This window comes from Aythya ferina, assembly GCF_964211825.1.
Source record: "Aythya ferina genome assembly, chromosome: 3".
Lineage (NCBI taxonomy): Eukaryota > Metazoa > Chordata > Aves > Anseriformes > Anatidae > Aythya > Aythya ferina.
In genome coordinates this window covers 81398233-81686590 of record NC_140298.1, presented here as the reverse complement: position 1 = coordinate 81686590, position 288358 = coordinate 81398233, and the positions used below count along the sequence as shown (strand labels likewise).

Here is a 288358-nt window from a genome sequence, read left to right as displayed (position 1 = left end):
AATAAAGGTTTATTCAAAATTAAATCAGACTTGCTTCAGGCTTATCACAAAGAGCGCTCTCCCCAGTCATCTAAATGCAAAGGAAGGCCTGTGCTCCAGGATAAAGACTCTGCACAGAAATTAAGCACCTTTTACATGGAGGCAAAGGACAATTGAATCACAGCCTGCCCCAAGATCTTAAACCAGTTCAGTCCATTACCATTTTCAGCAATGACAACCGCTGCAGGGAAAAGGCATTTTGAATTGCAGCCACTGCCTAAAATGTGCCCATGCTGCTTAGTCCCTGTCAGAGGCTGTGCTTTACGCTGCCTGCTCCATCTTCTTCCCAGGATAGCATCTCACTGGGTTTACCTGAGAGGATTATGTTATCTCTGTGAAACACAAACAGCATTTTCATGCCAAGCTTATCGCTTGCAGCCATGCTGAGGCTGGCAGCTGCGCTGACCTTTGGTATGTTTATTATGGGTCATCACTTAGGCAGCGCTATAAATTTACATGGCACTTTACAAACATAAATACAGCATTGCTGTTCCAAGGAAGGCCCCTATCAGTTCCGAAAGGGTTGTGCCATGAGAACAGTTGGACCAAGGTTAATGAGCTATTGGAGCACAATCAGAGAGAAGCCACATGTGGAAGGACACAGATGACTTTGTTGACTTTATCACTGCAGAGCTCAAACTCTGCCTCGCTCACATGCTGCCACCAGGAATAAAAGCTTTCAGCAGAAAAACTCTCCAACATCGTCCAGCTGTATGCAGCCGTGCTGAAACCCTGCGACTCAGCCTGAGACACCCCTCATGGAGGGAAGAGCACCAGCTCTCGATCTGCTTTGTCTTTGGAGTAATTTCAGTGTAAAAGCTGCTTTGAGGCCCCAGTGCCCGTGTGTTCTGCCTCCGTGCCTTTCTCTGGAGCAGAACAAAAAGCATCCTGTGCTGAGTCCTTTTCATCTCCTGTCCGGAGCTCTAGCACTTGCAGGGTTTTACTCCAGGTTTCAGAGAGTTGCAGTTTTGCTGTGAATATTGAACAAACTGTAGCGCACAATTACCTACAAATTGCCATCAGATGGATGTTGATTACAGTAAATAAGAACTGAAGAGATTGTACAGAAGTGACTTGAAAGCAGCAGAAATGAAGCTCATTTATGTTTCCTCAGCCTGCCTCCAGTAGCTTTGTTGCAGATACGCTACATTTGCTACCCTGATTGAAATACAAATTACTTTCTACGTGGGAAGGTCTGGTGAGAACTAAGAATACCCTCCATCTGCAGATTTGGGAACCTTGTAGTTAAAACGTGGTACTTAGCCAAAAAGTAGGTTGTCAAGCCAAGCAGCCCAACCTGAACAAGTGAAGGGGAAATACCTCAGTGAGGGGGAAACCTTAATTGCAGGGTTTGTGCAGAGAGGGACCTTGGCCCCTGCCCCACCTCACACTGATCTCTGCAGCACGGACTGGGCAGGCACTGCCACAAGGGAGAGCAAGGAGAGGCTCCAGAAATGAGCCTCATATTCAGCCTGTGTAACCCCGCAGGCCGCCTTCTGCACCCTGCCCTTTCATAGCATCGCTTCTCCAGTGCTGCAGAGCTTTCCTTTGAGCTGAGAGCCATTAATGCATTTGTTTTCTTGGTTTCTTGCTCTGAAATTGTGGTCACGCTGTAGGAGGTTGGTGAGGGAGGGAAACCAACCGGTGAAAGCACCAACATGTGTCTTCTAAAGAGGATGAAAATTCATGTTTCCAAAGGAGAGGGGGCAAGGGGTTAAAAGGGCAGTGTCTCCCACTGCCAGCTCCCACCTGAGTGGTGAGAGATGTCTGGGAGGGAGTAAGTGGATGCTATTTAATATCTACAATGCAGTAACTGAGAGAAGAGACAGCCCAGTGATGCTTTGCTCTGTGCTATGCCCCTAGTCAGCACCGGGAGAAATGTGAAGCTCTGCTCCTGAAGTGCACAGATTGCATTAAAAAAGCTGCATAACTAAAGTCCCTCCTTGAGAAAGTCCCTCGTGTCTTTTCTTCACCCAGATGCCACAGGTGGGTGGCATCTGGGTGCAGAACTCAACTTTTTTGTTCTGCCGTGGATGCTCAGTTTGGAGCAGATCACTTGACTCTTGCGGCAAAGGAGTAGGACTTCCAGGGCATAATTGTGTTTTCAGGACATGTTGCCCGTATTCTTCTGTCAATACAGCACCAGTAAGAGTCATAATATGTGGCAAGGACCGAAACAACAAGATTTTTCTCAGATTTTTCTCATTGTCTTTCTGCCTCTTGAAAATATTTTCAGCTTACCCTACACAGTGGGCACAGAAAAATCAACACAATTAGAGAGTAATGGTGAGACACTGGGTCTGTTTAATTCAGTACTCACCCATTTGCAGAAGAAAAGGTTGTGTTTTTCCCCCTTTTGCCATTTCATTTTAAATGACCAATACAATAAATTCACAGTAATTAGACTCCATCGGTTTGCATTCCTCTACAGCCTGGAACTAGAGGTGTAGCAAAGTCACACTGCGTGCCCAGCCTGGCCTGAGCACGGTGTAAGACACCCTTCTGGGACACACTGCATCCATGCTGTGTGTGTGTGAGCCTGTATGTGGGTTATGACAGCTGTGCCTTTCCCTCTGGGATGAGGGCACATGGCAGAGGCTGTGTTTCCAGCTCCTGAGAGTGGTATTCTTTCTGTCAGAGCTCATGGTGGCGTCTCATGGACTCTTCCAAATTGCTTTCCATCCTGCCCTCTCAGCAGCAGGGGTTCGCAAACAAACTCTCCCACAGACAAGCAACAGTCCCATGCCTGGGGACAGAGTTTCCCAACTCCTGTGGCTTCCCCAGGCCCTGCTTTGCCTTTCCCTTACCCTTCTCATTCACAGTTGTCTGCAGCCACCTCGTTGCTGAGGAGGAACAGTCCAAATGTGAGGAAATGCAACGCTGCAACAGACATCCTGGAGCTAAAGCACTCTGAAAGCTGTAGATGTGCCTTGACAAATGTTAATTCTTTTTACTGATAGCTCCAATTTAAAGTGACTGTTTTTAAAAGATGTTTGAATTTGACTTTCAAAGTGTCCTGAAGCAGATTTTTTTTTCCTTTTGGGCCAATATGAATACAGAAGCAATGCAATGAACACATACTTAAATCCTGACTCAGGCTCCAGAGCATGATCAGAGTGGAAAGGAGCATATTAACAAAGCTGGAGATGCTTGCCTACAGATGTTCCTGCCTCTCTTCTGAGGGTGAACAGAAGATCTTCATGTATATGAATTATTTTTGGTTGGTTGATTTTTGTTATGCTCACTTTCCTAGACCATATGTGCCATGGGAATCTGTAGCTTGTGAAGGGAAGACTTGTGGACTTGTTCGGTAGAATCATTCCTCCTTCTTAGACTTAGGGAGAAGTAAGTAGAAGTCAAATGATGGCAGGATGGAGAGTTTTGTGCAGCAGAGCTTTCTTGTGCTGAATCAGTGAGCCAGCAGGGCATCAGGTGGAGTTAGCCAGGGATAGTAAGCCCTGTTTGTGCCAAACCCAGACTTCCCCTGACTATGGCAGCCACCCTTTTATAGGGAGTCTCTTGTCACCATTTTTGTTTAGGGGATCAGCCTAATGTAATGCTGCTAATGACTTCATCTGAATTTTTATTTTTTTTTTTGTGGATTTCATAGTTTTCAGGCATTAGGAAAAAGGTCCACCCACTCTGCACGCTGCACGTAAAAACTAGCACACTCTAAGAGAGGTATGTATTTGATGGAAATAAATGGTGTATTCAGAATTTAAGGGTTTCATTTAGTTTTGCAAATTATCATAATCATAGCTAACCCACACAAAGTATTCCTAAGGTGTTGTGACTGATGGGAACACATTAATATGTCATAATCCCAAGGTCAGAGCTCAAATCTGCAGTTTAATGGCTATCTTCAAAGAGCAGTACTTGGAAATGCTCTTTGGTTCTTGAAAAGCTTAAAAGGTGATCGGCGAGTTGTTTACTCATCCATAATTATTTAGATAAATATTTCAGAGTACATTACACTTCTGTGCTATCATTGCTGTCCCACAGCAGGTTACAAACATTGATCCTGGTATTGATTTCAGGAAATGCGGTTGAGACTTGATCAATCTAAAGGTATATCATTTTTTACCTGCAAAATATAAGGTTTGAAGACCAAATGCTCTTCACAATTAAATCTTCAAAATCCGTTGAACATCAGGGTTATTGGATGACTTCAGCTTTGCAGCACATGGCTGCAGTGTCCAGGGAAAGGAGGTGGTTGGCAGATCCCAGAAAGGAAAAGTCTTGAAAGGAGAAGGGTCCAGTTTGAAGGACCAGGGCAGAAGCTGGATCTGGAGAGCTAAAAGAGAGCCCAGTTAGGTAACCAATAAGTAGATAGGTATTCTGGAGCTGGGAAGTGCCCTGTCCTATCAGTGGTGATGCAGCCTTCACAGGTACGTCACTGATACTGCTACAATATGGTCAAAGGGACCTGGGGTTGATGGGGACAAAGCCAGGGTGCTGGGCAATGCCCCCAAACTGCTCAGGATTCTGCAGGGTCCCAAAAACAACCTCGGATGATTTTTTTTATTATTTTTTTTCTTGGGTAGCACCCTTCTTCTGCATCACATCCAGCCAAATGTGCTCTGCCCAGAACAAGGGGGGAGATTCCTCGGCTCAGGATGACAGAAAATAGAGGACCCCTGGGCAGTCCTGTGGCATGGCACAGGGGCTGAGGCACTGAAAAACACGACAAGTGAAGGACATCCCACTTTTGCTCTGGGTACCATTAAAACCTCCCCATTCACACAAACTGCTGCTGGGAGAAGGTCATGTGCTTTAGAGACTGGAAATGCCGAGGACTGCATGGCCGTAACCCATCCAGCTGGATGCCATCACCTGCAAATTGCCTGGGGCATAGAAGTATTTCCAGTCACATCCCCCTGGGGCTCCAGGGACCAGCAAGGACTCAGTTTCTTGGGAACTATTCCCATTTCACTTTGCTCCTACGGGGCTCTGCAGAAAGGCGCAGGGGTGGCGGTGGCAGGCCTGCGTCCCAGGGCAGAGAAAGGCCGTGGCTCACACAGGACACACAGCTTCCCTGAATGAAGAACTTGTCCCCAAACTTGCTTGTGTCACTGCGGGCAGAGCCGTGGCAAAAGGGCCTTGTGCTGATGTCTCTTCTCTGAGCCTCCTGCTGCTTTAAACCTTGCTCTCCGATTTCCCCCTCCCCTGCTAAATGCTCAGTCCCTGTTACTGCCAGACGTGGCTGGTACACAAATGAGACGTAACAGGGCTCTTTCCAGACATCTACCCCATGCCTTCTACCAAAGTGGTTGTAGCATGACATGGACCCTGGTTGCAAAGGTGTTTTACCTGATGAAGGGCATCAGGCAGTAGTTTGGTCAATAATGGCAGCAGGAGAAGTTGTTTCTTCTGTTAGCTGGCACATGACAAACGTTGACAGAAGGGATGCTCAGCACCCCAGCACAAATCTGTGGGTTGGTGAACCACAGTTCTGTGTGTCTGCCTGCCTTTCTTACCTGAACCATGAAGCACAGAAGGCAAGAGAAGAAATCCATGCAAACAAACCTCGTGGGCCGCTGTTAATTGCAGGGAAGCATGGGCAAAAGCCAGACATTAAGCATAAATCAACAGCATTTCCATATCAATGCTAAACTCTCAGTGATATACCAGCACGAAACTCATGAATTTCCATGCTGGAGCTTTAGACCTTAACAGGAGGACTGCTCTGTTGGACCAGGGCAGAAACTTGGCTGAAATTTTCTGCCAGCATTCAGGAAAGGCCTTTGAAATGGTTAAGTTTTTCAGCTTTTCCATTTTGTAATAAGAAGTGTAGTAATGAAAATTCAAATTTCAGGATCTGATATTTAATATCAAGAATCAATGTCAAGGCTTATTCTTTTATTATTATTGTTGATATATTTATTTATTCTTAAATAATGTCTGGCAGAAATTGAGTCATTCTGGCTGAAGGATTTGACACTGATGTAGTGGCTTGCTACCACCTCCAGTGACTTTTGGTCCAGTTCTGCACAGGCTGGGGAAAGTGAGGAAACAGACAACATGGCAGTAAGCCCACTAGCAAGCCTTGCTAGCAAGCTCAACTCTCCCTTGTCCCTAAATTGTAGCACTCCTTTCCAAAAATATGTTGTGGGCCTCAGTCTTGCTTCTTACCTGAGAGACTTTTAAGGTCACTATGAGAGTTATGTGCCTCTATGCCTCATCAAAAACATTAAATGAATAGATCTGTAAAACAGCCTGAAGACCATGATGCTGTCAAACAACTACAGCCCTTTTGTTTGCTGGCAGTTACCATACAGGGACATACTACAGCTGCTCGTCGTCTTGTGAGGCGTCTGTAGTACCACACTGCAGCAACCACCAGCAGCTATTGTCCCCATGCTGGTGACCCCATCTCACAGCAGAGGCTGGCCGTGCCTGGCAGCTGCAGCACCTGCAGGACATGTTGGCAATGTCCCATAGGTACCAGCCTGTCTCCACCTGCAGTACTTGAGGGTGAGCCACCAAATGGGGCATACTAAAACGTGTATGCTCCTTTAGCTCTTATGAGACCATTTGATAAGTAAATCACTCTCTTTTTCCACTCTTCTCATTCTTTCATCACCAAAAACCTGAAATGCCCAGTCTGCGGGGAGCAGCTGCTCCAGGGGGACATCATGCCATGAAAGCAAGCTTAGGCCTGTATAAAAAATAATCAAGTGTATTTTAGTGTATGGTAACAATCTCATGTAACACCCTCTGGCCGGGATAAGGCAGGTCAGGCCCAGCTCCGATGGCCCTGCTCCAGTGCATGGTGGTGGAAGAATTTGCTCTGAGAGTGGAGATCCCAAAATCATGGCTGCTGACACCCACAGTCTGTTAGGGTGCTCTGTTTCCCAGTATAGACTGGAGACTAGCCATAGAGGGCATGCCATCACTCATTAACTAATACCAGCTAATGAATGCCTTCAGATACCTGAGGAAAGGTTCCCCCGGCCCAGCCCAGTATTCGGTTTAATAGGTGCTGGGAGGAAGGCAGGGAGGAGAAGTGGGTTACTGAGGGCCCAGAGTAAAAGAGCTTGCCAGGCCAGGTAAAACTGCTTGGGAGGTTGCTTTAAATAAAATCTTAAATGAACATGTTGCTTGAGGTGCCACTAGGCAAGATTAGCATCAAATATCATCAAAATGCCAAAGAAACAGTGAGAGAGTTTTGTTAAATAGTAAATAGCAAAAGGAAATGTACCTTTCTCTACGCAGTGGGGAAGAAAGGGAACTGGTCAATAGCAGACTAATGGAAGTATTGAACAATTAAATTGCCTCTGGCATTACAAATGAGGGTTGTAGATAAGCGTACATCTAAAACTCAATTTACAAGGTCGGAAAAGTACTTTTGCAGCATACAAAGTGACATAAAATCACACTTAAGAGATTAAGAATATTTTAACCAAAGACACACAGCTAGAAAAACTTATGAAGATTTTATGCTTGTTTATGGATATTTTTATTGTTTTTCTGAGGGAAGTCAGATCATTCCAAGAAAAGAAATGCGAGTGCAGGCTTTCCCAAAAGAGCTTTCTGCCTCAGATGTTCATTTCAAAAAAATAACTGATGCGAAACAGACTTTATAGAAATGCTTAGACTTTTGTTAATTGTTACTTTAAAAGTTTTGTCCTCAGTTCTCAGATGCTGCTGGGACTGGAAGTACAGCATTGTTGTTTCAAACTATTCCCGAAGTATTTTCAGCCCAAACTGAAACAGAAAACCCCAGTGAAGATAGGAAAAACTTTCTCCTAATCCTGCCACAAGCTTTAGGTCCTTGGTTAGTTGCATATCTAATCACCTGTTGTTAACTCTGGGCAGATTTTCCAGCATTACTTTATTTTGAACATTAAGACAACCACACCCTGTGAACCAGAATTGAAACATTTTTACTCTTACAAATGAGGTCCTGTATGCTGTGAGCTGTGTCTGAATATACAAGAAAATTTTTTGCCTGTATAGATCTGTTTCTCTGTAAGTGTGGAAAGTGTAATCCTAAAAATACATATTCATGTGGGTTTATACTGATGTAGAATAAACTCCAGTCAATAAAATTACATTGACATATGCCAAAGATCTGCTCTAGTGCTAAGTTTTGTATTTGAAAATAAAAGCATAAATTAGATTCTTGCATCTGTTATTCTTGTCATATCCCTCAGAAAGTTGGTGGGATCTTGGGTCTGCTGTGGTTTAACCCAGCAGGCACAATGCCACACGGTGTGGGACATCCCTTTGGGCAGCCTGGGCCAGCTGTCCTGGCTGTGTCCCCTCCCAGCTCCTGGGGCACCCCCAGCCTCCTCACTGGCCGGGCAGCACCAGGAGCAGGAAAGGCCTCAGCTCTGTGCAAGCACTGCTCTGCACTACCTGAAACATCCCTCTGTTATCAGCACTGTGCTCTTCCTAAATTCAAAACACAGCACCATAACAGCTGCTATAAGAAAATTAGACCTATCACAGCTGACAGCAGGACAGGATCTTTCAACTTTTCTTTTACTACTGTCAAAATGTCAGGCAGCGTTGCACTCCACTTAGTGGGTTCAGGAGCAAGCCGTAGGGGGAATCCTGGTTCTGTTTCTGGTGTTGCCAGAAGGCAAAGCACTATAACAGGCTCCTTGCAAAGACATAATGAGTTGCACATTAAGGAAATGGAATCTCTGGAGAAACAATCTAATATTTGAAGCTCAGTATTTTTTCTATATTACCTACAGTATTTTTGTAACTGTATTCTAGAGATCACTGCAACTAGGACACAATGATTACACCGCATCAAAAACATTTCCTGCCAGAAAAGTGGATTGAAGGTCCAGATGGTACAAAAATGGCTTGAGTATGACAAAAAATTGAATGCAGCTTTCTTTCAGAAGCCCAAAAATAATCTTTCTTTTATGAAACATTATTAAATATGTACCTTCTGTATGTGGGGGTTTTCTTTTTATTAAATTTCATTTCTCTCATCCTGATTTGCCACCCCTCAAATTGCCTAAGTCTAAATACAGTCAGGAGAAAGTGACTCTGGACCAAAGCTATTGTAAATGCTTGGATGATCCCTTTTCTTCTCTCTCACACAATGAAGTGCTGTCTGAGTTTTTTACCCTAACTTTTACCTGCATGAGTCTTTGCAAAGGGATGAAAGGGGAGGCCCACACAATTTGGCCTCCACTCATCTCTTTTATCTCACTAAAACCTTTCCATTAGAAGTATGTCTTATACTCGGTTAAGGACACTGGCAACAGGTGAATTCTGCATTTCCTGTTGAGCCATTATAAGTAATTAATATAAATGAAAGGTATGCTCATCTGCAGGTGGATGAGGTGGTGCTCATCTACAAGTGGTGAAATTTCCAGCATGGCACTGCTTTTCCTCTGAAATTTCCCACAGCAATGGTACAAAAAAAGACACTATGAAGCCCAGCTAACTGACCATGAATAATTTCTGCCTGACTCAATACTACAATGGTTTGAAATGACCAAGCTGTCAAATGCCATCTGCAACCTCTTTCTTAAAATTACCTCAGATCCCAAGGACTGGAAAACAGTAAATGCCATATCAATATTTAATATGACCTCCAGGGAAATTTAGAGAATTACAGGGAGATAAATTTGCCTTCTATGAGGAGCAGAATAGTGGAAACAATATTAAAAATTAGAATTAGTGCTTTTGTAGATAAATATGTTATAAAGGGAATGAATCAACATGACTTTTAGAGTAAAATCTGTTGGAGTTATTTGAAGATATCAAAAAACATACAGTTAAGGATGAGCTAATCACTAAATCACTTTAACAATGTGTCTCCTCAAAGAGCCTTAAAGAAACTAAACAATTTTGAGTATAAAATTTGTAAATAGAAAATGGAATAGCTGTATAATTCCATTAATGTTTGTAAGTGAACATAAGAACATGAGGAATTTGGAGATTTTTTTTTGCTGAATTAGTCACAGTAGTCAAAGTTAGGTCCAAAATGAGTTGTAAAAGGATTTTGTGAGAATGTCAGTGATAATGCAGTGGCTGATGAAATTCAATCCTGATAAATATAAATTAATGAATGGAGAAAAAACAACCCTAACTGAACTTTCATAATAATGGCACAATAATTTAGCTGTTACTACCCAGGAAAAACATCTTGGTATCACTATGAATATTTCCTCTACTCAGCAGTGGTGAGGCCACAGCTGGAGTCCAGTGGTGGACTCCCCCATGAGAGAAAGAGAAACATGGAGAGAGTCTAGCAAAGGACCATTGAGATGATCGAGGGCTGGGAGCAGCTCTCCTATGAGGAGAGGCTGAGAGCTGGGACTGTTCAGCCTGGAGAAGAGGAGGCTCAGGGCAGATCTTATCAGTATCTATAAATACATGAGGTGCAAAGAGGATGAGGCCAGACTTTTCAGTGGTGCCCAGTGCCAGGACATGAGGCTATGGACAAAAACTGAAACATAGGAGGTTCTGTCTGAACATCAGGAAGCACTTCTGTACTGTGCAGGTGATGAAGCACTGGCACAGGTTGCCCAGAGAGGCTGTGGAGTCTCCTCCTTGGAAATCTCCAAAAGCTGCCTGGACGTGGTCCTGGGCACCCTGCTCTGGGTGTCCATGCTTGGAAGGGGTTGGACCAGATGGCCTCCAGAGGACCCCTCCAGCCTCAACTGTTCTGTGATTCTGTAGCTCATCGTAGCTCTCACATGGCAGCAGGGATGGCAGGCCCTTCTTGTCCGATTTGTTGCACAAACTGAAAGTACAGAGGGAGGGAATAGAGGAAGGAGAAGTCTTTTCTGGGCATGGAGCCCTCATCATTGATGTACTTGGGTATGCTCCTAAAGAGAAATAGCAATAGGTTACTTGTGTTAGTAAAGAGCTCTAAACTGAACTAAGTGGAAAGGGATGAAGGAGGATAATTCCCCATGCCAGTGGTGTGCCAGATACCACTGAAGCGTGAAAATCCCCTGAAGCTGTAGAAGAGGGATCTGCACATATTAACACCTTCAATGGGCTGTCCTGAATTTGCCAAGTCTATGATTATATTTTTACAGGTAATCTCTTTGCAGCTTGGCAGCAATGTTTTTCCAATAGATTTTCAAATTCATAGCACTTTCCAAAGTCCAAGAAGTCAGGGTAACAAAGCCCACAGCACTTACAGAGTGGCTGAATTAAAAGCCTAAATATTTTTGTATTTATTTGTAAAAAATATGTATTAAATAATTGAATATTTTAAAAGATGGAAATTGAACCTCCATACTTTGTTCTTCATTATTGCCTCTTTCAACATTTCAAATGAGCAGGATTTTAAGAACAGTCAGACCAATGGTCTAGTGTGTTAACATCGTGTCTCCAAGCCAGGCAGATACCCAGAAAGGAGTAGAAAAGGGGCAAGAACATGAGATAATCTTCTTCCACCAATATTCTCTCAACCTCCAACTAGTTTTACTGTTGGAGCTTTATTGAATAGGTTATGGTTTCCATGTCAATCCATGATGGATTTCCCTTCCAAGTACTCATCCAGTTGTTCCCTTGAGGCACATAAAGATTTTCCATTAACAAGAGCCTTTTGTAATAGATGCCATAAGTCAATTATCTGCTGCATGACAAACTCCTTATTTTTGTTTTGAGACCGTTTCCTGCCAGCTTCTGTTGATGCCCCTCACTACAACACAGTGTACAGAAAGGGTCTGTTGAAGCACCAAAGAATAATATATCCCCAGCCTGTTGCCATGTGTTTGAAAAGGACTAATTTAAAAGAATGTGAATGGGAAAGGCACGTAAGAGAAAAGGACTCTGAATAATACTTTCTGTCCAGTTAGCAGATTTGGGACATCAAGAAGAATTAGACTCTTCTGCTAGCTGTGATGATTCTGGGGGTTGAACACAATGATCTCTCGAGGTCCCGTCCAACCCCTACAATTCTGAGAAAGAAAGAAAGATATAGTGAAAAATAATAATATATAATAAAATAAATAAATGCTATGATAGTAAAATAAATATAATATATATAGTTTATATATTATAATTATATTATAATATAATAAATATATATTATTATAATATATATTATTTATATATTATAAAAATAATAATATATAATAAAATAAATAAATGCTATGATAATAAAATAAATGCTATTCCACCCTCAAACCAAGTTGAAAAACAAAAGTGCATCAGGCCTGAATTTCAATTACATTTATTTTTCATGTGACATTTCTCCTGACCTAATAGTGCAGTAAGAACATTTTCTGTCAAAGTACATCTGTATTTCCTGTAGCCAAAAACCTATCCTGTGTTAGCTATTTTGCCTAATATACTGCATTTGACCCTCAGGTCTAGTTGAAATCCATTTGACCCAAGAGAGTGTAAATTACCTAAACTGCTCACCTGTGAAAATGGCACCACATCCATTCCAGGCAGAATTACAGGACTGCTCCTCAGCTGGTAGCAGTGGCCTCTCATCCAGGTGGCAAGGATTTACACTGTCCTGTTTGAAAAACAGAGCTGTTCACCAGTTTGCTGCTAGAACTTCCTTGGTATCCCAACAGCTGAACATTTCTGATTCTGCATGGCAATAAAGACAGCCTTCCGTCTAAGTATTTAAATGCTTTGGCCAAGGCTTGCTATATGGTGCTAAGGACTGTGTTAAAATGTGCTTTGCCACTTCCTGTGCATGCTATATGTACACATCTACAGCATAAAGTAGTAGCATATATTCACAAACCAGGCCTCTCAGCATTTTGCAGCCCACCTTCAGTGAGAGCTGGGACAATACCAAATAATATTCAATTTGTTATTGTTAAATAGAAATGGGTTTCTCTCTAGCTCATTAATTCACTTATACCTCCAACTGTCTTTTGTTATTCTCTTAGATTTCTTCACTGCTCTTTGCAAATCATTTTCACTTTTGGTAATCAGACTCATAATCAAAGCCTCCAGTTCCAGACGCAAGCTCCCACTCACAAAATCCCTGAAAAGTTGATTGCTGGAAAATGGGAGGATCTGCCAGGGGAAGAAACACTCAGCTGCCACTACTTAAGCAGTTGCTCCTGGCTATTGTTAAAGGTGGATTTTTGCTTTAACTCAGTTATTACATTTGCATGAGTAAAGAATACAGGGAAAATTTCTGGTGTGAAATAATGCATTTGTTCATGTAAAATACAGTTTGATATGTGGAATACCTGCTAGGGCAGAGGATAGACTTTTTCTCATTTGGCTCTGGAAGTCTATTGGCAGGGAATCTATCAAAAATAGAGAAAAAATTATTTCCTTGAACAGACTCAAAATGTTACGCTTCTCTAATGTTATGTTTGTCACAGGAGCTGGGCTGACTATTCATGCATAATTTTGTGCCTAATGATCGTTGAGCCCTTAAAACAGCAATGTCACTTGTGGAAAGCATTTATTAAAATGTTCATGGGTTTACTTTTCCATGATTTAACTGCATTTAATCCAGAGTTTCAGAATAACAATTGAAAAAATGTTCACTAGGAATGTTCACAGGAAAGGAAGAACCTGATGGTGCTCACACATACGGGCATAACCCACTTGTCACACAGGTAATTTACATGACATTGGCTTCTACTGCTGCACTGGAAAGTGAAGGGAACACAAGTGATGATGTGAACCTAGTTTCATGTGTGGCCATGTGTTGAGTCTCAACAGAAACCATGAAGTGAGACTCTGTGGCCCATGCCTTCTGAACTATCCTAATGTACCCACTCATACCTTTAATGAAATGTCCGGATAGCAGCTAGCCCATTGCTAAGCCTTTCTCTCTCTTGCTTAAGAAATGGTTTCTTCCTAAAGCTTCTTAATTTACTTGTATGGTTTCTGGGGAGAGTGCTGGTAAGATACTAAGCTTCTTTAGTTCTGGGGCAGTGCAAGTCAGCCGAAGCAACATGTTCATCCTGGTCTGTGCCAGGTCTCTGCTGTGCCAGGTGTTTATTTTTAAACTGGTCTTATACAAACCCACAAATGCAAATATCACAGTCAGGGATGAATTACATAAAGCAGCTGAACATGAGCATTTCCATGACAGTGTGTAGCCCCCACCAGAGACTCTGCAATGTGATTCCTGGACAAAAGAAGGCACAAAGAAGGCTACATGCAATATGGGGGTTTTATGTATGTGATCAACACCCATTCCTCAGGGTTTCTGGTTGATTTTGGCCACATGCCTTCTGTGCCATCGTGACTAACCTCCTGGGGCCAGCCACAGCAAAAGGAATCTTCCCTTTGGCAAAGGAGATGGGTTAAGAAAGTGCCTAAAGTTTTGGCAGAGCAAAGCGCTAAGGGATTTCTTCAAGGAATAATGATTAACAAATGTTAGCTAGCACTGCTCTGAAACCTCCTTTTCCTAATTCTTGCGAGGACCAGCTTGAGCCTGGAATATTAATAGTAACATTAATGCAGTCATGCATAAGCTAACGCAGTATTTGGGCAGAAATGTCTGCTGGTAGTGAGAAGGACTTTCATTACAGCCGCAGACCTGGCCACACCACCAGCTGCTGTGTGGCTGCGGGTGTCCTGTAGGGTGGGAGCAACAGGACGAAGGCCCCAAAGCACAGGCTGTGGGTGTCCCCTGACCCACGTGGCAGCAGCACGGCAAGGCCCAGCCGGCCTGGGGGTTGGTGCTGAGCCCCCAGGTGGGCCCTGAAGTGGATGTTGGTGGGGTAGGTTGTTCATCCAGCCTGCTAGAGCACATCGTTGCTTTTCCCCACAAAGATGGGAAACTCCCACACAAGGTCTTTTTATTTCCTCTTCATGACCCAGATGAGTTCATTGACTACAGTGAAGATCTTCACTTTGATCCCATGGCCTCTAGGCGCTGTTATTTCATCAGACCCCCCTAGTGTAAATTATTAATTTACATAAATTATTAATTCATATCGGTGGTCCAGAAATGCTACACTAGGAAAAGAGCCAGAAGCTCAGTAGATAATTATGAAGGAGAATCCCCATAGTTACCACAGATGAAAGTGGTCTTCCAACAGTCTGAAATTACATGGGAGCAACAAGACAAAATGACACAAATTGATCTGTGAGTTCTCCATGCATTTTCCTGTGACTCACTAAATCCAGTAATGTCCAGTAATACGTTTAACCTCTGTTATTTTGAAACTAATAAATCCTCATATACTGAAAATGGAGAAGTGTCTAGTACATAACTGAATAAGCTCATTTCCAGTCTCTCAAAAAAGTGCATAACTTCATTTCCTACTTTTAATCTTTTAAGGTACAAGTTGACTGTCCTCTGTATTTCAGTTCCTTTCCTGTATTTCAAGAAAGATTATTACTGTCTCTACTCAGAAAATTCTAGAATACATATGTAAAGAAAATGTTAGATAATTTACAATAAATGCTACCTTGATGAGCAATCAATCTATTTCTACATGTATGCCAGATTTAATTCTAAAAACAGTTTCAGTTGTGTTTCCTTGATTAGCACATTAGAGATTTTTTATGGTTTTAGCTTAATGGAGCTTTTTGAGAGCTGTCCTGCACTTGAAGTTTTGACAGGGTTAAGGTATGAATATAATAAAATATATTTACTTAAAAATTAATCTGCTTTTTCCTTTTTGCACCTTTACTTTTGAAATTTCTTCCTTATCTTTGCAGTATTATTCATTTAGTACAGTGGTTCAGCCATTCTCTATATTGTTGCCTTTGTTAGCAATCGTTCTCTGCACCCAGGTGCAGTGATGTAGCCCATTTTACAGCATAATGGTAAGGAGTCTTTTAATTTATCTAGTTATCCTATTTGCTTGATGATTCTGCCTGGTTGTGCAGTGACTGGTAACATAAATAGGTTTGCTGGTGTTACCTATCCAAGGAACAGACATTTAATTTCTTCTTGTATTCAGTGCTTCACAAGCATAACATGACACAACTAGAAGCTTGATGCTACAGTCATCACACCCAGACACTTATAAACATTCAGTCATAAACGTGCTCCTCGAGAAAGGAGATTTGTTTCCCACTCTGCTCTGTGCCATTGCTCTGCTGGCTGGGAGCATGGGCAGCCCAGGACTGTAAGATCATTCACAATTTGTTTCTGTAGCTCTCTGTGCACATTTAGGGATTTGACTACTTGGTCCCCTTTGATTTCTAGACACAGAACTTCAGTGGACTTGCACAATGGCAAAAATTATTAGTAAAAGGAGTTTCAAATGTAAATTCTGTTTCTTTGCTTCCCCAGAGATCACTGCCTTGAGCTTGCTGATTCAATCTCAGACTGCTTTGTCTTGATTTAGCCACTATCCTGCAATATTTCATATATCACTTCACTCCAGCGCTCTGCCAGAGTAGTGTTTCACAGCAACATGATCATTCAGCCTTTCCTCTCTGATGTATTTGATTGGAAAATGTGAGTGGAAATCGTGACATTTGCCTATAACAGTGCCTCTGAGTGACAAACGCAGGTGTGCATCCTTTGACTGGCCAGATGCAGAGAACACTTTTCCTTTCACCAGTTATTCTTCCAAACATTTTGACTTATAAAACCTTTCTTACTCTGGCACCTACATTCTGATTTTACCAGTAGCTGACGGTATTTTTTTCTTGATTTTCTTTTTCTGTTGCATTTTGGTTGTCTGAGATATGACTGAAGTAAAATCATGCCAGCACCTGTTTTTTTTCTTCTTCTCTTCTGAAGGTTTCAGTGTCTGAAGTTCTCTGTATGGCTGGGGAAAGAAAATAATTTAAAAAAAGAAAGATTCTGAAAGTGCTTTCTATGTGTTTTAATTCAAATTGCAATTTTCCTGGAAAAACAAACAAACAAACAAACAAACAAAAAAAAAAAAAAGAATATCTAGAGTCTATCCTGACCTCAAAACATCTCTGCCTTTCTTATCTGAAAGAAAAACTCCTTTTATTTCAAATAAGCTTCTGCTGAAATCTTCATGTGTCGTTTCTTAATCAACTCTTTTAACTACCCTAATTCTCCATTTTTGATTGGGATAATCCTTAATCACCATGAGAAAAAGGGGACTATTTTCCAATAATGAGGACAGACCCTTGGAAGAAATAGTTCCACATCCTAGTCTCTGCTAAAGCATTTTGCATCCAAAAGTCGCTAAACAAAACAGAAACAGCAGTGGGAGCAGAGAGCAGACCCCAGCAGTCGAACTCCAGCCTACTGCTCTATCATTTACTTGCTTATCAATGCCAGCGTGCCCCCTTTGCTATGCCAGGAATGGCAGCCGTATCGCTTTTTGTTTTCCTAGGTACTGTTCTAATTATTGCTCCACTACGACTGTGTTTTACTTCTTAGCCTTGCTGTCTCTCAGGACTGATTTTCATTCTGTACAAATGTTCTCATTATAAAGACTTAACATGAGGAGAATATAAATGAGAGGATGAGTGCACACTAAGAACTTGCTTATACAGGAATTGTATTGATCAAAGAAGTGGCAGACTAAAACACATATCAGCATTAATGCGCTCCTGTTTGCAGCGTCCAAATAGTTTCCTTTCCCATAGGAGTGCCGTGACTCCTAGCCTCTGAAAGCAGGTCAACTTGACGGTTTTACTTAACTAAAATAGAAGGTGCAAATTGTTTCCTGTGATTATTACAGACCATTGTTGTATGGCTCCAAGGAGTTCTTTGCAAGCAAATGCAGTCTTCGCCAATCGCAGACAGCACACTTTATCATTATGTGAAACCTTATGGAAGAACTGAAAGTCCAAAAGATGCTCATGTGTTAAGTTACTGGGTGAGCCCTGCTGGGAACAACTTTCACAAGGCTAGACAAGACCACTTACTTCATCCAACTGGCCCCTGCCCGCACGGCTGAACCACCAGCCAGCTGGCTTCTGGCAGGGTGCACTCCTCAGCAGCTGCTTTTGCCTGGTGGTTTTGGGCTGTCCCTGCTGCTTCAGGATCAGACAGCAGTCACCTGTAGGTCAAGACTTTAGCAGACAGCTTCCTCTGCCCTCCCACAGCATCAGGAGTGGCTCTGCAAAGACAACTTCTTTGGGATTTCGGTGGCAGATTTCCCCTCTTCTTTCTGGAGAGAAACTGTAGAAAGCCATGCTGCCAGTTCAGATGCTCATTTGCTAAGGCTAAGACAACATGTCATTAAGAGTTGAACAGAGGCAGGGGAATTCATGGATATAAGGCTGTTTTGAAAAAGACTGTGTAAAACAACACCCAGGTTAGGAGCAGAGTGAAGCCCCAAGTGTCCGGCAGCTGAGCTCTCTCTGTGGCCACAGGACACGCTCCTGGTTTCCACAGGACTGGCTCTGCCTCTGCAGGTGGTGTCGCATCTGCACTGGAAAATTTCTGGTTTACACTTAATTACACCAGCATATTCTCAGACATAACTGAATTTAAAATGCAAATTTCTGTTGAAGATCAACTTACAAGCTCAGCTGAGTGCGGTGACTTCGCTGATTCTCTTCTAGTTTTCCTGCTGGCTGGTTAATATACATGTAGGATATCCATCAAGACCTTTACAAAATCAGAATTCTAACAAGAAGACACAAGTCACATGTCTAGACTGACATAAAAATGAAATGGTATTGTTCTTGTCACTGGAATGAAGTAGGGCTGACACCCCTTGAGCCCTCACAGACTCACATGGCCTTTAGGTTAAAAAAGCACAGGTAGAGGAGTGTGGTTATAATCAGAAACTTCCATAAATACAGAACATGAGGTCTCTTAAATCCTAACTTCCAGATTGTATAACTTTGACATGAAGGTGCATCTTTACCATTGAAAGCAGCATAGTTATTTCAATAAGCCTATTGGTAGATACAGGGTATTATCTGAAGTGGATCCCAGTATCTGTGTATAAGTGGATCCCAGTATCTGTGCATCTGGATATGCAATGCCTGAATCTGACCTTAAAAGTTCCAGTCCCTTTAGATTTATATCACCTTCAGTCAGCACAGAAACACCAGTTAGTCTCCTTTTTACAAAGAGCTCATTGCACATTCATCTTTTGTTACTGTCTAGCTTGCAGACCAAGCATCCTTATGCCATGTTTACTTATGCTCATGGACATTGGTTTCTAAAACAACCTCTCTTCCCACGTAACAAGAATTAGCATCTTTATAGGACAGGACTCGCACAGATTTCAGGAGCTGGAAGCAATGATACTTGTGGTCCCCTTCCAACTTGGGATCCTCTGATTTACTGATGTCTCGGTTTACTCTGTCAACCCCTAATCTCTGATGCACAGCTCAACAGTGCAGGCAAAGTATGCCATGGGCTGCTCAGGTATCAAAAGCACAGCTTCTGCAAATTTTGTGGTCTTCACCCAGAGCAAGTGTTGATATCAGACAGTTTCTCGGTGGGTCACAGCAGTTCCAGCTACAGTAGTATTGGAAGCTGTTTTGGAGCTGTCACAGACATCTCCACAACCAACAGCACAGAAATACTCTCGAGCACGAGCTAGAAGGTAGAACTGAAAACAGAACATGGGCAAACTTGCACCATCTGCCAACGCTTTCCCAGAATAACCTGTGCATCACTACCTCAAGACATTCTCCAAAAGAAGAACTTAATTAAAAATCAGAATTATCTGAAAATTAGTTAGGAGTGTGAGGAAGGCAGCATATTTGTTCTGTCATATGCTGCTCAGAGCTTCACACCTTTCTATATTAGGTTCAGTCTCTGTGTATCCCTGTTCTTCAGTGCTCACCTCGCAGCTCCATACCAGAGATTTCTGCTTTAATGTGGCAAGCAGGCTCCGCTGCCTAGTAGTAGTAGCCAAAAACAAGCAAACAAACAAAATCAAAACCAAACCAAAACAAAACCAGAGAGAGGGGAAGAAGGGCTGTTGTAAGAGCATGAATCTAGATGCAGGATTGTTTTGTTTTACCCTATTTTGAGCTCAATTTTGAGTAAATTAGTAGTGGCGCCTTGTCAAACCCAGAATTAAAGGCTATGGCTTGCATTTTCGAAGAAACAGTGCTTTAGAAACAAAAGCCCTGTTGATTTTCACAGGTCAAAACATCTGAAAATCAAGGATGGGATTCAATTGCTTGAACAGGGACATCTAGTGTCTTCCTAGAGGCTCTGGGGGAGCCTCGAACCCGCAGCTCCTGATCGAGAAGAATGCAGGTCTCCTGTAAGGTTTGTTTGTCATTTTTCCCAGACCCATGCCAGGATGGCAAATTCTGATTATTTATTTATCTATTTATTTACTTATTAAATTCTAGAGAAAATTTTAGACCATTTCTTAAATTTAATCTCGACTTTTGAGGTTGAAGTTTGCATATGGACCTCAAGGAAGCTGTAGCTGTACTTCCTTCTAAACCCATAATGCCCAAACAACAGGTCAATTTCTAGAGAATGGTGAAGTTTTACCATTTAAAATTTTGCCTTGGGAATTTTTTGATGAAACTAGCACTTAAAATGGGCTGCCCAGGGAAGTCTGGAGGTGTTTAAAAGACGTTTAGATGTAGAGCTTAGTGATATGGTTTAGGAGGACTTGTTAGTGTTAGGTCAGAGGTTGGACTCGGTGATCTTGGAGGTCTCTTCCAACCTAGATGATTCTGTGATTCAAAGAAGAGAATGTAATTCCTGGTGGCTTTTTAAAATCCATACTGACTTGGGACTTATCTGCATGAATTTCTTCACATGATTTCAGCATCCAAGCTCTAGCTCAGTGTCTTGGCTCGAGACCCGCAGTCAGCATTGTGGGGGTGATTCATACAAGCAATGATCCTGTCAGTTTTGTTACTTGCAAAGTACCTCATTTTATTAAAAATCCATTTGGAGATGGGTGAAAACATACACAGAGTACAAAGGAAGAAATACTTTATTGTGAGCATGGATTGAGAAATGTATGAGACATTTCAGAATATACTGCTATTTATCAAATGAGGGGAAAAAATGAGCCATGAAGCATGAGATAAATGACCAGTGCTTGAGACCAATGAAGAATATGCACACAGCTGTTCTAACAGCACAAAACTGATACCAATCACAACATGTATTAAATAACTTTTATCATCAGCGGAAATTTAAAACAATATTTATAAAAAGTTCAAATATTGGACCTATTCCTGCATTGTACATCCAAAGCTTCACTGAATCTTGTGGGTGTATGGAGGGAACAATGACACCCCGCAGAGCAAACTGACACCCCACCCCAGGCTACCCAAGGTAGAGATGGAGGAGACATCAAAAACAGAAGACATAAAACACTGTTCTACAAAAATGAAAAGGCAAATATCATCCCGAGGAATATTATTATTTTCATGAGGCTTTAATTGCAGCATCCTGACTCCATTAAAGCCAACAAGAGTTTGACATTGAGATCAGTGGAGTCTGAATTTCATTCTGAAATTTAAAACATTCTTGTGTTAGTGTAAACATCAGCAGAAACAGCATATCAGCATCTATACATGTATTCAAGTGCTGTTTAAAAAAAATTAAAAATAGACAGTGCTAACCCAAAATGCCAGTATGTATACAAAAGGCAGATAATTAAAAGAGCTTTTTTCAAATACACATTTTAAAGTATTTAAAAGCATCAATATTTTTAATATCGGTATATCACTGCTAGAGAAAGAATCTATGAGAAAAGTCTGAATTTTTCACAATGATAAAGGAAGGGCACAGTGTTTGCTCAGCTTTATTTGACGCCAGTAGTTTTCCACTTCGGAATCATGTTGTCTACCTGTATGCTCACATGTTTTCAAAGCGGTGCTGAGGAGTAGTTGTATTTAATGATGAACTATACTCCTTCTGTGCAAGTACTTTAGTATACTCCTCATGAGCCATTTACACCAACTGTATTTTCAGTAAAAAAAAATAAAATAAAAGATGAACAGAGATAGGAAAATTTCTTGAAGAAATGTTTTTCATCTTCTAACAACCTGGTGAGATCTCACATCACAGCAATTTACAATCATGCATTTGGAGATCCAGAGCTGATACAACTTTTCCATTTACTGTTGGAGTTGTGCCTGTCTTCAAACAGTTCTTTGCTAATTTTCATGCGGATCTCTGGACTGGATAACAGCTCCTTTATCTGATTCAGCCTGGATAACAGGGCCTGTGTTTCTCTGTGCAAAGCTTCCTTTACTAAGTCTGCTTCACGGTTCTTTCCTAGAGGGGAAGAACAATATAACGTTTTATAATAACTAATGTCACTTAGAATTATTAATGTACAGAGAAAAAGAGATCATATCTGTTTTGGACAGTATTCAGTGCTTTTTTCCATATTGATTTTTTATAAAAAGGTACTCTGACAAAAAAAAAAATACAATTTGCATCAACAAATGTTACCAAAAAGTACAGAACAGAACAGTGTCACATTTAAGAGAAACTCCTGCTATATTACATACTGTGTAATAGTATCTGCGAGGAATATCTGTAGTGGTAATTTTTAGCCTGGGATGACTGCTGCTGACTACGAAACAGAATGTGCTCTCACATCCAGCGAGCAGCCCTGTGGCAGCGCCAAGCAGCACGGAGGGCATTGTTTCCACATATGGCGAGGCCCCTTCCGTGGCCATTCATTACAACCCAAAAGGCAAACACAGAGGGCTCAGTTTCTCTCCAGAAGCAAGGAAGGGGCTCTTGGTGAAGAGCCAGCGAAGACTGGAGCTGTCTGATTCACCATTCTTGCCTTTTTTCTGCAGTCCATCCCTCTCAGCATTCAACAGATTTTCAGCAACGCAAGCACTTGTTAGGCTCGTCGGCAGTGTCCTTCGGTTCAGAACAAACTTTTGATAAGAGACTCACAAAGCAGAGTGCCTGTCACCCAGCACCACTTAGCAAGTTTCAGCAGGGAGCCGGGACATGTTTCTGCGGTTATTCTCGGTGGGATATTTGCTCCTGGGCTTTTGCACAGTGCTCACTTGCTGCTGTCATTGTCGCTCTCATTCTTAGTGCCACTGGCTGCTTCCTCAGTTTTCACAGGGCTTCCATCAGTCTGTCTGGTTTTGTTTTGCGTTTCTTCTAAATATTGCTGTACAGCCTTGAGCACTGCGTTCTCCACCAGCCTTTTGCTGAGGCTCACCAGCTCTGCATCATCTGGCTCTGCTGCATGTTTTTCACCTATGTGTCACAACAGACAAGAGAAGGAATTCATTGCCACGGAAAGACAGCAGCCAAATGTAATTGTACCAGAAGCCTCTGGCTGAGCTGGACATCTAGATTTCAAGTTATTAGCTGGATTTAAGACTGCCTTTTCCTGACTGTAAAAATGATTTCCCCCTCCACGAGCTCTAAATCAAGTGTTTCATGAGATGTACGCAGTAGATCAGACTAAAAATATTTCACTTCTTATCTTTATTGTAACACTCCTGTAAGCCACTGACTAACATTAGGAGCACTGAGTCAGCTTAGAAGAGTAAGAGGCGTCATTTCTTCTGGTCACCAATAAGCCATGCCATCTGGGCAAAGATGAGGGATATGACACACAATTTACATCTCAGTAAAATTCTGAAGTCTAGCTGCCCCTGTTTTGTGAGTTTGCTTAATAAAGCTGAAAGCTTCTACCTTACTTAACCATTGCTTATCATTCAAGAGCTTCTCATGGGGAAATAATGGTTAAAATACCCTAAGAGCAGGTTAAAAATTACTATTGTTATTTTAAATCAAAGCATCAAAGTTGGAAAACACATGTACTCCCAATCCCCCTTCAGTCTTCTGATTTGAAGTTCTGACACTGAAGGAATGCAAGTGCTGAGTCTATTCATAGGTATCCACTGATAAAAGCAAGAAGCCGGCGTTTCCCTGCTTTGTTAGGAATTCCCAGGAGTAAACACACACAACTAAATAACTGTACACATAATAAGGGGTCCCGTATAACATTACATACGTTTTGAAATTGTACTTGTCCATGAATCATTTTCCTAAGGACTTACACAGCCTACTACAGCATCCTCCTTTTATGAACAACGTAACTGAGGAAAAGCATATTTCACTGTCCAATTTCCACCGGCCATATAATTTGTGCCTGCCACTTTGCAGTTTCTGGCACTAGGTAAGTAACTGTTTCTCGCCCTGTACATTTAAAGGCCATCTCTTTAATGGCCCTTTCTGGAATTCACGTTCTGTAACCAGTAATAAGATGCTGCTTAGTCACACACATCTGGTGAAAGAGATACTATTGTATGTTCTCAGCACTAAGCTTTGTACTCTTCAATTATCTCAATTTGTTCTTTTTCATATATGTAAATTTATTCAAGTTTGCCAGCACATATAGATTATAGATATAAAAGACTTTTATTAGTCTTCCTAGGGGACTGGAGAACTTGTGAGCAATTTCACTGACAAAACATAGATCATATGGGGATTCAAGAGGGAGAGGTACGCAGAAGCCTTCATTTTCAGAGGCTGCGCCTTTATTAGCTATTAGCAAGAGCATCCTGCTCTGGAACAAGAGCAGGACCAAACTCCTCCAGTTCTGGGTCTCTGCAGTGCTGCTGTTGTAGGACAGGATGAACTGGGGTCTCCAGCTGAAGAGTGATCGGACTAGACCTGGACACAGCATTTCATTAGGTTTTGGAAAAAGCTGGGAAAAGCTCCTCCGAGCTTTTATGAGTTGACCCCACGGGCTCCTTTGAATGCAACCCTTTGATTCTAAACCTCCTTTGCTTTTGTTAAAGATACTCAGAACTGAAACAAGATGTTTTGGTTGACACTTTTTTTTTTTTTTTTTCCTAGCAAATAAACAGACTAGCACCGTGCTTTCCAGTTAGGAGTTTCAGATTTCTCAGAATTGCCAGTGAATCACTGAAATTATTATTCACACAGCTCTAATGATCTGTCCAAGCAACTCCAAACAAAATCAATGGGAAATTGGTGCTCAGCAACTCCACCACCTGACCCTACTCAATATGCAGAATATGAGCAATCAGCACAGAGGCCTTCAGATACCACAAAACAGTTGTGATTGTGTTTGTTCACAATGCTGTTTTACTTTAGTACATTATGTATTATTCTTATATTGTAAGTATGGACAGCGCTCTTCTTTCACAAGCATTTTCTGCATTCTTACAAAACAGTTGTCATTTCCACATACATAGCAAGTCCATATATATATTTATATATATATAAACGGCATTTAAAAACTTCATATTAAGTAGATGGTTCACTAATTTCTCAAGCATGAAAAAAAAAATCTGAAATATCTAAAATGACCCTTCCAAAAGTACAGTTTACAAATTTAAAAAAGAGTTCTGTGGCTTTTATTTATTTCTAATATTTGAGACTTCCATGGCTCACCAGCAGTCTGTAGTACCTTGTAAGTCCATCCTGCATTCCAGCTGGGAGGACTTACACAGGACCTGACTGATGTGTGACTTCATGCACATCCTTACGTGAAGAGTAACCCTGGATTTATCTTCCAGTCACTTTTGTTACCTGGCACACAGGACTATATGATTCACTTATCATCTCTTTACATGTTTAGACTCCCTAAATTGCACTTGTGTGTGTGCGTGCGCAATGCTGAGTTCATTGGCAAGGCAGTGTTGTACTGTAGTATCATCCCTATTCATGACCATTTACAAAACAAAATAGGTCAGGTTAAAAATAACAAGTATTGATCATCTATATTTATGAGAATATTTAAGGTATATGTCTTCTTCATGTATCTTTCTCCATGCTGCACCTGCTGCTTGCCTGCTTCTTATATGTATAACAGCTTTGCAGCAGGCTTCTTTGTGTAGATTGTCTTATATTACATGATTTATCTTAATATCAGTATGAAGTCATTGATGACAAGGAAGTTTTGGATTTAAAAGGGAGGTTTAAAAATTCAGAATTACTTTGTTTGTAAACTCTGTTCTGAAAAAGGGAACAGTGCACTGTATTTGCATCTACAGTAGGCCTCTTAGTATGGACCATGCCATTACTATAAAACTGTACTTTACTACTGTTAGAAAAACCTTTCCAGTGCCTTCTCCTGCATATGGCTTTGAACAAAAATGAAATAAATGAAATAAAAAATGAAAAATAAAATAAAGCTTCCATTTTGTTTATCCCAGAATTCTCTAATTTTCAGAAGATGAAAATAAATTAATATTCTGTGAATATATTTAAATTCATACATCCTTTTTTATTATTTGTAGAAACTAAAGCATACCTGTTGTCCTGAAATAACAACTTGTTGTTTTTTTGTTTGTTTGTTTCTTTATTGCTTTGTTTGTTGTTTTTTTTTCTCTTTCTCATAAGAGAACTACCAAGTGCACAGAATTATTTGAACGGGGATTTATGATCCCACAACATGCTGTTATGGACACAAATGGGAGCCCTGCAACCAAATCCACATTTAGATTTAAATTCACTGTTGCATCTCCCTGCTAGACTAGGTTTACTCTCCAGTTCTACACTCCCTTATGTTTTTACAAGACTGATCTGGATTTTGAAATAATGCACTGGAACAAATCACCTTTGGTGGTCCTGGTACAGACTTTTCATGGTTCCGATACAGCCTGTTTTAGGCATCCTTGTTGTTTGGAGAGGCAGGACAGTTTATCCCTGTTTATATTACTAGTCTGCTTTTGTGAGATTTACCTTTTGTGACTTTGATTCTTTTGTGAAAGAGTCAACAGTACCTCCATTTTACAAGAAAAGCCAGTCTTACAGCCTTTTACCAGCTACATTCCAGGACAAACTTCGGCCGTCCTTGTCTCATGGCCTTAATATACTTGGTGGTTTTGTTTTTGCTTCCAACAACCTTTCATCACAAAAAATGTGGCAAATTATGAAGGAGACTGCTGGTATTTTAAATAGGTGAATAAGACCAGCTGAGAAGCCTGTTTTGTGAAAGCAGAGATTACAGGCAGTGCCCTGGGGACTACTGTGGTAACAGACATGCCTCTATCTCCTGTTTAGTTCATCAATTTTCTAATGTTCTCTTTGCAAAATCGAGAAATAAAAAGCCCACAAGAGACTTCAGCCATCTTTCAAAAAACTAAACATTAAGAAATTCCTTCTGAAAGGAAGAAATGCTAGAAAACTTAATTTTTCTACTTACACTGTACCTCTTGCTGACACCCAAACAGTGAGCTAAGTCACTGTTGTATACGTGCAAAGCTTTCAATTTCACCAAGACTCCCTTTCTGCAGGTGACCCCTCAGTGACTGAGAAGTCCACTCTAAGTCATAAAAACCACTAACCATAAAATAATTTATTATTATCTCCTCTGTAGAGAGCGGAAGGCTTTGTTTGTGTGTAGTATGATGAGATTGGAAGGAAAGAGACACTATCCTAATTATTGGCACACTAAGAAACCTTCAGCAGATGTCTGTCATTTATTTCTGTCTATGATGGGGTTAGAGAAAACAGGGAAAGGCCAATAAAACCATTGCCAGATAGATTTCAGCCACGTGAATCCATGGAGCTTGTGACTTCAGTGGTTGTGCCTTTACCATGGCTCACTATCTCCATGTTATCAGGAAACGACTTAAGACTGAAGACATTATTTATACTCACAACACCCAGGCAGATGTAGGCTACCGCAAGGCTGCCATGCCCTGCTTCACCCCATCAGTACAATGTGTTCAACATTTTCTTTACTGAGGACTTTCATATAAATTTGATAGGCTATACATAGTAACAAAACTCTAGCATTAGAAAAATACTATCACCTTCATCCTGCCAAGACAGAGTCCGTAATAAACTGAATTACAAGCTACATCCAGTCAGCAGACCGTATACTTCTCCCTGTTGCAGCAGACTGTGAATCATCCAGCACAGTCAAGAACATGTAATGAACACAAACACGAGCATGTGCCCGTATCTAATCAGCACAATAAGCATCAGCAGGAAAATCACAACCCTAAACAATTCCTTGTTAATTAGGAAAGACTTTCACAAAATGTCTCAGGCGGTCACTTAAGAAATTGGCACAAATAAAGCACTGAGAGGAAGGGTGAAATTATAATGATGTTATGACATTACAGTAAGGACATTTGCATTGCTGCATATTCCCATAAATGATGCTAAGCAGCATTAGTTTAGCTCATCTTGGACATCTGAAAACCCTTTTTTTGTTTTTAAGTATATTGTTCTGTACATATAGGACTGCCTAACAGGGTAATATAAATAATCTCTTTGGGCAGAATTAATGGATTTCTAGTTTGCTGGATTTTTAATTTTTTTATTATTTGATTTGACCCATCATGGAATAAAGCCAACAAAAACATTAATTTCTAGTGAAGAGGAAATTCTTGTACCTATTCAGGGAATATGATGTTCTTGCCAGTTTCAGGGAGGACAGCAACAATACCTGCAGACGGCCTTGGATTTGGAGGCTTGGATAATTTGGAAAACTTTTGCTTTGTTTCAGACAAAACCCTTTGAAGCTCAGCGATCTAAGGTTTCTGAAACACCTCTAACTACAAGTGGAGAAACACAGAACATGCTCTGCTAAACCTAGTCATCCTCCTACGAGCACTGAGGGATGCGATGCCACAGACATGAGTCTTCCAAAACAAAAACAAACCTAAATCATAACTAAATAGAACTAAGTCTCTACCTCTCCTTATTTTCCTATTAAATGAGACCTGCTGACAGATAAATCTCCTGATTCCCCTAATGGAGTTTAAAATCTTATGAATTCATTAATTTTAAGCAAGTCTGTGTTATCATTGCTATTACAGTAATGGCTGAAGGAAAGAAGGTTGCTTTAAACAGCTCTAAGCTTTACTCGACTTTCTCACTGACAGGCAGGTCGAGAAAAGAGCCCAGGTCACGGTCACAAAAGTGGTTTTACACAACCACACATTGTGTGTGCTGACCACAGGAGACCTGAGCCCCCCAGATGGATTTATTCACCCCTCTTCACCATCCATAGCCATGTCCAGTGGCTTCATGCCAGACATGAAGGGAGTCGAGAGAGACCAGGCCTTCCTGTCCTCTCAGGAAGCATGGCTTGTCTAAAGCTCAACGTGGCACAGGTTAGGTCTTCAGCAGCCCTCAAGAAATGCTATGCACTGTGCAAACAGCATATGTTGCTCCCCCATCAACCAAGTTTGTCAGTGACCACAGAAGGAGCTGGACGGTCCTGAAGGCTGAAAAATCACTCAGCCAGGTCACCAGGCTGCGTGGGGCGTAGGCCCAACACATGCAGCAACTGACACGGCACACACAGGTTTTGATTCCTGAAGACCCTGTTTTGGCTGGGACTTCTTAATGCTATCATAAAGTAGATTTAAATCAAACAAAAATCAACCTGTTCTTTCAGATATGATGGATGGATCTTACCAAGTGTCAAGCAAAGGTCAGCAAGCTGTTCCTGCATTGTTCAGCATGGGGCTGCTGCTCCTGAGCTCACACCAAGACTCCATACAAACTCATGCTATCAAACAGTCTCTCACATAATATGTTGTTCCTCAGGAAAACCAATTTCGAATATATTTTGTAAATTATGGAGAGAAAAGTCAAATTTTAATCAACAAGTATTAACATTTCATTATTTCAATTACTGCAACATGAGTTGCGAAACAGCTGCATACTGCTTGAACTGTAGAAGGAAGGTGAAATCTTGTCCAAAAAAAACATTTTGTAGATATAATTGCTATTAAAGAGAATGTCCAATAGTGTCCATAAAATACTTCAATTAATTGCAATTTTTAGGGAAAATGCAATTTGCAAGATGGTTTTATCATCTCTTTAATCATAATTAGGATCTAAATCTAACAGAAGGCTAAAGGCAGTTCTTTTGGTAGGAGCATCTCACACAAGCTTGAACCGGCAATGTAACTACAACCCAACTATAATGTAACTACCACTGCCACTACAAATTTCAGGTTGGAAATTAGGAGAAATTTCTTCTCAGAAAGAGTAGTCAGGCATTGGAACGGGCTGCCCAGGGAGGTGGTGGAGTCACCGTCCCTGGGGGTGTTTAAGGAAAGGTTGGACCTGGTGCTTAGGGACATGGTTTAGTGGGTGATGTTGGTGGTAGGGCGATGGTTGGACCAGAAGATCTTGGAGGTCTTTTCCAACCTTAATGATTCTCTGATTCTATGAACCCAAAGTTGTCTAAAGAGATGAGTCTCACCCCTTTCCCAGGATCTTGCATGAAGGAGCTGAACCCACTTCATCAGCTTCTTGGGCAAACCATGAAGTTATGTATTTTTGAATGTAAGAGTAGTACTGTTGCTGACTTTTGTTTCATATAAGTATTTCCTCAGCTTTAATTTCTCTCAAAGCCTAAATATACTCACTTGCAAGAACACAATCTTGATGTCAAATAAAAAAGAAATCTGGTATTTTAAGCAATAATTTCAGACAAATGTTTGGTCATAAATTATTCTGTCATGGGGTTTTTGGTCATCTTAGCCATATGGTATCAGAGTGGCTGTTAGTTAAAGAGTTGTTAATAATAATGAAGGTACAACCACAGTTAATCTAATTCACAGGAATCTAAAAATTGTTGCCAGAGCACAGAGTAAAGAGAGACCGCTTAAATCTATGGATGGAAAAAAATGGTTTACAGTTTACTGTGTCATAAACCTAAATTTAATGTAATCAATCCTTCATATAAAATAACCAGATTAGGGGACACGTATACACACACATACAAAAAACAGAATAAGGATACTAGAAGACAATACTTCTTTTTCTTTCCTATTTTATGTATGAATAACACACATATCTGAAGTTGATCAACCATCACTTAATCAAACATAACATTGTTCTGCAGTCTGTTAGAAATCAAGGATCATTGAGGCCTGATTATTTGTTTAAATCAGTGGGCCTTACTGTTCACATCCTTCCTATGTGGAAAATCAAATGGCTGTAAAATCACTTTCTTCATAAACAACATAAAACTTGTTAAGAACATAGCCAATATTTCTCTACCTAACAGCAACGCCACTTTCACAAGATTCCCTACAGCTCCAAAAATGCACTCCATCAGGAGAGTAACTCACTCTCTCCCCCATATTTCTACTTCCTCAAACTCAGTGAATCAAAGCCTATTGTACTAGCACTTCAGTGAAATCAAGTTGGAAAAATACCTCTGCAATGCCAAAAACTGAACTAACCATCACAACTTTTACCAGCTTACACTGTGCAACTGATTGCTGATTACCATGCCTTAGATTTGATTGTTCTATTCTCTTTCTGCTCCTTCTTTCATTCTCAGATTTTATATTTTTCTATTGACACGGCATTCCGAACTTTATTCTTTCATCCTTATCAACCTAATAATTGTAACTGTCCTATTCTTCTGGTCCTTTATTTCTATTAGGTTAAACAGCTCTCATTTGGAGTTTCATCTTTGCCTCTTCCTCCCCTCTATTTTAAAGCAGTATTTTTCCTTGGTCTTTTCTCAACTCAAGGTGAAGGAATAAAGGTTTGATATTCAAGCAAAAAAGTTGTTGCGTTTCTCTTCAATACATTCAGAGCTAGCCTTGGAAACAAAAGTAGCATTTTTTCTTTACTCCAGCTAAATACCAGTGCATTTGATTCCATAGTTCCCTTTGCCTTTATATTTCCACACAGAAAAAGCTCCCCCACTTTATTTTTGGATAGAAGTGCCAAGAAAAGTTCAGTAGGATATGTAGAAAGGCAGGAGTTGGGCAACAGTTCCCCGTAAGAGCGGATCATATTTTTCATGGCTTTGAGATTTCCTGAGATGGGTAAACACACATTTCAGTCACACGGCACAATGCAATGCGGTGCCAACTCCAAGAATGCAAGCACATCTATACCTTGGGGGGTTATGTGAAGCGACTACATAGTAGTACCCAGAGCTCTTGAGAATTAGCCCCTAGCCTGGGTGCAGCACCACTGGGAGCCAGCTGTTCTGCTGCTGCTGTAGGACCTCACACTTGGATGCATCTTACCACATAACGGGTTTTTATCCGCAGTCTAATCCTCTAATCTCTTCCTATTTTACACCTTGTATAGAGATTATGGCTAAAAAAAGGATCAAGGGAATTAAATTCATCTTTCAGAGCAAAATGCTGAGCTTCATTTGGAACACAATTAATATTATTGCTATTCACTTGCACTGGAGTGAGCATGACGGGCAATGTCCAGTGGCCTGGGCCCTTCGTCCTTACGATACCCGGCCTTCATTTGACATCTTCCAGCCCCACTATGAGAGAGAACGCACACGGTGGGGTCAGCATGAAGTAACATTTACTTCACTAAATTAGAGGATCGAGTGGTTTGAAATATGCACACGCTGCATCTAATTTTACATTAACAAAAAGAAGATAACCCCACACTTCAGTTTGATCAATGGAACTCACCTCAGCCTCAGATTATGTTTAGAGGAACAACAAGAAAAACTTTCATGTTGTGCTGAAAAAAACTCTTGCATTCTATTACTGTTGTATATGTGAAAAGTAAAAGAGGAGCAGGGAGAAGAGAGGAAGAAAGAAACCTTTTTGATTGCGTTAGTCTATGCTGAGTGGTAATGGATTTTTAAGACAGCAAAAAATATTATGCATTTGCTGATTCTCCTCAGCCACAGTAAGTGCTGCACAAAAACATGCCTGATATTTAATATGGCTTTGTTCAATCCTTGTGCTTTGTACTAAAGTGGAAAATTGAATAAAATGCCATTTAAAAAATTATTGCTATTATGTGAAACAGAATGAGTAACACAGTAATAGACCATGACAAAATACATTTCTCTTCTTAGCAAGAGGATACAAGTTCTCTAGCGAGAGCAAATGAATTATCTGTGCCTCAGTGTTTTAACTCACAGGAAACTAAGCAAGTGGCCAGGTGAACTTCACCTGAGATTGGCAGATATTCAGAGAGATAAATCATCTGCAGGAAGACAAAGCTAATGGTGGATTTGGAGACTTTGTGGATTGGGATCCAGACAAGATACATAATAAAGTGCAAATTTTCTCTGTATCCATGTAAAATGGCAATTCCTAAGGTTCAGGAGGGCTCCAAGCAGGGGCATGAGCCTGACGAAGTTCAGCTGTGTGTGCTAATAGCTGCATTACAAGCCTAAAAGCATCAACAGTTGCAAAAGTTTGGCAGCCCCTAGAAGCACGCTGGCATGTTACACTTTTAGATTCTTAAGGCCCAGGGACTTAGTCTATATTCAAATGTTTCCTTTGGTGGAAGGTAACCAGATTTTAAATTATATTTATGGCATCTAGCCCATTATCCTTTTGTTAATTCAGGATAATTTCCTATCCCTTTCCCCAGTCTGACTTTCATAGCATAAGCAATCCCCCTCCAAGACCCCAAACTTCTCACTAAATCTCAGTCCCTTCTGTTAATCCTATAACTCAAGCTTTCAGAAACAGGAACAGCTTTACTCATGTCTCTGGAATAGCAAGAACAATTAGTAACATTACTTAACCAGTGATAATCAGCTGCTGAACACCGTGACAGTATGCTTTATTACAATAAATTATTACAATAATTTTCAACACACCTTATTTTCCATTTTGCCTGGTGTTTAGCAAATAATAGCAGACCAGTGTTATCTAAGGAAGAACCACTCACCGGACCAGGGACCTTCGTTTGCCTTGCTAACTTTATTTGTCTGCCTCGTTTGCTTTACTTGTCTGCATTCATCTGAAAATCTCAGTCCCAATACTGCAAGATGTAGAGACTGCTCTGCAGTCTAGCATCTGTCACTGTCAGGAAGCTTTTCCCGAAATACATACAAAATGTTCTCTCTTGTTCTTATTTTGCATGATGTAATAGAAGTAATCCCATGATATCTTAACAGTTGCTTAATCATGTTAACCAGTTCCTCCTCCTGCCTTCTGGCTTTGTAGCTATTTTCTAAACTTCTACTCAAAAACCACATCGGCTGTAGCTCCATGGATCCTCAGCCATTTTCTGGAAGTGCAGCCTGGTCTCCTACAATGCTTTTGGAGCATTTTCTTCTGTAGAAGAAGCAACCCTTCCTCTAAACCTCTTCCACGTTACCAGCCCTAACTCGGATAGCCCCAGCTGAACACAGCTTTCTCCGTGCAACACTGGCCATACCCTCCGCCACTCCTATTTTGCCTCTTGCACTTCCAGGACAAAAGTTACACTGATCTGTCTGGGGCAGACTTAATTGGCACCACACGCACATCATTTATGCTAAAACGTAGGTCTGGTGATGCGCTATCTTGCTGGGAAGGGAGGGGGAAGAGAGAGCATTTGGTGTTTTTTTCTTTCCCACAGTTGAACCTCTCTTATGGATGAAACCTGGTTTCTCCCCTTTTTCAAAGGGATCAGGGTACAGCCTCCTGATCACTCCACGTCAGTAGGGAAATGTCAGGTGTGACAGTCCAATTATTTGTCCAGATTTCAGTTCCTAGAGATCTTTAATAAAACAAAATGAAATACCATATATAATTAAGAAGAAAAAAGTAATCTTTAAGAGAGGCTGTGCAGACCTTCCTTTTTTTTATTATTGTAATACTTTAAATGTTTCCAGAAGAAAGGTTAAAGCACGCCTGCCTGCTTCCAGGAATACCACTCTCCACTGGAAAACAAAGCACACAATTATCAGGCATTAAGCATTTACAATCAAGGCAGTACAAGAGCAGAAAAAAGCACATTTAAAAAGTCAGGCTAGGAAGGAGGAGACAACTACTACATAGCGGGCATATAACACTTCCCCCCTTCCGAGTGAGGCTATTCTACTCCTGTAATACACGTTTTTCTCCGTATGTTACGATTTCTACACTGTGACTGGCTCCGCTCGGAGCCTACGGGGATGCGGTGCCGGTACGACCTGCCATAGAGCAAGGCAACAGGTCCCAGTACGTGGGCACCCAAACTGGGGTGGCTGCTTGGCGCTACCAGAGTGGGGTTTGGAGCTCAGCGTGTCACACTGTTCGTCTGGCTGTAACACAGGTTTGCTCACACATCACTTCGGAGCCAAGAACGAGCATTCAGCTAAGGTGGTTCCCTTTTGTCATTTGGCAAGCTGTCGTTAAAGTAACGTGAAAGTAATCTCTGAAGCCCAGTGCTTCATTCAGACACACGGGGCTATGCTGACACAGGTGAGCTACACAGAGCCGGTATCTGCTCTCTGGCAACGAGGCCAGTTAGCAGCAGACAGCTCGGGTCCACGCCACCCACTCGTGCTCACCTCTGCAGCAGCACAGCTGCCTCCCAGCTGCCTGGGAGACTGGATTCAGGTCGATGCTCACTCCCAAACTGTTTCTAGGAACTATTTCAGAAAGCGATTTTCTCCAGGGAGGAACTGTACCAGGGTCCATAGTAACAGTTTACGAGCACAGGCAACCAAGAATATTAAACAAGAAGAGTTTCACAACGCAGTGCAGCAGCAGCTGGAGTAACACAAGTGACAGGGGACAGGATTTGGCTTGAGACTCCAATAAAGCTGTGGGAACAACACAGCCAATTTCCTCTTCCACCACAATGAAATCCTCCTGCGGTACTTCTGATTTAATCTTCAGAAGTGAGGAAGCACAGAGGTAAGATTCATAACCCCTGAGACTTTCTGACACTTTCTACTTTTCAGGGCAGGTCTTACAGGACCTAAGAAAAACACGCTGCTCCTTCTATTGTTTGGCGAGCAGCAAGTAGCATGAGCTCTTTTTTTCAATTTGCGTAGTGAGTTTAGGGGCATCGTGCCAGAGCATACATAAAGCTCAGTAAACAGAGAAAGGAGTATATGAGAATATGAATATGAGAAACAGTACCGAGCAAGGGGACCTCCCTCAGATAGAGTAAGGATAATATTTGGATGCTGTTCTCATACGTTCACAGGGAATGTAAGGCAGCTTTTAATAGTATCCATGATAGCAAGAGCCTCTAATTTACACTTCAGGAAATCAATAAAAGCATTAAGTTGTAGCCTTTGGTTTATTCAATAATACATTAGCGTGAAGCGAGCACAGTTCTTCTGAGAAGCTAGTCTCACCTTATCTTCCTTTTACTGCAGCAATGGTCTTACTAAGATTATCGTTAAGCCATCTTAACAGCTTAAAAGACAGAATATCTCATATCTAAGTGTGTACGTGGTAAATACAGAATACATCTTATCATAAGTACTCAGTGTGGATTGACCAGCATGCTTACAGAAGCATGAGAAATCCGATACACTGCTTCTCTGTGTAAATGAAACATCTGCATATGGGACAATTAGTGAAGTTACTCTCTCCAGCTCACCTAGAATATACTGGTATTTATTTACTTTGTCTGCTATCCTTTACACTCCCTTTCAAGCCCAAGACGATACGGGATAGCAGTAAACAAGCTGCTTAAGGGAACTGGTGTAAATGCAGAACATTTAAAGTGATCTTATTCTCCTTACGGGTTCACTCTCCTCTCCCTTGAAGAAATCACATTGGACGTCTCCTGCAACAGCCGCGTGAGCAGAACACCAGGCTTCTTCAAAGGGAGCCTGATTTTTTCTGCCCAGGGCTGAAAGAACAGTATTTCACCTGTCCTCCTCTTCTTGCTATGTTCTTATGAAGTAGATTCCAGATGAAGCTGGCCATTTGTTGGCTTGCCATACGAACCAGTCTCCCTGGAATTATTTATAGCAAGTCCCTTTTACATGGGCTCGCTGATATTCCCATCCATCTCGCCGCAGTCCTTGACTCCAGGGACTGCCAGCAGACCGTCACAGCCATGACAGTTGGCAGGCCAGGTCCTTGGTTGGTATAAATCAGCACTATTCTTGCTTACAGCTGCTAAGGATTTCACTTGACATTTCACTACCGCTTTATTCACGCCCCAGATAATCTGTCTCACTTTCATGGTTTTACTTGCATGTTTAGCAAATATCCTTAGACACTTAACTGGCTTCTAATTAAATACTCCAGCTGAAGTATCCTCTTAGACAGCCTCCAAGCACTGCAGTACCTAAACTGTATATTATCAAAATTATTATTTTTAAATGAATATATTCATTTATATTTAATATAATATAAATTTTTAATATAAATTTAATGGTTTATATTATATATAAACCATTATTAACTAACTAGGAATTTTAATGTACACCAGAAAATTATCTGAGATTTTATCACTAGTAGAAAGCAATCATTTTTATTATACAGAATAAGTTTTTGGGCAAAAGCAGTGTAAATTCTTATTTATGTAACCCTGCAAATTGACAAGTAATAGTTAACTGGATATCTCCCCTTTACAAAATAGAAAAGGGCCATTACAGTAGAGAGAGATTCATCTCCATTCAAGTTTTTGTTCTAACTTCATGTTGGAGATTTACAACACACAAATTAATTGCAGTCAAAAGATTTTGCCCCATGAGAGATGGTATTCACCATTCTTTGGTCTGTGTTGTTTTGGTCCTTTGAAGCAAGCAGCAGCATAATTTGGAATATTAAATGCAATTATCAGCTAAAATCTGCCACTGCAGCTGTTGGCCAACAGAAGTGCTCAGGGCCGTTTGAATTCTCTTGCAGCAGAACTCCTTCATACTGCAAGCCATCTTAAAGCTTCCTTCTCCCAAGACTGACACACTGCATATTTGGATATAGCCTTGGACCTTCCCTCCTGCCGCCCAACAGGGCAAGGAAATGACCCACTGTGGGTGGTATTCAAACTGCTGTCTATACAACCGAAGAAATTTAAGGCTTATTTCCACATCTACAGAAGCTTCATGCTGCACCAAAGATTTGCAAATCGATTTAACTGAAGGAGCACCAGTGTGCTCCGTAAAGAGATCAAGAATACTTTTCTTCTGGAATCTGCTCTTTCATTCGTGCAGTTCTTTGAATGAAATACCTACTGGAGACAACAAATAAAACATCTGCTTAATGTCACTGTTAGAAGTTTCTCCACATAAGCAAGTTTCCAGTGCATTACCTCTCCACATGGACTGCCTGACCTTGTAGAGAAGTGTGCTAAAAAGTTACTTGGTCATAAATTTTAAACTAGTGATCAAATGTAAGAAAACACGTCACGGAAATAATTCGTGGCATAAACCTGCAGTAAAATAAATATTAAGGAAGGCCTTTCGCCTTGACAAAGAATTTGTTTTTCTGTTCTTTATAGTGTTATACCTACAATGGGAGCAACACTGAATGACAGTGATCATGGTCTCTTACTGTGTTTTGTTTCTGCCCAGAAAGAGTTGTACAGCCACAGTATAACAAACAGTACATTTTTCTCAACCCACTCAATCACTGCTGGACTGACGAGTGCACTGATGAGTTCCAGCAGTGGTGACCTTTGTATCGGCTGACTGAGACCATAGGCTCAATTCCCATAATCAGCAAAGAAGCCTTCAGCCATAAACAAAACAATTTTAATCTTGTCTCTCATCTTTACTCAATGAAAAAACCTGGAACTGAGTTATCCGCTGCAGCACTAACATGACAGAACAGTGAAGAATTTGCTCTTGTATAATTAGATTATTTTACCTAAAAATCCATCAACAGTTCACAGAATGCCCTTCACTGCAGGAATGTGGTATAAACTTGCATCAGCCATCTCATTTTCTTCCATGGCTCTTAGCAGTCCCAGATGGGCATTAACTATCATTTCTTTCTCAGTAAACTTATATCTCAGAGAATTACCGTTTGGCAGATCAGAAGAGGATAGGGAAGCATACAAGTATGAAGATAACCTTTCTGTGAAATGTAAGTTTGATAAACCTTACAGCACCTTGCAAGTCAGCCACGCGATGAAGAGTACTGCATTTTGTTTTGCTGGGCAACAACTATGAGGCAACACAGCTAGGAAGGATGGCAAGAGGGAGATACATAGTCTATATACCTCTCACAGAGATTTGCCCCTCCAGCTATTCTTGTTGCAGTTCCCAAAAAGCATCAGGACTACAATCAGGTGCATTCCGGTTGTTCTCTCCCTCCAATTCCCATTTCTTGTCTACTCAGTTTAATATTTGATCCACAAGTATCAGCAGATCAATCTGCACAGAAGCAAAGCTTAATATTTTAGACAGCACAATCCCTCTAATTGTGCCAAGGGAGTACAGTTTTATTTAAACCTTATCTCAATATAAATATTATTAAGAGTCTGTTGAGAAAGACACCATAACCAAACTGTTCTGGTCAATGCTCCCAACGTCGTCTGCTGGCAGCATTATTGTGTCTGTATGTGTACACAAGGGATCGAGGCTGCTCAGCACTTTGCAAGACTGAGCCCTTACATTTCTGAAGCAATATACAGATACTTTTTACTTGATCCAGTCCTACGCTGGAAGAAGTTACGGTGCCGAGCTGCTTCTTACCATCATCTGTCCTCTGGGTTTTGTAGAATTCCTTAACACACTTCAATCAAAATTTGCTGGGTTAGTTTTGCTTAATGAAGAAGTGTTGAACCTCCCTGAGGTGATTTTGCCTTAAAGGAGAGCTCACATAACCTGCTCTGCTGTGGACTGGTATGCACAGCATATGTCACCAGGATATGGTCTACGTGACCGATGAAGGTGGCAACAATAACCATGTGGGATCAGTAAACTCTTAGGCCAGTACTTCTGAATCCAGAAGAGGATGGGGTTTTATGGCCTTGGAGCCATTATTGCCTTGCTTACCTAACAATTGCCAGCCTAACAACTTTGTCAATATCAACATTAAATTGTTTTGTTCATTAGCGCTGTGCACGACCATGTATTTCTCACTGGAGTTCTCTAGGAAAGAAGGAAGGTTCTTCCTTCCCACCAGCCCACATCAGAGCACTGGCAGGGTTATCACAAGTGGGGCCAGTTTTCAACTCTATAGTCTCATCAGAGAGGTGGGCATGCCAAGTATCACACAATTCCCATATACGGGGCCAAGATGAATACAGGCATAGCAAAGGGGAGAGCAAAAGACAGTTATCTTACACCCCTCCCTGCCAGTCCTTTAAGCAGAGTTTCGAAGCCTAACACAGCTGTGGAGGTACTCACAGTTAATTAACTGTAGCATGCAAAGAGATGGGCTTGGCCTCAATATGGAAATCAAACATGATTTCAACCCTACAGGAGGAATCTGTGCAAACATAGCAGCAAAATATTGTGCATCATCCAAAAGCCAAAAATGTCCTCATTTTTTCCACCTACTCAAAGTGATGGTTTGGCGATTATGCTTGTCATAAAATGGACATTAACCTATTTATTTACCCTTAGATGCTTAAGCTAATGGTCAGTGCTGGTACAACACCAGCCAGGAACAAACTGCCCACAAGTTAAATCCAGGAGGGAAATTTTAAAAGGGCCTAAACCACCATCAGAGACATTTTCTGCAGCAGGCTCCCAGTGGGGTCAGTGGAAGAAAGAAAATAACCAATATATTGCAGTAACAGTGTGCCGCACTCAGGGACCTCTGCACTTCTCATCTTGCTACAGGGTCACAAATCACTGGAGGCTGGTTCTCTGCCAACATGCTTCTTGAAAATGGGATCCTTAAGTTTTTTCATCAGGCTCTTCTGAACTTTCTTCTCAGTGTGATCAGGAAGAAATGCACCTGTCCTACCATGAAAGCAGTCACGTACACCAATTAGTTTGTCCTGGTCTTCCGCTTGCCTCAACTAAAACAAAGTGAAATCTCTTCCTACCTTCTCACAGGTAATTCTTCACGTCCTTTAATACAAACAGGTTTGGTTAAAGGCATCACTGAAGTTTCTCAGTATTCAGCAGAAACACATCACTGTGGTCCAAAGCACTTCCACATAAGGTCCTAGGCTCCACGTACATCTTCATTTTGCACATAAGTACGTGCTACATAAAAGTTTAGACTTTAAACTGATTCTACAATTTTGTGCATTCTAGAGCACTTACAAATTAGCTTGAACTTTTTTAGATTATGTACCAGGGAACTCCCTGTCTTTGTTTGTGCTTCCTTTCAGAAAAAAAAAAGCAGTTCTGCCGTGTCTCTACATAAATTCTATAATAAACACTGCTACTTTCCCCCATCAGTAACATAACTTAATAGCAAGGCAATCACATTTGACTTGACTCATCTCCAGAATTTCCAGTTGCAATTCATTTTACATAAAACATCCTGACAGAAAGGTGGCAGAGATCCCAACATCTGCAGTCTAATACATTATAGATCAAGATAGGCTGCTGTATCCTTGTGGAACAGGAAAATGTAGCCTGGTTTTAAAAATTATAGACTTCTGTGCTTCAGAATTCCTTATACCCAAATAAAAATTGTAACAAAAATTGAAGAATTTCATTTCTTTCCATAGGATACAAATGTTTATAGGACTTAACATTTGACTTCTTTATCTTTATATTAAACATAAAGGGAGAAATATTTTCTTTTTTCAATTAAAAGTCAAATACACCCAAAATGACTATAGATCAGACAGCGGAGGAAATACAGCAATATGTTAACAACTTGTAGGACTATTTAATAAAAGCAGTAAGTAATTTTAATTTAATAAATACCATGTAGAGACATTTCAATTTCAAGGAGGCTTACATAAAGGCATATGGGTATATCTAAGGGTCACTGTAAGAACACCCCAATTTCATAGTCACCATTATTTTTATTCTTTTTACTTCAAGATGACTATATTCTTCCATTTTTTAAGCCATAAATGCTTGGATGTGTGCGTGTGTGTTCATTTTTTTTTTTTTTTTTTTTCCTAAATCTATTTCATCCTATTTGAAAGCCTGTTCTTTTATCATCTCCTCCAGGACAACCTGGTAAGTTGAACTTAACAGTTAACTAACTCCCCTATTTTATCTCCCAGATTTTCTCTAAATCTCTGTTTTCTCTTCATCTTCACTGGTACCTACAACTCCCCCACTACTGCAGCCTTAATTTTGCATTAATGTACAAAATGTTTGCACTAATGAATGAGGGACTATTTTCTAAGCCGATGTCAGTCCCAAGAATGGACAAACAAGCAGACACATACTGATGCTTCACACACATAAATGACATCTTTGGCTGTCATCAAGCCCTGGTTAAGGCTTATTGCCTCAGTTGTTAAACCGAGCATCACTGGTCGCAGGAAGGATTTGTGAAACTTTGACCTTTGATATACTTTGACAAGTATTGAACATGTAGTTTTGGAGAGGACCACCAAATCCTAAAGGAACTACTGATGCCCCATTTGTCAGCCCCATATTTCTTTACATTGCAACAAGGTCTGTGGGATTGCTGTTGCTTGTGCCTCTTTTTCTCCAGAAGAAAATGGAAGCAACATTAGCAGCCTCCTCATGGGCTTTGTGGTGGGAAGAAGACAAACAACAGCTAGCGATTATTCTAGTTGTCATTCTGAGGAATGCATCTTTCCTTCAGACTGTTTGGTTCTTCATCCACATCATGCACTGCTTTGTCTGCACATACCTTGTGTATGAGTGAAGAAACAAAACTGCCCGGGGAGATTAGCAACACCGTAAAGAACAGAGGCACTGGAGAATGGAGCGTGTGTAGGGCTTACCAAGCTCAGCTGATGAGTGGGTGTTTTCACGTAGAGAGAAGAAGATGGGAAAAGGATAGTATCTTTCTGATACCAGAATCACTTGGAGCAGCTAGGAATTAAAATCCCAGAAAACAGAAGTGAAAATGACACACAATCTGCTGGATAGGGACCTACCAGTATTGGAAACTAGTTCGACAGCTTGGCAAGCACACCAGGACTGTTTAACAACAGGGACTGACTTACTGTTTGTGGTAGGCAAACCTGTCCTGTCTCTCATGACGGAAGGCCAGACAATGGCTCTGTTATGTGGATATTGTACAAACACAAAATAATTGAGGTTAACCTCCAACAAATTATAAGTTTAACCAAGTCATTGACTTACAAATGTAACTTTCAGGATTTTCAGAATTAGTTCAAGAGCTAAATAAAATGGTTGCGTTTTGTTCACTGTCCTCTCATTTAGCCTGAAAAAAGGATCCCTGGTTTGATGCATTTTGGCAATTCTTGGTGAGGCTGGAAGAGCAAGATGGTGACTGAGTTACGCTCACCTGGCTGTGTGTTTGAGTTTCCCTTGCTCCTGCCCACATGGTACACAGCCCCAGTCCCTGCCTTCATTCACTTATCTCCCCAACAATTTACATGTATTATATTCGATCTGCACCATAAGTAATATTGTACAGTAGCTATGAAATAATAAATTAAGTGCTTAATCTCATTAAATCAAAACACATAAGAGTGCTCAAATTGCTCTGCTCTGCTCTCAAGTTGTTCTTCTCTTAGAGTGCAAACACATTTCATGTGCTACTTTGCTATGACCAACCTTATCTCACATACAAAATTACTGTTCAGACAGTTAGTGATATGCTCAATATTTAACAGCCTTTTTCAAACAAAAATTTCATGCCACTACAAGATCCAAATCCTTCATTTCCTGTTTGGAGCCAAGTAGAAAATGGGCTAAGATGTACATAGATAAAATGCAGTGTAACAATGATCATTTTGGAAAATATTTTCTTTCATGCCACATTAAAGGGTGTCACACCAGGAAATTAAAAAAGAAACAAACCCAAACTTCAGACCAAAAATAAGCTTCCAATAAGATCATTTCAAAACACAGAAGTATACGCTACATATGTTTTTGTGTAACATACGTAATCCTGATGATATTTACAGCCCCCACAGTGCTGGATGTTTTATATGTTGTGTGTGTTTAGGAATATGTAGTGTGTATTAAATACACACACATAATGAAGCAACTTCTCAGCATGTACCAAAGATAGACTTCAAGTAGAATTCAAGGTATGTAAGGAACAACTGTATTAAAAACAGTGAATTGGCACCTTTGGCTTCACACATTTACTGTAGTTAATTTCTAATTGCACATCAGAGCATGGAAGAAGAGAGGAAGAAAACCTCACACATTTAGCACTGACACAATCAAATCAATACCAAGGCTAACTGATTATCATACTGATAATCAGTTATGATTATGTATGATAATACATAATATAATATAATATATGATATATGATATGATAATCCCAGATTATCATACAGCAAATTCCTCCATGGCCACAGAAATATCAAAAACTGTTAGCCTCTACATATATTTCATAACACATTTTTGGAATTCACACTCTTTCAATAAGTCTCTTCTTATGTATAAAAAGCCAAATTTTTAAATCCCCACCAATTTCTTTGAGATGTAACATTGTTGAATGAGGACAGAAATAACATGTGTTTGGGTTCTGCTTTGTTTTATAACACAACTCATTTCTACCCTCATAATTTTCATCTAAAAGAAAATTCTTCATAAATTTTATCAAAATGTATGTAATTTCTAAAATGATTATATCCATTCACAAACATAACTTCAAATTTATAGAAATTTGAGGGATATCTTGCACAGGATCAGGATAGTGACATGAAAAATGACTCAATTTATGTACCTAAAAATTAAGAAAAACTAGTTAAGTCACCATTTATTTAAAAAGGGTTGCCTGTTAAAGGACTCAACATCGGATGCACAGATGAATATACAAGAAGGCAGTGCTTGGAGATGCCGAATCAGGTGTCTGCATCCCTACAGAGAGCCTACCAGCGTTAGAGTGGTTAAAAGATCATCCACTGAGACAGCTGCCAAGAATAGGCTGTGAAGGTCCTAAATGTGTAAGTTACAACAGCTTCTACTTAGGCTTTACTTGTATCTCTGTCCCACAACCAGTGGTGAGGACAGGTGTTTCTTTCCTTCCTTCTCTGAACAATGCCCCAGCTCTTTGCTCCCCAGGGACATTCTGTGAATTGATTTCTCTGAAGTGTGCCAGGAAAATTGCCCATTTAGCACTCGGTAAAACAAAATGTGTTTGTTGGCGTGACTAATAAGGTTCTTCACAAAATAGGCATTTACGCTGTAAAGCGGAAGATAGTATAGATACCAGAAGTTTACATAAATTCAAGAGGTGACTGCAAAAAAATTAAGAATTCTCAAAAACTGGAATGCCACCCTGCTTCAGGAGGCCTCCAGCCACCGGAGCACTTGAGCTGGACTTATGGAAAAAAAAAATGGTGATTGCCCTTTTCTCGTGGTCTTATCAAACACACCATGCCTGTGATGCTGGGTAAAGGGGTCTTTAATCTGGGCCAGAACTGCCTTTCTTAAAATCTTACTACAACCACGAAGCTTGGCTAAGTGTTTTCCCAAGGTAGCATATGTATTTGGAGAGACTGGGTATGAAATACACACTGCATGTGAATGTGAATGCCTTACTGAGTAATGAACTCACAGCGATGTCATGACTGGCATTTGTCAGCTTGTTTAACCTGAGGAACATCAGCTGAAACACACCTATGGAAAGACAGCAATGTTTGGGCACTTTCATCTTCACCGTGACTGAAGTGAGTAGCGTGGTGAGCTGCCGTTTCCTGCAAACGCCTGCTTTTATTTAAAGCGGGGGCAATAAAATACCCAGGTTCACTTCCTAGCACAGTCAGTTTAAAGGCCATCGTGATACTACGACAGGAAGACAACAAATGGACGCACAAGTCCTTCCCTTCTGCCTGCCCACGTGTGGCACGGCAGGCTCTGGGAAGCTGTGGGACAAGTGAGTTGGCACCAGCAGCTAAAGGGAAGGAAAGCTCTTGCTCTTTTCTTCTTGCATTTCACCCAGCTGGACTGAGGAAAAAGCTAAGCATTCACCATCCTCATCAAGTATTTCCTGTACCTTCCCCTTTTTAAGGTGTCTCGTGCAGTGTGACATCCCCCAAACGATGTGTTCAACTACAAGCAGAGTCAGGTCACGCTACCCTACGTGCTATATTCGCTGTATGTTACGCGCACTCGCAGGAGCACATAGGGAAAATCCTGGTACGTGACAGGTGATGCCAGAGGAAAAGTCAAAAGGCAGCAAAGTGAAAGGACTGAGAGAAGCCGGATGCAGGAGGCTCAATCACCCTTGTATCTTTTGTTCTGTGTCAACAGAGCTGTCTTAAAGAACAATTTGTGTTTGCTGTCTGTCCCCGCCTCTGCTGCGTATTAGAAATGAGGTGCACAAAATGCCATTCTGTACTGACTATGTGATGAAAAAAAGTTTGGAAATATATTCCTAGCCATTTTCCCCAAGCCAAATTTGTAACATTTATCCTCATATCATGACCTGTAAAGGAAAAACATTTTAAAACAGCCAACTCTTTTCTTCAGGCTGACTTCTAGATGTATTGCATTATTGGTGTGTACATTTATTTTAATTAATGATATGAACTCTAATTTTATTTATGCCTAGACAGCTTCCTGAGTAACAAGAATAAAATATAAACCGGATCCACAGAACTTGATTTGCTAGCCTATAGCTAATGAATTATGAGAGTTCAGTTCAAATTGATTTCAGAAACAACGTGACCGAAATTTGGCTGCATTTTCTAGAAGAAAGGTTGAAAAATATTTCAGTTGGTAGCAAGTTGAGAGTAAGCATTTTATTGTGTAACCCAAGTTTGGGCACACATCAGTTTCAGCAGAGAAATTAACAGAAACAACAACCCTGCCAAGGCAGCCCGCTCGACTCGGAGCAGCGAAGGACGAAGCAATGAGACCCGCTTCCTCTAATGCAACTTGGACGTGCTTGACCAAAAGCAAAACCAGGGAGATACGCTTGCTACTCCCTCCAGACACTAGCAGGTGAATGAATTTGTAAAAGTGCCACTATTCCCTCATCTGGTCAGCTTCAAACACCACAACCGAACAACACCCAAATGCACGAGGACCTGAGGATTTCCCTCACCAGCTGTCAGCACCGCTGCCACCAGCCACCTCCCTCCTACCTGGTGCTCGCCGCCCTGCCTATGCCAACGGCCCCCAAACCTCTTCACCTCTTACTCTGAACCTCGCTTGTCCAGCCCTTGTGAGAAAGGAGGATTAAAGTATTCACTCCGGCTACAGCTGCTTATGGAAAGGGACCGCCGGGATGCTGCTGAAATCAGGCATAATTAATAATAAGCTGTATTACAAAGAAATCTTCATCTACTTGGTGGAAATATTGCTCGATCCGTCTCCACCTATTCCCATCACGTCTCTAAAAGCAGTCAGTTAATCTTCAAGATAGCAAAACCAACAAACCCCCCAGAAACGCACCCCGGGCACGCCAGCCTGCCTTCCTCAGCCGCAAACTCCCCGGCGCGGCGGCACACCCGGCGGAGGCGCAGGGCAGCGCCGAGCCGCCACACTCACCGATCTTCTCCTCTCCTCTGGAGAAGGGGAAGCAGCACAGCTGCCCCATGGCACCCGCCGCCCGCCCCCGAGCACAGCGCGGCCAGCACCGAGCCGGGACCCGCTCACGCTGCTCCCGCAGCCGGCGGCCGCGGCGAGGCGAGGCGAGGCGAGGCGGGGCGGAGCGGGGCGGGCGGCGAGGCGGGGCGCGGGCGGCTCCCAGCGGGGACTGACCCGGCACCACCGGCCCCTGTCACACCGGCCCCTGTCACACCAGCCCCTGTCACACCAGCCCCGGTTACACCGGCCCCATACACACCGGCCCCATACACACCGGCCCCGGTCACACCAGCCCCGGTTACACCGGCCCCGGTCCCGGCGCTGCAGCCCAGCCCGGTTTGGCTCGGCTCGGCTCGCTGGAAGCCTTGCCCGCCCCGCCTGTCCTCGCCGGCAGCCAGCTGAGCCCCCAGGCGACTGCCCTGCCTGCCCTTGTCCCGCGTTGTGAGGAGCTTAAAATAGCCGGACACAACTTGGCTGCCTTCAGCGAGTCGCCCGGAGGGTGGCCCGGTGCCCCCGGGGCACAGCTCCCTTCCTGCACCTCAGGCGGGTGGGCTGAGAGAGGGGTGAAACGTGGCTGAGGGACCTTCTACAGGGGCCCTGCTTCTCCCCTCCTCAGCTGAGGTGCTGGAGGCTGCCACCCCAAAACACACAGGTCAGTAGGGCTGCCCACATGCCAGGCAAAGCCAAGGCTTCGGCTCCTCTCCCAGCACGGCCTGTATAGCAGCAGGGGCCAGGACAGGGCACCGAGTGGACATCTGGAGCTTGGGCTCCGCTGTGGTAGCAAAAAAAACCAGTGAGATTTTAGGTTGCAAAATGTCAAAATGCTATGTCAACGTCAGTAAAGACTGCATCTGGGATTAAAGACGAAAAATAATCAAAGACAGTCTTATGGGCAGTAGTACTAGTCCCACCATGAACCAACATGTTAATTAATCACAGGAACATAAGCAATAAAACACATAAATAAGACTGGAAGTTTGGTGTATACAGGGAGGATAGGATGGTAAATGAGAGCATCCTGCATAGCCCCCATACAGTCTGTTTGTGCAAAGTATGTTAATAAAACCAAATGTAAAGATGTGTATTTTGCTTAAGTATTCTTGTGCTCACCCGAATTAAAAATGCCTGGCCTCCTACTTGTTTTGTCTTGTAGTTCACTGAATTTTTAATGGCATTAGACAAACACCACTGGGATGCTCACAGGCTATTAGCTATCACAGCATCCTTGCGGGACAAGCAGATTGCAAATATCCCCGCTTTCACTGGAAATGGCTGTCATCACAGACTGTTCTGCAGGCAGCAAACACTACAGGTGAGGTACGCGGCTGAAAAGTAACTCTTCGGTGTCCACTGAAATCATCATGCTGACAACTGACCCATGGCAAGCCTTTCAGGACAACTGTGGATACCCCACGTCTCTTACAAGTTCAGCTCATGCTGCAATTTTCCCTTCACCACAGGAATTAAAAATAAATAAATTTCTCTTCTATCTGTATATTTCCACTATCACGTAAGTATTTAAAATTTTGAAAATTCTACATCTGTTTAATTTAGCAGAAATTTGCCAACAACTTTAGAAGTTATTGTAATGGCCAGTTAACACCAGCACACGTACAGAATGAAAGCATGACCCCACAAGCTATCATTAGGAAACCTGGCTAATAATTAAGGAGCGCAGGTATACATAGGAATCATGAAATTGCAGTCTAGAAAATCCACACACAGTTTCCTGCCCAGGTTACCCAGAAAAATCATGGTGTTCTACTGAAAGATCATCTGAGTGCACTGGAAAAGCATTCTTCCACGACTGCACTCACTTTGCTTTTCAGTATATTTTCCTCTATTCAGAATGTAAAACGAAAGTCCAGAAGAAGCCAAAGCTACAAGTATTTTCAATTAGAAGACCTAATCTTGCAGACATTCTCCCTTAATACTTGCAGTCACTGACACACTATGTCCCCATTGAATATAACAGCAAACCTACAACATCTATGAATATAACAGAGAACCCACAACATCTAATATTAATATGTGGGATGGATGAAGCATGCACTTGCATTTATTATCACTCCAATAAACTAATTTATTAGAACTAAATGACATTTTTAAAATTATTTATATTCTGAAGACTAACATTTACACTTGTAAGAAGAACCCATTTACCACAAAATGAGAGTTTGAATTCTGCTACTACTACCCAGCACCTTTTAAGGGTTCTAGTTAGCATGAGACACTTCCCAGAAAAGCAGTAATTTAATCAGTGGCAGAAACTCCCACAAAAATGTCTAGTGCTTCATATTCAAAGCACTATTTGATTCATGAACTTACATATTTATTTTCCCAGACGTAAAAATCTCAGACTGGAGAATCCTATCAATATTTCATACTCCTTATAGAGATATGTCAGCTTATTTGAGAACATGTGTGACATATTTAAAGCAAATGTTTGTAGGGCATTGTTCCATATGAAAAATGGATTGTCCTTAAGCTAAGTACAACTCCAAAACTAAAATGCATTAAAATAAGGTTGCCAGCTTGTCATTTTTGTATTGTTTTCCATCACTACTCTGTTATTAGTAGTAATTAAATCATCTACTGCTTTAAAAATTATTCTCTTACAGTAGTAGAAACAAAAAATCAGGACAGTATACGTTTTAATAATAACTATAAAAATTAGTAAGTTCTATATTCATAGGATTTTTTTTTCAGCTGTGCAGTTCCCTCATTTGAGGAGATGCTGTCAGCCTAATCAAGACCAAAAAGAAAGGAATATGACCCACATTCTACTAGATGAGTGAATTAAACATGAATACTACAGGGCATACATGAAGCCAGTCATCAAAGCATAGAGAGACTATTTCTAAGAGTCAGCGGTATCTTCCATCCTTTTCAGAATGAAAACAAGAACACAGGCAATATTTTATAAAGGAAAGTAAATGTTCTCCATCAGCAAAAGTTAAAAAAATCATAAGTGTTCAAGTAATACACAAAACAATAACATACATTTTTCACTTTTATGTAGGCACAATCCCCATACATGTACGTCACATCTATGCAGTAGCTACATGAGCAGAAAACTCCCAGTGCTGTCATATTTTGGAAAACATGTTATACAAAGCAGCATATGAAGCATAAAGTCCTGTTGCACTCAAAACCAAGCATCCTCTATTAAAATGTAACAACCATAGCTTTCTGTAGTCATCTCTTTCTAAGCAGTCCTGGCAATTTGCAGTTATCAGGTTGACAGTATCCTACTAAGCAATTTTGGAACAGTCCCAACCAGTGAGAGATCTCTTTCAAACATCCACAAGCCATCTTTTAGCCAAACCTAACAAAGCACATATGCACAAATGCAGATAAAGAGAAGAAACAGAGGATTCAAGAAGGGCACTGGGCAGATCAGTGTATTTGCTCTAACGTGCAAGAGACCATGTGCGGGGACCATGAAGTCAGTGGATACCTTCACAGGTGGCTATGGCCCAACTTAAGTATTTGAATATGTATTCACTCACAAAAATGGGACTAATCACATTTTCATTCTTTGCTGGCTCAAGGCCTCCAGTCACTCTGTTTTGATACCTCTTGAAATTTTGGTGAGACACATAAAGTACATTTTGATGGAAGTTATGGCACAGCAGCAAAGCTTTCAGCTGTTACAGGCACATGAGTCTGACTGGATATATAACTACAGCCACCCAAGCTGTATGAGGCCTAAACAGCCACAGTATTACTAAAAATGAACAAGCCCTAAGATATGCTGGTATGTATTTTGCTGGGAGACAGAGAAGCGTGAAGGTTCCTTGGGTCTGTAGCTGAGGTGTGGCATTTTTCCGGGGAAGGAACGGCAAGGTACTGTCCTTTATCAAGGATAACTGTCCTTTATCAAGGATAACGCAGACTAACCAAGTTAAACCTGTACAAAACCTCCAAGTAGAACTACTGGCCTCACCCCAGGCCAGTTTCAAATCTTGGAAAGTGTCTCTTTTCAGAGCAGACAGAGACTAAAATAAACTTAAAGGTAAGCAGAGAGAATTTCAGCCTTCTTTATGATCCGGAATACTGTTGCGTTGATCCAGAAGGAACCTAGCAAAGCTTTTTCTTGGATGATGCTTGTGGTGCAGATTATGGAAAAAGTGGGTGAGGAAGAAAAGCTGATTTGCATTTGAACTTAAAATTATTTCTGCACTCAGAACCTAAGCTGTTTCCAAGCCTGTGCATCTATATATATGTGTGTGTGTGTATAAATATATATATGCACACACACACCCCACAGTGCAGAAAACAGTGTTATCACTCTAAGTGTTGTTTTGGGAGTACCTACCAATTCAGAATTACAATCTCCGTCAAGAAGAGAGAACAGAAATAAATGAGGGAAGCCTTTGCAACTACATACCTTCTGTTGGACCGCCTGAAATGCAAACATCTTCTTACTGTGCTCGACAGTGCAGACTATGCTCTCGTTTCTTTCCAATACTTGGTCTATAATGCATTGTTTAATTCTATCAGATTTTCCATTGTGTCCTTCTGAAAACAATTCCAATTGATTTTTCATGGAGGAAAAAAATAAATGACTACACTAAATTCATTTTAAAGTATTTGATTTTCTTATTCCTATGGTTTAAGAACATCCCTAGAAACATCTACAGCAGGGGAAAAGAGATACTGAGTTGACATTTGCATTTTAAAATAGAAGTGCCTATTTTAGCTTCGCCTTTTTAAAGCACATTAAAATACTTAAGGGGAGTCTCACCACTAATTTGTGTTTTACAACACTGCCTTCTAGAGAGAGAATCTTGCTCTTTTTCACTGTAAATTACTCCTTCTCGTACTTCCACTTGCTGAACATACTGTACCTTTTCAGCAAAGGCTGGGAAGTCAGCCACTGATATGCCTGCCTTCTATTTTAAGTGCAACCTCAAGGCAAGGCTCAAGACCAAATGTGCCAACTGTCCAGATTGCTTACCCTCAGGAATGCATTCAGAGCCATATTTAGTATAAGTCAAACAGCACCTCTGGGTGAAAACCCCAAATACATTCAAGCTCTGCAGAGTACTCATAGCACCCTTCTTTGCAGTGGTGTCTAGGTAAGTATCCTACCTGCTTTGGCAGTGATTTTGCCTCACTGAGAGTGGGTTTATGAGATGGACTTCCTAGAGAATGCCAGCACACAAGAACATGAGCCCCTGGACACAGGAGATGTGCATGTAAGCACCAAGAGTGCGACCATGTGAAAAGCAGGGGCAAGGCAAACCTGACACTTGAGGGTCTTCCCAAGGCTCACCTTACAAGCCCAAGCCTCTGAGATCTACCAAGTGTTCATTTCATTCAAAACCCCTATTGATTCCACTTGGGTGCTGAGATGCTTATGTTTGTATCTTGATCTTTAAATAATAACTAAGAAATGGCGCAGTAACTTAATAATGAGATTTATTTTTGTTCCTGCTGGTGTGGAAAAGACAAAAATTAAGGAACATATAAAAGCAGGAGGGGGAACTGAAGGCTACTTAATTATTGTCTTATATTAATTACTGTATTTTTGTGGGGAAAAAAACTCTCCAAAAACACAAAAAGAAACTGAACCTATTAGCTCGATAAAAGTTACTAAATGCCATGTGAAGCGAGTGAAATCGAATTCAGGGCAAAAATGCTGGTACTTATATACTTTTTCCTTCTAAAATGTCAAAGGTGATTTGAACAGTTGAGGATAATGACGCTTGAAAAGAGTTATGTTCCTAGCATGGCAATCTCACAATGCTGCAAGTAGTTGGAGACAGCTATCGCTGTCCACTAATGGTTTACTGAGAGTTAACCTGACTGTGAGGATACTAAAAAAGTTCTAAGGAGAAAGTAAAACTGTTGCTTTACATTTAACTTATATAGTAAAATAGCAGATTTTTTTTTTATGTGTATGGAAATGAAACAAGGAAAAAAAATCAGTAGAAAGATGCTAATGACTATGTTCAGATATCTGAATTGATACTTTCATTTCCAATAGATTATCTCTACGTTGTTTGCATTTTTTAAGAGGACTTTTTTTTTTTTTCCCCCTAATATTATTCTGAATATTTACTTTACTTTCCTGATTACATTTAGCCTTTTTAAATGCTTATTTTAATGAACAGGAAAACCTGGCTACCAAATTGCCAGTACTTACCATACTTCCATTCAACTCTGTTGGAACATGCCAACCTCTTACATTAAAAATAAAATGCAACATGAACAGTGAGATATTTTTTGCAATGTGCATATATTACAAACACAAAATGTTAAAAGTTGGCTTCTGGAACACTACTGTGCTCAGCCTAGAAGAACAAGTCATGTTAAAAAAAAAAAATCAGAATGCATTTTCCACTAGAACACGCAAACCGAAGAAAAAATAAATTTAAATAGCAAGTACTAATTTTTTTCCCTTCAAAGTTTGTGAAGAAAGGAGAAAATAAAATGCTGACATTGCACAACAGTTTTGTGTATTCAACCCACTGTTAGTATCTCTGACCCTTGTCATTCTGTTCAGTGCTAGCATCCTATTGCTGGTGCATTGCTTGCTATTCATTACTGCTCTTCTGGGTATGAAGAATTCTTCTGGGATTTGGAACACGCTTAAATAGGCTCACTGAATAAGCCCAAAACTTAGCTGGCTTGCTAAGGTTGCACAGAACAGCCATGATTTCAGCCCCCACTCCATTCCTGTTGCAACACCCGTGTGTATTGCAGCTTCTTCCTAGTCTCCTACATTTCGAGCTCCAAAGCACAGATGTGTTAATTTTCTGAGAATATTACAAAGCTCATTTGCTCTCCCTTGTTAAAGCAGCTGATAAGACTGCAAGACAGCATGGGGTTGAGATTTAATGTAATACTGTCCGTAAAATTTTCAGTAATTCAAAAGGTACTTGACAGTGCAACAGGAGGAGATTGTGTGTTTTTGCAGTCGGGAGAAAAAGTCAATGTTGAATAGACAGCTGCACTATGCTCTTAGAAGTTGTGGAAATCGGTACTAATATGTTATTTCTGCTAACTTTCTGGAGAGAACAAAGACCCAGCATTTTAGGTCATTTTTCAACCTTTTGCTGTATTTTTCCTGTACATCAGTGATAATGTGGTGTTTGGTGCAGTGCAACTAATAACACTTAGCTCTAGAGAACAGAAATGAAGAGACCAATGATAGTTACTCTGATAAGAGCTATGTTCTCAAGATTGTATCAAAGGCTTTTCATGATTCATGGGAGGAAAAACAGGGAAGCAGCACCAAGTCACCAAAGCAATCCATGTAAAATGTATTAAAAAACCCCGCAGTTCATACAACGAGGTTTTGATGTTGTCAGCTGATACCACTTGCTTGGCTTCTGCACCTTAATATGGTTCACTGAAATCTACCTGTGCACTGTCAATTAACTTAGTAACCTGTACTGCTAAGCAAGGAACACACATCAACCCATCTGTTTGTTTAGACTGTAAAGAAAAACATATTCTGAAAGAAAGAGATTAACCCTTGATTCCCCCTCCTTTGAAATATCTAACACATTTCACCTTGTAACTGTCCAGAAATGAAATCTCAAGATCTGAATATATCCTTAAATACATATATATCCTTTTTTTTTTTTTTTTTTTTTTTTTTTTTTTCACAGCCAACAGGCCTTCAAAACAGTCAAACACAGTGGAATGAAGGTCTGTGAAGAAAGAGGGATGCCATGACCAGTGACTGAATTGAGTACAGAAAATCCTCAGATTCAGGTGCCTCACTGGTGCACACATACAGAACTTGCAGGAAGGGAGTCTGACAACAAGAATTGATGCCCAGAGGAATTGCAGTGTCCTCTACTCTGATGAGATGAGAAAGCAGCTTAGTCTTCCCAGCAATTAATCGTCCACCATTGGCAAGGCTTTGACCACTGCCTGCAGGTGAGATGTCCTTGTGCCATGCCGGTACCACGCACCTGTGGGGTTCCACAGGAGCACTGTCCTTTCAGACTGCCTAAATTCACTCAGCTCCCCGAAGAGCCAAGCAGGCTTAGAGCCCATGCTGTAAATGAGCTGAGATTGGATTATGGAACCATCCCTGGCTTTATACATCATACAGCTTCAGCAGCTATTTTTTTCAGAAATTCAGCAGTCTCCATGTAGATTTTTGAAGAGAAATCGCATATGGAGACTTCAGGCTGCTTTCCTGAATTGTTTTTATCTGATTTATGTACAGTTCTGGAGCTCCCATCTGGAGGCATAATGTAACTTCAGGCAATACCTACAAAGTTAAGCCCAAATCTATACCAGCTAAAACTGGTACTTGGAGTACAATCTTCCGCAGGTGGCCAATACACAAAACTCTACCCTGAGTACAGCAGTGAAATCAAACCTATTCCGGGAACAACTTTACTCCCAGTCCTTTCTAAAAAGACAGAAATGGGGCAATAGACAATATTTCAAGATCTAGCCCACATATTTTAGAATACTTTAAACATTATTTCAGCAGTCATCTGTTGCGTATAATTTTAAAAGCTGTTGCTTTCCTTTTATGACTCCTTCTCCCTCTTTTATTTAAAACTATGAAAAGGGAGGGGAAAACAGCATGGAATTAAAATGTCTGCTCTCACAAGCAGGTGCAAAATATGCATTCATTACTACTAGATCTTTGCAGGAAGTCTACTGAAAACTGAATTTAGCATTTGCAGGTGACCCCTAAGTGTAAGAGACTCCAAAGCCTCTCTGGGCACTCTGTGCCACTGCTCTGCTACCCTCACAGGAAAGCACCGCCTGATGCTCAGATTGAACCTCCTGTGTTCCAGTTTGTGACCACAGCCTCTTGTCCTGCCACTGGGCACCACAGAAAAGAGCCTGGCCCCATCCTCTGCATCCTCCCTTGAGGTATTTATAGGCATTGATAAGATCCCTCCTGAGCCTCCTCTTCTCTAGGCTGAACAGTCCCAGCTCTCTCAGCTTGTCCTCACATGAGGGGTGCTCCAGGCCCTTCATCATCTTGGTGGCCCTCCTTTGAACTCTTTTCGGTTTATTCCTCCCATATACTCTTCACAGAAAAACTTGTGTAACAAAAATGATGCCCTGCTCCAATGTTAAGAGAAACTTCTGCTGGAATCCAGCCATTCCTTTGCTACAGATCATCAGCCTCAGTTTAATACTGCATGAAACAAATAGTTACACTTGGTTTTCTGTTTTCCATTGGAGATGAGATAAAACATTAGAGTTCATTAAAATAATGTAAACCTAATTACACTACTTACTCGAGAGACTCAAGTGTTAACAGAATGTACTGACAGACTTAAAATCAAAATACATATATTTTCAAACAAATTCAATCCTGTAAATTATTCTGTAAATCATTACATGTAAGCATGTTGACAACAATAAATCTGAATGCTATTTATACCTGGAGAAAGTAAAAAGGAAAGAACAAGTCCATTCAGTCCAGCACTTGTCCATTAAGATTTTCTATCACATCTCTACCAAATGATGCAGAAGTGTTATTTAATTAATATCAGGCTGTTAATACAGAAAGATCGTAATCTGAAAAGAGAAATCTATGGAGTCAAAAGTAAGCCCCAAGCTAGGAGTGATTTACTAGAAGATTCTCAAAAAGCCTCATCTGGCACCACACCTGTAAAAATTTCTTGTATCTTCATGTAGAAACATGCTTATTGTTTTTGAATCTGGTTTTAAGATTTATGAGGAAAGTGCATTCTAGAATTTTAGTTTCATATATGAACACCTGCTCTATTTGTATAAAAATTAAAGCATTTTGAGAAAAATATTTTAATTCTTAAAAAAAAAGAATTCAAGAACTGGGGTTTCTGACTGAGATCCCTGCACAAACAAGTAAATGAGTGAACATTCCTACACGTTTCTTCACTCCAAGGACACGGTGGTATTTATAAAGATTTTCAAAAAAGGAATGGGATTCAGCATTTGCAATCAGAACAAGGAGATGATACAATACCTGTTATGTGAAATAACAAATTCTTTCTCCCTTCCTCAATGTATTGAAAATATTTTTTTACAAAATGAAGTCATGTATAAACAGTCTTTAAAAGAAGTAAAATGGTTCCTTTTATTCTGGATTTTTTGTGTACTGTACAAACTAAAACTGCATTTACCTCCTAGAGAAGGCAAAGAGAGATTTGTTTTCATCCTTGGCAACAAAAATTATGTAGTGGAAATCAGTGGTTATACACCTTAGGTATTTGCTTTTATTTTTAAATTGCTGTTCTACCCAAGTTGATAAAATGGGATTTATATATTTATTTTAATTATAATGCTGAACATGAACTTTTCATTTATGTGCTAATGAAGCTTTTATGTAAGGATGCAATAGTTTGAAAAAGCTATTTTCATAGCTGGAAAAATAAGATCACATACAAAAGATAATAACATGCAATAATTAAAGATGCTCCTTTAAATGGACATTCCTAAACACGTCAGTGTAGGAGACTTTCCTAGCTGTTTCCAAGTAAAAGAACATTTCAATGAATCACGTACTAACAACACATGCGAAAAAGAACATCTGGGCTGTACTCAGTGCAAAGCCTATACCTAGTGGGGAATCTGTACTTTGCAACTGGAAGGCAGCAGCTTTGATATATGTCAAGGTGATAACAATCCCAGTCAAAGACTGTGCAAAATGTATTTATTCAACATGATACACCTATCAAATGCACTTTTCAGTCGGGTAGACAAAAAAGACTGGACTAGTAGTACAAATTTGTTTAGAGAACAGCCCTTAGACTCTAGGGAGCCTTAGACTCTACGAGAGAGTCTGTAGAGAGAATTGTTACTACAATTGCACTAACAGCACAACATTTTTAATATAATTGCACTGGTAGACCATTACATTTGAATTTGTGTGCCTCTATGTAAATTTACATTGAAAAATGTATGTGTGACAGAATGCAAACCCTTGCCGATTCTGCCGTTACATTAATCAATAAAGACTGAAGTGTTCAAATAAAAAAAAATGTTAGAATAGCTACAGTTACAAAAGGTGAATTTATTAAATATAAACAGCTGACTAATTCTATGTGTTTAAGAGTTACAACTCATCTAGACTCTAGACAAAAGGAATACTAAGTAGCATCTCATCTTTCAGAAATATTTTGTACTTGACTATTGCACTCCACTTTAACTGTTACCTTGAAATCTATCCTAAAACACAATATTTTCCCAAAATATTCTTTTTTCTTTAGAATTTCATTATGTATGTCTCACCACCGCTAGCCCTGAAGTCCCAAAATGATGTGGAAAAAAAGAACTGAAAGTGATTGGAGAGTTTAGAATTGAACGGACAGATGAAAAATCAGAAATAACTCAAGTTTTAAAAACTCTTAGCCCTTTCTCCTCATAAACAACTTCAATAATTGCAGCATCACTCTGTAAATTGGTAATATACGTCAAAAATTAAAGCCCAATACTACAGAAAAGCAGTAAAAATACAGATGGCTCTTTATCAGGAAAGTATTTACAAATTCAAAAATAGTAAGGCATTAGTATTTACATACCTGTATTTCAAATTATGAAGTGAGGTTTACATTTAAATATGTTTGTCATACTTATACAGAAGGAATTGTAGTATAATATTTTAAACACCATTTGGAAAACAGTATACCTGTATGATCTTCATAATTAATGTAACTATCCCGAGAATATATCTAGCCTAAGTACACTCAAACCAATACAGACAGTGAATTATTAAGATTATCGAGGTGTTCTCTGTATTTCTCAAAAGAAAAAATATACATGAGAAGCTCTGACTAGATAACTGCAAAACAATTGGACGATGCCAATGATGCAAAACATGATGCAAATAGCTAAGCCAGATTATGGATGGTAACTGAGAGATCTGGAGATTAGCATCTATACGTCTTGGGTAACGTCAGGAAAGGAAGTTACAAACTACAGAAAATAGAATTCATCAGTAATAAAGATCACAAAGAATTCAATGTATGCTTCTAAAAGAGTATATCCATGAGAAACAGCTATTCTTGCCATGTAAAGTAATTATTGCTTTCACTTGCTTTCATGTGCTTATATTATCATATCTTAACAATCATGTCATTTTGTTTTGTTCTTTAATATTATATTAACTCTTCCTAGTATATTTTTTCACCAAAGCATGGTTATATTTCTCTTGAAAAAAAAAAAAAGCTATAAAAAGCAAAGGTTCCATCCTGTAAATGTCTTCACAATGATCCAATACAACTTCAATACAGTACTAAAATAGCATTTATAATATTAAATATACTCTAACAAGCCTCCTTTTCTGCCAAGGATTGCATATGTCCTAATTCAGTGACGTTAAGTTTTAACTTGCAATGTTTTGTGTTTCTGATATGATAGATAGTAATGGAGAAGGAAAAGCATAAGGCTTGCCTGCATTTGAAAGACAGAATAGATTAACAATGGTTGGGAATTCTAAAGCACTAGGAGCCATTTCTGAATAATTCCATATGTGAACACTCTTACTTTGGAATAAGAGTGCTTTGTTCCTGTTCAGCTTGACCCACTTTCCAAGTGTATTTAATGAGGAACAGTTTTATGTGTAAAGAAGCCTTTTGTTTATTCTCTTGATTAAAGCTATGAAGTTCAGTATCTAGGGTTTCTGATTCAAAACAACTTAAACATTTTAAAAAAATTAACAAGCTATGGAAACAGTGACTAGGTATTAAAATGCATTTCCACTGTTTCCCTAAATAAGTCATTTTGAATTTAGCAGGTTATTTAAACAGTCTTGGGTCAGAAATTACTTTTTGCTGTAATTGGTAGGCTGTGCACGGTTAGTCTGAACTCTTTAAAACAAATCTGCTTTTTGTAAAACACAAAGTTAGCATAGATTATTAAAGCTTATTGAGCCAGAGGCTCAACTGGAGTGCCTCAGCACTTCAGAAATCAAGGTATTTACCTAAGATAAAATAAAACCACACCCTTCAGAGAGGACAGGAGGAGCTCACCCTTCCCATACTCAGAGCTGAGGCAGACCAGGTGAGCAGACCCTGTGGTGACAACTCACACCGTCACGCTCAGCGCTGTGCCGACCTCGCTCACCCAGACAACCTGCTCACAATGCGAGCTGTGTGAATTCACACCGACTCGGAAAATACCGTGTAGACATGGTTAGGAACATAAAAAATTGGAAGCCTAACTTTAGGTGGCTGTAAGTATGTATGACCTAGGCCTGGTACCACAGCTTTGGTCACTTAAGTCTCTTGAGTTATGGATATTTGTGTACAAATTAGTACGTAGTTAAACACTATAGCATCAGCCCAAAGTCCACAGCCAGCACTTGAGAAGCAGGAAGGACATCTTGAGGCACTGTCATCTCTTCATAATCTTGATTGTTCTTTGTCTGTTGCACAGCAAAGGCAAGCAGAGTACCTAAAACCACTCAAGTGAAATCAGATAGCTTATGTCTTCAGTGGTTAACTCACTTAATCTTGCAGTGGTACAGATGAGGAAAGTTCACAAAGCATGAAAGGCTGTGTAAAGTTATTTCTTACGCATTGCGAAGACAGGCTGAGAGAGTTGGGGTTGCTCAGCCTAGAGAAGAAAGGGCCCAGGGGAGACACTGCAGTGGCCTTCCAGTGCCTAAAAGGGGCCCACAGGAAAGATTGGGAGGGACTCTTTGTCAGGGAGTGTAATGGTAGGACAAGGGGTAATGGCTTTAAACTAAAAAAGGGTAGATTTAGATTAGGCATTAGGACGAAGTTCTTTACTCTGAGGCCCTGGCACAGGCTGCCCAGAGGAGCTGTGGATGCCCCATCCCTGGAGGTGTTCAAGGCCAGGCTGGATGGGGCTTTGGGCAACCTGGTCTGGTGGGAGGTGTCCCTGCCCATGGCAGGGGGGTGGAACAGGATGGTCTGTAAGGTCCCTTCCAACCCAAACCATTCTGTGTACAACAAAGCAATGTTTATGTCGCTCCTTCCCAGAAATTCTATGTGGTGCATGACTAACAGCCTCCAGCCGTTCATATCCAACAGATCTGTGTAACCCTCCTATGAAGAGGGATGTTTCAGATTTCACTCCTGTCATTACTCAGATCTTAAATGTTTGATACAAATGTACTATGCATTCTGCAGGGTCTGTGATTGTTCTTTCTGATAGGTTTGAGAACAGATTAAAACTTCACATGATTTGGCAGACTACTCTTAAGACTATAGTGGTATGTTTCAGCTTGTGATTGCTGTGATCTTGCAATGGAAAGTGCTGCTACAGTCTACTACTTCCATAAGAAACAGTGCATTGCTGCTTTCTAGGAATTAAAAAATGATGCTATACACCACACTAACCTTTAACTTCTTTAAAACCAGTCACATTTGATCTTGAAATTATCTCCACTGGAAAGAAACTGTTTGTTTGTTTGTTTGTTGTTTGTTTTTTTTTTATTATTATGAATTTTAGGGGCTTCAAAAATATTTTTAATACAGTCTAAAATAAGAAAGTGCTGGAAATGAAACTATCATCTGTGTCTATTCATTGCTGAGTAGTGTTCTGAAAAGACAAACGTGAATTGTAGTAATAAGCAAAACAAAGCACTTTCATTTAACAACTAAACTTTTATGTCATGGCTTGTATTATCCTGAAGTACTGATCTGGACTGATCTGTAACCATGTTTTATTTTAGAGCAAGCATAGCAGAATCTCTCCATGTAATAATTCTGCACACTGTGTAAACTCTTCAGATCTATATAAACCATCAACAACTGAAAAATACTGACATTATAACAATGGAATAATGTTTTTCCTTTCTGTCCATGTCCTTTGAACTACTGAAAAACACTTCTCACGAGTACTGCAGAAGAGCATAATTAAATTATGGTAAATCAAACATAGCTTCCTTTTGATGTTACGACAATAAAATAGAGTGCATAAAATAAGTATCAAGAAAAGCAACATTCTAGCTTGGAAAATTTTAATAATAAAAAATAATTAAGTTCTACTGATCTATTCAATGAAAGAATACCAAATAATTAATATGCTCCTCACCACTTTGGCAGTCTTTTTTTTAATATATGCAATGAACATATCTTGACATTAATGCGTTACTTATTTTCAAAGTATTTTAAATATATTAAAATTAGGAATAAATTACTTGTTTGGAAGCCAAAGTCTGCTTGAGGAAAAATGTCTTTCAAGCAGAAATACTTAATGCACCAAAAAAAGATGCTGGATGATATTAAATTGTACTTTACAGCATGGGCAAAAAATTCAATGTTTGTTTTATATAGCTGACAAAATTTTCACTCACAAGTCACATTCTTACTGATCTGAAATATGCTTTTGTGTTTTCCTTCAGATTTACTTCACCAATTTTATCCCACTGTCTGCACTTATTTTTGAAAGTCATTTGTGGAAAATATTTTCATTTAGTTTCAACTATTGATAACAGCACTGGCATGAAAACACATCACTATTTCAAACATCTTTTTGCTGAAAAATAAAAAGATAAATATCAGCATTTAGTCTTTAAATAGCCCTCTAATTACAATATGGTATTCTTAAAAGAAAAATGCAAAAACTACCTTGTACAAAGCAAATAATACATACCCCATAATCACTGAATCACAAATTGCAATCACGGAAGGTGATAAGAAAGTTTTCCTTACCATCGGTATTAAGAGATGCATGATTGAATACAAAGCATGCTTCTTTCTTGAAAATTCATTGTCACTTTCCAATGAAAAGCTTCTAACACATTTGCCAACATTAAAGCTCAAAGTCGTGGATATTAGAATTTGCCCTCAAAACAACTGAATATTACTATGAAATGAAAATTTCCACTTTCAAGTCATATTTACATTGGTTATTTTAACTTCAGTCAACTTGTTCTCCTTTGTATCTACACAGAATTTGCCATTGTAACTTCTAAGTTACAATGGTATTATTAAACTGGTATTAAAAAAATAAAATAAAAATGCTCTATCATGAAGAAAAATACTGTACCGATGGTTAATGTTTCAATAACAAAATTACCAAGTACAGAAGAAACTGTCCAGTGTACTGATACAAGATGAACTGTATCAAGTTTTAATGTAAGACCAGAGAGAAGGAAGCAATAGGGACCACTCTATCCTCAGAAGTCAATACAAGATACTTGATTTGTGTATGAAACCACTGGATCACCATTTTCTATCCACCTTAAATAGAGTCTGACTTCTACATTATAAACTAAAATATGAGTGTTTCTCTGCCGCGTTTAAAGGATCACTTTTATGAGTCAGTATTAGACCACATTATGCTGTTAAGAATTAGTGCTTTGGGGAAAGACTACAGATTAACCCACAATACCTGTTGATTTGTATGTAAGGCAAAGAGTTATTTAGCATACTATATGCACAAAATTGCAGCGGCTGTGGAAAAACTCATCACAAACAGTGAATGAATTGCTAATTACAAATGTTAAGAAATAGCCCCTGGTAAGCTGCCCAAGACATTTTATCCATAAGCAGTATGACTATCGTTTTTAAATAAAATTTAGGATGAGTGTCATAGGTATGCAAGAAACGCAAGAGTGGTTAATCACAGCCATATAGAGTAGAGAAGTTAGAAGCTAGCATTTAAACACATTATCACGAAAAGAAAAATTAAGAAGTGAATTTAACAGGCATATTTGGAATTTACAGAAGAAGCAGAAATAAGAACAGATATCAGATAAGTTCAAAGAATGATTCATTTTAGAAGTAATTCAATGCCATGCAGGCATGGATAGCAAAAGAAACATGAGAGAAGCATATTTTTGGAGCATGTAGAATCTGGATGATCAAAACAGCATTTACTTCGTTACTACTGCTGCTTCCTATGTGAGAAAATGTTTAATTGCTATACGAGTAAAATCAGTCACAGTCAGGTCAAACCATCTGTAGACAGGGAAGTAGGACAGTATGTAAAGCAGACAAATGCCAGTCTTTCTTTTCATTTGACCCAGTGCTGCTTTAAAAAGATGTCAGACAAATTGGGAAGAATTCATATTGCACACTGTATTTGAATTCATTTCTTCCTTGATGAAGGTGAGGTATCACCATCCTTCTTGCATGACACTGCACTTTTTTAAAACAGCAAACCAAGGGATGTTGACAATCTCTCCCAGCTGTCCATTGGCCACCAATTCTTTCATTTTAAGTCTACTATTTCTTTTCAGTATTACTTTGAGTTCAAAAAGTGATGTTATCATATCTATTTCCTGTATCCAGTACAGATGTGTTTCCTCCTTTGTAATTCCTTTCTTCTTGGTCAGTATTCCCAAAATCTATTCCTGGCAAGTTTATCCACAAAATAGAGAGCTCTTCTATAAGCTGCCAGCAGGAGCATCTTGTTCCTTGTTTGAGAGAGGAGTGCTGACTAGCTGCCTTGGTGGAACCATAAAATGTAATGTGGAAGCATAAACTGCAACACTAAATCCTAAATCAAGGCTATTAAAAAGTTACTTAAATGACTCAGATGGCCTAACAGTAGAGATCTGCAAAAATATATTTTGCTTGTAACACATTCCATTCATATGGTTATTGCCCTACCTCAGAAACATGAAGCTTGCAAATATAATGCATCCTTTCGTTGAGAATCTACGCATTTCTATATAAAAAATTAACAAGCAAACTAATTAACAAATATTAACAACCGTTCACGTAATATATCTGAGATTCTAATCTTGCCTATCTTAGACACTTCTTAGATCTTGCCTGTCATACACGCATATTTTAGGATGGGATGAATGACTGTCTGCAGGTGTCTCCCATTTCAGAGAGACTTTCAGAAGGTTCCTGGATGATGAAGTTAGACATAACTTGTACGTAGCTCCATAGAAATGTAGACTGACACACCGATGTTCTGCTACTTAAAACCCATCTGTATGAGGAATTATTTGAGGAGCAAGAAACATTAACTTTTACCATATTCTTACACTTTTATTCAGATAAATTAGATGTTTGTGGTCTGGCATTTTGATTTCTAGATTGCTACTGCTAGATTGCAAGGATTAAGGGGAACCATAATAGCACTTCAACCTCCAACCTGGCACATGGGAAGTCTCGTATTTAACCTTCTCCATACCAGCCATGCAGGAGAAACTTAACACAGTTTACAGGCTGAATACAGCTTAGCATCTGACAACTTTCCTTAATGTGCATATAATTTGATTTTACATTATATTACTACAAACACATTTTCTTTAAAACAGATTTGTATAAAAATCTTAATACATGGATCCAGAAAATATTTAAGAGGGGTACATAATGTCAAAGGCATGTTTAACATAAGAAGATGTATATAATGTTCCCTTTGAGGGTCTACTGAACATCTTTACTGTGACATAAAGAACTCATTCATCATTCAGGTGAAAGCGTATATATTGAGAAGCTCAACATATTCTAGCATTCACTGCTATTTGGGATTCAAGGTGACATACAACAGCTGCCATGAGGTGGGTGGTCTAAAGGACTTTTTGTCAGCTTGCTGATTTATTTGCTTTAAAGAACAAACTGATTTCTGCTTTGAGAATGAAGCTTCTCCCCATTGTCACTGTCAAGTCAAATTTTAACTCCTGAATACATACCCTGTGGGGCTGACATGCAGATGGAGAGAAATCTTTTGGTGCAGATGTCTGTAGGCTCTGCTGAAGATAGTGGATGTTTCTCTGTAACATACTGTCAAAGCTTATTTACCTGCTGTGCGTATTGTTGCAGCTCAGCAGGTGTTTCACCTCTGTCTTTATCTATATCGAGCTTTTGTGCTTCCTATACTTTTAAACATGTTTTTAAAATGTCTAGCTACCAAGCTGATACGTGTTGTGGCACTTAGCAATGGTAGTACATAGTTCTTCATTGTGCATGGATTTCTGTTTCTCTTCTAACATTACGTCTGATCCCTTTTTAGATCTTTTCATCGTATTAGATGCATAACCCTGAAATGTGGCCCAAACTCCAGGTAACAAAAAAGTAAATACTGATGTTACATTTTCTCTGCACTTCAAGGAAAAAAAAAAAGACAAGTGCTTGAGGGCCATGTGCATGTAGAAAGAACCAGAGCTGGATACAGCTCTTGTCTGTATAAAGTAGATTTCAAATTCTATTGTTTCTGATGTATTAATAAAACTGGGTTAACTCTCCCCATGTTTATTTTAATGCCCTAATTGTCTATAGTTACTAAAACCCCTGTTCATGGAACATTTTAAAATATTTTATATATTGGGTTTTTTAAAAAAACAATTCTCCTTCTCTGAAATTAAACTAGAAGTCATTTAAACTCTGTTCCAATATAGATGTTTTCCCTCTCCTTTTGGCTTTAGATAAGTATATATTAATGTATTCAAAACCAGAAAAACAAGATGCATATATTTTAGCAAGATGCATCCACATTCATGTAAGGTTGAGGGAGGCGAGGATAATGAAGCTACACTTTCTTACTGTGGTGTCAGTGAAGAACATCTATTCAAATATTCTTGGCTTGAGAAAACCAGATGTAGTACTAATGTAAAAATAATTCAGAGAATTTTGCTCAGACTGTGAAGATGACAATTCCCATAAATTGTTTAGGCATTGTCACAACACCACTCAGTCAAAGCCAAACAAGCATCTGATTCTTACCAACCATTTAATGGGACTCAAAAGACAGATGAAAGACTATCTCATTTTAGCATTCTGAAATGTCAGTAACAAGAAAAGTTCAAGAAGAGAGATTTAAACAAATGTTTCAAAAACACATTGTCAATATCTACCAAATATACTACTAAACATCTTTATTTGTAATGAGTATTTGCCAAATTCATTAATCAGATACAGATTCTAAAACAAGTGTATTTGTGAATAGCTGAGCCTTAATTTCATCCAAATTAAAAAAAATATATATATGATGTTAAATCATCTTGTAATTTCTCTAAGCATTTGGATGCACACAAATACCTAACTGAATGTACAAATGTGTACAGAAGACATCATATATATATATATATATACACACAGAGACATAAATATGGGACATACATAACACAAGGCAATAAATATTATATACAGAGAGAGAGATGTATAAATAAATCTCTTTTTGGTTTTGACTGATCTGGATTTTGCAATATTGTCACAAATTTAAATAGCCATCCTACAATTTTTTTTCCTCTGTACTGCAGGCAACTACTTTCTATTTGTTTTGTAACAGTATACCTCTTCTAAATAAAGGGGGCCTAAGTGCAAACAAAATCATTAACAGGAAATAATATTCAGCATTTACAAAGTGCCTGAAATGCTGAAATTCTTGTATAAGTATTTAATAATAAATCCTCAACACAGTCCTCTCAAAAACAGTAATATCCCACCAGTAATACCATGGGAACAAGGACCAGAAGGGGGACCACAAGGAGGAGCAAGGCACCACAAGACACAAAGCAAGCTGTCACCAAAGCCCCACATGGAGTCCTGGTGATTAGAGTCACCTTTTAATAGCAGTGCTTATGCAAAGCTGGTCCAAACTACAGAAATACAGAGTTCGTAGTAGTTGCTCATTAACACTTTTTGTCTCCACTACAGTATTAGTTTTGACACAGCATTAAGAATGAAACAATTCAGATGCTGAATGAAGAGTGCCTGAAAAACAGTAGATGAGGCACGTGAACCCGGTACAGTTTTTATGATGATGAAAGAACAGTATTTGCTAAGCAAAAATGGAGTATAATGTATTGATCCCATCAGTTATAAGCCTTAGAAAATTGGATCTTTCCATCAAAATTAGCTCTACCAGAAAAGGTATCTGGATCAGCAGTTTTCCTTTTATTTTATGCTCATCATGCCTTTAAGGGTTTTGCAGAATTTGGGGGTGGACACAGCACTTCTGTAAAGTTTTCCTCTTTTTTTTCAGATTTCTTTGTCCTTAAGGATGCATCTTCAAAACCAATAGATGTTTTCATCTTTTTAAGATTTTTTAGTCCTTAAGGATGTTATCTTCATAACAAATTGTTGTTTTCATCTGTTTAAAGATTTCTTAGTTTTCAAGGGTGAAGACGTGTCTTTCTATTAAATTGTCTGCACAAGAAAAGACTCCAGTGAAGATGTTTCTATTCAACTAGTTGGGATGGCAACGGTCTTGGAAAACTTCCCTAATGTTGCGTGTTTTGTTCTTTCTTTCTGAGGATACGATCGTTCCTTGGTCATTAATATTTTCATTAATAAGGTTAGTATGCTTTGGAGTAGGAAAGGTTAGATCCACTGAATGATTGCTTGTTGAAATGATTTATGGTGAATTTTTGTTATGAATATTTCTGTTTATTAGCAGAGATCTGGAAAATGTTGCAAAGTATATGAGAAGAAATGCATCATGGTCTTTAAGTATTTTATTGTTGAGGCTCCCTGTAAAAAGATTTTTTATATTTCTTTCTTTTTGTCAGAGAATCCATACAAGAACAGATGTTTTATTTTTCCTTGAGTATGAGTTAAGACTTTGATTTATTCAGATTTATTAAGACCGTCCATATTCTTTTTGAAATGGAACTATTGCTCATTGACAACATGCACAACAGAGTTCTGAATCTCGATTTTTAAGGAAAAAAGACAAAGTTAAGAGTTCACATGAACTTTTGGCATGAATGTCAGTATCGCATGTCTTCCAACACCACTGCATTCAACCTCTGACACAAATTCAGGAAAAAAATGCCCAAAACATAAAAATCAAGCTGTACTCAGTACAAATAAGAAAAAATACCAACTGACCTCCTGAGACCATGACCTATTCCTTGCTATAAACCTCTTTTAAGACTCAACATCTAACATGGCACATATAAAGAACCAGACAAATTAAATTATATTAAAGTAAAAAATAAAATTAATGTAAAAAAGCTCTTATTTTGCAGTATTACTACTTGCCTGTCTTCCCATGTCATCTGGTTTCTTAAAGATCCCCAAGGTGAACAAATGGTATCTTTCAAGATATTCCCAACACATCGCACAATACACTCCTAGGTTTAAAGGGCTGGCTGCATTAAGAAAAATCCTCAACATTCCTGAGTTACTTCACTGAAGAATCTTACAACTCTTGTTGTAAATACAACTAACCCCAACTCCAAGCTCCACTATCATCTAGTGAGAGCTAACCACCCTGGAGAGGTAGTTAATTAATTATACAGCAATTATCCCATAGTCTCTCGGTGCACAGACTTTCCATGCACACCAACTGAAGTGCCAGCTATATACAAATGGCAAAAACAAGAAGACAAGCCTAGAATAATCACCAGGATGTGAAACTTCTGTTCAGATAAAGCAGAAGGACACAAATGTAACTTCTAGCATTGCAATGATCTAGGCAAGGTATTTTGTACAATGTTTGAAGTGTTGATGATACTCTGAACAGTTATCATTAAATCTGTTGTACCTTGAAATTTTCTCTATATAGGAATACAGTCTGAGTAAGGGCACATCTTTGCCAAACCACACACTTCATTTAGCTTTAATAATCGAAAACTACTGCATCTAATCTTACTTAGTCACACAGGCTATCTTTATAATCAACAGAGAGAATTGCCTAACATCCACCGCAGAAAAAATGACTTTTCAGGCATATAATTTACAGGCATGATTGATACAGGAAGAAAATGAAGATGTACTTACCAAGAAAAACAGAGGACTCACAGTAGTAGTAGCCATTGGGTTGCTTTTTTTTCAACATGGAGCAAAGATCTAAGCGATGAAGGACTTCATCTCCAAAATACTGGTTTTTAAAATCTTCATATAGGCTTGCGTCAATTTTTTTCACCTTTCAATATCAACAGAAAATTCAATCAGGCATTCTGCTAGGAGACTGAATTTTCACATTTAATTCCTATAGTTTTTGTTTTAACCAGAGTTATAATTAGAATGGGAAATTGCTTCAAAATGCAAAAAGAATACTGAAACAACATTGTGCCAAATCTTCTGTCTCAGTTAAGCAGTTATCTGGTGCAGAACTTAAACATGGAAATAGAAGTGTCATTACGCCTCCTGTCTACTCATCCCTCTTCAATCCTGTGTACAGCTGTGTACAACACTGTAACTGCTTTAACTTCAAGTGGCTTGCAAGAGTCTTCATGGAACACATAACTGGAAATAATTCTCTGTCAGCACTGGGCATGTTATTACACAGAGGAATCTCAAATGTTTGTCAAGGAAAGCTTTCTGTGTTTTTAAAATCACCCAACAGGAAAACATGTTTCTGTGTAACCAACACGAGGCTTTTTATGTCAGCAAATCCAAAAACTTACTTATATTTCTGAACTTTACCTATCAAAAAGACTGACTCAATTCTAATGATAAATATTAATGATTCATAATATCAGCAGTAATAATAGTGTTTTAGCAGTTTAGTGCTCCTCATGCCATCATGTTTTCAATAAAAATGATGATCTCTGTAGAAACTCTATTTTCTCCTTCAGTGTACTTCAACATAATGGCAGTTCCTCTTTAAAAACTGCTACAGTGTGCTAAGGGATGTAAGCAAGGGCTGCAGCCTGCAGCACCTCCACCCAGGGCTCCCTCCAGCCCAGATGCTGGAGCCAGCCCAGTGCCCCGGGGACGCGGGGTCTCTGGTGGGGACATGGGGTCTCTGGTGGTCTCTGGGGTCTCTCCTCTTTGCAGGTGCGAACAGTAGAGAAGCTGGGCACGTGGCCCTGAGACACAGGTACAAGCACTGAGGACGTGGATATGTCTGATCACACACATCGCCACAGACAAGGCACTGCCACAGACAGCCCCCAGGGACAGGGCTGAGAGCAGACAGACCCCCACCCACCCCAGCGCCTGGCACAGAGATCCCACTGGCTCCAGCCGTTGACACTCCAGGCCCGAGATGCCCAAAGAGCCAGTCTGACTCCAAATCCACCCACACCAGACCCCAGTATCTGGTACCTTGTCCTTGTACCATGTGCACGGTATTGGGAGAGGTTACTCAGAAAGAGAGATGGTTAAGAGGCTTTGTAAGAAGACAGAACAGTCTGCAGTGGTCAGCCAAAGGGCTAAAGTCAGACGAGCTCCATTTTACACACAACTGGCCACCTTTACAACCCCCTCTGTTTGTTCCTCTTTTGTTCCTCCTTGATCTCCCCCCACTGTTCATTGCCCCGTCAGTTTGCAGTCCCGCTGACCTGCAAACTGGTCAGCGGGACTGCAAACACCCTGCACCCTCAAGTTTATATCCCCAACAGTTGCAAAGGCATGGTTTGCCTGCAGTTTCCTGACAGATCATTAATTAGTGAGACGGATAACGTTTGTTTCTTGTTTTTGTCCCTGTTGGGTTTGTCTGACGGCTCTGTGACTCCATATATTCGGTATACATCTTTCCTTATTGTCCCATTTGACAAGGCCCTCGATCAGATGACGCTACAGAAATAAGCATTCCTACACTCTTCAGAACCCTAGCAATCAGTGTGACTGACCAGTTTTTGCCCCCACTATATCTCCCAGTTGTATGATAGGGAGGTTTGTGTCTCTATATGCTGCTGTCTGTGGCTTCCCCCTTCTTTTATTATCCCCTTCTGCACTGGAAAGGTCCTCAACCAGGCGCCATAAAGTAGACATACGCTTTCCCCTTGCACATACCCTTACTCTACCTCAGTTGATCTCAGCATTACATTTAATCATTTCTTGTGATGCTTCACAATTAGTCACATGCAATATGTGCTCAGTGGTGGTATTTCTACTGAGCTTTTACTTAGATAAAATTCAGAAGCACTATGCTTGAGTAACGACCTACACAGCTGGTTCTCTTTCCCCTGAACTCTAATTTAGTAGAGGTCAAAAACCATCTTTCCAGTTCCTTAATGTCTGAAATGATGACATCTAGTGGTGGATGTTTTTCATTTAGGGTAAATAATCACACTGGAAGACTCCATAGTCATTTTTATTTAAAATATGATATTGTGTGGCTAGATTGGTTTCTATGTACTAAAGTTATTTTGAAATTAAATCATCAGTTGGTGCTCTCTGGCTGACAGCTCTCTGAAATGCATTTAGACATCAATTAGTAATAAAAAAGACCTTTTCAGACAGGAGAACACTTGTCAAAATGTGAAGCCTTGAATACTCATAAAAAAAAATGAAGAAAAGATTAAGATAACCTATATATGCTACAATGAATAATAGCATTCACACAAGGCAGGGAACTTGCTTGTCAAAAACAGATCGGTCATGTGTGAATCAAATATTGAATGGTCCAAAGCGAGTTATGTTTGTGATGCACTACAGAAAGATATTTGGAAAAGCAGCCAAGGGAAAACTGAGTTTGGAGCAATTTATGGAGCACTGCTTGCAATGGTTGCAATGAGATACAGATGGTGAAAGAAAGGATTAAACAGCACAGGTGCATGGGAGAGTTCATTTATTTGAAAGTGTCTGCAGCAGTGGGGAAGAAAGAGAGGAGTTATTCCCATCTGGGAAAGCTGTAGATGCTGCTTACAGAGAGATGCTGTACTTGGGTGCTGGATGAGGAAGAGGAGGATGCCTGTGGAGGGACGGGCCTGTGCAAATGGGCCTGCGGAAGGCCAGGCTGCCTCTGTGGCAGTCACTGGCAGAGGCAGGCCATGGGGAGAGGGCTCGGCCCAGAGCGTGTCTCCCTCCTGACAGGATCAGGAGCCAAGCTCCAGTCTGGGGAAGGAAGGGGAGAAAAGGGGGTGAGATCAGAGTTTCGGACTTCATGAAGTAGCAGCAGCTGAGAGGAGCTGCCCATTTGTGAGTGAGGAGGGTGAGTACTGGGCAGGGAGAGGGCTGGAGCCAGGGAGCTGACGGTGACTTTGGCCTTCATAGGGGCAAACTGGTGAGTGTACTTTACTGTACTGATGGGTATTTGGGCACACATATAGTAAAGCTGCATCTCTGAAAGACTGGATACAAATCAGAGAGTTGCTGAGGCTGGGCAGGACCTGTGGAAATCCCCCAGTCCACTCCAAGCTCGAAGCAGGATCGCTTGCAGCAGCTGGGCCGTGTCCAGTCAGGGTCTGAGTATCTCCAAAGCTGTACACCCCACAACCTCTCCGACAACCTGTTCCAGTGTTTGATCACCCTCACAGTGAAAGTTTGTTTTTTTCATGTTTTAGTTGCATTTCCTGTACTTTTTGTGTCTACTGCCTCTGCCTGTCAGTGAGTATCACTGAGGAGGATCTGGCTCTGCCTTCTGCACTCCCCCCATCAGGTATTTATACGCTGTGGTAAGAGCCCTCCTTGAGCCCTCTCCAGGCTAAACAATCCCAGATCTGTTGGCATCTCACATGTGAGTTGCTTCAGTACCTTAACCATCAGCACATGGCTGACAGCAAGTTTTTACCTTCTACAGTTATTTTTATAGTTTATTATGGAAACGGGTTATACAGCAGGCTATTAGATACCTGCTGGGATTACATATTAGATATGAGATTAGATTAATTACAATCTACACAACCTGAAGGTAGATGGGATTTACTATGAGCTTTCAAGCTCTGTACCTGAAGGTGGTTTGGAGTTTCTCCATCTATTGGCTTGTAACACCAAGTCAGTAGCAGAAGGGTTCAAACAGCATTATGAGGAGTTTGAAGGGTGTGATAGTACTAAAAGATACTAAGAAAAAATATAAACTTAGTTACAAGTTACAGCTTGCTTAGTATCAAGATGCATCTGTAGATATTGGCTGCATCCTTTCACTGGAACTGTTAACATCTGTCTTTAATTGCTGGTAGCATGTTACTTTCTCCACGGTTGGGAGAATGAGTGTTAACTTGCTGTTGTCAATTACAGTTAGTTCCCAGGACTGCTAGGATGAGTCGTGAATAAAAATTTTCTTCACCAACAGAATGACTTCGACATCAACCACAAGCTGTCCCTTGCCGTCACTGCTTGTGCCCGAACAAGAGGACCAGGAGTGTTCTGAGACGCATATGTCTGTTCTGTGGTACGCAGGGCAGTTTGCAGTTACGTACTATGATACAGAAGACTGCTCAGTTTACTTCATGCCTGACACACCTGATAATGAAGACCTTGACCTACTGCAAAAAGTAATTGAGGAAGTTCATCCTCAATGCATAGTGACAAGTGCAAAACAGGACCAGAATATTGCCAAATTCCTGGCTGACCTAACAGCTAGTGATAGTGATAAAGATGCGGGAAAACCAGAAATTGTCTTGTTTCCTAACACAGACTTTGGTCTAGAAGTCAGCAAACAACGAATCCTATCTAGGCAATTTCCATTCATCCCATCCCATATGACTGCAACAGAGAAAATTCTCTACTTGTCCTCGGTCATCCCTTTTGAGAGCCCACTTGTTATACGAGCTCTAGGGGGGCTCCTTAAGTTCCTAGACAGGAGAAGGGTTGGAATTGAGCTAGAAGAAAGCAGTGTTGTGGTTCCTATTTTGGCCTTTAAAAAGTTTGTGCTGTCAGATACCGTGAATATGGACCAAGACGCTTACTGTGTCCTACAGATATTTAAAAGTGATATCCATCCTTCTGTGTACAAGCTGTCTAGTGGATTAAAAGAAGGATTCAGTTTATATGGAATTTTAAACCGCTGCAGGTGCAAATGGGGAGAAAAACTACTGAAGCTGTGGCTTACACGACCTACTCGGAACTTGACAGAGCTGAACAAGCGGCTGGATGTTATCCACTTCTTCCTGCTGGCTCAGAACCATGAAACAGTCCTCACCCTTCAAGATTGTCTCAGGAATATAAAAAACGTGCCTCTTATTCTAAAAAGAATGACTCTTTCCCATACAAAAGTTAGTGACTGGCAGGCTCTCTATAAGACACTGTATAGTGCGGTGTGCCTTAGAGACACGTGCCGTTCTCTGCCCACTAACATCGAACTCTTTCAGACTATTTCACGTGTCTTCACTGATGACCTGCACTACATCGCCAGTCTCATCAGCAAAGTGGTGGACTTTGAAGGCAGCATCTCAGAGAACCGCTTCACTGTTAGACCTAATGTGGATCCCACCATTGATGAAAAGAAACGAAGGCTCATGGGACTGTCAGACTTCCTTACAGAAGTGGCACGGAAAGAACTGGAAACCTTGGATGACCATATTCCTTCCTGTTGTGTGATCTACATTCCTCTGATTGGGTTCCTTCTCTCCATTCCACGGCTACCAACTATGGTGGAGAAGAGTGACTTTGAAATTGAAGGCTTGGACTTCATGTTTTTGTCAGAGGATAAACTGCACTACAGAAGTGCGAGGACTAAGGAGCTAGACAGCCTGCTGGGTGACTTGCACTGTGAGATAAGAGACCAGGAAACACTAATTATGCACCAGCTGCAGACAAAGATCTTGGAGAAGTCTGACGTGCTTAGCAGCGTGATCGAGTACACTGCACACCTTGACGTGCTGCTGGCTTTGGCAGTGATGGCTCGGGAAAACTCCTACTGCCGGCCGCGCTTTACTCACCACCACGGCTTCCACATCAAGGAAGGGAGACACCCGCTCATGGAACTATGCGCAAAGACTTTTGTGGCCAATCCTGTGAACAGCGGTGAGGCTGCCAGGCGAATAAAGATCATCACAGGGCCCAACTCATCTGGAAAGAGCGTCTACTTAAAGCAAGTAGGTCTTATAATATTTATGGCTCTGATTGGCAGTTATGTCCCTGCAGCCGAGGCAGAGATTGGAGCAATTGATGGGATTTACACAAGAATCCACAGCAGGGAATCTGTTTCTGTAGGGCTCTCCACTTTCATGATTGATCTTAACCAGGTTGCCAAGGCAGTGAACAATGCTACAGAGAGATCCTTGGTGCTTATTGATGAGTTTGGTAAAGGGACCAACACACTGGATGGGCTGTCCCTTCTGGCTGCCGTGCTGAGGTACTGGATCAATCAAGGAACCCGCTGTCCACAGGTCTTTGTCTCCACGAATTTTCACAGTTTGATGCAGCTAGAACTCCTGCCTGCCTCACCTCTGCTGGAGTACCTGACCATGGAGACCCACCAAGATGGAGACGAGTTGGTATTTTTCTATCAGATCAAACAAGGCGTGTCCACTGTCAGTCATGCTGCCAACATCGCTGCCTTAGCTGGAATGCCGGCCAAAATTATTGAAAGAGGAGTGGAAGTATCGGAACTGATTCGCAATGGAAAAGCTATCAAACGTATCGACCATCCTTCAAAAGGAGACCAGATGGAAAAATGCAAGTCTGTTGTGGACAAGTTTCTTTGCCTAGACCTTGATGATCCCAATCTGGACTTAGAAGAGTTCATGCGTAAAGAGGTGCTGCCTTCTGCAGCCTCAGTTCTGTAACACATGTAAAAGCATGAATTACATGGTATCCACCATGTTTAGCAGGACAGTTCAGTAATTTAAGCAATGATCACAATCATTAACACCTTACAATACATTTCACTTGTAAAAAACTGTCTGTAGTGTACGTCCTTTCTTATTGTTTAAAAAAAAAAGTATTGGAGATGTGTATATATCTTGGATATCTCTGCAATATGGTGTATGATATGAAAACAAGAAGGCTGAACAAAGAGAATTCAAGAACCTCTTCCACCTGTTGGATTATACAGTTTGTGCTTTTTGAGCCCCTCTTGTTAGATCCCCAGACTGAAAAAAATACTGTAGAAAAATCACAAAGTATTTCTGCTGGTCTCAAGAGACTGTATAAGCAAAGTGTTTATTGTTTTGTGTTTGTGTCAAAGGGATTGTTTCAGCTATTTTAAGATCAGCATCAAAAGATTACAAATAAGTGCCTCAGACTCCCAGATCAGCAAGTAACAGTTGGCACAATACAAACCTCTGAAGTAAAGGCTGATGAATGGAAATATAGAGAGGAATTTAATGAGCTCTGTGGCTTTTTCTTACGCTTTTCTTAAAACAGCATTTCTGTCTAAAATGCCAGAGATCCCAAGAGTTGCTATAAAAAGAATACTGGAAGTCAGAATCAGCAGGGACTGATTGCAGGGGAAGCACTTTGGTTTTACTGCGAATAACTCTCTTCTCTTCAGGTCCTATATTACTATCTATAGGACTTGTAGGACTATTGTAAGACTACTATCTATACTGTATGAGTATAAATAAAAACAAAATTACAAGTCTAGGAAATGGAAAACTATACTAAGGACGTAAAACAGGAACTGACATTTTATAGTCTATTTCAAAGCATTGAGTAAAAGTTATGGTTAAGGGAATAATACCAGAGCCATAGCATTCCCCTTCACTTCTGTCAGTGCAAATGATCTTTACTGAACACAGCGTTTGATGAATTAGTATGCCAAAAATATTCAGGAACAAATTAATGAAGCAGCAGACATGATATCTAAGTACCACAGAAGTAATAACCTTCCCTGCAATGGGATAAGTGCCTGAGATTCCTTATCTAAGAGTAAGACAGAAGAGACATTAGATTTCTAACCAACTGCCAAAACTTGCTATAACTGCTCACAATATGGCCCATAAAAGACATCAGCAGATATATTACATCTCTCTTCATTTGTATCCGATTTCAAGAACCAAAAATATTAATGTCACATACAGCGAGAGAAAAAATACATGAAGAAAAAATAATTATCTTCATACTATCAGTATTAAACATCTTATTTGCTTGGTATGTTTCACTGAAGACAGCAAAAAGACAAATGTGTCCACCAAAAGTTGTGAATTCAGAAACACCGCTTTGGTTTTGATTCAGTGCAGAATTTCTTCCTTTATGACGTGCTTGTATTACAAAATAAGTAGCTTTTGTTATCTCTAATGAAACTAGGATAGTGACAAAGGTTTAACATAATTCACATTAAAAATACACGAATAAATGACTGAATCATGCATTTCCTGCTATTTTTGGTGCAATCGTAATAATACCATCTGCAAGATACTATCTAACATATTGGCAATATTACTGTTGAAGTTGAACGGTAGCAGTGTACAGGCCATGCACAACTCTTAGAAGTGTTTTAAATACAAAAGGATTTTTCTCACTGATATATTTGACTAATTATACATGCAGCACTCTAAATATGTACTATATATTAAATATGTTAAATATTCATACAAGATATTTTTTGAATACCTCCTTGTCAGCCTCTGCCTAGGCTAAGGATACACTGCTTATTGACCAAGTAGATGCCACCTGAGCAGTGTAGCTGTCAGTCATCCACTTACAAAATCCACTTCACCCTATCTGCAGTTCTGGCAGCACTATGCATCAAAGGATCTCAGAATGTCATACAGCATGTATCAAATGTGCCTCACACCACTCCCTGAAATAAACAGCAGTCTGGGTGAGTGAAAAACAGAGGGGTTGTGACTGACCTCCAGCAACATAGCAGGCTCATAGGGGAAGCAGGAATAGGAATGTTTTCTTTAAGTGGAAAACTCCAATTGCTTCTTTCACTGTTTCATTAGGTTCTTTGTACAGAAGATAATGAACCAATCCAAGATTCTTATCATCCAGTCAAGTGTGGAAACAGCTAAGCACATGCAAGTAAATTATCTCCCTTTATCTCCTTCCACAAGGACACCCACAGGCACACTGTGCCTTCTTAATTTTCAGTGGCAAGTGGGGAAGTTTTCCGTGGCAATTGAGATTTTGGAACTGTCAAATTGAGTTGTGAGTTGCTCCCACTTCTGAGCAGTTAAGATGGCTCTTTAACCTGAAAAGCTAAGAGTACTCAGATAGCCCTTTTCCTCACCCACATTATCTGAAATTTTTACCCTTTATTAATTTATAATTCCAAGGTGGTTTTTTTTTCCATTTATCGTTTTTCTATTTTTAGCTTAATGCTGTGCCTTCAAAGTAGAAAGCTGTTTTCTTTTATTAATTCTGAATTCTCACACTCTTTTCTTTCTAAATACCAGTATCAACTACAGAAAGTTAAAATCTTTTTCAGAACATATGCATCTCTAAATGTGTTTATCTATATTAAGCATTGAAAAAGTTTTAATTTTTTTTTCCAAAAGGAAACGTTGGTGGAACTCAGATGTCATTATTAAGGGTGTCTTAAGGTATTGCTTCAAATTAGAAAACACACATTTTAAAAATATTAAAACAGTTATGAAGCTGTAGCTGTGAACTACAGTCAACTACCTCATTCTATTTGCTCTTTTACAAGTGTTTTCATTCAAACTTCATGTACCATTTCTTGTTTTTCATACTGTTGAATGATCTGAGAATGCAACTAAATGTTTCGTTAAAATGTTTTACAAAATAGTTATACCTTTTGTGCTTCAGGCTTGTTTCAGTAAATCCATGAAACTGTCTTACTGATGTCGTGGTTTAACCCGGCTGGCAGCTAAACACCACGCAGCCGTTCGCTCACCCTCCCCCCTCCTTCTCTGGGACGGGGGAGAGAAATGGAAAGTGAAGCCCGTGAGTTGAGATAAAGACAGTTTAATAAGACAGGAAAATAATAATAATAATAATAATAATAATACAATGATGATAATAGTACTACTACTAATAATATATACAAACAAGTGATGCACAATGCAATTGCTCACCACCCGCTGACCGATGCCCAGCTTAACCCCGAGCAGTCCGGCCCCCCTCCCCCGGCTAGCCACCCCTATATATTGTTTAGCATGACGTCAGATGGTATGGAATACCCCTTTGGCTAGTTCAGGTCACCTGTCCTGGGTCTGTCCCCTCCCAGCTCTTACTGCACCCCCAGCCTGCCTGTTGGCAGGACAGAGCAAAAGTCTGAGGTGTCCTTGGCTTGGTATAAGCACTGCTCTGCAACAATTAAAACATCGGGGTGTTATCAGCACTCTTCTCATCCTAAGCCAAAACACAGCATTCCACCAGCTACTAGGAAGAAAATTAATTCTGTTCTAACTGAAACCAGGACATCTATCCACCCCTTATTCCATACCATTTATGTCATGCTCAGGTTACACTCTTTTCCATACATTCTAATTAGTCACCTATAGTAGTCATGGTAGTGGTAACATACAGTATTATATAGTAATTAACATGGTACAATTCAGTTCATGGGCTATTCTCACCCAGTATTAAATCTCCTTGAGGTACACACCGGACCTCTCCGTTCTTTTGCATCACCCACCAAGTGTATCCAGGTCCCTGAGCGAAAACAATTCCACGAATGGGTTTGCCTTTTCCTGAGGCAGGAGTAGCCCAGACTGTTTTACCCAGCATATTTTTTACATGCACTACAGGAACTTTATCCCCATCTACAGTACGTAACAGGTTTGATTGGGCAGGCCCAGCTCGGTTGGCAGATCCCCTAGTATTGACTAACCAGGTGGCCTTTGCCAAATGTGTATCCCAGTTTTTGAATGTCCCAGCGCCCATTGCTTTCAATGTAGTCTTTAACAGTCCGTTGTATCGTTCAACTTTCCCGGAGGCTGGTGCATGATAGGGGATGTGATACACCCACTCAATACCATGTTCTTTGGACCAAGTGTCTATAAGGTTGTTTCGGAAATGAGTTCCATTGTCTGACTCTATTCTTTCTGGGGTACCATGTCGCCATAGGACTTGCTTTTCAAGGCCTAGGATAGTGTTCCGGGAGGTGGCATGAGGCACAGGGTATGTTTCCAGCCATCCAGTGGTTGCTTCCACCATTGTAAGTACGTGGCGCTTGCCATTGCGAGTTTGAGGGAGTGTGATGTAATCAATCTGCCAGGCCTCTCCATATTTATATTTCAGCCATCGTCCTCCATACCACAGAGGCTTTGACCGTTTGGCTTGCTTGATTGCAGCACATGTTTCACAGTCATGAATAACCTGTGCTATAGCGTCCATGGTCAGGTCCACCCCTCGATCACGAGCCCATCTGTATGTTGCATCTCTACCTTGATGGCCTGAGGTGTCATGGGCCCATCGGGCTATAAATAATTCACCTTTATGCTGCCAATCCAGATCCACCTGAGCTACTTCAATCTTAGCAGCCTGATCCACCTGCTGGTTGTTCTGATGTTCCTCAGTAGCCCGATTCTTGGGCACATGAGCATCTACGTGACGTACTTTCACAGCCAGGTTCTCTACCCGAGCAGCAATATCTTGCCACAATGCAGCAGCCCAGATGGGTTTGCCCCTACGCTGCCAGTTGTTTTGCTTCCATTGCTGTAACCATCCCCACAGGGCATTTGCTACCATCCATGAATCGGTGTAGAGATAGAGAACTGGCCATTTTTCTCGTTCAGCAATGTCTAAAGCCAGCTGAATGGCCTTCACTTCTGCAAACTGACTCGATTCACCTTCTCCCTCAGCAGCTTCTGCAACTCGTTGTGTAGGACTCCATACAGCAGCCTTCCATCTTCGATGCTTCCCCACAATACGACAGGACCCATCAGTGAACAGGGCATATTTCTTTTCATTTTCTGGTAACTGGTTGTACAGTGGGGCTTCTTCAGCACGACCCACCTCCTCCTCTGATGATATCCCAAAGTATTTACCTTCTGGCCAGTCCATAATCACTTCCAATATTCCTGGGTGACTGGGGTTTCCTATTCGAGCCCGCTGAGTAATTAGTGCAATCCACTTGCTCCATGTAGCATCAGTTGCATGATGCGTAGAAGAGACCCTTCCCTTGAACATCCAGCCTAGTACCGGCAATCGGGGTGCTAGGAGGAGCTGCGCTTCAGTACCGACCACCTCTGAAGCAGATCGAACTCCTTCATATGCTGCCAGTATCTCCTTTTCAGTTGGAGTATAGCGGGCCTCAGACCCTCTGTATCCCCAGCTCCAAAACCCCAGGGGCCGACCTCGAGTTTCCCCAGGTTCTTTCTGCCAGAGGCTCCAGGTGGGGCCGTTCTCCCCGGCTGCAGTGTAGAGCACATTCTTTACATCTGGTCCTGTTCGAACTGGCCCAAGGGCTACTGCATGGACTATTTCCTGCTTAATTTGTTCAAAGGCTTGTCGTTGTTCAGGGCCCCATTCAAATTCATTCTTCTTACGGGTTACTTGGTAGAGCGGGTTTACAATCAGACTGTAATTTGGGATGTGCATTCTCCAAAACCCCACAATCCCTAAGAAAGTCTGTGTTTCTTTTTTGTTAGTTGGTGGAGACATAGCTGTTATTTTGTTGATCACATCCATTGGGATTTGATGACGTCCATCTTGCCATTTTATTCCTAAAAACTGGATCTCTCGTGCAGGTCCTTTGACTTTATTTTGTTTTATGGCAAAACCGGCTTTCAGAAGGATTTGGACTATTTTCTTCCCTTTCTCGAAAACTTCCTCTGCTGTGTCACCCCACACAATAATGTCATCGATGTACTGCAGGTGTTCAGGAGCTTCCCCCTGCTCCAGTGCAGACTGGATCAGCCCATGGCAAATGGTAGGGCTGTGTTTCCACCCCTGGGGCAGTCGATTCCAAGTATATTGGACTCCCCTCCAAGTGAAAGCAAACTGTGGCCTGCACTCTGCTGCTAGAGGGATGGAGAAAAATGCATTAGCGATATCAATTGTGGCGTACCACTTGGCTGCCTTCGATTCAAGTTCGTACTGAAGTTCCAGCATGTCCGGCACTGCAGCACTCAGTGGTGGCGTCACTTCGTTCAGGCCACGATAGTCCACTGTTAGTCTCCACTCGCCATTAGACTTTCACACTGGCCATATGGGACTATTGAAAGGTGAATGAGTCTTGCTGATCACTCCTTAGCTCTCCAATTGACGAATTAGCTTATGGATGGGAATCAGGGAGTCCCGGTTAGTGCAATATTGCCGCCGGTGCACAGTTGTGGTAGCGATTGGCACTTGCTGTTCTTCGACCCTCAGCAACCCCACAACAGAGGGGTCCTCTGAGAGACCAGGCAAGGTAGATAATTGTTTAATGCCCTCTGTCTCTAAGGCAGCTATACCAAAAGCCCACCGGAATCCTTTTGGGTCCTTGCAATATCCTCTTCTGAGATAGTCTATGCCAAGGATACATGGAGCATCCGGGCCAGTCACAATACGGTGCTTTTCCCACTCATTCCCAGTCAGACTCACTTCAGCCTCCAATACAGTCAACTGCTGAGATCCCCCTGTCACTCCACAAATATAGATGGGCTCTGGTCCTTTATAGCTCGATGGCATTATAGTGCATTGTGCACCGGTGTCTACTAAAGCCTTATACTTCTGTGCGTCTGATGTGCCAGGCCATCGAATCCACACAGTCCAATAAACTCGATTATCCCTTTCCTCCCCCTGGCTGGAGGCAGGGCCTCCCTAATCCTGGTCGGAATCTTCTTCGTTTCTGTGTTTGAAGGACTGTCTGCTGGAAGTTGGAGCAGCAAACTTTTCAGAGAATCCCTTCTTCCTGATTGTTTTCTTTTGCAACTCACGTACCCGTGCCTCTAGGGTCGCGGTAGATTTTCCATCCCATTTTCTCATGTCCTCTCCATGGTCTCGTAAGTAAAACCACAGGGTGGCACGGGGTGAGTACCCACCATATCGTCTTCCTTGTGTGGATGAACGACTACCCCTGATAGCTGAGACACTGCTCTGTACAGGTACGGAGGAGAATAATCTCTCTTCAAGTTGGTGAACCTTTTCAGAAAGCTTCTCCACAGTGTTCTCTTTTGGTCGGTGGACACTGATTGGTTCAGGTGGGGATGAAGATAGATTCTCTTTAAGTTGGTGGAACTCTTCAGAAAGTTTCTCCACAGCAGAGACGCAGGCCTGTAAGGAAGAGGAGAGACTTTCTTCGTACTGCCGGAGTTGTTTAGCCACTTCATCCACTGTGGGTTCCTCATCCTCTTTCCAGGCCATTATTGCCAATGAGCTGGCATATGATGATGGTGCACTCCGTACAAACTTCCGCCACATGGGTCGCGTACACCTGACTTCATCTGGATCTTTGGATGTTTGTCTGAGGTCTGGATCCTCATAAATCACTTCCCGTACGGCTAATTCCCTCAGATACTGGATTCCCTTCTCCATAGTGGTCCACTTGCCTGGTAGACATAAAAGTTCTTCCTTGAAGGGATACCTTTCCCTCACAGCTGAGAGGAGACGCCTCCAGAGGCTGTGAGATTGTGCTCCATCTGCAATTGCTTTGTCAATGCCTGCATCTCTAGCAAGGGATCCCAGTCGCTTGGCTTCCCTGCCATCTAATTCCACACAATTGGCTCCAGTGTCCCAGCATCGGAGCAGCCAGGTGACAAGCTGCTCACCTATACAGCGACCAAAATCTTTTCGCACATCTCGTAACTCACGCTCGTTTAGGCTTCGGGTAGTTACTGTTGATTTTTCGGCATCCTCATCTTCCTCCTCCTGAACCCTTGATGGCCCAGCGTCGTCGTCATCTCCATCGTCTCTATACCTAGATTTGGCAGAAGATTCTCTGCGTTCTAAACGACCTGAATCTCTATACCATTTTTTCACCTTCTCTACAGGGGCAGCTTGCACTGCTACTGCTCGTTTCTCTGACCTTGTTACAGGGTCTGCCACAGAGGTTGGAATACGCTCCGCAGAGTCAACTTGCACTGCTACAGCTCGTTTCTCTGACCTTGTTATAGGGTCTGCCACAGAGGTTGGAATACCCTCTGCAGGGTCAACTTGCACTGCTACAGCTCGTTTCTCTGACCCAGCTACAGGAGCTGGAGCGGCTGCAGGGGCTGAAGCAGCTGCAGGAACCGGAGCTGGAGCAGCTGCAGGAGCTTGAACTGGAGCAGCTGCAGGAACTGGAGCTGGAGCGGCTGCAGGAGCTGGAACTGGAGCGGCTGCAGGAGCTGGAACTGGAGCGGCTGCAGGAGCTGGAACTGGAGCGGCTGCAGGAGCTGGAACTGGAGCGGCTGCAGGAGCTGGAACTGGAGCGGCTGCAGGAGCTGGAACTGGAGCGGCTGCAGGAGCTGGAACTGGAGCGGCTGCAGGAGCTGGAACTGGAGCGACTGCAGGAACCGGAACTGGAGCGACTGCAGGAGCCGGAACTGGAGCGGCTGCAGGAGCCGGAACTGGAGCGGCTGCAGGAGCTGGAACTGGAGCGGCTGCAGGAACCGGAGCTGGGGCGGCTTCAGGAACCGGGACTGGAGCGGCTGCAGGAGCTGGGACTGGAGCGGCTGCAGGAGCTGGGACTGGAGCGGCTGCAGGAGCTGGGACTGGAGCGGCTGCAGGAGCTGGGACTGGAGCGGCTGCAGGAGCTGGGATTGGAGCATCTGCAGAAGCTGGGACTGGAGCGGCTGCAGAGTCCACCGTAGGGGTCACAGTGGCCGTTGGATCTGTCACGGGACTTGGAGTGGCCGCAGGGTCTGTCACTAAGTTGATAGCAGTATCCATGGCAGCTCGATAGGCATGAGCCAGGCCCCAGCACGTTACAATGATTTGTGTTACTTTGGAACTTCCCGAATCGCGACACCTTTTATTCAAGCATTCTGCCAGTTTTTGAGGATTTTGCACTTGTTCAGGGGTGAATTTCCAAAACACTGGGGGTGCCAACTGCTCTAGATGCCTGCCCATATCCTCCCATACTCCCTGCCACCCACAACTATACTGCCTCCGGGCAGATCTCCGGATGAGCTTCCTAAGTAGTTGTTTAACTTTAAGCAGAACCTGAAGCGCATTCAGGAGGCAGAACAACAGGACTATGCTGGTCTGAGTATCCCAAGGATATTCAATATCTTGGAGAGCTATTGTAATAAACTCGGAGGATAAGAGGGTGGTGAAGGAGGAAGGGAGAGTGATCAAGGAGGGTACAGGGGTGGTGAAGGAGAAAGGGAGAGTGATCAAGTAAGAAAAATTATCTTCCCCTTTCCCCTCCACAGATTGACTCCCTAATGAAAAAAGGCAACAGATACAATTGCTAATAGTTTCCAAAATACAGTTTCCAAAGTATAGAATCGAAGATGTTACTGAGTACAAATACCAGGTTAGAGTCACGGCCAGATATTTCATCATCTCATAAGCCACTGATACAACACACAGTACCATAATGGTCTGAAACCAGGGCCCGGAGAGGATAAACAACATGACAGAGAGCACATACGGAAAATAACGTGCTATAATACTCAATTTGGAAAACAGGCGCAGCACAGTTGAGATTAAAGCAATCAGCATTATGACAAGTGACTATTAAGCAGGTCTAATACTTATACCAATTTTAGTTTAACACACTCTGGTCAGATCTGCCGTTATCTCAACCTTTCGAGCCCCACGTTGGGCACCAAAAAGACTGTCGTGGTTTAACCCGGCTGGCAGCTAAACACCACGCAGCCGTTCGCTCACCCTCCCCCCTCCCTCTCTGGGACGGGGGAGAGAAATGGAAAGTGAAGCCCGTGAGTTGAGATAAAGACAGTTTAATAAGACAGGAAAATAATAATAATAATAATAATAATAATAATAATAATAATAATACAATGATGATAATAGTACTACTACTAATAATATATACAAACAAGTGATGCACAATGCAATTGCTCACCACCCGCTGACCGATGCCCAGCTTAACCCCGAGCAGTCCGGCCCCCCTCCCCCGGCTAGCCACCCCTATATATTGTTTAGCATGACGTCAGATGGTATGGAATACCCCTTTGGCTAGTTCAGGTCACCTGTCCTGGGTCTGTCCCCTCCCAGCTCTTACTGCACCCCCAGCCTGCCTGTTGGCAGGACAGAGCAAAAGTCTGAGGTGTCCTTGGCTTGGTATAAGCACTGCTCTGCAACAATTAAAACATCGGGGTGTTATCAGCACTCTTCTCATCCTAAGCCAAAACACAGCATTCCACCAGCTACTAGGAAGAAAATTAATTCTGTTCTAACTGAAATCAGGACAACTGAATGCATAGGCACAATGCAACTAGAAATAATGGTTATGATGCTTATGACAGACAGTGGATTGACAGAGAAAAACTCCTGTTAAAATAATTTACAGATTTTTAATATATAATATCTTTCCAAACAGTGTATCTTTAGAATACTATATGCATTATCCAGTATTGTGGAGGACTAAAGAAGATGATTTGGAATGACACTGACCTGGTTCTGTCAGTAGCCATGAATTTCAGAACACAGAAAATATCTATCCTGTGCAATAGTTCATGAAAGGTAGATAAACATTAAAATAATAAAAAACAGCTATTAAAAAAAAAAAAAAGAATGGAAAAAAAAAGCACCCTAGTTATCTGAGAGGTTTTAAAAAAACAGTTAAATTAATATTCTAGAAGAGCTGTACTTGTAAAAGCAATTGTTAATACAAGCAAAAGCTTATTTGAACTTACAATTTTGAGAGCTATAACATACCACCTACAACCTGTGGACAAGTCCTTATTTCTGTTTCAGAGCAGATATGTGTTATGTCCTTGAAGTTTCTTGATGCATCTCAGAACTCATTTCATTCTTCCAAATGATTTCACAATACTACTTAATTAAAATTCACATCTTTAAATTTTAGAGTTCTTTTATTATAATGAAAATTTTAAAGTATTTATCTTTAATGGTTGCTAACTCAACTTAAAATATTTATACTACTTGCTTTAGTTCTTATTTAAAAAAAAATATATTTATTTTGAAAATTATTTTCCTGGTCAATATCAAAGGATCACATAAAACATTCTATGCAGTGTCAGCAAAGAAATTTTATGGAGATATACCTTATGGTCAATACTATATTACTGATAAACCAGTGTGAAATAAAACCCTAGATATACTAGTATTGAGTCTATGTACTTCTCATTAAAGTTACTGTAACTTGTTTGAATTTGTCTTTTTCTTGTCAAAAAAGCTAATAAATGCTCAAGGAATACTATACCTGCAAGAAAGAATATAAATGCTGTGTTTCATCACTACCCCGGAATTCACCAAAGCATATTCAATCGAGAGAAGTGACAGTCTGCATATTATGCATCATCTAAATACAAATTCTACTGTTCGTTTGCTTACTTTCTCTCAGGCAGTAACAAAACAACACTATTCAAACAAACTGCATACAAACAGTGTGATACCATTTATAAATATATAATCTATACCCTAATACTAATTCTGTAATTTTGAGCAAGTACTTACATCCTTTGGCTTTGCATAGTTTTACAGAAGAGACCATGACTTTACTGTATTGAGAACGTCAAGTTTACTAACCTGCAGTGCAGTACAGTACAGGACTACTGCTTACACAGTAGATGTACTAATGTTTGTTTTTTTTTCTAAAGTATCAGTATTTTAAAGTCTTACCTCTTCAGCTGGTTACAAAGACATAATAACTATGATGCTACAGCATAAGCAACTCCAGTGTTTGTTTCCAAATTAAACTTTCTAGATTGCTGCTGAGCTATGTGAAATGTGAGCTCACCTCCTTACGTAGCTGCGTTGATTTTGACAACTTCATGAAAGTCAGATGGGGTTTAAAAGCTCTTCCTTCTCCTGCCAAGATGCCTTTTTCTTGAAATATCTTCTTCATAGTCTCTGAAGAGAGAAGGAAAATATAGAGGAACTCAGACATTAGATGATAGAATGCTTAAAATGTGCAACTGTAGCATGAGTCACAGCCACACCACATTAAAAGCAAAAACAAAAAAAACAAGCAAGAGTACTATCAGGCAAAGAGATTTCTAGTTAGCTTCAAAGGTGCATATTATTCCATATGAAAATATTCTAGCATTTGCAGTTAATATGGGTCACAAATTTGGCTTTATTAAAATAATGGCAATTAAAAAGCTGTTCATGCTGTCTGCTTTTGCTATCAAATTAGGAAATTCACAATAAAATGGTTCTGGAGTTACTCTCACTGAAAAAATTTTGCAAACTTCAGGAAAACTGAGTATATAATGGAAATTTCCCTCTTCAAGAACCCTGTTCTGTGGCAAACTCTACTCTGTATTTGGGTAATCTCCCAGTTAGACCAAAGGAAATCTGAAATTGGAAGCTATAAAATCTGGTGCTGAGCTGCCATTTACATAGCAGAGTTTGAGGACACATCAAGTATACTGAAGTTGGATGATTTTTCTTATGCTTTTCTTAAGCTTCACTTGCCTTTGAAGCTCACTTCCTATTTTTAAAGTACACTTTTACCTATCTTCAGCAAAGGCTTAAGCAACTCTACTACATAGACATAGATTACTAGTTTGCAGCTTATTTACCCTATACAATATTTCATTTCTTGGAAGTAAATTTCAGTGTCATTTTTGAACTATGTTTCATTTTTTAACTGAAATACTTTACACAAAAAGTATCTGTTGTAATTTTGAAATGTTTTTGATAAAATTTAACAAAACCTGTGGCAAAAATAATAATGGTAAATAGACTATCTCTGTTACTGAGAAACAGAAAAACTGCATTTTTTTTTCCTTCTTTGCAAATACAACTTACACTGTTTCTCTGGCTCTAAGTCTGGTTGACTCACACTGTCCTTGAGCTAAATTCAGAATAGGGAAAAAAATCAATCCTATCACATGAATTTAATCAACCCTTGCTATAATGATGTGTTTGCATTAAAGTGTATTACTTTTTGGCTGGATATTTCAGCTGTAACAGAAAGAACCAGTGCATTATTCTCTCGCCTGGAAGGAAATGCATTACACTGGGGAGTGAACAGCAAAGATGGGTGAAAAAAAAAATAGGGATGGCCTAAGGAAGAGGAATTCAGGCATATAAAGCTGGTTAGCCTAAGTCTGCCAGCTCATGCTCGTGTAACACATCGTTCCAGAGTCCCTACTCGTACCTTGTTTTTAATTGCTTCAGTGAGGTACTTGTGAGGTAGTTGGAAATCACAAGTAAGAAAGATTTTACAGGCTTGTGCATTACTTCACAAAAAAATAAGTTCTAAAAGAACCTCAGAGTGTTCTCCTTAGGCCCGGAGATCAAAATTCACTTCTTGTTCTCTGCTGCATATGATTTATAAACCTAGGCTCCACAGTCTATGCAGCTGAGGCTGGGATTTTGAAAGATGCCAAGGAAATCAAAGACCCAAACAGCACTTCCTAGAGAAGCCCACTTGAAGATTCTCTTTCAAGTTTCATTCTCCACTTAAAAGATGCCGATGCAACTTAAAAAGAAGAAGAAGAAGAAAAAAAAAAGTATACCCTTTTTTTTCTACCTCAGAAGAAGCTGAAAAGTCATTAGGATTAAAAACCATGAAGCATCTACACAGTGGTATCAGGGTCACACTACAATCACAAACACTGAAAGTGACCTACTAGAAGATAAAATTTTGCCTTTTACCAGTAGAGCAGAATATATAATGTATCAAAACCATTTTGCCTCTCTCTCCTGCCAAACAACAGAAGTCTTAAAACAGTAAAGCTGATACACTTCAATTGAAAAGAGACAAAAAGTTACAGAGAACTCATGAAGCTCTTTCAGTCCTTCCTTGAAGCTAGTATTTCTAGCTAGTTTTATCTGCTGTGAAACTGAACAGCTGAACAGAAGAGAATTTGGTTGTAGGACAATGTGAATTGTCAGCACTGAAACCACCTTCTTCCATAGCTACATAAATTCAGGCAAATCCACAATACACTGTTCAAAGCACAAGTAACAACATATGCTATAAACAGTCACTTGCCTCCAAGCTAGTCAGTGCACTTAGACTTGTTTTCAGTCTTTTGTTTTTATTTTCCACTCATTTATCATCTACATTTATTTCTTGCAGTTTTTACTATACTACCTAGTAATATACAACAATCTAGGGGTCAATGGAGTAAACAAACGTTTTTTTATTACAAGTTTTCTGATAAACATTGAGAAAACAGAGATGAAGAAGAGCACCAACATTTATTTTTTAAGCGCATGGTTTCAAATTCAGCTGCAAGATCTCCCTCTCTGCAAGACAAATGTATACACGGCATGTAACACAGAAGAAGGTGGAGGTGTGATGCAGCCCAAGAGACGAGGCTCAAAACTGACCTAGACTTCATTTACACAAATGAAACAAACCTGTTGTGTTATAATGGATGTCATTATGCTTTCCTCTGGTTTTATTCCTCTATTTACAATATAGGGTTATATAAAAGAGCATATGTGTGCGTATATATACATACGCATATAATATAGAAACACAGAATGGTTGAGGTGGGAAGGGACATCTGGAGGCCATCTGGTCCAAATCACCTGAGCAAGGTGCCCAGGACCACATCCAGGCAGCTTTTGAAGATCTCCCAGGAGGGAAACTCCACAGCCTCTCCGGGCAACCTGTGCCAGTGCTCAGTAAAGAAGTGTTTCCTGATGTTCAGCCCAAGCCTCCCATGTTTCAGTTTGTGCCCATTTCCTTCCTTCCTCCCCTCCCTCCCTCTCTCTCCATATCTACATATATATGTATATGCAGGCATAACTTACAACACACAGGCATCTGTAGATCTGTGGATCCACAGATACCTAGATCTATATATCTAGATCTACTGTATATCTGTAGCTATAGGTACATGTCTATACGTAAATACAGCTTACCTACTTGTTTATTTTGTGTCTGCAAGAAACATTTCTAAATTTGCACTAAATCCCCACTAAACTATTGTGGAGCTGCGCACACAAATGCTGCTGAACAACAGATTAACATATCAAAAGAGAAGACTATAAAGAAATGTTTGCTGCTTCTTCAAATTGAGATACAGAAGTTCAAATCAAGTCATTTAGTAATGCTGTGCATGTATTTCTATGCTTCAGATGGCCTGCTTATTTTCTGATGTTGGTAGCTGAGTAAACGCTGAATAAAGTGTTACATTTATTTAAAACTGAAATGATGTGTAACAAACCCATTTTCTGGTCCCTTTCTTTCGTTCCCTTAACAGCATCATTTGGGGACTCATTGACTTTGATGTTCCAGCAAAGGATTAGTCTTATAAAAAAAAAAAGTTCATGCTACCCTCTGATACTCTTGATCTAACGAATTGTAGTTTTTTTTCCTCCTAAAAAGCTCAATTCTTTCTGCCAGCATGTCTTATGGCCAGCATGCTTTATCTCTCACCTCTGCAATTAAGATTTCTAGTGGTGAAGATCCACATCTAGGGGTCTCCCCCTAACTCCTTTAAGAAAGAGCTCAGTGTCAGACCAGTGGTTTGCCCCCACACATCTGATCATGGGATTTTAAGCACGGCAGTTTCAACAGGGTAGAACGATCCTATGGTAATCCTATGGTATACAATATGTGTTACAGCTGGACAGTAGGGCCCCTACACTTCATGTTGCTGAACCACAACCACATGGCCTGGGTATCTTCACTTTGTGATAAATAAACCAGTAACTACCAGTATTCCCCTCCTCAAAGATAATGAAAATAGAAAGAAATATGAAGGGATGGGTGGGATGGTGGTGGTGGGCTCAGGGAAGAAACAAAGGGAAATGTTATCCTGAGACTACAGGAAGGGTAAAAGATAATTCAATGCTATTAATATCCATGCAGTCCTTTAAAGAGGTGGTGACAAGGAGGGTTTTAAAAGAACAGGGGAAGGAAGCATGGATATTGTGGGCAAGAGAAGGTTTATGGGACAGCATGAAAGTCAATTTGAAAACTGAGCAACTATATGAAGGTTAAACTCTGTGATGGAGATTGCCCAAACTGGAGTAAATGAGAGAGGCCAGTTATAAGAATGATAGACTGGTCTTAACAGATAAGGATCAGCCATCCTTACACCAGATTTCAACGTTACTAGCTGGACTGGAAAACAAAACAGAATCTGTGTTTTCCCTTATTAGTTTCAGGCTGACCGATGTTTGCAGCTTCAAAGTACACCCTTGAAAAATTAAGGCTATTTTTGCATTCTCAATGACTTCCTGGAACAAATTTTTGGACAGCTTTCAGAGCATCTTTCATGCAATTTGAAGTACTCTGCAACACCATTTTGTACGTTATTTTTATAATGTCAAAATTACTGAATGTCATCTGCATCTCTTACATTGGATGTGGCTGAATCCATTAGACGACTGTTTTCCCATAATTAGACTTGAAATGTGATATATTACAGAATGAAGCTTGCTCAGAACAGCTATATACTGGAAAGGCCCAAAATTTAAACAGCTAGATCAATACAGAATGATTCATAGAAGAGCTGCATATTGAGCAATGTTCCATAAGTAAGTAGCAAGTAGCTTTATCTTCCAAGATTTCATTAAATATGAAAAACTACTATGTACACACTTTTTTTCTAGTCTATTAATTTTTGCTCATACCTCAATTAAAAGATTTAGAATTTAGAAACAGCATTTTGTCTCTTTACTGAAAGATTTCTGACTATACACTCAAAGCTGAAGACAGAGAGGAAGCTAAGCATAGCTAACTTCCAATCATAACTTCAGCACGTCAAGTCATGTTAAAATTGTTAAGTTCTTCGGTTGTTTGTTTGCATTTAAGAGTATTTTAAGAGTATAGAGTGTTGGTTACCAATTGGCAGAAATCTGTTTTTTTTTTTATAAAGAAGCTTTTTAGTTATCCTTACTTTTTGTAATAGTACTGAGCATAACAAAGTACAAAGCCTCACAAGGACCAACATGTAAGCCAACGAAGAAATTTAAACCAACCACTTCAGATGGTAAGATTTATCACAACCTCATCAATAAATCATGAGAAGTAAGTACCAAGTGATAAAATAAATTACTTCAGAAATCACATTATCCTTGGAATATATAGTCAAACACTGCACCAAGCACCACGCTCTCAACCGCCTTACTGCTAAGACCCTTAACAGGGTCAGGAAGGATTGCGTTAGACTGACGAGTGACCCTAGCTATTGTCAGACAAGAGCTATTGACTCTTGAACAGCTCAGCAATAGTCAATCTCTGGTGGAAAAATACGGTGGTTAAACCAGGGTCAGTAACTACCTGATGTGCTTTTGTCTCCAAGGTGTAAGAAAAAGAAAGACTTTGTTTCTCTGTATGAAAAGGGCTATTTTTACTCCCCATCATCCCTAGAGTTTCTCCTCAAATATTCATTCAGCTCTGCACTGTGCCAGCAGGCAAACCACAGTCAAGATGATTCCCAGTGTTTCTTCATGGTTACTTGGTTATATATTGTTTAGGCTTTTCTATAGTGAGTTGTCACCATACATACCATACCACTATCACGTATCAGCAAGCTACATGGTTCTTTCAACCATGTATCATCAATATGTGTGGGTTGTTCTCTTTCACCCCATTGTTACACAGAAGCATAGATTAAAAACGTGCTCATTCATAAGGTAGGATCCAAGAAGCACCTGGACCAAGCAATCCACACTGTGCACAGATGCCAATAAATAAGGTAGGCCTTACAAGACAGTGATAGTGTGAAGGCTGAAAGTGATAGACTGAAATAGAAACTTACATCAGATTTCTTGATAAAACTCAGTTCTCCTAAGGGCTTTAAGTCATCTCAATACTTCCTAAATGTTTGTCACCATCACAAAAGTAGGTGAACACCGCTTCTTTTAACTCACAAAAACATATTGTATTGTTTCTTTTTAATAAGATGTTTATCACAGTGACTGTTATTCTGTGTTTGGTAGTGCTCTACATAAAATAATGTGAATGAAAACCCAAAAGCATTTGCTGTCCTTGTTTTCAAAGGACCGTGGGACTCAACATTTTCAGCATTAAAGAACCAGCGTGGAGATCACTAAAAGGTATTTTAGAGGAATGAAGGTAATGAACACAGTGAACAGCACATCCAGTTCATTAAACTATCGAGCAGTGCTCAGCAGCCTTTACCAGATAACTGTCTGTGTTCAGACAACATCAGAGGGATGTTAACAATCAAAACCACCTCACAATAAATGAAAAAGGAGAAATTAACGTGCAGATTCAGAGCAATGCACATGGCTAGTTTGTTTCATGTATTTTACAGTTACAGTGACAATAAAAGTCACCATGAGGTTAAAGTGCAAAGATAAGAAACCATGACAAACTAAAGATATTTCAATCTCCCTAGTACATAAATAAATTTCTTCAATTTTACATCATATGACATGACTTAAGAGTAACTGACAAGAAGCAAAATTCATTTATCTTAGTTTCAGCCATCTGGAACTGAAGTGAACCAAATTAACCGAATTAAACTATTTCTCTAGGGTCTCACCCTAAAACAGATGCTAAATATTGCGGTTACATAATCTTTAAAGAAGTGCATAAACCCCCATCCTTGCCAAAACAGGCTGCTTCTCTCTAGCCCCATGCCAGCCACCACTCCTGTTCTTTGTCCTGACAGTCATGCACCTCTTCAGTAAACTGCAGTGGGGAACTGAATAGGTTAAAGTTACCTGGCAAAGGACAAATGGTTAATTTAACCACATTTGAATTCACTGTGTGGTGGCAGAAATCCCCAGCACAACAGGGATAAAGGCTGCTTTGGCATGGTGGCAATGCCAACTTACGCTTGCGTAAAGCTGTAATGTATTTAAAGCAACTGATAGGCAGTGTGACTTGCTCTCCATTTCTCCCTCTAGTAGCAACTGTTAAGAAAACCAATTTAGAGAGATTAGAGTAAATGTCAGTTTTAGTAAACAGTTAGAGGAAGTGACTACTTGTCTTCCTTCTGTAATTCTAATTAAAATATTTAATCCAACAAATCAATATTTACTAAAAAAAAGGGATCAAAAGCAAACGAAATGGTTATCCACATAAACAGAAGAGTAACTTGTTCGTGGAATGCAGGCTCCCTCTAATGGTCAGAGCATAAACTCCATCGTTCATTCATATAACCAACACTGCAAAGCCTATGGTTAAAATAAGGAAACGGGATTCACCTACTCACTTTATCAGCTTCAAAGAGCATTTTTAATGTAATTATAAAAATGAAAATTTAAGCTGAAGAATTTGTTGTATTTCTCAAATTCACTTAGTATTTCAAATATTCTATAGTATAGAAAAGCACAAGAAATTATTTATTAAATCACTGTATGCGTAGCTTTTAGCTCAGGATTTCTATGAAGTCTTGGACAAAAATTGATTATAATACTTCTCAAACTTCTGACTTAACACTTCAGAACTAATTGTGTTATTTCTGGTAGATAATTACAGGATGCTGTTAATGGTATATGGAATAATGGAATACATGCTATATATATATGGAATAAAATAATGGAATAAATGCTATATATATATGGAATAAAATAATGGAATAAATGCTAAGGAATAAATAGCAAATTAAAACAGAAGATCCATATTAACCCTGTTTCTCCTTAATTTTTGTCTCTGGCAAACTTGCATTTACATTGGTACTACCAGACATGCACTTATCATTATAATATTTTGATACTGACAATGTCTGGATATGATAAATTTCCATGTAATTTATGGAACTAAGTGGTATCTTACAGAAAGCTGATTTGAACTTAACACATTTTCTCTTGTACCAATATTTTTCTTTCAACATCTTCACAGAAGACAAAATAACAGCTTAAGTCAGAATTCACTTTAGAGTACAAGAGAAGCTATATATAACTTTGAAGTTGCAAAACAGTGATTCTGTAATAAACTAAAATTAGTTCTTGCCAAAAATCAAACCAACTACAGGAGTGATCTCTCTTTACTGCTCCACAGACAACAACAAAATGATTAATAACCTACAAGCAATATTGTATATTTTTTAATTTCTGTAAGCTTCAGTTTTAAAACTCCAGTTTTCCAGGGACACCAGTTGTATCACAGGCAAGCTGTACTAGAAGAGAGAATAAATTTTCAACAATTAGTTTATGTCAAACACATATAGCATCACAGCAGTAGGCTGTGAGCAGCACTCGTCATACAGATCCTGGTATCAGCAGCCCAGCAGCAAAGAGTTTCTGATATTGTCTCTGGCAGCTGTGCCCATAAAATCATGTACTCAGGATACAACCACAAAGCAGGAATGCTAGGCATATTTTTGACAGAATACATGAAATGTATTACAAAAAACAAACTAAGTGGTACATTTTTGCTGATGTGCTTCTTTACATTAGAATGTATTTATTATTTTAAGTACAGTCCAGAAAGTACTACGTGGTATACAAGCAGAGCAGTGCACCAAAATATAATCTCTAATATACAAGGAAAACAACTGTAGATGAAATATGCGATCATTTTTATTGGACTCATTTTGCTAACAACATAAGCATTAAAAAACTCCATTGTTGAACCTGTGCAACCTGTTAGATGAAGCATCCAATATATCCAAACCAGCAAAAGGTAATATCAGTCCCAGAAGTTAAAATAATAAAAAAACACTCATCCACTCTTTTCAATGGCTATGATACAAGCCAAAGGTCAACAACTATGACTGGAATACATTGAGTGTATTAGAGAGGTAAAGAGCATATTCCAAAAATAGGCCACGCTCAAACAAAAGAAATCAAAGCCAAGAAATTGTAGAAAAACATCAAAGAAAAAACATTCCTATTATAAATTCTGTCAATAAGCTGTGTCAGGATTTCTCTTTATATTTCAGATCTTGAAAGCATTGCTAAGACTTGAAAAACAACACCAAGATCACAAAATTCCAGCTAAACACAAACTCAGAAAATACGCGGAACATACTCAGATTTAATTCAAGACATTGTGTTCTGGACATTCTGAACTCAAAAACATGCAAGAGTACAACAGAGCACAGTTTTTGATAGTAGAGCACAATTTTATCACTTGTACATAAAAGCTCACACAGGTGAGCCTAAGAATCAATCCAGATCAAACAAAATGCATGCCACAAGTAGATAAAAATGCTAAAAAAGAGAAAAAATATTTAAGTAATTGTAAACTGCAGTATGAAGGTTAGGAAATGAGATTTTTAATAACAAAGGGAGATGGGGGAGACAATGGTTCTAAGATTAGAGTCTAAAGCAGAAAGTGTGATGTCTAGAAATGATGGTTCAAAAGAAGGCCAAGCTAAGAAAAGTGACATGAAAAACATACAGAGAAGACAACAAAAGAGGAACTAATACAGGAGGAGAAAAACTGAAGCTGGTATATCACAGAATCAAATGTGGATTTATGCTTCTTAAAGCCCTCTATAAGCTGTATAATCACGTCCAGGAGAAAAATGACAAGAAAATTCAGATTTTCCGTAGTCATAAAGAAAGGCTGTGTTAGGTGTTTCCAAGGTGTTTCCACTTCAGAAAGAGAGAAGCAGAGCACTCACACTGTGATAAGACAATTCATACAAAAAAGTCATATACTATGTGCAGCATGAAGCTGAATGAACAAATGAACATTCACTAAAGTAAGAGCTTCCAAGTAGAAAGAGAATTAAAGCTTACCAGAATTTTTAAAACTCCACCAACTTATCTTCAAAGTGTTATAAAAATGATACATTAGAAATTCTTTCATAAGTATGCGAAATTATACCATCAGATCTCTGGTTCCTTAGATTTGAAAGAAAACCATTAATATTTTCCTTTCATGCCATCTACAAAACCATAATGTTAAATGGAGACAAATAATAATTTCATTTACTGTACTTGCAACTTTCTGTGCAAGTACTAAAAACTCTTCCTGGCAGCCAAAAAAAGGATACCTCAGCTCTAGCCTCCATATGGTGTGTTACTATATTTTGAAAGTTCCACAATTCTTATTTTTATTTTTTTTTAAAGGCAAGACAATTCTTGCTGCTTGTGAAGGATCATGTAAAATGTCACTGTGCCTCAAGGAATTTAGTCTTTTTTTCAAAAAACAGTTATTTAGCACAATTGTGAACTCATAATTTTTTTTTTTTAGTAGCTGTATGCTTAGTGTCTGTATAGTCAACCAGAAAACGCTGGACAGTAAGAAAAGTGGGTTCATTACATTGTTAGATGCTTTGTGATTTGCCTCATATGCAAGCCTATTGTTTTGTTACAACAATGTCAATACAAAATTACTGTTTGCTGTAAATGTTAGGGAAAGTTCATTAAGCTCTTTTCTGACAGTAAGTAGTTCTACTATATTGTGTAAGCGCTACAAAACTCAACCATGAAACGTAACAGACGAAGAACCCACAAACCAGGATTGCCTTTTTTCCAGCTCAGGAAAATTCTCTGTGTAACAAGACACAGACTTCTCATTCAGTTTCTACATGTCTCTACCTTGCTCTCCGATTCTCCGTAGTAATAGGGGTAATATTTTAGACAATCGCAATCTGCCAGCCTAAAATTCCCTGAACTCTGCCCATAGCATCTGATTTCATTTCATTCACGTCTAATGGCTCATCTAAAGGCAGAGGAAGGATGATTACAATGCATTTCCCTTCTTATCATACCTAGTTGGTTACTATTGGAAGTGCAAAATTGAAAAATACCTTTTTTATAATACATCTATCCTCCACTGACCACAAGAAGATCCTAATTTCCAATGGCATTTTTACTTTTTTCCTAACTTGTGGATGTGATGGAAAAAAATGTATACATCATTATTTAAATTTTGCAGGATTTTTAAAAACATTCAGATCAACACTGTTATAATTCCATCTTTTCCAAAATACACTACCCATAGTAGGAGTTTTGGCCACTAGAGGACTGTCTGCTAATGCTTTGTAAAAACTGCTTGCAAAGTAAATGTGCTGTAATTAGCCCTCTAAGTGCATCATTATGCTAAAGGAACTATATGTGTGATACATTTGGGAGATGGGGGGACCCTAATGACTCCCATTTGCCTCATCAGTTTTGAAAAGTTCACAGAGATTCTTTTGTTTCATATTATTTACTATTCTAAATTGCACTACCTTGAAGTAACAAGCCCTTTCCTGCAAAGTACTCTGTGTGGGGTGCCTTCACTTATCAATTAAATTGCTTATCCTTGCCTGGCTACACAGTAGTAAATGACAAACAGCAGTTACAGTCTTGTGAGCTACAGGATCAAAATTACTCTTGGCCACAGATTTGGTTCTGTGGTGTAATGGGCAGCACTCTGGACTTTGAATCCAGTGATCTGAGTTCAAGTCTCAGCAGAACCTATGGGGATGTTTCCCTTTGCCCAGGGAAGTGGTTCAGTCAACACCCCTGGAGGTCTTCTTTAAAAGACATTTAGATGCAGAACTTAGTGATCTGGGTTAGTGGTGGGCTGCTCACTGTTAGGTCAGAGATTGGACTAGGTGATCTTGGAGGCCTCTTCCAACCTAGATGATTCTGTGATATAAGTGTATTAACAATTTATCTATTTAACCAGGTTACTTATATTAAAAGTCTTTGCAATTCAATCTTAATGAAGACATAGACTGAAAACATTTAGTGTGTCCATTTTCCTTCTACTGGTCTTTCCACTAATTTAACATGCAACTAAGCTAACTTTTGAAAGCTTTTTGAAAGCTTTTGAAACTTTTATAATCTTTGATATGCAGTGATTATAAACCTGAAAACTTTTTCCTAGCTTAAGTATCAACATAAAGCTGAATTTGCTTTCACAAAATATAGGCTACCTGTTATGAAATACTAGCACTTCCAAGAAAGCATCAAAAGAGATTCTGGAATCAGCAGCAATTGAGAAGTTACAGTTCTGACAGCCAGTAAAGAAGTGTTAGGAAAGAATATGATAAGTCATATCCATTTAACACTTTCAGCCATTTCATTTTACCATTTTCTTCTGGTAATGTTCAGCTCCTTACCCTGTTTCAGAATTAAATCTGAATGAAACATACATCATTACATAGGTCAACAAACTAAAAGACAGTCCTAAGGCAAGAAACACTCCATTCAGTTGTCAAAAGAAAGCACTGAAATAAGAAACATTTTTACTAAAGAGCAATGTTAAATGAAAACAGTAAGATACAGCTGTAGTTCTAATATAAGCAAAGAAAGTTCACCAATGAGTACCGATAGTTATACTTTACTAAGAAAACATAGGTTTGCTTGTTTGCTGAATTTGACTGTACCATGAGTTCATCCACTGCGAAGGACCTTCAACATTGAAAATCTGAAAAATTTTCAATGTTGAAGTTGAAATCTGACCTCATCTTTTACCAAATATTCTGATAAAAATCTGTTTAACTAGGCTATAATATATAGTAAATCACTTAGAACAATGTCTTTATTTCCTGTAGCCAGAAGATGTTTAGCTGTCTGAGTCCAGCAACTTCAGTTATTTTAGAATTAATAATTCACTATAAATTCCTTAAAATCAAAAGTCAGTGACTAACAGAAACCATTCATCTCCTTTCATAAGGGGTACTGAAAGGGAACGCAGCTTATACGTGAACTCTCACTGTTCATAAAGCAGCGTACACACAGTAATCACCTTTAAAAGAAAGGTAAAGACAAACTCAAAGACAAGGATGAGGAAGCGCATCTTCCAAATGACTGAAAAAATACTTGGTACATTAAATCCCTAAAATAATTATGGTATTATTTGACAACCAAAGCCTCTCTGGAACTGTAAGTACTGCTCAATTCCTACTATAATAAATATTAAAAATACTTCTCTATCAAACATTGCTTAAAGTAAGAAGGCATCACCCAATAAAACACAAGCAATTTAGTAAGCTGGAAAGCTCTCTCACACTCTTCTCTTCAACGTCTCTTCAAAATGTAAGTTAAAAAATACTAAACATTATGGAAATGCACTTCAGAAATTAACCTAGTGAACTGCTAGATAAAGCACTGTATTAACGAAGATTTTCTCCATTTTTTTCTCTGTACTGGACTGCACAAGATGTAGCGTGACAACAGTAGTCTTTGCTGTTCCGCAAAATGCCTGATATGGGTTATTGCACTATTAAAAAATGGTGTGACCTCACATTCCACAGAACACAAAAGATGATTCATCAATACTGAAAAACTCTTTTAAAGAGTCTTTTCAAAGAATAGCTGGAATTACTGGGATAGTTTTAAAGGACACTGGTGAATTACAGACAGTACTGTTTACTGATAATTTTTCTTTAATATCTGTAAACAACATAATTTAAGTACAGCCTTGTAAACAGATAAAAAACCTCCACTGTACCTTGGTTTGATCTAAATACTGTCTGCTGTTATTCAGCTGATATTTATATGCCTTTTAATTTATATATTCCTACTGACTTGAGAACTATATTTTGGATGCATTTTACCTGACTGGCAAATGAAGCAGCCTTAGCTCCACTGCTAAGACAGAACTGAGAGTTAGTGCACATGCAGGTGCAAATACATCACAGAATCATAGAATCACAGACTGGTTTGGGTTGGAAGGGACCTTAAAGACCACTCAGTTCTCATCCCCCTCCCATGGGCAGGGACACCTTCCACTAGACCAGGTTGCCCAAAGCCCCATCCAGCCTGGCCTTGAGCACTTCCAGGGATGGGGAAGCCACAGCTTCTCTGGATGACCTGTTCTCACACTTCATACCACCCTCAGAGTAAAGGATTTCTTCCTAATATCTAATGTAAATCTATCCTTTTTAGTTTAAAGACATTACTCCTTGTCCTACCATTACAATCCCTGACAAAGAGTCCCTCCTGCAGGCCCCCTTTAGGCACTGGAAGGCCACTGTAATGTCTCCCCTGGGCCTTTTCATCTTTAGGCTGAGCAACCCCAATTCTCTGAGCCTATCTTCACAATGTATAAGAAATAACTTTTTTTACCTGCTATTTCTGTAAGTACAGCTGTATGATCATTTTCTGTCAACTTCACAAATCCAACTTCATTTTTGAAATGATCAATTCCTTGAAAAGACAAGTCCACAGCTTTTCCTTTTAGGAGATCTTCTACAAAATCCTTGCTGTCTGAAAGAGCATCAACTGCTCTGTCAAGAAGAAAGAAAACATCTGTGTGAAAGTCAAATATTAATGTTTACATTACTATTAATCCTTCTATACATAAGTTTCAGAAAGCTTTATTAGTATTAATTTATTAGCTACTCAGGTACTTTTGCACTACTCCCTATCAATGCAGTCAGTACTGTTCTCATCATTTTATAATGGTAAACTGGTTCATATGCCCTGCTGTAAAAACATGGAAACTACAAGGCAGACTTAGCAGCAGGTACAATTCCTTGAAAGAATGTATCTCAATTCTCAAGGAGACTAGATAATAAGATGACAATATTTCTATTACTCTGTGCATCCCATTTAAGTAAGAGTCTAATTCAGAAGCATTTGGTTTTCCATTCTGAAAGTAGCCTACTTTTGTTCTTCTCCTGACATTGCAATGGGACACTCTAAGACGCTGCTTCATTCAAACCTGCTACAGAATATTACTTGTTACTGTAAACAGAAGTTAGTGACATTTTATATGTAATATATATATATATAATGATAAAATTGGATGTAATTAGATGTAAATTACTATTAAGCTCATTGAGAGCTATCAGGAAAAGACATACTAAATTAATGCTTACTTTCTTTAAGGGAGAAGTAGTGCGCACATATAATCTACATGTAATTTAAGAAACTGTAGCAAGCCTGGTAACCTGTTAACAATCATTTTAATTAGCCCCATTAAGTACATGTACTTGTTTTGAAATGATTCATGAGAAAAAAAATGTATATATATATATTCTTAGTGTCGTCTAAAAATCTCTTGCATGCTCCAAGTTTTTAGTTCTACTCAGTGAAACTATATTTAAACTGCTCACTAAACCAATGTTGACTTTATCAACGCTAGATGGCAGTAAAAGGTTAAAAAAGTCTCAGGAGTTTATTTTATTCTCTCTACATTAACTGGATGAAAGCCATCACCATGATTTCTGAAATCTATTTTTTAAGCCTGTACACATACAAACAGCTCTACTCACTTTTCCATTATGTTTAACAAGACAGAGTCTTGATGGGAACCATACAGTTAATTGAAATCAAGTTAAGAAAGCATCTCTGATTGATATAGTTCTCCTGTGTTTTTTCTTATGACTTTAAGCTACAAACTGGAAGTATTTTAGCTCCTGTATGATCACTTTCAGCAACAATGCTATTACTTGTTCCTTGGCAAAGGTATTTATTTTTAAGCATTATCTCTGCCACCTTCATCACCTTAAGACAAGATTGTTCTGAATGCCTTCCATGTCTGCTATACTTCAAGGCTTTTTAAAAACACCATCTAATACTGATTATACCTGTCAGATTATTTCACGGATTATTGTTTCTGTATTTATTTACTGACACGAACCTGAAAATCATTCCAAAACAGATACAGATATTACTAATAAACAGTATCAAAGACTTCAGTGGGCTTTTAAGTACTAAATCATGCCCTAAAATCCCTCTCCGGACTTTTTACATCTGAGAACTGGTACACAGACAGCCATGGAAAGCTCTGGTCCCCAACTGAATACAGACTTGTATTTCCATACTGTAGGGTGTGCTGCAGAACTCACTGACCAGCCCAATTTCAGTTGATGAGGTCTATGAAAGGTCAACTCAAACAGAGCAGTGTGTTTTCAGTTTAGCACTGTTGTCGCTAAAGATTTAGTTCTACTCTTTTTTTTTAATAATCTTTAAATACACTAAATTATTTTTTTAAAATTGCTGTCATCTCTATTGAGAATATTTTGTATTTTTCTTTTCCATCTATCATTTTATAACAACTGACGATTGCTTTGTAAGAATAAAGCACAAAGGACAAACATTTCCGCTGAATTCAACAGCAATGAACACAACAGTGGTATTTTCTTCTTATTCCATACCAAATAGTACTTACAATGCCAAACAGTAATTACACTCAGTGCAACTACCCCACAAACATAACAAAAGAGCTTACATGCATTTTGCTCCAAACTGGAAAAATAATAATAAAAAAAGGCAGTATGTTCTCAGTGTATACAAACAAGGGTTACAGAAGCAGTGCTTCTCGTTTTCTATACTGTTCTAATGTAAACATTATAGCATTTGTTTGGTGTAATTCTTTTCAGGAATTTCTGAACTGTTAGTTTAGAATTCAATAGCTTTCATATTTATAATAAAAAGGTTAGATTCACAGTCTTTGACAAGTTACAAAAGGAACTTTAAGCTATAGTCTGTTAATGAAGGCACTTACTGTGAAGGCTGGTATCCTAATTTCCAATACCAGATCCCAAGTATGCTACGAATGCATTTGACATTAAAGTAAATAGATAAAAGACATGCTGTTAGCATGGACTACAACTGCTTTGCTTGAAGGGAGTGCTGTCATGACTCTTTTTTGCTTGTTTTCTTTATGTTATTTTAAACCTCACATTCTTGATTTCATACAGTCTTATAAAAACAGTTGTAACGTGTCCTCATGAAGACTAGACTACAGCCCATGAGTTAGAAAATTCCCATGCAAATTGTAGGTCTGGATTCCCTTAGAAGGAGAAACCTAAAATGCAGATCTTCTATTTCCAAGGCAAAAGCTGTATGTACTAAAACATCATACAAAGAGCTTTGTGCTGAACTGAGTATTATGTTCAGAACATTCTTATCATGTGTTTAGACTTCAAATAGCATTCAACTCATTTCATTTCTATACAGACAGAAGTACTATTGTGCATATAGAGTAGAAAAACTGTAGATATCTAAGTAACTTAACACATCCAAACTTTTGGATCTGTGAGCTCTTAGACGTCTAGTTCACTAGTTGCCCTTTGTTTGAGAGGCTACTGTCATCTGAAATTACACACAGGTTCTTCTGCTAGTCTGGTTCTTGATTTAATTCCATTAATGTAGTATCAAAAATTGGTGATGCAAGGAAAAGAAAATTCAAGTTTTAACTCTTCAAGTACTTACAGAATATTAAGCAGAAAACAACAGTTATGAGAAAAATAAGAATTCCATATAATAGAAATGCAACCTAGAATACCTGAGGATAGCTGAGCTAGACACCTGTAGTAGGCACCTGGCCAGGAAAGGGGTGAATCCCTGGGGAAGCTGCTGCTGACTAGAAGACAGCTCCTGCATGCCTGGACTGTGGAGTTCTGCTGGGAGAGGCAGAGAAGAACTCCATAAGTAAGTGCCCAGGTGGCAGCTGAACAGAGAGAGCTGCAAAGGATGTTGCTGAGAATACTGAACTTGGCAATATTCATTTTGATACAGAATTCATGACTCCAGTCATGAGGAGGCATACTTGCCTTTGAGGTATCCTCTCATACTGCCTTCTTCAGAAGTTCATACTTAAAACCCTTAAAAAAAAAAAAGTGCTCACACAGTTGGTGGTTGTTCTCTACGATTTTCAGGGGCTACCAAAGTTCACTCATCAACCAGAGAAGGAGGAAGCTTGTGTGCCAACTCTAGGAGACAAAAGAACGTGGAGAGGAGAGGGAGCCCAGCAAATCTAGAATCCTTTCCTCTCATTTTGATTCCCTGCTCCCAGCTGTCTGTGTCTCCCTTCAGAGCAGTGTTGGAGGAAGAAGCCAACAGATTTGTAACCTCACAGAAGAGGTGACAGCATAGATCCCTCAAGGATTCAATATTACAACATTCAGGGAAACGTGTGAAAAACAAGCTGGGCAATTGATTTAGATACATTGATATCATTATTTTTAGGTGTGATAAATGTTTTCAGCCAAAATACCTTCTACTAATTGTTCTCACATTCCGCCTTGGATTCTGGCTTTCCTATGAGCAACCTGTACTTCAATAGCAAAACCTTCTGGGGGAAAAATGATTCAATGCACACACTTATTATACGCATCATTTTGTAACTGTGTGACCAAAACGCAAGCAATGTCTCACTGTACTTGTTCATTATTTGATCTATGTAATTCAGTATATGGACTGCATGTCTTCTAATACTGCAGAGAAAACCACTACAATATATAGATGATGGAAGTCCCCTGAAAGAACTCATCTTGGGTACATGAAAAAGAAACGCTTTTCTTTCACAAAATTACAATATAAGGACTTTTGATTCATCACTAATTCTCTTCAAAATTGATACATAAGCAATGGAGTATTTCCAGATGTCTGTATAATGCCAGCAGGCCATTTATCAGCATTTTAATTAACACTGTTACAGGTACCCAAGTGTTTGTCATCTCCATCCTGCAATTACAACGTACACATAGAGACATGACATATGTAGGCTACTGGGCACCACATCTCAATAGCAACTGCCAGGAAAGTCTGTGTGAAGTAGGACTATGAAACACAAAGGATGTTTTCAAGTCAAACATACAGCTAGACACACAAACTATTATTCTAAAGGTTCATAAATTATATCTGTATGGACTTAAAAGTCTGAATTTCTTCATATTAACCATGGAACTTGTACTTTAAAGTAGGCTTGTCAGAGAGCCATACAGCATGTGATAGACAGTAAAAGCCATCCAAGAACTGCACTTTTTATAAAGCAAATAGTCACATTTGACACTTATACATGGTATCATCACATAACACATAGCCCTTTCCATGACTGTTAGGACTTTTATATGAGCAAAAACTCAGCTATTTCACTGAAGCAATATAAAAATTATACTTTTGATAAGGCCTAATGAACTCTCTTTTAAAAATGTACTTATAGTTTGAGTATAATAAATTCATTTAGAGGCATTAAAAGCCAACTGCATGAGGCATTACCTTGCAGCTAAGGCTTATTTCATTGAAGTCTTTCAGTGAAAGTTACTAATTTGGCCTATAGTATCTGCTGAGCTACAAAATTCTGAAAGCTCCTCTGTTGATCTGCTCAACATCCCCTACAACAAAACATTGTTTTGAAATAACTACTTTAGCAAACATGAGATTTGTGCATGCAAGTTCAGCACACAGTTATGAAAAATGTAAGGAAGCAAAAAGAGTACTTTGTGCAGAATTTATGACATACCATAAATTAGGAAAATGGCTGATATTAAGATTAGCAGCTTAAGAACAACATGAATTAAATGCTCAGTAGCCCTAGTAATTTAGGGATGACAAAAAACAAGCATCAGTTACCCCTCCTAGTCTTTTTATTAACTCCTCCAACAAAACTACTTTTATACATTTAACACCAAAATACCTACATGCCAATTTCTTCTTCTCCAGATAAATGCATCACCAACATGGTGACGTGCAGCGAGGCACAGCGAACCATTGCTTTGGAAAGCCTATGATCCTTTTGTATTATTGCATCTTGGACGGCCCGAATACCGTCAGTAATCTGGAAAGACAGACAGGCACAGAAACAGCAGTTAGCAATTACTGCATCCCATAATGCAAGTGAACACAAAAGCGCACAAACTGAAGTCAAATGTTTATGTAGAAATCATCCTAGCAGAAGGAAGTTTTATCCTCTGATAAAGCTGTGCTAATTGGCCTGAGTAAACTCATAGTGGGTACAAATGCAGTGATTAACAAGTAGCAGGACACTTCCCATCACATCTTAACAGGAGCTAGGTTCCATAAAATGATAAATTCCCGGAACAGATTAAAATCATCCAATTTTACACTGCCAGTAGTCCAGATCAGAGGCTTCTTTAGGGAGCTTCTCTACTGTCTGCTAAACATGTATACTGCTATGTGCAGACAAGTGTCTGAAAAGATAAAGGGGCCTTTACAGTATCAGGCAAAAAAGGAACAGGCAAATAGTCAGTAAGCTATTTGTGGAGATTTACAATTCTGATTACACTGTCCAAAAGATTGTATAATTTATATAATCTCTTCAAATGTTTTAATGAATCTCTGTAATACAGTTCTAACATCACCAGTCTTTTTCTATAAAAGTGTTTGGTTCACATTTTTCTTCAATTAAATTTATTTGTATAGTTATACATGCTATACAAATTGTATTCAACTTGCTTATTGTGCCTGCAGTTACAATACTTGTATTATAGTAATTTTTTAAAAAAACTTCAAGAATGCTTGAGTATATTAGTAGAAATTAAATCAAATCCAGTAACCCTGACCACATGACAAAATGCGTTATTTCTAAAAGATGATAAGCAAAGATATTACAGACAAATCAGCTTTGGGGTATATAGTCTAAAAGAAGCACGTAGAAAACTTGAATCTGATTTTTATTTGCAACCCATTGGTGAATGCTTAATGAATATACTGTATATATTAATTTTTATAACACGCATAAGTAGCTGTTAGGCTAAAATAAAAAGCTACAATTCAGTTACTCTGCTGATGATAATTAACACACAAATTTCCATAAAAAGTACACTATAATGGGAGTGGTCAGTACTTCTGTGACCCACGTCCTTATGATGAGGTTTGCCATGCAGGAGTTTTACCTAATATATCTAGTACCACTTTATTTATTTAAGGTAAAGCGCCATATAAATAAAAACTAGTTATAGCTGAAGAGGACCAACTCCAGGAAGGGTGGAGAGAAGGAAACGAAACTCACTTGCCAGAAGTAATATGGCATCTACAACTCAGACATGTCTTTAGTAGTGTGAGACACATGAAGAAAATTGCACCAGCACTCCGATTATAACTCTTGTTATAATATAAGACCGTTTCCTTCATAGTCAGAACTTATCATAAATACGTGACGCTTCCATTGTAGTCCAAGATGCAGGAGAAACTTAACCCGTGTTTACACAAGAAACTGGTAAACACAATCCCTGATAGCTACAGTGTATCGACTGCATAATTATTTAAGTTTATAAACTAAAGCAAATGCAGTTACCCCAGTAAAGAAAAAAAAATGAAATGCTCTATCATAACAATTACAGTTTCGTTCCATTTTCAACTATTTTTGACTAATCTATCTAAATTTAATTTGTACCTGAGAGCTGGCAAAGAAAAAAAAAAAAGATACGTGTAAGTATACACGCCCTTCGGAATACATTAGACAGGTTTGGAGCTGTGTTATCACAGTGATAAAACCATATCCTAGCTCAGAAAAAGATCAGCGTTACTCAGCATTCAGTTATTCAGCCAACACTCCACTTTCCCTCACCCATACAGTTCCCTTCAGTAGTACTTCCAAATCCCTTCCTACTCATTTCCTAAACTCCCTGCACTACCCCCAGGTCCCTCCTATAGCTCAGTTTTAGCTCAGGCAAGAAAAAACATATGCTGTGGCTGATTTTCAGTTATCAGGGGTTGACTGCCTAAAAAATATGCATATTTTTATTCATCATCTGTCAGATCTCAAAGAACAGGTAATTGCCATACTCACACTGCAGCCTGTAACACACGCACGTTCTTTCAAAGCTCTCTTTTCACCACCACAAATTCCACAAAACACCGTAGAAAATTAGTACCTCTGACAGGTTAAAACCTAATGAATAACGCACCTTTGGAAGAAGATTAATTCCAAAGATGGACAGTTAGCAGGTCCAGAGACAAGCTGTTGTTGAACCCAGCAGAGAAATGTGCTGCCTTCTTGATAACAGCAAAATAGAACGACGAGTGATCGTGTTCTCTGGCTGGAGCAACAACATTCTGTATGATAGATGTTGAGGTTGTACAGAGAGAAGGGATAAAAGAACTTTTCAAATCCATTTTTGTGAATTCAGCAATTTATTTTTAGTGTGTTTTCCCAGAACTCATGTGATCAAAATGTAACACAACAGCTAGAGCTTAGCCATGCTGTCACGACTTCAGACTGATGCTGTTCTCTTTGGTAAATCGAATGTGCATTTAACAGCTGAGAGCACTGAATTTTAATCAAGCTAGCCAGGACTCTTCCTGAATCTCAGTAATATCTAGTTATAGCCCATGCATGAATGAAAACTTCATATTGTTTTTACTTGCTATTTACATTGCCTTATGAAATTTTATGTTAAATTTCAACTGCTGTCATGCTGACAACAACTTCATCTAATCTGAGATTTCCTAACTTCCATACCCATTTCCAAAAAGAAACGGCTGAGGGCAGATCATACTCAATAATTCTCCTCTCAGATTATTTATAAAATTTCCCCCTAAATAAGGACACAAATAGTAATTTCAAGGTATCCTCTCCCATTCCCTGGGATATGTTATTCTGAAGAGTAATAAAATAACGATTCTGCTTACTGCAAGAACACTACTGGGAAGTGATTACTGTGAGCTTTAAAGATTTAACAGATTAATTGAAATTATAATCAAGACTGGAAGAGCCCGAAAGACTAACCTGCCAAGTGATAACATTCAACTATTCTTACAGAACTAATAAAACGTTAAATATAAATCCCAAATTAATGGAATACCTCATTTTACTTCTGAAGATTTGGAACATGATTAAAATGAAAGCAAGGAAAATGTTTAATTTTCAACAGGAACAGTTCATTAAATGTTCCAGAAATATTCCTTACTACAAAATGTTTCTCTGTGTAAAGCCTAAAAGCCTATATAAAACATGAAGAAAGAGTACTAATGCCTAAAACAATTCACCGGAGTAAAATTAGATCCTCACAAAGGAAAGACCCCTCCTTCCTAACTGAAATGCTACTAGTAATTACCAGATCCCCTCTGGCTATCAAGAAGCCAGGTGTCTTAAGTCTACATTTTGGCTAATGTTGCCTATACAAATTCCAACGTGTATTTTCTACTTTCATAACAACTCTACATCTGAGGCAAGTATAAACAAAACTTTTTAGCAAAGTCTTGGAATTCCCAAAATGCTCTGAGATTTAGAGTTGTTTCTTTACCTTTGTAAACAATACAGGGCATATAAAAATGGATGTTTAGTTAAGATTTTTTCTACTCAGCCACCAATTCAACATAACAATTGTGAGCAGCAATTCTCAAAGATCAGATTATGTAACCTTTGCATTAATTGTTGCTGTTAAATCATGGAAGAGACAGAAAGAAAAGCCATTTCAGACCAAGATGGCATGAAAGATATTTGTGTCAGGCTATTCCTGATCTATTCTGAAGACGAAGAATAAAGCCTCTGCAATCTCTTCTTCATACAGTGCTTTTTGAAGCATCGAAGACTGCATCGTAACTTTCGAATCTAGATTGTATCATTTTAATTTCAGATTATCTCAATCTTTGACTTTCTCTGAAAACAGTACAGATGTAGAATGAGTTAAAGATCACCTGAAAGATATAGCTTCTGATATTAAAAAAAAAAAAATCTAAAATTGGAAATGGTGGTAAACTTTTGTTTTTAACTTTTTAAATATAATACACCTACTTTCCTTGCTGAAGACACACAATACCAAAGCTGTATCAGACATATCCCACAGCACACAAAAACATCATCTTTGTTCACTGTTAGGTTAAATGAGACAACATATGCCAACTATAGGAAAATACATGTTCTTTAAAAGTCCACTGCACTTCTTGAATCCATTTGAACAGCTTGTCACTAAAACAACAGCTTGTTTGAATTTTAAATAAGATCATCTATTTTACTGGAAACTTTTTAAACTACAAAATGCCTTGTTAAAACAACAACAGATCCAAATTTAAATTCTTACCTATAAGGAGAGCTAAAAATAATGCAGAGTTTTTCCCTATTAAATGAAATGTCTCTTTTCCTTATTCTAAATGAAACACCAAATATGTAATACTGGAAAAGTACAAAGGGGAAATTTAAGCCAGCTTCAATCAAAACAGTATGAAATCCATACAACTGAATAAAAAGATAAATATAAACCTCTCTTCTTACAAACACATGTAGCTGTTGAAGTAATTCTGGTTATACAAAATTACTATCATAAAGAACATCACCTCTGGATTAGTAATTGGAATAGAAATGAAATAATTTGGCTGATACTGTTTTTTCTTTTTCTTATTTCTCTCACTGCCTTCTGGAATTTCCTTTCCAGTAGTCCTCTTTCTTTTCTTTTCCTTATTTACTTCGGAGGTGGCATGCACTGAAAAGAAAAAAAGAATTAAAAAAATCAGCATACGGACAAATCGGAACAAAGATACAAATAACATCATGCCTACAGGAGCTGCCTTCAGTCAACTGACTGAAGCATCTGATCTGCCCGTGCACTGAACTGTCTGATTGGGATCCTACTCCAACTTGAATTAACACAGTCACCCAGGTGGAATACCATACTTGAAATAGAAGTATGTATATCCAAGCAGGGCTCATCAACTGCTAACACAGCTTCCAAGCTACTCCCATGTTTTGTCAGCTCACTGCAGTGGACTTGGCCTGCAACTCTCCACACATGAAATGTGTGGACATGACTTCAAAACCAGGTAATACACAGGATTATTAAAGGAAAAGGTTGCAGTAGACTAGGACTGGCCAACGTATAGTTCATAGAACAAACCCTGCCCAGAAGAAAATTTAATCTAAACAAGACCTACTGTCTGGTTCCTTTCCCAAAGGCTCCTTCCAACAGGAAGAAAAGCGCATGTCCTCAGTTCTCTCTGTACCATAAATCACTTCCCTCCCAGCTTATTTCCTCAAGACTTTGCAGACCCTCTCCCACCACATGGAGGTATACACATCCATAAGCTGACCAGACTGCAGTCCTGCACTGTCCACTGACAGGTGCACTTATTTATAGCCATGTGCTGAGAACACAGGCATTGCAAGACAGCTCTTCCAACCATCAGCTGGAAGCCATCAATTGAAAAGTTCATATGTAGTAATGCAAATAGACATACAAGATGTCTTTATTCTGCAACTAAATCTTGAAACAGATCATAAAATAGTACATTTTTAATACGCTCATGTACCCACAGGATTGCCTACCAACAACGGATACACCAGGCTTGATACTGCTTGCAGGAGCTCTACCACCCCACGCACGGAGCCCACCCATGAGCTCCAACAGGCAGAACCAAGAAGCGCATGTGGAACAGAAACACAATTTCTGTTTAGATTTACTTACGAGCAAATTCATCTTCAATATCTGTGTTGGCAAACGGCATTTCTGCCATCAGAGAGTCTACTGATTCAGCAGATGGACATGGCTTTTTTCTCTGTTGTGTTGCTTTTTTAATCTCAGCAAAGATTTTCTTCTTTTCCTGTACATTTTCCAGCCCATCTGTAATATATTTTAAGACACCGGGTCTGAGTTTTCAATACAAACAGCCAAGTGGCATTATACACAAGCAATATACAATTTATAAATTTCTCTATTTACCAGCATTTCCTTGTCAACATATCAGCAAAAGGACTTCAACACTCGATGTGGAATAGCATAAAAAGTGAATTTAGCTTTCTATGTTTAGTAACTTGTTCTTGTTCAGTACTGAGTAAATGCAATTATGTGCAAAGAGGACAGTTATGACCAAGTATAAAACAGTAAGCCTTTACGTTTCATGTGAAGTTCACTCTAGATAACAGCAATGGCATATGAAATTGAATGCAGATGAACACTGGCAAATGACTTGCAGTGTAAACACACTGCAAATGAGGCATGGAGGAGCACAAAGGGAATCCTACAGTTCCACATAAAACAAAGAACTCTCAGCTGACTACATCATGCAAGAATGAGATGATTATTCTATTCCTGCATCTCCCACACAGCATTAACATGTTATAGACAGCAACAATTTCAACCTGTTCTAGAAACTAATGGCATTTAAGAAGGAATCACTACAAATCTAAATTCATCTTGCATGTATAAACATGAATCTCAGAGAAATACCACAATTACAGAAGGAACTCCACTAAAAAGTTTTCAAAAAGGCCTTTTTCCCCCCAAGAGTACTAATTATGCACAGTCATTTCCCTATACTTGCTTCATATTTCTTCATCAGTAAATGCTAATAGCTGTGTACTAAGCTATACCGTAAGAAGTTAAAAATCAAAATCTCCTCTAGCAACAGAAAATGCGCACGTAACCAAACATCCAGCAATATTCTTCTGGGACAAGTCCACAATGGGATTACTGTAGTGGAAGAAGCCTTATGTCAGAATTGCAGTTTATCCCAGGATAGCTCATTACTACAGACAACACGCTTTCAAAGCTCCTCTTGTGACCAGTGCAGATAGCCCAAATCTGGCCCAAGGGGGAAATTTGGCAGCAGAAGTGTGTATTATTTTCTTGTGCCCTGCAAAGCTGCACTATCTGTGTAAAATCAATGGTACAGACCCAGCCTGGGCTATTAGAGCCCTATAGAGTGGGTTTTGTTTTTTTGTGTGCGTGTATCACTCTATGCTAGGGATGATAAGTAAAAGAACAAGTTGGTTCAATGCTAATTCACTCCAGCCTGAAGGAGGGAGGCATAAATCACTCCGTGGTTGTGATCTGACACCTAACTTTGTGCCAGAGGCTGAGTAAAAAGAAGCAAGCTATTTAGACTGGTTGTTTGTACCCCCTGTAGACACTACAAACTATGTGCCACAAAGAGATGTTAAAGCAATCATGAATTTATTACTTAACATATAAAGTGTACACAACAGAGGTTATTGCTGGTGATCCACCAGCACACAGAAAACAATGTATTATCCTTAAGAGATCACGAACCGAAGGAAAAGACAAAAATCCATGAAACTGACAACCAGGGCAGAGAAGTTATCAAGATCCCTGGCACAACACGCTGAAGACAGCAGCAACAGAGTCCGAGAAGTGTGTTCCGGTCACTAAAACAAGGTGAAAACAGAACTTTTAGGGATTCCTGACTTCACGCAGGTCATCTGAGACCTAGGCAACCCAAGAAGTAGGAGCGCCTTGATCAGCAAGCTACTGCAGGAGAAACTCTTTTTTAATTGCAAGTTTAATGACATCGCCTGGGTTTTATAAACGAGCAGGAACCTGCATGATCCTATATGTGTCTTTAAGTCGTTCCTGATCTTCACGAGCCATCTGTTCCGGCAGGAAACAGCGATAAGGATAAGGAAGATCCCCCTAGCTCGTATAGGGAAGCACGCCCAGCGGGGCGCCCTAAGGCACGTTTCATTACTTCCCACCCGCACCCCGGAGCCCGGGGGGGGATCAGGCCCGGAGCTCCCCTGGAGCCCCCCGCTCCCGTTACAGGGACAGCGCCGGGGTGCCGAGCCCAGCCCAGCCCAGCCCGGCCGCCTCCCTCCCCCCCCCTCCGGCCGCCTCCTCACCGTGCTCCCGGGGGGGGGACCCGCCGGGGGTGCCCCCGCCGCCCCCCGCTGCCGCCGCCGCCGGGAGCAGCGCCATGGGCCGCGGCGGGGCGAGCAGGGCGCGGGGCCGCGGCACGGGGCGCAGCGCGGGGAGCAGGCGGCGCAGCAGCCGCTGCATGCCCGGCGGGGAGCCCCGCTGCGGGACGGCCGGGGCACGGAGCACGGGGCACGGCGCTGCCCCGGGACTACAGCCCCCGGCGTGCCCCGCGCACGGAGCCCCGCGTGCGGCATGGCGGGAGGGGCGGGGTGGGCCGCCATGGCGGTGCTCCCGCCCCCGGCGGTGCTCCCGCCCCCGACGCTGCCCCGCGCAGGGGGTGGCCCTCATGGTGGTGCTGAGGGGGCTGAGGGTTCCCCGCTCGAGTTTTGAGTGTGTGTTCTGCCCTATGGTCTGCCTGCAGCTTGAACTCTGTGGTGTGCTGTTGTCCAGCTGCCCTGTACGCAGTGAAGGCATCCAGATAGCGTGTCCTGACACGAGATGTACGTTGGTTGTTGTGTATATCTCGTATATATTACATACATCTCATATATACCACATACATCTCATATATTCCACACACATCTCATATATGTCACGTACATCCCATATACATGTATGTCATGTACATCCCATATATGCCACGTATATCTCATATATGTCACCTACATACCATATACATGTATGTCATGTACATCCCATGTATGTCACGTACATCCCATATATGTTACGTATCTCATAACATACATCTCATGTATGTTATGTCCATTTGTTGTTTTCATTCTGTTTTACCAACAATTGTCAGCTAAACAGGACGCCTGTAACTCCACGGGAGTGCTTGGAGCTGACTACTCCTCAGACTCCTCAAAATAATCATTTGTGTCTTGGGACCACCAGAGGAATTTTATACCACCCAAAGCTCTAGTTTTCATCCTTTTAGCTGCAGTCCAGGGAAAAACATCATCTTCCTTGAAACATCCATTCTTTATGCAGTCACCCAGCCTCCTAACGTAGCTCTGGCCCACCCTTCCCATTGGCAATAATGCTTCTACTGTGGCTGTACAATCTCCTATTGGGAATCAACCTCTTGGGTGTACACGAAAGGCTGTTTCTCCGAGGCGAGGAATGCAAGACACTATTTTCCTTCTTAAATAAAGACTTTGTGCCCTTTGGAAGCCAAACGCTGTCACTACATTCTGTGGGCGAAGCCAAGCCAAATCTCGCCTTCTGTTTTTGCAGATCAGCCTGTGCATATAGACCAGATCTGAAGGAGCTGATTGTTTATCCATATATACAAATTCTTACTTTCACTTTTAAAGGGAGTAGGATTGGAGGGGGAAAAAAAAAAAAAGAAAAAAAAAAAAAGGCGCCTGCATTAGGGAGGAAGCTGCAAAGCTGCATGCATTCTGGATGTTCAAACCTGAGAGACTAGGGAAAATTAAATGAGTTTCTGTATTTGGCTTGTCTGTGCCTTCCCTTTCTGGGAGATAAAGTTTGTTTGGAAATACTTTACAACCTTTTTGACCCATCTCATGCTGTGTTTGCCCTCAATGTCTTTCACACTGTTTTCATGGGGCCTGTGGAAACCAAAGAGTGGATGCAATACAGAAATCCAAGTTTGGTGGAATCACAGAGGAGCTTTAGGATAAGGCTGCTGGCAGTTTTTTTCACTGTATGTGTTTCAAGCTAAATATCAGCTATCGTTAGGAGGCTAACTATATAAGTGGTCATCTCTTCCTAGCTGGTTATCATTGTTAAATATATATATATATACTTAAAGGTTTGATTCCATGGAGTTACTGATGAAATACTGGGAGAAAATCTATTGTTATTAAGTGTCTGTAAAAATGCAATGTAAAACACAGTTTTGAACCTGAAATTGTTCCCAGTCAATTCATGAGATGTTTTGCTGAAATCTTCAGCAACCAAACTCTAGAAGGAATATTTCTGTTTGTACAGTGGACAGGGGAGTCTAATGTAATACTAGATAAGTGAGCATTTAATGGTCTCTATAACACTTGAAAATGCAACATATTTTTACATTTTTGGTAGACTTAAAATTGTATGTAACCAATGCCACTAGCCTAGTACTGATACATGGATATATTCTTTAGGTTCATGAGGTGCCTGAATATACAGGCTAAGGGGAAGTAAGAAATTAAAAATGCATTAGCTGGATCTGATAAGATTAGCTGATATCACAAACTGACCCTTTAAGTCCTAAAAGTGGTTGGAAGCAGAATGTTCAGCTGAGGACTAGAAGGCTGAGAAGTTCTGATCTTCCTGCCTGCCCAAATACTGTGCAAGTTACGTAGTGGTCACTGACCTGGTGCCTGTCTGAAGCAAGCCAATGTGTGGTTTTTTTTTCTGTTTATTTGTTTTTGTTTTTTGTTTGTTTGTTTGTTTTTGTTTGGTTTGGTTTTGTTTTTATTTGTTTGTTTGTTTGGTTGGTTTTTGGTTTTTGTTTTTGTTAATACTTAGGTTTGGGCTAATGCCAAAGTATTATCAGTTTCCTGTGGCCTTGCCTTTCGTAGTTTCTGATTAACCTCTCAGTGGTACAGTTATCCCTTTGAAGAGAAAAAAAAAAAAATCAGAGCTCTCACGTAATGACAGCTGAGTGGCATTAACAGAAAGAGGAAGAACAGGCAGCTCTACAAATGGATTTGCCTATACAACCACCCTTCCCACGCCTGTTAGCCTCTCACCTGACTGCCTCTTAGTCCATCACCTAATTTCAGTCAAATTTAGTACAAAGTTGGAGGTACGATATTCCCACGCCTTTCCTGAAGATGAGTGGTTTGGGGGAAAAGAGAGATTCATGTAGCTCTCAAAGGAGGGAATGAAGAAACGGTGCTGTGTTTTTTCATGCTTTTCGATGAAATGGTGGCAGCTGGCCATGAATACTGGTCAGCTCATTAAATGATAGGTCACAGCACATACTATCGACACATATTATCTCTTATCTGAGTCAAGCAAGAGATATGGGGGAGCTGTGACAATTCAGGACATGGCTCACTTGTGGGAGGTTAGGAAGTAAAGGAGCAGAAACGGGACATGCTACAGGGAGGCCTAAATATTGAAAGAGGATATTGGGATATTGTGTAGGATGTGGGAGGGAGTTGACGGTATTGTAATGGGAGGGCATGGAGACTATAGGGGAAGCTTGGATTATTGTGATAAGAAGGGAGGACATAACTGATATGAAACAAGCCTTCATTACGGCCACTGCTGATAGAACAACTTGTTTTCTCACAAGTGAAGAAAAATAGACCATGATCTGATAGTAATAAGAGACTTACTACAGGAACAATGAAAAGCATGTGTTGCAAAACTACAGATACTACTAAATGAAAGGTAGACAAAAAGAGACAGGGTTAAAGTAATCTAATGCAAAGATCAAAAAGCAAATAGGCTCGGGCTTCTACAAGAAATGGTATACAAGGAAAAGAGTACAAAGATGCCATCAGTTGTACTTAACAAATAGAAACTACATTGGATTGACATCTAATGTGAATATGGATATATAATGTGGAGAGTATTAACATGTAGGGATACTAGCATGATCTGTTGACACGGGAGTTCATGTACATTGCAGCAGGAGGGAACACAAAAGGGAATCAGCTGAAAAATGAACTCATTGTGCAGAGCAGCGATTACTCACTTGCTACCCTCTGGATTTTGACCCGTTGTGAGAGACACTGGCTAAAGATCAGCCCAGACACTCATGTGCTATTAATGCCAACATGTCGTTTCAGACCTTTCCAGGATCCTCTGGGCTTTTATGATGACAGGACTCTCTTTGAGGATACTGTTGGGCAGAGAGAGGATTCACCTAACAAACTGGGGCATGGACATTTTTGCCAACAGGCTTGCCAGCCTCGTAAGGAGGACTTTAAGCTAGGTTACTGAAGGATGGAAACCTCAGCTAGAAGACAGTGTTCCAGATGCACCAGCAGAGAGGTAGCAGTGGATGGTGGGAGAGCGCATGCAGGACAGGGCAGCAGCAGAGGCTGTCCCTGCCTGCCTGAGAGAGCAGCGTGCTTGCAGTGCTGGCACACAGACAGACCAACACCTGGGGGGACCTCAGCCGGCGGGAGAAGTGGGACAGCAGGTGCTTCCTGAAGCAAACAAGGACAAACGTAAAATCCTGCATCGAGGACAGATGATTTTGGCAAAAGCGTCTGGATGCACTTCTGCACTAATACAGCCCTTGACATTTTCTGCTAACTTTGACCCTGCACTGGGCGTTACTATTTGGGTGTAATTTCTAGCCTGAACTCCTTCAGCCAGATTGTCTTGCTGTAGTAAATTTCTGAAAGTAGCCGTGCTTTATGGCTTTAGTTTTATACAAAATTGCTTTACAACTTCAACCACACTCTTTTTCAGTATAAAAATAAGACTTAAGGCATTGTACTCACCTTCATATCTTCCCAGCTTTCTTTCAGCATAGCTCCGAAGAGCCAGAAGAGAGGAAATCTTTCTGAAATCCTTCAGGGCTTTGCAATAACAAAAGCAGCAGGAAGAATATCTCCAAGAGGCAAAAATAAATTTGTGTAAGATGTCCCCTTTTAGGAGCTGTCTAAAATACTTTTAAAATTTTGCTTCATTGAAGCAGACTGAAATGATGCAGAGCCATATTTGCAGTGAAATATATACCCCTTAAGGCAAATGGAAGAGGAGATGTACCTTTGAGAGAGCTAAGACTTAACTACAATATTAGTCATATTGAGTGCAGGGAGACTGGCTCAGGACATGCCTAACCTCACAAGCACATAGGTATCTTGCAGATCTCTTTCTGTGTGATTCTACCACATTGCTCTTGATTCACTTATAAATTGCTTTCTTTCAAGGATAGGGGAGAAAGGTGGAGATGTAAGGAAAGCAAATAGCACCCATTAAGGGGCTACCAGTTGTTGAGATAGGATGAAAATAAATCCTGGTTGTCCTCGTGATTTCTACTGCTCTTATTCATTTGCCCTGCAATTGGTATCTAGTTGGCTAGTTTTAATGTTTCCTTAAAATACTTGAAGCAGCAGGAGCAGAACATGCTTTCCTAATCTACTTATTCTTTCTCTCCTCATCACAAATAATTCACCAGAAGTCATTCTCATAGGTAAAATTTCATTCTGCAGCAGAGCTATCATCCTTCTAGTGCTAACAAAACAAATCTTCCCTGTGTTGCTCCAGCATCAGGTTAAAAAAAAACTATTGATTTCTTTACCTTTGTCTCAGAAGCACAAATGCCATCACACAATTAGATATACATAACTTCAGTTTCCAAGATACGGGGTAACCAGAACACAAATAATATTATGGACTACTTCTGTTAGATCATATTTTATGCTGTGAGCAGATGGCTTTCTTTTTATTAAATATTTATACTTGCACAAACAGAAAATATAAAACAGAAAATACATAAAACAGAAAATAACTATAAAACAGAAAATAACTTTAAATGATTTTGATAAACAGTCTTGTTTCTCTTATTCTTGACATGTATTATTCACATTTAAGAAAAAAAATTGTCTTCTGGAGACCATTAACAAAGACAGTCTGCAAAATGAAGACACCATTCAATGTGACAGGAAACCTCCAGAGATATGCAACATGAGAGACTGTATATTGAAATAAAAACACATTTCTCTTTTAGGGTCTTCAGTAAACCCACTGGACTTTTTAGCTCCAGAGGTCAAGTTAAGTTTGATCTGAAATCTCCAGCTTCCTGGAGTTGCTCTTATTTTCTGACTGAAATAGAAACTTTAAAATGTATGTGGGGAGAAAGTGGCTTATTTGAAAAAGAAGACACTGCCTGCAATTAAAAAAAAAAAAAAAGTTTGATTTTAAATGGAGTGAATATTGACAACTACATGCAGAAGTCATGCAGCTGAGACACTGGATCCTGCATTCCTTGAGCAAAAGACACTTTACTGGGAGCCTTAAGCAAGTAAAGAATGCAGTTCTGAATCCAAAATGCATAGTATTCCAGATGTGGGTGGGGGAAATACGTATTTACTGACTAAACTGAAAAAATCTTGATACTCAGCTGCCTATTTGTTGTGTTTCTTGCTCTCTTCTCCCCTCTTGCTTTTCTGTCTCTCCCTTCAGCCACAAAAATTTTTCTTGTAGCCCTGTCTTCCTTGCCTTCTCAAGCTCCAGATATTACACAATCATCCCATGTGTTTGTCACCACTGTGCAGGCTTTGCGTGGTGTTGGATCTTTTTTCCTCTCTTTATCTGTGGACTCTTTGTAACGTTACGATGTCTGTGGAATAGGGGCAGTATATTTCATGTATGTTCACAGAACACACAGCCCAGTCAAAAACATAAATAAATCTAAGCTCTTTATTGCCAGAACATAGCGCAGTCCTTCCTGATGTGAAGATCATCACTCTGATCCCACAGGCATTTCTGGTGCGTGCCTGTCTGTCTTCCTAGGAACAGCTGAGCCATTAATGTGTGAGCATTACCAGCGTTTCAGCCAGTTCATCGTTTAGTCTAAGATATGAACGTATTTGCCCTAGGACTCTCCAGTGGCTAATAAAGATAGAAGCTCCTCCAGAAGAAAATTTTAATTCTCTTAAGTAAGAATTGTTCTAGAGACACTTTTCTCCCTCCGTGGATAGCAGAGATGGCCAGGACAACTAGGCTTGTGTCCTGCTGAGGCACATCAGTTGGAAGGCGCAGTTTGGGTGAAATGAATCCAGGCCTCAATTTTGTGATAGGCTCTTTTAGAACGAGCAAAATGCTCTGTGCTTTGGCCCAGTATTTCAGCCTCTGGCAAAGCCAGAGCTCTTGGAGCCCAGACAATTAAATTCAACATCAACTCTCTAACTGGAAACACTCATGTCAAAACAACATTTCTTAGATGTGACACTAACCCTCATCCATCTGGAAGAACCTGATGAGAACTATTGCTAATGTTGTGAAGCCCAAGTGCTCAGAAAACTTCACACAGTGTAGGCTTTGGGGCTCGGCCAAGTCAGAGCCTACCTAGGAAGAAATAATTGAGTAGTGTTGTTTTATGTTTCATGTGAATTTTGAAATTGGTTTACCCCTGGTGCGGCTGGGCCTAGCTGCACAAAAAAAAATGTCACCCACTGCTTTCACATCAGCAGTCTCTTAAGATGTCTGTTTGTGTTTAACCAGAAGTATAAAACAAAAACAACACAAAACAAAACAAAACCAGCAATGTTCAAAATACCTTTCCTGTGAGCTATTCAGGGAAATAGTAACTTACTGTCGGAAAGAGAAGAGGGTCCCTGACCTACAAAGAAATTTGAGGACCCAGCTCTCACGTTGTTTTAGCTGCCACTCACACTTGGGACGATGTGATCTGGCATCCAGTTTCTGTCACTGACCTCCCTTGCAGTTACTGGGTGTATTGCTCCGTGGGTGATCGCCATCTCTTTGCTGACGGTGGAGTTTCCTGATCCTCTTCTGGAGGCTCAAGGTTTTAATGTATCAAGCCACAAAGGTGAAGCGATTTAAAGCTCCCTTGTTTACAATCATTATTGTAACTTACCTTACATGAGACACTTCTCTGGCATTATGCAAAAGTCTGAAAAAACATTTAAGAAAACAAGTAGAATTAAACAAAAATACCTCAATGCATTCTGGTTAATGGGAAAATAAACTGATTTTAATTCTTCAGGCTTGCACATTCCTTTGTCTCTTACAGTTCTTGTTCAATCCTGCAACCTTTGCTGAGCACCTTTGAAATCCCATTCGCCATACAGTAGCACTAAATATTCTTTGAGATGTGAAAGAGAGGAAAACGTCACATTTCTGCTGTTAAATCTGACATTCGGTCCAGATTGGAGCAGTGTTTTCAGCACGCCTATGGCCAAGATCAGATTGAGGTCATTTGGTCAGGCATACAGTCTCACCCCATAAGCCAGTGCTGTGCCCTTCAGCATGTATCTGTGAAAAGGGATTAACAGCTGTTTAATACAGTTAGCATGAATTGAGGAGAGGGTGAGGAAAAGTGTCTCCTCAGGGCTCCAGAAGAACTGTTGTTCATGTAGTCCGATCTCAACAGCTATTTGGTTTTATCACAAGAACTTGTACCCATGAAGGACAGAGAGAAAAAAAAAAAAAAAAAAAAAGATTTTAACCAGTTTCTGGATGATTTTCATTTTAAGAGTGGAATTTGCCAGACTTGCTTCTATACAAAAAAATCAATCTACATCTTACAAATCACGGAAAGTAGCTTATACATCTGTTTTGCATATGGAAAGGCGGGAGCTCAGGTGCACATTGAAATGTACCCTCACAAGAACTCTACCTTTGGTGGAGAGCCAGAGAAACAATGACATCTGACACATAATTCATGCTCAGTTCAACAGATTTCCTCATCAGATACACTTGCATTCAGTTTTGACCAAATGCTATGATGACTTCCCATGTAACACAGCATTACAGTGTGACTGCTCTCTCTCCTAATTTTCACTGGTTCCTTAAAACTTTGTCATCATTTTGAGCAAAACAGACAAGCATCAAAACTGCAAATAGGAAAACTGGAAATAGGAAGATTGAAAATAGCAAACAAATAATACTATGGGACGCACAGTTGTCTTTCTGCTGCGTCTTGGCACAACCTCCCACCATCAGGCCGTTCAGAGGACAGCAAGGCTCATCGGGCCTAAATGTTACTTGGGAAGACAACGGCCATCACTCTGAAAGTCCCCCCACTCCTCCTTCTTTCCCCCAGCTTTTCTTGCTGGGCATGACATCACGTGGTGGGGAACATCCCTTTGGGCAGTCGGGGGCTGCTGTCCTGGCTGTGTCCCCTCCCCACCTCCTGTGCACTCCCAGCCTCCTTGCTGGTGGGGCAGTGAGGAGCAGCAGAGGCCTTGGGTCTGTGTAAGCAACAAATAAAACATCCGTATGTTATCAACACTGTTTGTCATCACAAATCCAATATATAGCACCATATGAGCTACTATTAATAAATATAACTCTATCCAACCCAAAACCACTACAAATGGTACCTACAATCCTAAGAATAGCATTCCTCACACTGTAGCTGGCTGAGGCATGTCAGCTACATGGAGACTTTCAAAAAGGGTGAAATCTGACATGGGAAAATGTTGCTTCATTCTTTCAGGATAGTTCAGAAGGCAATGGTGGGATCCCCCACTTGAGGGGCATTCAGTGAAAGAAGTCATGTTTTCCTGCAGTGTAATAAGACCTGTTCCTGCATTTGAGAGGAGCAGGATCAGAGCAGAACAAGGGAAAAAAGGAAGAAGAAGAAGAAGAAAAAAAAAATGTTTTGCCAAAGGAAAAGTTGAGTTGCACTTCTGTTGAATCTACGTGTTGGTCTAGAGCAGATGTTACCAATTATGTGCTCTACTTGGAGGACTCCAGAGACTCATGGGAAGTACCACTAATGACAGTTGACTTGCCATATCCATCTCATCAGAATGATAATTTGTGAGTTTTCAGAGCAAGAGAGAGCAACTAGATACATCCCACTGACTTCCTACGAGAATTGGCAACCTCAGGGGTCTGTGTCCCTTTGATAGTAAGTCAGTATGTACTTGCTTTCCTAGACGCTATGTGTTTTACCATTCAGCTCTAGGCTCAGTTAATATGCTGTTTACATTTGCCATCTGAATTCTTCTAAAATTGCATGTTGTGCAGTCCAGTTCTGCTTTACAGCTGAAGCTGTTTTCACCCAAGTCTCAAATGACCCAAGTCCCTACTTCTCTGGCCATATGAAACCTTGCCTTTTTTTTTTTTTTTGACAGCATTGACTCACAATTCTCCCCTTTTTCAGCATTACCTCTGGAGGATTTGTCTTACTCCTCCATAACTTTCTGTATACCCTTCAGACAACGTTCTTTCATCTAAAGCACAAGCTACTATTTTTATCATTATTACACTCCCCCCCCCACACACACAAACACACTCCCTCCCCCCCCCCCCCCCCCCCCCCCCAGTCTTTTGCTCCTTCATGTGTGTTTTCTTCCATTCAAATTAAGATCTCAGCCTCTCTTTGACATCAGCCTGTGGATGTCTGGCTTTCAGCCCATGTGCAACGTCATTAAACAGAGTTCTTCCTCCCTCTCCATACTCTATTTTTCTCAGTCACCAGGGACCACAGTTTCCTGTCTGACAATTCCTATCAAGCAGGCATTATGTTTGTCTCAGACCTCCCTCTCAAAGCTTTCATGTCAGTCTGTGTTTTAAGATGTGTTATACAGAAATTAGGCTTTTATCTAAGACAGGATCTTGTCAACGTACCTTACAATGCTTACTGTTTAAATTCTTGCCCAGATTGTCACCTTACATCTCAGTAGTGAAACATCTTTTCTGTAGCCTTGATTAACACAATTTAATTCCCCTATGTAGTCACTTAGAAAGTCTTTGGAAAGTTATTTTTTCTAGAATTTCAAGTTTGACAATGTCACCCATCTTTACATTCCTCCACAACTTACTTGCCTGTATTTTAGCAAATAAGACTTAGGTGTCATGACTTTCACTCCTTAGGGCTGATGCCTGCCATAATTATCCTTTATTTAATACTGAAAAGGTTGATTTCTTTTCCTGAAAGGATTGCAGTTTAATTTCTGAACAGGAGCTATCAGTAATGCCTGCATAGCTTGAGAGAAACGCAGTCCAGATCTTAACAACTGGCCTTGGGAGCTGCATGGCTGGGTTTCCGTGGCTGTACATCTGGATGAGTGTATTGTGCTTCCTAGCTGGGTAAATAGCCCAAAGAGAGTACTGCACTAATGAATTTGTTCTGCTTCTAGTGCCATGTTTACTCAATGAGAAGCAGCTCAAATAACTGTGAACATCACTACATAGTACTGCGCAGACATATTACCCATGATCTTTCCTATGCGCCCTCTTACATTTGGAAAAACTTCACTGTTAGCACCAGCAAAACTGCTTTGCTGTTCTCCTTTAAACTGTTATTTGCTATCGATGTTGCCAGAAAAAAAAAAAAAAATCCTAAACAACAACAACAATAATCCTTACAACTGCTGAGCTAGTAATACTAAGTCAATCTTCTAAGCTCTTTAACGCTTGTCTTACAGCTCTTGTATATATCCCAGTCTATCTCAGATGGAGGTTGTCTGGTTTAAAAATAAAATAAAAACACCTAAATTTTGTCACATTAAAGAGCAAGACAGGAAAACTTCTCATGTGATAGGTACTATCAGTTCATGCCTTGACAGAAGAGATAATATTCCTTTGTAAATCTTTATTTTAAAATCTTGTTTTAATTACTAGTGCACAACTTCAAAGAGAACCTGTAAGAATTCCAGTAAATTACTTGTCATAAAATACCCATCTTTCTGCAAATACCTATTCCTGAATGTTTTAAAATATTATTACCAGAAAAGTTTACTTTCCTGTAGCTATATTTCCTAATGCTAATTTCTGTGTGAATTCTTACATCCTGGACTGTTACAATTTATGCAGTTTAATTGCATGAGGTGGCACATGAGATGACATCTATGTTGTTGGAAATCAGGATCTAAAGCTATGATAAAATATGTACCAGAAAGCATTATCTAGGGAATGATAAAGTCCTTTATATTTTATTTAAATTTGCTTTTTTGAAAGTGACATTTTTATATGCTTTCCCTGACTTCTACTATATAAAAAAGAAAATGTGTATATTGCCTCTCTGCTGTGATGACACTGGAATACTTAATTAGTCCTTTGCATGCCAAAGGGGTATATGCTTACAGTGATTTTGCTGGACACAGATTTTTTTGTTTGGTTCTCTTCTTGCTGGCAAAGGGTGGCTGAATCCCCCCGCTTCTTGCTTAGCAGCTACTCTGAACTAGCACACTGAACGCGGTCGGTAGCTTTTGGAATAACAGGGCAATTGCTGCCAAAAATACTGTCCCCTTAGGATCAGAAAAAAACACTGTTGCTGCTGTGTTCCTGCTCTCAGGCATATACTGTACTTGTCTGACAATAAGTAAACGTTTAGCACAAATACATTTAACTGAGCTAGCAACAGTTTCTTGACTGTGTTGAAATACCTGGTTATAAACCAGAAGACAAAAGGACTAAATAAGTTGTTTGGAAAATGTATTTTTCTATATTGTGCTAGTCTTTGCATGACTTGTTACCAAGTTTTCACTGCAGGGCTTGCTCTGCCCTCTTTTCTCAGGGAAAATTAAATTTTCTTCATGAGCAGGTCCTGTATGTTATGAACCAGCACATGGAAGGTCATTAGGAACTGGACAAACACTGAGTGCAGAGGCTGATGACTGTTTTTCTCTCTCCTTGTATATCCTGCCAGCACGCAGTTGTTTTACTGGGTATCTGAATTTCATATTTTTAATACTGCCATACCATTTACATTTCTAGTTTTCATATCTGCCTGCACTGTTAATATAACTTTTTTTGGAAAACAGGTCACAATCTGTATTAACTGACACTGATTAAAAAAAAAATATCACCATGGAAGTTTAAATACTTGCATAATAAAGTTGCCTAACCTATGAATGTAAAAGTAGACACTGTAAAATTAACAGTAGTTTGTACCCTAACTCATTTCTGAAAAGATCACGACAATTAAGTCCAGAGCATTTTTAATTTTGTCTTTTGGTCCTTTAAAAATCCTTTTTCCATAGTTATGACTGGAATTTGTAATGGCAGGGGAGATACTACCCACAGATAATTTTTCACAGGTTTTGCTGCTACCCTAGCACAGAGTCACAGCTTTTGGAGTTCAGTCAGTGCCAAGATGCAGAATTCATTGGATATTTTACTCCTGATGTCGGTAGGGCCTGGATTCTTGCCCTTGCCCTGTGGCTGCACAAGATGAAATTCTATCCTCTCGGCAGCAGAAGACAAACTTTCTAGTATCTTCCATCAGGACAGAATTTCACACTTCAGGGGTAACTCAAAATTACTTTCCCGTTGGTAGCAGACCCGGTGTAAGACTCCTGTCCTAGCTCCTTTCCCCACTGCAGCTGTGCACATTTGTCCCTGCGCCACTAAAGTAGAATGAGAACATTGGAATAATTTGGATTAGCAATACCTTACATAGTTTGATTTATTACTATTTATTTAGTCCTGCTCATTTTAGCGAGCCACTAACTTTATTCCCCAGACAGCTCTGTTCCACAACTGATGCAGATGCAAAGCACAGTGCAGATCTGATCAGATCGGGAGCAGGCCTGTCAAACAGAGCAGATCAAATCGACTTGACTGGAGCTGGCTTTGCTGCCAAAAATCTACAGCCTTCACATGTAAAGTAGCTTATACACAATGTGAAAAATGCCACGTTCTTCTCATGGTACATGGAGAAGAAAGAGAGGTGGACATTTCGGATAAGGAGATGGTGCTTGTTAGTTTTTCACTTATGACATTCCTTGTCTACCCTGGACTACATCAGAGAACTGTGGATGTTCTGAGGTCAAAAGAGCTGAGAACACACAAAATATAAAAAGCACACTGGAAGCAGTTTGATAGCCTAGTTTTCTAAGTCTCCCATGACTGTGCTGTCAGCCATTGCCCTTTAGCTTTTGAAGTCAGTGACCAACTTCAGCCATATGTGCAAGAGGACAGTGATCTTAAAGACAATTAACGTCTTACAGGCTTTGGGGAAAAAAAAAAAAAAAAAAAAAAAAAAAAAAAAAAAAAAAGCGCAGTTGGCTAGAGAAGAAAGGAGAATAACTTTAGCAGAGGGAAAGGTAGGCAGAAGTCAGCCCCGCTCTGTTCCCCAGGTTAGCCACAGCCCGTGCCCCTCCACCCTCCATGGAGGTCAGTGTCCCAGGGGGCAGGGCTGAGGCCACCACAGCAGGGAGGCAGGTTTAAGGAGCACAACACAGATCTTTACCAAACCAGACTCTGTTACCTGTGCTGCTCAGCAAAGTGTTTGCTGTGCCCCCATTAACAGCTACTGAGCTCATCTGACAAACTCACGGATGAAAGCTCACTAGCTCAGAATTCTCTGGCAATGCCAAGAAACCGTTTGCTTTTCATTATAGGGTAAAAATAAAACACTTGAAAAAGAAATAAAGAAATTACTTCCTAAATAGCTAGAAGGAAACAGGAGAAAATACTTCCATTCTTTCTGCTTCCCTGCTCAGCGGATATGGGGCTCCCAATCCCCTGGAGCACAACACCTATGAATGGATGGAAGGCGATATACCATTTCTAATTGCCTCCTTATTTTGCACTTCTGCAAAACATACACATTCAGAAGCCTAAAGCTGGGCTTGCGCAGGGAAAACCTAGGTGTTCTTAGGACTGAATTCCCCACACTCCATCCTCTCTCTGTGCTGGTTCCCTTTTTTTTTTCTTTCTGACTTTTGAATCTGCCCTGATGCCCTCATCTGACACAGCAACTACATCGGGGAGAGAGAAAACAGGATAGGCTTTCACTTTTGTCTGGCAGCACAGGCTTGCATTCTGTGCTTCGGAGGTTTTCAGAGGCTCTTTATTCCATGTAATGTTCCTGGAGTGGAGAAGCATATCTTTTGTTCTTCCTTATAAAGGGATATTTTTATACACAAAGATATACAGTACACTGAATTACAAGAGTTTTTATGTATTGGATTGTAAGGCTTTAACACAGAAATTTGTAGTGATTCTTTAATTTAGCCTTATCCAAAGCATTTAACTTCAAAACCTTAAAAGTACAGATGAATCAAAGCCTCAAAATCCATCCAACACATCAACTAATTGTAGTGACATCAGAAACAGAATGAGACTCTTAATTTAAACAGATTTCACTCCTAGCATGTTAAACATGCTGCCTGCGTGTATGTGCTAAGCTGTATTATCTTGGTATGCATACGTATGGCTGTATATACTTGCAAGTAATTAAGCTGAAGGAGGACAGGCATGTAGTTTCTTTGCAAATAGAAATAATTATTTTATGTTTAAGCATCTCTCTTGTTGTTTCAAACAAAGCTTCCATGTTTGTTTTTTTGTTTTTGTTTTTGTTTTTGTTTTTTTGCTGTGAAACACTATGTCCAAAGTGATGAGGCATGTATAAGTCTTCTGATTCCTTTAATATCGTTTCCATGTTAGATAGCCAGATGGTGGGGAGCGATAATACGCTGTACTAATCACTTAGGAAGTCTACAGAGTGGTGCTTTGAGATTTAGACCCACAGTTACTGCCATCACTCTTTTGATGGGAAGCAGCAGATACTATTCCAACCAATTGAGGGTTTTAAAATATATCAACACTGAACAAATTATCTAAACAGGAAAAAGACTGATAAATACCATTCAGTGCTAATGAAGAGAGGGTTTTGTCCAAAGGAAATAATACATTTTTTACAGTTATCAGAGATCAGCTTATGCAATAATATATATACACATCTAAATAAATATTTTTGCTTCTTTGTAATCATGACAAAAAGGAGAGAGATGAGCACAGCTGAGTTACTCAACAAAGAAAAAGGGAGCCTAAGAAGCAGACTAATTATCTTAATGAGTTTCTTAGTGTTTGATTTTTAATTCCATATCGATTTTCTGCCAAATTTAAGATTTTCTTATTCCAAGAGATGCATCAGTGGAAGCTTTTTTCCTATAGTAATGTCCATTTGCGTACTGGAATATTTTGTGGGGTGTTACTATAACTTAAAAATAGTTGGTTTTCTTTCTGAACAATGCACTGCTAAGCTGTTCAACACGTTTTGCAGAAATGGAATGTCAGATGTGCCCATTCCTAATGTCACAGACTTTTTCATATGTTTTATTTCTGTAATTTCTACATAGGAAAAAAAAAAAAAAAAGAGAGAGAGAGAGAGAGAAAAAAAAGAGAGAGAAAAAAAAAAAAAAGAGGAAAAAAAGAAAAAAAAAAAAGAAAAAAATGTTTGTTTCTCTGTGAATTATACTTTTATTTTTAAGCCTTTTTTGAGAAGCCACAATGCAGGCTCCACTCCAGGCTGGCAATCAAGGCTCTGTTAGAAGAGACGGAGGCAGCACTAATCACCACTCAAATATGATAAGCAAGCAGACTAAACATGTAAACAAGTGCTATGGTGAGTGTTTTGTTTTGATAGCACCGATTGTCATTTCAGTAGAAGAACAAACAACCCACTTCAGCCTCTCTGGCTTATTAATTGTAGAACACTTCAAACAGCAATGACAACACCAAATCACAGTCAGCAGAAAGGTTCATAAGCTCTTTCTTAGAACTGGGATATTCTAGCAGCAATTTTCAAACAGCAGCAACGTTTTACTTCAATCTTAGGGTAAAATGAGCATCTTCATTGTCCTAATATTTGTACAGCATTGTACTAACAATGAAAAGATGGTCGACCTCATAGACTTTACTTATTTAGGATTATTTTTTCAGCACTACTGAACCAATGTTTGCTCAGCATTTTTGTAAAATTAGGTTGTTTAACAGTTGAGAACAGAAAACTGCACCTATAGTCATCGTTTTAAAAATAATAATCATCTTTTTAATTCAATGTGTATTCTTCTTACTATGCTCAGTAGAAATAGGTTAATCTTTTGTATGCCACTATTGAATTGCTAATTTTAATAAGCTTTTTCTCTTATCCTAAATCACTTACTCTGCATTATAGCATGTATCATTGTAGATTCATTAGTTACATTACCATGCAATGTGGTATTTCATGATGCTGCCCAGTCAGCCTGAAGCCAGAAGGCTTGATTTTAACCTTGAATGACTTCATGGAGTTATTCCTAATATACACTAGTATACTGAAAAACAACACTGGGTCGCAAATTGTATGAAGCCAGCACTCAGCACATACTACTGTTACAGCATGCATTTGTGAATTAGATATGAGAAATAAACAAACTGTTCAGGATTTTCTTAAAAATGAGAACGGTGCATGCACATGGCACTGAAGAACATGTAAACAAATTGTGGAAAAGAACAGATGTGTACTGTTTAGACACACAGGCAACTTGCCTCAGGGAAGTTTGGATTATTGAGTTTACATGTCAAGGATACATACGTAGTCTGTTCACATTTATATCACAAAAGATTCTGTGTGTGTTGTGTGAAGAGAGTTCCTGCTACGCCTCTTGAAGAAGTATGTGATTTCTTAGAATATACCCCAGTCACACATACAGACAATTTATAGTTTGGTTTGGGTGAATATTTGCTTAGACATACCAGTAAATGCTGCATCCAGTACAAAATTCAATAGGCTACTTATTTAGAGTCACAAATTACAGAAGCCTCTCGAAGATTGCTTGAAGTCAACAGAAAAAAAATGCTTCAACAAGCATATCAACTTCAATAGGTGTTACTGCGTTTGGTTCCACGGGTGCATCATCCCAGTACTAAAACTTGTTGTGGTCCTGGATCTATTTTGTATTTGTAAAGTCAGCTTCCCATGGCAGTCGTGCACCACAAAACAAGCAACTGATGGAGTGGGAAGGGGAGGAGATAGGGGTAGGTAAAATCTCCAGGCACCCTGATGGCAGTAATCCAGATATTCACAGAGCACACAACCCATCTGTGTGACGTGGCATCCTGCCTTCATTTACAGCACTTCAGATACCTGTAATCAATAAGTAAATTAGTTTTTTAAAAAGAAGAAAATTACAAGTTCATCCATATCAGAAAAGAAAGGCCTTGTTTTTGGTTCTAAGTCTGAATATGAAGTATGGTGCGTAGAGTATAGCAAGCCACTTGAGTACCCAGAAAAGTGAATAACCTGTTGTATAGGAATTGCAGCAATTTGTCAGTAGTGAAATTAGTGTTACTGCTGAAGACTGTACTGCAGGGACTGGTAGTTCACTGTCACATAAATTCCTCTTCCCTATGACTCAGGCTTGCACCTTCTCACTGGCTTCAGAGTCCTCCCTACTCCTTGTCCCTGCTACCTGCCACGTGTTTTAGCACTGACAGAGAGCGGGAATCAAATACAGCATTGGCAAATCAGACTGTGAAAAGGTGAGCGAGCAGAGGCTGCAGGTGGGAGAGGCGATCCTGAGTAAGGTACAAGTTTTAATAGGAGCAGTGTTTCACATGGGGTGCCCTGGCTGGGCCCTGGAGGAGTGGATCACTCCTCCCCAGGTCTTGCACTTCCATGGCTCCAGTCCTTCCTAAAGAGCTGGAGAACATTGTTCAGTGCTGCTGGCCTCACCTAGGTCTGACTGCAGCTCTGATTTTGCGTTTGCATTGGTGCTTTCCCATAGTGGCTATGTCCATGAGACTGTATACCATGGAGAACGGGAGGAGAATGGGCAATATCATGGTGGTAGGTAGGGAGGAGAGCCAACAAACCATGACATTACAGGAACTCAGTGGGTCCTGTAAATTGCTCCTCCTTTTCAACTAATCATGACCACTTGTTAACAGAGCCACACTTGCCAGATTACTGGTAGACCTTACAAAAACAGGGAGACTGAAGTCTGTAGGAGAAGAGACACAAAGACTGTCAAGCCTCCTGTAGGAGAGAGCCTTACTGGTTTTGTTCAGAGAGGGAGAATACCTAACCTTGCTAGGCTGGTGCCAAGGAACTGGAAAAAGGATGTGGGATAAAGGCGAATCCAGGCAAACTCCCTGTGAGGGACTGCCAGGGTACAAAGCAAGAGATGAATGTGCCATGAGGCATTTAGCCTTTCTCTGCAAGCTTGTGAAAAACCTTGGCAATAAGGTATGCATGCAGTATGCTGTCTAGAACTCTAAAGTAGACAAAAGTTATTTATAATTATTTTTTATACTTATGCTTTTTATACCTGTACTAAATAAGGCTGCCAGTACTTGAGATTACAGACTGATTGATTAAATTCCATAGGCTGTGCAAACAGTGCATAATATGCTATATGATATAGCAGAACTTTGCTAATCCACAATAATGCAGGGCAGGCCCCAGCACAGATTAGCAGGGTTGGTGGATTAGGGACCAGGAGGGCATTCGAGGGGAAGTCACTCACCGCAGAGCCGTATCTCGCTGTGGGCTCACCTACTCCCTCGGTAGTGGGGAGAATCTGCGCAAGGAGCTGCCAGTGGTTCTGCTGCTCTGCCTGCCTCCAAAGAACATTACCAGTGACACTGATGTTGCTATCACTTCTCTTTCAAAAGCTGCAGTAGGCCTTCTCTGATCATAGACTTGCGCTCATGGTCTCCCTGGAATTGGTACCTAGTACATCCCTGCTGTACAGATGCATTAAATCAGTTTAAAGTGAGGAGACTCGGTGCTTGTGGAAAGGGCAAGGAGCTCTGCCCAGCCATAAGCACAGCCTGAACAGATGCATGGGGCTGCGTGTGTGAGGCAGACCTTCAGTGCAAGAGGTGGTTCCTGACACTCTGGGGAAAACAGTAGAGAGGTTAAAAAGCATGTTTTGTGACTACTGGCCTTTGATTTTATACAGAAAGTTTAAACTCACATGATGATTAACAACACTGACTAATTCACGTGCATCTAAAACTGCAGAAAGGGTAACCACATCTTCCACTACTGACTCAACTAGACACGTCAGTTTTTAACAGCAAAGGATGCTTTCGCTTGTAGAAAACTTTAGTAATGCTAAAAGTCTTATCAATAACAATCAAAGGTAGTAGCATGATAAAATATCAGTACAGTAGCCATTCTAATTAAACACTATAAATACGTATTACATTAAAGAACTTGGAACTGAATAACCGGGCCCAGTATTCATATTGTCATTTCTTCCTTTCAAGAAACAAAATGAATAGTCTATACTGAAAAAAGAAGAGTGTGAAGTCTTTGACTTTAGGTCAAGCAAATTTGAATTTTGCTGAAAATTCAGATATTCATTATTTTTGATACAAACATAACAAATGTTGCGGCAAGGTCGTGACTATACATGGTAGGGTTTTTTTAAACCGAAGAATGACCTGAGGCAAACACTTGAGATAGATGATGTTGAAGAGATTAGCTCTCTGTGATGCACATTTTTCCCTCAGCACTCTGTAGGTTCAAACAATGAGTCTGTGCATGTTGAGTATATTGACCTTTGTGAATACAGTACTTGAAAAATGGTAACAGATTTCTTTGAAAATCAATGCCAATTGTGAAGCTGTTTGTTATTCACTTTTTATTCTTGAGTACAATTTAAAGAAAAAATCATATATGTGAAATTGAAAAATCAAACTCTTTAAAAATGGAACATTTTTTCCATTATTCCTGGGAACAGCAAAATGTAAAGGAGTTGTATGTTATAACAGTATGTCTCTCAAGCATATCTGCATATAATTCAGCACAGGTCAATAAAGCTTCTATCATTAATCCTGTTCTTTTGGTAAAAAACAGAACAAAACAAAACAAACAACAACAACAACAAAAAAAAAGCACTGCATGAAAGTTTAATGATACAGACAAATGCACATATAGAAGCAGGAAAAAAAAAAAAAAGTTAATTTGCTTGTTCAACTTATTTTTATCTAAGCTCTCACAAGTAAGGGGATGCTTTGTCCTGCTTGGCCATTTTTCAATAAAAAAATATAAAATTCAGGCCCCAGTGGTGTCAAGAGAGGTTGTTTCTTAGTGATGAAGTGGAGCCAGGATTTGACTTTTGTTTCTTTTACAACAATTAGTGTCTTATGTGGAACAACAAGAATTAGAGACATTGATGTAAGTAACAATTTTTTCTTTAAAATACATTTTTCTGACACCTTTGCTGGCAATAGTGCACATGACCTTTTCTCAGGGAGTTTCCTATCAAGGTGTCTAGGGCTAGCTGGCTGCACAGGAAACCTCTTGTGGGCAAAACTAGCTTCTAGCTCTGCAAACAGACAAAAAAATATGAACTATGTACCTAAAGGTCTGCAGCACTGTGAGGTCTTAGCAGCCCTGGGCCAATCAATACAAATGTTAAAACCCAGTTATAGGGTAACTTGTCAACAACCGGGTTCCCCGAATCCGCTGCGGTTGTAATACAGATGGGACCCTACAAGCTATTCAAAGAAAACATTGCAGAAGCTGCTTGCCATTTCACGATTGCATTAGCACCATTATTTACCACCTAATCGATGCTGTGATTGACAACTTTGCAAATCAGATTAGCTTTCAGTCTGTGTGTAAGAGCAGCATGGCTAGGCATGGAAAATCTTGCGGGCCCCGATTTATGGCAGATGAACAAGAGTTGAAGATATAAAGCAGTAAGTGGGTGATATTGCAAATTAGCTCTAACAAAAAGCCAGAATATGTTCAAACGGCCCCCAGGATTTATTCACGACTAGCCCCGCATCCCTCCTGCGCTGCCTGCATGCAGCGAGGGGAAGTTCCCACCCAATGACATCATGGCCTGTCTTTGGCCACAGCCAGCAACATATTTTTAAAGGAGTCCTGTTTGTTTCATAACTGAACTCTTCACCTTTTGATTATATGTTTTGTTGGGGGGGTAAAGGGAAAAAGCCTGCTAGTAAATGGACTTAACTTGGCGTTCACAGGCTCAGACTTGGGTGGGCTGCGTTCCCTCCTCTGGGCACACCCTACCTGAACCCGTGTGTGTTAAATCACTTGACTGCTTCACCCCTAACGCTTGGGACACATCCTGGGAAGAAAGTTCAGAGATGCTGGAAGTGTGTGCTTACAGAAACACACAGAACTGTAGAAAAATATGTGCATAAACTATGGGAGGAGCACCGAGACTGCACCAAGAAAAAGGCAGTAACTTGGAAGAAAAAAAATCTCTTAGTTGTGATGAAGTGTCACTAAATACACAGAACATGCTGTGATTCCAGTGGCATGTTTTGATGGAAAACAAAACAAAACAAAAACTACAACAAAAACCAACAACAAAAAATCTTGCTAATCAAGAACCTTTAAATTATTTTCACATACAAACTCCAACCTGAATTTTCTTTGTCATCTGCTACAAATGCACTCCCTATTAATTAGCCCTATGAAAAGCTTACACAAATGTGGGACAGTCGTCACATCGTGAGGACTACAATGCAGGAGGAGCTGGGTTGCCATACTAATACTAGTGAAAAAAAAAGGGAAAAAAAAAAAAAAGGATATTTCTAGAAATATCTGGATCTTTATCACAATAGAGTGAGATATTGATAAGCTTGAACTATTGGAGAAGTGCTATGTCATGACCAAGTGAAGTGGACTCACTACAGCTACAGAAACACAGCCTCGCAGTGTTTTCTGTAGTAGCAATCTCCAAGATGGGATCTGCAGGCAATTTTCTAATGGTCTGTAGATAATTGATAGGATGCATAATGCTGCCTCCTTGCTTCCAGATATTATGAAGAGTAGCCAGGAAAAGAAAAGTCGGGAATATTGTCTAAGCACTTGGAACAGGACAGAAACATGTATCTTAACAGCCTCTTGTATGCACTGTTCTCCGGGTGCAAGTGAAGGCCAGAACCACAGCTGCAATGGTTAGGAGTGACTCAGTGTCTTCTTACGGTTACTTTTCCATTGGAGCAGTTATGTGGTTGTCCCTGCTTGTTCCACAAATGAAATGGGAGGTGACCCACACCAAAATACTCTGTGGCTTGGGAAATCTTGCTGCAGAAGATCCTCAGCACACATCCTGAAGAAGAGTAGCAGAGAGAAAGCAAGAAGTTTTTATTATATATATATATATATATATATATATAGCTTTAGCTCTCAGGAAACAGGTAAGTGGTTGGGTAAGGTATCAAATTTGTGTTTTTCCTTCTTTACTATAATTGTGAGGAGAAGAAATGTAGAGGTACTACTGCTGTTTGCTTTTTTTTTTTTTTTTTTTTTTTTTTTTTTTTTTTTACGTGGTGTTTTGTTTGTTTCTTTGATTGGTTTGCTTTTTTTTTTAAAGAGGGATCAAATTTGATTTTGAGCTGTTTTTAACTTTTAAGGAAAGTTTCGTAAACTTTGCAGGAAGATAAAGCCAGTGAGTTATAGAAACTTAAAACATTTTAGAAAGCAATAGGAAATGTAAAGAAATATTCTACTCAAAACTCTTGCAGGGACTTGGCTTTATTCCTGCACAAATATTGATATGTGTACTCTGATTTGTTTCTTTGTTGGAATAATGAGGCCAAGACTCCTGTGAAGAGTTGTGGGTTTAACATGCAACTCATCCAATTAACGTCACTTTCTGCCCTTGCGTGATGTCATGTTGCACTACGCTCTTTTGAAAGCATTCTTTGTCTTCCTAGCATAGGATACGGATCACAAGAACTTCTTTAAAGACTCCTGGGGAGTCCGTTCCTATGAGGTGATTTACACTGAGTTATAATTAGCCTCATTTTTTTCAAATTTAGTTGAGTGGTAAGGTTGCCCACAGCTTGGTCACAGATTCTTTAACTCGACAATTTTAGGAATAGGTATGATAGGTACTACGCTGGTGACATCAATTTCTGAGCCTATTTGGTACAGCTCTCATGGGGCTCCAATATAAATAAAAAATCAGACTTTCCAGCATACATTTTTTCCAAGATACCATTTATCAGCCGCATTACATTTTCCTTCAGTTGTTATAATTATCCATAGCTTTTGTCAGCAAAGTGAGAGCTCTCTCACTTGCTCTGAAATTGCAAAGTCAAATCAAGAAAATCTTTACCCTCAGGAGGAGAACAGATTAGCATGGTCTGTACGCTTTTACAGCAAAGTACTCTTAAAGCAGGAGTGGAGATCAGAGGCCGTACAGGCACACAGAGATCTCCTGATGAGGCAATAGCAGCTATGCACACCCCTGCACAGAGAACACAGAGGCTGCTTCCTTCTGTTACCTTAATGAGATAGCTGTGGGACGTATAGAAGTCAGAACATTATTATTGTTAATGCACATATATCCATTTCATATAATCCTTTCCACATGAACATTGAAGTCTCAAGCAGGCAGCATTTTTTCCAACTCTCTCTTTTATGTTCAGCTCCTTTCTTCTCCAGCGTAGGACCGAGCTGGCTGTTTTGCCCTCTTTGTGCAGTGATCATTCACTCATGCCAAATGCCTTTCACTTTATGGCTTTACAACTAATAGCTGCAGCTAGTGTGTATGTGCCAAATGGATCTATCACGGCTTTTCATGTTCTGAAGACAGGCTCTCTCCAGCCAGAGTCCAGAAGTTTTCAGAAGTACTTAAAAAAATTAGGTACAATTAGAAACATTTTAGAACTGTGAGGTGTTAACAGAGATTGTATTTGAACTGAGAATTATCAGCTTTGCCATAGAAACTCCAGATTGGCAGCAATATTTTTACTGAACTACAAAAAACACACATCCCTTGCTTTTATTATTTTATTTATTTATTTATTTTCTGGAGTTCCCTTTGTTTGTAATGGTTCAGCTGTGAAATAATTATTTTCTTTCTTAATGGTTTTTTTCTCCTCTACTTCATTACCACACAAAAATGTTTCAACTACATTTCTTTTGGCGTAGCTGATCCCGAGGCCCAGTTTGCCTGCCAGGTTGGATCTTTCTGCGTGTTGTGGATGTTTGCTTGCAGAACAAAATCTAGGTCTTCAGCGACACTTGCCACTTACCCATGCCAATATTTGTTATCCGCTTCACTACCCAGTCTGTAGCAATGCCAAGCAGCAACATCAAGAGAACACAGGCTTTTCACATCAGCAGTCACTTTGAACTGTTACTTGGCTTTTTTACCGTTTGGGGGAATTCATGTCGTGGGGTTGATTTTGACACTTAACAACACTGCTGAATCAAACAAATGGGAAGTCTAGAGATAAAAGACAAATATCACCTACGGGTACCAATTTCACTGACAACATTCCGTTGAGCAAAGGGTTTAAATTAATTGTGTTTAGCTTGCATCACACGTTGCTCATCTTCTGGAATCTTATTTTATTTTATTTTATTTTATTTTATTTTATTTTATTTTATTTTATTTTATTTTATTTTTCATTTAACACTCGTAACTAACAATTTCTACTGCAGTAAAAGACACGGAGTCCCTTATGCTGTGCCAGAGATAAAAGTAAGCTTTTTTTCCTTAATGGTAGGGTCTGACATTCAACGTCTCCCTTGACAGAGGCAACATGTCCTAACTTGAGGACAGTCCTCAAGGCAGGGTAGCAGTAACCAAAAAGAATCCTAGCAATTCAGAAGGTGCACTCGCAGCAGTGAGTCCTTTAACCAGTCGTGTCTGCAAGATTGGAATCTTAATCACTTCAAAACCCTTCAATTATATTTATCGGTTTCCAATCATCATGTAAGAACTGTCAGGGTGGGATTATTGCATTTGTCCCTCCTGTCAGCACCATGGCTGGGGAGTGAGAAAAGTCACTCCTTCACACTACAGCAATATAATCTGTCTCTTGTTTTGGGCTCTATCTGATGTGTCAAAATCTGAGGCCAGAGTTAATCCACTGCACTGTTCTACTGCCAGAAACGCAAAGCAAGAATCACACGTTTGGAAGTGACATTCCTTGACCAGCAATCAAACGCAGTGGCAACATCCACTCCTGTGATGCTGACGCATGCTTTTCACATCACTTTGTGAGCGCACATAGATTGTGTAACCCTGAGACACTGCACATACCTCGCGTTGCTGCGCACACAAACCCTCCTGTGCCAATAGGTCTAAAAGTCTGTCCATGAAGAGCGGCTTCATCAGGAATGCAGGTTTATCACAGTAAAGTTTCAAGTACAATGAACTTCTTTTCCTAGAGCACATTTTGTGTGTGGTAGCACGTTTTCTATTAATCATGGAACATATTTTCACCCGCTTTTCCAGTTCCTTGGAACCTTTCTGAATGCCAGCAAACATGCCACAAAACTGACCTCTGGATTAAAAAAAAGGCGAGAGAGAGACTTCCCTTCCAGAGAGCTGCCTTCTAGAAACTTATTCCCATTTATAAGAAAACTTTGTGGAACAAGGAGCGATACACTTTTTCAGGACCAGTAATCACTCAGTTTTATTCATTTAAAACCGCTGAATACTGGTGGTGCTGAATAATTAAATTTAAAATAATTAAAAATCAACAGTAGTTACATGATCATCCTAAGAATAGATTATGCAATTTTACTGCTAGTATGTTTACTTGCTTCAGCCATTACTTGGAATATTTTTTCATTTGTTCCTTCTTCAAAATCTCTAAAATGGAGAAATCCCTACATACAACTACGGCAATGTGACTATTTTTCCTTATGTTTTGTTTTCTTTTGACATCTTAAAGTTTATAATTGGAAATGAATATTTTTTCCTCATTTATTTTCCCTTGTAACAGATGCTGCTGATGGCTGTGCTGCCAGGCTAATGTGAAGTCTTCGCAGGACAAACATTATAAAAGAGAAGTTAAGTTAATATCATGAAGGTAAAGCTGAGAAGCCTGCTGGCAAGAGTTGAGCAAACAGCCTTTTTACTACAGAGCTCTCATCTGTACAAACAGCAGCTCCAATGTGAGGTTCAGAATTTGCTGTTTGCATTCAGCTGTATTGCTGCCGTCTTTATTTCTGTTAAATGGTGCTTTGGTTGTATCAGCACTTCCAAGAAATTTTGCATACTGAATGCAACAACAGAGTGCTCTTTTCACTGCAGTACCTACACAAAATTTAGATAAAAACTCAGAAGAGTGGAGAGAGGGTAGTGGAGAATATTTAAGATGGTATTACTGACATTTCTCTGGTGCTAGAACTGCAGCAATACATCTAAAAGTTAGCAGCCCAGGAAAATGACCACCTGTCACATAGATGGAATGACATTTGACCACCCAGATGTTTCATTACTGTGCTTATGAAATTGCCTACATCCTCTACTCCTTAAGCCATATACATCCCATAATAAAAGAGCAGACACTGAAAATTGTATTCCATTTTTTCTATGCTTTAAATAAAATCAACATGGTTTTTAAAACCAATGAAGCTGCCAGGCTATTTACTTTCCTAAACTCATGCACCAGAGAAGAAGGGAAGTTTGTTATAAGGCAGCAAATTTTTCCAGAAACAAATGGCCTAAAACCAGCGTGAGAATAAACATCGGAGTACATAAACCTCTCTGGGGGGTGTTCCTGACTGGGCTTCTCAAGAGCAGTGTCTGAGGCTGTCTGAGGAAAGCAGCAAAAAGAGGCAAGTCAGAAGCTGTTTCTTTTACAGTCTTCCTGAATTTTCTAATCTGGGCGAATTTCACTACAGGCATTTCCATTAGTTTTAGCAGCACTGGGAACCTTACTGAAGATGAGATCGTTGCAGGCACAGCTGTTTTTAGTCCTGTGCCAATTAAACTTGCTCAGGCCAATGGTATTAAACACTGGCAGCCAAACAATTGCTAGCAATAGTGAGAAAAAGCAAACTGGATCATGGAAACTCAGGTAGCCTTAGAAGGCTGCACAGACCAAGAGTCTCCAATTGCATCTGTAAATTAAGCCTCCAAAGGTAGCAGTTGCTGTTTTTATGACGGCACCTGAAGCTGCTGTGTTACTTTCTTGAGGAACTGGACCATATTCTGCTGTCATTCCTTCATGCTCAGAGATATTAAAGCACGTCAGGAACAGGTTAGAGAAGATCACATATACAGTTTTGGAGACCATTCTGAATATTAAAAGCCTTTAGGAGCGCAAACCTAATCCAGCTGGTGCTGTGGTAATTTCAGCACCTGCCATATCAAAGAAAGAACCACAGTGACTGATTCTCTTGAAAAGTTATGCTTCGTCCCCTCTTTGAAAGAGTCAAAGGCTTTTTCAAATTCTGTTTCTGAGCGTGGACCCAGAGATATTGAAAAATCTGAATTTAGCTTTATTTCAATTGTACACTATAATGAAATATGAAGATTACAACATCAAGCAGCACACCTAGTAAATGCCAGAATTCACATTGCTTGTGCAAACGCATTATAATCCACTCTTTAATTATCGGTCCCTAACCTCTTCCACTGTGTGTGGAACAGCGCTGACTGAAGCACAGACACCCCATACTGCTTCCTCTCTGATCATCAGTGGCTCACTGCTCCTCTGTGTGCTCACATTAATTTCCTTTAATAGCAGTCACATGAGCTGTGGGGTTGCTTTTACTTCTGAAGCACCAAGGTTAAAGACAGGGTGCTCATCAGTCCTAGGTGTCTAATTGATTTCTCCATCTTAAGCATTGCAAAATGCCCAGAATTTTTATGGTACATTGCCCATCGACTTAATTTTCAGTAAGCTACTCTAAATGAGATCCTGGCATCCTACAACTGTCATTGTGAAGACAAATCCCTTTGCATAGTATGATTCAGGCGATGCGGCACACAGCACCACACAGAAATCTCCAATAAAGTTGAGTTATGGGGAGTTCTTAGCAGTCCTTAAAACAACTTAGCTTAGGGATATGGTTTAGTGGGGACTGTTAGTGTTAGGTCAGAGGTTGGACTCTATGATCTTGAGGTCTCTTCCAACCCAGACATTCTGTGATTCTGTGAACACTCGGCAGCCTTAGCCGTGATCCTGCTTTCCCTTCCCATCTAATTCTAGTTTCCCCAGAAATGCCATGGGGATGACACAGAAAATGGCTCGTATTTCTGCCCGGCTCTCCCCGGACCAGGGCATCCATCCTGTGCACCACAGAGGCAGCCCCTGCCCCCGCCCCGCCCCGCCCCGCCCCGCCCCGCCCCGCCCCGTCCCTCAGCGGCTTGCAGCCGTTGGGATGGGGCGCGGGATGCTGGGCGGGGCATCTCCCATGATTGACGGTCCCCACAGCCAATAGAAGCAAGGCGCAGGGTGCGGGGCGGCCCCTCCGGCGAGTAGGCGCGGCCGAGGCGTGGCGGGAGGCGTGGCGCGGGCGCTGATTGGCCGGGGGGCGGGGCGCGCGGGGTTTTCTCCCGGGCTGCGCCGCCGGCCGCGGCTGGGGGGGACTCTGCGCGGCAGCGCGAGCGTTGGGCGGCCGTTGGGCCGGCAGGTAACGGCTGCGCGGGGCGGGGGCGCCTCGGTGAGGCGCGGGGGCGGCGGGAGGGGGGCGCTGCCCGCTCCCTGCCCCTCCCCGAGCCGCCGGCCCGGCCCGGCCGGGCGCTGTCAGAGCCGGGGGAGCAGCGGGGACGGCAGGGGGCGGCAGCGGCCCCGGGGAAGCGCGTCCGGAGCGGCGGGGAGGGGGTGCGCCCAAGGGCTCGCCCCTCTGCGCGCAGGGGCCGGCTGGAGGGGCGCGGGGGGGTTAGGGACGGGAGTGTGGGGGTGGAGGTGGGGGGCTGCGGGGTGCTGGTCGCCTGCCCCGGGACACGGGGAGTCGGGGGGTGAGGCTGGGGGGGCTGGGGGCTGCTTGTGGGTGATCCCCGAGAAGGAGCCGGTGTGTGGGGCTGTCAGCCGGGTGGTTGCGGGTTCCAGCAGCGGGTTCCGAAATGGGCACTGGCAGAGAGCAGTTAGCAGCCGGCAAGGGAGGAAATTCAGGGCGAGGCGCTTTGATATTAGTGACGGCGAGCAAACAGCTCAGTTAGGATGCTCTTTCTGCTTATAAAGCTGTCCGAGACCCATTTTTAATTAAAAATGTGTAATTTATAGCTTTTTCATTGACACGTAGTGCTTTATTGCCTTGTTTTCCTGCCTGCTAGCATGTGTGCTCCCAAACAGAGTGTGAGTACCATGCTACAAGCACGTAGTCCTCCAAAGCCTAGCCTTCAGCAAGCTCTCAAAAACTTCCAGACCTGGAGGGTTTGAAATGATAAAATGCTGCTTCACTTTTTGGCTATTTACTATTAAAGTTGCTCTCTTTGGCGTGATATTTTAAAGTTTCGAATGGGAGATGGACCCGGCCCTTAAGCCAGCCTGTTGCAGAGCGGGCGCTGTGTGGTGCCGTCCTCCGTTACTCCAGAATGGCCCCAGAAGGGTGCTCGGCTGAGGGGCTCTGTTTCACTCACTGCTCTCGCCCTCTCCAACAAGTTTGTTTCTGCTTACCGTGCTGTTTTCTGTCTGGTGTTAACCTCTATGGTGAGAAGCTGAGCTGCTTTCTCTTGCTTGAATTGCAGCTTTCTGCTGAGTTTGATTCCTTTTGAGCCTAGAATAGACCTTCCCTTCCTGGTTCTCAGAGGCTGTGGGTCTCTGTTTACATCAACAGCTTGTACCCGTGGCAGAGGAGTTTGTGCTGTAGTAACTTCACTTAGAAAGGTCTAGGCGAGACTTTCAAAAGTATGTGTTGTGTGTATGCATGCTGGAAGTGAAGAGGAGTGCAAACTTAAGATATGGAATAGACTTAGAGGCTTCATTTCTTTGGAAATACACATTTTGTTCCACCTCTAATTTCATAAGTCTCCGGCAACTGCAGTTAATCCATAAGAAATTTCTACTTTATTACCACTTCTTCTTGATGTGGCTTTAAAAGTAGGTGCAAATAAATATGGCTCTTTGTAGCCAGTCTGACCTGTTGATGTCTTCCTGGGGACAAGCTATGGAGAGGGTGGTCAGGCACTGGCACAGGCTCCCTACAGCAGTGGTCACGGCACTGAGCCTGACAGAGTTCAAGAAGTATTTGGACAACGCTCTTGGACAAGTGATTGCATTTTTTGGGTGGTCCTTTTGGGATCCAGGAGTTGGACTCGATCCTTGTGGATCCCTTCCAACTCAGATGCTCTATGAATACTGTGGAGTTAGATTGTTCTTATTCAGGGGGATAACCTGGAGAATGATTGTATTACTGTATTCAATATGATGTGAATCATTTGTGGTAGATATAGACAAAACATGCATTTTTCATGTGGCCCATTCCTGAGTCATACCTTTAAGGATGATGAGCACAGGTCATGGGGAAGAACAGGAAAGCATTCTGGGAACATTTGAAGACTTTCAAAGGTGGTTTTGTGGGTTGTTGCTGATAGTCATTTAAGTGTAAGCTCTTTGTAAGGCATTGTTTTTTAAAAAAAATCAAACTAGTTTTTTAAATGTCATATAAGATATATGACAAAACAATATAATCTTTCTACTCTGAATTTGGTGCTTATGGGATTACTTTTTGAATTCTGCATTCACTTCTGGCATCGAACTTCTGCAATGTGATGATATTGTAAGAAAAATTGGAAAGATTTTAAAGTGTTGCAAGAACTGGGAAGCATGTCTCAGTACAGAAGATTGATTTATTCAAGTGTTAATAGGGGAGGGAACAAAATAAAACTGATAGACACAGCTAGTAGTGGCTATGAAAGGATTCACTATCTAGAAAGAGAATCTAAACAGCTTATGCTCCTTACAGTTATGTCTATAGTATACAGTATTCCTCTATTAAGAGAGAACAAGTTTTCTACATTTCAGTTTATTGCTTTAGATTTCAGTAGGGCAGAACTGTTATCAAAGGTTGTGTATAGTGTATTCACTACTGTTAGGTATTTTAAAAGTAAGGTTAAATACTTCCTGAGAAAGATGTACCAATTCAAAGGGTGGTTTCATTCTGGAAGTGATCTTATGTTGTTGAGGGTAGATGAGGAGGGGGAAGGTGGGTTTTTGTCCTCACTACAAGCAGAATGAACCCAGAAAAAGCTGTACTGGAAAACTGCTCATTGTATGCTTGCACAATTGCCTGACATAAAAAGGGGATGGAAGCAAGAAAAGGGGATGTGGGAATGTGTGATTGTGTTATAGCCTGGATTATACAAGAAGTCAAATTGCATTGTAAGGGGTTATTTCCATCTTTCTAGATGGAAGATGTCTCTTCTTGACTTCAAGAGTTAGACTTTATTATTAACTGCCACACTCACACACTTTTGAAAACAGATACAATGAGAGTTCAAGTTGAGTTAGCGTTTTTAACCCTCTTAGTATTTATAGGGATGTTAACATCTTAGTTATTTCTCATTTAAGCACAACTTCACTTTTCTGGTTTTCTAAATCAGTTAGTGGGGTGATGGTTGGTGTAATTTGACTACAAATCTAATTCCAGATTCTCTTACAGATAAAGAAGATATTGGGCTGTTATCCAGTTGTCATAGTTGATTGTACTTTGCCAGTCTTCAAGGCTTTTATTGGAGTTAAAGGTAACTTGTAACTTTTTAGTTTCTTTTGTTTTTAATATGAGAAAATTCACTATAGGAATTTTCTAAATAGCAGATGTTCTGTGTTCTTTTTCAAGTTCTTATAAATGTTTTTGCTGTTAATGTGATAAATTTACATGGTTAAATGTAGCAACTTTGTAATATTTCACAGACAAGAACATATTAATGATACAGTAAGTACTTTGACTTTTAGCAAACCTTAATTTCTTAATTATGACATATGTCTAAACTGCTGCGTGAATATTATTTTACTCATGACTGCTTTCTGCCTTAGAGTTCATCATTTCTTGAGAACTTTGTAAAGATTTACAGGCTATGTGAACACTGTATCAACAGGGTATTGATTAATTACTATAGACTAACCTAAAAACTGTTTCTCTAGTGAGAGGCAAAAAGCATGTTCTGTGTGTAGCAGCTTTTTCCTAGTTCTGGAGGAAAGCTGGGTCTGGATCTGTTCTCGTTCTTATCAGAGTAGATGACTAGATTGTAGGTAATCTTTGAGGTCTTGTAAAGGGTAGTTTCAGATGCCTACCTTTTGATCTGCATTTCATGAGTTCCTTTGGTGGTGGCATGAGAGTTGGTGGCTGGGCTGGAGTATGAGATGCTCTGAAGGCCTGACCTCTGTTAAGTTGGCCTCTTCCATAGAATACTGATTGTCTATCTCTGAATGTTCTCAGAAGCAGGTAGTATTTTTTAATGTTGGTTTCTTTGTGTGTTTTTGTATTTTTTTTCTGTGGAGATAAGATAGCACTGCTGTTCATCGGTGTAGTGCCTTCATTAACAGTAGCTTGGCTCTTCAGAGACCTTGTGCATTGCAGGAGGATCTTTGTGAAACTGCAGACTTCGGACAGTGTCCAGAAGCCTAACCACAAGTGTTTTACTTGATCTAATACCTACCATGGTGCTGATACTCTTCTGTGTCTGTTTCCTCCCTGGATGCTTTCAGAAGAAGGGTGTGATATAGCTTGTCTTTGATTTGCCTAACGGTTATTAAGTGATGCAGCCTATGTGCTCAGTAAAGTCAATTATTGTTAGACTTTGGCATTGAATAGTAAAATAGGGTTAGCTAAGGACAGTTTGAAAGGAACTATGAATTGCCTTGCTGCTCTAGGTTTGAATCTTCTCTTTTACTTCTAACATTGTCTGTGTGGTTTTCTGTTTGCAAAGCACTATTTCTAGAGAAATGTTCTGTAGGAAAAGATGTTCAGTTACCAGAAAATAAAAATAGTCTCCAAAAGAGAAGCTTGGACTCTCTGAAAGATCAGTTTCAGCTTAAATTGCTTGCACTGATGACAAAGCAGAGTTTAACCAAATATTTATTGTTGAAATTATCCTGTAATTAGTAGTGTTGTACAGCTAAATGTAACACCAGATTTTACTGTAAATTACTGCTATCCTGTTTCTGTGGCTTGAGAAGTATAGAGTGTAAATGCGGTATTCTTTTTAGTGGCCTGGATAAGAATTTGACTACAACATCTTAAGAACATAGTTTTTGTATTTTTAATAACATTCTTCAGTGCATATTTAAAATGCATGATGTGATCTCTTACCACAATGGAAAAATGGAAGATTAGAACAGCTTTTTCTAATTTGAAATGCTCTGTTATCCCGTATATGCGATTTAAAGTATATATTCTTATTGCAAGTTTTTGAATTGGATCATAGGCGGAGCTTTAAATTCTGACTGTTGAATCAGCATGTATACTACTTCTGAAAATCAAAACAAAGTTCAAAAGTGATTATAAATATGAACAGTTGGGGTTCACATTTGTTCAGACATTTTTATTGCTTTCTGTTACTCACAAGGAAGATTTATTAATAAAATATTTTAGAATATATGGACTTTATCCTGCAAAAATTAAAAACACAGTACAAGACCACTTCAGTGTGAAGATCTCAGTTTAGGATCTGAAAGTTCTTTTTCAATTTCTGAATACAGCACTTTCTACTTTGCAGACCCTATTTGGAAATGAAAATTTTCTTCCTTTGTTGAAAGTAGCTCTTTTTTGTACTTTTATTCCCTGTTCTGTTACTTCCTTTTGCAGCTGTACTAAGTTAATACTGTAACTGCTGCTCTTCTCCCATCAATCTAATGAAAGTGTGGCAAAATAGTAAGCCTGTATATTATTCATTTTCTTGACTGTTTTTCTTGTATGGCTTTTTGAGTACTCTTCTTGGTAGGATGTTGCATTATCAGACCATGAATCCAAAGCAAATCATGTCTGGAGGGGGTGGGGTTGGAACCACAAAGAATGTCTCAGTATAAACTTTTTATTTCAGGCAGCATTTGGTGTTAAGGCTGCTTTGTCCCCTCTCTAGTCAATGCTTCTGTATTGCAGTAATCTTTGACAAGAGGTTATCTACATAATGGTGAGAGGCAGCTGCTCAGGTCAAGCCTGAGGTTGCTACATATCAATGTTACTACTCCCTTTTTTTACAAATAAGTACAGAATCATAGAATGGTTTGGGTTGGAAGTGACCCTTACAGATCATCTAGTTCCAACCCCGCTGCCATGGGCAGGGACACGTCCCACCAGACCAGGTTGCCCAAAGCCCCATCCAGCCTGGCCTTGAACACCTCCAGGGATGGGGCATCCACAGCTTCTCTGGGCAGCCCGTGCCAGTGCCTCACCATCCTCTGAGTGAAGAATTTCCTCCTAACATCCAATCTAAACCTACTCTCTTCTACTTCATAGCCATTACCCTTGTCCACACTCCCTGACAAAGTTCCTCCCCATGTTCCTTGTAGGTCCCCTGTAGGCACTGAACGGCCTCTATAAGGTCTTCCCAGAGCCTCTTCTCCAGGCTGAATAACCCCACCTCCCTCAGCCTTTCCTCATAGGAGAGGTACTCCAGCCCTTGAATAATCTTTGTGGAGGCTGAGGCAACAAAGACATATTGCAAGTGTTTAATATTAAAAATAGTATTAAACCTCTTGTGGATCTCATGCTAATTAACTAAAGCTGTTGGACTTACTTTCACACTATTTGTTCTTTGCTTAAGGATGTGTTTTACAGAAAGCAGCTAATGTTTATGGAGGTGTTTAAGAACTGTACACTGATAGTTTGCTGTTACTTTTTTTCTTTCCTCATGCCTGAGTATGATGTACTTTTTTTGATGAGTATGATGTACTCTAACTTTTTTCCCCAAATTTGTTCAAACATTGGCTTTTTTTTAATTCAAAGAAGATGCACGCTTCTGAGACTGAAATCCATACTCAGTCTTCACTTAGTAATTCTTTTCAGGAGAAAAGGTGAAATAAACACCTAGCCATATTAAAACATTTTTTGTTACGTTTGATCTTAGTGTAGTACCATCCCAGAAACTCAGATGTTATTTATGGCATTTATTCATGTTGACCTTCGGCTAACTTGATCTAGTGTGTGGCATTCCAGCTTATAGCAGAGGGGTTGAAGTTAGATAATTTTTAAGGTCTCTTCCAACGGTGGCCATTGTATGATTTAACTTCCATGGGATAACTTCAGAATGGAATAATGACTTAAAATACAGACTGAATACTTGTGAGAAAATATTGGGGGTAGGGAGGAGTTTACAGTATTACCAGCACTTTGTTCTTGCACTGTAGCAACAATGAAACTCTACAGAAGTGAACCTGGGAGCACTTCAATCCTGTGTTGTAGATGAGAAAATGCTTGGAAAAAAAGGTGTGTTTTCCATAAAAATGCTCTGTAAAATGACTTAGCGTTATGGATTTATGTTCAAAAACTTCATCCAAATACAAAATGAAATCTTAAAATGAAACATGTTAGTAAACCACAGTGCTCTGACTTGGGGAGAGTATGCATATGATGTATTGAATTAAGCAAGTTTTAAGCAGCCATATATAACAGATACAACTTTCAGCTTCTTGAATTGGATGATCTGTTGGGGCTGAAGCCAGAAATGTATTTACCACTGCACCCCTGTATACCCATGCACTTCTTATAGCAAGAGATACATAACCCCACGTTTTACTTTCATCCTTAGACCATGCAAGCTCAGTTATCCTGACAGAAAACTTCAGTCTCAAATAGAGACTAGGTATTAAATGTGGAACAAATCCTTCTGAAGGAAAAGTTCGTGCAATTCTAGCTCTGATACAATAGGATGCCAGAGCGTGCATTACTTCTGGTCTCCATATGTATCATGGAGTTCTGTTTTGTGTGTATTCTGTGCATATATTCTGACCTTTGGTTATGTAAAGAAGGTAAAAGCAGAGGCTTTTTGAGGGGGAAGAATGCTGTCTTCTTATCAGCTGATCTTTATTTTTTTTTTTCCTGACTGAAGCTTTGTTTCAGATACCTACAGACATGCTTCCTGAGTTATGTGTTGGTAAAATGATCGTATAGTTATGATAGCAAGTCAAATTAAAAGAACCTAATGTACATGTTCTTGGAGATCTTATTCAATGCAACTTTTTTTCTTTAAAAAACAAACACACCAACCAACCAAAAAAAAAAAAAACCAGCTTCATCTGGAGCAGTCAGCATTGTAGAGTTAAGTGATGGCTAGAGCTGTTCTTGGCTACTGGCTTCTAGCAGATGCTGTTCTTGAGCTTCACTTTTTTTAAACTTTGCAAGAAATATCAGGGCTCGGGGTTTCAGGAAGTTGTTGGTCATTCGAGGAAAAACTGTAGTGGAAAGAGTTGTCATCTAGATGTAGGGTAGACAAATTACTTGCATTTCAGAGTGAACAGGCATCTAACAAAAGTAATTTGGTTAAGGGATTGTATATTATTGCATATTTCATGGTTTGTTATTAGAAGAGATGCTTGTATTCAAGAACTTACAGGTAGTCTGGTGTGAAGTTAGTGTTGATTTAAAAACTTTTTATAGAAGATAAATAGGAGGCTTTCTACAGACATTTTTTAATACTTTGCATGTTCATGTTGGAGGTCAATTCCTTGCTCTGACTGTATTCTTTCAATATTAGACTGTGCTTTTGATGAGGTATCACTTGAAAGCTGGAGTTGCAGTATTTTGAGCAATGATAAAAGTTGGAGCAGGGCTCAAGTATTCGTGTGTCACTGCACAGTATATGAAGAAGTTATTCCAATTTTTATAATAGGCAAAATGCTTTGTTTTAACCATCACAAGATGGTTTAAGGCAGTACTGAGAAACATATTGATGTCCTCATGTGTTGTTTTATTGTTTCTAACTTTACTAAATACATAAATATTTATATTTACATTAAGGATTCATTGTGTTCTTCAATGCGCATTTTGCTTGTTTTTTAATGGCCTCTGCCGTGTGTGTTCTTGGAAGTTCTCTATTTCACTATGAATTCACTTTGAATTAGTTTGCCTCTTTCAGATAACTTACTAGTAGAAAATGTATTTTCCTTTAAATTTTAGTGTCCCTGGATTATTTTAATAGGTAATTAGTTGAGCTGTAACTTAGAGCAGTAGGCACCTAGATTTTATTTAGAGGAACATACTGCTTTATCTGCCTTTTGAACTAAACTTTGTGTTAGGTAGTACTTTATTGCCCATGTTTTCTGCAGCTTGTTAAATCTTGTTTGTTCTTACCTCACCCTTGTTTCCAGTATAAACTGCAATAAAGAATATCCCTTTTACTTGGGGAAACAAAGTTTTTCTTGGGTATGGAGTTCTTTATTATTATTACTGAGAAGACAGCTTCTGTTAACTAGTTTCAGGTTCTTCCTCAATAATGTTTGATCCAGTTACCTCACAGTCTATATCTGCTGAGCATCTGTTGGAATCAGGGGCAGCACTGTGTTGTGGTGGCATTAGCCTGCTGTCAGATGGGATACTTTCAGGAATTAAAGTGCCACCTTGATTTGAGGGAGAGGGCTTCTATATTCTGAAGCATTGTTAGGATGTTCCATGATAGATATGACTCATTTTCTAATAGTGTTACACAGATACGAAAATGTCTGATTTTGTGCATTTGTGTTTTTGCCAAATGTATTCAGTTATGGGGGGATACTCTGGCAACTCAAGAATGTCACTGGTACTTGAGTAATCGTGTGGAAATTCTCTTATCAAGTTTCTTGGTGTTGTAAAGATTTGAGTAACTTTCACACATGAGCAATGCTTGGTTTCTCTACAAAATTGAAAAGTTCTGCAGTATATGTCTCTTTTGTGAAAGGTAGGAGAAACAGAATTATGAAATAATTTTACCTGTCAATGCAAAGCTTCTTAAGTACTAAATATTCTTATTAGAAAAGCAACATGCTGCTCTAATGGAAATCTTACCTATCATCTTTTTAGTTGCTTGTTTCCTAATGTTTTTAGAGTATTAGCAGTTACCTAATTTATGTAAAATCAACCGTGTTTTACCATGGATTTTTAAGGCTTAGTTATAATTGTTTCTACTTTTCAGTAGTGTAAAGTAGAATCGTGGATTATTTTTTTTAAAGCATATTTTTGCTGAGCTTTATCAGTCTGAGATGATACATGAACTGTGATGGTACAGAGGGGAAAAGTGTGCTCCTATGTAGGGGTGAATTGGAGATGGAGATACTTGAGACATTCCTGACTATGATTTGTTATTCCTTTGTCTGCTGTGTTAAGCTTAAAGAATAGCGTGCCTCTTGTGAAACTTTGTTCATATCTGTCTTGCATGTGCAAATATTTGAACAGCAAGTTTGGCTACTAACAGATGTAATTTTTTTTCCTCAATACTAAATTTGAGCTTTTTACAGTAGTGATATCTGTGTCCATAGGTAGGTATGGTAGTTTTGAACTGTTTGTCCTACCATGGGCCCTTGAAAATAAGAGGGAGAGACCTTTAAAGTAGGAGGATGAGTATCTGTAGTCTGTATGGAGGTTGAGCCAGAAGGCATAAAGCAGCTGATTTATTTTTTTTTTATTTACAGCAGTAGATGTACTCCTTTGAGCTGGATTTCTTTTCTCACCCCTCCATTTCAATTTATCCTTAAAAGGTGTATTTCCTTGTTTTCTCTCCCCTTCATTCTTTCAGTGCAAGGCCTTCATAATGTTCTTCTTCCCACTTCACTGCCATTTGTGTTCTCCCCTTGAATTAGCTCTGAAGTAACACTACTGTTGTTTGCAAGGGCCTGAGCTACTGGAGAATTGAAGACAGCTTTTTCTCTGCTAGTCCTAGCTAAAGAAACATTTGTAATGAATTGAGAGTGGTCTGATGTAAAGGTGGGTGTAACTTTGTCTCTGCTGAGAGCAGTAAAAAGTTACCTGACCCACAGCTGGGATTTTTAAGTGCTACACTATTCAAGTATGAAAGGCTTCTTGTTTCTTTATTTGAAGGTGAATGCACTTAGGTCTCTAGCTGGCCTTGTAACAGCCAGCTCAGAATTATTTGTTTAAGAATGGACAACTTAACTATTGCTGCAAATGAGATGATCTAAAATAGGCCTTATATCATCAGGATTACAATTTAAAGGCTCTTCTTTTGTAATATCAAATTAAGCTGAATGTGCTCCAACCTAGTGCTTCTCACCTTTTGTTTTGAAAAGAATTATTCCTTTTATTGTGCTAGAGGAAAGGGAGATGTGTTATCATTTGAGGTATGTCCTCCTTTCCATTTAATGACCTATCTCTGTGTTTGAAAAGTACTGCCATAGGCTATGCTTCTTTCTCAAGAGTAAGCAGTTGTTCACATGACAAAACTGCCTTTGATGCTGATACCCCGAAGGGCTGGTAATTCTGCAAAGGGCTAAAATATTCTGATAGAGGTTTCTCAGATATTCGGTGCTTTTCAACCAAAAGAGCATGTGTACTATATTCAGTTCTCAAGATTTGGTTGTAGTTACTTGTTTCAACCTATTGCATGCTTTGTTTTCTATAACTCTTCAAAACACTCCTACAGATTCTAGTGTGCAAGTTTGCTCTTTCTGTTTGGTTCCTCAAAACGTGTCTTCAAATTCTCAGCTTGCTGCTGCATAGGGAGAGGTGATAGTAAGAAGTAATTAACGCATGTGTGGAGCATACTCAAATACAAGCTCTCCAGCTTTGACTTCCACTAGCTTTCCATTTCTGATTCTCAAATTAAAGAAGGCGTAACTTCTGGGGTAGAAGATAGGAATAGGAGGAATCTAAAGTTGCATGATGCCTCCCTCCCCTGTTTTCTAGTCACTTATGTCTTCTGTTCTGCAGTCTTTACTTAGTTGTACTTATTCCACTTCTAGCATAAAAGCTGGAAGTCTGTCTGTCTTTAGATAGTAGTCTTTGTGGCTGTTTGCTTAGCGTCATAGCGCAAATAGTGATATTCAAAGGTATGACTAGCAGCTACTTTTTGAATAGCATAACTCAGAAAAAGTTGGAAGTCAAAGGGACTTACAGTCTGATGTACTGCAATGACTGCATTATTGTGGTTTTCTGCTCACAAGACAGTTGAGTCAGCAAGCAATGTATGATCTGATGATGCTTTTTTTCCTGTAGATAGTTTTATTTCCTCTTCTTATGTAGGGTATTTTGACTGTTAAACATTTAACTCTGTCTATAAAGCTAAGACATCCTGATGTCTTTGCTGACTGTTGCTGCTGACTTAAAGAATGTGTAAGAAATGCAGGAATATTAACTAGAACTAATTTCTTCCTCTTCTTATCATATGTTTCAGCTGTTTGACTTCTCAGTTCAAGAAAGTTCTTTCATCAAATGGTTTAGTGACTTACTGAAATCCCTACCAGCAATTCACATGAGGATGTTGAAATACAGTAGTTGGCAGACAGGTAGAAAGTAGCCTTTTGGGGAGGGTAGTGAAAATTGATTCTTTCTTCCTCCCCCCCAAATGCTAAGATGAAAGCATTAAGAGATTTCTGAAGGTGTTTTATTTTGTGATATGTTTTGTTATGTTTTTGTGATATATTTTGAAGTGGTTTTATGACTATATCTGTTTTGTTTTTTTCTGTAGCTTACATGAGTGTTAGGAGAGTAGGGTGTCATTAAATATGAGGTATCTCCTGACCTTTCAGAAAAGGTTGAGATGCCATTATGAGAGTCCTAAATCAGATCTACTGAGTTCTTGTAATAAGATGCCAAAGACACTTTCCTTTTTTTCTCTTTCCCTTAGAAAGTCAAGAGAACTGTAACTTGATTTACTCTTTTGTTTCTTCTCCCTTTAAATCAAGAAAATGAATTCAGTAATGTGTTCTATACAGGCTGCAAATGAACTCCTCTGAAGTGTTTTATGATAGAAACAGCTCTAACATAGCCTACTGAACTTTGTATGTTCAAGAGAAAGATAGGCGAAAGTTGGTATAGTCAGTCAGTCTTCTAAGTGAGACCGAAGTGCTTTGGACACAGGCAGAGGTGTATGTTCACATGTAGACAAAACTATTATTGCAGCTTTAAAATGGCTCATTTGTTCTCAGATTAGATGTAGATGGGGTACCCAGCTGTGAGTAAAGGTCACCTTTTGATTCAGGACATGATATTTTCTTGTTTCCATGCACAGTGGTTATGATCTCTGCTTCCTGTCTAACATGTCGCCATGCCCAATAAAGTAAACTGCAACAAATTCTGTTGCCCTTGTGATAGTGTGAGGATGGGAAATGATGCCATGGGTTATTTGTAACCTGATGAATTGCTGCTGCTAAAATACCAGAAGGACTGTCTGAAGTTGTCTTCTCAGGTTTGTCAGCTGCAATGTTTGAGGTACATTGATAATCAGTGTGAACTAAGTCAGTTGGAGTACTTGAAAAAAACATCACAAATACTTGACCAAAATGATCAAACTGTCAATTTGGGGAACAGTTGTTTTTTATATATCTTCCTGTAGTACCAGTTCAAATGCCTGCAGCAGTCAGAGCTTCACAGCCCTTTGTTTTTGCTTCTATGGTCAGCTGTCTGTATATTTCTGAGTTCAGAAGATTTGGGGTTAAAGGCATGAATCAGTTTGTATCTTGAGTGTAACAGTGGCAGGGAGACAAGAAAACCAGAAGGCAAAACTTGCGAGTCATTCAAGCTGAATAAACTGGGTTAGAGACCCTATCTGTTTAATATCTAATGTCAAAGTTGGCTTATGTTGCTAGATTTGTTTCTGCTAACTTCTTTTCAGCAACTTTCTAATAAATTTAGTTGTGTGAAAAACAATCTGATGATGGTTGGTATCATGGTCTTAATTTGATTAGATTCTTAACTTACTTGAAGTAGGGATTCTTAATTTTTTTTTGTTTCTGAACTTCACATATTCTTTCTGCTTCCCTTGGAGAACAGATCAGTTATTTTATTTGTGCCAGGAAATTATAGAATCATTGAAGCTGGAAGAGACCTATGGAGATCATCCTGTCCAATCCCCCTGTTCAAGGTATCAAAGTAGGGTCATGGAAACTTGTCCAGTCAGATTTCAAATGTTTCTGAGGATAGAAACTGCACAGTTTCTCTAGACAACCTATTCCCAGTGCTTGACCCTTAGAATTTTAAACAAAAAAAAAAGGGGGAGGGATTCATCTCCTCCCCTATTTAAGTAGAATCTTAGAATCTTGAATTTTGATTTGTGTCCACTATTGCTATTTCACTAGGTACCACTGATCCTGTTTTCTTGGCTACCCCCATCAGGTGTTAATACACTGTGGTAAGGTTCCCAGCCTTTGAACATTCTCATTCCCAGGCTAAACAATTGCACCTTTCTTGACCTCTCCTCGTATGCCAGATGCTGCAGGCCTTTAAGTATCTTTGCTGGACATGCTTCAGTAAATCCATGTCTCCTCTGTACAGAGGACCCTAAAACTGGATGAACCTGTGAACCGTGCACGATGCCAGAATTCAATATACAGTGAATTCATTGGTGTATGTTAGAATGAGAGAGGGTCCTACAACTTTGTTTAATGCTCTGCCATGTGTGGTCTGTGTATATTTTGCCAGTGATTACTTTGGCACTCCTCCTAAGAATATAGAGTACATATTTGGTTCTAAAGTCCAGCTTCCAGGCTTGTATAAGGTATTTCAGATGGTAGCAATAGGGTAAGGGAGGATTAGTCAAAAGAGTCAATAAGGAAAATGGGTTTTGCCCTAAGTGTGTGTGTACGTATGTGTATGTTTGTACATACGTATAAAATTTATCTAGCATGTGATTTCTAAGTCCGTAGTTAAAAGTAAAAAGTTATGTGATTTAGTTTCTAAAACGAAGGTAAGAGATTTTGTCTGTTTTGTTTCACTTTGATCACTATTTGTACAGATACGTCCTGAGGAGATGTCAGGTGGAGCTTAAGCTCTGTTTGTAAAGTACAGTTGCTAGACTAGGCAGTTATGGACTGGAAGACAGAAGTTAATGTTTCCAGTTTCAGCTGGGATTTCTGAAGTACTTCAGCAGGTTTTGTTGTGTTTTTTTTTTTTTTTTTTTTACTTTCGATGAAATTGTTTTTTTTTTTTTGTTTTTTTGCTTCAAGAACGGTTAATACTTTTGCTAAAACTGACTACTTGTGAGCTGTGTTTTGCTGTCAGGCAGAATCTTACTGCTGTGCAAACTCTACATTGTTGACTTTTGTTTCAAAAAGCATGTCAACTGTTTTTTTATATCCTTTTGTAAGCTTTTAAGTTCACTCAGCTGAATATATCTTATTTAGCAACTGAAATCTGTGACAGCTTGTAATGACTAAAAGGTCTTATTTCCTCCTTTTTTTTTTCGTTTCAAATAGGAAAAGATGTTAAGTAGCAGAAGGATGTTAGGGAAAACACAGTCATGATCATTACCTTAGTAACACTTAAGCTGAGCGTATTTCAGTATGTGGACAACTGTTTGAGTACCATGACTCCAGTACAAAACCCATAGTCCTTCACCGGTATTCCTTTACTGTTTCATACCAGGAGAGAGCCTAGTAGTAGACCACAAAGTAGAGGGGGCCAGGCAGCAACTGGGGCCACATCCACCAAACAAACTTAACAGTCAAGTGTGTTTCCAAGTGTTTCATGAATACTGGGAGACAGACTCTTTACGTTTCAAAGCCTATCCTGGTGGTCATCATCCAAATTGGTAAGAAAATATGAAATATGATTGATCAAGTGAAGCTGAGTACTCCATGCAGAGAACTAACGGTACTTCTAAGTGTGGAAGCTGTGCTGTTTCTTTTTCTCTGACTTTAAGCATGTGGGAAAGAAGATAGCTCCTAAGCAAAGGGAAAAGGAAATTGTCTCATATTTATTAAATCCTTTTCCTATCAGGAAGTTTGCATCAGGATTATATGTTTGGCAAGCTAGAGTACATATTTTGGCACATACTTTTCTCTTTGTAACTTTAACAGCCTGCCAACATTGCAGGCAACACTAGCAGCGGTCTGTGTCCCAGACAGTTTTGATTATAAATCCCAGTGCCTGCAGCAGGGGAGAAAGCTCCATGGGGATGGGTATTATTTGGTCTCTTTGGCTTCTTTTCCCTTTCTAGTGCAATGGGGAAAGAGGGTTGCAAATAGCTGGAGAAGGCAAAAAGATGATTACAGTGGCAATCATGTGCTCTGCATCCTAGTTGAATATCCGGTGAATATTTACCTAAATTTGAGAACATTCCAAGCTAGTTGTGATGGAACCAATGATCTACAATCAAATTGGAGCTGAAAAATACTCTACAAGCCATTGTTTGAGTGCACATGGCGTACCCAAGCATTCCAGAAGCTTTGTACACAGTCTTTCCTTGCTTATCAAATGCAAGCTTGATCCTTATTCTCTATTTTTTAAGCATATGGTTAATCTTTTTCTAAGGTTTCTATGGGGCCAAATGTAGTGTCACGAATTTTAGTCCTCAGTGACCGGGTGCCTAGTGATAACTGCTACTTGACATCACATTTGACAAGAACAGGGATGAAAATGCAGTCAAGCACAGCTATGTTTTCTGTTATGACTGTGTGATAGTGATGAGCATGCTATTAAAATAGCTTAGGTATTTTAAAGGAAGTAAAACATCTGAAGTGTGAAGAAAAGCAAATGAAGAGAGTAGCTACACCTGCTTAGGAAAGCTTCTGATGGAAAGACTGGATGTCTTCGGGGAGCTGAATTCCTCTTTTATGCACAATTTTTTAGAAACTCCAAAATATAAATACATTTAATAAGGCTTTAGCTATGTGGATAATTGGTATAAAGACAGCTTATTTTATATAAACTCATATATTTGAGTAGCTAAAGTGTTATATAAGATACTCAAACTGTAGAAGTAAGCTTGTTCTTCTAAATCATTGGACTAGAATACTGAAGTTTTACAAGAATATTCCATTTACAGAACTGTATTTTATGATAAAATTCATCTGAAATTTTACAACAGTTTTCTATTTACACATACATTTTTATCATTCTGTGGAATGAAGTGTGTGAGGTCACAGAATTGCATATATCTTTACAACTTCTGGTTTTAAACACTTTTTTTAAAACTTGCTTTAAAATGTCTGATTACATCTTTAGTATTAAAGGGAACATATATTTTAGGTTGATTGTTTGGAGTAGTGGAGACAAATGTGTAAGGAACACTTTGAATAGCTCCTTTGACTGGATTTTATGGAGTAGTTGCATGTATTCTGTTTTCGATTAAAATGTGGTGTGTTTTTAAGGCAGATTTTTTATTTAAAGACAGTAATTTTCCTCAAATAATGAGGGGGTATTTAGGATGAACTGTATCTTGAAGTGAAATGAAAACTTGTCTACTGATGTCCTTCTTAATTTTATATCAGGTATATATTGTGCTATATCTTTTTTTCTGGCATGTAAATTCCAGTTTTCATATCTGTGTGAAGTGCCTGACAATAACAAATTGTTGGTGCTCTTAGTTCAATTTTATCACACCTGTCAGTCTGCATTTTGATCCAAAATGTTGCTTTAAGTTTGTAATAAAGAAAACCGTAGCTGCAAGGAGGAAAAACTCTGATTACTGTGCACATAGAAGCTACTTTCCATCATGCAAAAGAATTGGATTAACAGAACAATGTATTTGTTTTTCTTTGGAGGGAGCACTGAAGTGCTGCCAATAGGACTCTTGAAATAACTGCATAGTCTTCCCTAGACTCAATTATATCTACTAAATGCAAAGTGTTTTATATCTTATAAGAGTTGAGGGATTGAATAGTTCATTGTGAAGATGAAGTCTTTTTTTTTCTTTTCATCTGTTGTGAAGTCTGAAAATTGACTTTGTAACATTGCTATGTTTTTGCTGCTCTCTGAAGATATTCATAAGCCTAGAGTTTCTTTGTATAGAGAGATGAGAAGTGGATTACCAAACCCAGTACCACAGCTTGTAAAACTTGTTCTTTACCTCTAGGTATCTCCCTTGAGTCAAGAATCCTGCATCTTATTCCTGAGGACTTGGTATTTCACAAGAGATTGTAGTTATAGGTAAGACAAAAAATACACTACTATGATATAGTTAAGACAAGTAGTACAGTTAATTCTGATAAATTGATATTAATTAGCAGAAAAGGGCTTTTTCTTAATGCTGTAAATGCAACAGAGGCTAAATCTGCAAAAACAACTAAAAGGCTTGGTTGCTTGTTACAATTCTTTTGGCATCAGTTCTCACTTAAGCTTCTGTAGCTATACACACCTTCCCTGTCTTTCCCTTCCCTTCTACTACAAAAGAGACTGCGGCATTATTGTTCTCCACATGTCCTAAGACAGATGTTGCCCCTTCTCGATTTTAGTTAGTAGTTTAGGTGTCTTTTCCCTAAACCTGATATGTGAAATATTATATTTTAGGCATCAGCTAGGGAGACCCTTTTTAATATAAAATAGTAATGAATGTAGGCAGCCTTACTAGATAGCAACCTAACACCATTCCTCATTTAATTCAAACCATATTTGTTAAATTTTAACTTGGTTAAGAATGGGTGCAGTAATGTGCACTGCAATGAAAAGATGAATGAAAGCATTTTCTTGTAGTTTTTCCCCTGGAGGTGGTGCTAATGCTGAATTGGTTGGATATCATAGTTTGAAAGGTAGTCCCATCCTATCTACTAGTGCTATTTACACCTGCTTGGTAGTCCTGAATTAAAGTAACAATGTGTTGCTTTAACAAGGCACAAAAATAAGTTTTTGCAATTACAATTGAAAATACTTTGCCTATGACATAATTGTCATACTTAACCTTGAAAGCATTTGCTTTTTGTCTTTATGCATTTGAAGACCATTGAAACAGATACTTTGCTTTTACTGTTGAATTTATAAAGTATATGCAGACATGTTTTTTTCCCCTTCGTATAGTTAATCAGTAAATCATACTGTTAGGGCTGTTTAAATGAGTGGTAATAAGCTTTTGTAGTCATGCAACTTTGTTTCTTTTGCAAGTACATGATAAAGTTAGGTAGCCAATATGATAAAGTTAGGTAGCCAGTCTGTGTCCAATAATTATTTTCAAGTTATACCTTTAAATATATGTATTTCTTTACCTTTGTAGAAGGATGAAGTCTTTCATTTCCACAAACTAAAAGTGATATGGTGATCCTTGAAAACTAAACGTTCATTATATTAACGCTTAAGAAAAAAATCACATGGATTTTCATGGGGGGATGATAGTGTTTCAGGCTTTCAGTATTTTCTCCTACTCTGTTGTGTAACTGAGGATTTTTTTTACAATTATTTTTAAGCCGTAAACAAAAACAAAATGTCAGACTAAATAGATGTTTTTTCTTTTTAAACTCATGGCCATAAACCGTTCTCCTTAGTTTCCATTGAATATCTGGATATGTCTTTCCAATGATCTTGAGTAGGGTTACAGCAAGGCTAGAAATAAACCAGACTTCTGAATGTGACAGCTGCTGGCTTGTAGAATTTATTAGTATTTAATTTTTACTGGTGTACAGTGTTGTTAGTTGAAGTACCTGTGCTCTTAATTAGGAAAGTGGGAAAAAAGTCCTGTTTTGTCCTCAAACCTGATATTCATATCTTCTGAATTATCTGGGTTTCTAGACACCAGTGTTTAACTGGGAGTACTCTTGTTCTTGTTTCCCTCCCTTTTGTGATAATAAACTGTTACGATCTTCTACTTGAAGGGAAAATCCACATTCTCGTTCACTTTCATTTGTACAGTGGTCTTGCTGGCTGTAAAAACATCACTTTACAAAGTGGCATACAGTTGTCTTTTACATTCCTTTTACTGATCTCAAATGAAAAAAATGGCAATACTGCATACTGACCTCTGGATTTTGTGGCATGATAGCTGACCATAGCAGTAAGTGGGGAGGGTACTCTTATTTTTTTTGTTGAAAGAAGAAGATATCAGATTTAATGGGTAACACTTCCTAGAACATGAATATGCCAATTAAGAGTGAAATGTTAGAATATAAAATGCCGTCAACACCTTAAAATCACCATAAATAGCAAGTCAAATGAATAGCCTTTGAATTTTAGTCAGCATATGAAGTCTTTTCTTCCTACAGGTGCTAAGTCACCTCTGTCATTAGTTTGGAGTTTGGTTTCGATCAGTTTAGTTTACCCTATGTAAGGGTAATGTAAGCTGTCATACACTGAATCTTCATGTTAATCCACAACCAAGATAGGCTTTATTACTAGAAAACGACATTAGTCATCTAGATAGCATGCAAATATTTTAGTCTTTAGTCCAGAATATCTAGTGCACCTGTTATTTACCTGAGGAAACACAGATGACAATCTAAAGAAGCTGGTAGCCTGTTAGGAACAGATCTGTAGCACACTTGAAAGTTGTTCTTTTATTTCTTTAATAGTCAGTCGTTCATAAGAGTGTAGATTTCTACAACAGGTTGCTGTTTATAAATCCTGTGTAGCTTCTTTGGCTGGGAGAAACTAGTGCTTGTGAATACTGTGAATGGTAATAGGGAGAGTTTATTTTTCTGTCTTCCTTATGATTATCAATAACTCAGGTGCTTTAAAAGTATGTGCATGAAGGTAATGTTTTGTGTAAATTGTGAAGCTACTAATGACTGACAGATTATGGAGAATAGCTTTTAAACACTTAAGAATGAGCCTCTGGCTGAGGAGACTGTCAATTTACAGAACTGCTGATACCAAGAGCAATACTGAAGATGTCAAAAGTGCAGATGTTATACAATAACTTTTAAAATACATGTAGCCTGAGTCTGTGTAGAATACAGGTAGCTGATGGCAGCCATTCAGTCAAGTGAAGCATAGCTCTAAACAGACAGCTGTAAAGGGATGAAGAATTTACAGGGCAGGTTTGTATAGTAATCCCAAACCAAACACAGAGGAATGCCTCCTGAGGCAATTCAGGAGGTTCCAGTGAGATACTTCACATTGAATTTAGCTGTAACTGGAAACAAACTTTTTTTTTCAGTAGTAGTAGTGTACTGACTTTTTTCCCTTTTCTCCCCTCTCTCAGTGAAAAGTAAAGTTTACCTTAAATGCCTAAAGTAAACTCATCTGAGAGCTGATAAGAATGACTATACCGAAGTTTGTCAGACAGCTGCTCATTCTTTTTACCTTATGTTAAAACTGTGGGCAAAGTAAAATAACTTTAATTTTTTTTTTTTTGAAAAGTGAAAGTATAGACCAAGGCTGCCTTTGTTATATGCTTTTCTTGAGCATCTTTATCTTGGCATTTAATTTGTACGTTGGAGGGCCCGTAAGGTCAGTGAAGTCACAGCCTAGAACAGGAGCAGATTCCCTGGGTGGAGGTTCTGGCCCTGATGTGCTTTGGCATGAGGGCTGCTTAAATGGCCCAGGGTGCTGCGACTGAGTGAGGCTTGTACCCCACTCTGCCTGTGCATCTTGCCCCATCCTGTACTTGTATTTATTATGGTAGCAGTGGGTTAAGCAGTGGCATATCTTTGCAATAGCTCTGAATTGCGAGAGGCAGAGGCAAGCTAGAAAAACTTGGTTCTTGCAGTATCCTCATCTGTTTCTGGTTGAGACTGGGCAGGTTTATGGTAGGCTGATACAGGTTGGAAAATGGAGCACAGAGGAACCAGGAGCACACTATGAAGGCAGCAGGACAAGAGTCACTGTGCAGTGAGGCTCTTGAGGTCACTGGGACTTCTGAACTAAGGGAGGAAGGACAGAACTGAGAGCTGTTGCTGTGGTACAAATGAATGGGACTGGAAAAAGTTACATCTTGACAGTACTGCCGAGTCCCTAAATTGCTCTCTGTCCTCTGCTGCTTATCTCTGTGTGCTGTTCTGTCCTTGAACTTCAAAATGAATTGAATCACTAATGGTCTTACTAAGTCACATGACTGGTGCCTCTTAATAGACAAATCGTGAAAATCTAAGTATCAGCTGCATTTGAAAGTGTCTTTGTGATTTGCTATTGAAAAATATGTTTATAGTAATGATATCGTGCATCTCTTCAGAGAAGCTCACTTTTCTTTAAATAAGCCTCCTTTTAATTCTTTGGTATATCAAAATCCTAGAAATAAGAGAAAAAGTTGGAGGAATATTGAAAGCTTTGTTTCAATAGTGTGTACAAAACGTACCGCTAAGGTAATTTGAGAAATGTGGTGCTTGATCTGTGATACTGCTCTAGCTTGCTGTTGGAATCGGATGAACTAACCAGACCAGTAAATCCGCTGTGCAGAAAACAGTATTCTGGAAAATCCTCCTTCAACAAATACTTTATAAATCAAATATGTTAACTAGCATGGAACTCTTTGAAAAAACTGTGGAAGCAAAATAACTTATTTAATGAAGCAAAATAACTTGTTTAATACCAGAATGAAGATGGATGTATCTCAATAACAGGAAAACCTTTTACTACTAAAAATTCCACTCATCAAATTTGCAGTTTTCCTAGTATTGCTTGAGGCCCTAAATGTTCATCTTTAAAAAACAGTTTTCTACTTGTTCTGTAGTTCAACCATTTGAAGAGAACTTATTAGTATTTTTTGTGCATGATGTATTACTAGGACGTAAACCTTGAGGTGGCCCTGACAATACAGTCAAAAGTGATCAAATGCATCCCGTTTCATGCATGTGGTGCCATAAAAAAATTCTCACTTTTAGCCATACCGCATATCTCAAACTTTAATTATATACTGACAGTATATTTAAAAGGCAGACTCAGGTTAGGGATATTGCAGATTTGGTCTCTGTGAAGTAAGGTGCTGCGTGATCCAAGGTAGAATACCATTTTCTTGAGTAATTTACTTCCGTGGAATAACTTTTTCACTGCCTTGTGGAGTCCAATGCAAATGTTTGCATTGCACTGGTCAATTAGAATTTTGAAAAGTAGAATAGGAGACTCTCATTTGTGAAAACAAAGTTCTAGTCAACTTATTTTCTTTCCTTTACTGTCAGTATTCCTTCAGTTATTTTGAAAATTTCAGAACTATGCGGTATGTTAAATAGAACAGACCCATTTCAGTGTCCAACAGGTAAAACCAGAATTGTTTATAGTTGTCTAGGACCACCTTAAAGTAGCACTGCTGTTGAAGCAGCAGTACACTTCTGTGCCCTTTGAGTTCACACCAAAACCTCTATGGCTGAGGATCTAGGAGCTGCATGTCCCTTCTCAGAGGGAGAGGGAGGCTTCAGCAGTGCCAAATGGGTGGGAGAGTGCTGAGCGCAGTGGATCCTCATGGACCCACTCCACTACTGCTGAGTATCAGGGTGATGCTGTGATGCCCTGTGACTAGCTGGGATTCAGATGGCTGTGTTTGACCCTCTGATAGCATGGTAAATAATACATTCAGAAAGATTCAGATACATTCAAACTCATTGGCTCCCAGAAGATGCATTGCTGTGACCATGTTGCTGCTCAAGCAGTACAGTGGAGTTAGACTTCTGTTCTTATAAGAATGTTTCTCTGTAGGCTTGAGTGCAAGACATTTCTGAAGAAAAACGTTAAAATTAGGATTTAATTCTGTAACCTGAGAGATCTGTAGAAGTCAAAACTGCCAGTTTGTGGTAATTTATAGATAATATATATTTAACATCTGCATAAGGGGTATATAGTGAGGTATAAAGACTCATTGCTGGTATTTCTTTCCAATATAAAACCACTTCTAGATCAGGGATCTTTTGCAAGGGTGCAAAACAAAGGATTATTTTTATTAGAGGCTCTGTTTTTGTAGATAAATCTGATAGCTTAGTTTTGTGGATTATTGCTGCTTGATTTTATTTGTCTGGCTTTTTTTGCATTGCTTTGTCCTGTTCAGAACTTCCATCTATTAGTCTACAAGTGGCAGAACTGCTCTTTCAGTTCATGAGTCTCAAATGTTTCTGAATTAGAGGCTCTAGCCATAGCAAAGGCTTAGTGTATTTGCTAGTGTTGGGTTATTGAGGCACTAGTGTGTCTGACCTAATTGGATAGTAAATTCCAGCTTTTGTTCTCAGCCTTTTCTGAGTTCTCAGCAGACTTTAAAATTGAATACTGCTTGAAAAATTACTTCTCATTGTTGAACTTTCCAAAGGAGTCAGTAGTAACCTTTGAAGCCTGAAAAGGTTTCCTGTAATGTATCAGCTTGAATTCAAGTGACTTCATATAGTGGTGTAACTGCTCTATTGCATTAAAATTTTGACACCTAAAGATCGGACATTATGGTGATTTGTAGTTATACCCATCTTTTTGCTTTGTCAGTCTTTTTCACTTGGAAAAAAAGGAAGTATGTAATTTTCAGTTAATGGGAAAAAGTCATATTTCATGATACTGAACATGTCTAGAGGATGAATTAAACGTAAAATGGGAGAATTGGCATGATGCTATTGATACCAGTTTTTATGCATATATACTTCCTTAGACATGTCAGGTACACTGAATTTATTGTGGAAGCCACTGATTAACTTTCATTGTGAAAATTGTTACATTCAAAGCAGGTTTTCTTCACGTAGCCACAACTCTACTCCAAGACAACAGCTGCCCTGTATGTTAGGCCTACTAATTAACTGGATTGTGTTGTATTAAGCCTCCTCTTGGAGTATTAATTATACTCTAACTCATATTTTCACCTTATTGGACTAAAGATTTGTCCGGGAATATTTTCTGGCCACATTCTGTGCATTGTGAGAATTGCATTGCTGTTTTTGTCCAGTAAATTGTAGAATAAAGCTTAATACAAACCAGAGAGCATTCCAAATTGTTAGCATCTGCAATTTTTCTCCACAGAAATATGTGGGGCTTTGGCAGAATGTGCAGTGAAATTTGCCATGTCTCTGTTGTGCTGTACCCTATAGCATCAAAGTGCTGCCAGGAGGATGGATGGGTTTGTTCTGTAGCTTGCCAAGGATCCTCAGTGGCTGAGTGCTCTTCACTTAGATTTTTTTGAACTTAGTGGCAGACCACTTCTAGATTTAGCTGCATGTCCTGACTGAAAAATGTTAATGCTGGAAGTTAGAGCTTTTTTATCCTTTTTTTTTTTTTTTTTTTTTAACTGCAAGGAGTAATGTATTGTACAGGTGTTTTGCATGCACAAAAAGAGGCAGGATTCAACGATTTACTGTATGTGAAGTATTACTTTTCTTCAGCAATTATCAGATGAAAATTCCTACAGAGTTCAAGGATTTATGATAATCTGAACGACTTCCCGTCTAATCTTTGCTAAAATAGGAATTTTTATGAAATCTCATGTAGGAGGGTATTTCCTGTGTAACCATGGACTGGATGAGACAGCACTATAGTATACATATGTGTGTGTGCAAACACATGTTTTAATTAAAAAGTGCGTGCACGTTTCTGTTGTGTATGTATCTTACAGAAATCTTCAGTCTGTTGGCATCTACTCATACATGAAGTTGATTTTTGGATTAGCAAAGTCTGGTTCGCTTAGTACTATGTCATAGCCACTATTGATACTGCTCGCATGATTTCCTTAACTTGATTGTGTAGGTAGGGCTTGTTAAGTGCATGCACGTGTATCTGTCTGGCTTGCTCTTTGTCACCTTCTGACAGTTACATAGCCTTACAGCTCCAAGCCTTACTGTAGCTTCTGCTTTTCCAAACAACTCCTACATTTCCAATGACAGCTATGCTTTTGGTGTCTCAGAATGAATAGCTGTGCTGCTTGGATCAGATAACCTGTGTCCTGTGAGTTACTATGGAGATACCAAGATGACATTTTCTTCCATGAGCACATGATTTGAAGGACATAGTAACAATAATTGTAACTGTAATTTGATGTTAAAACTTGAAGTTGTAATTAGCCTACTGTCTGTGTAAGCATGTGTTGAACAGTAGGACTGTGGCTTAAAGGCCTTCCTTTATTTCTACTGTGAGAATGACATGAAAGACTGAGAGACTTCTAGATTCAGCCTGTGGATGATGGGAGTAAAGCAACTTGCTTGTGAACAAACTTTCCAGCAGCTCTGTAATGGATCTCTCGTGGCTGATGCATGTGACTGTTGCTCATAAATTGACCATGCCTGAGTGCACTGATGATAAAATAAATGAATGGATTATTTTTTCACAATAGCCTATTATGACTGACAGTGATTAAATTATGAAAGATTGCAGAACACATTCTTTGAGTGGCTACAAATAAAGTTGTCTGTTCAAAGCAGCAGAGAAAGTACATTGTGTTTTTGTGTTCCTATTCTGAAAGTAAAACGATGCATGCAGGAGATGCTGAGCAGTAGTGACAGCAGTGGAAGTTGACAGAGGGCTGGTTTCAGTTTTGGTGAGAGTAAGGATGTTTAAATTGTTACCTCTTGGAGTTTGAATAAGTTCCTGGGTCATCAAGTATTTAAGTAAGCACATCACCTGTTTCAAGATCTTTGCAAGTGCCATTGTAAGGTGAGTTTGTTTTTTCATCTTCTTCTTGGAAAATGGCCCAAAATCTCAATCATGTGTTGCATGGAAAAACATTCTATTTCTGGACTGAGTATATTACACAAATTTACACTCATTTGTTTTTGTATCAGAATTTCTCAAGTTGTTTACAACTTCTTCCCACTGTTGGTGCTGTACAGTGTTACTGTATGGTTTGTGGGGAGGGGAGGACATGTGGAGAGGAGGATTGCTCATCCAGTGCTATGGGAACTCTGAGCTAAGGTGTTATTTTATGCAATAGAACTTGTATTTTAGTTTGGTTACAACATATGATCTTCTACTCAATACTTTTTCTGTGGTGGTAGCTAGTAGAAAAATAACTCTTCTTGACTGATAGGTTACTAGAGGCTTTTTTTTTTTTTAAACTACAGAATCTGACAATTCTTTGTTTAACGACCACAGTTTTTACAGTAACCTATACTGTTCTTTAACAGCTAATGCTTTGTCAATAAATAAAGTTGGACTTGCCAGTAAAACTTCTCTACAGATCTTGACTGGTGAAGTCAAATAATGAATGGTTCTGAAGAACCTGACCACACTGTAATTTTGTTACATAAGCAGCAAAATGTGAACTCTTGCAAAATGTCTGCATAGACTCCTTCTGTGAATGCTGCTAGCCAAAGGTTAGTCTGGTCCACTTAGTAAGTATCTCTCGGCATAATATTCAGTATTGCCATATGTAATCATCTTTGTGGTTTCCTACAGCAGACGCATGACAGCTACCATTTATTCTTTACCTCTAGATTTTTATTCTTGTTTGTCCTGTTTCATAAGTTCCATGGCAAAAGGAGTTCTGCAAAAAGTAGAGAAATACTGTACTCTGTTACTACTGAGTATTGTATGAGCTAGGGAGTAGATGTTTAGTTGGTTGATACAGTGCACCTAGAGTATCATTGCTGGTACAGATATGACTTAAGTTGTCTTCTCAATAAGCATTTGTAAATGCCTGTCTGTCTTTTGCATGTGTTTTTCTTCTACCACGTCTGCGTTTTTAACCTAGGAAGTGGAGAGAGGTGTCTTGTACAGACTGATACGAAATGTCTCTTCTAAAATGATTTTTCCTAATGTATAGCTCTATGCTAAATTCAGACTTGTCCAAATTAAGTGGCTCATGAAAGTATACGATACAAAACAATACTGCTGGTTGCTACATGGCGTCTGGCACAGCATGCCGTGTGCTGGCTTCTTCTGAGTGCCAGCCTTTGTCCCCTGGTGAGAGTTGGCCTTTCAATTCCTGTAGCAAAAACAAAGCAAGAGGTGGGCTGTGTGTACATTGCTACCCTTCCCATTTGTCAAGTTCCTTAAAAGTAGTACATGTGGTGTTCTGTGTTTTTTTTTTTTTTCTTTTTTTTACCTTGTTCTCCAGCAAAGTGCTGGAGCAGAGCTCTATGTGTGGAGGGACTGCCAGCATTGTGAAGGGCTGAGTTGGAGTCAGTATCTCAAGATACTGCAATAGGTAACATAAACGCAGGAAGGGTGTAGTAAGGAGAAAGGAAGATTCACCTTGACTAATACCTCATTGTCTAAAATGTTTAATGTTACTGATCTGATGGTCTTGAAATACATTTGGATACAGCTGTTGGGAAGGTTTATATTGTATTGTGCATCCCTAGTAAATAGGGAACATATAGTGGCCTGCACTGTGCAGAGCACTAGAACAGCTAGGTTGGTTCTTCTAGCTGTAACTGTGAGTTGGGGAAAAAAAAAGGGAGTAGGGGAGAAATCTTGATGGGTGTTGCAAGTTGAGAACACACCAGCTCGTAACAAAGGGTTGTTTGGTAGTATTCAAACTGAGTTCGTCCTATACAAAGGGAGTTGCTTGTTAATGAAGTTCATGGGCAAGGTGGAACTACCTTACACTCTTTGAAATATTCATGGACAAAACCATTCCTGTTTTACTTATGTGGTATTCAGCTACAGACTTGCTATGAAAAGTTTCTTTAGAGGGCATAATATCATGAAATAGCAAAATCCAATGAGTTTTTGCATGCAGGGCATGAACTAGGAAATAAGAGTAAAAAGTTGTTGAAACTGTGCCCTGCTCACTGAGACAGTTTCAGAACTGAGAATCTGGTTTAGTTAGTCATAATTTTTTCTTACATACTTAGTACATCAAGAGTATGTACATGACTGAAGTATGAGAAGTAATTCCTGTATTTAAGGAAAAAAAAATCTATGTTGCTGCTAAGTTTGTTACATTTATCCAAGCTATGAATAGCGTAATATGAACAGTGCAATGTATACTAGAGCCCTGTTCTGTTAAAAGCTTGGGTTAGAATGAGATTTGATAAATTCTTATCCCTATAGGACACATTACTGTATGAGTTCTGGTGTGTGTAATTTGCGATTCGTGATACCTAGGATAAAGCTGGGGAGGGTGTGTTATATATATAGTGGGGCTCTGCTCGTTCGTGCTGGAAGCAAATCTGTTGGCTCACTAATGGCATGTTCTACTTAAATCTTGAGTAAAAATATTCTTTCTTCCTAGAGTTAGTCCTACTGCCTGTTTGCTGATTGCATGTTTGTAATTTCACAAAGTTAAGGATCACAGTTGTGTAAGGGGAAAAATATTTGTCAGAGAACCTCTTTCCAGTGGCCATGTCTACACTATTTTTGGATGTTTTTAGAATGTGCTTTTCCATAGTCCAAAACTGCAGCTGCTATCGATGTTATTTCAGCCAATTCACCTAGCTACAAAAATACTGCAACTTAAGCTACCCACATCAAAATGTAACTTTGATATCATTCTTATAGTTTTTCCTCTTACCTGCTATCTTCTGAAGTATTTTGGATGTATACAGAGGAATATTTGCTGCTTTGAGATGTTGGAGAAGGGCTATGAGAACATTTTTTAAAGAAAATATTTTAAAGAAATCTTTTGATAAGAAATACTTGATTTTAAGTTATTTTCAGCAATAGCATTATTTGAGATATGTTTAGAGCAATGAAGTATGTCAAGAATTGCTACTGTTCATTAGGTACTAATCCACATATGAGTTAAGTTGTGTGTTCCAAGAAGCATTGTGGATTATGATACAGAATCTTCTGCCGTAAGCTGTTCAGAGTTGGGTTTGGGAACTAAATACTTGTGAAGTATTGACGTGAATATCAGATATTTGGGCACAAAACTTAAATTCAGAAGTGATAGCTCAAAATTCTGTCGGTACATCTGTACTAGTAAAACAAATCCCATGTCAAGCTTTCACTAATCCTGGTAGAAACTATAATGCTACATCTTCTTACCCTTCCAAATACTGTGACCTTCTGTTGGGGCAGTGCCAAAGCAGTAGAGAACCAATGGAATTGCCTGATGGATGTGCAAGAGACTAGGCAGTAGAAGGGAAAAGAACTTGCTGCTTTGTTCACTGTAAATGACAGTATATTAAAACGCCATGTGTTGACAGTTTAAAAACATACTGAAAAGCAGAGAGAAAACTAAAAGCTGTTACATAATAGTTCTTAAGGATTTTGACCTGTTGAGTTTATCAAAACTAGTTTATCAACAGGAGATTGAGGTGAGAAGATCTAATACATGAGTACTAAACAGGGGAAAAATACTGTGGACCTATGGACCGCCTCCTTCCTGAAAAGGAGCATTGTCCTCAGTCTGGTAAGAAGCTGGGTCTGACACAATTAAGAAACAATGACCAACTTTTTAATTTAGTGAGGACTGTTACTTCTGAAATCAGATTTGAGGATAGTGATATATTCTCAGCACATCATGTCTGTAATCAAAATAGGTATATTTCAAAAATTTTATCTCAGTGATGTGGTATTCTATACTGTGCTTTGAAAAACAAATTTCAACTTTCATATTTCAATCTAAATAGCATGATGCATAATAACAAGTGATGTTCAATAAGTCATTTTTCTTTAAGGGAAATAAAGCATCCAAAATTAAAGTATACAATAATCTCAGTATGCATGAAAAACTTTTTGATTATCACAAAAGAAAGAGCAAATGCAATATTAATGTTGCATTGTACTGAAATGAATCTATTTTATCTACTGAACAAAAGGAAGTTCATGATTTTTCTCAAGAAGCATCAAACATTTATATGCAGGCATATATATATGTTTGATAGAACTCTATTGCCAACTGACTGAAATCAGGGAACAGATATTTATATATTTTTAATAGTCTTACCTCTCAACCAGCCTGTGTGCTTGGTCAGTCCTGAGGAATAATGCCCTTCCATAGAATGTGTTGGCTGTAAAGATACCAAGTCTTTTGTCTCCCTTATTGATGAATGTGCTCAATGAATACAGGCTGCAGGGCAAGCAGCTTAAAAGTAAGGTGTGTAATGTATTGTAATACCTTTTGTAGTTCTTTAAGTTAAGAAACACCGCAATAAATTCTGTTTCAGTCAATAAAGTAGTCAGTTCTAGTTCTATTTAGAACATAAAGTTGGCTTCCAACCTTGAGGCTCTTGTTGCTTTGCTATGCATTGAACTCCAGGTTTTGGTGCTTATCCTTATCAAGGCATGGGAGGGATGGTGGGGAGAAAAGTATTCATGAAAGATCAGACAGAATACTTTGGAAGGGTCCCAGACTTCTTAAATGACAACCTTGAACGTTTTTAGAAAGTGGCAAGTGGCTTTATGGAATTTTATGGTCATTTCATTAATAAGCTTGGAGATTATAATTTAAAACTAGCTGTCAGATCTGTTTGAGGGTCTGCCACTAAAGCAAACTAAAAGAGTTTAAAAAACAGTGATAGCTATTTCTTTATAAAATTACTTTTTTTTTTTTTTTCCTAAACAGCATGTGTAAATATTAGCCTTTTTCCCATCAACTTAGTTTTTAAACATTAAGAAGCTTCTCTTGGATCAGTGTCAACAAAGCACTCAAAACTAGAGGAAGAAAAACTTGTTCCAGCACAGCTTCTTAAAATTTGTTTGCATTCCTCTTATTCTTGCTGAGTTTCCTGGAGGGATTAAACACTAAGATGTGGAAATATTACAGCTTCCAAGAGACTTCAGTATTCTTTTTTTCACAGGCCCATGATACTAGTGAAAAGACAAATGGTATCTCTCCTTTTGCAGTTTTTCTTTTGAGAATTGATTTTTGTTCCTGCCTGGCTTATTTTCTCTTACTGAAGGATATAGTAAGGATTAGACAGAGCCAATTCATAAGATAGTGTCATGGTCAAAAGCGAGAGAGAAAGAATGTGATGATACCACCTCTGTATGAGGTCTGCAAACAAAGTCAGCTCTGAGTTGAGTAATGCAGAATATATATTTTTCCTGAAACTTCTAAAATCACTCTTTGAACTGGAAATATTTTTCCTCAAATAAAGGTAGTCTTCAATTAGCATGAAGATGAGGGATATTCTTTGCCGGGCATGAGCAGATTGCAGCTCTCCGTGTGTCTTATCTTGTAGACAGATTAACATAGCCTGTGCAGCACAGCATGCTGCTTAAAACCTGGCTCAGATTGAGCAGTCATAAAATGGATTGGTGACTTACGCTGGTCATCCCATCTATGACAGTTAAAAGGAGGTCACTGACAACGTCAACAGAGTGTAGAATCCTTTTCTTCTAGATAAGCTTTGTTGTTGCCTTTGGTGTTTGTTTCTTTTGGCAGGCAGATTCTTTCAGAAGCATTAAGTCCTTCCATTTTCTTCTCTGCTCATCAGGGGTTGTTCTGGAGGAGATTTCCTATGAAAGTAGCTCTGGTTTTTGCCCATGATCTCTTCAGTTCTGGAGTGTGGAGGTCTTTGTAGAAAATAATATCAATCCATGTATTTTCAGAACAAGAGACGTGGTTGGGAGTTCAGAGCAGAAAAATCTGTTGATTTATACCATTCTCAGATTTGAGTATCTCTGTTTTAAGAGAATTTGTCATTTTCTTCCAATTATTGGGCACACTGAGAAGGCTAACTGGAACATGTCATGATACACAGAAAAGAAAACTGAATTCCCTTTGCTTCAGCCTCCCTGGAAATCTGATAGATTAGCTATACTGGTTTCCAGTTGCTTTGGGTAGAAACAAAATCCCTGTACTAGACAGTAGTATAACTCTGTTTAAAAAAAAAAATTAGCTGTGGAAATTCTTTCTGTATTTCTGGAGCTCTGATTCATATTAAGTATTTGGCTGTGATACAAGTTGTGATTAGTTGTACAACTTTCAAGTACTGTATATGGATTTAACTGTGAGTTAGCAAATAAAAGCATTCAGGTAATTTCACAAACAGCTCATTTTGCTTGTTTTCTTATGAATACAATTCAAAAGCAAAATGAAGATTGCATATTGAATCAGCTATTTTCTTATTGTTCAGGTGAGATGATCTAAACTGCTTGGATGAAACCCAGGCTTCTGATATGGTTTGGCTTCATGGCTTTTTAGCAAAGTTTATGGAATTAAGAGTAGAAGAATGCTTAATTGATAATTAGGAAGATTCTAAAAAAAGTAAATAAGATTAAGTGAAGGTACAAGAGAGGAGGGAGAAGAAGATGAAAGAGGTGTTCATACACAAAACTAAAATGAAGCAAGAAAGATCTGTTTTGCAAATTGTGAAGCCCAGACCTCACAGTTTAAAACAGCCTTGTTTCTATGTTTTGGGAATTTTAGGGAATCTGTTTCCCATTACTTGACTGTGGAATGCTGTGCTCCAACACAATTATTTTCATCATTTCCTTCTAAGCGTCTCTATCATATGGCTATATATATTTATCTTTTTAGGAGGCTCATCTATGCATCTTAGCACAGAGTAACACAAGCTAGTAATAATACTTATTCAGAGTAAATTATATAAATAACTTCTCAAATATCCAAGACTTGGAAATCTTTTTGGATACATTGGCATACTTTACACTTTATGTCAACTTTGGTATTATATTTTGGTTCCTATAACCTACAGGGAATGAGAAAATATTTAGCCTCTTCAGCAAGTCAACACTGATTTAGAAGTTGCACCCAAGCATGCTATATTTTATATTAGTATATATTAAAAGGAAGACCTTTTTCCTCTGCTTCTCTTTTCCAATAAGCTTATGTTAATCCGCACAATTGTTAGCTTGAGAGTTGCAGTATATTTTATAGATGTATGCAGTCTAAAATCCATTATCCTTTGTCAGAAAAGACAATGCAACATTGTTTTAATTGACTAGGAAACACAGGAAAACTGCATATTAATTTTGCCTCAAGTACTGAATTGTGTAAATGTAGTCATGATGATCAATGAAATTGCAGGGAATCTCTTGATGATGGTAGTACCTCATGAAAGGAATTTGCCAAAACAATTCATTTTTTCACTTGATATAGCTGAGAATCTGGTTCATTTGTGCATAACCCAGGTGAATTTCTATTCTAGTGTATTCTAATATATAGTTAAATAATGGTGTCTGTCTCTTAGATGTGAATTTGACCTCCAGTTTCTAGTGATGTCATACAAGCATGAATTAGCTTGGCTTGTTCAACAGGAAAATGTTATGTCGTGCCCCTCATGAGAACAAGCTTTTAGGTTGTATAATTGTCATTTCAGTGGAAACTGAGCTGGGAATCCCTCTGCTCCAGGTTAGAACTTCAGAACAGAGTAGTTCACTTGGAAGGGACCTACAAGTTGGACCTAGAGTCCAACTGCCTGACTACTTCAGGGCTAAGCACAAGTTAAAGGATGTTATTGAAGGCATTATCCACATGCCTCTTGAACGCTGACAGACATGGGCATCAATCACCTCCCTCGGAAGCCTGTCCCAGTGTTTGACCACCCTCATGGTAAGAATAAAGCTACGGTAAAGAATTTTTTCCTTTCTTGTCTGAACCTCGCCTAGTACAGCTTTGTGCCGTTCCCACGCAATGTATCATTGGCACCAGGAGGAAGAGACCAGCACCTCCCTCTCCATGTCACCTCCTGAGAAAATTGCAGAGAGCAATGAGGTAGCCTCTAAGCCTCCTTTTCTCCAAACTAGACAACTGAAATATCCTTAGCCTTTCCTCACAGGACATGTCTTCCAACCTTATAATAAGCTTTGTTGTGTCTTCTGGATGCTTTCAGATATCTTAACATTATTGTATTGTGGAGTCCAGAACTGTGGAGACGAGTATTTAAGGTGAGGTGGCATCAACTGCTAAATACAGCGACAGAATTGCCTCATTTGACCTGTCTGTGCCTGTGCTTAATGTACCTTAAAACACTGCCCTCTTGGCTGCCAAGGCACACTGCTGGCTCGTGTTGAGCCTGCTGTCAACCAGCACACTCAGGTTGCTCTCTGCTGAGATGTTCACCAGCTGCTTGTCTCTCAGTCATGTGTCTGGCATTACTCTGTCCCAGATACAACACCCAGCAGTTACCTTTGTTGAATTTCTTGCCACTGATGGTTGCCCAATGCTCCAATGCCTTTTGATCCTTCTGCAATGCTTCTTGTCCCTTCAGGGAGTCAACAGCACCTTCCAGTTTAGTGTCATCAGCAAACTTCCTAAAGATGTGTTCCACTCCTGCATCCAGATCATCTATAAAAATGTAGAATGGATCTGGTCCTAAAACTGGGCCCTGGGGAGCACTGTTAGTGACTGTCTGCCAGCCAGATATAGCTCCATTCACTACAACGTTACGAGCTCTGCTGTCAGCCAGTTCATCACCTGGTGTAATGTGTACTGCTTTATATCATGGTTGGACAACTGATCTAGAAGGGGCAGTGAGGGATTATATCAAAGACTTTACTAAAATCCAAAAATGATGTCTGCTGCCTTTCCTTCATCCACCAGGTGGTTGATCTTATCATAGAAGGAGACTGTTTTACTAAGGCAGGACTTACCTTCATGAACCCATGTTGACTATGCCAAATAATAGCTTTTATTCTTTAATAAATAATGCCTTTCAGTATTCCTTGGGGTAATCTTAGTTCCTTGGAAAACTTATGCAGAAGACTGAGATTAAGACAAATAGGTCTGTAGTTCCCTAGGTCTTTTCCCTACCTGTTTTGTAGATGATAACACTGGCTGGCTTCTAGTCCAGCAGGCACCTCTGCAGACTCCTATGACCTTTGATAAATTGTTGTGGGGGTCCAGCTATAATGTCATCTAACTTCAGTACTTTGGGGTGAATCCCATCAGGCCCCATGGATTTATAAATATTCAGCTGATTGCTTACAATTCTGGTGACCACAAATGAAAAGTCACCATTGCCCCAGTTATGGTCCTCCAACAAAAGACTGGGTAACTCAAGATCTATCATAATGGTAAAAAAAAAAAAAAAAAAAAGTAAAAATGGCATTAAATGCTGTTTCTGCATCCTTACTTGTTAGGTGACCATCACTAAATATCAGTCCAATGTTTTCCTTAGACCTCTTCTGGCTGTTAACATGCTTAAAGCCTTTTTCTGTTGTTTGACACCATCTCTGTCAACTCAAGGTGAGCTTTAGGTTTTCTTTTCTCCCTACAAATGCAAACTGCAGCTCTGTGTTCTCCCTGTAAAGCCAGACCTTGCTTATATTTTCTTTGTCTAAGTTCCAAGAGGTATTCCCTGTCCAGCAAAAAGGTTTGTTTCATAACTACTCGTAGTTTTCTTGACTTCCATGTAACCCAGTACTGACATTTTATATATCTAACACAATATTTCTGTATGCCTAGATCTAATAATGTAAACATTCCAAATACTTGTCTCCCCTTTTTCTGTACTGGGTTGGGAAGTATTGCTATCGTGTGAGGAAAACTATACTTCTGTAGAATGTCACCCTTAAATTCTTGGATTGAAGTTACCTCACAGGGAACATCTGGAAGTACTTGATAGGATGTAAGGGAGGAGACCTTGAGACATTTCATTTTGGTTCTACTGCTAGCCTAGCGAATGTCTCATGTATCACTTTCTCCTCAGAGTGCCCATGTTTCTCTATCTGTAAAATTATTTTTTGCCAAAGTCTTTTTATAGATTAATGAATTTCATAATTACCACAAAATGTTTAGCTAGTGTGTTTAGATATCTATTTTAGATCAGTTTTCAATCCTTGAGCTTTTCAACAAAAAGTAAATGAGAATTCATGACCATATATCAGCTTTTAAAAACAGGAAGAAGGTTGTTCTTTAGGAACTGGAGAGCTGAAGATGCAGTTAAATTATTGAAATGTTACACATCAAATCTTGTTATTGAATGGAATTTAAACACTTATGTCCATATCTATATGCCTTGAAAAAAAAAAAACCTAAACTAATCAAAATTCTGTCACCTCAGAGGTTTGGGAGTATAGTAGCCCTATTTTCTTCCAGAAAGTGCTGGTTTTCACTTAATCCATTAGACAATACAAAGCAAGCATTCACTGTTTAAAAACAAATAAATGTCATTACAAGTGTAGTTTAAGGAGCTCTCTATTTAAACTTTACACCAGTGGAACAGGTCTTGAGACTTGTCATGAAAATAAGATACCGGGGCTGGGGGGGGGGTCAGGGGGGAGGGTAAGTTCGTGATTTCTTTTTGTAAGATTGTATTGCCACTTCTGAGGTTGCATAGGAAAGATTTTTAGGCTCCTGAAAACAAATTGTTCTGTGGTAACTCATAAGGGCAGAAATCTTACAAATTCTCTTTTCCTACTCTTTTAGCTGTTCAGTGGCCCTAACTCTTTTTTTATGCTAATGCAGCTTTTACTAGGCAATTTTTTTTATATGTGAGGGTGAAATCACCGTTGCTATATCCACTGTGGCTGTTCACTCCAGAAGTTGGAGACCTGCACTTGGCGATGTGTTCTGTCCAGTAGTCTCTACAGTGTAATTTCAGCCTTATTTGGTGTCTTCCTCCCCTACCCCCTTTCTGGCCTCACTGAAGTTTTTTGGCTATTACACAAATCATGACCTTTTTTCCTGTTTTGTCTTCAGTGCCTGTTTCCTGTTTTCTTTCCCTCCCCCACCCCATTTTTTACTCCTGGCTCTATCTCCAGTGTTGTCTTAGCTTTGTCTCTTACCATTTATGTATTTTTCCCAATTATTTTTTTGTTGAGAATTGAGAGCTATAACATCACTTCTTCCCTTTGCTGTGTGTTTGTATCCATAGTTGCTGCTGAATGCATGTTGAGCACTAATTTGTGTCATTCCTACTGTTTCCCAAAAGTCAAATCTATCACAATGTAGTTCCAAAGCTGTGAAAAATGTTTCTCTTATCTTTACATAAGTATAGATGAACATGTTTTCTAAGTGATCAGTTTCTTTTATTTGTTGACAATCGTATGCATCAGACTTCTTAGATGTGTATGTCCCAGACTCATCTGCACCTGAGCTCCAGTTCTTGGTCTTAGACATCGCTCTTTGGGATTTATTGCTCTAGTGGTCTTGATTTGAGAGAATGTGATGTTCTCACAATTTTATGCAAGTGTCTGAGGCTCTTGTCCGTTTTGTTAGCATATACCTATTTTCCATTTCTCATTACTCTATATTTCTCAAGGCATTTTAGAAGTGAATCCATAGTTAAGGAAAGGCTAGATAAGATGGAGGATATCTACAACTGTAAGCTTAAATATGGTCTTGGATGCAGGATAAGCATACCCGTAGAGAATAGCGGTACACTTATATATGCTTTCAAACACTTGTTCTGTCAGCACCTAAACTGTTGAGCCTATAAAGAGGAAAAGAAACCCACAAACCTGTGCCGACTGGGAGTTTCATTCAAACAAGTACGTCTTTTTGGCATGTAGCTCAGAATGTCTTGCTATGTGTTTTTGTAATAAAACTATTATCTAATAAGTGCTGTCAGCTCGGGTTTGTGTATGCCTACAATTGTTTCTAAGCTTTCAAGTTTTCTTGCTATATAGAATGTGGACTGAAAATGTGGCCCAAAAAAGCTGAATAAAGCCTCTACTTAATTTGTTCTGAAAGCTTCCTGTAATAGCATGCCATCTGTATCTGTACATGTTCATTAAAAAGCTTTTCTGCAGTGGGTGAGTCTGCTTTGGTAAACTGTACTTTGTGATGTGTATTTATATGGGAATGCCATTGCAAGTCACCAGCTTTTTTTCCTTGTCTGCAGGACAGTTCTGAATACTCCTCCCCATCCTTTGCTTGGTGTTCACAAATGAATTATTCTTTTAAATCTTTATCTGTCTTCTTACCCTAACTCTTCAAAAAAAAAAAAAAAAAAAAAAGCCACTTTGTTTAAATAGTTGCTCCCTTGAGGCTTTCCTGCATATCCTGTTATCTGTTTTATATTACAATCTTTCATGCTGGGAATGTCCTTCCAAAAAGCACAAAACAGCTAAAGCACTTAGATGACTAACAAATATGTTAAGTGCTAAAGTCCAGGCTCAAAACCACCCCGATTAGCATAAAGCTCTCTTGCAGTTTTTGTTAGTGTTATTAGACTTATTTCTGAATTTTAGAGCATCATTTTACTTTATGTAGCCCAGAGACATTGCAGTAGTTGAAATATTGTTAATGGTGAAGCAGTTGCCACAAGAAGTGGGAACCTTTTACAAAACTGCTGATATTTTCACTCCGCTAATCAAATACCAGCATTCAGAAGAGCCTATGGGAACGATGAAGTTTTGGCTGCCAATTTTATTTGCTCAGCTAAGAGGTATTTCTCTTTCTTTCCTTCACTGGTTTTTGTTGCTTGGGGTTGAAAACATTATGTTCCCCCAGGAGCAGTAGATACATGCTTTCCTGAAGAGCAGTATTATCTGTATTTTCAATACTTTGTTATATACTGCAGTCAATACAAGCATCTAAGAAAAAGCTTGCAGTGTCCCACTTTAAATATGTCATTTTAGGTGCATTATAGCTATTCAGGGAAAAAGAACACTGAGCAGATCAGCCCTGATCTTTCAAGAGAATAACTGTTCCAGGAGTAGCTAGCTTGTGCTAGCTGCAAAATAGAAATTAAAATGTCAGCACAAGACATCTTGGATGGCTTAACTTTGAGGTTTGAGGAAGATAGGATAGCTGGAGAGGGGATATGGGAACAGCATTTATTCAGTGCAGCAGTGATTGTGAATCATATTTTAAACTATCCTTTTTGTCTTTATTTTTGATTTGCTATACTATTGATAGGCTAGGTTTATTTCCTTGGATGTGTGTCAATATCTCTGAAGGTTTGTCAAGAGTTAATTCACATACTGGCAACAGCATAGCCAGCAGAGAGCTGCAGCTTACCTGCGGAGATCTAGGATTATTTCACTGTATAGTTTGAGGCTTTGTACTTATTTGGAGTTCGGATTAAGATTGCTTAAGGTTAATTGCCAGGGATGCCAAGTGTAAAACAAGTATTTGAAACTGGCTACTTCCTTCCTATTGGTAGGAAATGGTGGTAGTATCAGTTTTGTATTTCAATTTGCATCCTGATTTGGGGGGGAAAATTAGATAATTTTACACTATTTAAAATCATTTATAATTTTAATGTCACTTTTCCAAGTTCTTATTTCCCTCAGTTTAACAATACCGATAGAGGTTTACACATTTCTGGCTTGCCAAAGAGAGCTGTTATTTCTATAGTGCACATATTTGACAACAGAAAAAATCTTGAAGTGTATGTTAAAGCTGAAATATAGAACTGATGCTGCCACCTCAGAAAAGGCCCTTCTGTGGTGATGCTTACACCCTGAAGCTTTGTAAATGTTTGTTCGTTGAACTCGGGTCTTGTACATGGCAGAGCAGACTGCCTTAATGTGTTCTTGGTTGGTTTCTGCCATTGCTGAATAGCTGAATAACCAGAAATAAAAAGCTAACAGGCATTTTTAACATGATCTCAGTAACGTCTGCATCTTTGACGCTCAACCTTGACATATTGGTGAAATAAAGACAATGGCTGTATCTGTTTATGAAAGTTGTGCACAAATGTTCTGCTTGTAAGGTCTGTCAGTAGCATTAAACCAAAAGCACAGGTTGGTCACTTGTCACTTCTTTTTCCTGAGCTTGAATTCTGGTATTATGGCTATTTCCCTTTTTTCTGTGCTTTTATATGTTTCCTCAACATGTGAGACAGTAATAATTCTCTATATGACTTCCACTAAAGAGGAAATAGATACTTGTCAAAACAATTGTGCATGTCTGGGATTCCAGCATCCAGAAGCTTTATTATTCTGGGGCCTCTCAGTTTGCTGGGGGGTGGGAGGGGAAGTCTTGGGTCCTAGTACATCATTTTTCAACCTGAGGTGGCAAGTGCTTTGATCAACTATGTTATTGTGAGTGCCCTGAAAGCATACTTTATGCAAGAGTAGGCTTAATGTCACATGTATAAAATGCAACTGTTTTTAATCTTGCTGATTCATTGCAAATGCAAAGAATAAAAGTTGAAAATTAAAAATTTGTCATGGCATCTAGAGAGAAATCATCTCTAAATCAGAACAAGCTAGAATAATTTACAGAACCAAAATGGATTTTTTTTTTTCAATTTTCTTTAATCAGAATTGGGAAAAGTGAAATATTGCCCGTGCTTCAGTGGAATTGTGGCACTGTCACAGAAACAAAGCCCTTTGGTACGGGATGGGGTTGAAGGAAGGATATGGAGCCAGCAGAGAAAGCATTGCTCAGAACAAATGATCGCTTACTACTGTCTTTAATCTTTAAAATTGTGGTTCCCATGAGGGGTTAATGTGAACAGTCAAAAATCACTGTAAACTTGCAACTTTGATTTCTAAGATAGGGAGAGATTTTTTCTCAAACTATTGCTTTTAGTTTGTTGGACAGACAACAGGAAAACAGAGCTGTGTCTTGACCCATGTGCGTTTTCTGGCTGCTGGAATGAAAAGATTTGGAACTAAATCCTGGTTTTCCACTGAACGTGCCCTTCTCTAGCAGTGTCAGGGCTTGGGTGGGGTCACTCTTGTTCAATAAAGCTTTTCAAAAGTGTTGGATTCTCATCAGCTTGCAACTTTTTTTTTTTTTTTTCTCAGCACTGGGGAACAGCACAAAGCTAACTTGATAAGCAGACTGTATATGTGTGTATGTACTCTGGCAGAGAGATTGCTTGATTTGAATTAAGTTGCCTTCTGAGACTTCTTAGACTTGATACATCAAAATGTCTGTAGATTGTAACGGCAGAATTGATAGACTCCTGTTGTCTCTGCATGGGAAATGGATAACATCAACATAGGTGAAAGGTTGTATATTTGCTTAAATTTAATCCCAAAGATGTTCTGATGTTGGCTTCAGAACTTGGCTTTGTGTAGCACTTGGAATGTAGTTATGTTCTGGTTTTATTGAAAACTTTCCTGTTGTTATGAGCTTTGCATATTGTATGGATGCTGTGACACAAATGATGCAGTCTTCAAAGATTTTTATTCCATTTGGGAAGCAACACTTTTCTAAATGTTTTATTATATGTTTTTAGGGCACTAGGTGCTGTCAGTGGACAAATTTTATCAAAATAGTGCTTAAAGAATTTTCATTTGCGTGTTCCATAGTAGCATCTTTCCTTTCTGAGGAGTTATACCCCTTAAACCGAATTATCCTTTAAAATGAATGCTATTAAGATGTATGTGTATTGCAGTAAATGACTTATCCACTAGAAAAAAATGATGTTCTGCAAAAGGTGCCTTCTGAAAAGCTGGGAGCACTTAAATGGTAGGGAACAGATATGTACTGTTGAGTTGCTTTAACTGGAAAAAGATACTGAAGAAGTCATAAAAACAGTTGGGTTGGAAGGGACCTTAAAGACCATCTAGTTCCACCCCCCTGCCATGGGCAGGGACACCTCCCACCAGACCAGGTTGCCCAGGGCCCCATCCAGCCTGGCCTTGAACACCTCCAGGGATGGGGCAACCCGTGCCAGTGCCTCACCACCCTCTGAGTGAAGGATTTCCTCAGTCATATTCACTGATTCCCTCTTGACTTTACGAAGAGGATTTGAAGTAGCTTTAAGTTGTTTCCTAGAAATTTGTCAACGTAAGTTTTATTGTGAAAGTCTATCTAGACTGCAGGTACTCACTGTTCAGTTTTTGGCAGAGGTAACTTTCTCTGTTGCATTTCACTTATTATCTATATCTTTGATGTTTTTGTCTTCAGAATAACTCTAATACCATATTTATATCATAGATTCAGAAGTATTTCTTAAGCTCACATCTTCTGTAAGGAGTAATCAGTTTTTTTCTTGGTATTTTGTGTGTTGCAAGAAATGATAACACGCTTGGAATATTTTTCTCATGCTACAAATCTTAGTTCTACAGGCTTAATGTTTATGTTGGGATAAAAAATGTTTTCCTGGCAATACACATAGGCTACTATATTTAGAAGCATTGTATGCTTGCAGATACTCAGCTGTGTGGTGGCGTAGATGTGAACGTGAAGGCTAACAAAAATACCTGGTCTTTCGAATAGTGACTTTGCTTATGATGATCATTCCCGTTAACTCTGGGGCTGCTAGCCATCATGCATGTGCCAGGATGTCTTTGGAGACTGGCTTTTATAGATCTAATAACCTTGGGAAGGTGCTGGTTTGTGCCTTTTCTGATCTTGAAGATGAGTGTGGAGGCTATATGTATATAATTAGACACACATGCTCATGTGTCCTTAGATATATGATAATTTTTTAGTATCACAGAGTAGTAATTCAGTGTCTGGTCCTGAAGTCATATATATTTTTAACAAATCATGTTAACACTTGTGGGAAAACATACAATTACATGTACTTGCTATAATTTGAACTATGCTTTACACTGAAATATTGTTGCTGTTTTCAGTTTGGTCTTTGAATTGTGCTGGGGATTTTTAGAACTATTATGGCACCATCTGCTGACCAATGTCAAGACTGGCAATGACAGTTTGCTCACCTGGCTGCTACACTGAATATCCACTGCCGGTGAGGAATTCAGAGGCAGTTTGTGCAGAATCATAAGAAAGGGCAATTTTTAGCTGTCTCGTGTTTGGGATAAATATTTTTTATCAGGAAATACTATTGCAAAGGGCGGATGATAACACAGCTTTATTTGTCCTGTCATCTGGACTATTGCAGATGGCTTTTCAGAATAGCTATGAAGCTTTAAAAGAAATCTTTTTTTTTTTTTTTTTTTTTTGTCTAAATGCAGTAAAGGATTGTTCTTGTTACTTTGCCCTTTAGTACTTTATCTTCTGAGTTTGCAGAGAAGAGATTTGACAGCATTAGATCAGTTTAGGCTCCAGCTCTGGTGGTCTTGTCATAACATGGGAAACTGCTTCACTCTGACTTGATTGTTGCTTAAGTTTAAAAAGATTTAAGTTTAATAAAAAAAAAAAAAAAAAGGAAGAAAACTTGTGTTCTCTGGTAGTCAATTCACTTCTTGAAGTTCAAGAACTTCTTCAATCTTAAATTACGTACATGGATTAACACAATGACCAACAAGTGCAAAATCTGCTGAGACTTCTCCTTTTACAGGCGTCAGTAAGCCTGCCACTGGAGTGTCTGCCTAGGGTTTCTTCTCTGTTTCTCACTCTTGCTGCAGGATTCTTACGCTCATTCAAGTTTGTCATTTCGAAATGAAGTCTTGTGAATGGTTTAATGCCACCTTGCAATATGAAGAAGGGGAGATGAGGACAAATTATTTGTCCTGCTGTAGATGTTTAGAGGGCCTAAGAAATTAAGAAGGGGAGAAAATACTTGATGTGATTGTTCTGTTTAGTAGGAGCAAACCTGAGTTTATGATGCCTTCTTGGAGACAGGAGAGCAAGAAAAGATAAAATTAAATCTTCAGATCTGTCAGTTTTAAGACTAAATGAGTTTGTTTTTGTCGATATCTTCTGAGAGAAATGTTACCTGCTTGCTTCTGTTCTCTGTTTTGTTTTTTCTGATACATTATTAGCTGTTACATGTTGGATGAGATTTATAGAAACCCTTTTTAGCTACTTTCTTAGAGATGCATGGGGAAAAAAAGTCATCTGTAACAATGAAACCTCTAATTTGATTTTACTAAGCAGAGTGGATCATTCTGGGATTATTCTTTGATCAGCAGATGCTTGGACTTTTTCTCTCAGGAAAATTAATCTGTATTAGTCATTTTGATTTGGAAAATAAGCTTGTATGGTATTTTATTGAGATTGATACCTGCCACTAGGAAAGAACAGCAACAGTTGAGTTCTCTGTAAGATCTGAGGACATAAGCAAAATGCAACACGGCTAGTAGCAACTTCCAAACTGGCATACTAATACATGGTTTTAAATAGCAAATTCTCAACAGCTAGTCAAATGGAAACCTCCCTTTCAGAGGCTTATTAACTCTGAGAAATAGTATAATACATAAATGTTAAAACTTTAATGCTATTTATGAAGAATGTTAGATAAAACACAAAGGACTTTTGAAGGAAATGGCTACATAACTAATATTTAAGCTTTAATTATATTCAGAAATTGCTAATGCAGCAGTAGATACACTACCTTTTAATTTCCTCATTACTGAATGCTTTTGTTTGTTACTTTAATAGCCTTCACTACCTAAAACAAGGAAACACCTACCACATATAGCTAGACTTTTGGTCTTGAGATGCTTGCTTAGTATGAATTTGCCTATAGATATTTCAAGGCTCCTGTGTCTTCTAAGATAATCATCAAGTTTGCTTCCTTTAGCTGAATGTTGTCCATCCGCTTTTGCCAGAAGGGCTTCTCTTGTGTGTTTGGGTATCTATTTCAGGCATCTATTAGCTTCTGTATCTCTCTTTTTTCCTGTATTTGGGAATGGTCTAGATTAAGTGGTATTATTTCTGACTACTCATGAATGTGCTTTGGAAGTTTGGAGGTAATTTGTTTTCATACCTTCTTGTGGTCTCTACTGGTTTCTAATCAACTTCAAGTGCAGTTTAAGCTGTCACCTCCTGACTGTAATGGCAGGGACTGATAGCAGTTGATTTTAATGCAGAGATTCCAAGTTATGAAGTTGATTGTAACTAATCTGCTAATCTCAAGGCCAAACAAGCATACCATTAATTTAAAAAGAATTGTTTGAAGAAAGTTGTAAAAAATCAGTGACTTCTGATAGAATCCAGCAACTTTAAACTTTTATTGTTGGACCCTTGGGGCTTATTTTTGCTGGTCCACTTCAATAAATTTGAAAGTGTAATGTGATTACTTTTTCTAAGTATCAAAGCAGCAAAATCTAGTGATACACATTAGCGTGGTTGCGGGGATATGAAAAATCAGCTAGAATTAACTAACAATCAACAAATAACATTGCTATTAAAGATTACTAGTTCATGTCTAATTATAGTATTAATTGTCTTTAATTTGATCCCTTGTTGAGCATTACTACAAATTACTGCAAATAATACAAGAATCAGTAAAAAGGGGTGATGCTACATAACTATTTTTCTTGATGCCTTTTTTTTTTAGCATAAGCTGTGACAATGACAACTGAAGTTGGCTCAGAAACTGAAGTAAAGAAAGATCCTGAGCAGGTGGGACCAGACAAAACCAAGGACAAGCCTGAAGAAGCATCAGAGACTGTAGAAAATGAGAAGTCTGGGAAAACGTCCTCTGAAGAAGCTCAAGATTCTTCCTCTGTCCCAGCACCAGCTAGCCATAGTAGCCCAAGTAGCCAGAAGAAGGAAAAAGATTCATCTGAAAGCAAGGGTATTTCTCGCTTCCTTCCTCCCTGGCTTAAGAAACAAAAATCCTATACGCTGGCAGAGCCCAAAGATGAGGCCAAGAAAAGAGCAGCAGGGGAAGAACAAGTAGTTGAAGAAAGTGAATGCCATCCACCAGAGGGGATGGCTCAGCCAAAAAGGATTTTAGAAGTGGTGGCTGAGAATAATGCTAAAGCAGATGACAAAGAAGAAAAACACTCTGTTAGTAGTGCTGAAACACAGGTATGTGAGGCTACTGATCGCTTTGGAGCAATTCCAAGGGGACTTGGTTGATTTGTGTAATTCATGTAAGGCTTTGTTGGCATCATCATGGAAAGATAGCAGTTATTATCTGGCATTTTGTGCAATTGGATTGATACAGTTATGAGTAATGTAGCTGACTTAAATAGTTCCTGCTCTGTGGCACTATTTATTTATTTATTTTTGACTAAAGTTGTTTCAGCTGTGACTTGAGTGTAACCTTATCATTTGGTGTAGTCAAAAGGGATAGCGAACTGTGCTATTGAGGTAGAAATGAGCAGGGATAAGAGGAGAAGCTTCTTAACCAGCTTTGCCTCTGAAGCCATTGTATTGCACAAATACCTCCTTAGGGACTTAATCTGTTTGTTATCTGTTGTAGAGTCCTTAGATGTTAAATTCTGTGTTATAATTTTGTTGTGGTTCCGCTTGAGTGGAAGCCAACTTTGTAACTATGATTGTAGCTACTGCTCTTACTGATTTGCTCTGGAGATTGATGCTGAGTTCCAAAGCAAATGTCACATTCTGCAGTGCTCTCAAGTCTCGCTCTTTTTTTTTTTTGATGTGCAAAGTTGCATATCAGGTCTTAAAACTCAAGCCTCATGTTCTAGGGACACAACGATGATTAAGGGCATGGAGGATCATCTCATAGGAGGAGATGTTAAGAGAGCTGGCACACTCCAGCCTGGAGAAGAGGAGAGTCTGGGGGAATCTTATCAATGTGTATAAATACGTGAAGGGAGGGAATGAAAAAGGAGGAGTCAGACTCTTCTCATTGGCATGCAGTGAAATGACAAATAGTCATGACAAAAAGGCAGTGGGGACAAATAAACTCCAATTTGGCGCACGCATCTTTTTTTCTCCAATATCTGGTCCGCAATGGAAGATCTTAATGCTTACCTTACAGAGGTAAGCATTAATCTTAACCTTACAGAGGTTATTGTACTTCAATTATGTGCATAAATTACATCGAAACTTAATGTCTTTTTTAGTGGCTTATAAAAGAAATGAACAGGGTTAAAACATCTAAATGCGGGACTTTGAATCATTTAACAGAATTGTTTGACTGTGTTTTATATAGCCTGCCAAAGAAGATGGTAAAGAAACAGAAGTAGAAAAGGTTGCAGAGGAAAAGGAAGAAAAACAAGAAAAAGAAAAAAGGGAGACAAAAGAAGTGCAGACAGCTGAAGTTATTTCCCAAAAATCTCCCAAGAAAATTAAAACTGTGCAGAGTAAAGTGGTTCTCTTGGATGGCACGGAATACACCTGCGATCTAGAGGTAAGGTATCAATTCTTTATGTACAACTTTAATAGAGAAGAAAAAACCTTTCATTGCATTGACAGTTTAACAAGTACGTTATTGTATATCTAATGAGCTGATTACAAAGTTACATTCCCATTACTGTCATTAAGGCTCAGATAACTTTTCATTTTAAAATTCCATCTCTAAGTATATAACCTTAAAAATGCACTGTGAGGTACACAAAGATAAAATGCAATAAAGAAAACTGTTCAAAGGTGCTTTCTCTTGCAGCTCAAACCTTTTTTTTCCTGCAAAAGATAAAGGTAGTGTCACATATATTAATACAAGTTGTCTTGAGATAATTAACTTCATTTAAAAATAATCTCAGCTGGAGATGCACACTTCTAAGTTTGCTTCAAAACAAAATTCTGTTACAGTTACAAAATCATGTTACAAAAATACAATTAATATTTTTTCCTCAAAATTTCATCAAATCTACCATTCATTTTTGGTGTGCTGGTGCTCATGACTAAGTCTTAATGAAGTTCTTTTTTTTTCCAGCTTATTCCTTAACTTTTTACTTACAGAGTAGCGAATGAATTATAGGTACTGTTGATGAATTATTAGGTGGCAGTTTCAAACAAAGATTCACATTTTACATGTAACATGGATTCCGGAAAATGCATTTTTATGAGACTTAAAGCTTCCATGGCTTCAAAAAGGGATTAGATAAATATTTGTAGGAAAAATCTGTAAGGAGATGTTAAACAGAAAGGCACTTGGGCTCAGGAAACCCTAGAGCTGAGGATTCTAGAGATGTAGGGACAATATAGGGCTTTCTTGTGTCATGTTTCTACTTTCAAGTTTCCCCTGGCCTTCTGTTAGATACAGTACTTGTCTAGAGTACTTTTTGTTAGAGTTTTATTTTGAGAATTGGTGTGTGAGGCATTAAGTAGACCTACCTGATCAGCAGATTACTTCAGGTGATTCTAAGAGTAGCTCCTGGAATGTCTCTTGTTGACTCTGGGGTGTACAGTATTGTGCACCCCTGCATTGTGTGAATAGGTCACAGGCTTATTCCTGACCCAATGAATTAAAGCCACCATAATTAACATATAAAGAAACAAAGTAAATTTAATGTGTTTGCCTGCTGTTGTGTCTGAGCAAGCCCTTGTTCTAGTAGGACTAGTATTAGGCAAGATGATGCTTAGTCAAGTTAGCATACTTCTTTCAAAGGAGGTTTTTAAATTTTTTTTCTGCTTACTGTCGTGTCCCCAGTCTGCCGGATGCCTATTTCTAATTTCTCTACCTGCTTTTTGCTTTGTGTCAGTCTCAGTGTCTCCCTTGCAGTACTGCTATAGTAGTACTGTGGGCCTGAGCTGTGTTGCAATATCCTCGCTAGGTAGGAGATGCTCAGCAGACTTGTGGCTGCTTCCCATACAGGAAAGAGAACACAGCTTCTGTTTGCTAGGTGTTCGCTGCCTACTGGCATTGATAAATCAGCATACAAATTATCCAAAACAATTCTTATAGCTTAAATTAGATGAGAAAGTGTCACTTATATTGATAATGCAACCTAAAGCTCTGTTTCAGTGGTTTAGTATTATGCATGAAAGTTCCTATGTGCACAGACAACAACAAAAAAAACAAATTATGAATGTGTTGAATGTGTTATGAGTGCAATTGGAAAACAAAAATCCCCTGGTTAGGGTGACATGGGAAATTTCTTTGTTGGAAGCTCTGTCATCAAGAATTGATTGATAACTTTTTTGCAACCTTCTTAGTAAAGGTAAAAGAACCAGGTGTTTACTCCAGGACATAATGTGAAGTAGCTTGCAAGATTAGCTTTCATTTACCCATTGAAGTGTTTTTTTTCTAGTTTCCTGTTATAATCTTTAAACCGATGGACATGATATCCAGGGGTACTTAAAGATCAATTAAAAGTAAATGTTAGGAGGGCACTGCAATCTTCTCCCTCACCTGACCTCTAATTTTAAAGACTTCCGAGGGAAGCCCAGTTTATTCTGACTTATATAAATGTGCTATTAAAACATTACCCTATATACTGAATTTGCAAGATCTTAGCAGGGTGCAGAAGGCTAGGATCAGTGGGATTTCTGAAGAATTAATAATGAGATTGTTTATGGAAATTCGTGAGATTATACCGTTATCAAAACTGATTTTCAGAATTGCATAGAAATGTAGTTTGAGCAGATACTGCATAAAGTTTCTGGATATTATTTCTAAAGCTGAATGTTGAGGACATGGAGAAGCATGTTTTATTGCCTGTTCTCTATCTTGATAGGACAAGGAAACAATTTTTAAAACCCTGCATGAAGTCAAATATGAAGAAATCTGATTTTAACACTTTCAGAACTGTCATGGTGGCTTAAGTTTTATTTCATTACTTAGTATATCTTTTTCTTCAAATGTATATTCAGGTAGCTCAGAAATGCTTATTCATTGTTTGACAATATGAAATACTCCCTGGGATTACTTGGCTGTAGTTTGCTAGAGTTTCTAAAGAGTGTATTTTATAGTTGGTAGTGGTGCAAACTTTCTGGAGCCTTCATTTGTCAAACAGGTCCTATTCCTGATGTTAAAACCAAACAGTTTCAGTGTATGTTTCTTCAAGTACAATATTTCAGCTGTCCAGGGGTTTCTACCTGATGGTCTCAAATGTATGCCACTTCACCATAAGCTAAGTCCAGCTGTGGAAAAGCAATAGCGAAGCCATCGTTGCTGTTAGTTGTCTACGTGCTTTTTGAGCTGTGTCAGCAGAAGAAAAGGTTTTATCACAATAAACAAAACACGAACACAAAAAATACTCTACAGAATAATTGTTCTCCAGAACAAATTGTGTAGGGTTTTGCATACCAATGTTCTGAAGTTGCAGGAATTTTGTCTCTAAAAGCTCTTGAAAAATGTTTATACATATGTTTGTATTTATAGGCAGATAGGGTGTGTGTGTGTATATATTACATTTTTCAACAGATTTCTAAAAGTAAATACAGAAAATTGACACAGATGGTGTAATAACTGCAGAGTTCTTCTTTTGCTTCCACTGAAGCCAGGATGTTTAAGTCTGTTTAAATCTGAATGGTCTCTGTACTAATTGAAGACTATGAATTTGATCATCCTGGGCTTTTTCACCAGCCAAAAATGAGACTTAATGCATAATGTGATGAGGTCCATCACGATACGTTTAAAATGGTAAACAAGATTTCTAATGACTTTCTAATTCACTTTCACAACTGAAAAAATATTAATTTGCATATTAATCTTAATCTTGTTTCCTAATTATTGTAATAAATATTTGCTATAAGAACAGAAGTAAAGATCAAGGAGGGTGGGGGGAATGGCAAAGTGGAATAGGAACAACCTGGTTTCTATATTCATTTGAATCATGTTTTACAGGACATGAGGACTGCTGACTGCAATTTTACAAAATATTTTTCTTAAATACAAATAGTTTTTATACTTGACTACTGTACCAAAATATTAAAATTCTCAGAAAACTGCTTCAACTTATAACTGAAACTTCAATTTTCACTCTCTGCAGTAGATCTTATTAGATGAGTTTCTGGTACAGATCTTTTCTTTAGTCTTCTTTTAATGTTTTGTGTTTGAGTGAATGATGGTTCATTTCAGCTTTACAGAGTAACAGTGTGTAATCATACAAGATTTAAAAAGCAAGTAAAAAAAACTCTGCAGTTTAAATACAAACTGCAAAGTTCAGTTTGCATTTGTTGTTTCTTTATTAAATCAAATTTCAGGATGATTTTCAGAGTTAGGACATTCCATATGCCTCTTCTATTTCTTGCTCTGTACTGTACACAAACTTTATTATATTTTATTGTTAGAGATGTTTCTATAAATATGTTTACTTGCTAAAAGGGAAATAAAACTGGAAAAGTACCTTGCTTTTGCTACTCTTGTTTCACAGTCAGAAACCTGTCTTTTTCTAATTGACATCTCTTCATAAGTGCATTGCTAGTATGACGATTAACAATCGGGCTTAAGCTAGCTTGTAGTTGGTGATGCAACTGGGAGAAGCGGCTGATACATCAGAGGAGCTGTGATCAGAGGGACCTGGACAGTCTCTAGGACTGGGCAAAGAAGGATCTCAGTACAGGAAATGCAGAGTCCTGCACCTGAGAGGAGTAACTATGGGCTGACAGGCTGGAAAGCAGCTCTGCAGAGAGAGCCATGGGGTCCTAGTGGACAAGGGGTACTGACAGGCTCCTGGACTTGCAGCAGGAAGAACTTTGCTCAAAAGAAGGTGGTCCTTCCCCTCTGACCAAGTTCTCTAATTGTGCTATAGAAAAAGCCAAAAACATTAGGGTCCTTGGTGGGAAAAGACTCAGCAACCGTATGGGTTTGTATCACAGTAAGTTGAGTTAATGATACTTTTAAAAAGCTCTGTCATCTCCCATGGAATAGTTTGTCCCTTTATAGTTTTTTCTGGTGTATTTGAATGGAAAAATATCATGGCTTTTTATATACATATAAAAATACATGTATACAAGTGATCGCTTATATACGTATACAAGTGATAATTCCTTTTCAAAGGATGAGAAAAGCGAAAGGCATCAGCTGTGCATAAAGATTGTCTAAGGAAAAGCTATGTTCTCAGCTAAATGAATATTATTGCTTGTCCTGTGACCTCCTATGGGAGAAAAAGCAAGGTTGAATTTTCAATTCTTTTTATTTGCAAAAAAAAAAGTCCAGATTTTATCTTTCTGTTTCTGCCTAGACAATATCTATTACAGTATTTGAAGAAATATGCTTTCCAGTTCAAAGTCTATGCGTTTTGCTGCATCTATGGCTTTGATTTCCATGTAGCCTTCTTACTTCTGTTATTCTATACATGTACTTGAGTTCCATCCTTCTCTATGAACTTGGTAAATTCAGAAGTGGAAACTCTTGAGTTTTCTCACTTGGGACTCCCAAGAATGCACATATTAGATGTGATATGTGGGGATGAGTGGGAAATAAATTCATCTATTCCAGGTCTCGGTTACAGAGAAAGGAACTCAAATCCTCTTTTTGTGATGCTAGAGACCTGGAAGTTCTGAATCTGGAATCTGCATCCCTTAAAAGTTTTCATAGAGTTTTGTGATACCATAATTTGGAGAGAATAATGAAGAAGCCCAGAAACTCTTAAGTTTTTTTTCAGCCTGTTGCATAGCTACCTGTTATGATTAGCTGCATAACATGCTATATGAGATGCCTTTATGCCTCTATTAGCTTACACTTCTTATAGCGGCTGGTATTATTATTTCAGCTTGTTAGACTATAACCCATAAGTAATGGCAAATTGCAAAGATATTCCTTCAAAGATTATGTCCAGTATTGAAGTATTTAACACTTGAATGGTTGAGACTGACACATCTGTCACTTTCTCCAAATGCTTCTTAAATTACTTTATGCATGGAAGATTTAATTATATGCTGCAGAAATGTTATTTCTGTATAACATGTATTTATGTGACATGAAGGATACATTGAGAGATTTCTGAGTAAACAAAATCCTAATGACTTCTGTTTCTGCATTTAAATGCTTATGAAAACTAATTTCTGTATGTCATCTCTCTGTGTTATGTCATTTGCTGGTGAGTACCACAGAATAGAAACTGATAGCAGGTGCTCTGTTAGAAAATGTTAGCTGCCTCTGTGTTAAAGCTAACTTATGTTTGAAATTGCTTATGGAGAGGGATGAAGGGAATGGTTCACTTACAGCAAATCAGCATATTTTTACTATGATACAAAGACTTCTTTGCAAAGGACTGTATAATTTGATTCTGTTATATCATAGTTCAGAATTTATCACAAAATGTTGTTCTTGGAGTACACATTTGTACCCTTCATATTTCTTTGCCACTTTGTATGCTTTGTGTATTGATAATTGCTGTAAGTTTTTTATTTGCAGCTGCATAGTGTTTAACTAGGGAGTTATTTCTTTTGGCTTGTTTTTGCATGTCTTTCCCATTGCCCAAGGCATACCTGACATGGTAGACGTTTGGCTTCTAGCATAAAGCATGTCTCAGATATTTCTTTTATTGAAGGTTACTTTGTAAATTAATTTATCACCTTTGAGAATTATCTGTTTGTGCTTTTGCCCTTGGAACTCTTTATTTTGCCTTAGTAGATCTTCTGTCTGGTGTCAACTTGCCAGTCTGAACTTAGTTAAGTCAATAATTCTTTCTATAAAAAACTTCTTAAGCAGATATTTCAGCTTCTTTGGTGACACTTTCCTTCAATTTTTTTCTTTCTATATTCTTTTATTATTCTGCTTCTTTAGATGCAAAATGGAAAGACCTGGTTTATAGCCTGTTTCTTCAGTATAGCTTCTAGAAATTGGCTTGTCTGAATGCCAGTTCTGACAACCTTTAAGGCTGCTGTCCTCCAGAAAAGTTGGTGTAATGAAGCTGAGCTTTGTAGCAAGTGAAAACTATTCCTCAGTTTGTTTAAACTTCATACTCTTACTCTTGTGGTGCTTCGTGGTCTTTGATTTTGCCAAAACTGAACAGTAGTTAATTCTAATGCCAGTGTCTCTGGTATTTGTTTGGAGAAATTAAAAACTCTAGGTGGGACCAATGTTCTAGTATTACAAACATTGATACCAGCAACTCTTCAAACTTGCTTAATTTGGGGGAACTAGGAAAGTTTTGTAAGGAAGCAAAGCAACCTCCATTGAAAGGTTATATTTAAGTCTACTTTTAGTCTAAAGCATATGAAATTGCTTATTAGGTTCCATGTTAATAAAATAGGTTGGTTTTCTGTGTCCTGTAACTTGAAAGTAAAAGTGTCCAAAGGTACTTATCTCTAGGACTAGGAAATTCATGTAATATATAAGGGAATAATATTCTGTGGAAGCATTTCACTAAACAGAATGAGTTGTCTACACAGTATGTGCATGCGTAGAGAACATGAGCAATTTATTCAATTTATTTTAACCTTAAAACTATCGTAGCTTTTAAGGATATCTTCCATGTGTCCTCAGATTCTTCACAGGAACCTGTAAATGACTAGAGGAAGAAAGGTAAAAACTATTGTTTGAGTAGTTTTGGAGGAACATGAATTAAAACAATTTTCACAGGTTGTGAACTGCTAGTAACTTTCAGTTACCTTTTATGGCTTTCTTTCAAGTGAATTAAGTTCACTCACAGGAATGGCAACATGTAAGTGGGACAGAGACTTGTGAAAGCATGTGGGGATGAAAGATGTGGAGTTTGTCAAAAGTTCTAAATCACTGAATCACTGTACTTGAAATGACAAACATTCACTGTCACAGGTTCATGACTTAGTAGTGTAATATTTGTGGGAAGTAACGGCAGTTTAATAGCTTGAGTGAGCAGACTGGAATGCTCAAGATGAATTTTTAGGATGCAAATATTTTTATTTATTTTTAGCATAGTGCAGATTATATAATTTTGATGAACTCCTTTCCTGATAATTGATGTCTATAAGAGCAGGTGTAAGTTCTCATTCTCTTACAGTGGTCTGAGTGTTCGTCTTGCTTTGAGGAGGAAGCTATTTTTGAAGCTTTTTTTCTTTTTCTGTGGTTTCTTACTTGTAAGGAAACTTTTGTTATATTTGGGATCTGTGATAAAGGCTTGTTCAGATTTTCTTCTGTAAATGTAATCTTGGTTTTAGTAAAGGATAACAGTTCTACTTTCAAAAAAGAAAAGCTATCTGTATAATAACTGCTAGTTAAAAGCAAATGTAGATCATATTGGGTTTGTTTACTGCATTCAATCAGTGGTCTAATTAAATATTTATAACAAAAGGCATTTAAAGGATGCCAGCACTGACCACATTTTACGCACGTATGAGCAACTGAAATACATTGGAGATGACAGAAGGGTCCTATGGTTACTTAGTTTGCTTATACAAAATAAAATTGTGTTTGCTTAATGTACAGTTAAGATATTTTTTTTAACCCTGAATTAAGGGAAGTATGATTGAACTTGATATGGATCAGATGTTCAATTGTAGTTGGGCTTTTATTTGCAAATCTTTATTTTTTTGACTGTTCAGATGTGTAGACTAGTGTTTGGGTAAACTTAAGTGATCTGCTGCAAGTACGAACTTTTTCTTACACAGAAAAAGTAAAACAGGGATGACATAAAATTTCACACATTTTGAAAACTTTGGTCCAGATTCAAGAGACACTACTAAAAGTAATGTTTTTGAGTGAAGTTGTCTCAAAGCCAAAGGAGAGATGTGCCTTGTGTGGAGATCAGTCATTAGTATGGCCTTTCAGGGCTGGCTGCCTTGGCATAGGTCCTCCTGTCTTGCTGAGGAGAGAGTATGGCCGCGGGGACACCTGGCCTGCTGGGAGCTCAGCCCACTACACTGACTTTTATGAAGCTGAAGAGGAGGCTGTTGAGCAAACTGGTTACTTCAAACTGCTAGGGGAAGGAGTTACCTGTATTTCTGAAGAGTAAAACCTGTGAGAGTACTGACCAGGCTTAAGATTCCCAGCTCCCTTTTTCAACTGATTTGGACTTTTAAGCCCCACTGACTCTCCGTGATGCTTTGGCAACTAATTGTGTTCATTTTATAAATGTGTCGTTTGAAAGTTTTCTGATTTTCAAGACTGTAATGTCTGCTGAACAATGCAGTCTTGAAGAATCAGAGGTTTGGACTGTTGGAGAATAAAAACAATGCCTTCAGTATTTGCTCTGTGCATACCTTTTCTCCCCCTTCCCTCCCCTCCCAGCCTTTAACATTTTGTACAGTGCAATGGGGCTGCAGTGAGAGGCACGCTTAAGGCACTTGTGAGTGCTCTGTCACTGTCTGCGGGACACAATAACGGCAGTGTTGCCAGGGCCTACACAGAGGCAGTTGATGGCGTTTCTTTGGAATTGCAGCAGTGTGTGGCATCTACTGAAATCTGTGGGATAAGCAAATGCAGGAATTCCTCTGAGCTGCCAGGCCTCGGAAAATACCATGTTGTGGTCCTGCTGGTAAATGCCACAAATAGCAGAACAGTCATGTAGGGCTTGGTTCAAAAGGCGAGACTGCGTGCTGTTCATGTTCAGATGTTCCACCAACAGGCTGTTTTAACTGTGGAAAGAAATTCTGATGTTCCCCACCCCTGGTGATGTATTGCAAGCCAAATGCTCTAAAATGTTTTGCCTCTTGTCAGCAGTCATCTCCAGTACAATTTTTCCCTAAAATCTGGCACACAGAAAAAAATCATAGGCCTGTTTTTCATTACTAGCAATAGGAAGACAGGATAACCATGTTTATGTTCCCTGTTACTGGTGCGGGAAGGAAAGATAGAACTTCAGGACTAATTGCAACTTACTTAAGCTATATTATTCAGAGCTGCAAAAAGCAGCCTTTTTAAGAGTGTGCTAAAACTTTTGTTTTTCATCGCTATTGTAAAATAGCACACTACAATATTGAAACTAATCTCAAATAAAATGATTTTCTTTTTTGTTACTACAATAGATTTTTTTGAAGGGATTAACTTCTTTAAGACTTGGTTTTGTTTTAAGACGTTGGTTTCTTTGACTTGCCCCTCAGAATCTCTGCAATGTTGACAGACCAATTTGTGCTCTGCTTATGCTTGTATGGTGTTCCTACTGGCCTGATCACCTACTTTTAGTGGTCTGCTTCATCTTTTTTTGTTCCTTGAAGATAACATGCTTTGGTTTTCATAGAGCTATAGAATGGTTTGGGTTGGAAGGGACCTTAAAAACTAGCTAGTTCTCACCCCCCTACCATAGGCAGGGACACCTCCCAGTAGGCCAGGTTGCTCAAAGCCCCATCCAGCCTGGCCTTTAGGTAAAACTAAAGACCTATAGAAAACGATTTCAGGACTATTTAGCTGCAATTAAAGGTGTGCAATACTTAAGTAAAAAATGGTAATGAATTTGTCTTGTACATGCAAGTCAACTTCTCTGAATTGGGGAAAAAAAAAGTCTTTATTTTTAACTGTGATATGTATAGCTTGAAAATATGATAAATAGAATATCATAAGAAAGCTGACAGCTTTATAATCTTTTTTTATAGGTACTTTTAATTTCCCTGACTAATCCCATCTAATTACAGTACCTGTTGTGCAGCCTGTTTCATCAGCTGAATGTGTTCATAAAATTAAATGTTTACTGATAGTAATTTTCTTTTTTTTTTTTTTTTTTTTTTCAGAAAAGAGCAAAAGGCCAAATATTGTTTGACAAAGTGTGTGAGCATCTCAATTTACTGGAAAAGGACTATTTTGGGCTGTTGTTCTATGAGAATTCAGATCAGAAGGTAAGTCTGTATTAGGCCTTTTGCTTTTCCCCTACATTGCTACTGACTTGAATAGTTTGGTACTGTGTGCAAGATACTGATGTGTATGTTAAGATAACAAAGTTTCCATTTATTACTTCAGAGTGTGAAATATTTAAAATATACACAGTTCTGGAAAAATTAATTGAATAGTTCCTAGACTTCATTTTGGAATGGTAAAATAGTATGCCATACCTGCCAGTGAAGATAGGAAACTTTAACTAATATCATTCCCTTAATCTGCCAGACTCCCCACAGTTTAATTTGTAACCCTCTTAAAAATACAAAGACAAACAAAACTGATGATAAATAATGCAAACAAATCTATCTTTAATCTGGCTTTCTAAAAATTTTACTCTTTTCTCACGTGTGCTTAATAATGCTTTGACAAGGAGCATGAAGGACATGTTGTCTGTAAGTCTGTAATTATTAGGCCTTAATTGTTTATTTTCCTCTTAATTTTAAGTTAAACAGGTCATTTGAAAAGGTGAGACTGGGGCTAGCCTCTCACCAGTGTTGGATGCTAGCTTTAGTAATGAAGAGGTGTTTTGGTATGACTACATTCAAATAAGATCTCTTCAGTACCTTTTGGTATCATATTTTGTAATCTTTTATGCTTCTTTGTACATGGTGAGCACATCTAGATTGAGTGGAGGAAAAAATTTAAATCAGCTGTTGGTATTCATTCTACTAATTACTAAGAGCCAATTAGCTTCTCCCAGCATCTGAATGTTTGTGTCTAGTTATGGACTAGTTGTCACTGTGTCCACTAACTAAAGATAAGCGTGCAGACATCTTTTCCATCATAACGAACAAACTAATAATTGCGAATTGAAATGAAAAAATGTAATTCTTATGATTTTGATCTCAATCTGTTTTTGAGTCAGGAAGCATCATTACATGAGTATACTATGCTCGTATACTCGAAATACTATATACTTGTATATACGCATTATACTTACTGAAGACTTTCTTGCTTTTTTCATGTTTTCTCATTCCACTTCTACACTTGAAATGAAGTCTAATGCAGTGATCTGAATAAATTTGACTTTGACAACTTCTATTCAAATACAATTGTTTTCTAGACTTCCTTGCTTTGCTGGAGACCTTTTGTGAAGTAAAGAGCAGAATACTTGATTCCTCTCAGTTAAAGTTTTCTATGCATAAAATGGGCTTGATGTATTTTTACTACTTGGATATTGTATTTTTGATCATGATTTATAAAGCATTTATAGAAATTGGACCTTGTTCAGTGTAACAATGAAGAGCATCCAAGTTGATCCTCTGAGTAATATCATAATCTAATTTATTTTTTGTTGTTGTCATTTACAGTCCCTTTGTGCTACTCAGTATTCTTGGCAATACACGAGTGTACACAACATAGGACAGTCTCCTCACTGACAGGAGAGGAAATACATAATAGCAGATGTGGGATCTGCTATTGATGTATATAGAGAATGATGTGAAGTTTATTTGTCTAAATTAGCTAAGCTTTCAGTGAATCTAAAATATTTAAGCTTGTTCTGGCTTCCTTAGAAACTCTTGTCAACCAATGGATTTCTTAAAAAGATCTTCAGTTGGTGAAAGAACTCTAAGTAGTCTTTAGGCACTTGGTTTGCAAACAGATATTGAGCAGAGTTGAACTACTTAATTCCCCGGATTACTCACTCAGACATCTTTCAAAGTCTGAGAGGGAAGAGAAAAGAAAATCCAGTTTTGGACTGGCAAAAGGAGGTACTTCACCTAAATATCCCAATTTGAGTTTGTTTTATGATCTTTGAATCAGCATTTGATGCTTGTTCAGCAGTGATTGTCTGTTTTACCTATTACTTTAAATTTGTAAGACCTTCATTTTAATTTGATTACCAAAGCTATTAGAGCAGTTCTTGTCTTGTGCAATTGGCCTGTATTTTACAAACTTAGGTACATGTGCAAGATGATGACTATTGTATTCTTTATTTGTGCTTTAACTGACACTTCTAAAACTACTGATCATCTGGTTTTGCTTTCTTTCCTCAACAATTTGCATTTTATGATCACTAGATTGGAGATAAGGGAATCTGTGGTGATGTACAAAAGGCTAAGGAAGACAAAAGGATGTATAATAATTTAAAGCCCCCCAAAAAATAATCCCCCCATCCCCCCAAAAATAGGTGACCCATTCCATCTCCTGATGTGCAACTGGTGTGGATGTGGGGCTCTGCCGCAGCTCTAAGTTGCAATTGCCAGATGAGCAGGAATACCCAGGTTTCCAAAAACGATTTTGAAAGCCTGGGCTTCAGCATGAGAGAGTTGAGCCCCCCCAACACCCAACTGCCATTTCCTTCATGCTTGTAAATATGAAATTGTATAGCTACACAGAATGGGATCAGTAAGATAGATGTATGGATTTTTGTTATTAAATGTACCTTTTTATACATGGATGAAGACCTTTTATATTGTTTGTAGAATGTTAAATACTTGTGGTATGTCTTTTTAATAGATCCTGTGCTTCTGTCTTAGCACTTTCACATCTCAACTTGCTTTCATTCTTTTCTAAGAAAAAATCATTTAACATCTCATGTATTGATTTAATTAATGGATGGGGATGAGGATGCTGATCAGTTGTGTTCAGCAATATCTGCTACAGAAAGCCTTGGAGCTTTTGCTGGTTTTAGGGGCTGGCCTTCTCGTTTGTTCACCTCACTGTATCAAGTCTGAATTCTTTTTTCATCTCAGTACCAGTTACTTCTGATACATTTTTTTCCAGTTATAACTATTGCCGCTTGATTGAAATGGAACAAATCTCTGACCTCCATCCCAGTCAGTACTAAATGCTGAATGATGTGTTTTCTCATTCTTATGCAGTCATCACAGCCACTCATTTAGGAGCCAGCTGTTGAGCTAGACAGCAGCTGTGGGGTGTGGAAACTCAATGCCAGGCACTCTTTTGAATTAGAGCTGCTCCCTAATGCACCATTGGGGTACCATTGGAGGAGGAGTCCCATTAACTTCTCTCTATGGGTGTTCTGTGCAGCTGGGAGAGATGTTATGTTTTCATATCAGACCAATTTTTGTTAGCTTTCATAGACATTTTAAAGCTATTTAGGTAAAGTTATGCATTAATGATTTTTTTGTGGCTTTACAAATGTTATATTTATTAGTTGAAAGTTTAGTTAGTGATTTTATTGCATTACACCCTCAAAAGTTCATGAATGCTTGATTCATGCTGTAATTGGTCTGCAAAAGTGTTAGAAAGCTTGTGCTCTTATGTTCTGGGCACCAGCTGGAAATCCTGCTTTTCTGGATTTGTACAAAATACTTCTGTGCTGGTAGAGAACATTTTGTTGTTCTTTGACAATTCATTACTTTGTCTTATCTATAACCTTACCATTCATAAATTAAACAAATAGATTTTTGCCTACTGGAGCAACGTAGCGTGCATACACTTTGTCTTTTGTGTTGAAAGACAGACCTGCCTATTCTGTGCTGAGGTCTATTTCAGGGTAGATTCTTCAATAGTGTTTGTTTTACTTGTAACAAAAGGCACAGATGCAAACCCTCCCCCCCCCCAAAAAAAAAAAATAAAAAATAAAAATTGCACATATAAAATGGAATACAAACATCTGATTTTATTTGATGGAACAGTAATGAAAGTTGGTGATGAAATCTGCTTCCAATAAGCCTGCTGCAGGTTTGGAAAATCAGAAAATGAGCTGTACTGAAAACAGTTTAATTTAAAGAAATGAATTCCTTTTTTAAAAAATATTATTCTCATTTTGCAACATATTCTGTTTTGTATGTTTCTTCTACTTTGTAAAAGTAGAGTTAAAAGTGCTTTATAGCACTGAAAATAACATACTCATGCATCCTAGTTTTCTGCTGTAATTGTCACACTATATAATTATTTGTTACTTTATACTACTTTTTGTCTAAAATTTAAGAGTTTAAGATAGTTTTAGTCCTCTTTGTAATCAGAGGAATATGGCTTTGTATCATTTGGGAATGGAGTTAATACCAAATCTGAAAAACAAGGATGATAACTGTAGCTGAAATGAAGCTGAAAGTCTCTGCTAAAATTTCTGAAGACTTCTCATGCCTTCCAAGGCCTGTCCTTGTCAAGAGTCTTCCAGCAGGTAGTATTTTTTTCTGATTCAAACAAAATGAATTTTATCCAGATTCTTTGGGAGGATTTTTTTCTTCCTTTATAACAATGTTATAGACTGTGTATCTCTGGAATCATCATAACTGTTATGAGATGTAGAGGTTGCAGGCTTCTTAAAGCAAGAAATTTGGAATTTGTGTTCCTGAGATGAACTTAATTTTGAGTTGGAAAGTGTGCAGTAAAGACTGATTTATATGGTTGTGGAAAACCATTATTGGTTTCTACAGTTTGTCATCACAGACTGAATGGTGAGTCACAGTGTATTCAATACCTGGTACTTGGCTAGGTTGGGCAAGAAAAACTGACAGATGCATCCTTAGCAACGTTTGTGCTGGCACTGAGGTCCCTGCTGACCTTGAGGTCCCTGCTGTTACCTGCAGGGGACTGTTGAAATGCAATTGTTGACCTTGACCTTGCAAGTTAGTTGCTAGCTCCTCATTACTCTGCACACTTCTCCTAATGAAACATACTAAGTTTGGCTGACAGACTGGCTGTGTGTGCATATGTGTGTATGTGTGTGTTCTTGTATATGTTTGTGTCTGTCTGTTTATGGGAAATAAACGTTCAAATGCTGTAAAAAATAAATGTTCAGTAACTGCAGTTAAAAGGCTTATATTTCTAGTCTCTTACTTGATCTGCTTTGCAATGTCTATGGGTAAAATTTGTAAACAGGTTTGTTTGAATTACAGATGAACGCATTACTGATTTCTCATTCTCAATTTTCAAAGTTATGTTTTTAGATGATCAGTCACAAAAAAAGTCTTTTGTTACTTATGCAATAGTAATTGAAAAGCTATAAGCTAACTTAATAGGTAGTACAAAATAGAGCAAAATATTCTTGGTGTTGAACATTTAATAGTGAACCACCTATATGGAAATTTTTCTTTATTTGCATTGCCTAAAATAGAGCAAAGCTTATAGTTTTGAACCTTGTGTATCAGCATTAACATCATACAAGTTAATAGAGAAACTTGCTTTGGGGAAGCTCTGAAAAAAGAAAATGAAATTTGATTATTTTTTTCCAAGCACCTTTGAATGTTATCAGAGCTGAAATGTATGTAATTTAAGACAAGTAACAGGAATAGTAGATCTCTAGAGATTAAGAGAAATCTCATCTTGATGACTTTATATGGGTGTGTAAGTGCTGGCATGTAGAGATGACGTAGTTGCTCATGAAGTCTGCTTATGCCAATAAAAGGAAAGAGACAATTGTATTTGTCAGATGTAATGTACTAGTCAAGACTATCCAATTTACAAAATTACAGGGCATAAATAGTCTAAAGCAATAAGACAAGCCATGAAGGCAGTGGCATTACACAGTATCATTTATGTGTATAGATGGGGAGACTTGCTAGCAAATCACAAGTTCAATTTTAGAAATTTCTGAGAAATTTTAAAGTAGAACAGAAGTCTAAACAATATGGACTTCAACTGCATTGTATGAAATTATCTTATCTCTGAAATTATTTTAAATGTTTATTTTTTTCAGAACTGGTTAGATCCTTCAAAGGAAATTAAGAGACAAATTCGAAGTAAGTACTTATTTATTTGGATGCAATGTTCCCTTTTTCTGCTCACACAAACTTTCTTCCTAAACTCAGTAGTCTGGATGTTGATTTAATTGCTTACACCATTAAAAATTTGTATCTGATGATGACATTCAGCCTTAGAACAAAAAGCAAAGCTTCTATTTCTGTCCACTGTCCAATAAGGAGAGAAAGGATCACTCAGACTTCTGCTGTAGAAGTTAATGACTGTAGTGGCTGCTGACCCAATTTTTTCTGTATTGCATTTGACTAATCAGTTAACATCTTTTGCATTCCAAAACAGTAGATGTTATTCAAATTTTGATGCTGATATTTGGGTTATGAGATGGAAAAAGTTAACTTGCAGAAATGGTCATGGTTGTTGCTGTAAGGCTTTCAAACTACAAAATAAGAATCAGTATGTCTTACAGAAGGTGCATATTTTTTAAACTGATTACTCCAGCACCATTTCAACAATGGAAATGGATTAGATAGCTTGGAACCTCATACGACTCCCTGGAACATTTGACTGGGAGTCGTTCCCAGTCAAGCCGTTCATATCTTTCTGCTTCCCTGATAAAGTATACACAGAATAACTTATTTTACTCTGTTTCCATACAAGTCTGTTAAGTACTTCACTTGGCATGTAGCTTTTGTAGTAGACAGGAGCAAATGGTGAGTATATTCAGGAAATACTCTTTCTGGGTTCAAATGTCTCAAAATATGTAGCCACTATGAAAGGCTAGACAACTTTTAACTAACACTCTTCTCATTGTTTTATGTGCTTGGGGCCAATATGATTTCCTTTTAATGTTTTTGTTGGTGTTTTTTTTTTTTTTTTGGTAGAAACATTATTTTTAAGCGTCTGACAGGAAATGTAAGTGGGGGGAGAATGCAAATTTTATGAAGAGGTGATAAGACTTGCATGTCTACATTTCCAATGCAACAAGAATGTTACTTAAACTGACTTTGATCTCTTTTGGGGCATGTGATCCAGTGGGAGTACTTGCAATAAAGAACAGCATTGTGATAACTACAGCGGTTAACAAGAGATTTCTTTACTATTTCTAACTTCTTTGTAAGGCAACGCTTGCATTTTCCAAAAATGGTAGTGGTGTTAATTCTGTTTCCTTTAGGCCTTTCCTAATTGGTGAAATCCTTTACTGTGTTGAGGAAGGTGTATTTTTCATTTCCAATGAAGAAATTAAAGTTACAGAAGCTTCATTGATGACTTTTTTGATCTAATATGCTGTTGTATAAACAAACTAGTCCAATTAAAATGGTGAATGTGTTTGCATGCTTATGCAATTGCAGAAGCCATCTGCAATTGTCCTTTTAATAATGGAAAAGTTGCAATACTTATTCCATAGAAATGTGAGGTCTTCAGTTAATATATATATATATTAGTTGTCAAAATATGTGGTTAATGGCTGGTTTTAAGATTTTAATATTTGACAAAAGACTGAGGACTTTGTACTTTCCATGTTACTGTCTTCAGTAGTGATCTGCATGCTATAGAGCATCATTTACAAGTATGATGAATCTGAAACGCAAGGATTGTCCTGATATTTTTTTGGATGCACTACATAATTTTCTTAACTGTGTAGTATGTACTCCAAAAATATTTTAAGGGAATCTGATTTTTCATACAACATGAAGACCTGTTTCTATATTGGAGGTCAAGTCCAGTTTCTTCAATTAAGCATCACACTTGAAATTTTTTCTCTGGTCTGTAGCATTTCTGAGTCCATAGGCATACTGCATGAAGTAAACAACCAAGTGAACGCCATTTCGAAGGTTTCTACGATGAAACTTGCTTACACTGATTTGCAAGTAATGAACACACTGTTAGTTGTGTTCTTTGTAATCACTGTATTAAAATTTCCAGTTATTGGAATGTACTGTGAAAGCAAATTTTCTCTCTCAACTATGTGGGTATTGAGTAATGAGGTTTTTCTTTGTTTCAGGCTTAGTTCTAGTCAAGAATAGATATCTTATGTACAAAAGAATATTCAGTTAAAAATATGTATTTAAGATATCTGTAAAACCTACTAGCCCATTCAGAATGAGGAAACTCATTTCCTTTTCTCATGTATAGCAAAAACTGAAGCACTAACATGCTGGATGAGCATGTGTGGACAAATACATCGATCTGAACACTCAAAGGTGTTGAATTTGGAAGTGGAGTTCAGCATGTCAGTTTTCAACTTAATATTTGTAATAATCTCTCTTACATGTGAGCAGTACCAATATTCCACATATGGGGCACTTGTGTACCACCCTGGGGAAGATGAAAATAGAATCCTGTAGTCTCCAGCAAGTCACAGTCTGCATCAGGCTGTCTGTTGCTGAGATTCAGGGTTCCCAGGCTTTGTGATCTGTCATTTATTCACACTGTCCTTTGGCTGGGCAATTATATTGGACTTCAGCAATTACCCATATACCAATGTTGCTGTAGCTAATGAACTTGGTCCACAAATTACTCTCTCCTTTCTCAAGGCTATGAAGGTGGCAAAAAACTTGTTTGGCTTCACTCAGCCTGATCTCTTCAGACAAATTAATTCATGACCTTTTTTAAACTCATGTAATTGGATATCCACTGGCATATGATAAAACCTCTAATTACTTCAATTACGGACAGGTATGACATTTCTGTCGCTAGCTTGGAAACTGATACATCCAAAGTGGATTCAGACTTTCACAGAACTTAGAGCTTCAGCCCTTGCATATAGTGAAGGGACAAACAGTAGCCACTGACTTTGGAAAAGCCAAATCCCAGATTTCATGGAGGGTATGGTGTTTTACCTTTATATGAAACTTAATATGAGGTTTTTTATCTATGCAAGATGTGGTACATGCAGTTTGTATATAGCACATTCAATTCAGTTTTGAGTTTTTTCTGAACTCATTCTCAGTGTAACAGAATTGAATAAGCCACATAAAGCTGGTTTTTACTGTAGTATTAATTGCCATTGAAGATCAATCTCTTGTCTTCAGTTTAAATGTTCACAGTTATATTGTGGGCAAAGGTTAGAGATGTGAATATGTAAACAATCTGGCTTTTGTCATGAGAGTACTTAGCTGGAAACATTTTTAGGAACTTATTGCTGTACCCAGAATGTGATCTAATTTCACCTAAGGTAACAACACTAACAACACTTGTCTTCTGAACCTATGGGCAATTTCAGGAGGTGAGGCATTGCATTCTGAAATAGGAACCTAAGAGGTGAACCAAACCAGTTTTTGTAAATGCCTATTTTCCTTCATTACAGATGCATAAATTTCAGCAGTCAAGGGTTGAATGAAACCCTGTCTACTAGCATCAAAAGAGATAAGCCATTGTGATACAAAAGTTGTTTTTCTTTTAGAAAGGAATGATTAGCTTGAAGACAAACTTGGCTTGCTTTTCCCTTGTTTCAGTTTAACTGTTGAGGGGAGTGAGGGAAATTCCCTGTAATATTCTGGAAGTAGATTAGAACAGATACAATAATACAGCTACAATATTTAAGGTAGCTGGTGGCAAATCTTGGGCTTTAAATTTTGCTCTTTATTCATGTTGAAGATTGTTCTCAACATCTTTATTGTTTATGGGCATCCAGTCATTCACACTGGGGAACTTTAAAATAGACAAATGTGTTACTGAGCTTGTCCTTGAGACACGTGTAGCCAACAATTAAAGTAGTTCTGGGAATACCATGAAGTTGAAACAGAATTTTGACATTCTTGGTTCTGTAGCATATTCTGCAGTAAAAGTTAAACGTCTGAACTGCTCAGGAAAGAGGATAAGAAAAGATAATGATATGATTAAATGTGTGTATTTTCACAGTAGACCAAACGGTGATAAATTAATAAATAAAATTCTGTGAGAACAGTATGATGTGAATTTAGAATTTTGCAACACTGTGTACTACCACATTTTACACTTTGTACTTAGTGTGAAGGGAAGTTAGAATTCATTAAGGAAAAGGATTGCATTTTAAATATACAGCTCTGATTTTATTGCCGATAAAACATGGCAAGCTCAGGTTAAAAAAGTGTATATATGTATATGCAAGGTCACTTTAAAGAAATAGATATAATAAAATAAGCTAAATAACTATATATGTGTAAAACTTGGAGCTAACTTTGAAGCTTATCACACTAGAATCTAGTAGTGAAGACCAATAAGCACTGTGCTCAGGGAAGAGTTGTCCTGTGGAAGTGTTCCTACATGTCTGCTAGCTATAAAAATTGTTTTGCAGTTTAGAGATGTCTGAGTTTGTGAGCTGCATCTTGTTGGTCCAAAAAGGTTTGGCTGCACTCTGGTTTTGTTGATGCAACTTTGAAAATGTGGGCTAGTTGTACAGCTGCTATATTGCTCTGATTCCCTGGAAGGTAATTTAAGCTATATTATAGAAATAATTTTCTTATCTTTATGGGGCATTGGACATCTGCCTGTGACTAGGACAGATGAACTGCTCACACAGTACCCTGAAAATGTTAGCTGAGAGACAGGAATCACAAGTAAAAGCTATAAATGCCTTCACTAGACTAAAAACTCACTGATTTCCAGTGTGAATGGGATGAATCATGTTAATTGTATGTTGTTAGCTGGTTAGTTATTGCATTCTTTTTCTCAAAGAATGTGCCTAAAGCTGCCACAGAAGCATTTTTGAGGTAACAAACCCTCTAGAAAAGAATTTGACATTTCTGTAGCACATACTATAAACATTAAGACAGAGAGCCTTATCAGGAACAGAATGCTAAATATCACTTTAATATCAGTTTTTTTTTTGTTTTTGCTGTGAATTCAAAGTGCCAGTTATAGCACGCGTTTTTGTGTGAAGACAGTTGTTTGTGTGCCTCTGTTATGTGGCTACAAACAGTATGCTGTATTGAAGTATAAATATAGCCTGTATAGTACGCTTTCTGGTCTATGTTCTGAGGATAAATGTGTTTTCAGAAATCAGGTAAAATATCAGGTCATCAGCTGTCCAGAAATTACTTAGTAGCAAGTCAACTACAACACTTTTTCTATGGATTAGTTATAGGAATTAGTATGAACATACGATTTTTTTTATGTAGTCTGTAGATTCAGAGGATTTGTGCTCTTTATAGCTTTTAGAAGATTTTTTCTTTTTTTTTTTTTTTTCTTTTCCAGCAGTGTCTAGGTCTCCTTGTTACAGAGCTTTCTGAAAGCTAACAGTAAAAATGCTGACAAAAAAAGAAATAGGTTAAGGCCAAATTCATCTGATTAGTTGAATTGTAGTCTTAGACCAGTAAAAATTCCTTCACATCAGGAAACTTTGCTCCATGCCAGGATAACATTGTCTGGTTGCTACCTGTGAGGAAGGACACATCTTCCTTTCATCTTTCCTGCTCCAACCTCCTCCACAGCCCCTGTTAACATAACTCTCCCTAAACACTGTTTGCATAGGTATTTTTGGCCCAATTGCATCTTGTCATCAATTTGGTTTACTTAATATTAGCATTAAATGATGCTAATATCCTTGAAAACAGATCAGTCCACTTTCATCATTTATTCCAGATTTAATTCTGTTTATTCATAGTATATGTATAAATCATTGTTAGAAATGTAAATTCTCTTCATTCTGTCTTGCATTAGATAGCAATAGATAATGGAATGAGGCGTATCTTAGCTAAATCAGTGCTATGTGTACATCAGATAAATTAGGCTTTCTCATTCAAGGAGATGTGCCTTATTTTGTAAGCCAAGCTTTCATTGTCCTAGCAAATAATTAACTGGGAACATGTAGATATATTAAATCCCTGCACTCCCTAAAGGAAATAGTGACTTAGCAGCCAGGGAGGATGAGGTTCACAGTTACGCAGACTTACGCAGAAGTTAAAATGCTACAGTGAATAGTCACGTCTGAAAATATGAAGTAATTTTTGAAATGTTAAAGTACATATTTTGACACAAAGCATCTTTTCACTTCTAACAGCTGTGAACTTATTATTCCTTTACTTTTAGGAAAACAACCTTAAGCAAAATATTAGCACCTGCAGCATAATTTTGGAAATGGCATTTTGGTCATTTATTTTTTTAAATAGACAATTTTTTCTGAAGCATGATTTATCTGAGTATGGCAGCTTTTTGAAATCTTATTTAAGGTTCAAAAGTAATTGTTAACAAGGCTTATAGAATAATTACCTCTTTTTTACCAATGGTAATTTTTAAGTCTTTCACCAAAAGTATTAGTTGCCTTAAGAGAAAAGGGTGAGAGGAAGACAAACGTACTAGTTAATTTTACTGATAATAACTTCTATTTCTTATCTTTCATCGTTACTTTTGGCAAATCTACATCGTAGCTTTACCGTCCTTATGTCTGGCAAGATATGATAAAGCCCAACTGCTTTGAAGCAGCATACAAAAACAAACAATTCAGTTCTTTTTCTGGATTTCTATTTTAGGATTTTCTTTTGTGTGTCTGCATTACACTAAATGAAATGTTTGAACTCGGAAACTTCTACTTATGTTAAATTGTTATTACTTTCCAATTAACATACTTCTCTTGCACATAGTATTATAACAGCAACATTCTTAGAATGGATTTTCATTATTTAAGTGACTTAAATGTTCAAGATTTGAAAGCTGTTTTAGAACTAGAGCTATGATTAAAAGCAGAATTTTATGCTTTGTCAAACTATTTATCTAGTTTAAGTGCTTTTGTATTTAAGATAGGCAATTACAATTTTCATATGTGAATTTAAAAAAATATAATTGCTATTATAGCTAAAGGTATTATTGTTTAAGAAAAATTATTTTAAAGGAGAAATAGCTAATATTTTTGTCTTCCGTGCATTCAGTATGAATATGAATAGTTTACTTATTGTCTTCGTATGCAATACAGACTTCATATTGACATCTCAAGTTCATAGTTACTGTACAGTCTTTCAAACTACAATCAGTTTAAACATGGAGATCACTAGCCTTGAAAGAGTTGGAAATAAATGCAGATTTAGTGCGAACAGCTATTTATGTTTGAACACATAATATCTGGTTATATATTATGGTAGTTTTCAAATTAAAACTTCTGATGTTTACACAGCTTACTGTTAACATTTTAAAAATTAGTTTTTAACATGTTACATTTTTCTTTCACTCTGTTCATTCTGTGTATACCTGATAATGGAAAATAATGTATGGTTCTTACTAATATACTCTAAAAAGAGAAAGAACTTTCCAATATTTTCAAGGTTTCAGTGATCTAAAATTTATACAACTGCCTTATTTTCTTCAGTAAAGTTCTTTGCTTGCTTGCTTCAACAGTTTTGAGATTACCAATCAGATGTTTTCCATATTTAGGTTTACCTTGGCTGTTCACCTTTAATGTGAAATTTTATCCTCCGGATCCTTCACAACTGACTGAAGACATCACTAGGTATGTACAGTTCATAATTTTAAACTTAAAAATTATTGCTATTTAATCAAAATAGGCTTCATAAGTTTCTGGATGCCAGAACAGGTTCTATTACTGTAGAATGCTCATATCAACTACTTTTTGGAGTATAAACACAAACTTGTCCCTTGGCATGGAAGGCATCTTGAGGAAGCAGGAGTACCTAGCAGGGTATTTCTCAAAAAGAACAAGAGGCCTTTGTTTCTTCAGAAAGAAAAATTTAATGATAAGTTGAGATATAATATGAGGAGAATGCAGGAGGGGGAGATGAGATCATGTACGAAGGAAGACAGTGGTTTATTTTTGGGCTGTTGCTTTATTATAGAGTACATGAGGGTATGGGAGTGTTGTTTTGGAGAGCAAAGCTTAAGGGACATAAGGTAATTCAGTTACCTAAGATTGTTGAAAATGTAGCTTTTCTAGTTTTAGTAAAACCATAAAACATGTAAATAATTACGTTGCTTAGATGGCAATGGAATAAGATCTAATGAGATGTAAGAACTAAGTACTTTCTAAGCACCTAAAATACAGCATTGTAAGACTAACATAAGCAGTGTAGGCAATTGGCTCACTTTGTCAGGAGTTATGGCAAACCTAAGCACTTTGTTTTAATTTCGAGTTGGTTAATTCTGGTGAGGTGGGATATGTCATTACATACTGCATTTAATCAGTTCTCTACACAAAATAAGATAGCTATGTGAGTCTGTAGTTGATATATTACTACAAATAAGCTAAGACACTTAGTATGCAGTGTATTTCAACTGTCTGTTTAGTTTGAAAGTTTTCAGTGTCAATTGGCATTTGAATTGCGTGTTCAACTGGTAAAGCGTTTTTATGATTATAGCTTAAAGTGAAATTCCTTAAAATTTGAACTTGTAAAACTTTTTTTTTTAATTAAATATCTGTGCTAGGGCATGATGTCCCCTGATTGTTAACTTGTTATATTTGGTAGAAGACTATGTGCAGTACTAGAAATAGTAAATTCTAATATATACATCGTTTAAGGAAGGCAGGTATGGTTTCAGTAATGATACAGATTTCTTCTGTTACATTACTTGATGAGCTAATGACTGTGGAAGTGAAACCAATTTACTATGTAATAATGACCTTCAAAATAAGGTGTAACAAATTATTAGTGTATTGGATTACTTTAAAAATGTTTATGATCACATGTATCAGAGAAATTCTGCTTTATCTTATATATATATATATATTTTAATTGGTAACTCTTCATCTGTTCACGTTTTTCATCCCATTCCCCCTCCTTTTCTTTGTCTTGCAGATATTTCTTGTGCCTACAGCTTCGCCAGGATATTGCTTCTGGTCGACTGCCATGTTCTTTTGTGACTCACGCCCTCCTTGGTTCATATATCCTGCAGGCTGAAATGGGTGATCATGACCCAGAGGAGCACCACGGTGACTACATCAGTGAATTCCAATTTGCACCCAATCAAACTCAAGAAATGGAGGAGAAAGTAGCTGAGCTACACAAAACACACAGGTCTGTCAGATACAGCGTGATGAAATTAAATCATGCTGTCATGTTCATTACCGTTTCTCTTAAGAGCTTATAAACTGCTAAACTGAGGCCTTTTGTTGTTCTGTAAGTCTTTTGCTACGTAACAGGAGCTTCTTAATCCCATGCATTTCAAAATGTCGATTTGAAAATAATAGCTTCACTAAGATATCAGAAGAGATCATTTGGAGAAAATATTTTATCCAAGCATATGAATTAGTTGTCCAATTCATGACAATGTAGACCTAAAAAATATTTTGGAAGAGTGAATATGGAAACCTAAATTAAAGTAATATAACTGCTCTGAAAGAACAGTTCTGCTTTACATTGAAAATGCTATTGATACCATACAAACTGACATTTTTCTGTGTCTGAATTGCAGGATTCCCGTTTTGATTCTTTGTTCTTTGGACAATAAACTCAAGGTTTGTTTTTTGGTTTTAGGGGCTTGACTCCAGCACAGGCGGATTCCCAGTTCCTAGAAAATGCTAAGAGACTTTCCATGTATGGAGTGGATTTACATCATGCCAAGGTATCAGGGTTTGATTTGGTTTTCAAATAATGCTTGGTATTAAAGAGAGTAGTGTATGCTTGATTTGAAAGTGTTTGGATCCTCAGTGCTTTCATATGAGCCTTTTATCTCATGATAACTACTCAGTTAACAGCTTTGACATTCTTAAAATCTATTTTAAGTTGAGTTTTATTTAATGCGTAGACATAAGTGCATCCTAGAAAGAATATTCTAGAATATTTTAAGTAGATTTTAAGCATCTGGTCTTTGGATCAAAGAATATGTAATTATTTCTGAAATTCCCCAAGAGTTAGAAATGACGAGTATGGGTGGGAAGAGGTCTTGGGGGGGGGAGGGTGCTTTTCAGAGGCTTTTCTTTTTCATCCCTTTGGATGAGTCAAATCAAAACTGCATTTCTATTAGGATTTTTAATGTAAAAATCCAACAAGCCAACTAACCCTCGCTCCCCTTTCAGTCCCTCCTGGAAATCCAGAGCCTCAAATGATGAGGAAAATTAATGCATTGTAAGTGTATCAGTCCTATATATATAAAGAAGAAAACCAAGACTTTAAAATACTGGAGATGGACTCCTACAGAAATTTTATGCACTTACATTTGCAATTTTCCACAGACTACATCTTGTGTTCTCTTAGAAACACTTGAAAGAAATATGCTTACATTTTTATTCACGTACATTAAATATGTCTGGAATATTTATTCATTTTCTAATACAAGTGCAGTATGGCAGTTCACTTGGTCTGAAGCACTTCAAGAACTTGCATACTTAAGAGTTTTATTGAGCTTTCCTTTGCCATAGTGAAGTATCCGAAAGAACTGCTGTTTGCCAGGGTCCACTTGCAGCTAATTGTTATGCCAGTGAAGCAACACTTAATGACAGTGTTGGCATTTGATGTAGTTGATTTGTTTTTTGTGAGGACATGTTACGCCATATTACTCTGCAGCAGTACAGTATATCCAGGCCTTATCAGTAAGTGTTTGGTTATGTAGCTTGCTGGACTGGCATCAAATGCTGTCAGTAGCATAGAATGCTAAGAAACCTTGTGTGACAGCGCTTTGATTGAAATGATTATGCTGATATTTCAGCCAGCTATCCATTGCTTCCTGTATCTTCTTTGGAATAGTAGGTGAATGTAAAAGATCACTGTCACCAACTTGCTCTGACATTCTTGTTGAAGAGATCTGTTCTTACTTTCACTTCTTTTAGTATTAGAAATCAAATCATCAGTACACCCACCGTACTTCTCGTAGTTGTTGGCTTTGTCCTTATTGACAGAATACCTAAATTTCCCAGAACTGTGGTAAGTGCAGATAGAGGAGTGCCAAATTACTGGAGTCCAAATCCTTTGTTATAAAATTGTTACACTTGGTTATTTCTTTAACAATCTCAATGTCACGGTCTTTCAAGTTTTAATATGAAATGAGTCCCATTTGCCTTCTTCCCTCAAGGTTTGCCTGAGATAATTACTTGTTTGGAATGTTAATAAAATGATTTTTATGGAATTGTCTCATACACGATAGGATTCTGAAGGTGTGGATATTATGCTGGGTGTATGTGCTAATGGACTGCTCATTTACAAAGATAGACTCCGGATCAACCGCTTTGCTTGGCCAAAAATTCTGAAGATTTCCTATAAGCGAAGTAATTTCTACATCAAAATCAGACCAGCAGAAGTAAGTAATACCTTTGTCTTGCCTTTTTTGTCTGATTATTTCTATCCAGCAACAGGAAAAACAGCCTCAGTTTTTACTAGGCATCCTGGAAGGCTTATGTTGGATTCGAGCAGAGTTTAAGAGGGTTTTATTTTTCTCATCAGATTCTACCGCTTGTATTAAACACTTCTGATGATTAATGAATGTGACTCCAGCACTTTTTTTTGGAGGGGAAAAGTAATAGATGCAATGCTGTAACTTATATTTAGTGCAGGTAAAGCTAGTTACACTGGCCACGTTTTTACAAAATTGCAGCCCCTAGGGAGAGTCAGCCTCTCTTCCTCTGTGGATATAATTGTTCACTAAATGTCAATGCCGCTAGTTTTATGGATGTAACCAAAGACCTGAGTTGTCCTGTAGAGAGCTCTAACTTCCTGTTAGCTGCTGCAGAAATACCGAATTCACCTTTTTTCACTTATCGTTGTGAGTTTATGGGAGTCAACGAAGGAGGGAGGTTTACATTTTGAGCACATTTTAACTGGAAATTCTTTGTAGAAAACAAAATGATGAACTCTTTAAAGTATATCCTAAAATGTTTAGGGTAGCTTTTGCTGTGTGAATAAATAAAGTAAAATATGTTAATGACCTTTCAGAGCTAAATGGAGGAAAAGGTTTGAATTTATTCCTGAATTATTCTAGGCAAGATATGTACTGTCTGCTAATCTCAAATTGAAATCCATTAAAACTTTAAATGGCAAGTCACCTTCCCACAGCCTTGTATAAAAGCAGACTACTTTATGCTGATACAAAATCAGCTGTAGTGCTTATAAATAATAGGCAAGTTTTAAAGATATATTTTTAAATCTATCTTAGTTTTAGTTCCCAGGTCTCTTAAGTGACCAAAAACAAATTAGCCTCTACACAATCTTATAAAGCTAACTCATCATTTCTCAAAGCATCTATTTTGTTTGCACACACTTAAAAGTTCACAGAGCAATTCCCAGACCCTGTTTTGTTGAAAAGGGATTTATTAAAGTACGGAACACTATCAGTTTGAAATCACTATAGTATTTTAGTGTAAACAGACTTCACATGAAATGACAGGAGCTGTGTTTAGCTTAAGTCTAATTGCCAGTAATGCAATACTTACATTGTACTTTTGTAACTTCTGGAAAACGTATGTATAAACAGATATATTTTTGCTAAAAAAAAAAAAGATATTTAATGAAATGGATTGGTAAGAGTGACACTGCAAAGTGGATTTCAAACTGGTATTGAATCCAAGGAAGATGTGCAGCACAACCTGCAGTACAATTTTTTCATTCAGTTTAAAAGTGTATTGGGCTGCTAGTCAGAAAATTAGCAAGGAATGCTGATGTATTTTTGGATTTCTCAGAAGAGTTATTAGTAAAGATAGGAAGTGATAATGTGTTTACTACCTGTCATGACTAGTCCTCCCAGTATAATTATATTAAAAGGCTAGAAACTGGTATTTTTGAAGTCTTACAAACTCTTATGACAGGAGAATTACTGCTTCTTACAGTAATGGAATTATCTGAACTCTGCCTTCCAGTTAATAGCTACGTTAAGGAAATGGGTTAATTTATTTGTGGATTCTTTCCAGCTGGAACAGTTTGAGAGCACTATTGGGTTCAAACTGCCAAACCACCGGGCTGCTAAAAGGTTATGGAAGGTTTGTGTGGAGCACCATACTTTCTTCAGGTAAATGATAATTCTCTTTCCCCAATTTTGCCAGGTATGCTCATATCTTTGAAAGGATATGAGGAAAGTTGAGAAGGTTTATCCCCTCTTTTCCCCTACTTCCTCCCTGTATTAACACCTCTTAGACAGAAGACATCCTGTGAGTCACTGACACGGAATTACTAGTTCTGAAGGTCTAAAGTACAAATAAGTGTCATTTAAACTTTCAGCATGCTACCAGTATGAAACTAAACTAGTAATCATACATAGTATTTACTGATAGATTACTTTTCAAAATGACAATCTAGAGAGCCAATAGACAAAATAAGCTGTGGGTTTGACAGTTAATCTTCATTCACTGCAGTTTTTTCAGTATCTTTTGCTGTTGAAGCTAAATGCTTACAGCTGAATTTTTGCTTGTTTATAAACTGGACTGAATTCACAGTCCATTCTTCAAAGAACAGCATGCTATTTATTTATGTAATAAACCCTAACTTAGAATCACAGAATATCCCAAGCTAGAAGGGACCCACAAGGATCGTTGAGTTGAACTCTTTGAGTCCCCTAAGGACCACCCAAAAAATTGGACCATGTGTCTGAGAGTATTGTCCTTTCATAGAAGCGCTTAGAATTTTCTCTGCATTTTTTCTCAGTAATTGCCAAATGCACAATTCTGAATCAATTATTGAAACTACGGTCTATTTGTCAATGACTACTTCAACAACAGAGTTGTTTCTTTCTACTTCCAGCATTGAGAAGTAATTTGAAAAATCTTTTTTTTTTTTTTTTTATAATAGCACAATCTCCATGAAGGAGTGCATGTACTCATGCAGCCTCAGGAGTAATAGATTTAGGTTGAATCTCTCATGCATTGAAGAGTCCTCAAATCTAGGTTTCTCACTGTAAAAAGGGCATGTAAAGGATTAAGCTTTCTCCTTCAGTAGGAGAACTCCTTACTAGACTTCTTAGTTAAGTTTATTAGCCTAAATAGCTCATCATTCTATATTTCTTCAAAAGTTGAAGTCTGCTTTGGCTGGTGCTGTCTGTTACCACAAATGGCATACAGTTCTTTTCTGCAATGGAAAGAACGTTAATGCTCTTCAAATAAATCATGCAGTGGCCTGCATGAACTATATTTCCTATTTTTACAATAATAAAATGGACCTAAATGGAGAAGAAAATCTTATGGAATTCAAAAATACTAAACTGAGAAATACCATTTTCAAATATAAAAGTTCTTAGGAGTATTAATATGTATCAGATAATCTTACTACAGAAATTCTGACATAATAAAATTAATTGGATTTCATTCCAATCAGAAGTGGCTTTTCCTAATCAGGCATGACATGATGACAAGAATTATGTAACATATACTTCAACCATTCTGTAAAATCCATATACTCCACTGATGTCATCAGATAGAAAATCCTCAAAACCTTTCATCCTGATTTAAAAACAGTAAAATAAATCCAGCTCTGTTTGTCTCCAAAGATAAACAGCAGAAGCAATTGCTACAGTGCAAGCTACAGTTTTTTTCATTTCATGTGTATTGCTTGTGTATACCACAGTAAATTGTATTAAATCTAGATTTACGTTTTTGGTTTCCAGACCTCCCAGCATGCCCTATATAACATTTTAAGAATCCTTGTATTATTCGTTTTTCCAGTATTTCAGTTTTTTCAAATAATAAATGCATTAAGATCCACCTTCTTTTTAAATTATGGGAAATTCATTGAGCATGTGAAGTTATTTATAGAAATTTGAAATGAACTATACTGAAAATGACAACTAAAAGGCACTGCATTTGTTTGTATCAGCTCAGCCTTACAGAATTCCAGTAATGTTTTATTACATTTATAATACATTATAAATGTATGTACATATACATTTATATTAGTTACATTAATCTTTTGAGATAAGCTTAGTTTGTAACTTTAGACCTTATCCAAAACATGTTTATAATTCTACTTTATGATGTTTTATTTGAACTTTTCAAGATAGCTTTAGTGTCCCCAGTATGTCTTAAAATGACGCAAACATACTCTTTAGTTACTTTTATGTAATTAAACTTGTAATACCTAAATAAATAAATAAATCAAATGCCCTTAATCAGAAAGTAACTATTTATCTCGTGTTTTCCACATTCAAAGATTAAAAGTTTTTCTCAGCAGGGTGGAAAACAAAAATGGCAGTCAATGCTGTAGCTTTGCCAAGACTGGGAAATAAAGAACAGAAGGAACATTGGAAAAACACTCTTAGCCTTTTTCCTCATAATACAGAATATATTCTCTTTTGGAAATAATGTGGAGAAATATATTTGTGACAAAGATTGCATAAGGCTGTTTTACAGAAGCAAGAAAAGTGAAACTCCAGATCCTTGTGACTTTGTTATATATGGCCTTAGTGCAGAGGGGTAGACTAGTCTGTCCTGAGAATTGTTTTCTTTTAAAATATGTTGGAACCCATTAGGATTCAGGTGCATGTGTTTGCATTGTAGGCATGTGTGATCAGATCCCTCTGGCTAGCACCCTGGCAAAGATATAAACTTCCTTCCTCTCTTAGAGAAAATGGTAGCCTTCTACCTCTTACCATTCTTTTTTGCAAAGTATCTGCAAACCCCCCAGTTTTGCTGAAATATCTTTAAAATGACTGTCAGTTTTCAGAACCCACTACTGGAAACTGTCTAAATGTATTCTGGATCTGATTCCACTGTCACAGATGTTCCCTGTGCAAATGGTTCAAAAGAATAGAACAAAGTCAGCATCCTATGTCTTTCTGGCACATCTGTGCCATCATAAATACAATAGGCATGGTAGTTGTTGGTTCTGCTTGAAAGAAGCTGATGTTCAGAGAGAGAATAGGACACGGATACCCCATGCTGGATAAGCGTGTATTTGCAGCACTATGTTGATTCAGGGGAAACATCAAATACCTTTCTAGAGAAACTGAGGCTGGGAAGAGTTATTACAGTGATGACTGTTGATCCATCAACAAGGATGGTACTGGGGGATACAGTACCCTCTGTGTTGAAGTTAATGGCTCAGGCTTCAAAAGTAGAAAGTAGAAGCAGTGAAGGTATAGATTAAGAACTAGAGGTCTTCATAATGAAATACAGGGAGGTTTAGAGGAACATCCCTTAAATTCATGTGGTGTCAAAAACTGGTAGAAAATTGCAGGATATCTCGTAGCAATTCTGCCAAACTGTTACTAGGAATTTCTCTGACATTGACTCCAACACTTAAGAACAAAGGTATAAACATATACATCCAGCATTAATACTACTCATAACTGAATCTTTTTTCACTCTTTTCATGATACGCCTTTTTTCCCCACTCTCCTTACGTACAGCAAGCATCAATTTACACAAATCTATAAACCGCAAAGTAAATACAGTGGGGTTTGAATCTAGCTTATTAAACTTCTTAGTGTTGAGTGACAGTTCTATATCCATCTGAACCTTCCCTCCCCTCCTTCATTCAGCCTGCTATGCAGCTTTGGGACACCATTCCCTCCCTAACTGTGAGGAGTAGCAGCTGCCATATTGGTACCTCTGAATATGCGGTGTGTATGGTTTCCCTTATAAGTAATGTTCTAAGGAGAAAGATCTGAGAGGTATGCCACATAAACCTGAACTTGCCTCAGCTATTCAGAAAAAAACACCATTTCATCTAGATAGTATGAGAAGATCAAGATTTTGCTGAGTTATACTGTGGAAAACATGGTAATTATCAGCAGCACTTCAACTCTAAATGCAAATACTAAATAATACTCTTTGGTTTAAAAGCTCTTCTCAGATTTTGATAAAATCACTACTTGAAATGCACAAATCATGCCTAGTGAACTAAAGCTGCGATATAATAAGTACTGTTAAAAGTACCTCATTACATAGATAAAATAAGGCCTTTATAATTGACTTTATACATGTTTGCTTTTTAGACTTCTATCACCAGAACAGCCTCCAAAAGCAAAGTTTCTAACCTTGGGTTCTAAGTTTCGCTACAGCGGACGTACACAAGCACAGACACGACAGGCTAGCAACCTCATAGACAGACCAGCTCCGTACTTTGAACGCACTTCAAGCAAACGTGTTTCCAGAAGTCTTGATGGAGGTATGAAATATGACACATTTTTCCAGTGTTTAATTATATTGTGTTGTCACTCTGATCTGAGTGACATTTAAAATTGTTGACATTGTGAATGCCTAAAATATCAATTGACAAGTTTGTCAATTTCTGTTTCTGATGGATTGAGTGAAGAGTAGTTACTTCTGTTACTTATATCAATAACATACTATATCAATTTTTTGGTTAAGCAGTAAGTTAAGGTACTGCCTAAATTGTATGGTACTGCAGTGAAAATATGAAGGATTCTAAATTGGACATATGCTTCAATACTCCAATCTGTTTTACTAGATAGGCGTGCATTATATGCTGTTGATTAGAATTGTATGGTCAGTGGCATTTTTGGGACCCTGGATTGGCCTGGGTGTGTCTCTCTGTGCCAAAGTAGAAAAGGCAGAGCAAGTACTTCCTTTTGGTTTTGTATAATTTTATTTAGTGTATTGCCATTCTGGTGTGCTTCTTAGTTACTTCTGTGTTCAGCCCACAAGCTTTCTGTTCAGCTTGTACGAATATCTAAAATGTGTGGTTACTGATATTTGGTCTCTGACTAAACAAAAATACCTTCTGATTTTCTTTAATGGAAACAGACAAAACAGACATATTTTGCAAAGGCACATATATTATTAGTAGGATGTGCAAGAGACATAGAAGCACATGCTTTACTCTAAATTACTTCTGAAAGATACAACATTTAAAAAATCTTTATAAAAATGAGTTTGACTTAAATTCAGGCATACACAACTTCACTAGGATAGAAGTGAACTGTAACAATGATGTGAGTTTAGCTACAATTAAGCTGTTAACTTTGCCTATTTTCTCCAGAAATGTATTACACAGAATATTTTTACTTTTCCAAATCTTCGTTCTCCTGTACTGGGGCAAATGAGCAAAGGACTCTTATTTGGGAAACCTACAGTTTGTTACCATCTGGAGGCCTAAGCAAAAATAAGAGGGAAAAGTGTGTGCTCTATTAGCTTGTGATGAGTAGCTAGCTTCTGATGAGTCCTTGTAGAAACCAAAAGACATTACATCAGTACAAACTGTCTGATTCAGTTTGTTTAATTTGGCTAGAAACAATTGCCCAACTCTAGGGATTGCTTCAGCAAGTCTTTCAGGGGATTTTTTGTGCTGTAATTTTTTTTAAACTATCATGCAAAATCAAGTCCTGTTCTTCCTTCAAGCAGTAGTCCAGATATAGGTCATTCATTGAGTGTATATTTGAAACTGGAGAAATCCTGGAAAGTGTACACTGAATCCCTGCCTCTTCTTTCTGGACACCAGCGTGTCCAGTACCACTGTTCCTCCCAAGTAACTGCAATTGAGTACTTCATCTCTCTGAGTTATTCTTAATACCCTCACTGCACCTTTGCTTGAGGGACCTCAGCATGCTGGAGAAATGGGCTGAAAGAAACAATAATGAAATTCAGTAAATATAAATGCAGAGTCCTGCATCTGAGGTGGAATTATACCATAAACCACTACATGCTGCAGGAGCGACTGCTTTGAAAGCAGCTTTGCAGAAAAAGATCTGGGGGCTCCCAGTGGACAAGCTGAATGTGAGAAAGCAGTGTGTGCTTATAGCAAAGATAGCAAAGAAAGCCAGCTGTCTATTGAACTGTATTAGCAAGAGCATGGCCTGCCCATTAAAAGTAACAATTACTTGCCTCTATTCAGCACACTGTGAGACCAAATGTGTAGTTCTGTGTCCACCGTTGGGCTCTCCAGTACAGGATGGGCATTGATGTACTGCAGTGAGCCCAGTGAAGGGCTACCAAGCTGATCAGAGAGCTGGGGACACGTGGTATATGTGGAGAGGCTGAGAGACATATAGTCCTTCAGCTTTAAGAAAAGGGTGTGGGGAAATACCCTGTTGACATACAGGGAAGGTACAGAAAAGATGAAACCAGACTCTTCTCAGAGGTGCCCAGCAATAATACAATGGGGAGTGGATGCAAGTTTGAGACACAAGAAATTTCAGTTAGAAATATTTATTTGTTGAAATATTTATTTTCAAATACTTTGGAAATGCTCACAAGTCCCTGAGCAACCTGGTCTAATTAGACCTGCTTTGAACAGGGGGGAGGTCAGACTAGTTGAACTCCAGGTGTTTTTTCCAACCTAAATTATTTTGTGATTTGTTAAGTTACTCTTGCCCTTGTGGAACTTGAGAGACATATGCCCAGGAAGTGCTCTATTTGCCATCCAAGAAGGGATCAGAAGCTTAAGCTGCAGACTTGCTAATTAGAGAGTCCCTGAAAGCATAACGTTCAAAATTGAACATTTGCCATTAGGAGGCCTTGGCTTCTCAGCAGTTTAACTGAGAGCCTCTGATGTGGATCTGGCTGAGACTGTTATCAAAAACCATATTCCTCAAAGATTCTCAAAGAAAAGCCTTTTTGAACTTTCTGCGCTTTGGCTTTGTAAAGTTAAGACTTCAGGGGCATATGAATGTTCTACGGAAGATTGCTAAACAAATGAAGTTTATATCAAAGTTATACTTAGTAAGGCTGCTTAACTTAATGAACTCTCCTGTACTTCATTCCTACTATTTCGACCAAGCCAGCCATCCTTATTTGGAAAAGAAAAAAAAAGCCATCCTGCTCTGAGCTGAATCAGATAAGAGGGGATATCCTGGTTTTGGGCAGGATAGAATTAATTTTCTTCCTAGTAGCTGGTATGGTGCTGTTTTGGACTTACAAACAGAATAAAGTTGACAACACACCAATGTTTTAATTGTTGCAGAGTAGTGCTTCCACTAAACTAAGGACTTGTCAGCTTCTCACACTGTCCTGTCAGTGGGTCACCAGGGGGTGCAGCAGGAGCTGGGAGGGGACAGACCCAGGACAGCTGGCCCAAAGTGGCCAAAGGGATTTTCTGTACCATATGGCATCATGCTCAGAAAATGTACGGTGTGGCTGGCTGGGATGGGAGGTACTGGCTGCCCAGGGACAGGCTGGGTATTGCAGGCAGGGATAGCGGGTGGTGTGCATCACTTGCTTTTTACATATTATTTATTTTTCTGTCATATTATGTCATATGCCTTTATCTCAATCCGCAAGTTGTTTTTTTTTTTCCTCCTGATTCCCTTCCCCATCCCAGAGAGGGATGGGGTAGGGTGAGCGAATAGCTGTGTGGTGATTTGCTGCCTGCTGGGGTAAACCACAACAGGGGAAAAAACAAACACCATTCACTCTCTTGTTTGATTACATTGCATGAATATATTGAATATATATACATGAATTTTCCCCTTCTGTTTTTTGCAGGCATGTAGGGAGGAAAGGTCTTACTTTCATTAAGCTGTTGTTCCTGCAGTACTAAAAAAAGTGAAAAATGCTAAGATTCCACAACAAAAATACTGTGACAGCAATATGCAGAGATATTTCTATGTTGTATTAACATGGTCCTTTCAGTATGGTGAATCTCCACAGACACTTATTTCTATGTTTTGTTATAGTGATTAACACAGTCCCAAGAACAGTATCTTTAAATTGCTATCTATGAGTAATCAGGAACTTGATAATTAAATACCTACTTGATTTTGATTTTTTTTTTCCCCCTTGCATAGTAAGCACACATGTGACAAGGGGACATTGCTGTTCACATCAGTGCTGTAAGAACCATAGACTTTGTGTAAAGCCAAGAAGCTGAAAACTATTGTGTCACCAGTAACTAGCCTGTATTCCTCATTGCTGACATCACCATAAAATCATTTTGTTAAGTCTTGAAAACAAAACGTTCTAACTTATTTCCAATTAACCCAAATCATTTGATTCCCTACTAGCTCCTATGGGTATCTCAGACCAAAGCCTGCTAAGAGACTTCCCTACTACAGGAAGGCCGTCTGCAGGAGATAAAATCATTGACCTTGAAGCTGCTGGGCAGGGCAAGTTGAAAGAAGGTGGGAGAGAAGATGATGTAAGCCCTCTCAAAACTCCACAATTAGAGTTGACTCAGGATGGAAAGGTATGGCTTTCTTTCACACCAAGATTATTTGTTCATGTGGCGTGTGTGCATGTGTGGTTATGTAGTGCCTATCACTTCTAAGCATCTCACAAAACTCCATATTAAATATTTGAACAAAACTGTCAAGTATTTTGTGTAGGTTTAACATGAGTGTATATAAGGAAAAGTGAAGGCAACCTGAGTTTCTGGGCTTCTTTTAGTGCTATAAATACAACTTGAAATTTCAGGAAGCTTGACTGAGTTCTGGAAAAATGTTTCTAAGGGCAAATGGTACTTTATTCAATTCCTTGGTTTGTTTAGACCTAAAAATTGTTAGCGTATCCACAGTTGTATATGTTATATGAATCTGGGTGTAATGACTGCTTTTAAGTAATTATAAGTGACAATCTTCTTGTTTTAGTAGTAACTACAGAATTATTTCATCCTTTAAACACTCCAATGTTGATGCATAAATTTATATGGAAAGTTGAGTATTTTGGTCTGTTTCTTGCCAACAACCATTTACTTGTGTGTTGGAGTTACTGTGGAAGTAGATCAAAAATTTGAACATAGGTCATGTAGGATTTAATGTAAAAATTTCCTTCCAGAGTGTTGCCTAAAACCTCGGAGTTATGTGATACAATCTGCTGCTCCTCTTTCTGCGATATCACTTCTTTTTTTCTGGCAGTTCATCAGAAATTTCTTCCATATTTAAAATAATTTTGTTTTCATGCATTTTTGGAAGTTAGCCATCCTTTTGATTCCTAGGGTGAAGTTTGGACTGCTGAGTTTAGCCATGCATCTTACATGTTCCCACTACATTCCCACTACATAGGAAGGGAACAAATATAGTGTCATTTTTGTTGTTGTTTGCTAGGTAGCTGAAATGATTTTGAATTAGTCAAGGAAAAGGCACACACAGATCTTTCTGATGGGAGAAAAATGGTTAAATTACCATGTTTTGACTTTGGGCTTGGTAAAATGATGTTTCTCCCTTGTTTCCAAAGTGGCAGTATCTTTTAATCAAGAAAAGGGAGGGGAAAAAAAAAACATAGTATTTTGGGAAGTTGTTCCATGAAGCTGATCAGTAAGGTTTTGTTACACGTGCCAACTCTGAACAGCTTTCTTTTCCCCCTAAAGCTCTCTTTAAGTCTTAGAGGAAATGGTTACAAACCTGAGAATCAGTGCCAGCTTGTCTTTCATGTACTGCACTGTCCCCTGACCTTTCTGCCAAAGCTTTCAATGTCTGTCTGCTTCCATCTGCTGTAAGTGACTATTACAGTTCCAAAGTGCACAGTTCTTTACAGCAGGAGAACAAAACGTTCATAATGGGTTTGGTTTCATAATCCATAAAATAAACAAGTTGACTGTTTGTAAAACACAAAGGGATTTCTATTTTTATCTGGCATTTCTATTGCATTAGTAGAGCTATCCCAAAGTTAAAAAAAAAAAAAAAATAATAATAATAATAATAATCACTAACGAATATTTTTTTTCTTTCTCCTTCTTTTTGTGCCTACAAACTTGCATTTTGTTGTGCTTTCGTTTTCCACTGTGCACAGAATTTGTTTCTTTGGCTCACTCACATACACCCACCATCGCTACCCATCCATTCTGTGTCATCCCATCTCACAAACCTGTCACCTATCCCTGAGATGGACATGCTTTCAGATATTTCAGAGGAAGATCCCCTAGGGGAGCCCGTCCTTACCATTCCGGACATCTTGGAGTGTAATTCCATGAGAGAAACACCAGATCATAATAAAAATAGAATAGGCTCACCAAATAAAAACTTTGAATCTATGAGAGCTCCTGCTAGTCAAGTCCCCCCTGCTGTGGAGGGAAAAATCTTAAAAAGTGACTACAAAAACACTGAGTTGTGTGTCTCGTTCAGCTTTATCAAATGCTTTTCTTTCAGTTTCCGCTCGCTGCTTGATGAGGATGGTTATATTAGTTTGCCTAGCCTTCCTGATGTTTGCATCTCTTTCCTCCCACCTGGCCTTCAGCACTATGTTCCTATAACCTCTCCTTCCTTCATCCCCTCTTTTCTCCTTATCTTTGTACTGCTTCTCTCTGCTTTCCAGTCTATTCCTCTTTCACTCACATTTTCCCTTCCTCTCGCTCTGTCCCTCTGCTACCTGGAGCCTAAGCCGACTTCATTTAGTGCCTCTTATGACAATGACCTGAATGACAAAGCAGAGGAAGAGGAGGTGTGTAATTCTGTTGCTTAAATGTTGACACTGCATAGCTAGTATGCTAGCTCTCCAAGAGGCTTCCTCAGTTTTACGCGCTGACAGGGATATGTGTATGTACGTGCCTGTATAAACTAAGTAGGCACACACACAAACATGTATCTATCTTTCTGACTTCTCTTGTTTGTGAAAAACTGCCATTAGGGGATTTTTAGGCAATAGATAGCTGGGGTTTTCTTGTTCGTTTGTTTTCCTGAATTCATACAGCATGCATAATTTCATTATATTCTAGTGATACTGAGCTACGTATAGCGTAGCTTGTAGTTCAGTTCAAAATATTAAGGAGCACATAAAACTGAATACTGGAATTGCTATTATTAGGTAGTCATTATTAGGTAGTAACAGTAAAAATTTGTGCTATTTGCACTATCAGTTTGTGTGTTAAAATGCATGTCTCCTGAGTGCATTGATTTTGTAATGCGCGTCTCAGAGGTTCTGTTAAGATACGGAAAGTGAAGTTCCTTAAAGCTGAATTTAAAAAAAAAAAAAAAAAAGTCAATGCTTAAAAATCAGCTTCTTGTTGTTCTAGATTTCAGATGTTTCTGCCCTACAAAAGGGTTTGCTCAGTTGAGTCTAAAACATTAAGTGCTTTCAGTAATCTCTAGCAGTAGTTAAGGTGGAGACTGATTTGATTCATTAGCTGGGATTGTTGGTTTTGTCTGACTGATCACCAAAGTCTGAACTTTGTTTGAAATACGCTTTTAAAATTGCTGTACAGGAGCCTCTTTCACACTAATGCATTGCTTTGATCATCTGGAATAGTTTACAAAATGCTTCCTTTCCCTATATTTGCTGTGCATGTTAGAGCAACAACATCATGCTAGAAAAAGGTGGTTTATTTTGATCTTCAAAGGAAATATAAAAATATTATAGAACCAAAAAAGGGGAGGGCTTGTTCAGTGTCACACTTAATAAAGTTGTTTAAACTGATTAAATCAATACAATGTATATATTAAAAACATGCTAAATATGACATTAAAAACACGAATCTAAGTTTTATAATGAAAAACAAGACTAAAGACTTTCTTTTGTGACATAAATCAATCCATTCATAAAATAAACTTGCAGAAAATAAAATCACATGAAAGCGAGAAACGAATAAATATATGGTATATACGATGGTATTTACGCATTCACACAATAGAAAATGCAACCGTACATGCAGTACGTAAACCACTCTTCAGATGTATGGACTTGCACAGGGTTGACTTTTCCTAAGATGAGCAGTTGGTATTTGTACGTTTGGGAAGGCTAAGTGGTGCTTTGCTTTTTAAAGAATGCCTTTCCGTAAGCTGTTCAGAATACTTGTAGGCAATGAAGGTCAGCTATCATTTCCAAGAGAGTTCATTCCAGTTTGAGGTAGAATATATTAACCTATAAGAGGGGAGTGGAGAGGCTCAAATAATCAAAACATTACAATTATGACAGATTGTAAATACATTTAGGTGTGTGAGTTGAATCCTAGACTGTTTAACCAAAATAAATCATGTATTAAATTCCATTTTACCATCAACTTGTTGCAGGTGTTAAGACTTGTTACCATAGAAATTATACATCATCTTTTTCCATTACACATTCTTAAATATCCATCTGAGATAACACTGAAAAGTACAGCAATGGAGGGACATAGTGTGAAACTTCCATTTTTCATGCCACATGCCAAATATTACTTCAGCCATTCTCCAACAACATAGGTGAAGGAAGACCCAAGTCGCTTAATAATTTCAACCTTTGGGGCCGAAACGGGAAAGGTCTGTAAATATAGCACGCTTTGCAGCATTTACAAAGAGATGAAGCCTCTTATTCTGTAATGTTAATGTTTATTGATAATTTATAATGTTCTTACATTGGAGGAACCTGAAGAGGTGAAAGCACAGCAGAAGGTGCATGGTGGTTTTTTTGTTTGTTTAGTTTGCAATCAAATCTGGCTGTAGCTGACTGCCTAGTTAGCACCCTAACTACATTTCATTTCTATGGGTTTTTCTCTAAATACTGCCTTTTCACTGTATTGTTTTATTTCCTGTATTTGTCTGATTTTTTAATTTTTCATATTTTCTTACTGGTACATTTTATGTTTATTTTGATTTGAATTTATTTTTTTGTGTGACTTAATTTCGCAGAGCAATTCCTTGAGAGTAGACGGGGAAAATATTTATGTCAGACATAGCAATTTAATGTTGGAGGTTTGTATATAATATAAGAAACACTTTCCCTTTTCATGGGCTGCCAAGTTGCATGGGATGGGAGGTCACCTGCAGGCTGTGATGAACACAGTGCATGACATGCATGGGGAAAATCAGCTTGGAAATGTTGCATGTTCTGATTCTAGTTTGAGTTTTTAAAAGTTTTAGAAAACAAAACAAAACCCTCCACTTGAATATTAAATGTGTATTTTTGCTAGATGCTTTAAATGTGGCAACTGGGAATAATAGCCCTATTTAGATATATCAAACACATTAGACCCATTCATCATCCTAAACAGGTTTTTTTTTTTTTATATACATTGCTATTTCAAGTGTGTATCTTCTGTTGAGCAGGGTTTCTGGTTTTCACCAATTTAATTAACTTTTATTAGATGTGTTACCTGAATGAACATAAGGCACAAGCAGTGGTAGAAGTATGGAAAAACTAATTCTGGTGCTGACATGCAAGGATTTTTTAGGAGCTTTGAGAAACATATGTAAGGATCAGATCTTTAAAGTGAAAACTTAAAAATGTTTTTGTTTGCTTTTTTCCATTTTTTAAAAATGGAAGCATTTCTTGCTCCCTAAAAGTTTGTTCTTATTGATGATGAGCAAAAGCAAAGAGCTTTGAACAGTACTTTAATGTGTAGTGCTATTATTTGTCACTGAAGTAGAGATTTTTATTTTAAGAATTTCCATATAGTCTGTAAATCTGGAGTAATCTGTAGATATAATCGGTATCATAACTTATCATTAATAACACAAGCTAGTAACTGAAGAAAATACAGAGAATCCTACTGATGTCTTTAACTTAATTCATCCAAATGGGGCTATAAATAATTCCTTTTGTCACAAACTGTCTTTAAAAAAAATCATTGTTTTTGTTTGGTAATAAGGTGGTGTATGGATCACAGTAATCAAAACTAATACTTTTTTTTTTGGCTTTTCGCAGCTTTTGATAACTATTCAAACTTTGCTTGTGTATAACTTACTAAAGCATTGTAAGTGTACATTGCGTAACTTTGCTGTGATCAAGTCCAGGAAATGTGCCTTGTGTCAAGCCAAAGCAGTTTTTAAAATTGTGATATGAGAATCGTCACTAGCTTCAGTTGTAAAATGGAATATCCTTTATATAATGCTTCAGTTTACTCTAAAAAACACATTTTAGGGGGACATATTTAGTATCCCTTGCTTATTAATCCTAATTTAAAAGTGAAACATTGGTCCTGTAAAAATATTAACCTAGTGAATTGCCAGAAGGTGGTAAGGTTCTTAATGTGCAAACTACATATCTGAAGATTCACAGAATTAAGAAATATTTGCTGCACCAATAACAGCCGGTGTTGAATATACAAATTCAAATACATCAGAAATTAAGTTCGTATTGGTTTGGGATTCTTTCTGACTTGACAAGGGTTTTTTTGATCCAAATTGCTCTCTCTTAGCCTCAGTAGGTCATAATAAAATAGAATTTGACATTGATGGTCTGGTGTCCCCTTTGGTGCTTGCCTAAAAAGGTAAAAAAAGATAAAAAGAAAAGAAAACACCTCTTTAAGAAAACAACTCTTTGATAATTATATGCACGAAACCCACCCATACTTGACAGCTGCATCTGTGGTCAGATTGCCAAATGTGGAAAAGACTGATAACAGTCTTTGTCTTTAAATCTGATTTTTCCAATATGTCTAGGCCTATGTGATAGGCACAATGAGGCACTCTGAAGTGAACCAGGTGTTAGTTGCTCGCATACTTGGCCCTGTGGTATTGTTCTCACAGAAATGAGTATTTTTCATGGAGCTTGTAGCATTAACAGAGGTGCATTTTCATAATGCTCCTTATGTTATCTTTCTTACAGCTGCCTTCAGTAATGTAACTTTTGCAATATCAAAAATATCTGCTTAGAAATGAGATGAAAATTGCTTAGAGTTCAGCCCGAAAGCACACAATCATTGGAAATGACTAGTCTTTTGAATCAGCAATAGTTTTGTATTTTGGATGAAATTAGTTCTCTGTTAAATAACCATACACAGCATTATCTTTCCTTAGCATTAAAATCTGGTAGTAGTAGTAGTGTATTAGTGGCCACAAACAAAACCTTATGGCCTTAAACTTCTGGATTTTAAGGTGCTCCAAAGAAGGCTAGCTCTCTAAACACAAGGCACTTTCCTTGATTTGGTTCTTTTTTCTTTTAAACTGTTAAGTTTGCCTTTGTTGTCGTGTTTTGTCCTACTTTGTTTTACGTTGCGGGTTGCTAGGACCTGGATAAGACCCAGGATGACTTACTGAAACACCAGGCTAGCATTAGTGAGCTCAAGCGCAATTTCATGGAATCCACACCTGAACCACGCCCAAATGAGTGGGAAAAGCGGCGTATCACACCTCTGTCCCTACAGACACAAGGGGTATGTCACTGCAGATGCTTGTCCGCATGCATTTTCATACAACCGTGTAGACAATAGAGTAAATGCATGTTATCCTTTACATCAAATCTTTGTTTGGCTAATGTAATATTTGTTTATACTAGGTATACATTAACTTTTTAACACTTCCATTGGACCTGGCTTTAAATAATGTGTGGGATTTTGTTTTCCTACAACAGTTGGACTAGAATCACTAGAAAAAGTTGGAAGCACTGGCAACATTTTGCTGTTTTAAGGACAGCTTAAATTTCACTGATTTACACAGATGTATGGAGTTAATTTTTCAGTGACAGTAAAACGTCTCACTCATTGTGTCTCCTTAACTCTTTTTAGCAGCCTCTACATAAACAGCTGTCTGACCTGTGTCATTTGTGAAGGACTTTACGCAATCATTTAATTTACAGTGTTGACTTCCTCAGGACGTATTTAGTGTATTCATTAAAATTTACTCACCTTAATCTATAAAAGTCTGTAAAAATGAATTTACCTGTTTTTTCTCTATACTTCCTTTGTGACTGAACCTTGAAGCAGTAGTTTGGAAAACAGTTTTCCAAAAATATCCTAAATATTTGTCGGGAAAAAAAACACACAATACCCAAATAAATTGCTCTGGCTGTTCTTAAACTTTTAATTTTGTTACTTCATATATTTCTTTTGTATAGTAGAACAGCAAATGAATCCTTAAAAGCAATTAGTTTATCTTCTATCATTATCCTCTTCTTTCACTGCTATACCTACCCCTCCCCACTGCAACAAAATTATTCCTCTTATCTTTCAGTATTACATTAATATCTCTGTAGTGATATATGCATAGGTACAAATTTTCAAATATCTGAGATGCATTGTCTTGCTCAATAGTTCAAATATCTTTTTGGTTAAAACAGGCATTTATATAAAAAAGTAACTTAATTTTTGTTTGTGTGCATTTTCTACATTGATTTTTTTTGTGTTGAAGTTGAGGCACTTTGAAATAGCGTTCTTTTATCCTTGATTTTTTTCCCCTCACCTAGTATGTTGTGTTGTTTTCAAATGGTTTAGTTTTATGTTGATGTGTACTGTGTATCTGTCTCATTGCTTGTTGATTTACACTGGTTTTACAAAATGAAAACCAAATAGAAAAAAGGAGACCACATTTTCCAAGTGAAAACACTGCCTGGGAAGGAGAAGCAATGGACTGCAATGCCACGGATTGCTGGAACAAAACCAGAGGAAATTGATAAGGTGGCTGCCCTGAAATCTACTGCCTTCTTGCTGCATCTGCTGTGGGCTAGCTGGGGCACTTCTTTCTTTTTCTATTTTTTTCTTCCTGATGTCAGTACTGAAAGGAGAAGTTTGAGTTGTAAAGCAAGATTTATACATATGAATGCCAACAGCATTCTGCTTAAACGCTAAACTGGCCGTGAAGTTCTGAATGGCTCCTGTTTGAAAAAGAACACTTTTTTGGTGGAAAATTACTGCATTTTATGTGATTTGGATGACAGCAAAACATGTATTTCCATTTGAGATGGAATTGTTTGTGGTTATCTAACACTTCATACAAAAACTCTTGTTTCACATATTTACTATGTAATCAGTACTCAAATTAATAATGCTGTAAAATGCAACCAGGTTCCAAGTACCTCCATGCTTCTGTACCTCATCTTTTACCCTGGAAAAGGGGGGAGGTTTCCTCCCTCCTAAACTGCTTAACATCTATGCAGTGAAAAAGCACAATATAATTAGTGGGACTTAGCAGTAGGATAGTGATGTGCAGCAATTGTGATGTTGCTTTTTTACATTTCTTTTGGACTATTTTCTACCACCTAGGTAAAACAGATTGTAAAGCTGTCAGTCCTATTTCAGTAACATCTATAAAAGCAGTTTGGTATACAGCATATTTTGATCCCAAATTATTCGTTGACAAGAAGTTTGGGGTTGAGTTCTTTGTTACCCCCAATTTTAAACTTCCTGGTATTGTTAGACATTTCTCAGCCCTATTCCTGGGAGGTATGTTTTCCTGCTTATCTTTAATGATAGCTGGACAGTAGATAAGAATAAAGCAAGGACACCACTGCTAATATTCTTTCTTTTTCTTCCTGCTTTTGCTCCAGTGCAAAATAATTGCAAATAAGTCATTTTCTGTGTATAAGAAATGCTACTTTGGATATAACTCATTTGTACCACTGTACTCCTGTATCACTGTACTCCCACAAATGCACAGCATCTGTGACTTAATTGCGATGCATTGATATGTATGTCACAAAACATATGGGCTACCTTATGAAGTTACGGTTATCTAGAATCATCACTTTTTAATCCCCATGCCTAGCCTCCTCTGCTTACGAACAGTATTTCATGTCAGAGTATGTGCCCATGTGCTAGAAGACTGTTTGCCAGGAAGTTAAGCATCTTTAGAGGCTGATGCATTGTTGTAAATACAGTAGTTGATTCAAGAGTGCCAATTCTATCTATACATTTAGTAATTTGTACTAAATGTCTCACCAGGGAACATGGGCTACATTATGAAGCAAATTGCAATTGTTGTTTTCCTTTTAAAAGATTAGAAGGCCTAAAAATGTGGTAAAACACAAGAAGATGAAGGCATGTGCCTGTCTTTAATTCTTATACATCTGTGGAGAGAGATTCATACAGTCTGACCACATACAAAACTAAAAGATGTTTTTCTTTACTGCCTTGAGTGGTTAGAAAACACATGGTGCCAGAGTATGGTAGGAGCATCATGATCATAGGTTTTTTGATGCAAGCTATTAATAGATTAACATTACTGGGTGCAGTGAACTAGGGAAATAAAGTGGGGATGAGGAGTAATACATTGCCCTGGTGGATATCAAATGTTGCATACGGGAAGATTTAATCAACTTCATTCCCATAAAATTTTCTTAGCCACCTTTGGAATACACTTTAAATTTTACTGTAGGGGAAAAAAAAAAAAAGTTGAAGCTATTTTTCTATTCCTTTTCTGTTCTTCTGTGTGCCATATGTGTAGTACTGTATGCACAGTAGCATGGTGTAACTTATATAAGTGTTCTACATTGCTAGTGCACGTTAAGTCCACCCTACAGCAGTTATCTGCATGGCATTTTGGCTTTTCTCTGACGTGCTTCTCTACCTTGATTGTCTGTGTTCCCATTTTCTAAGATAGAAGTGTACGTTATTTAATGTGGGCAAAATGTATGTTGCGTCCATGTTAGGTATCTGTTGCATTATTGGCTTTGTATTTTAACTTTTTCTACATGCAAGAACTTGTGGAGGGAAAACTGAAATAAAGAAAAACTTTGCTTTTTCAAAGGCTTGTACCGATATGAATCTTAAAAGCTTGTTTTAATATATAGATCCATAGTACTACAGAAAATAGATCCAGCTATAAACCCAATTTATGCTTCAAAGCGATGTACCTTGTACGTATTTTTGAGTAAGTTTTCCCACTAGAATGGGAAAGGCTTTTGAAAGCATTGTTTAATCAATGCACATTTGCTCAGTTTGTTTCTTTTAAGCATTTGAAAGCAGCCTTTAAAAGGTCTAATGCAGAAATTCCTCTTAGCGTTGTGGGTGTGTTGTTCAAAGCCGATGTACCTGGGTACCTGAAGCTCCAGAAATGGGAATTAGAACGTGCTAAGAGCAGTAAATACAGGACTGCTCAGGCAAACTGTTCTGGTTTGGAAATCTGTGGAAATGAGAAATGTTTTTAATGTTTATAGTGGGAAATGAAGAGCAAAAATATGTATGAGAGCATGCCTGTGTGTTGCCATGTTCTGCCCGCAGCTGGAGCACCTGCGGTGCCTCCTGTGCTTGCGCGGGATTCTCCAAAGCAAGTCCTGTTCTCTGTCGTGTCCTCTCGCATGCCTGCCCTGTCCTCCGTAGGTCCTGCCGCTCTGTCCGCCGCTGGCTAATTCTTTCCTTTCCCTTCTCTAACCGTCTAGAGCCTAGAAGAAGAGATAACGTCCATTTTATTTAGCCAAGAGGGCTTTCGCTCCGGCCCGGCCCGGCCCTTCGCCGCAGCCCGCGCGGGGCCAGCAGAGGGCGCTGCGGGGGAAGAGACCGAGACCGGCTCCGACACCGCCGCCTCGGCACCGGCACCGGGCCCGGCCCCGGCCCAGCCCGCCCCGCCGCCGCCCCAGGTGCCTGCCCCGTCCCGTCCTTCCCCGCATGAAACTTAAACGTGCCGGGGGGCTGCACCCCGCTGCCCGGGGGGTGCGGAGGAGATGCAGCTGAGGAGCTTCGTGCTCCCCTCGCTGCGCTTTGGAGCAGCAGTGGGCTGGTGTTGGAGCATCGCCAGGCACTCTTGTAGGTGCTGTGCTCCTGAACTGCCGTACAAGCTAGGATTAAGTCACAGATGGTGTGTTGATTTTGTCTTCCGCTGCCTGAACTCGAATTTACATTTCTAAAAATACATGAGATCAAAAAACTGCGTAACGGTGGGCTTTCAGGTATATCCATCATAAATCATTTTGCTGCGGAACAAATACTAATACAGTTGCCTTAATCTCATCATTTGAATCCTAATGGGATCATCTTGGTAGTCGCATACTGCTATTTTGACAAGCCTCATACAAGCCTCAACAGTCTCCCTCCCAAAGGTGAACTAATAAAATCTTACAGCAAAAGGTTTTTTGTGTTAATGATAAACCTATAGTGGAATGCAAATTTTTTTTTTTTTTTTTTTTTTTTTTTTTTTTACTTACCCATAATATTATAATGTTACTTATTCCTAATTTAAGAGGAAATTCTTCACTTCACGTGGTGAGGCCCTGGCACAGGTTGCCCAGAGAAGCTGTGGATGCTCCATCCCTGGAGGTGTTCAAGGCCAGGCTGGATGGGGCTTTGGGCAACCTGGTCTAGTGGGAGGTGTCCCTGCCCATGGCAGGGAGGTTGGAATAGGAACTTGATGGTTTTTAAGGTCCCTTCCAACCTGAGCCGTTCTATGATTCTAATTCCAAATTCAACTGAGATAAGTAATTGCCTCACTAGCATCACTGACCTGTCATTCATACTTTTATTTTTAGTCTTTCATAATTAAATTCTTATCTGCAATAATAACATGCATAATTCTTACCTATGTTTGAGTGATATATTTCAAAGAAGTAGAAGGAAATGGGTATAGGTCTATGTGAGTCTTACACTGAGTACACAGTACCTGTCTAGTGTCGTCTATATATGTTCCTAAAGCTTGCTTGGAGAATGTTATACTATTGAAAGGGGTTATGCATTGATTTTTGTTCTCTGATTGCTTTTTGTTTCACAGAGACATGCTTCCAGAACAGAAGGGCCTTGCACTGGAGTCAGCGATGCTGATAAGGTTCTACTGATTTTTCCATAGTTAAATTTGGCTCTAACTCTTAAAATCCATCTTCATTCTTTTCCTTTTTCAGCTAACCATCACAACCATCTATTGTCTTCTATATGACATGAACCAGCCATCAGCTTATTTTGTTTCCATCATTTTCATTTATTCATATGCTCTACTTTTGTTTTTCCTCATCCATGTTTTTTGTGCAGAGTTCACATGAGACTCTGGACATAGTGGAGGAGAAGAAGCAGGCAGAGGTTGGGATAGAAGAAACACTAGTCGTAGACGAAACCGACAAAGGGAAAATGCAAGTTGCAGCTGATGCTGGGGAAACATGTAAGGTGGAGCACCTATCGAAAAAGGACTCTTCTTCATTGCCATCATATAGTAGCAGCAGCAGTAGTAGTGAGAGTGAGGATGAAGAGGTGGGAGAATACCAACCACATCATAGGGCTATTGAGGAAGTCATCAGGGAAGAACAGGAGGAAGAAGAAGATGTGAAAAGGAGAGAACTTGAAGAAAAAATACAGCATGTGGAAGACACACCACAAAGCAGTAAACCAACTGTACCAGTTGAGAGCATGCAAGTTACAGCTGAAGATTCGGTCCAGGAAAACGCAATTATCATACCTACAGAGGAAAAGAATTTGTCAGAGGAAATCAAGGAAGACTTAGGTGAAGAAAAGGAGGAAGAACAGCTCAAACTCAATGGAGATGTGTCTCATGTTGACATTGACGTTGCACCAGAAATAATTTGTTGTTCTGAGGTAAATGGTAGAACAGTTTGACAACTAGATTAAGCAGAGATATTTCTTTGGGTGAGAATGTGCCTGCCTTTCTTCTTCTCCTATTCTTCCAGCCCTTCTGGCATCCAACAAGATACAGATCATTTGGAAGGGGAAACCACTGATGAGCAGTGAAACTGTCTTGTTCAGTTATGGTTTCTTGCTTTTTGCTATAACTGGATGAGAATCACCAGTAAAGCAAACCTTCTGAAGACTGCCATCTCCTTTTTATCTCCCCCTTATTTTATACACATTTACATAACATATTTATTATTTATGTTTCTAATGTTTTAAGTCCTGTCTTGTCTATTTGTCAATTGTTTTTGACACTTTGATGGCTTGTAATTGGAAACCTATTGGCAATTGGAGTTAGAAAACACCTATTGCAGTTTTTGTTCTTTTTAACACATTATTTGCTGCTTTTCTTATCTTTGTTTCTTTTTGAAGAAATGTTACAAATGTATAGACTAGACTTAGTATATGTATGTGTGTGTTTGTGTGTGTGTATATGTGTATTCATATATATGTCACAATCTTACTGGGGAGTCTTATAGTGCAATAGATTTTTAGGGAAGTATGGGTTGGTTACAGTCACAATCGACTGTTTTAAGCCAACAAAGGTTGAATGGTTCATTATTGCGTAAACTTTATAAAGAATCAGAAGAGAAAAATGCAGTGCAGGAATGCATGTCTGCAAAGTGGACATGATCTGCTGAATTTTTTGAACAGTTGGATATTTTTTCCTACTTGTCTTATAGTAGTGACTTTTTGTTCAATTAAACCCAAACAACTTTCTTTTGTTGTATTCTGCTTGCAGAATTCCAGGTGTTCTGATTAACGATGTGAAAAAATCAGTTTACAAGACCTTTAGAAGCAGGCACCCACATTTCCTAAAGCATAGCCTGTTTGGAGGGAGGGCGAAAGGGCCTCTGTGTGCAACAGTATTAGAGGGAGGGAAAGGATTTTTTTTTTTTCCCACTAGGATTTCCCCTGCTTAAAATCCAATTGTAAAATTTGTTTTTCTGTTCCAGCAGTAGTGCACATTCAAAAGTTAGTTTTGCGTTAGTTATTTTTGGAATTTCTTGGACTTATTTGCAATTTGACTAAGTAATTCTAATATGAATATCATTAATCTTGGAAATATCTATCTGAACTAGCTATCAGTTTCTTGTTTGATGGAACTTTACACAAACTAAGATTCTTTCTACTGATGCTCTTTTTTACATCTTAAATACCTATGTTGAAACTTGGTTGTAGCGATTACCTTCTGTGATATTTTCTGTTGGTGAAACACAGAACTTTGGCAAAGCTTGTTAGGAGACAGTTTTTTCCTATTGTGGATGTGTGTGGGTAGAGGGCTGGTTTATTAGTCGTCATTTCATGGTGCTTTTTACATGCATTTCAACTGGAGAAAACAGTCTAATACTTACCTTATTCTTATGCTTTTCACATGTCTTTGATTTTACTTTCTAGCTCCACTTTACAAACTTTCCTCTTATGTCTTTCGAGCTGATTGTCTGTTTCTTGCACCATAGCCTCCAGTAGTGAAAACAGAGATGGTAACCATTTCAGACGCCACACAGAGAACTGAAATCTCCACAAAAGAAGTTCCAATTGTTCAAACAGAAACTAAAACCATCACATATGAATCTCCACAGGTACAATGGCAGGGTGATTTGTTATATTAAAGTTGGGCTTTATTCCAGTAATTTGTAGCCTCAAATGTGTAATGTCCAAGAAGTGCTTTTCAAAAACCTCCACTTCTTGTAGCAGCTAAGATTATACTTTGGCTATGAATTAGTTAAGTGAAATGTGTATAGACAAAGCAATATTACTCCTAAGGTTCTGAAAGTCTTTTTTGATAAAAATAATTTAGTTGCTTTAAATATATAAGTTGTATTTAGGTTTGGAAACTTGGTTAAAATCATTTCATTAAAGCACTTAACTTTGATCATAAATTTTCCACAAGAATGAACTGTAACGGTTTACTGAGTCTATGTGATGTTGTGAACTTGGATGACTTCTACTTAAATTTCAGTTCTAACTTTTCCATTTAAACTAAATAATAAGTATGTTTAGTAATAAGACTTGCTTTGACTCCTATGAAAACACAGCTTTTAAATACCAAAATACAAAAATGCTATTTTTCATCTTACAGTTTGATGGCAGTGCTGATGGCAGTGCTGGTGTGTTGCTGAGTGCACAGACAATTACATCAGAGTCAATTTCTACTACCACAACTACACACATCACCAAGGTAAAATGGATAATCTCTCTCTGAAGTTTTTTTTAATTAAAAAAGGGCAAAAAAAGTCCAAGTCTTATGTGAAGTCTCTGATACCTATACATGTATATCTGGTAAATTATTGAAGAAAGCTGACTTCAAGTGGATTGGATTCATTCTAGGTACATGTGAATTCATTCTAGGTACATGTAAAAGTTGATTTTTCTGCATACAGTTTTTGAGCAGAAAACCCTTAATGAATAAACAGGAATATCTGGGGACAGGATGGGAAAAAGTAGAAAATGTGATTAGTTTTTTTCATCTTTCTTGTTGGTCTTATTTCTGTGCTTGGCAACAAGAACATATCTATGTTTTTTGTTTCAGTTTTGTCTTTGCTTGCTGGTATCTTAGAGAATCTTTGTTAACATTGCTGATGTGCCTGAGGTCCTCTGGAGCCCTGCTTATGGTGTCTCCTATAAGGATGTAATGAAACAATGTTTTCTCAGATTCTGTGTTGACCTTCCTTTGTGCCATTAGGTTTAGAATGTGTTTAAAAACAGATCATACGACTACATTACTTTCCAAGCATATTTTAGTGCTGAAGCATGTGCTCTGCATTCCATGCTTGAAAATAAAAGGAAAACTCAATGTTATCAGGGCATCACGTTTATTTTGGTCTTGTGTAATGTTTAATGCCAGAGTATGTTAGAACTACTGAAGTGTTGTTTTTATTCATCGTTTATGTAAATATCAAATTTTTGGAGTGCCCTGACAACAAAGTTTCCAGCTCTTGTCTTTAAACTCTTAAAATGCCTTTTTCAAGGTTACAGAAAGCACTGTTTACAGTGAAGCAAAAGGGAAGAAGGAAATGTAAAGTGTTAGTTAAGGATTTTTTTTCTTCCCAAAACAAGATGCTTCACATCATCAGAGAATGGAACAATAACCTGTCGCTGACTGTATAAATTAAGTAACCAGATATACTTAATATAGAAAGTTGTATTCATGGAATGACACTGGATGGGTAATGTTGGAAATTTATCAGATGAAAGCTGCATAAAATAAAATCAGCTCTGAATTTACAATGAGTACATTTCTTTAGATGGAATAGCAACCAGGTTCTTTTCAGTCTCTTGATCCCTTTTGCATTCATTAAGTCATCACTGTTTTAAGAAAAAACTTTATTCAAAAAATTGAGATATCATGGATATAAATTTATTTTAAAATAGAAATTTCCATGTCAAGTCCACATGTGAATGCTTCTTTTTGGAGGGAAACATTAAAGAAAATAGCTTCATTCTTGTCTTCTCAATTATGACGGCGATGACCGTAACACAGTAGATCCTTATATTTTTGTAGACTGCTTATTGTTGATGAAGAGGCTTTGTGAGCTTTCTAATTCAACTTCATATTTTACATCCCAAACTGTTTTAGATAAAGGTGCCTGTCAAAATAGATTTAATTTTCAAATGGTGTTCTTGACAGGATTATATTGCATCTTTTCTAATAATGGCCAGTGGATCTTGAGAAGTACTTTATTTTTTTTCTATTATGCAGATTCATTTAAAAAAAAAAAAAAAACAACCACCATACAATTTTATTTCTGTGAAATTTTTTGTGTGCTAAAATTAGACTGAGAAATTAAGAATCAAAGCATTAAATTATTTCCATCAACAATGTGAAATATGTTGAGAACTTGACGCTATGGTACGTGAGTTGAGGAGGGAAAAAAAAGATTGTGCTTGTATTTGATGGTATGGGATTATTTAGTGAGTATTTCTCATTACAAGCCTATGCTGAATAGATTGAAATCAAAGACAAGACTCCTGGAATTTTCCTTGTTGCTAGATTTATATCGTGGAAGAGCCTGGAATTCCTGTTGGTCTGCATATCAAGGTCTGTTCAGACCTGGGCTCCAATAGCAGGAGGAATTCTCCATGTTTTTTAATCAAGCGTAGAGTGTGACTAACTGCATAACTGAAAAAGGATACTTGGCACCAAGAATACTTACTAACTGTAGTCCAGTGACAGAGAAATTTACGTGCTTCAGTGCTGTACTGGAAAGCTTACCGCCATATAAAATAATTACACAAAGTTGTATGGTTTTTTTTTGTGCCATCTATAGATGGTAAAAGGTGGGGTATCAGAAACAAGAATTGAGAAGCGAATTGTCATTACTGGAGATGGAGACATTGACCATGATGAGGTGAGTATGTAAGCTGTTAATTCTTACAGTGCGTTATCAATAGTCCAATGAGTTATAGAAGATTTTTCAAAAACCTTGAAGTAGGACAAAGGTGGAGAACAGAAGGATGTAGAAAGATCCTAAGACTGTTGATTTCAGCAAATTTGTTAAAGTATGGTATTTAGCGCATAGAGAGCCTTTAGAATAAAACTGAGTGTTATAAGCATTTTCAACTTCACATTATAAATCATGTGAATAGATTTCTTACTATTTTTCACAGGGATTGCTTCTTTTGGAAGAGACACACCTAGTTTAGTGCTGCTTTTGCCATTTGGGAGGAAAAGCATTACTAAATCAATTTTGATACATTAATCTAGACAGATGGGAGTCTACTGCTTTGGGTCAGCAACATCTAAATGCAGAGGTCATCTTGACTGAAAGCTTTGAAATATGCTAAGACAAAAACTGAATGTGAAAAATAGATTTTGACTTGTATTTATGAAGTTCTATACAACAAAAATAATTGTTGATCAGCTGTAATCTTAAATTAGTACCTTTGATCTCTATCAGCGCCAAGGTGGTTGGTTATATTTTGATACCTTAGTGACAAAGGTTAAAATTGCTTCTACCTGCCCAATTAAGAAAGGTGAATTCAAGAGGTACACAGAAAAATACATTGAGAAAGCACTATTATCTGTTCTTTGTAGTGATGATCACACTTTTTTTTTAATCTAAAAAACTATAGTGACAAAGTCAATCAACAGTCACTGCATAATATAAATAGAAAAGCCTACCTTACTAATAAAGATTCAGTGAATCCAATTCTAACTTTATGGAAGCTACACAACTCGACAGGGTTTAATTTAGCTTCTTAGTGTAATACAGTGAGAGCTTTCAGGGAATTTAATTTCAGATTTTGATCTGCTGCTAGAAAGTGGTTCTTGACAAGTTCAATCTCTTCTTGAAACTTATAATTAAATGATGAGGTTGTTCAACATTAGGCATAGCTCTTGTCTGCCTTTACACATGCTCAGTGCACTTGGGACATCAGAAAAAGTCACATAATACCTTTAGTGTACAAGACAATGCTTTAGTAAAAACCATTCTCCAAGTCCTTCTTTGTTTTGAGATAAATGATTAGTGAAGTAGAAAATGAAATTATTAATTAAAATAAATCACTGAACTTCAAAGCAGTGAGCAGCTCTTAACAGATTTAAGAAAATTCTATCATAACTTCTTCATTTGATGTGGAGCTCTACAGCAGCACAAACTATATGATGGGTGTTCACTCTTGTCTTTTTGCTCCCTACATCGCTAAAACAGTTTTTCAATAGGAGAAAAATATTTTAATTTTGAATTTCAAAATTCAAAAATTAAAATTCAAAATTCAAGTGCTTTTAACGTGTGTAATTTAGAGATTAGAGGCCTCTGTTTTTTCATTGTTAATCATTTGATGATCAACACTGGTTATTATATCTCAGTAGCCACTATCTTTTAAATCCTCACTTACACTACATAGCTTACATTTGTCCCATTATAGAATTCAAACCAAGAAAAAATTATAATTATTACATGAGTAAACACCAGTATTTTACCAAGGCGTACGATGTGTTCCCCTGTATGTGTTTCCTTAGTAGGACATCCTTGTTTTATCTTTATTTGTCAAATCTGTTACACAAATTCTAATTCTTCCAGTATAAAGTACTTTTCATCTTCTGGGGTAAGCTAGAAAAGTTACAAGGTGACTTTAAGGTTATTTGCTACTTTGGAAATGTCGATACCTTTTTGAAGCCTTTCTTACAGTGTTATGGTTTTTTGTTTTGTTTCTTTTGTGTTTTTTTTTTTTCTAAGCCCTCTCAAGCTCAGGAACATAGACTTCTGAATATTTATTATCAAAAGTGCCAATGCTACATACCTATTCCCTGGCCCTTTATTAATGCCCCCTTTTTTTTTTTTTTTTTTTTACTGTTGTTGAGTTACATAATTTAAATATGGTTGCAGGCCCTGGCACAGGCAATCAAAGAAGCCAAAGAACAACACCCTGACATGTCTGTCACAAGAGTAGTGGTGCACAAAGAAACTGAACTTGCTGAGGAAGATGAAGACTAAAATCAAAAATGTCCTCAAGCAAATATTTCAGGTAAACTTATGTAATGATAAACTTATGCTACTTTTCCTATCAGTAGTTTCTGTTGCATTCTGTAATAAAAGGCTTGCAAAAATATGGGAGATCTTTTGGTATATGTTATCACAAAATAATGAATTGAAATAGGCACTAATAGAAGATTGTTAGTATTGAGTAGTAACAGAATTGGTAATAGACGATTTTTAGGTTCTCATTTCAGATGGAAAATTATTGTACATTCTTTAGTTTTAGAACAATTGGATTTCTATCTGGACACTTTTTTTTGTTGATAAAGGTCCAAAAAAAAAAATCCCATTCTTACTGAAAATCAGCAGTCTGTTCTATATGCAGCTATCCAGTGGCGTAAAACTAAAAGCTAAGCTTAAATAGGGAAAATGCATTTTTCCTTATTGATGTTTGACTTACATGAAAAACAATACTAGGAAATTGGTGGTAAGGATAATTTAATATATCTCAAGGTTCATTAAAATAAATAAATAAATAAAACCTCAGAACAGGTGGTTTGGGCTGTGTCTTAAGTATGGATGAGATCAATATAAAAACTTCCTTTACTGATGAATGTAATACTTGTCATTACCAATAATTGTACTTTTATTGGATGCTTTGAGTTTTATTACATTAAAGGATTTACTTTAGGAAACAAAAATTATATATGAAGTACTACCTAAAATTTATTTCTACTTGAGCAGTATAATCCAGGTCTTGACCATCTAGTAACCTCAAACTATTACCAAAAACCTGTGACAGTCAATATAAACCAGAATGGCCCAGGTCAGATTAAAAAAAAAAAAAGTATATATTTTTATGTTTAAAAAAAGTTGCTGTGTTGATTGACAGAATCTACAGTGCCACAAAACAGCTCAGAATTTAGATATTCAAAAGGAAACTATTTTTGTTGCTACTAGTAAAATTTATAGGAATAATAATTTTAAAAGTACTGCTGTTCTTGAAGTATTCACCAGAAAGATCACAAAGAACACTGAATAAAGTGCTGTCATAATTGATATAGGCTAATGTGAAGCCTGATATCAGCTTTGGTGTTTAAAGCTTCAGGTTTCTTCAGCTTGTCATGCTGGCTGATGTCCTGAAACTGAAGCTTCAATATTTTCAAACTTGATTGTTTTGTTGACTGTAGATTCAGCTTCAAGGAAAATATATTGATTGTAAAGGTTAAATAACAACAGGAGAGATTTAAAAATAAGTGAAGTTTTAAACAGTGATGTTTTAAACCTTCTTTTTGGAGACTTCTTTTTCTACTGATGGATCTCAGTATTTGGCTAGCCGAGGTATTATTGGCTGCTATCAAGTGGGAAAACTCTTGTTAGTGTAGAGTTTGATGTAAAAAAATCATCTGAAGAAATGAAAATCATCTTTATCATGAAGAAAATTATCTTGTATTATTTTACAGCAGTTAATGGTCTCAATTCTTATTTCCTCGGTAATGTGTAGAATGGTTGCGGCCCCTCCAGGTCTTTTGTGTGCAGGCGTACCCAAGTATTGAATGAGAGGGTTCCAGTTGCTTTTCCTGGCCTCACGCAGATTGTGCTAGAATTAAGAGTTTACTTTTTTAATTCATAAATTACCTTTTGGTTGACTCTCCTTTGAGAGCTTGCTGTGAAACTGGAGCCTTTAAGTCAGAATGGAGCTATGTTTGAGCTGCCCTCTGAAAATTTCTTCAGTGTTAGTCAGGTTATTGTGTGTTTGAAAAAGGAAGGAATAAGTTTTGCTCGTAACTTATACAAACCAAAACCAATATGGATCAGATTTGGAAGTGCTAGGTCAACGCTCCTTCTCTTGGATGTTAATGTTATAAACTGGAAATAACAAAGGGCTGTCTTTGGTGGAGGTAGCAGAGTTCTGACATTTTAAAAATATATTTTTAAAAAGTTGCAGGCACTCTCAGACAACTTCAGCTGTCAGTAACTTAAAACACAGTGCTGTACCTCCAACCCTTTGTTTGCATGTGCTGTATATGTAAAAGCGATTTAGACAGGAAAGATTTATTTTATAAAGCAATAGGCTGAAGGGCCACAGAACTGGTGTGTGTGTGTAATGGAATTTATTGGGGGGGGGGATAGGAGCATGTGTTTGTTTTGTTGAGGTTTTTTGTTTGCTTTATTGGGGGTCAAGGAGATGTTTGCTTGTGGGGGAGGAGGGATGGGAACAAGTCAGCAAAAATGAAGAACTGTGCAGGAATCTGTGTTAACTTTTTTCTGACGTTCAACTGGATTTGTCTTGTAGCTTTGTTGCTTAGTGACACTGAAAACAGGTATAGCACGTATGCTCCAGATTTATTTTGAAAACACAGGAGAGGATGTGCACCCGCACAAACTGTGAGATAGGAATGTTATAGGAATGTTACCTGTGTTCCAGAGGAGCTTGGAAAAATCCACACCACTTTTGAGAGAGCTGTTAGTTTGTAGCAAAGGAGAATGCCCTTGTTTTAGGTAACTTCACTAGCCCCTTGGTACACAGCAACACTAAGCATGCACACTCATACCATCCTTCTCGTATTTTCAGGATTTACAGAGAAGGATCTGAGGTAGAAAGATGCACTTAGAAAGCAGAACAAATCGTTTTGATTTGTAAGGATTTGCTGTTATAGTGTGTGCTATCATTGAAATACTTATTTACTATTATTAAGTGTGCATTTAAAGGTCTTGGGAGCCGAGTTTGGTTCTTTTGTTATATTTGTGCAGAACATGACAGTTTCTTCATGCTATCTCAGTCCAGAAAAGTATGTTTCGAATCAGTGCTCAGCGTAATCTGTCCCATGTAAGTAATCTTTCTTGGAGGGACTCTGACATGGGAGGAAGAAAATCTTGGCAGGTTTGCACCATGTTTCTACATTAGTGACTAACTGCAAAATTGATTCTTTCATCAAATATTCTACTACTTGGATAAAAAAAAAAAGTAATTCTTTCCATCTGAGGGTGTGTTTTGCTTTTTTTTAGAAATATTTACATTGTGTATATATATACATTGTAGAATGGTGTTTGCAATATATTGGAAGGCATTATTTTTGTCTGGGTTTGCTTTACAGTTCTTAAACTAAAATGCTTATTAGAAAGTGAAAGAGGACCACGTTACTCTTGTATTTGAGATGTGGTGACTGAGCAATGCCTTTTATTTAAATCAGGAACAAATTCAGTTGTCCAGATATAGGCCATGTGAAATGCCTTGAATATCTGTCTGTCTGCAACATGGACCATCTGGAGACCTGTGCCCTCCTGTAGCACCAACTGAAAGCCATGTGCCTGTAGAAATGTCTCTAGACGGCTGTGTTTAGGCAATAGCAATGCACAATGAATTTGGATTATTTGTTTCTGAGGTGATGAAAGCTCTGCCCTGACCACAACTATGGCAGTGTTTTTTATGTATCTTTGCTTTCCCTAAATGAAAGGGAAAGATGCTGTACTCTGATTCTCAGGGATTATTAACTGAGGAATTATCTTCATTTCTTTTTATGCACTAGACTATGGTTCAGTAAACTGTGCAGGAGGTGACTATTTAAAACACCATGAGAATTTTGGGGAGGGAAAAATATACTAAAGCAGGAAAAGCGTTGATAGAAACTGAATTGCTGTTTACCTCAGGATTGAAGGAGACTTAGTTCATACAACACTTTTTTTGTGAAATAACCCTCCCTCAAAATAACTGATATCGTTTTAAAAAAAAAAATTCGTCTTGAATCTGATGATGTGACATTCACACAGCATCTGCTATGAATGCTTATGTAATCTTCCCCCTCCGTTTTCTTCCAGAAATGAAAATGATACTGACCATGTTCATAACCACGAAGAACTGTGATCATTCCAAGTCATCACTACTCAACCGAATTCACCGAGCCTAGCAATGATGACCAGATGTTTAAGACTGAAATGCCAATACCAAACTCCATGTTAACATCTTTGGTCTATATTCCCTTACAATCTTTCTTGTTTATTTTTTATAACCACTTCTTAACAAACTTAGACTTTTTAAAATGAAGTTTTAGAGGGCAAGATCTTCTTTTTCACAAATATTTGCATTTTTGAAGCTGATTCTTGGTTATATGAAAGTGAACACAAAAGAAGTCTGGAAGGTATTGTTCACTGGAGCAGGTAGTTATTGTGCAAAAAGGGGGATCTTAACTAATTTAGATATAGTTTTTTTTTTCCAAATATTTCAAATGAAATCTTTCTGGAATAATTTACATTTTTGCAGATTATTCAGGTAAATATATAGTATCACATAACAAAGATTTTTATAAAAATACAACATTTCCTAAAATTTGAAAAAAAATATTTTTCTTTGGATAAATTTTATACTGATATCTACTGTAACTCTTTCTGTTCTAAGGTTCTCCTCTCTGTGGGGCAGAGATGGTGCGGTAGTCTGTAGAGGAGGAGGAGTTACAAAGAAAATTCTTCTGACTGAGCACTGTGTTCTTTTTGCACTTTGGTGCCAATGCTCATCTTTTTGTAGACATTTTGTGGTCTGCAACATTCCAGATAAGGAAAGAAGGAATAACAAAATATCTTTTTCTTCTTCCAACAAGAGATCATCTAGGCAGCTTAAAACCTTAGTGCTTTTTTTTTTTTTTTGTTACTGTGTCCGAACTTCAACACTTCCATTGTCTGAACACACCTTGTAGAATGCTTGCTTTCTATTAAACCTCACTGCCTACATGTTAGAACTGACATTTCTGCTATTGAGAAGGTATATGTTTCAGATGCTTTGTCTAATGGCTAATGCAGGTTTCTGGGATACTGAGTAAAAAGTGCGTGATGGATTCCATTCATAAAGTAATGAGACAGTACCATCATTTGAAACTGCCATTTAAGACTGAGAAAACCTGTTAATTATTTTGGATTTTATTTTTTTGTTGTTCTTTGGGGGTTGTTTGTTTTGGGGTTTGTTTTGGTTTTGTTTTGCTGTTGACTCTGTGTATAGTTAAAATGCCAAATTAGATTTATAGCAGCTTGAAGTTGTATTAAGTGTTATTTTTGCTTTCTGTAATTCTATTATAAAATAAAGTTGTTTATTCTCTGTATGACTATTGGCACTCAGACATAAATTTGATAATACTTAAAATGAGCAAATCAATTTTGAGAAATGCAGTTGTAGGAGCCACAGGACCTTGAGAATTTGGGAGTAGTACAAATAGTCCCCAGAGTTACCTGAAGGGTGGTACAATTATTGGTTGTCTTCTAATATATTAATGTGGTTTTTAGGTGTCTTGCAATAAGCATCCTGTTTTCTGTGGTTCAGAGAAGAAGAAATCTTAAAGACTCCAAAAAATGATTTGGACAGTACTACACAAGTTAAAATGCCCCAGTTGACAAGTCATTCTACGGAGTTCATTGAGTTAGAGGTACTATGATTTTAAAGTAACAAATCATACTACCTCTCAGTACATTTCTTTCTCACTTCTGAGTGATGTATTTTTGGTGCTGTTCTCAGTTTAGATTGCTGCCATCTGTCAGCATGCTTGGTTAACAGAAATTCCTTTTAGTTTTGGCTTTGTATAATTTGGACACTGTAATACAACAGTAACCAAGATGTTCGTTTATATGCATACAGGTGTTCTTAATTACATCCCACATTAGCCTGAAAAATACCAGATTTTTTTTAAAAAAAAGAACCCCACCCAACCTAATAACCTAAAATAACTACTACAATGCTGTGCATGAGGTCAAGAAAGTCGTAAATCTTGGATACATAAGAGAAGGTCATAATGGAGATGTATTCATTTAAGGGGATGATTTTATGGATTTACATAAGTGTGTAAGAAAAAGCTCTACAAAGAGGCATTTTTGATATTGTGTGGTATTAGTTACAGAACTTGTTGGGTGTGAAGAAAGTAAATTCCTTACTGAGTTGGATCTTTGATTTGTTAGGCACTAGATCGATTCTGTTTTTTATTGCAATTGTATTTAATCCTTAAAACTGCAAATATAATATTTTTGAAAACAATGACTTTCACTGAGAGATGTATTTCTTCAAATCCTAATCAGAACCTTATATTGAAGGAAAATTTATACTTTCAGCTCAGCACAGCTTGTGCATAGCTTGTGCATAGGTATTGCTTTAATGGATTAAACATGTGCTAATTAAACAGCCTTTGTCATGCAGAAAAACTTAGTCCCCAGGTGTGATTAGTCCTAAAAGTAGCCGAGTTTTAGAGATTCTGGTTGAAATTATTCACCTGTTCTAGAATATTGTGCAATTCTGAGTTTTCATTGTTACTTTTTTATATATCTATAGCAAAAACTGCAAAATGCAACAAATTGTTCTCGAGACATTTCACAAGTTGACTTTACAATACTTATGCAACTAACTTCAAACACAATTACAGACCTATTTAATGAAAATCTGGAGAAGGTATTTGAGTGATTGTGCTTAAATGCTGTTTGAGAGCAGTGAGTCGTGGATCCTATATAAAAATACTTAATGCATCTTTCTTTTCTATCCTGATCACCTGAGGGTTCATAATACTGGAGTTGTTCAGATTGCTTCCTTGATTAAGGCTTCATAAAGGACAAGCAAGCAACTCTGGAGACAGTTGGTTTTAAGAAGAAAAAAAAACATATTGGTCAGATCTATAAGCAACTGCAGTACAAAGCGTTTCTTGAAATATGGACATTCTACTGGACAACTCAGACTGAATGGCAACTTTTAGGTTGTCCACTGAAATCAGGTAGATAGAATAAGATAAATGAAATATTATGACAGAAGTCAGAGTTTGTGAAATTTGATAGAGGCCAGAGTGACAATTAACTGTACCCTTGGCCAGGAAGCAGTGGCAGCTTCTTAGCTTTTTACAATGTTTACAATGGAATTGGGCTACTTGGAGGAGCTGGTATCCCATGTGGTTGACCTGATTACACCTCTAGAAGGTTTGAAACTGTTTTGATTTTCAGGCTGCTTTGCTGTGGTTTTGTTTAATTTTGCTTTTTTTTTTCTTACACTGCACTTGGGAAAACATACTTGGATTATTAATATTAGTACAAGTTACAATTGTTAACAGTGCTACTAATGACTACAGTGTTAATTTATTTAATTTATGCTGTTAGCATGAAGGAACTCCAAAGATTTTGGAGGTAAGTACATATGAATGGCTGCACTGGACCAGGCTAAATGACTAACACTCTCAGAAGTGTTAGTCATTTGCTGCTTCTGACGTAGGCTACTGACCTAGGCTACTGATCGTTGCCTGGGGATGCGTATAAAACAGAGTAAGTACTGTACTAGAAAGTAGTACTACCTCAAATACTCTCACAGCTTTCAGCAATTTTCAAAGGCTTATATTTATCTTCCTCAGATTTATTCTTACACATTTGCTTTTTAAAAACCTTTTGTTCTATAGTGTTATTTAAATGTATATTTTTTCCTTGTCCAAGGAACAACATAAGATGAATGTTTTTAATGCCAGTAGCATGAAAACAGATGTTTCTTGGCACTATTCAGTAACAGAACTGAAAACAGCAAGGTCTGAGGATTTTCATGACATAATACAGAGTCCTGAATGTCAGATTGTCCTGCACATTAGCAATTACAGCTCAATAAGCAGTTATGGCAAAGGCACCCAGTGTTTTTCTGTTATAATTCTTATCTAATACCTACATTGTATTCTACTCGGTAGCTGTAATACTATTTTACAGTACAGAAGTCTTTAAGAGTGATTAAAAAAATAACATTTTAGATCTCTATTCTCAGACATTTCATGAAATAACATTAATGCTAGGTTGTAGTAAGGCTTGTTAAACTTTACTTCTATATCTTCACATGTGGTCCAGGCGAGTCTTTCCATGGATGGTGGAGGAATGGGTGTTTGAAACTGAGGGAGTTAGAATGGAGTGGAAAGGGGAACAATTACTGTAACTTATGACCAATATCCAAAATCACGGATTTTTCTACTGGCAGCATGTTTCTTAAATGTAAAAAGTCAATACTGCTTAGAATGGAAATACACAGATTGATGAAGAACTTGATCTCTAAGAGTATCCTAATGCAGAAGACAGTGAGCAATCTCTGTTTCTAAATGTCCCTTATATTCCTTACATCTTAAGCGTGATCTTGCTCTGCCAAAGATAAATATCATAAATATTTCAGGAGTTCTTAAACTCTTGGGCAGAGGCATTGAACAAGGACACCAACCAGAATATGGTTCTTAATATTCATCCAGATGCTGAACAAAACCAGGACTGTTCCTGACCCAAACAATTTACAGTCCAGGTGAGATCTCCAGAGTGGTTTGTGTGCTCAGTCAGGCCTATGAATTGCTTCTACCTGACTGATCACGATTCTCTGCCAAGAAAGACACCGAGTGAGTGTTACAGCAGGGACCAGTCCCCAAAAGCTGGAGGGTTTGCTCTCTGCTTGAAGCTGTGATCATTTCTGGTTGTTTTCTGTTTGTGTGAGACAACTGTAGGCAGAGGTAGATTTAGATTTTAGAGTGTTTCTTTCCTTTTGGTCTCTGAAATGCATTTGTATGTGTTGTTAATCAAATGAAATTTGTGGTATGAGGTCTGTAAGAACAAAAAGAATGCATACTTTGCTCTTACTGCAAAGAACAAGTTTATGGAAAGAATAAAATCAGAAGAAAACCATCTTAAACTTTTTGACTACAGGGTATGGGAAAAACACTTCTGATGTGATACTACAATGTTCAGGTAGGACATCTTGAAACACCCAGAGAGTGATAATGGGCACCTGGTGCGAGTTGCCAGCTGAGGGTGGGAAACCCAGCAATCACACTGCAGATTCCTCTGGCAGATGACCAAGATCAGCTTGTTTCTACTGTTTTTGTTCTTCCATGCTTCGCTGTGTTTCTTTTACGAGTTGCCTCCTTTGAAGTCAAAGTCCAAGTATCTTTCCTGTATTTAACTTCTGCTGTTTATATCAATGCTATGGCTTCTGCATAAATGCCTGTTTGTTTTCCACCCGGAACCTTCTGCTGATTTCAAATGGAAGGAACTACAAAGTGCTTCGCACTTTTCAAGCATAGTTAATTAAACAGAAGTTAGAGACTACTAGATCTAACTAGAGGTACTTACATTTCAGCATCCTACCCTTTACTTTAAAAATGCAGAGGTAGCTCTTTCTAAGTAACAAATAATTGGCTCTTCACCTGTTCAATGCAATGAATCTATTATTTGCACAGATATATGTGTGGAAAAAGTTATACATTTTAAAAATAGGATAGTATTAAAATGTGATGGAGAACTGTTACGTATAGTAAAGGTAATTGATGTTTGACTCCTTTCTTCTCATAGCATTTAGTAAATTACACTGTTTCTTCTGGCCTCATTAATATTTACAAAATGATTCAAAGGAGTTCTCAGAAGGCTGTGAAACCTACAGTTCTGCAAAAACACAGATAACTCATACAAAGCACATTACCCACCATGCAAGAACATAGTGGATAACAACAACCAACTGCAAGGAGAGGTAATTGCTAGCAGGTAGGAACAGTCATGTCCCATAGTTATCAGGGACAGTAAGTACAGTCACTTCTTGTTCTTCATCAGTTTGGGCTTAAATTTGAATTAGAAATGGAAGATAAAAGGCAAGAGTATTTTTGAACAGTTTGAGTTGTATTTTTGTGGACCTCAGCCAATCAGAAATATACTTAAACCTGTATGTCTACAGCTAACTGGGGAGGGGGAGATTGTGTGACAAGACACATCCATACTTAAGGGCTTTTTATTTGAAAAATCATCTGTTTATTCAAGGATTGTCCTCACTAAAATAACCATTTGGAAAAACATTGATTGCAATTTTCCATGGTTTCAAAATTTGGCAGGTCAATCAGCAAAGTCCTTTTGTTTCCCATCAACATTATATTTTGTTTCCAAACTCTATGGGAAGTATACTTCAGAAAACCTACACTCTTTCCCAAAGTATACATGTAATGAAAATAAGTCAGTTCCCCCTCATCACCCTTCTCAATTTCTAGATGTCACTGCTTGATATGAACTTGCTATTTTTGCATCTTCAATTTAATAAGACTGCCTGCCTTGTATGCGCAGCTCAGCTCTCTCAGGAGCTTGTTATATAGTTTTCTGCCTTGTAGGCTAGCGAAGGACTAGTGAGCAAGGTGCTTTCTCTCCCACCAAATCCTGCGTTATGTAAACAAACTGATACAGTACATTGCAGGAGGTCTCTGGTGTCTGATGAGGGGAATAAAGTACTGCTCACCTGGCCTCATGGGACAGAGCAAAACTGCTACAAGGCCTTTTTGAATGGCAGTAGCTGTTTTGTTTGTACAGCGCAGCACTTGCTTCTCTCCATTTTGTTCTCCTCCATGGTATTTATCTACAGCTGGTTATTTTTAAACCTGCAGAGCTGAGCACTGTTTGTAAGCTTGCTTCCTGAGACATGAGACTCCCTTAAATGTCATTCAGTTCCTGCATTTGTTCACTTTTTTCCCAGATCTCCCCAGCTTCTGTCGCTCCGTGCGATAATCCAGGAGGGTGTTTCTGGGGTCATGCAGCATGGCCAGTTCCTTGTCAACTGGAAGATAAACCAAGCAACAGAAACATATATAAGAATGTGCAGCTTTGAGGTGGTGAATTTTTATGTAGAAAAGGAGCTGGTGCTTATTAGTATGATTTTTATTAAACTGAAGGCACATGAGTGGTGCAATATTATCAGTTTCCGTATGTTTTTAGAAAGTCATCTGAGTGTGACAGAGATCACCTGCTCATGCCCAGTGAAGCCCTGATACAAACTCCGCTGTTATCAGCAGAAATGCCCTATCCTCATTACCTTTACCAGCTTTCAATCAGAATAAAATTCCTCAACAACAGCAAGGAGAGCATAGAATCATAGACTAGTTTGGGTTGGAAGAGACCCACAAAGCTTGCTCCACACAGAAACACACACACACACACACACAAAAAAAAAAAAAAAAAAAAAAAAAAAAACAGATCCTGTGTCTGAGAGTGGTGTCCAAATACTTGTGTATTCTGTCAGGTCCAATGCTGTGACCACTGCCCTCTGGGTGCAGAACCTTTCCCTAACCCCCAGCCTGACCCTCCCCTGTCCCAGCTCCATGCCGTTCCCTCGGGTCCTGTCGCTGTCCCCTCAGCGCCTGCGCCTCCGCTCCCCTCATGAGAGAGCTGCAGGCCGCCATGAGGCCTCCCCTCAGCCTGCTCTGCTCGGGGCTGAGCAAACCAAGGGACCTCAGCTGCTCCTCATATGCCTTCCCCTCTAGACCCTTCATCAGTAGCATTCCTTTAGACACTCTTTAATAGTTTTATGTCTTTCTTAAACTATGGTGCCCAAACCTACTTGCAGTACTCGAGGTGAGGCTGCACCTGCAGCAGGAATTAGTGTTTATTAAAAATTCACTTTGTTTTACTGTGGCAATGCCATGACAGCCATCATCCCTGTGCTGCCTGTGGTATAAACAGAACAGGAACATAAGCCTGCATCTTAAAAACAGAAGACGCATCAGAGTCATCAGAGTCTTGGAGAATATTTGAAGAGGGATAGGGAAATGGAGGGGGGGGAAAAGGTGAGAAGAAAAAAAAAGTCTAGTTAGGTTTTAAAAAAAAAAAAAATAAGACATTACAGTCCCCTGTCATTGTCAGTTGTTCAGAGGAAAGTCCTGTGGTTTCATGTGTTACTTTTAGGTTCATTTTTAAGAAACCCTGAGATAATACTGAAGTGGGTTTTGATATATTTATATGGACCTTTTCTCTTGCTTTATAGAGAAAAATGAAGAGTGCTTATTTGACAATGAAACAAGGCCGCCTTGCTTGTAGTAATGCAAATTTGTATTATTTATTTTTAATGGGATCTAAGGATTTTTTTTTTTTTTTTTTTTTTGGGAGGAGTGGCTGACATGCCAGAAGGCTGTGCTGCTATTCAGCAAGACCTGGACCGGCTGGAGAGTTGGGCAGGAAGAAACCGAACGAGATTTAATAAGAGCAAGTGTAGAGTCCTGCACCTGGGAAGGAACAACGCAAAGTATCAGTACAGGTTGGGGGACGACCTGCTAGTGAGGAGCTCTGAGGAGAAGGACCTGGGGGGTCCTGGTGGATGACAGGTTGACCATGAGCCAGCACTGTGCCCTTGTGGCCAAGAGGGCCAATGGGATCCTGGCATGCATTAGAAGGAGTGTGGCCACCACGTCAAGGGAGGTAATCCAACCCCTCTACTCTGCCCTGGTCAGGCCTCACCTGGAGTACTGTTCTGGGCTCCCTGGTACAAGAAAGACAGGGATCTCCTGGAAAGAGTCCAGCGGAGGGCCACAAAGATGATACGGGGCCTGGAGCATCTTCCCTATGAGGAAAGGCTAAGAGATCTGGGTCTGTTCAGCCTGGAGAAGAGAAGACTGAGAGGGGATCTCCTCAGTGTATATAAATATCTGAGTAGTGGGCGACAGAAGGATGTAGCCAACCTCTTCTCAGTGGTTTGTGGGGATAGGACAAGGGGCAATGGCTGCAAGGTAGAGCACAGGAAGTTCCGCACTGACATGTGAAAGAACTTCTTCACCGTGAGGTTGATGGAGCATTGGAACAGACTGCCTAGGGAGGTTGTGGAGTCTCCTTCTCTGGAGATATTCAAGGCCTGTCTGGACGCCTACCTGGGCAGCCTGCTCTGAGGAACCTGCTTTGGCAGAGGGGTTGGACCTGATGACCTTTCACGGTCCCTTCCAACCCCGACAGTTCTGTGATTCTGTGAAATAGGTACCCAGGGCCTAGTGAATTTCTATGGCTTTGTTGAGAGTGACTGTTAGCACTTAAAGGAGTCTGTTCCCAGGCTTATTTTTTAGTTACAGGGCTTATTTTTTAGTTCTCCCCCACATCAAGTGAAGGTAAGGGCTTGGAGTTAGAGGTGGGACAGTGATGTCCAAAGTCTTAGACAATAATGAATCTGCCATCCTCCTTAGAACCCCACCCAGGACACTTCTGCTGTGGAAATGGAGAATTTCCTTCCATGGGGCCCTGGAAAGTCAGGGTTTTCCTGTAGTTTATCCTTCTCAGCTAGGAAAGAGAGAAGTAAGGAAGCAATATTCCTTTGACAAATTCCCCTGCCATCCAGATCATCCACCTCTCAAAAAATTGATTGCTAGTCTTAGAAAATTTAGGAAATTATTACTTAAACTCCTTACAAATCCAAAGCTATAGCCCAGTCTGTTTCAGTGGTTGATCATGCAGCATAAACATGAATGTCTGTGTTTTTTTTTTCAGGTGGGTTCTTTTGGTTTAATGAAAGTATTTTCTGAGCCTTAGCAAAATACCCATACCCTTGCATACCCTTGGGATCTGTAGCCCACCTCCTTTTCCTGTTTTGCTCAGTCTTAGCTGGAATAGAAAAGCAAGAGAAACACCATGTAAAAATGAGTTCAGTAGTATTATTTCATTCAGTTAGACAGCTGGTACTTATCGCAGATGGACACTGATTATTTGCTGAAAGAGAGAACTCCTGTTTTTATCCAAAAACTAATGCAACAATTCCATTAGCTTCTATTCTGTTTTTCCTAAGACAATCTTTCTGAAAGTGATACAGCTCTCAATGCTCAGGTTTCCTTCTCCCTCATAGATACTGAATTGTATGATGCTTTGGCACCAAACCGTTTTTTGTTGTTTGCCAGTGTGTGAAAAACTGTCAGCAGTTATAAATTATCCTCGGAGAGAGGTGAAGGCTGAGCTGAGTTAGTCATGCAGAGCAGGCTTTCCTAGTTGATTAATTCAGCATCTGAAAAGCACATCTTCAACAGGAAATGTCTGAGTTTTAGCAGCCTTGAGGTAGCTTGTGGTGTACACTTGTATGCAAACACCCTTCCTCCTTGTGAAAGCCTCAGTTCTAGATGCCTGGAGATATTATGCAAAATAAGAAATTCATTCATTCTACATTTGGGGATATTGTGGCCTTTCCTACATTTAGAACTGTGGTAAATTGCCCAATTTTCAAGTTTTCAGAAGATATATTCAGGACAGAACAAGTTTAAGGAATGTACGACTTGCTGTGCTTGATCTGGCACTCAGGCAAGGCTTCTTCCCTAACTTTGCACTGGTTGGGTAAATGTAGCTGTTTGCTGTCGGGTCAGCTCTGGGCAAATGTCTTGGTTTCCCTGCAGAGCCCTGCAGTCAGGACTGTCCTAGCCAAGTCTGCTTTTGAGATCATGGGTGAGCTGTTGGAGATGAAACCTGTAGTACAGTGCATTTGTCCCTCCTGGGATTTGCAAGCTATACCAAGAAACATGTTGAAGTTTACTGAGGAAACCTAGGTTATCGTTTTATCTTCTCCAGCACTCCTTAACAAGAAAAGATCAAAAGGCAGCTAATTTCAGGAACAAGCTTAGCCAAGGTCTGCAAGAGTGGGTTTTGGAAGGGCTGAAGTAAAAAACAGGATAAAAAATGATATGAATGCACTCTGGGACAGGCCTTGGCAGTTTTTGTTTAAGTTTGGAGGCTTAAAATGAGAGCAGCATGTCTCTGAGCAGTCTCAGACTACATCTCAGACTCAGCCGCAACTCAAACCTGGAAGGCATGAAGACCATCCCATTAAAATAGGGTGGTCTGATGTACAGGGATTCCTTTCCTGAAAGGAATCCCCTGCCTACTACAGCCATAGCCCTGTGCCTCTGTACAGGACGTGTCAGATCCTTTGAGGAGCCTGGTTTGCAACACTGGTGTAAGGTTTGTGTCACTTGCTGCGCATTCACCTGGGTGGGCAGGCTGCTTCTCCTTCTGCTTTTACTCCAAAGATAGATTTCGGAAGCAAATATAAGCTGATCTTAACATAGAAAAGTTAAAATGGCAAATATATATTCACGTACCAAGTAAGAGTAAATACATACCTTCGAAAGAACACAGAGGCACGCTCAGCAGCCAGCTATTGTGGGGCATAGCTGCTGTCAGCTTCATGCTGAAGACTCACACAGAGAAAAACAATCTTTGCTCTAGCCACCCTATTCTTTTTCTCCCTTTGGTTGTCTTTTTGTAGGTAAAACTACGGAATTTTCAGTGAGGATTCAATCTGAATTCCAAACATATTTTTATAATATTTTTTTTCAAATCAGAAAATGGCTTAAAATGCAGTACAGCTTCAGAAGAGTAGGATCGTTGTTCTCTTCAGTTTAATTAAGGGTACAAGCCTGACAGCAGGCTGTTGAGTGAGGAGTTTTGTCTGCCTACCCACTCTTTCTGCCTGAATTGTGACTCACCTTCTGATAGTTGGATCCTGAAATAGGTGATGAGCATCAGCAGGAATAAAGCCACAGACATGAAGATCCAGCCAAAGAGAATGCAGCCAGGTAGCTCCCTTACAAACACTGAAATAATGTAAGTTACACTCATTTCTTCTGCAGCAGCTTTGCTGAATAAGTTTCTTCAGATCTCTAAGTGTGGAGCTGATTTATCCTGCTTTCTTCCTTTTTTTTTTTTTTTTCTTTTTTTCTCTCTGCATCAACATTCTGCCCTTTGCTCAGACTATTATCACTTTTTGGACTTTGGCTTGTTTGTATAGGCCCGTGATTCCTAATAGGATTGGAGTTCACTCGTAAAGTTACTCAACCACGGAGTTTAAAAGTGCTTATTCAAGTAGTGTAGGGCTCTGAAACCTTTGGATATGTCGGGCTGGGCACAATATGTAAAGCTGCTGCCTTTTGAGCAATATGGGCTCTATTGTCTGCTAATATACAGGTCATTCTGAATAATAAGCATACTCCTAGATAAATTACTGATTTTATAATAGACCTAAATTGTTCACTCAAGGTGAAGACCCTGTTATACATACATGTTGAAACACAGGCATACACGTACTTCTCTGTTCTGAAGTTTTCAAAACAAACCACTGCAGCAGGCACAAGTGAGAGAATGGTGTTGTAGCAACAGCATTTTTTCCAAAAAGTAGCTGCTGAACAGCAAAATTCAGGAAAGATTCTTTTTTAGAAAAATCAGAAATATTTTATTCTCAGAGACGTACATGCCAAGGAATTTAAGAACCTTTTAAATATTCAAGTAAGTAACTGGGTTTGGGGTGTTGACCGTGTTCAGTTTTTCCCCATCTGGTCACCAGTCCATAGCAGAACTATTTATAGGATGCACTGGTAGGTTTAAAAAGAAGACTAGCCATAATATATCCCTTCCTTACACTTTCAGGTGTCTAAAACCATTGGCACAGTATACGTGGCATCTTGACTTCACCTGGAGACAATGCAGAGTCTTGCCATTTGACCTGCCCGTATGCTTGAATCCCAGCAGAGACGTGCTTCAAGTTGTCAGAGATCGGGTTAGTCTGCCTGAACCTCCAATCTGTGGAGTATCGCATCTGATGCCTAATGAAGGAAGGCACCAGCTAACATTAAGCATTATGGTTTTGTGGCTTCAGCAGGTTGTTATGACACGGACAAAAAAATCTGGCCCATTTTAAGAGCATTTGTGTAATACCTACCAAATTTGAAATTGGACTGTGAGCTCAAAATGGAAACTACCATTTTAATAGCAATTTTTTCTGAATGCCCAGCAGTGATTTAGAAGATTTGACTAATTTGGCAGGTGGATAGGCTGGAGTTAATGGAAAATGCAGTGGATTTGTAGTAAACAAATGTGTCGTGTAACTTATAATGAACAAGTTATTTCTATGTTCACTTTGTATTCTTTATCTACTATATTCAAAAGGCAACCAATCTCACCCAACAATTAGTTTCTAGTTTTATTTGAACTGTAACATATCTGGCATGAGATTGTCCCTTTGTGACAACAAGTGATGGAGATTATCATGTTTGCAGACAAATTCATGGTTACGTTATTCATCTGCTGTTTTGATTAGTAGAACAAATGGAGCATGCATTATTTCCTTCTTATATTCATTTGGCTTCAACTTCTAACCATTACATCTGATTCTGGCTCTTCCCACTAGATGTTTGACCTCATTCATAAAGTGTTTTATGATCTATGATGAAAAACATGGATTAAAAGTCAGGTGGTGAGGTTATTAATATTATTATAGGGCAATCTGTTGCCAGGTAATTCCCTCCCTGCATAGATACCTTCAGCTATGATCAATAAATTCCTTAAAGTCTTATTTTACATAAAGTTAACTCAGATTTTTTTTTAGACTATTTTGTATGTTAGTGTGCCAGTCTGCAAAACAGTTGCAACATTTTGATGAACCCACTTCTGGATCCTTTTAAAAAGTCATCCCTAAATGATATTCCTAATAATAATAATAATTCTCGAGCAATCAGAAAGTTTTGGCTGAATGAGTGAAGTCTGTGACCTACTTCAAAGAGCTATGGCATTGCAGAAGGAGCCCAGGGAGTATTTCTCTTTGACACCTGTGCATGACTCACAGTGAAGTTAACAGAAACCACATACCCTTATAGAAGGGCAAAGAAGTTACTTGGATTTTTTAAGTTGTTTTCTCCTTGTGTGCTTGAGAGATTAGTGCTTTCTACCAAATGAGAGACGCAGAGGATGATGGAGCGTGTTGTTACTTTGCTTGTCACACCTGATGGTCCTGGGGCTGGACAGATGATAGACTGCAGAGCAGACAGCTTTTGGCTGGTTAATCTGTCCCTAGGAAGAATGAGGAAGTTCTCAGCCTTCCACATATGTACAAACTCTTTGTCAAATGACAGCTATCACCTCTGATCATAACAGTTATGGGAGGAACAAAACTTTGCCAGTGGGAAACAAGCACGTGAAACAAGCTTCCATACTGAGGCAGGACAAATGCAGATAGAAACCAGATCACATGTATTTTTACGATGAGGGCAGTTCATTTTCTACCTCAGGTTGTAGCAGGATTTCAGTCATTAGCAACTCTAAAATCTGGACCAGATGACTTCTTAAGATACAGGCTATAGCCAAAAACAGAGTGGATTTGGGCAAGCCAGCAGCACAGCAGAGGTTGGACTAGCTAATTGCAAGCAATCTGTCAGACTGCCTGTGAAGGTCACAGCAGTAAAATTCACACCTCTGCTGTCAGCTGCCTCTGCCCTGCTAATGGACAGAAACCCTCTGTGTGTAAAGCCATGTGTTCCCTGGCAGTAGCAGCAAAAGCTCCACTGCTGCCATGGCAGCGCTGCTTCACCCAGCTGGGCTTTCCACCTGGGCAAATCCCATGCTGGAGTGGGAAATGCCCTGTGTGGCTTTGCTGGGTTTAAATATGAATGCATTCGCCTACCAGTCATAGGATAACTGGAAAAAAACAGCCCAGGCATGGATTAGTTAGGCAGGAACATATGGTTTCCTTGATGACTAAGTGCATTTTGGAAAATAGACAGGTTCATGAGCATTGCTATAATGTCCCTCACCTCCCACAAGTCTGAAAGAAGCAACTGATTGCTCGTCACCCTGCTGGTGCTCCCAGCCCTGCAGCGCTGGAAAGCTCAACCTCTGGCTCATGGGAAATCCTGCCATTTCAAAATTCTCTTTTTGGCTTGAATCAGAACAAAAATTTAATTTCCTGTGAAATGGAATTTAGGGAACATTAATTTTAAAGCCACTAGAAGTCCTATTTCATCTGTGTCATTCTGATTATTTACAAAAAATATGAACACATTGAATTAATTCAAACTTTAAATGACTCCCATCTCCAAAAACCTGCCAAATAACATTAAACGTAATGAACATCACATCTACCTTGTTTGAAGAAATGACTTCAGCTTCTCATCTTTGGAGGAGTGTGCATGTGTTAATCAACACTTCCTTGTTGAATATTTTGATTTAATCACAGTTTCCAGTGGAAAGCATTCTCTTAAAACTTCTATATAGCTTTCCTCAGGAATATATAAAGGCAGTGTAATACCCACTGGAGCCCAGGGGAAGGAGTAAGTTTTGCCTGTGAAGGCTCAAGTACAGTAAACAAAAGAAAGTAGTTATTGCAGGTGTCTGAGAGCCTTTTGGACAGCAACCAAAATGTTCATGTTCACTGAGGAAAAACGGCCAACACACATCAGCCAAGTGATGGCCAAACTTGAGGAGCTGAGATTGCTCTTTCCCAGGGAACACACTAAAAAGACTGATGCAAAACTGAGACTTGGCACCTTAAAAAAAAAAATAAATAAATAAAGTTAAAATTAAAAAAAAATAATAATAATAATAAAGGGGCTTTAGTTTCTTGGCCTATCAAGCCAAAAAGTTCCCTGAAAAGTATATTAAATTTAAATTTTAATGCTAAATGAGCATTTGGATCTCATCTTGCTCCTGTATCTTGTTGTAACATCAAAACCCTCTTCAGCCTAAGTTCAATCAGGTAGCTTGGTACCTTTATCATTACAGGAATTTCACTTCTTTCCACATGCTTTGTAGGATCCAATAAATTGTTTGTTTAAGGCTGGTTTTCCCCAAAATGTCTAGCCTTGATTTGAAAACATCGGTGGAAGGAGAATCGTCTGCCCCTTCCCATAGCTTGTTCCTGGTTTAAAATGCCAGCCTCGCATCATGCTCAGAGCTGGTCACACTTCCACTTCTGGCTGCTCGTCCCAGTTGCCCGTGCCTCAGTGGGTAGGGAGATTTGGGGACATGGTATCTTTTCCCTGTGAAAGTAGTTATGCCCTGCGGTGTCACTTCTCAATCTCTCTTCTGTTAAACTGAACACACTGATCTTTAAATTCGTTATAGTACGATTTTTTTTTTTTTTCATCAGTCCTTGAAATGTCCTTGCAGCTCCCTCTGTATGCTCTCTGATTTTTAAAGTTACCTTTTGCAACGTGAATATATCAAAGGCTTCAATCTCTCTCACCTGGGATGCTCAAGCATAAAATCAGGCCTTTACTCCTACATGCAGCTCTGCTGTTGGCTCACCAGAAGGGATTATTGGCCACAGCTGCTGGAGCAGTTTGGCGGCAGTGCTGTGCTGCTTACCTGCTCTGCATCTCCATCCTCCAGGATCCGGTCCTCCAGTCGGTGGGGATGACCTCTTCATTGTATGTAAGTGTGTAAGGCTTGGCTTTGGACACATGACAATGCTTTTTCTTGTAACAAACCTAGTTTCTCACAAATAATCCAGATCATACAGCCTAACTGCTTTGTTCTCCTTTCCACTTAGCACTGAGCCTTTGTGGCCATCTGCACGGTTTAGGTGTGGGGACTTTACATCTATTTTGTTTTTTCTCTTCCTCCTACTTCATCTATTTCCACTTTGTGTCTCCACATTTTCTGATTGAGTTCCCTGCCTGGGCACCCATGAGGGGATGCTGGCACAGCCTGTAAGTCGTGCAGAGCCAGGTGAGCATCCATTGAGCCCCTTCCCAAAGCGAAGCGGTTGTGCTGCCAAATGCCTTAATGGTAGCCTCGCTCAGAGCACTGCACACAGCAAATTCCCCGTGGATATGACTGCAGCAATTCCTAATTCATTACTCCTGTGCGTTATTGATACAGAAAAGTGATTACCTTTGAATGAGCACATTGTGTGTTACTAATCCAAGCGCCTTAGGAAATCTAAGTATATTGAAGCTGTGGTTGCCTTTATCAAACAAACTTGTAATCTCATTAACAAAGTAACAGTTATTTTGCATAAACCATGCTAAGTAGCTTATTTATATTCCAATTCTCTATCTGTTTCAACAATCTTTTCATTCTTCCTGCCTTGCGTTTATTTTTCCTACCTATAACTAGGCCAGATCATTTGAATGTTGGCATGACGATAATGGGTTTCTAGTCTCCTGGATATTATGCTTGAGATTTATGAAAAATTAGCATCAGAGAAATAAAGACCTGCTTGGCCAGCTTCTAGTTCTCTTCCAGGATTCCTGCTTGTCAAAGTGTTTCTGTCTGATACAGGTTATTTCAGTTTCTGTTTTGTTACTGATCCTCCTTTATAGCTGAATATTAACTACCATTGCAAAATCATCTGGCTGTGGTACCAGTGCATGAGACTTCTTTCCAATTACAAACCAAAATATTTACTGAGCAGTAGTACTTTCTATCCATTATTTTTAAACCATCTGGATATGGCCTCTTTTTAACAACTTGGAAAGAATGAAAAAAAAAAAATTGTTCCTAGTCCCTTGACCACAGCCTTTTCCACGGCAAAAGGAGCTGGTAGTGCCATTTTTCTGTCTTTATGGCTCAAGATGTACTGATTGCAATCTTTTCTTTTTCTTCTCTTTTTCTTCTTTCTTGCTTGAGGGGGCAGAAAAAGCAGTTCTACCTGCTGCCTTTACCATTTAACCAGTAAGGACTGTTGTTCAAGTCATACTTCTCCTTGTCTGGAAAAAGGACCTTACAAAGAGTCAGTAAATGTCTCCTTAAGAGTTTTTATTCAGGTTAATTTCATGTGTGTCTGTGTCTGTGTTCTTGCTGCCCACACGGCTCACCTCTAACAGGACTTGACCCTGATCTCTGCCCTGTGAACAGCTGCCCTTGGCCAGTGTGCTGGTTTTTCCCCTGTCCCCAGCACAACCCAGTCTGACGCAATGGCTCCATACAGCTGAATCCCATTTCTGGTAAAGGACCAGAGATCTCCAGAAAACATATACTTTGTCTTCTCTGCCCAAGACTTCAAGCAGCAGTGTATTAAATGAAAGGGTGTGTGTACCTTTCTAAACAAGCACTGCAAAATAAACCCAACCTCTTTCCACCCCATCTCTTGGTTGGCTCACAGCTGCCTCCTGGTGTGCCCTTCTTCTTGATTAGCAAAGGGGAAATCAGTGTAACATGTAGACCGTGCAGATAACCGTGTGGTAAAAAGCTGTTCTGCTCTGATATTCCGGAAAGGCGGAGCAAGGTCGTAGTGGGAACAGTTGTGAGGTGGTAGCATGGTGTTGTCTCTGTCTTACCCATGACCCCCGTCCCCTGCTGCGCTCGCAGTTTGCTGCATTAGCACTTGCTCACTGACAGGTCATTTTTCACCCAGCAACATACAAAGCAATGTGCTTGACAAAATGTACACCGAGAAACTGGGCCAGATGCAGCATTTATCTGGTGGCCCAGTTTGTAATTGATCCTGAAACTGCAAGTTAAGGAGTCTGTATTTGCAGAGCTAAATAGCAGAGCAAAAACTAAGTTGATTTTTTTTTTTTTTTTTTTTTTTTTTTTTTTTTTAACCTGCCTGATTTCAAATGTGCTATGCTATTTATTGCCTCTTGGTTAGCTAATGCTTCCTGATATTACTTTGCAACATCACTGCTGCCCTGGTACTGCTATAGCTCAATGCACTTTTCTTCTTCCTCCTCCCCAAAGTAGAAACAAACAGAGAGCAGGCTCCAGGTGTGCTCTGCAAGCCCAAAAGGCTGAACTAAACCAGACCTGGGTGTGCCACAGCCAGGAAGGTCTTACATGATGTCATCTGGATGTGGTCCTGGGCACCCTGCTCTTGGTGGCTCTGCTTGAACTCCAGAGGTCCCTGCCACCCTCTGCCATACTTTGACTCTGTGCCTCTTCTGGGCAGACTGACTTGGATAAAAAGCCCAGGTTTTCACAGAGGTGCTAGAGTTACAGGAAACTCAGGTCCACACTAGAAGTGTCTGTGTCACTGTTGTCAGTAACACACATCTTTTAAAGTTACTCATTAAAAGTGTGACAGACATTTTATGCATGTTTTCACATTTCTTTGCAGCCAAACAGCAAGAAGATGCATTACTGGTTAAACAGAGGTGAGCTCTGGCTTCATCAGAAACTTATCAGGGTACGACATAATGCAACCTCACTGAAAATAATTCATGGTGAAGCAGATACTAGGGTGGGTAAGTCAGCAGTGCTGGAGAGCAGTGTGTGCACCTACCTCCTCTGTCAGCGGGTATGCAAGGAAAGAAAACCTCTGAGAGAGAAATTTTCAGCTTATCCACTACTGTTAGCAAAAGCCATGGTTAGTTTAACGCGTTTTGTCAGTTATCTAGTACTTGATTAATGTGACATGAAATAAAATGGCATGAGCACATATCACTCTCTGTTAGGAGTTCCCAGTGAATGCTAATTAATTTATCATTCCACTTTCCATGCTGTACATTTACACAGTAATGAGCTGTAGCCATCTGCTGGCATGAAATGATCCTTTTTTTTTTTTTTCCTTCCTTCTCTCTCCCCAGAAAGGAGAAGGGCAAACAGCCCTTCATGTTTTTCCTGACAGTGTAGCATATCCAGAAGACCTTATGCTTAACCCTGACACTGGCATCAACAAATGCTAATTTACACAGCAGACTTTCTGCAACTATGTAAGACCAAGGAAAGAGTTCTGAAGCTTGTGCTTCTTTATGATTTAAGCTAGTTACTGTGAGCATTTTGCCTTGGGGAAGTTCATGTAGTGTTTAAACAGAACAGTACTTTTTCTTGAATGAGGAATCCACCGTAAGGGTTTTTTCACTCATTAGAGTGATAAGGTAAATACAATTCATCTTTGCCAGAAATCTGCCCTATAGGCAGCCACTTCTCTAGCATGAATGTGCGAGTGCACAGAGCTGTGACAGTGGCATAAGGGCACTGCAAACTGATAAAACAGAAAAAAAGGGGAAATAATTCAGACAAATGTTTCCTGTTTGAAAAAGGTGCTGCTGCTTTGAAAATATGTAACTGCAATTTTCCAATTTCTCAGATTGTGGGTCCTATTCATATGGAAGATGCTGATGGGCCTTGCATGAGCTGATCTATATAAGAGCACATATACCTGTAGTGAGGACCAGACTATATAGCTGGTTTGTATATGTACTTCAAGACGCTGATTGAGTCTGAAGGATGAGTGAGGGGAAATGAGATCTTTTTTTGCTTTAAATTGCAATTAAAAGTTTAATGACTGAGGAGTAGAGGATGGTGAGAACATAGTTTGCTTATCTTGTAAAATTTGAAGCTCAAAAGTGCTCTTTTTTTCCTTCCTTTTCAATGTTATTTAAGACTTGGATTAAGCAATAACCCAATGGTGATATAAGCATTCATTTGTGATAAAAGGGCGAAGCAATTTGGGTTTGACTAGAAACTCAGACTGCGTTACAAAATCTATTGTGAAAACCTTTTGTTGAATTGCAATTGATTTTTTGTTCAGTAAAAGAATGTTTTTACTACAAAATTACACTCCACCTCTATTTTAGTCCTTTTTCTTTCCCTTCATGACCTCTCTCTGTTAACAACCTGGATGCTCAGACATTGACTTTTGCAGGTCAAGAAGAAAACACAAAAACTGCCCTTAAAATATTTGTTTAGCCACTTCAGAAGTTTGTAATAGAATACGTCCCCTTGTGCAAGCTATGCTTTCTCTTCAAAACCAGATTGTATTTACCCAGGAATTGAGTAATCCTATTCCTGTATTCTTTTATTAGAGTTTCTAATAATTTGCCTAGTGCAGACATCAGGTTTACCAGTTCTTTACTCTGGAGCTCCCAAGGTCCATCTTAAAAATCAGTGTGTTTCATGCACCATCAAGCCCTGAGGTACCAAGGCAGTTTTAAATGAACAGTTGCCCACAGGTGTTGAAACTTCACCTATTTCATCATTGATTTCTTCAAGAACTTCTCAGGGGATAATGGCAATACGTTAGTGCTTGTTTTAACATTTTTTTCAGTAACTTCTGCAGCCACTTAAACTTTTAGACATTTGCTGCCCCACTATTCTCCACCAAAGAGTTCCAGAACAAGAATCTCCCCAGCTTCTCCCACAGTGAATACATATAAAAGGAATTCATTTTGCTTCTACACAGTACCTTGGCCCAGGCTTGCCCTTCTAAAAGATGTCTGATCTTTGTTTAAAAAGTACCTTGAGTACTTTGACTCCTTGGAGGAACAGAAGTCACAAATGTCAGGAAGATCAAACAGAAAGGATGGGCAGGAAGAGCTGCAGGTGTGTTTAATGTACTAAGACTCTAACACACTGTGCTATCAAATAAACTTCAGTTCATATGGATTGAAAGGGTATGAACTCAGAGTTCATACTCTGGCTGCTCTCTGGGATTGTGCGAATAGGCAAATTTTTATCTGTCCTGTCAACATGAGGTGGTTAATCGCTCTTCTGGTGGTCATATGCCTGGGTAGTAATCACAGAGCAGTTGTGCATTCAGAGCCTGCTCTACACAGTGACATTTTCTTGTGCATATGTGTATGCATGGATCCAAAGACTATAATTTATCTGTCTTGAGTGTGGGGACAGTTTTATTGTTTATACCAACAGAAACAACACGGCATCTGCAGATCTACAATCATCTGTAATTATTGTTGTAGCATGTGTCTTCTCTTGTAGATTAAAATGCATGCAAAAAATTAGTGAAAAATACACATTTTAAAGTTTTCTGATTCATTTTCTTCCATCTCCTCTACAAATATCTCTCCCACACAGTTTCTTCCAGTCGTGCTGCTTTTATCTTGGTAGCATTATCTGTTTTCGCTTATCGTTAGTCGCATGACAGCAACCTGCTGATTTTTCAATGGCTTCCAACAGCATTTATTATCTAGCCCTCTTCTTCAATCAGTAGATCTCAGAAGCACAGTGCACTCAGGGGTACTCAGATAATGGGTTACAATCAACGACATTACAGAGATGTGTTCTCCTATCTTTCTGTAATACTTATTTGTGCATTTGGCAGAGAGTCATAATACCAACATTTGAAGTTGTAATGGGGTTTTCTATCTAAGGGTCCCCAAGCGCTTTACAAAGCACTGATAGATTCACTCTCCTAGATGTGCTGGGGACTCCAGTGACTCCTGGGAGCACTGGGATTAGCAGTTCCCATTTTACAGCCATGGAAGTAGGATTTTACCTTGTCTTAATAAATCTGTAGTAAGAAAACAGCTTCTTTATTTTCTAAGATTTTCCCAATGTTCCCTTGATGGAAGACAGACAGGACACCTGGAGCTGGCAGATTTCCCTGGAGCTGCCTGGAGGCAGAGGTGAATCCCACGTAATGAGAGTGACAGGGTAACTTACTGCCTTTTTAGTTGGTCATAGCTAGACAATTAAGAAATTTCTCCCATATCACAAATCAGTGTGGAAAAGGTGGGATGGCACATTGACCAGAAAGTAACAGGGGTGTAGTTTAGTCAGACTGTTTGTCAGAGTATGGAAGAAGCAGATAAAGGAGAGAGAAGGCAAGCTGAGGAGATGGAGCAGAAGTCTTTGTGACTCAGGCCTGAGAGAAATTGTGTTAATGGCAGTGCTGGATACTGAGAAGTTGGAAAAGCAATGAAATGTTTTGTTATCATTTGATTACTAAACAGAATCATGTCTCTCAGACATAAATAGACAGTCCTCTCCCTAATTCACTTCTTTAAATAACACTGTAGGTCCGGTGTGTTCACTACCAGCTGGAGTGGAACAGGGGCAAAAGAGCAGCATCTACAGTCCCCTGGTAAAAGCGAGCAAGGAATATGTATGCTGCTTCAGTTAAGCTAACTTCTTGCTTGCTAGGAGTAAGAAAACTGAGTCTGAACACTAGTAGTTAAAAGAATTAATAGTAAAAATAATGCAAGGGCACTACTCTACATTAGGTATTGGCAGCATTCCAGTGCAATTTAGGGAAATTTACCTAAATACCCAGTCTTCCGTCAAAGGTTAACAAAACCAAGTTAACATTGTCACGCAGAGAAAGAAAAAAAAAAGTTGAAGTAATTTACCTTTTTAAAAGTTCACAGAGTACTGAGAAACTTTCAGGCTGGAAGTGTATTTGATATGAAAATTTTACTTGGAAAAATTAGGCTTATTTTAACACGCTCATAGAAGGTGATACCTTGTTGATGGCTTGTCTCACCGAATATGGCATATTCTTTGTTTGTAAATGTATTATTTGGGCTGAGGCAAAAAGGAAGGACTCTTTCCCCCATTGCATTGACCATTTTATGCAAGTAACTGCTGAAGGAAAGCTGAGAAGGTAACTTGTTTCATTTGGACGTCTGCTTGTTTCACTTGGTGAATTATTGTTTTTTCTCTGCCAAAACACATTTCTTCATTTAATTCCCCCTCCTGCAGGGCCTTGTGGCTTTCTCACTCGGTGCCGCTGCATTTGATGATCATTTAGGTACAGTCTCTGGACAGCTATAATTCTCACCTTAAGCATTGTTGTCAGTGTTTGTGAGTTTTATTAAGAAATCAAAGAAACAGAGCAGGAAAAGTTTTCAGAAAGCTATCTAAACAACGCCTCTCCTCTGAGACAGGGTCATGGACACCTGCGTTTCTTAAACACATCAAAATAGCTTATCTGTAAAACCCTCTGACACTGATGTTCCCATATCCTCCTGAGGGTTCACCTTCCTGGATTACAGTATAATAAGTGGTATGCTGTGACTTTCCTACTATCTAGCCTAAATTTCTTTATTTCTCCTAGCCTTTCTTTCTTATAGCCTTACTACAAACTCACTGAATTATTGCTCTACCCTTCAACAACACTCAATAGCTATATTTTTTGACATACTCTATAACTTTTCAGCCTCCTTAATGCCTCCTCCTTTCATTCCAGTTTTAAAAAAGTGATTTTTTTTTTTTGCCATTTTTATACCTCATCTTTTAATTTTTTCTCTGAATTCTACCCAGTATTTCTATATGTTTCTGAACATGAGCTGCTCCAACTCCGCCTGAAGGCCTCAAGCCCTGTCCAGAGTACAGAAATGCTCTGTCATACAGTATACGTCTCGGCCTGGTCAGAACTGTTCATTTAATAAGGGGTCTGTCTGCCTGCCACTTCTGGCAAGTGTTGGCCTTCGAAAGGAATAAGCCTTGTAGTGGAAAAGTGGCTAAGAAGAACATGTGGGTTGATCCTACAAAAGTGAAGTGTCCTGGATACTAAGGAACTACTGTAGAGGGACTTGAACTGTCCAGGAAATTAAGTCAGGAAGCAACAAAAGAGGGTGGCTCTATCTTCAGAAAAGGCTCAGAAAGGGGACGTGTCTTAGTAACTGGGTTGTCCCATGCAAAATGGAAGAAAAACAGTATCTTCAAGAAGAAGACATGTAGGAGACAGCTTAAGGAAATGTCAGAAGTCTTACAGAAGGCCAGACTTTTATATAAGAGGAGTCTTGCTGGGACTGGTAGGTCTAGGTTTTTCTACAACTCTTTGAGAAGGAGTTCCTCTAGAAGAATTCCTATAGAGAGAAACAAGTGAAGAACTATGAAAAAAATATATTATTTGGGAGAAATCTCATGGAGTTGTGTGTGTGTTGGAGTGAAAATAACATGGGAAAAGGTGGGAGAAGAGCCAAGCACATTGTCACTACCCCCAATAACTGAAGGAAGGGTCATGCTGGTGACTTTCAGAGGATCGGTGATTTGGTGGTTGTTTGTTTGTTGTTTTGTTTTGTTTTGCTTTGCTTTGTTTTTGTTCTGTTTTGGTTTTTTAGCAGTCTCTTTTTACTTTCTTTCAGTTTTCAGCCACACATACATGCACAAACAGACACAAACACCATGCTGGGCCACAGCTTTGCTGTTCCCCATTTTGTATGTGTACTTTTGAGTTTTGCTTCCTAGCATGGTCCTTTGTACTTTTAATTTTATCATCTTCAGACTAGTCCCCAATTTTTCAAATACCAGGACAGTCTGCACTAGTCATTTCTTCCTTTACATGAGACTTGTCATCTTTTCAGAGAAAGAGATGAAAAGATTTCTCACAGCTTGCTCCTGACAAATGTGATATTGTTGAGGAAGGACCTGCTTCCAGAGGTGGAAACTCTGCAGTGACATCAGTCAAAATGGTGGAGCATAACCTTTCTGGATAAGAAGCTAGTAACTTTTATCCACTCTTATCTTTGGACAGATGCAGTTTTGACACCCTTTTTCTGCTTAATTTCTTGTCAGACACATATACTAGCTGAACTACAACCATTTTCTGAAGATGTTAGCTAGCCCATAGACATTAATGGGTAATTTTTCTATTACCTTAATTGGCCAGAACCCTAACTGACTGCAGCCAAGAGCAGCTGAAAGCATGTTTCCATGCCAGCAGGAAAGAATAATTACTCCCAGCAAATATTATATCCTGGCAGTTGCAACTGACATCCTCTGAACCCTGTAGCTCAAGTCTATTTTATCCTGTATTGATTCAGTTAACAGTTATTTTATCTTGCAGTAACTGAGGTGGATATAAAGCTATGCTGTCCATGGTGTTAAATTACATAAATGATACAAATGAGCTGAAAATTTATTTTTATATTATAAACATTATAGCAATAAAAACAAATCAGCAAGGAATTAATGGATCTATACATGTTTTTCCTGTTTTCCATTAGCACATACTTCCTTCATACCACAGCACTTGCCATCTAATTCACATGGCAAGATGTAACATTAAAGCCCAGGTAGCTTTTGAATAATTTCCCAGTATGCTTTCTCACTTCTTTGCTATTCACCTTTTTGTATTGTTTTTGTTTGTTTCACTTTCCTGTTACTGTTTTCTCATCCTCTCTGTTTTCATGTAAATAGTTTGGTTATCACCCATTGCCAGTCTGGCAAAGGGGAAGGAAGGAGAGTACCAGGATTTGGAGGAGTGGCTCTCCTGACAGTGAGGTAGATGTTTTTATGCTACGCCCAGCAGAGTCTGGAAAAGTCCCAGAGCTTTCTTACCTGCTGCTGGGGGGCAAACTGCTCTGAAGGAGCTGGTGATTACCCTTATGCTTGTTCCTGGTGCAGGGGCTGGCTCCGAGCAGGGGCTTTGTCGTTGATGGATACAGAAGCCAGCTGTGCATGTGCCATGTGTTGTAAACATGGGTGAGTGAACTGGAAGTGTCTGATACAGGTCGTTTTGCACTAAAAGTCAATTGTAATTCTGCTTGAACTCTTTCTGAGGTAAAATATAAAGCTCACAGTGTGTTTGTGTGCTTTGGAGGGCAACAGCATGTGTTTTCAAGGTAGAAGTCTACAGGGTAAAGCTTGAATAGGTCAAGAGCTTTCCTATGCAAGGCTGAAAGGTAGATATTTTCCAGAGCAAGCCTATATCCCTGCCAAATAGCACACTGCTGCTTAGAGTAGCTTTCATATAACTAGGTTCCTCCTTTCCCAATGGGCTGTACTACTATTATGTCTTCCTGCATAATATTTACCCTATGTCTGTAATCACATCTGTTAAAAGGGACGTTACCCAGCCAACAGTACTTTTGATGGCATATGGTGCTCTTTAATTAAATGTAAGTATTCACAAAAGCATTGAGTGTGCTCTAGTTTTTAGGCCTCCAGCTATCCCCCATGGCTCCCTTTATTCATTTAAATGCATCATCAGAAAGTCAGAAGGCTTTTTCCCTAATATTCTAGGCATAAAAAATGGAACCTGAAAGCATAATAATAGAACTACATGTTGTAGCTTGCAAAGTTCAGTGTATTTAAATCTTGGAGTGGAAACCTGCCTTCCCTTGTAAATAAAGAAATCAGTTATGTGCTTCCATATAGAGAGAAGGTTGCCTTCTACTAAAAAATGAGTATGAGATGGTTGTGAGATGAAACATGGCCATGATACAACATCTGGTAGATTTGTGAGCAGTGGAATAGTGCACTCATTTTTTATTGTTTAATTTTCTTTATTGGGCTGTTCTCTGTGCATGGAGTGATGCCCTTCTCAAGTCTTATTTTAATCTCTCTCTTTTTTTTTTTTTTTTTTTTTTTTTTTGAAATACCTGCTGTGGAAAATGGAGTATTTTGGTTTTGCTATCTACTACTGCAAAGAAAAGAATTACTGAAAAATAGCAAAGCTTTGGTTTTTAAAGACTTAATTGGTGGGTGACACTGCTTTTTTATACCAACACAGAAAGCAATATTAGTTGAAAACATTTTGCTGTATTGCATTAATCTACTGCTCATCGTGGAGTACATAGGCAATGTTCTGGAAGCTTTAAATAGAGTTAAATATAAAAGCTTGCCTCAGAGGCTGAACGACCCAAGTACACAACATGACAACCAACAGTTAGGTGTACACAAAGAAATAAAAGATCACATTAGTCAATAAAATAAGCAATGGACTTAGCATGGTAACCATGACTTTTGGTAGTCATCACAGCAAGGAAAGCTTTAAGAAATAGTGTGAATGAAGCTACTGAGGCAATTTTTAGTGTGCTACCTTCTGGGTTACCTTCATACTTAAAAGAACCTTAAAAAGGTTCTTATAAAAAGAACCTTAAAAAGTTCTTTTAAGTATGAAGGTAACCCAGAAGGTAAGAGAGGACACGGCTGTGCCTGTCAGAGCCAGGGGGAGGATGTTAGGGAAGCAGATGCACAGAGATGAAAGCCTCTCATTTCAGTCCTGCACACACTCCCAGCTGCCTTGTTAGGTTTTCCTGGTTTAAAATACAGGCTTCAGCTGTCTCAGTAATCTTTTACAGATTAAGCCACTGTCACTGGAGAGACCATTAAGGCCAAGATGAGCTCACAATGTTAGATTTACACTTTGCTGTTAAAGCATAAACAAGTTGAGATTTTATGGTAGGATGTTTTAGACTTTACCCTTAATCCTAAGGGATTCGCAAACAGAAATATCTCTTGAAAAATGTAAATTATAGGCTGTATTTAAATTGTTCTGCAAAGAAAAGTATGAAAACTACACTAGCTTTCTGTATTACAGACCTAGCTTTCTCTAGAAGGAAAAAACATTTTGTGGATGAAGTCCAGTAACAATATGGGTTCTGGGCCTTCCTGAGAATGAGAGGGGTCAAATCCTCATTGCACTTCTCCCATGAGAATTCACCAATGGCCCTGTGGCAGGAAGGAACAGGGCACTCTTTCTCTGCCTGTTCACTCTAGTTCTCCAGTCTGAGGAAACAGAATGTCTCCTTAAATGTTTTGGAAATTTAAGCCAGAGAACAAGAGTAAATTTTATGTTAGACATTCACATTTATTAAACTTCTATTTAACTACTTGTTTTCTTGTTTTTGTTTGGGTAAACTCATGACTTTATTTGTCAGCTTCCACATGATGTCCTTACTGCTTTCAACCACCAGCAGCTCTTAGGTCTTAGCTTTAAAACAAACTGATCTCAAGATCTGCATTGACTTACTTTTTCCAGCTATCTATTGTTGAATGGATACGTATCCCTTCTAAGGTTTTTAGATCAGATACAGTTTAAAACGAGTATTAAGAGTTGAAATTCATGACTTTACTTCATTGTATTGAATAAGTGTATTGGAACAGCAGCTACTCCTGATACTGTCACACCAGTTGCAAAGGACTCAGTATCAGTCTCTTCTCTAATGAGTGTCATAACATCTGTCAAATCAAGAGGCAGTCAGAAAAACTTGCTGCCAAGCTCCATTTTGTCTGAGCTGCTAGCTACTATGCATTTGCTTCCAAAGCACTTAAAATGCTTAGAACAATAAAGTTTTGGTAAACCTTGATATATTTCAGAGTAAAAGAAATTCAGCACAGACTTCTTCTATCCAGTGCTTTCCTGGGTCAGGTGTTCAGGGAAATCTTTGGACTATCCTAATTTCTTGGCAACCACAGTTTTGCTTGAGACATGAGCTTGCGGATATGAAATGATAATGTGAATGAAAAGACATTATACAATCTACTAACACTATCCACAGCCTATTAGATGTTTTCCTTTGTAAAATACCAATGCTTAAAATTGTTAACAATCTCTTTCAACTAAAGCTTTCTAATTGAGTGCATCTTTCTAAAGTCTCTACAGAATGGCTTTATTAAGTATGGTTTCTTATTTAAAAGCATGTTGTAAACAAAGTTGGGAAGGAAATGAAGGAAATTCCCATGGAAAGGAAGGTGTTTGCAATATATAACACTACTAATTATGATTTCAATGTTACAACATTGTCTTGGGGTCCAACAGAGATAGGGATTTCTCTATATTGAGCAGATAACTGCTGTCCGCATTCTGGGTGCATTGAGAGCAGGCAGCAGAGAGCAACATTTGAAGGAACAGGATGCATTGCTATCTCCATTTTACATGCAGTGGACTGATGGAGGGAGGCTAAATGACTGGCCAAAGGTCAGATGGATGGACTTTGTTACAGACAGAAATAGAAACACGATGGCTAGAGCCCTTAGTCCCAAGACTAGCCCTCTCTTACATTTCTGATTGCAGCTAAGATGCTTATTTATAACATGAAAAACCTCATAAAGTTTGTTTCAGATAAGTATTCATTCTTCTGAGTGCTTATCTCAGCCTAACTCAAACTCACTGACTCCTCTGAGCCTGCAAACTGGATGTCTTATAAGAACTTTTAAAAAAAAAAAAAAGTTTCTCTATTTTAAATTCCAGTTGGAAGCAAGCACTATGAGGGATGAAAATTAAAGATAACATGAAGCAAATAAATTAACTTGCAAATCCCAGAATGATTCGATCTGGCTGGTTCTGGTGAAAGTCACTCTGGTTCCTCTTTTTCTCTCCCTCTTGCACTGGGAAAAAATAAAAATAAAAAATTCAATTACTTTCTTGTGCCATAGAATTAAAGCAATCAGAAAGGAGATGTTTTGCATGGTCTGTGTGTCTAAAAAACTGCTGGAAAAGAGCTCCGCTCTCCTTAATATCTGAAGCAACTGAAGTACTTGTCTGTGGATGTGTTTTAAAATATTTTAAATTGTATGTTTATAATAATAGATATAGTAAATCATGTGTAATGCTTAATAAGTAGTGAGTTTGGGTTTGGCAGTAGAAAAGACACAACACATTCATTAATGTACTGTGGCTTAGTTCAGCCTGATTTGGCTCTGGCTTCTGGGAAGATTTATTTTATATTGGATGTGCTTAGAAGTTCAGTGCAGGTATTTGTGATCTGTCTCCATGATTACGTAGCAACAGGCTAGTGCTACTATTCAGTGCTAACATCACTGAGAACTTCCCATTACACAGGCCCACTTTCACTTGCTTAAACTTTGCAAACCTGAAACGGTTTGGGCTGAAAACTTTCTATGACGGACATCACTCTCAAATGGAGTAAGATGTGTGGAGAATAAAGATCTTCAGGAGGTATGGAGAAAATGGCATGAGGAATGGGCAGACAGCAAGAGCTGGACTTCTGAAGAACAAATGGAAGAACTTCTGCCCACCTGAGCTTTCCTCTCCCACAGCTGGAATAAACCTGAGATTTCAAACATTATTACAGCTATTGGGGCCATGACTTCACAGAATGACTTGGCTCAGTATCACCCTGAAAGGCTAAATGTCTGTTCTTGTTAGACTCTACATTAGTTGAAGTAGCAGAAAGAGTTCTGTGTGTGGTAACCTGTCCATGTGATGACCATTTGGAAGTGAGAGTGCAGCTCTACAATTTGTTTTTCAAAATCAAGGATAACATTTAGCTGCCCCATATGAACGTACAGCTTATACTTAGAATATAAAAGTAACAAAATCCAGTGTGCAAGAATGAAGATGCCCGTGGAATTTTAATTAATCCCCATGTGTCCATTATAATAATCTTTATTATAATTCCAAATCTTTCTGAGCCTGGTAAAAACAGTGCAAAGGTGCTTCTTGATCTTAGAATTTCTCTGGGGGCAAATATGTTGTGCTTGAAAACATCAGAACAAAAGCAATACCTAGGCATTGGTTTTTAAATGTAGGTTCATACGCCAAGCCTATGCATACGCTGTTTCGTCGTGTCAATGCAAATTGCGCCATAGCCAAGAGAAAGGACAACTACATAAATTTCTTAAGGTTGTGGGAAAAAGAAAATAGATAAAATGTTTACTTACTGGTAAATTAGACCACAGAGCAGACCAAACTAATTTCTGAACCAAATGGACTTTATCAAAGGGAAAAATAGACAGACTTCTAAGATGCTTTGAAGTCTTCTGGCGTCTTTCTATTGCTACGAACCAGTTCAGGCGTTCTTTCCACTTAAATAATAATAGTTTTACTCTGTCCAAACATGTTACAAATTGATTCTCTTTTTCCGCATATGTTATTTAAAAGAACCCTAATAGTTTAATTGGTGAAACTGTCAGGCTTTCAAGCAGTATTTTTACTGATTAAAAAGTTGATGCAATTGCTTGCTTTTCTCTCTCTCTCTCTCTCTCTCTCTTTTTTTTTTTTTTTTTTTTTTTTTTTTAATTTGCAGAATATTTTACTATCAAACCAAATTTTAGGGAATTATATTCACAAGGGAGTTTGCCAGTGCTTTCCTACTAGAGCTGCAAATAATCTAGTATTCAGACCATGCTAAGAATTTCATCTGCATTTCTTTTAATTTAGAGCTAGTTGTCTCCTTCTGTTTCCTCTCTGCATTCCATCCAAAAAAACTTATACTGCTTTCACAGTGAGATTTAAAAATGCTATTTAGCTCTTTCAGTAAAATAGACTTTCTATTCCCCTGGAAATTCAATACAGATAAAATAATTTCAGCTGTTTGTCTCTTGATTAAGTTTGTGGGAATCCAACATAGCCCCATTTACTTAGGCAAAGTAAATCTGAATTACTCAAGAGCTACTCTGAGTAGATCATAAATCCATAATTTCAGCAGATCCAGCTTCTCTTTTCAGTTTTGACAACCTCCTATTTCTATGTGTGTGTGTGTGCATAAGACTGTTTGCGGGTATTGACATCTAGTGTGGTGTGACAAATATATATTATTTTGATCTCAGCTATAGCTGCATTAGTACTTGCAACGATCTCTGATTTCCTTGTGCTTATAAACTAGACTGAAAAATTAAGGAAAGCTGCCATTATACTTATCTAAGTTTAGAAATTATTTATTAAATGGCATGAAATATTTATCATAATCATTACCTACTGTAAGGAAAAGCTGTTGCTGGGGGATCTTTGATGTTTCCTTGCAGTTAAATCATGATTGCTGATTTCTAAATGGTGACAGACATTTGATCACAATATAGATTTATGAACGCACTGCTAGAGATCAGCATCAGAGATCTTATGGAAAGGTAGGGAGCAATTTATAGATGCTCTGTAGAAAGTATTCTTTGTGTCACAATAGAGCAGGGTGAAAGATTTTTTGGTAGGATTGAAACATGAGCCATCTCTGGCTTTGTGTGTTGTTAACTCCCTCATTCTTGGCCGTGGCCTCCAAGCTGCAGTTACTGCAACTTAAGAGGAATGAGTGACAGCCCCAGTGAGATTTAATTATGCTTTCTTCTTCAGAAGTCAAAGCAGCTAGAAACTTTAAAATGTTTCTAGAGCTTTGACATGAATCAGTTTGGGTAACTACAAGAGATGTTGGGGCTTCAACGGATACACCTTGACATCACAGACACAAAAAGGAATGCACATATTAAAGGAAGATCTTACTTAAGTCTATCTGGAAAATATTTGTTGTGCTACACAGGTTGGTACACAAGCCAGCAAATCCTTTAAGTAAACCTCATCTTCTGTGTTTTCTGGCATGTATGCCAGAGACCATGACAAAGGATCTCAAAGCATTTGTCTGGGAACCAGATGCATGCTGGACAGTAACATAAAGAAGAGAAGGGCTGATATTTATTTGATGATCAATAATCAGCAGGAAAAGAAAAAAGAGAAGAGAAAGAATCCCAGCCCAGAATCTTTCCCCAGCTCCTTAGTCCATTCACTGCCGATTGTGTACTGGTACTTTTCACCATTGCTTACATGAGAGCCAGAAATAAAATCTGTTTACAAAGCAAGAAAGTTAAGGTTGTTTCCTTCCAGATTTTGACCAGATGAGGTCTGACCTCCTGCTCAGGTTCTCCTCAGCTTGTACTCAAGAAGTAGGAGCAAAGGGAAGAAAAAGAACTGTTCAGAGAAATTGGGTCTCTACTTGGCCCCTTGAAATACTTTGTCTTTAAGTATGGACAAATAGTGGCTGCATGACTTTTATCCAATAATTTTCACCAAAGGAATATCCCAGCCATAATCCTGAGCACTTCCCTAGGTCAGATCCTCTTGCAAGGAGTTTCCCTTCTTGGCTTGTAGAGAAGCACTGCCTGTTGTTGTCCAAGATAGCCTGACAGTTTGAGGAAGGGGAGATTTTCACCCCACAAAAGTGTCTGTTTCAGCTCAGTGTGAGCAAACAAGCAGATCCTGCTGCAGGATGCAGCAACCAGACTGAACCTCTTTTTTGCTGAACCTGTTTTTTGCTCTCCCCATTCAAGCATTCCTGCCTTGTCTCAAAACACCCTCACACCTCCTGTTAAACAACAGAAATGTCATAGCAAGCTCTGGAAAGTAATGCCAAGGCAGACCACCTTCTCCAGAGGGCAAGATGAAGGTCAAAAGCCTATTATGAGAGGTGTGCAGATGAGTTGGTAAGTTTGACAGCATCATTTGCAGGGAAAGGCTACCACCCAACATTAGCCATACATTTGCCATTCCTTCATCATTTTTCTCCTTTGATTGACAAGATCTCCTTTCATTGTTTCTGAAATACTTTACTTCACATACAGATTTCTGGGATGAGCTGTTACAGGCATGGAGTGCTAAGTGCTCTTGCTCTGTAGCTGAGGCCCTTTGGTTACTGTAATAATGGTACACTTAAATGAATAAAAAAAGTCATGCCACTGGCACTGTATAAATATTACTAATAAATGTCTGTTTAAATGGAAATACAAACCTGTTTAGCAATAATGCGATTGCTGCAGAACCTTTCTCACCTATCACCTTTCCATTTTTTAAATGTGAAGTAAAAAATAGCATTTTCAGTGCTTGATTAATATTCTTTGCCTCAGACTGGTGTTAACCATTCTGCCTAGCATATCTCATTCTTCTGGTACATCTCCTGAAGAGTAAGCAGGGTTATTCACACATAATTAAGTGGTCAAGGACTGAAGTTTCTCTTATAAGAGATTCATGTAGCTTAATAAGTTGCTATTAGATAGATTCTTCCTGAATCAGTGAATAATCCGTTTGATTTTTTCATGACTGCAGTGAAAGTTGAAGCTCATCAGCTCTAGATAAATCATAAGTCTGCAGAGATCTGTTCTACTAAAAAGCCTGCAGTTGGAGGAAAAAAGCCTGCTCCTAAGAGGAGCTCTAACCACATTTATGTTTTTCCCTAACCAAGAGAGAAACTCCTTTCTCCAATCCCTGATCTGAGAGATGTCAGTTGAACTATTTGGAAAGTTAGTCTTTGAAATCACATGCCCTGAAATCACATGGAAAAACTGTATGAGAAAGCCCTTAAAGTTATATTTATTGCTAGTGAGTAGTTTATTTTGTCCATATCTGCAGCGGTAATTTCTTATTAAATGTTGATCCAGCTTCTATTTAATTTTTTTTTTGGCTTTACATCAGCATTAGAAATGCAGACTGACAAGAAGGCAGAATAATTATGTGAAAGGCAATTCCAATTTAATGAACCATTGAAATGTTATCATGGACTAAGTCTCCTTAACAAGTAATAAGCTGGGAATGCAGCACAGAATTTCATATTTAGACTACAGTAATGAAACACGTTCATGTTATCCTTTGAATGTGTTTCAGATAGCTATCAAAACTCAGAGTGCTGCTGATTGTTCTTAGTTCACTAACTGTACTGAGAAATACAGGGCTGAAGCAAGGAGGTTCCCCAAACTGTTCATGTTTCTAGACTGATGCAATGCACAGACCTCCCCCATTTCTCAGTGATGATTTTGGCTACGCTACTCCTACAGTCCTACACAGGGTGGCCATGGGTTTTCCTGGCATTCAGATGGTTCCAAATACCAAGGGATGAGACAACAAATAACGTCCAACACCATGCCATACAGATGACTATATTCCCTGTTGCTTCAGAGGCAGCTGGCCTCCTGGAAATTCCCTAATATCCCCTTCCTTGAATCTCATGTAGAGGAAAACCTGCTCTTAATTTACCCATTCATTTCACTTTGGTTCAAAAAGCAGCTCTCAGCTTTTGAGATACATTTCTCCTCAGCAGAAATTTAAGCTCTGTGCATGAGGCTAGGAGGTCTGGGCATATTTACTGCCACAAAAGACAGGATGTCTCATCTCTGCAATCTCTCTGATCTCTTTATGAGCCAGAGACGCTGCATGGCAGGGCGTTTATGTGGGCAATATGTGAGCAATAACTCTGTTCTCTTTCAGAAGCTTTTGCTTGTAAAGGATCAGACCTCAAGAGGAGCCTGGATGACCTTACAAATCCATTAGGATACTGTCTTAGTGAAAAGATGAGTCTTACATTGTGCTCTGAAAGCTGAAGAAGGGGAGTTTATTATGCTGCTGCCACTATCGAGTGCCAAAAATAGCAGTGGACACCTGAACTGGTGAAAATAGCTGTGTCTAACTTTTTCCACAGATAACGTAGGGCCCTGTCTTTGAAAAGCTGCTGTGTAATTCCACTGTGTACATTTCCGATGTGTCTCTGGTCAACTTGCCAAGTTTTGCCATGTGTAAGATTGCATGTAATATATCTGCCAAGCATGCTGCTGGGTATGCTGACTTAGGGATTTATGGGGTTTGTCAATATTAAGAAGCGTAGGAAATGATAAAAAGTATAAAATATAGTTATGGTTTCCATGCGATGATCACATTGTAAATTTTCCTTTAGCACTTCTGAGCAAGCAAGTCATAATGTCTAGGGCAATTTAGAAAGCTTTAGGGATTATTACTCTTAGATTTTAAATAAATTCTCATTTTAAATAAATTATCATTCTCAAAATCACATTGACATCTTAACGCTGAGACGGATCAGGCAATTTACTATGAGTATGTGACCAAAGCAGTGCAAAACCTGCTCTTGTGTCGGGGGATGGTGGTATCAATACCTGGAGGGGGTTATTTCCACAGGGGACCTTTCTGGCTGGGTGTTATATCCCAAACATGGTTCTGAACTGGGCACATATCTGGAGTCTTTTGTATTGAGTCAACAAGTACTGAAACGTCCACTCCCCAGTGATGGTCCCCAAGCTGGGGGCACTCTGGAGAGCAGGAATGGAGAAGCTCCTGTTACCACTGAGCGGTCTAAGCGGGCTGGCCCCTTCAGGACAGTGCAGCATCCCTGCTATCACTGTTTGTCTTAGTGGCACAGCATCAGGGATAGTCATGGTACAGCTCTGTGTTTCAAACTGCTTTTCTTATTTCCAGCACTTATTTTGATGATATCATGGTGCAAGCACAGCTACCTGACAAGCCTAAGATGTCAACCTTCTAAACAAGTTTTAAAAATAAATTATTAAATTAGCATAAATCTCAGGACTAAAAAAAGCTGCTCTTGGATTAAATACACACAGCTGTTTAGTCTGTTTGTAATCCAGTTTTCCCTCTGGTATCTGGCAATCAGAGTATAAAAAGGCATCTTTGAAATTAAATTATTTCTAGGACTTTTGTATGCAAGAGCATCTGCATGCTTAGGAGAAAAATAGGGAAAATGAACATTGCTTAGACATCGCAGTGCTTATTAAAAGATAAATACTTTCCAGGAATGTATTTCTGGTTAATATAATCTTGAAAAATCTTCAGAAGACAATAGATGTAGAGAATGAACACAGCATATATGGCAAAACATTTCTTTGTAATCCACCCTTGCTTGAAGCAAGAGTAATATTTTATGTTACCAATTCCAAGTAGTTTTCTTGGAAGTTAGAGTTCAATTTACATTTATGACTGCCTGAAGCTATTCTGAGGAATCCAAGTAAAAGAATAGCCAGTCTTCAAGACTCTCTTAAAAACTACACAGAAAATTTTAAGCATACCTGTGGCTTGTACTTGTGTTGTTTGTTATTATCAGACTTACATTGCCTCTGGTTTTGAAATCTCAGGAGAACATTTTCTCTGTAAAGTAGTGCCCTAAAATGTAAATGTGTTTTCTGAAATGCGTTTTGTTATCATTTCTGAAATGCTTTTGATCTTTTTTATTATTACTATTATTTCTGTTTTTAAAACATATGCACAGAAAGAAAAAAAAAAATACAGAAAACAATTGTTCTTTGCCCTTACAGTAACTGTTTAAGAAAGAAATAAAGAAACCAGCCAACCGGGAATTTTTTTCATGACTGCAGAGCTGAAGTGGCTATTCAGAAATGGCAAGTTTTGGAGGCCTTTAAGATGTACAGGTCTTTTTTTTTTTTTTTTTTTTTTTTTTTTTTTTTTAAATGCTGTAAAATCACAGTGGCCTAAAATAGAATCAGTTCCCAGGTGTGGATCTGTGGGGCAGATTAGGAGCTGCACACCGTCACTGCAGCTCCTTTTCAGGGACACACTGGGCGCACGTGGGCCTGGTCCTCCCACAGGGAGTACCCCTCATAGGCCTTGCCACGCAGACCTGGGACCCAAGGACCACCCTGTGAAGTGCCCCCCAGCTGCCCAGAGCAACCCAGGGAGACGGGAGGCTTAGAGGACTACAAGCTTTGCTTTTCTGAAGTATTTAGGTGTTATGAAGCCAGCATTCAATGTATATTGGTGGTATAATTCACTTGAATGGCTTCAGTTTTTAGCAGATCTGGGAGGGCCTGGCCAGCACTTTTCACAGGAACTGCCCTAGGCGTCTATGTACTGTGAACATCCCTAAAAGACCAATAAAGTTTAAAACACCAGGTGCTTTTAACAAAACAAGCTATGACTGTTAACATTTTATTTAGAGAAGACTCTGTGGCTGGGGAAGA

The 288358-nt window shown here is 38.7% G+C and overlaps 5 protein-coding genes and 1 long non-coding RNA gene across 16 annotated transcripts; 3 read left to right on the top strand and 3 right to left on the bottom strand.

Annotated features, from left to right (window-relative positions):
• Positions 1-20761: 20761 nt before the first annotated feature.
• AKAP7 (A-kinase anchoring protein 7) lies at positions 20762-115619 on the bottom strand. Of its 2 annotated transcripts, XR_014690831.1 has the most exons (9): positions 115410-115619; positions 113239-113394; positions 112115-112260; positions 107518-107654; positions 102212-102372; positions 88104-88216; positions 69563-69707; positions 22312-23026; positions 20762-22072 (listed from the first exon to the last, which is right to left on the bottom strand). XR_014690831.1 is itself a non-coding variant. In XM_084512842.1 (8 exons), exons 1-8 carry the CDS (start codon positions 115564-115566, stop codon positions 22824-22826), a joined length of 1218 nt encoding a protein of 405 aa, XP_084368968.1. In that variant the 5' UTR covers positions 115567-115619; the 3' UTR covers positions 20762-22823. The 2 variants fall into 2 exon arrangements, 1 of the variants encoding a protein (XP_084368968.1); XM_084512842.1 differs by having other exon boundaries at positions 20762-23026.
• Positions 73747-76345, top strand: MSH5 (mutS homolog 5; the record flags this gene model as incomplete). Its single annotated transcript, XM_084512841.1, has 1 exon — positions 73747-76345. The coding sequence occupies one exon, from the start codon at positions 73747-73749 to the stop codon at positions 76180-76182; it is 2436 nt and encodes an 811-aa protein (XP_084368967.1). The 3' UTR covers positions 76183-76345.
• A 153-nt stretch (positions 115620-115772) lies between the features above and the next one.
• Positions 115773-116795, bottom strand: LOC311433583. Its single transcript, XR_014690833.1, has 2 exons — positions 116138-116795; positions 115773-116073 (listed from the first exon to the last, which is right to left on the bottom strand). It is a non-coding gene; the product is annotated as an uncharacterized lncRNA (long non-coding RNA).
• Positions 116796-144056: 27261 nt separating this feature from the next.
• On the top strand, positions 144057-252093 carry EPB41L2 (erythrocyte membrane protein band 4.1 like 2). 9 transcript variants are annotated; one of them, XM_084512828.1, is made up of 25 exons: positions 144057-144133; positions 147104-147185; positions 161382-161455; positions 189025-189500; positions 190597-190794; positions 200922-201026; positions 206678-206720; positions 214024-214099; positions 215400-215618; positions 216078-216165; positions 217684-217836; positions 219440-219537; positions 223453-223625; positions 227470-227600; positions 231952-232014; positions 234270-234416; positions 235551-235655; positions 238355-238552; positions 239677-239730; positions 239931-240488; positions 242042-242164; positions 242665-242763; positions 244853-244933; positions 246914-247052; positions 250823-252093. In XM_084512828.1, the coding sequence occupies exons 4-24, from the start codon at positions 189039-189041 to the stop codon at positions 247019-247021; spliced, it is 3282 nt and encodes a 1093-aa protein (XP_084368954.1). In that variant the 5' UTR covers positions 144057-144133; positions 147104-147185; positions 161382-161455; positions 189025-189038; the 3' UTR covers positions 247022-247052; positions 250823-252093. The 9 variants fall into 9 exon arrangements, with proteins under 9 accessions (XP_084368954.1, XP_084368951.1, XP_084368952.1 ...); XM_084512825.1 differs by having other exon boundaries at positions 227419-227600; XM_084512826.1 differs by lacking the exon at positions 161382-161455 and having other exon boundaries at positions 227419-227600.
• Positions 229055-231945, top strand: LOC311433581 (uncharacterized protein; the record flags this gene model as incomplete). The annotated part of the gene is made up of 1 exon (XM_084512846.1): positions 229055-231945. A coding segment is annotated over one exon (756 nt), but the record flags the coding sequence as incomplete, so codon positions are not given.
• A 3508-nt stretch (positions 252094-255601) lies between the features above and the next one.
• Positions 255602-262490, bottom strand: SMLR1 (small leucine rich protein 1). Of its 2 annotated transcripts, XM_084512844.1 has the most exons (3): positions 262225-262490; positions 260312-260359; positions 255602-257558 (listed from the first exon to the last, which is right to left on the bottom strand). In XM_084512844.1, exons 1-3 carry the CDS (start codon positions 262355-262357, stop codon positions 257446-257448), a joined length of 294 nt encoding a protein of 97 aa, XP_084368970.1. In that variant the 5' UTR covers positions 262358-262490; the 3' UTR covers positions 255602-257445. The 2 variants fall into 2 exon arrangements, with proteins under 2 accessions (XP_084368970.1, XP_084368971.1); XM_084512845.1 differs by lacking the exon at positions 260312-260359 and having other exon boundaries at positions 262225-262474.
• Between the last annotated feature and the right edge of the window lie 25868 nt (positions 262491-288358).

Coding starts and splice junctions, on each gene's coding strand:
- AKAP7 (XM_084512842.1), bottom strand. CDS start 115,566: ATGCAGCGGCTGCTGCGCCGCCTGCTCCCCGCGCTGCGCCCCGTGCCG. Junction 112,261..113,238: donor TATTGAAGATGAATTTGCTC/GTAAGTAAATCT, acceptor TTTTCTTTTCAG/TGCATGCCACCTCCGAAGTA. Junction 23,027..69,562: donor TGAGTCCTCTGTTTTTCTTG/GTAAGTACATCT, acceptor TGTGACACATAG/GTGAAAAACATGCAGCAGAG.
- EPB41L2 (XM_084512826.1), top strand. CDS start 189,039: ATGACAACTGAAGTTGGCTCAGAAACTGAAGTAAAGAAAGATCCTGAG. Junction 206,721..214,023: donor AATTAAGAGACAAATTCGAA/GTAAGTACTTAT, acceptor TTCCATATTTAG/GTTTACCTTGGCTGTTCACC. Junction 240,489..242,041: donor AAATAATTTGTTGTTCTGAG/GTAAATGGTAGA, acceptor CTTGCACCATAG/CCTCCAGTAGTGAAAACAGA.
- SMLR1 (XM_084512844.1), bottom strand. CDS start 262,357: ATGAGTGTAACTTACATTATTTCAGTGTTTGTAAGGGAGCTACCTGGC. Junction 260,360..262,224: donor CAGGATCCAACTATCAGAAG/GTGAGTCACAAT, acceptor TTTCTATTCCAG/CTAAGACTGAGCAAAACAGG. Junction 257,559..260,311: donor GTGGGCTACAGATCCCAAGG/GTATGCAAGGGT, acceptor TTTATCTTCCAG/TTGACAAGGAACTGGCCATG.